This window comes from Theropithecus gelada, chromosome 1 (assembly GCF_003255815.1).
Source record: "Theropithecus gelada isolate Dixy chromosome 1, Tgel_1.0, whole genome shotgun sequence".
NCBI classification, from domain to species: Eukaryota; Metazoa; Chordata; class Mammalia; order Primates; family Cercopithecidae; genus Theropithecus; species Theropithecus gelada.
Window position 1 is genome coordinate 175,950,923 of NC_037668.1, and position 288,358 is coordinate 176,239,280.

The 288,358-nt window shown below is 34.2% G+C and overlaps 2 pseudogenes across 1 annotated transcript; both read left to right on the forward strand.

Annotated features, from left to right (window-relative positions):
- The first annotated feature begins 80,591 nt into the window (after nt 1-80,591).
- Nucleotides 80,592-81,884, forward strand: LOC112632169 (annotated as a pseudogene).
- Nucleotides 81,885-82,492: 608 nt separating this feature from the next.
- On the forward strand, nt 82,493-223,048 carry LOC112632269 (annotated as a pseudogene). The gene is made up of 2 exons (XR_003121370.1): nt 82,493-84,320; nt 222,872-223,048. The product of XR_003121370.1 is annotated as an ATP-dependent RNA helicase DHX29-like (transcript).
- The last annotated feature ends 65,310 nt before the right edge of the window (nt 223,049-288,358 follow it).

A 288,358-nucleotide genomic window follows, 5' to 3' on the forward strand; every position in this document is an offset into this window, starting at 1 on the left:
TGGTAAATAATTGTAACTCTACATCTGCAACTTTCAAAAAGTTGATTTTTTTTTTTTTTTTTTGAGGAGAATTGTGTCAACAATGGGTATACTTTTATCAAAATGTGTCTTTCAGTCTGGAAGATTGTAAGTCTTTGGCACTCATGTTCTAAAATTTCACAGCAATGATTCTGCTTTGGTATTTCTGCTGTGCACTTGAAGAACTTTTGCAGTATGTAGATATTCAGATGCATAACATTCAAGCTTATAAGTTTTCTTATTTTTTAGTTGATAACTATTTCCTCTCTCATTTCTCTTCTTTCTCTCTTCCTATCATCATTTTTTTTTTCAGCTGGGTTACTGATGTGAATTAGTTTAAGATCGAAGTGGGGAGAGGTTGATAATTTTCCTTATAACTTCCAATGTGATGATGACAGACATCTATAGAACAGAATGAGTCTGAGGTTTGAGGATAAAAATCACTAGGGGAATTTAAAATTTCTTCTCATATTTTCAAAAAATGAATATCAAAATAATAAGAATTATGTGTAATTGCCTTTGAATGAATTATAGAAAGTGTGTCCTTCATATATAATATTATGAAATTTTCCAACATAAGCAGTGCTTAAAGGGGTTTGTTAGGTTAAAAGGCTGGTACTATAAGGCCTAATTAGTGCACACAGCAGGTAGAAACACAGCATGTGCTCTGAGAATTAGGTAATGGAAATAAATAGCGGCCATGATACAGGAGAATATTATTTAAAAAAATCGATTTGCTAAAACAATTGCTAAATGCTTTATGGGGTAACTGTTTTAATGTTATGCTTCCAGATGACATATTTTACCCGTATTTCACCTGTATTTCCTGATTTTTGGACACAGTATACTTATTGTACTTCTTTCAAATTAGCAATTAGACACATTGCTTTGAATTTGGAGGTATTTCGCCTAAGAAGAAAAAAAATCATTAGTCATTGAGTTTTTGATTAATATTATCTTTATAAACAAGCTTATTCTATTTCTAGCATGAGAAACAGCCTATAAAATGGCTACATGCCATACTATCAATTATAGTCTCTATTTTAATTTTTTATCACATTCCATAAAAGCTTTTTTTTTAGAAAAGCTTGTGTGTATTTCTGATTATGTCATCAGACTACATTTTTAGAAGTAGAATAGCTAGATTAAAATGTGTAAATATATTAATGACTTTTCACATATACAGCAAAATTTGACCTTCAGAAACACATTATTTTTCACTCCCAGTGAAAGTTATCTAAAAACTTTTACAATATTAGTTGTTACTTTTTAATTAAAAAATTTAAAATTCAATAAAAGAATTTTTTTAAAAATTATAACTTTATAAAGCTAAAAGCTTAGTAATTATTTAATGTCATCATTTTATTTTGTTGATGTGGTGACTGTGTTCAAAACTAATTAATTAAAAGAAGAGTTATAAATTTCTAAAGACACAGGACAGACATACCTGAAATCTAGATTTTTTTGAAAAACTCCAAGTTGCAGTATTTTCTTGATATCAATCTTTTATAGCATTTCAAATGTCATGGGGTACCGTGTAGATATCTTAGAATTACAAATGAAGTAATAGTCTAGATCATTGTCAAGAAAATGCTGTATTTTCACAGCTAAAATTGATTTGCTATTGTATCTATCATAGCTAACAACTTGAGTGAACATCTTCCTTAAGCTAAAAAACAATTGAAATTGTTTTCTCAGAAGTAACTGATAATAGTTGAGAATGCACTTTACTTAAAAAGCTAATAAATCTGATTAGATATTTATGACTATATTTAGAAAACAATTATTTGAGACATTTGAATATGATCTATATATATATGCGCTAAGAAATAATTTAACTGTTTCCTTTAAAGAGTTATGGTTTATTACAGACACTGTATCAAATTAATAAAAGTCCAGTTCTCAGCTTTGTTCACACTCCCAGACCTGAATCAAATCAACGTTCCTATATATTTGTCTGTAATCCTTGCCCATGCATATATGTAATATTTCAGTATTTCCTAAGAGACATTTGGATATTATATTGTTTTCAATGAACATTAATGCAGATTCACTTTTACATTTGTTATAATATGTTTTTTTCTTACCTTACTCCCCTTTGCTAATTCTTTTCCTCTTCAACTTCTATCCCTTTAAAGTACCCATATACTTCATGCTAAAAACAGGCACACACATGTGTGCACACCAACAAATGTACACATACAAGGTATTTTTTAAAATATTTTACAAACATTGGGTTATTTCATATAAAACTTTAATTTTCTCAATAAACAATGTAACATGAATTATTATTACCATCTAATAGAAAAAGACATATCATTTTTAATAGATGTGATTGATCTTTGTCTAAATCTTGTAAATATTACCCTTGATTTACATGGAGACTGCATCACTTTGCCCACATCGAACCAGAACCACCATGCCTTGGGCAAACAGACTCACGTACTGGCAAACATTTTCCCTTATGAAAACTAGTCTACAAAGTTTAGAAGAGATGATTACCTGACAGATGTACAAACATTAATGCAAAGACATAAAAAAAAAAAGAAAAAGCAAGAAAAGAAAAAACACCACCAAAGAAACACAGTAATTATCCAGTAGCTGACCCTCCAAAAATGGAAATTTTTAAAATGCATAAAAAGATATTCCAAATAATGATCTTAAAAAAAACTAAGTGAGGTATAAGAGAATACAAATAGATAAGTTCATGATATCAGGGAAGCAACTAATGATATGAATAAGAAATTTAACAAAGAGATTGATGTTATAATAACAAATCAAACAGAAATCTCAGAGCTAAAGCATTCAATCAATAAAATTTTTTTAAAAAAATAGAGAAACAGACTAGATCAAGCAAAAGAAATACTTCTATACTTTAAAACTTTTTTCTGAAATAACTCATCCAGAGAAAAGAATGGAAAAAAAAAAAGGTGAAGATGGCCTGTGAGATATATGAGATATATGAAAGACCATTAGTCTAAGAACTATTTGTATTGTTGGAGTTCAAGAAGGAGAAAAGACACAAAAACAGAAAAGAAGCTAATTTAATGAAATAATTGCTGAAAGCTGTCCAATTCTTGGAAGACGAACAACCAGATGTACGATGCTTAAAGGTTTCTAAACAAGATGCAACAAAAAGAAGTCCTCTCCAAGTCACGTTATAATCAAACTGTCAAAAATCAAAGACAAAGAGAGAATTTTATTCTGTAAGCAAACTTCTCAGAAGTATTTCAAGCTAGGAGAGAATTGAAGATTATATTCAAAGTTCTGAAAGAATAGAAAAATGACAGCCAAGAATACTCTATCCAAAAAAGCTGTGCTTGAGAAATTAAAGAAAATAAAGTCTTTCGCAGAGAAGCAAAAACTGAAGGAATTCATTACATTAGACCTGCCCTGCAAGAAATGCTGAAGGGAGTTATTCAAGTAGAAATTAAAGGACAATAATTACTATCATAAACACACATGAAACTATAAACTCACTGATACAGGTGATTATATAATAAAATCCAGAGTACTAAAATATTGTAATGGTAGAGTGAAAACCATATATATCTCTAGAATAAAAATTAAATGTAAAAATAGTGAATAAATAAAAACTACAGCTATGTTGCTATAATAAGTTAAGAAATACAAAATTGAAAAGATTTAAAGTGTGAAATAAAGACATAAACTCTGGAGGGAGAGTAAAAGTCTAGAGTTTTTTTATGCAGAATATACATGGGTATATTTTATGATGCTGAGATTTACATGATTATTGACCCTGTCACCCAGGTAGTGAGCATAGTACCCAATAGTCGGTTGTTCAACTACTGACTCTCTTCCTCTCTCCCAGCCAGTAGTCCCCAGTGTCTTTTGTTGCCATTTTTATGTTTATGTGTACCCAATGTTTAGCATTTACTTATAAATAAGAGCATGTGGTCTTTGGCTTTCTGTTCTTGAATTAATTCGCTTAGGATAATGGCCTCCGGTTGCATCCACATTGCTGAAAATGACATAATTTTATTCTTTTCATGGCTGCATATTATTCCATGATGTGTATGTATTACATTCTCTTTATCCAATTCATTAATGGGAACCTAAGTTGATTCCATGTCTGCTATTATGAATAGCACAGTGATGAACATACAACTATATGTGTGTTTTTGATAGAATGATTTATTTTCTTTTGCATACATACCCACTAATGGGATTGCTATATCAAATGGTTGTTCTGTTTAAGTTATTTGAGAAGTCTTCGTACGGCTTTCCACAGTGGCTGAACTAATTTACATTCACACCAAAAGTGTTTAAGTATTCCCTTTCCTCCATAATATCACCAGCATCTGTTGTTTTTTGACTTTTTAATGATAGCCATTCTGACTGGTGAGAGATGGTGTCTCATTGTGGTTTTGATTTGCATTTCTCTGATGATTAGCGACGTGGAGAATTTTTTTTTTATGTTTGTTTTGCCCACTTTTTTCTTTCTTTTTCTTCCTTTCTTTCTGTCTTTTCTTTTATTTCTTTTTTTTTTTTTTTTTTTTTTAACAGTCATGCTGTTTTTGCCCAGGATATTGCTCAGTGCAGCCTCAACCTCCTGGGCTCAAACAATCCTCCCTCCTCAGGCTGCCAAGTAGCAAGGACTACAAGCATGCACCACCACACTTGGCTGATTTTTAACTTTTATTGGAGATACAAGGTTTCTCTATGCTGCCCAGGCTAGTTACAAACTTCTGGTCTCAAGTGATTCTCCTGCCTTGGCCTGTCAAAGTGTTGAGATTACAGCACTGTGCCTAGCCTCCTTTGCTCACTCTTTAATAGGGTTATTACTTTTTGCTTATTGTTCCTTATAGATTCTGGATATTAGAACTTTGTTAGAAGCATACTTTATGAATATTTTCTTTCATTCTGTATGTTGTCTGTTTACTCTGTTGATAGTTTTATTTTTTATTGATTGATTTATGTGTTGATTTTTGTTGTTCTTTGGTTTAATTAGATCTTACTTATCAACTTTTAGTTTTGTTTCCATTGCTTTTGAAGATTTAGTTATAAGTTTGTTTCCAAGGCTGATGTACAGGGTGGTGTTTCCTAGATTTCCTTCTAGGATTCTTATAGTTTATGCTTGTACATTTCAATCTTTAATTCATCTTGTGTTAATTTTTGTATATGGAGAAAGGTAGAGTTCCAATATCACTCTCCTGCATGTGCCTGGCCAACCATCTCAAAACCGTTTATTGAATAGGGAGTCTTTTCCCCATTGTTCATTATTGTCAACCCTGTCAAAGATCAGATGGCTGCAGTTGTACAGCTGTATTTCTGGCTTCTCTGTTCTGTTCCATTTATCTATGTGTCTGCTTTTTTTGCCAATACCATGCTTTTTGGTTACTGTAGTCTTATAGTAATTACGAGACAGAACAATAAACTAAGAAAACAATCAGCTGTATGACAGCTTAAAAAAATAAAATATTCAAAAATAAATTTAATCAAGGAAAGGATAATATGTACACTGAAGACTATAAAGATTGATGAAAGAAATGGAAGAATACACAAATTAATAGAAAGATAGTCCATACTCATGAATCAGAAAAATTACTATTAATAAAATGTCTGTGCCACCCAGAGTACTATACAGATTCAACACAATTCCTATCAAAATGCCAATGTCATTTTTTATAAAAATTAAAATATATACATATAATTTGTATGGAAACCTATAAGACCCCCAGATAGCCAAAACAATTCTGAGAGAAAAAAAAATCAAAGTGAGAGGTATTATATCTTTTAATTTGAAATTATATTACAAAGTTATTGTAACCTAAACAGTATGGTACTGCCATAAAAACAAACACATAGACCAATACACAGATTAGGGAGCTAAAAAAAAATCCAAGTTTGTAAGGTCCAAATAATTTAAGACAAGGGATCTGGGAGAACACAATGGGGGAAAGACTACTCTTTTCAATAAATGATGCTGGGAAAACTGGATTTCCACATGCAAAAGAATAAAATTAGAATCTCACCTTACACCATGCACTAAAAGCAACTGACAATGAATAAAAATATCTAATTTTAACATCAGAAACTGAAAACTCCTAGAAGAGAGCACAGGGGAAAAGCTCCTGCAAATTGACATTAGCAATATATATATTTTTTGATATGACACCGGAAGCTCAGACTAAAAAATCAAAAATAAATGAGGCTATACCAAATTAGAAAACTTCTTCACAGCAAAGAAAACAATCAACAAAATGAAATAGCTTACAGATTGGGAAAACTATTTTGGAAAACCATGTCTGATAAGGGGTTGATATCCAAAATTCATAAGAGACTCATACAATCAAGAGTAGAAAAGCAAATGGATTTTAAATTGGACAAAAGAGATACAAAGAAAAGCTGGTAGCATTCTTATAGAAGCTATTCAAAAAAAATAGAGGAGGAGGGACCTCTCAGCAAGTCATTCTTTGAGGCCTGCCTCATATTGATACCAAAATCTGGCAAAGAAACAACAACAACAACAACAACAAAAACTTCAGGCCAATATTCTTGATGAACATCGATGCAAAAATTCTCGACAACATACTTTCAAACCAAATACAGCAGCATGTCAAAAAACTAATCCACCATGATCAAGTAGCCTTCATCCTCAGGATGCAAATTTTGTGCAACATATGCAAATCAATAAATGTGATTCACCACATAAACAGAACTAAAGACAAAAACTACACGATTATCTCAGTATATGAATATATCCAGAAAAAGCTTTTGATAAAATTCAACATCACTCCGTGTTAAAAAAACTATCAATAAACTAGGTATTAAAGGAGCATATCTCAAAATAGTAAGAGTCTCTGTGACAAACCCATAGCCAACCTTATCTTGAATGGGCAAAAGGTGGAAACATTCTCCTTGAAAACTAGGACAAGACAAGGAGGTCCTCTTTCACCACTTCTATTCAACATAGTATTGGAGGTCCTAGCCAGAGCAATCAAGCAAGAAGAAACAATAAAGGGCATCCAAATAGAAAGAGATGAAATCAAATTATCTCTATTTCCAGATACATGATTCTATATCTAGAAAACCTCATAGTCCCAACCCATAAGCTCCTACACCTTATAAACAACATCAGCGGAGTTGCAGGATACAAAATCAATGCACAAAAATTACTAGCATTCCTGTACATCAACAACAACCAAACCAAGAGTCAAATCTGAAAGGCGATACCATTCAACTTGTCACAGAAAAGAATAAAATACCTAGTTAGCCAGGGAGGTGAAAGAGCTCCGCAATGAGAATTAGAAAACACTGCTCCAAAAAATCAGATAAGACATAACTAAATGGAAACACATCCCATGTTCATGGATAGGAAGAATCAATATGATTAAAATGGCTATACTGCCCAAAACAATTCACAGATTCAATGCTATTCCTATCAATCTACCAATGATATTCTTCACAGACCTAGAAAAATGTTTTAAATTAATACAGAACCAAAAAGGAGATTGAATAGCCAAGGCAATCCTAAGAAAACAGAACAGAGCTGGAAGAATCACATTACACTATTTCACACTATATTACATGGCTACAGTGATAAAAATATCATGGTACTGGTACAAAAACAGACATATAGACCAAGGAAACAGAATAGAGAACCCAGAAATAAGGCTGCACATCTAAAGCCATCTAATATTTTGACAAAGCTGACAAAAGCAATAGGGAAAAGATTCCCTATTCAATAAATGGTGCTGGGATAACTGGCTAGGTATATGAAGAAGATTGAAGCTGGACTTCTTCCTTACACTACATTCAAAAATCAACTCAAGATGGATTAAAGACTTAAATGTAAAACCCAAAACTATAAAAATCCTGGAGGAAACCCAGGAAATACCACCCATAGAAACAGGCAAAGTTTTCATGAAAAAGACACCAAAAACAATTGCAACAAGATAAAATATTGACAAATGGGGTCTAATTAAACTTAAGAGCTTCTGCACAGCAAAAGAAACTATCAACGGAGTAAACAGACAACCTACAGAATGGGAGAAAAATTTTGCGAACTATGCATCTGACAACGGGCTAATATCTAAAATTTTTAAAGAAAAGAGAAAAACAAATAATTTCATTAAAAAGTGGGCAAAGGACATGAACAAACACTTTTGAAAAGAAGACATACTTGTGGCCAACAAGCATATGAAAAAAAGCTCAATATTGCTGATCATCAGAGAAATGCACATCAAAACCAAAATGAGATACTGTTTGATGGAGTTAGGGTTTGTGTTCCCACCCAAATCTCATCTTAAATTGTAATCCCCATAATCCCCATGTGTCCATGGCAGGACCAGTTGGAGGTAATTAAATCATAGGGCAGTTTCCCCATGCTATTCTCCTGAGAGTGAGTTCTCAATAGATCTGATGGTTTCATAAGCACCTGGCATTTCCCTTGCTTACACTAACTCTGTCCTACCACCCTGTGAAGAACGTGCCTACTTCTCCTTTGCCTTCCTCCATGATTGTAAGTTTCCTGAGGCCTCTTCAGCAATGTGGAACTGTGAGTCAATTAAACTTCTTTCCCTTATAAATTACACAGTCCTGAGTATTTCTTTATAGCAGTGTGAGAACGGACTAATACACCATCTCACACCAGTCATAATGACTATTATTCAAATGTCAAATAATAGATGCTGGTATGGTTATGGAGAAAAGGGTACACTCATACACTGTTGGTGGGAATGTAAATTGGTTCAACCATTGTGGAAAGCAATGTGACAATTCCTCAAAGAGCTGAGTACATACCTAGAGTAATATAAAGCATTCTATCATAAAGACACATCCATGTGAATGTTCACTGTAAGGCTATTCACAATAGCAAAGATATAGAATCAACCTAAATGCCCATCAATGATAGACTGAATAAAGGAAATTTGGTACATATATGCCATAGAATGTTATACAGTCATGAAAAAGAATGAATCATGTCTTTTGCGGGAACATGGATGGAGCTGAAGGTTATTATCCTTAGCAAATTAATACAGCAACAGAAAAGCAAATACTGCATGTTCACCCTTGTAAGTGGAAGCTAAATGATAACAATTTAAAAATATAAAGAAGGAAACAAAAGATACTGGGGTCTACTTGATGGTAGAGGGTAGCAAGAGGGAGAAGAGTAGAAAAGATAACTATTGGGTACTGAGCCTATTATCTGGGTGATGAAATAATATGTGCAACAAACCGTTATGACACATGTTTATCTGGGTAGCAAGAAACCTTCACATGTACCCACAAACCTAAAATTAAAAAAAAGTAATAAATAAAAACAGGGACGTGGATGAAGCTGGAAGCCATCCTCCTCAGCAAACTAACACAGGAACAGAAAACCGAACACCGCACGTTCTCATCCATAAGTTGAACATTGAGAACACGTGGACATGGAGAGGGGGACAACACACACCTGTTGGGTGGTGGGGGTGAGGGGAGGGAACTTAGAGGATGGGTCAATAGGTGCAGCAAACCACCAAGGCACACGTACACTTATGTAGTAAACCTGCACGTTCTGCACATGTATCCTTCTTTTTTTTAAGAAGAAAAAAAGAAAAAAAAAAAAGAAGAAAAATCCTAACACCAGGAAAAAAAAGTGAAATAAAATAAAATGAACAAAAGATCAGAATAGGTATGGCTTTTCAAAAGACAAACAAATGGCAGATATATGAAAAGATTATCAACATTATTAATCATCAGCAAAATGTAAATTTAAAGCACTATGATATACCACCTCACATTCATTCTGATGGCTGTTATCAAAAAATACACACACACACACACACACGCACACACGGAGAAAGAAAGAAAGAGAGAGAGAGAGACGTGCAGAAGGGTTGCAACGTATTTATCTGTGGAAATATTCTAAATATGAATGTGCTTGGCTAAACTGATCAATTAAACATTTTGACAAATTATTTTATATACTCTGGATATACTACCTTAATTTCTGTTTCACTATTTTTTAAAAATCTAAAACTATTTCAGGGACAGTAATGGTAATAGGTTTATGTCTCCCAGGGAAGTGTCTTTGTGACTTGTTTTTTTGTACAAAGTGGCACCTAATCTCTCAGCTTAATAAGTTTAATAAAATTTAATGAAACATCTTCAAACCTAATGAAGCACTTTAAAATGAAAAACAAAGGAAAAGGAAAATAAAGATTGGCCCACTACTAACCAAAAAATACATATGTAAGTTTGGGGAATGGAATTTGGATAGAGCATAAACCTAAAATAATGATTATTTATAAGAAATTTAAAGTTTACTTCAGAATATATGTAATGCTCACCCCCATAATCAAGAGAAAATAGTTCTCTAACAAATTTTGAATTTATGTACACATATATAAATATGCTTTTACATTAAATTTCATAATGCTGCTACATTTAAAAGCTCTTTTGTACAAAATTACACTGAATAAATGACTGCTGTATAATGTATTAGATTCAAAATGAGAGTAGAGGTCTAAGAAGCTTATGGATGGCAGACTGTTAGGGATGTCAGAGTATTGCGGAAACCAAGGCTCAGCTAAAAGCAATTGACATTATCACAGAGTTTAAAATTCTGTTTCATGGTCTATTCTACAGATCAGAGTTTCAAGCAATCTCTTTTTTTTTTCAAAGCATCTCTGTTAAATATAACTTACAAATTTAGTGCCACATTAAATACATAAGTAAATAGATATAGTGAACATTGATAATAAAGCTAAATTCAGGTAAAATGTACAGTAAAGTCATTTGACTTATACAAAACATCAATATATCACTGTAAAGTCAGTAAAAAGTTGTGATGTATTTTGAATTACAACTTTTTATAAAGGAAGAATAATTCTTAAATCAACATACCATATCACCAAAGTATCTGAGAGTTGAATATGTTGAATATGTTGTTTTAATAAAAATGTTATAATTAGTGTCATGCTGTGAATATTTTAACATTAATTACTCAATGTGTCTCTGAAGATGAGTCCGATGAGGCTTGAGCCCCAGGGTTGCCACTACTGGGCAGTGTGACCATGGCAAATCGCTTAAAGTCTCAAATGTTGACATCCTCTTTGGAAACATGAGAACTATAAATACATCACCAACCTACATTGTTGTTTGAAGCATCACATAAATAATATAAACACAATACTTTTTAAACTGAAACAGTATGTACACAATTTGGTTGCTATTCTTGATAGTATTATTTTCTCCTAGTTCTGCACAGTAGCCAAATACATGTGATGCCTTTCAAGATATTGTGGAGCAATTAAAAACATGTTTATTTATCAGCTTTGTAAACACATTATCTCTTTATGAACAGATAGAAACTAAAATATTAATCTACTCCCTTCTAATAAATTACTCAGCACCATTGGCTCTTAATTCAGGTTGTCAGGAAGCACTATCAATCTTTGTCTCTATGTTTCTTTCTATTTATACCATGGAAATTCAGTAAATGCAAAGTTGAACCATAATCATTGAAAATGAGAAAGAACTTTATAAAAACATTGGGAGTGATTGGAGTTGTGCTCAAAAATAACCTCTCAAATTTTCTCTGCAATGGGGATGTATACTTCCCCACCCATGTGATTGCGTGTTTGGCCATGCAACCTGCTTTGTATAATAGAGAGAACATGATATTAACAAAGGATCAAAGTGCACCTGAGTAATTTGGCTAGCTTGTTGGTTTGGGTCATCAACCATGAGACAAACATCATCCTGGCAATTGCTGTTATTTCAGCCTGAGACACTCACTTCAGACAAATGGAACAGAATGGAACCCCACAAAAGCCTGGGGCAATCCCTGATGACTCACAGCCTAAGGCAGAGTCATGCAGCGAAGCATAGCGTACATCAGCCAAAGTTCAGCAACTGACTTGCATATATACAAGCATAGAGTAAACGCTTGATATTTTAAGACACTGCACCTTAAAATAATTGTTACTGCACATCACTGCAATAACAGCTGTGTTAACACACAACTAAATTCAAAAGTGGATTTAAAATTTAACATGTACTAATAAAAAAAATTAACACGTAGAATATAAAGTTATGTGTTGGAAGATAATTATTTGAGGGTCTAATATTACTGCACATCTTGTAAGCAGAGGCGTCCATAGCTTTTTCTCAAAACTAGAATTCCAGGGATGTTTGTACAGCAACCAACTTTGGAAGATAAAAGTTTTATTCCAGAGCAGAAAGCCGGTTTGTCTGCTGTCCAGTAATATTAAGGTAATGTCTTTCTGAGGCAAAGGTTAGGCAAGATTTCTGCCCATTACAAAATATTTTGATTCTCTTAGCTCAGAGTTCACCTCCTGTAACAAAAGCTATTGTGTGTTCCATCCTTGTGTGGCCCTTGTCAGGTATTCTTGTGGAAATTTGAGCTGCAGAATCAGCACATGAAAATAAGAATACTTTGACTACTGCTATTTATTTGAATAATAAACTGTCTGTTGCTCCCAAAAGTCATGTTTTTTTACAGCATCTAAGAAATAGTGGCACACTAACTTGTTAACTTGCAAGTAGAATAAAATCTCAGGCCCTTTATAGTCTTGACAACATGATCAAGATTCAACAGTTAGAGAAAGGGTCTGCTGTAGGCACTAGATCTTGAAACTACACTAATTAAAGACAAATAAAACACATAGTTGTCATAATTTTTTCTTTGCAATTAATCAAGACATTAAGAATAACTGAAGGGTCAATATATTATAACAAATTAAATGTTAAACTTAACTGTACATACACACACACATGCGCATATATATATATATAAAAAATGAACTCCTACATATGAGTTCATGTAAGAGCTCTAGAAAGCAGTTTGAAATTTTACCTGAAAGAAACCCTACAGCTTTCAAGTACTCATTGTTTAAGGAGAACCCCCAAACAAACTTGCTTAATCACCTAGTGTTTTATATTAGTAAACTATACGAAAGTAAATATTTATTATATTCTAAAAATCAGATGCAATGGAGTATTAATAGTTGCCAATTTGTATGTATTTACTGAGGTTTGGGAATGAGACAGACAATATTTAATTAAAATATCAAGTTCAACAGCAATTTAAAATTATAAACTGCAGTATTACATTTCATTAAACAATCTGCTTCAAAGGTTTCAAATAAGGTACACACTAAAAGGAAACAAGTAAAATGCTATTGTGTGCCTGTGTATACTTACGACAAAAGTAATAACGTGTATAGTTGGCATTGCCAGCTGAAGATTTCCTCTGTTGTATCTAATTTAATTCTACATGTTAAGCTTTTTTTTTCTTTCTTTCTTTTTTTGGCCTGTGCTTTCTGTTGGAATATAGCTTTTCTCCACATGGAATGTCATATTTGACAACTTAGAGATCTGTTGAGGCAACTGCTCCATATTTTGTGTTAGACACAACACCAGTGCTATTTCTCTGCATGACAAATGACTCTTACTACCAAAGCCATCAAATAAAAGATACAGTTGTGGTGTGTATGTTCAAAAGCCCACATTTTGGAGATGGAAAAAAAAATGGTGTTTTTGATTCATTGCCTATGTGAATAGACACAGGCATAACTTGTTTTATTGCACTTCACTTTATTGTGCTACACAGATATTGTGTTCTCTACAAATTGAAGGTTTGCAGTAACTCTGCTTTGAAGCAAGTCTATCAGCACCATTTTTCTAACATTGTGTGCCCACCTCGTGTCTCTGTGTCACATTTTGGTTGTTATCACAATGTTTCAATGTTTTCCTTATCATTATGTCTATTGTGGTGATCCATGATCACTTATCTTTGATATTATTATTGTAATTGTTTTGGGGTGCCATGAAACATGCCCATATAAGAGGGTGAATTTCATTGATAAATGTGTGGGTTTTGACTGTTCCACTGACTAGTCATTTCCCCCGTCTCTCCTCTCCTTGAGCCTCCCTACTGGCTGAGACACAGCGATGTGGAAAACAGTCTAATTAATAATCTTACAATGATCTCTATGTGTTCAAATGTAAAGAATTGCACATCTCTCACTTTAATTCAAAAGCTAGTTATTAAGTTTAATGAAAAAGGCATGTTGAAAGCTGAGATAGGCTGAAAGCTAGGTCTCTTGCACCAAACAGTTAGCAAAGTTATATATGCAAAGGAAAAGTTCTTGATCTTTTTTTCTATATCGACAATAAAGTCGTTTTTCTTTCTTATCATTCCAGTGAAAGCAGGAATATCAGTTTATGGAAGGTTGAATATTGTCTATGTCAACCTTATTGTTGATATTGAAACACTTTATAAGTCTGGATAGAAGATCAAACCAGCTTCAACATTCCCTTAAGACAAAACTGAATCCAGAGCAATACTCTAACTCTCCATTCTGTAAAGCCTTAGAGAGATGAGGAAGCTGCAGAAGAAAAGTTTGAAGCTAGTGTTGATTCATGAGGTTTAAATAGAGCAGCCAATCTTCACAACACAAAAGTACAAGGTGAAGCAGCACGTTTTGAGTGTAGAAGCTGCAGCAGGTTATCTAGAAGATCTAGCTGAGATAATTGATGAAGGAAGCTAAATTAAACAACATATTTTCTATGACAATGAAACTGCCATATATTGGAAGAAGATGTCGTTAGGTTTTTCATAGCTTAAGGGGAGAAGTCAATGACTGAAGTCAAAACTTCAAAGAACAGGCTGACTCTCTTGTTAGGGTCTAATGCAGCTGGTGTTGTTAAGTTGTAGCCAATGCTTATTTACCATTCTCACACAGAAATGAACATGAGAGCCCTTAAGAATTATGCTAAATATACTCTTCTCATGCTCCATCAGTGGAAAAACAATGCCTGGATGAAAACACATTTGTTTCCAGCAGGGTTTAGTGAATATTTCAAGCCTACTGTTGAGAATTCCTGCTTAGAAAAAGCAAATTTCCTTCACCTTCCTGTTTTAAGAAATTGCTACAGTAACCCCAATCTTCAGGAGCCACCACCCTGATCAGTCATCAGACATCAACACCAAGGCAAGATCCTCTACCAGCAAAAATATTGCAGCTTTCTGAAGGCTCAGATGATTGTCAGCAGTTTTTAGCAATAAAGGATTTTCAAATTAAGGTTGCACATTGTTTTGTAAGACATAACCTACTGCATACTTAGTATTTTATATGAAGTAGTTATCATACACTTTGTGAATTTTTCTGTTTCTAACTTTTATGTGCAGTGAGAAACAAAAATAAATCCACAAAACTTGTTTTATTATGATATAAACTTTATTCCACTGGTCTGGAACTGAATCCTCAATATCTCTAAGATAAACTTGCACATGCTTTCACTGATCATGACTATAGCAAGATAAATACATTGGTTTCATGTTATCATTGCCATGTCTAAATCCCTATGTCAACTCCTGATCCATCTGTTACTAAACAGAAGTTAAGCAGAAATTATGTTAGCTATTAGAAATGCACAAATAAATACTTTAGTAGTTAAGTTTAAGTAGTATCATTTCCTGCTTTAGTTTTTTTAATTTCATCTAACGAGTAAAAATTACTTCATAGAACCTTTTCATTCATTTCATTTATGTATTCTATTCACTTATTTATGTATTCATAAATATATTCATCAAAAATTTATTGAGTGTTTATTAGATGTCAAAGCCTATTTTTGACGCTGAGGAAATAGGGGGAATAAGAAAATGTGCTTGTCCTTATATAATTTTCATTCTAGTGGAAGACATGGATAATAAGCAGATTTTAAAAATTAATATAATTATAAGAGGCCTAAGACAATTTTATCCCAATATGGGGCTATATAGTGAAGGAAGAGTTTATTTACAGAATGTCTAAAGAAAGCCATTCTGGGGGAGTACATTTGATACAGCTCTAAAAGTTTTGATGGGACTAGTCATAAAAACATCTGGAGCAAGAAGGTTTCCCAGGAAAAGGTCTGAAGAGGGAACTTGCTGGTGTGATTGAGGAAGAGCTAGAAGGCTAGTATAACTGAAGTGGGTCACAAATAAGAGTGAAAGCCAAGGTTAATATCATTTGTTCTAAAAAATATTTTAACAATTTCATCCAATTGAACACAAAAAGGAAGTTTTCATTTAGTTCTGTGGAGTTAAGTGTTTATTGTGGGTATTTTTCTGACAGTCTCATATTTAAAATTAGCCCATTTTGAAAGTCATGAGATTTTGGCAATGTCTCTCATATGTCACAGCCTGAAAAGTTACAAACATTCAATATTTCCTTTTTTGATGATTGAATAAATATATTGTGGAACAAATGTAAAAGGATATAGGTAAAAAAAAATCAGCTTTAGAATATTGCTTTACAGTAAACACAGTACCTTCTTATATATTTTTACATAATTAAATGCTTATTAATTTATGAATACATGAATGAATCAAGCTTATTCATAAGTAGTTTTTAAACTTTCATTGTCTATTCTTCATTTGCATATGTATTGTAAAGTCAGCAAAGGCTAGATGTAAAAGACTCTAGAGAAAAGAAAACTACATTTTATACATGAACAGATAGATTTCCTGAAGACCTACTTACTCATATTCTTCAGGAAACCATACAGAAGCATCTGCTTAATGCTAATACAATAGATTACATTTCCCTTATCATCCTGCTCTCTCATCCCCAATTAATCAGGATATTATTTTAGGATTATATAAGAGGACTAAAATCACAATTTGGCAAATATTTATATTGGTAAATATAATCATCATGAAACAGAATCATGGTTATGTTTTCTAGTAATTCTTTGATATCTATTTTCCATCACCTTCAGTATAACAACCTTAGGCTATAGAAATGCCAACAATTATTGTCTTCCTCTTTCACATTAAAAAAATGACCACAGATAATTGAATGACTTTCCCAAGAACCCTATGGTTAGTAAATGGTATATGTGGAACATGAAGCCTCATCTTAATATTTGCTATTATTCTACTTATTCTAGTGTGGACAATGTTGTTCATTGCCTATACTAAAATGCTTTTAGATAAAATGCTTGTAGACTGTTGATGGGAAGTTAAATTAGTTCAGCCACTGTGGGAAGCAGTTTGAAGATTTGTCAAAGAACTTGAAACAGACCTACCTTTCAACATAGCAATCCCATTCCTGAGTTTATATCCCAAAGAAAATAAATCATTCTGCCCAAAAGGGACATGCATTTGCATGTTTGTCATAGCACTATTAACATGAGTGAAGACATGGAATCAACCTAGATGCCCATTAATGATGGACTAGATAAAATGGTACATATGCATTTTGGAATACTATGTAGCCAGAAAAAATGAAATCATCTTCTTTGCAGGAATATGGATGCAACTAGAGGCCATTATCCTAGATAAATTAATGCAGGATCAGAAAACCAAATACCACAGGTTCTCACTTTATAGGATTTAAACATTGGGTACTCGTGGACATAAAAATGGCAACAGTAGAAACTGGAGGCTACTAGAGGGAGGAGAGAGTTGTGGGGCAAGGACTGAAAAAGTACCTATTGGGTTCTATGCTCACTAACTGGGTGATGGTATCCTTTGTACCCCAAACCTCAGCATTACACAATATAGCCATGTAACAATTGTGCAATTTTATCCCCTGAATCTAAAATAAAAGTGGAAATTATTTTAAAAATAAACAAATAAAATGCTTTTACTTTGGAATAAAAATAAATGTCCATGATAAAGTAATCAATTTGTAATGATGTATATACTTTTAAGAATATATTAAATGGTAATAAACTTTCCTAATGAACAATACAGCAATTATAAAGTTGCAGATTAGTCCAACAAATATTTGTGAGGAAACGTCACAAAGAAAACAGTGAAGTGGCTTCCAAGGTTTATAAAACAGGAGAAGTTGAGTGTCTTCATAAAGGAAATTGGTAAAATAAATTAGATTAGATATAAAAAAAATTAACTTACAGGATCTAAATGGTTCCAAGCATTGAAATATGTTTGTAATAACAATTTCATTTCAAGAAAATTGTCATATAGCAAGGGTCTAAATTTAAAACTTATTTGTGTTCATCCTATACTTCAGATATGTCCAGATAGCTCATATCACAAACCCACCATTACTCTGTTCTACATGTACCTGTAGAACAAAGTAACTTCAGGGGAAAGAGACAGAGCAGAGAGATTTGAGGTGCACAGTTAACTTCAAGCTGCTCAAGAGATTAAGTGTACTGAATGGTGTTCTCCAAATGGTGTTACCAAGCCCATGGAGTTTGTGGTTCAGTTATCAGTAGAAACATTTCAACAAAAAACAGGTAAACACACACATGCACAATAGTTAAATATGTTGAGTTAAAAACTATGAAACTACAAATAAAATACATTAATGATATTGTTGTCAGCAGTTTTTAATATCCTTTGTATTCACAAATAGCATGCCTGAAGTGAATATTAGCAGGAGTAGGATCAATGATATGAGTAGCTTAGAGAACAAAGACACAGGGATTTGATGGTTTCAATATAAACATATCTTGGACATCACCTAACCTGACATATCAGAGAACATAAAAAATACTAATATATTGGTGGCATATCCAGTAAGACTGCTATTTTTGTTATCAGAAACAATAGAAGCACAAGTACACAACAAGCATACACAGCACTGTGAGAAAGGAGGGAAATAATACATAACACATTAGGGCCAAGAGGATCAATCTGAAGAACACACAGGAAATACCCTGCAAGAATACCAAAAATGACCATGAAGAGATTTGAGGAGGATTTACGTATAGCATTGGAGAAATAGTGTTTTACTGCTATGTTAAACTTTTTTTTCTTTTTTTAATTGTGATACTGGCAGAACATTGAAATGTGTTTTATGCTTAAAAGCATAGGAAATATTGACATTCAATATTCTAACTGACAGTATTGGGCAAAGTTCTGACTCAAGGACTCAATTAGTTTTAGAGGCATATCTATGTGGAAGAATCATGCATTGGGCCATTTCAACTAATTGTACTAAAAATTCAATGTATAATTTTTTCCAATGCCACACTGTATTTTCCCTAAAATAGCATATTTGCCAGTATCTTTGTTAGTTTGAAATACCTTTGAAAGTAGGAAAAGTTCATCTTTTAAAAATATCATATACCAAAAATCAGCTGGGTGTGGTGGTACACGCCTGTAGTCCCAGCTACTCAGGAGGCTGAGACAGAAGAATCACTTGAACCCAGAGGTGGAGGTTGTTGTGAGCCAAGATTGCACCACTGCACTCCAGTCTGGGCAACCGAGCAAGACACAGCTCAAGACTGAGTAAGACTCTCTCTGTTTGTCTCTCTCTCTCTCTCTCTCTCTCTCTATATATATATATATACACACACACACACATATATATATACATATATAGTATATATATACACTTATATATATATAAGTGTGTGTATATATATACTTGTACATGACAGGTAGTAGGTATTGAAGAAGTATTCCTTGAGATTTTTTCTCAGTGAATATAGTGCTTGTCAATTACACAAATCCCTTGACTATTATATTGCCATTTAAATCGGTCTACTTAATTATCTATAATTAAATCTGTTAAGTTCCAAGTCTATTCCCCAGAGTCTGATCAATCCAAAACTCTAAGAACAATTTTGTGTACCCATGAGTTTGACTATTGCCTCTGGATAAGGCTCAATTCAACAACTCTATTCTGGGATGCCCTCTAGCATCAATCTTGACTTCCCATAACAATGTATTTTATTTTCTAAAATTCTTCTTTCAAACAGTTTCAAGTTTTAAAAATTCAATTTCAAGAAAAGATAATTATGTGTTTAACAAGTACAGTTACAAGCAAGCCACTTATACTAACAGCTCTTGTATTGAGTAATGGCCTTGATTAGTAAGGTTATTTGTTCAATCAGTCTATTTACTAAAAGTCTTCATTGACCTTATGGTGGAAAATTAAGAAGATAGAAAATTGAAGTGATACTTTAAGTTATCAAAAAATTTGGTCATGCACACAAAATGGATAAAAAAGTCTTTCCTAATTTTGGTCTCCATAAAAACAAATATTCAGTGAGCAATTCAGTCAAGCACAAATTCAGTGACAGGTTAATGACTAGAAGATTCCATGAGAATAGTTAGACTGATTTGCATAGACAGACACCTTTATAATTGAATGTCTCTAGATTTTTAAAATAAATTGAACAAGACTCATCTGAATAAACAGAGTTGACATTACATGTATTCAACAGGATTTAAATAACTATTAAGATAAAATTATCATTAGAAGTTTCATTAGAAAACAAAGAAACCAAAAACAATTTTGAATAGTTTGCTTTAAGGAAGAGTTTAAGAGAGTCTAGGAAAACTTAATGGGGCAGTATAACTACCTTAAGTCAACCTTAAAAAATAGTATTTCAAAGATTTGTTATGGTAGCTAAGGTATTGTTACAAGTGAATAAATTTTATATGACATAGTTAAGGGATTTGAATATATTAGGAATTTGGTGTCAATGATGAATATATTGCATGTTTAATTTTTATGAAGACAGTGGCAAATATTACTTCATGTACTAAGAGATTTTTGATTGATATTATGAACTCTCAGGAGAACTATTTCATTTAGAATATTTACTTGAATATCTAAGTCCAACATTTTAGATCCCATACATTCTATTTATAAGATTTTATAAGTGGCCCCACTCTAGGTTTGCTTCATTTGAAATAATTATCTGTTTGGAAAAATATACCTTAGAGGGCAATAAGAAAAAATACACTCCTTTGAGTGCTACAGTAGTAGCTTTATACAAGCTATAATTCAAAAACAAATTAAAAATTAACCATTCCAAAAAAAATGAGGAGGAGGGACTCCTCCCAAACTCATTCTATGAAGTCAGAATCAGTCTGATACCAAAACTGAACAAACAACACAATCAAAAAAGAAAACTACAGGTCAATATCCCTGATTAACATAGATGCAAAAATCTTTAACAAAATATTAGCCAACTGAATTCAACATGACATCAAAAAGTTAATTCACCACAATCAGGTAGGTTTCGTCCTGGGATATAAGGTTGGTTCACCATACACAAATTAACAAATGTGATTTATCATATAAACAGAATTGAAAATCATACATTCATCTCAATAGATGCACAAAAAGCTTTTGATGAAATCTAACACCACTCTGTGATTAAAAAAAAAAAAAAACCTAAAGAAACTATGTATTGAAGGAACACACATCAAAATAATAAGAACCCTGTATGACAAACGCACAAACAACATCATGTTGAATGGGCAAATGGCAGAAATATTCCCTTGAAAGTTGAAACAAGACAGGATAGGATGCTCACACTCACCACTCCTATTCAACGTAGTCCTAGATGTCCTAGTCACAGAAAATAGGCAAGAGAAATAAATAAAAGGCATCCAAATAGAAAAAGACATCAAACTATCTCTCATTACAGACAATATAATTTTATTCCTAGAAAGCCTAAAGACCCAACCAGAAGGCTACTGGAACTGATAAACAGCTTCAGTAAAGCTTTGGAATACAAAATCAATCTACAAAAAAATCAATACAATGTCTATACACAAATAACTTTCAAGCTGAGAATCAAACCAACAATATAATTCCATTTACAATGAATACACACACACACACACACACAGAGAGAGAGAGAGAGAGAGAGAGAGAAAGAGAGAGAGACCTAGGACTATATCTAACCAAGGATGTGAGAGATCTGTATAAGGAGAACTAAGAAACTCTGTTAAAAGAAGTCACAGATGACAAAAACAAATGGAAAAAATATTGATTGGAAGAATCAACATTGTTAAAATGGCCATACTGCCCAAAGCAATGTACATATTTGACACTATTTCTATCAAACTACCAACAGTCATTTTTCACAGAATTTGAAAAAAAAATCTTAAAATTCATGTGAAACCAAAAAGATCCCGAATAGCCAAAGCAATCCTAAGAAAAAAGAACAAAGCCAGAGGTATAACATTACGCGACTTCAAACTATGAGACTACAGTAACCAAAACAGCATGGTGCTGCTACAGAAACAGACATATACATCAGTGGGACAGAATAGAGAACCCAGAAATAAAGCTGCGCTTCTACAGCCATCTGATCTGCAACAAAGCTGACAAAACAAGCAATGGGCGAAAGACTCCCTTTTCAAAAATGGGTGCTAGGATAGCAGGCTAGCCAAAAGCAGAAGAGTAAAACTGGACCCCTACCTTTTCACCATAAACAAAAGTTAACTCAAGATGGACTAAAGATTTACATATAATTATATGCAATACCTCAAATTATAAGAATCCTAGAAGAAAAATTAGGAAACAACGTTCTTAAGTAAGAACTTATGAATAAGTCCTCTAGCAATTACAACAAAAATAAAAATTGGCAAGTGGGACCTAATTAAACTAAAGAGTTTCTACACTGCAAAAGAAACTATCAACAGAGTAAATAGACTACCTATAGAATGGGAGAAAATATTTGCGAAGTATTCATCCAACAAAGGCCTGATATCTAGAATCTGTAAGTAACCAACAAGCAAAAAACAAACAACCCCGTTAAAATAGACAAAGGACATGAACAGACACTTCTCAAAATAAGACTTACAAGTGCAACAAACACATGAAAAAAATCCTCAATATCACCATGAGGAAATAGCAGAAAAATACGATAAACTAGAATACAGCAGATTATTTAAATTTACCCCAATTTTTTGCATTTCATCAGAAAAATGCAAATCAAAACCACAGTGAGGTACCTACCATCTCACACCAGGCAGATGACTATTACTAAAAAAGGCAAAAAACAACATATACTGGCAAGGCTGTGGAGGAAAGAGAACTCATACATGCCGTTGGTGAGAATGTATTTATATCCAATGAAAATAAACTATTCTACCAAAAATCATATGCTTATTGCAGCATCATTGACAATAACAAACACACAGAATAAACCTAGGTGCTTATCAATGGTAGATCTGATTTTAGAAAAATGGCACACATACATCATGAAATACTGTGAGCCATGAAAAAGAATGAAATCACGTTCTTTGCAGCAATATAGATGAAGATGGAGGCCATTGTCCTAAGCAAATTCACACAAAAACAAAACATCAAATATCACATACTCTCACTTATAAGTAGGATCTAAACATTGCTCACTCATGGACATAAAGGTGGCAACAGTAGACACTGGGGACTAGTAGGGAGGTAAGGAAGCGGAGGGAATGACTGAAAAACTGTCTATTGGGTATTACGCTTACTACCTTGGTGACAGAATCAATACTATCCCAAACCTCAACATCACACAACGTACACATGTAACAAACTTGCATATGTACCCTCTGAGTCTGAAATAAAAGTTGAAGTTATAAAAAATAAAATAAAAAAGAGTTGTCCTAAAAATTTATGTTGGCAACTAATAAATAACTGAAATATCTAGATATGTCTAGATATAAATATTAGATATTGATAATTAAAGTATTATTAAATTTATGTATTCATAAGTACTTGTACAAGGTTTGACTTTAAATACCACTAGAAAAATCTGAGTCACCCTTTCTCAGATTGAGTCGACAAAGTTGAGTGATATGAGTTCTGTGACATAATTTGAGTTACATAAATAGGGTAGATATTTGTTTATTTATGGAACAGTCATTATATAATTCAGAATGTTTTTGAATTTTTTAATTAATGCTCTAAATATTTTCAGATATAAGCTCACTTAACCTTCAGAATTTAACTTTCAGAGGTACCGTCATAAATTTCATGAGGAAGGCAGAATTATCAACCCCCTTTCACAGATAAGAGAGTTATGTTAAGGAGAGGTAAAAAAAACATCCAAACCATATTGCTAGAATGTGTCAAGGCTCATAAGCAAACCCAGCCTGTCTGGTCCAAAGTCTACACAGTAGAAATTTTCCAGACACCTGTGTAGGAAATAGCAGAACAAATAGGATCAACTAGAATATAGCAGATTATTTCATTAAATTTACCCCAGTTCACTTATATCTCTGTACCTTATAGATACTCAACTTCACCAATTCTCCCTGCCTCCTTTCCACCACTGATACATACTAAGAGTTATATTTTAGGGTGGCCAGGATCATCACATCCTTTCATTCCCCAGTCAGTACTTCCTAAGAAATCAATTCCCAGTAATAAAGCTGGAGTTTATGTAGGAAGACAGGTCACTTGTGAATTTCACAGTGAAACAGACTGAAACTGAATAAATTTTAGTATCAATCCACTGTGAGCTTTGTAGTTTTCATGTGCTTTTTTAAATCAAGAGATAAATGAAAGTCTACTGATGTGTTTATATTACTCAGAAGTGAAATCTAATCCTGAACATTCCTAGCAGGAAAAGAAACAGATTCCACTTTAGGGGAACAGATCCAAATAGATGTCTGCAAAAATACCAGAAAACGTATTGTGTATATTTAGTGGCCAATAAAACATGGTCGGTAAATATTATTAAAGCAGAGATATCTTTAGGAAATAAGAATGTGATCATCCTATTTAGTGAAAACAGTCGGACTAAATAGTCCTCTCGTCATTCACAGGTGTATAAACTGGGAAAATGAAATATAATTCAGAATGAGTAGCATGACATGGTTCTACAACATAAATAATGGAAAATACTACTTTCTCATTGCCATACATAACTGTAGTATTTTGCGATAGATTTAATATTAAACATAGAATAAATATTAGAAAGCATCTGCTTTTCACATGAGTAAATGTGAGGCAGTGTGGATGATGTGAGACGAGACGAAAACAAGTGATAAGGAAACAGATGAAGTTAAAAAACAATAATTGACATTCTGGAAAAAAGGAAAAGACATATTTTTGGAAAACTATAAATATTTTTTGAATGATATGTCCAGAAACAACACTAGATGCAAACTAATTTTGATGTGAAAGATACAATTAATGCCCAGAATTTAGATAAAAAGAAAATAAAATCAAAACAACTAGAGTATGACAAAAACAAATCAGAGATGAAGATGCAGCAAACTATTATATTATTGATTTTTTAAAGACCAAGAAATTAAAGATAATAATCTTAAATAAATACAAAAAGAATCCCAAGCTGAAGAAATACCAGGGTGTATGAATTTAGTACTCTGTTATCCATATAGAAAAATAAAAAGGAATAGTCCAATATACTCACCTACATACATGCACAAATGCAAAATGAAAGGACAATTTTGGTATTTTTTTGACAGCACTATCTGGACAACAAACATAAGGTTTGCTTTAAAACTGATCAATAATTCATCTCCCAAGATGTCTAACTTTGAGGATCACATATTGGCTAAAAAGGGTGTAAATTAATAACTGCTAAATTCATCTTTTATGCCCCTTTCCACATCCTTAAAAAAATTTAATGAACTCTTTAATCATGTCAGGCTTTGACATAAAAATAACAGTTTTCTTATGGAAGTGGTAGCACATGTTTGTCCCATTCATTTGTCCCAACTGAATTGGAGTAAGAAATCAGTTCACATTTGAGAAGAAAGCTGATCCAAAGATCATGCCATGATTATGCAACACACTAAACTGGACAGCAGCAAATTTGAGATTCAAGAAACAAAATGTGCTTTAAAATTGGACACTGGTGGAAACAAGTGACTCTGTACCAGAAAGCACAGATAAGACTCCAAAGAGAGAAACCTTGTGACTATCTGTTAAGGGACAATGTGAAAGGTCATTATTCCATTTATTATGTGTTGTTTAATCTAAAGTTATAGATAAGCAGATCATTATTCATTGACAGTCAATGGTTTTATTGAAAAATTTCTGGAATGGTATTAGCAATGATTGATGGTCAAAATAAATATTTACCAAATTATCTAGAGCTCAGGGAGTTGAAATGCCATTAACAGAGTTTGGCAGTGCTATAAAATACTTCATATGTAGAGAGCTCTCTCTTGAGCATTTACAGCACGCAGCACGTACTATGTCTCTTCTATAATGATAAGTATTTGATTCCACATTACTTGGGCATGTTTTTGAACTAACTCATTGTTACTTAGTAGATTAATGTTCAATAAATAGCAATAGCAAAATATAGATAAGGATAGTTGACAGATCAGACAAGAGGAAACAATAAACTCTTATAGGAAGCATAAAAGCAGAAACACACAAGAAAACATGTGAAGTATAACATAAACCCATGGGAAAATTCACATATTTAAAACATTATCCCTGATTCTGATTAAAAATAAATTACATTAATAACTAACTAAATAAAAGGTGACAAGAAAGATTAAACCAAATATTTGGAAAGACATTAATTACAGCAAAACATAAAAGATTGGGTGACAAACCAATAGCATTATATTTCAATACATCACAAAAATGTTAACATTTTTTAATACACTAAGGAAAACAAAAGGGAAAACTAATAAAATAAAAAGCAAAAATAATACAATAGAAATGACAAAAATTTCTATGAACTAATTATTTGGAGTAAGCAATACATAGATTAAAAATATATCTAGAATATTTTAACAAGATAAAATAATAAACACACAAATGCATAAAATTAAGAATGATATAAGGGCATAAATCTACCATTATCTTAAGAACCAAGTCGAAGCAGGTTTTCCATACATAACTTCATGAAAACTGCAATTATCAAGATCACCAGTGACTTACTTTTACTAATTCCAATTGTCTTTGTCATTAGTCTATTTTAACTATCAGGAACAGATGAGGCAATTGAATTTTTTCTCTTCTCCTTTGCTTCAATTGTTTTAAAGGACACCACAAGTTCTGGGTTTGTTTTTACCTTTGGGATTGTTCCATTACAATCTCTTTTGCTGGATACCTCTCTATTGACCTCTAAGTATTGGAATGCCCTCAGGCTCAGTCTTTAGTTTGCTTGTATTCTCTTCCTTTGGTTGATTATCTGATGACCGTATCTGGCCGTCTGACCTTAAGAATCAGTTAGAGGCTGAGGGTTCCCAAATTTTTATCACCAGTCAAGACTTCTTCCCTTAACTACAGACCCATAGGCCTATTGAACTACTTGAAACTTCTACTTCAAAACCTTTAGAATGGACACTGCAAGGTTGACAAGCCAAAAAATGAGCTTCTATTCCAAAGTTACAATAACCCCTAAAATCAACAATCGGAAAGCAAATAACCCAATTTAAAAATGTGTTATAATTGCCTACAATATTCAGTAAACATTCTGTACAGGTTTCTACCCCAGAAGAAATAAGCTATACCATATAGTCTAGGTATGCATTAGGTTATAGCATCCAGCTTTCTGTAGGCATAGTCCATGATGCTTGCACAATGATGAAATCGTCTAAAGACACATTATTCAGAATGTACCCCCATCACTAAGTGATGCATGACTGCACATGGAATCCAAAAAAAAAAAAAAAAAAAAAACAGTTTCTCTGCGGAGCGGTTTCTTCACTCTTTGATCCTTCATCCTGCTCCCTGTCTTTAAGTCAGAGGGCATGAGCTTATACCTCTGGGCTTTGCTTAAAAGAATCCACATTAATTACTGCTCATCAGCATTCATCATGGTGACAACTCCTGTTAGCAGCGCTGTTTATTTTGTTCTTACCTTTTCTGCTTGGCTGTCAAGTGGAAGAATTTTATGGTTCTTGAGGGAGCAATTCTTTGCTATGACCAGCTGCTTTGAGGAAAAAAAAAAGTCTTCTTTTCAGTGTTGTACTGGCTTTGGTAATTCCTTGTAAATAAAATGGCACAAATACAACAATTAATAGTGTTCCTTAATTGAGTTCATTTATAACATAACAGAGTTAAACCAACCAAAAAGCTGTTGAACAAAATCCTGAACTATGATAGTATTTCAAGGACATTTTATAGCTAATAAGAGAACTTTACATTGTCTTCTATAGATCATATTGCTATATTGTTTGGCTTAAACTTTATAATCATGTGTTATTACTTTATAATATCATTTATATTTATTTTGTATTACATGATAATAAGTTATGTTTTGGATTTTTTTGAATTAATCCTTTTTTTATTGCTGGAGTTTTCCTTAATTTTATCTTAAACTCAGTTTTTAATAAAGACTCTTTAGTCTTTATTAGCATCTCTTGTAGGCTTTCTCAGCTTATCAACTCAATGTCTTTGCTTATGAAATAAGTTTATACTAAAAGTAAAGACTGAACTTCAAATAATTAGATGCACTTAAAAATACTGTAGTGGTTTTAGGAGAGGTATTTTCCTTGTGGTAATATGAGTTTGGTAATTTTGGAAGTATACATCACTGAGTAAAGCTAAAAAAGCTAAATTAAAATATTTTTTTAAAAAAATCTTAAGCATCAAGTAACTAACAGAATACTACAAAATTACTGGCCACAATTCGAAAGAAGAAGACAAAATTTTAGAGAGGTAAGACCAGAAATAAGGGCTTCTTTTGTCATGGGGGGCATTCAGGCACCCCAGAAATTGTTAAAATAGAAAAGAGATTTGACAGCCTTACAGGGCTAAAGAAATAGAAACACAAGATCCTAAAAATAGTAAGTACGAATCAGAAATAAATTAGCCTTTTCAAAGACTTCAGTTCTATTGGAAATCATTGTTCCTGCCTAATAAATCTCAAGAACTAAAATTTAACTAAGGTGAAAGTATGCTGCCAAGTACCATCCAAAAATAATGCAAATACTTTCTGGAAAAAATAACTTTTAACTCTCAAATTTATTCTGCAAAGATTTTGTTTTTAAATTTAATGTCTCATACACTATCAAAGATATTTAGACATGCCAGAATAAATGACAAGATGAATAAGAAATAGCATAAGAAATAGACTTGTTTTGTAGTAGATTAACATATAGAGACTGTAAAACAAAGATAATTTATATGTTCAGGGAGATAAAAGCCAACATTAAAACTTCTTTAATGAGCCTCAGTGGAAATTCTAGTCTCAATGTTTCAGTGAGTGAAATTGGAATCCAGTGGATTAGCAGATTACACATAGCTTAAAAATGATTTAGTGGTTTGGAAGATGGGTTAGAAAAAAAATCCAAAATGAAGATCAGGAGATATAAGAATTATAAATACAGAAGAGGATGTAATTAACTTAGAAGATGCAGAAAATATTCTAACCTGTCTTTAGTTGGAGTATAATGAAAAGGGAAATAGAGTAGAATGGGTCAGAGGTTATATTATTTAAAAATGCAAGCTGAAATGTTTGAAACTAATAAAAAAATTAACCCACAAATTTAAAGAACCCAGCAAATCCCAGGCAGAAAAGATAAAACAGGAATTCACACCTAAACATATATACCCATCCTACAATAAAATTAAAACAATTAAACACCATAAAGAAAATCTTAGAAACAGAATGTGATAAGATTAGGAACAGATTTTACCACAAAAGAGGTAAAAAAGATTAAAAAGTACCAAAAGATTTGTAATGAAGGCCTCGAGAGCAGCAAAGGAAGTTAGAATGAGTGAATAATACGTAAGTTGAGGAAAATAACTACCAACCCAGAATTCCATATTAGCTAAAGTATTCTTTGTTCCATTGTATGTCAGCTATGTTCTCTCTTTAGCTGTTCTCATAGTTTTTATTTCTCTTTGTTTTTTCGAAGTTTCTTTACGCGTTTAAGTCCAGATTTCTGATTTCTTTGTTTCTGTTTGTTTATTTAAATGTCTTTTATCCGGAATTCATCAGTTTTCTGAATTTTCCTTCTATAATGGAAATTTTGTACTCATTGTAATTCCTGTCACCACTCTACCACTCTACCACTCTATTCATTTCCCTTTGGAATTATGTGTGCACATACACACATATAGATAGAATAGATAGCTAGCTAGCTAGCTAGATAGATAGACAGATTGTCCCTCAACTTACAATGGGGTTAAGTCCTAAAAAAACCATTATACATTGAAAATATTGCTAAGTGGAAAGTTAATATTCACTTTACCATATTTTCAACTTATGCACGACATGCCAGATTGTCAGTCATGCTGCATAATAAATGCAGTATTGTAAAGTTGAAAAATAAATTGGGAGTCATCAGTGTGTCTGTATATACATACAAGTGTATGTGTGTATGAATGAATACACGATGGTCTCTTTATACTTTTTGTCTCTGACAATTTCCTTGTTAAAGTGTTCTCCAACTCATCTTTTCATACTGGCACTCAGATCGTTTCTTCAACTCTTCTTCCAGTTCAATAATTTTCTATTCTGCTCTTTAAATCTGCCCCAACATTTGTATTATCAATTATTGCATTTTTCATTTACACATTATTTTTGGTTCTTTTCAAAATGTGTCTAGTCAATTTTCATACTTTCAAATGCTTTTCCCATACTCTAAATGACTTCATTTTCTTTTAAGCATTAATCTACATATTTTGAATTTTGCATCTCTTAATTCCAGGTTTTCCACCATTGTAGGTTTGAGGGCCCCTTTTTAAAATCCTAATGATTCCTTTCAATATTTCTTTCTTTTCATAGTTTAATTTTATTTCTAACTTTATGACCCTTGAAACCTAACCAATATAAAGCTTTTTGGCTCAGATTTCATTTTTTTCCCTTCATAAAGGAGTCTCCTTTACTTCAAATACTTCAGATTCTTCCCTCCCTCCCCTCCCCCGTTTCTTCCTCTCTCTGTCCCTCCCTCCCTCCCTCCCTCCCTTCCTTCTTTCCTTCCTTCCTTCCTGTCTTCTTCCTTCCTTCCTCCTTTCCCCTTTTTTCCTTCCCTCCTTCCTTCTTTTCTCCTCTCTCTCTTTCCCTTTTTCCTTTCTTTCTTTCTATACTTAATGTTGGAAATTATTGCTCCAGAGCCATAGTCATTCAAACTTTTAGTTAAAAGTTATCTTGGGTAAATTTTCTTTTTTTTGTCTCTTTTATTATTTCTTCATATTTGTTCTAAATCTAAAGTGAAATAAAAACATCACTGTTACTTTTTTCCTAATTTCTACTATATTTTTTAGTAAATTTAAAAATTATATTTATATAGATCCTGCAAATTTCTTCCCTAGTTTATTTTTAAAGAATTTATATTTTTGTCGCTATAGTGTGTGATATTACCTACAGTTATAAGTTGATCTAGTTATTGTTTATAATGTTTGTAGTAGGCACAGAACATATATGGCTAAATGGCTAATTACTCCTCAGCAACCTTTTCTATCTTTTTCTTTGGCCTTGAGTCAAAAGGGCCTTATATTTCATGATTTAATAATAATATTCATCACCTTTGGGCCCAGTGGTAGATACTATCCATTAATTTGAGACATACCAAAGCAGAAGTCTTTCTTTATAATATGTTAAATTGCATCCTCAAAACAGGTGGATCTAAGGATGTATAAGTAAGTGCTACTTCAGGCAGCCAGGTTTTATATCACTTGAGAAAGACTGTCTGAGAAAATAAATATATTAAAAGAAAAAGAGATGAAAGATAGAGATGTCTATTATGATCATCCCTTTGTACTACTGAAATATACTTATGCGAGACAATGAAGTATTTTTATTTATTATTTATTCATTTATTTGTCTTGCTTTGGCTAGTTTAAGCGGTGTTTCTGGTAGATTATAGGATAGGGCTCTATGCTTTTGAAAATAGCTTGAGCATGGACTCTTCCATTTGATCAAATCTTCCTATAATTTGGAGTTCTGCTTGGTCAGAACTGTTGTTCAGTCTTTTATGATTTCATATCAACATTTTCATTTTATCCTATAAGCAGAACATTATTTTCCTTGATTTGATTGTCTATAGAGTTCCTAGTCCAGGTAAATAGTGTATAAAGAATAAATTTAAAAGGATGAAAATTAATGGAGAATTTGTAATGTCTCATTAGTTAAACAAACAAAAAAAAAGCTAAAAAAAATTCTTAGAGTAATAGAGCAAAATATTTGAAAGACTAAATAATTAATGCTTACTTTCCCTCCTGTGTCAACATATTTTTGTTTCTGAAGCTTCAGGAAGGTAAAGAGGTTTGTTAATGTCACTAAGTTGTTATGACAAGACGAGCTTGGCATGTATCTTTGAATGTTTAAGGGCAAGAGTGGGGGATGGGGGTGGTATTTTAAGGTTGACAAACAAGTAAGAGAGGGTGTTGTGGGAAGTTAGGGATCCTAAACAGTGGGACCAGCTGGAGCCGCAACAGAGGAACATAAATTGTGAAGATTTCATGGACATTTACCAGTTCCCAAATAATACTTTCATAAGTTCTTATGCCTGTCTTACTTTAATCTCTTAATCCTGTTATCTTCATAAGCTGAAGATGTACGTCACCTCAGGGCCACTATGATAATTGTGTTAACTGTACAAATTCATTGTAAAACGTGTATTTGAACAATATGAAATCAGTGCACCTTGAAAAAGAACAGAATAACAGTGATTTTCAGGGATCAAGTGAAGACAACCATAAGGTCCGACTGCCTGCGAGGTCTGGCAAAATAGAGCCATATTTCTCTTCTTGCAGAGAGCCTACAAACAGATGTGCAAGTAGGGAAGATATCGCTAAATTCTTTTCCTAGCTAGGAATATTAATAATTAATACCCTGAGGAAGGAATGCATTCCTGGGGGTGGTCTATAAATGGCCACTCTGGGAGTGTCTGTCTTATGCAGTTGAGATAAGGACTGAAATGCGCCCTGGTCTCCTGCAGTACCCTCAGGCTTACTAGGGTGGGGGAAATACCCAGCCTTGGTAAATTTGAGGTCAGACCAGTTCTCTACTCTTGAACCCTTTTTTCTGTTGTTTAAGATGTTTATCAAGAATATATGTGCACAGCTGAACATAGACCCTTATCAGTAGTTCTGTTTTGCCTTTTGTCCTGTTTCCTCAGAAACATGTGACCTTTGTTCTCCTTTTTGCCCTTTGAAGCATGTGTTCTTTGTGACCTACTCCCTGTTCGTGCACCCTCTCTCCTTTTGAAACTCTTAATAAAAACCTGCTGGTTTTGTGGCTCAGGTTGGCATCACGGTCCTACTGATATGTCATGTCATCCCCAGAGGCCCATCTGTAAAATTGTTCTCTTTGTACTCTTTCTCTTTATTTCTCAGCTGGCTGACACGTACAGAAAATAGAAAGAACCTACGTTGAAATATTGGGGGTGGGTTCCCCCGATAGGAGGGGCTAGAAGAATAGTACAGATATGAGCTATGAAGCACAATTTTCAAATTAAAAAATTAAGAAAATCTAAATGCTCCTTCAAAAAAATATAATGATGTTTCTGTTGCTTGATGACAAGTGTGTTAAAAATATTTATTTTTTTTAGAAAATTAGCTATTTGGTCAAAATAATAAAAATAAAATAAAGAAAACCTTAATCCCAAATAGATGTACCTACATTCATCAATCTTTTCAAAATAAAATTATCGATAATGATTGTAGTGCTCAGTATTACTTATGATATCTGTTATCAATTTACTGCTTCCTAGCTATCAATTTTCTTTTTTTCAGCCTGTTTTGAAGTACAGGAAGTAGAGCTTATAACCATTTCTCCTTTCCAAGTTGGCACCATGTAAAGATTTTGCCCATAAAGGACACTGGGAGAACACTGTAAGGCATAACTGAGAAGAGGTTTTGCTTTCTGGTTACCTTTTTTGAAAAATGAATTTTCTACTTTTTATTTTTTTAAAAGAAAATATTATTATTTTAAAGTGTTTCCTATCTCCAAAAAAAACCTCTGTGGATATACATCTAATATGTATTTATTTTCCATGATTCTTGGCCATATTTTCTTGACTTTTGTATGTCTAGTGATATTTAAGTATGTTTGTCTGACATTTTGTATCAAAACCCTGTAGAGTCTGCTTCAGATGATACCTTTCCTCACGGAGGATGGTTGATAATCTATCAGTAATGGAGTTGAGGCAACTCGGGGCTTTAATTTTGATGAAACTTAATTCATGTCCAATTTATTCCTTTTCCCTGAATGTGACCCTCGTGGGTTTTTGTTGAGAAAAAGTATGCAGCCTTGTCTCCAGATCTCTGTGAGACTGGGAAATACATGCATGCTATTGAACAATTTCTAAATTAGTTTCTTACCCTTTAACCTTACAGCATAAAAATTTAGAGAAGTTCTTGAGTGAATATCTAGTAATGTGTTTGAGGCAGCCACCATTTTAGGATGCAATTTGTCTCCCAAGCACTTTGAGACTAAAAAGATTTTATGCTGACATAACAGATTAGTCTAGCCCAGAAATCAGCCAGAATATGAGGAAACCTAGGGTTGGCATTTGAAAGTCATCCAGTTTTCAACCCACCACAACAGTCCTGAATGAACATGATGCACTGCTGGTTTCCATCTCCCATAGTTTTGGTCTCTCTGCTGGGAGCAAGTTGGAATCTTAGACTGTCCCCAGAATCAACAAGAAATTTTCAATGAAGAAAATGGTCAATAACCACCTAGAAAGGACTGTTTCCTCCACAGAATCATAATATGGCGAAACATAATTTTTGTAGTTTATCTGTGAATCTGTGTGAAAATACTGGAACCTCACAATCTATCATATCTTATCTGAAAGCAAAAGTTATTGTTTTTCCTTATTGAGACTTACTAATATGGAATACGTTTACTCAATTTAAGCATGCACTTCAAAAAGTTTTGGTACTTGTATATAGTCATATAATCATCACTGTGATTCATATTTCTATTACTCTAAAATGTTTCCCTACACTTCATAAAGATGATTTCTTGGCATATTTTGATTTAGTTTTTCTCTTTGAAATAAATGTGTCTTTTTATTTAAATATTTTTCTGAATACCATCAATTCTTAGTTTCCAACTTTTTTTGTATATTTCTATTCTAAGTATTTCCATTTCTGACTTGCATCCCGTCATATCTTTCATTGGTCATTTAATTATATTTAATTCATTTTGAAGTGTTATAAGTGTTCTCCCCTTTGTGGTTAGATTTTGGGGTAGAGTTTTTGTTAGCTAATTAGTATTGATTATCTCCTTCTGTTTTACTCTATAATTTAATGCCTACCTCTTCCCATTTATTTTAATTTGTTCTCTTTCTTTTCCAGACCATCAATTACAAGTATTTCTAAGGAGAAATTGGCATTTGAGGGAAGTTTCTGTAATACATAACATCTTTTTTTGAATGACAAGTTTTGGTGAATCATCTGATTTTGTAATGGGCCTCAGAGGTTCATCCTCTGATTGGTACCTTTTCTTTGCCATTAAGCCTCTAAGTGATATCATTATCTTTCAACTTTCCTTACTTTCTCAAAAGTAGTGTTTTCCAAACATTATTGTGTCTGTAAACTGACAAACTGATGACACCATGCCTTTAGATACCATAGTAGTCAGTGTTCTGATCACTTGCTCTTAGACCACTTTCCAAAATTCTCCCCAAATTTTCTCTCTCAAGATAAAAACTATTGCTTTTTCGGGTGATGCTATCAATTTGTCTACTGTTAGGACCTAAATGTATTTTCCTTTATCTTCACTTGATCTTTATCTGTCTCTGTGGAGTGATGTGAAGTTCAGAGTAGGCTCTATCATTTTCAAATATTGTTTACATATAGGTAAAACAAATTTTGAAATCTCTGTCTCCTGGTTTTGAGTATGTGTGATTTTTAGAGAAGATGATAGATTTGTTAATATTATCTTTTGGGAAGCCAGATTTCATATTTTAGATCCATTTCCTTAATTTCATATTCTTGTCCTGCAATTTGGGCCTTCAGCTGAAAACAAACAAACAAACAAACAAAAACAAACAAAAAAACAAAAAAACCCACAATTATTTGTCCTTATAATCTACTTCTTCCTTTCTCAATATTCTTTATGTTCAAGTCACCCTGGATTCTTATTTCCATCTCTAAAACATGGAAAATCACTCTATTCTTAAAATCTTTGCATATCTTATTCCCTCTGCCTGAGTGCTCCTTTCCCCAAAATTGCGCCACTGCACTCCAGCCTGGGCAACGAAAGCGAAGTTCTGTCTCAAAAAAAAAAAAAATCCTTCCCATTATTAAGTGTTTTTCAATACTCACCCATTCTGTCAGAGATGTCTGGCCATCCTAGTCAAAATAACCTCCATGCTTCAATTAATATAACCACTTCTTTCTTACTATTATCCTATCTCATTTTATTGGTAACATTTACACTCTTTGCAAATTTATTATCTTCATAAGAAATTCATCTATTTATTCATATGTTTATATATTTACATTCTGCCTACTCCAGTAAAAGAAAACTCAATATAAGCAGATATTATGTTAGTTAATATTGTATTTCTAGAACCTAGAATCATGACTACACATAGTAGGTTTGTAATATATCTTTGCCAAACTAACAATTTTGGTAAAATCCAGTTTTGTTTTGTTTTTACCTGTGTATTCATAGTAACATATTGAGAGAAATCCAATATTTCACCAGAAAACTGTGTCAACTTTGTATTCCATTTTGATTTATCACATCAGAAGTATTGTCTATTCTGTAAGTAGGATTACTAGATCAAATTGAAGCTTTGAATTGTGATTCAATTTATAGATTTGTGTAGACATCACCTGAAACTTATTTAAACTTCTGTCATTATCAATAAAAAGCATTTTATGTCATTCTGACCTATGCGCAAGTTCAGAGGAAGACTTTTCTGCTGAAAAGGATTTCTTGTGATGTAGATTTTCTAAGCATCTCTGCGTGATTTTTCTCTATGAACAACTTCCACTCTGCAGGAATTATTATTTACCGAATATTCTTGAGTCTACCTCAAAGCAGCAAGCACTTTCAAGGAACTCACTAACAAGATACAAACATCACATTTATCATTTCACATGTGTTTTGCCTTTCTTTGAAATTCTTTCTCCTTAAACTTAAGTCTACAACAAATCTTATTCTTGAAACATCCATAAAAAAAGAAAACTAAAAGTGAGAAAATTGCACAATTCTATGGGTACTCTTCCTTTGGGCTCCATAGGGTTCTCCATTTTTTCAAAATATTTGAGTCAAAGGAAGAAGCAGCAATTTGCCTGCTCCTACTTTTAGCAGTATTCCTGGGGCAGAACAGAGTCCATTAAATAGAAAGAGAGAATGGGTATTTTCATTTGTTATTCTTAAAGGCAGTATTTCACAACCATCCTTGTGCAACATCTTAAAGAGTCACTTTATATTACAGAGAATCTGAGTTAGGAAAATTCAGAAATATGGACAAATAAGGAATAATAGCATGGAGAATAATTATTACTCCAGATATGTGATAATAATGTCTAAAATGCTATCAGTACATTGAAATAGTCATTTGTTCCCAACTCTCCTAAGCAAATATTGCCACAGTTATTGAACAATGTTTTATATATTAATCAAATATACTTGGATGTTATTGTAATGCCATAACTAATAGAATATCTAAGAAGCCAAAAGCACATAATGGTATATTATCTCCTTGTGTAATTAATTTGTTTAAAGCATCCTTACATATGAAAGAAAAGTACAGCAGTTCTTTCTTATGTATGGCATGGTTCTGTTTTCTCTGGTACCAATTGCCTGCTGTCAATTGTAATCTGAAAACATTAAATGGAAAATTCAAGAAGTAAGCAATTTATAAGTTGTAAATTTTCTGCCATTCTGATTAGCAAGATAAAATCTTGTGCTGTCCTGCTCCCTCTGGTCCAGGACGTGAATCAACTCTTTGTCCAGGATATCCATACTTCATATGCTACCTTCAACTTAGTCACTTGGGAGCCATGTTGATTACTAGATTGAGAAAACATAGTATATACAGATGGTCCCTGACTTATAATGGTTTGACCTACATTTTTTTTTACATTATGAGTTTATCGAGTTATTAAATGCATTGTTAAAAATATTTTTTTATTTATGACGTGCTTATCAGAGCGTAACCCCATAGCAAATTGAGAAAGACCTGTATAGGGTTTAGTGTTATCTGTGGTTTCAGGCATCCAGTGGGGGTCTTGAAATATATACCCCACAGATAGGAAAAGACTACTGGGTAATGAAACTGAAGTTGCCGTTAGGAAACCAAGTTTTGTTCTTATTTCCTCCATTTCTATCACTTAGGTAGAAAAATAATGAAAGTTTTTAAGGCAAAGTATTGAGTACAACTAGAAAATATGGTCATGTGTTCCTCCTCAAAACTCCTGGGATTTTCTCACACATTGCTGTCCTAGTTCTCCTTTGACTTATTTAAGCAGAATTCCATTTAATCTGACATATTTATTGTTGCTCTATGCATTCTCATCTCATTGAATTTGTTCATATTGTTATCTTTATCTTGAGCTATCTGTCTATTTTTTTTTTTTTTGGCTTACACAACAACCTGACTATAACAAGCAATTAGTAAAATTTTATATTGATGTCTAGTTTAACATAAAAGAATTCAAGATGCTAGGAAGTAATAAAATGTAGGATTGGATTCTAAATGTCTTTTCATTTTACCTGTGGCAGTACTGGAGAACTTAGCTGCATAACTGGGGATCACATGGAAAGGGAGAATCAGTCATGAGAGATTTCCAGCCATGATGGAAACAATGTGAATAGAAAGATAATTTACTTTTAAGAAAAGGATGAAATCATGACTATCATACAGATGTAAAGATAAGCACAATTTAAATATTTTATTTAATTTGGAGGCAATTGTGTTTTTTTCCCCACAGGGTATCCTCCACAGGACAGAAGTCACCTTGTCTTCTGTCTACAGACAAGAGGTATTTTGTATTACTATTGGTTATCTATGGCTTATGGACTTATAAAATAGTTTCCATAAAATCAGATTCAGGTAACCTGGAGCATGCTACGGAGCATGGATAGAGGTCTCTACTGAAGTACAAATATTTTTCTGCAAATATAGGGTGATGATATATAAGAAAATATGCAAGTAACTCTACCAGATAAAAGACAGAGTAAAACTAAAATGTCTCAGAGATTGTTCAGAGGTTACAACATTTGAAAACAGACTAGCAGTATTTCTTGAAGGTAAAGATTAGAGAAAGGATAGATTATCAGCTAAGTGTAGAAAATCTTATGATGATTTTGGGTTTATATTACTTATAACATACTGGTTTATTATGTGGAGCATTTGATATTTAACTTGGATTTATATCACCAATCGGAGCAAAGTATTTATTTTGTTTATTAAATTTTTTTGGTGAACAAATGAAGTGAGGGGACAACTGAGGCAATTACATATATACTACAAATAAAAGAAGGACATATCATCATATAAGCTGTTGGATAATTCTCCCTCTGGCCTGTGGTCTAAAGTACATGTACAGATTATTAGAACATCCTCTTTTCTTTAGAATAATTGCCTCAGATTTTGGCGTTAGTAGGTGTTTGTCCAATCTGTTTGATGGAATTAGTCCAATTCTGAGTAAAAGTGAGGAGGCTGACTTCACATTTATTGTTTAATTGCCTCAGAGCTCCTCATCACTTTGACTGTGGAAGTCTGAACTATAGTTGCCAGTAGGGAAAGGGAGCTCACCATTCTCTCCAAATAACATCATTTTCTAAATGACTACTGACATTATGAAGCTATTCAAGCTAACCTATTAAAAACATAAAAAGGCAATTAAGTTAGCTTACTAACATTTACAGCAATATTGTATACAAGAGATTGAGAAGCTGACTTTTTAGTATGTTAATATGCAACTCTGACAAGGGATACACGAATACCAAAATTCATACATTCAGCAAGAGCAAGGTGTCTAGAATGGGGTCCTTACAAACACACACTTGGTTAGAATTAATCAATTACTTTCTAAATTATTGTCAAAAGAAAAGACAGTTGTTTCTGCTTAGCTGTGTCTATCATCCTCTCTGGTGTATTTTACCTGCATTATTTACAGAGTATAATGTTGATCTGTATCTTCCCATTAGTATAATTTTTTATTCTACCAAAATAAGACTATAGAGCTATAATAGTTACAGTAGAAATGCAATTACCTAATGCTATTTGAAGTTTGGTTACTATCATAAGCGATCTTGTGTAAGATTCATTTGTCCCCCTTGTACATTTGTGTACAAGTTCTTTACTAGCCTACAGAAGAAATGTTTTAAAAATGATTGTCTCTCCTTATGAAATTTATTCTAACACTTTTTGAGGAAGAATAAAAATGCAATTTGTTTTCTTTTATACCACTGTGATAGCTTCATTACCTCATGATTGGATATTACACAAAAAAAAAGCATCTCATGAAATGGTTGAGTATGACAATATATTTGAATTATTAGAATAATGTTAAATACAAACACAAAAATTGTATTGAAGTTATGCAAAGAGAGTTTTTTTTTTTTGTCTTTCTAGTTCAGTTTTTTTTTTTTTTTTTTAGTTTCTGAAATTTATTTTTAAACTGATATTTTCCATTTTTAAACTTTTGAAAATTTATTTTTCAAAGACCCCTTCTTTGGTGAGGAATGTCAATCTTGCATATATAAAGACTGCTTTGCAATGCAGGGATATGCATGTTGTGAACTTTAGCTACTTCTTAGATTCTTCAAAGAACAATATTCCTCATGGCTTCATTTTTTGTTTAGAATATTTTCTTCTTAAATAACAAAATGTTTTATCTGTTACCAAATGTACTAAAACATTTATAAATCAGACTAAGTAATATGAGACTATGTGTCTCTTTAATATTGTCATCCAAAAGTAATATATTGAAAATACTTGTGAAAATAATTTTATCCATTGTCTAAAAGTTAGAAGAATAACACTTTATTTTAGGAATGAAACAATCAAATAAAATATTAAATTATCTTTTATTAATGCAACTCTCTGGAATGGGTATGAATGTGATTTTATAGGTAATTTAAGGAGGTGTTTTACTTGATGTATTTTTATTTTATCAAGAGTTTTCCATTTGCTTCTATCAAATTTTTGCCACTTTTGTGAACAAAATGACAATGTATTTTCTCTTCAGTACTATTGTACTATTTATGTTAGCTAAAGATATAGTGTGAGACTAGAAAAAGTATTCTTATCTTTCTACACAGTTAGGACTTTCTGTGAAATTTTTACTGAAAGTTAGAATCTGGACTAAAAGACAGCCTTGGAAGTAAAATTATGCTGACTAGAAAGAGAACTCTAGATCAAGTTTTACTTCTCTAGAGGTATGCATTTACATTTCAAGGAGGATGAGAAACAAGACCATACAGATATTCTGGGGCTTTTAAAGCTTGGGACATTAGTTTAATCTTCCCCGTAAAAACATAAATTTATATTCTAAAGGGAAGTAATCCAGGATCTTTTCCCTGTGAGTTCTCAAGAGAAACATTTATTAGGAAGCAGAATATTTCTCTGTATCTTTCTGGAAGGGAATACATGACAACTGACCCTACATAATCTTCTAGATTCATATAGTTGGGGCTTCTGTACTTCTTGCCACTCTGGTGCCTATGAATGACCTCTTAACTTACTCTCACAGTGTTGCCCTGGAAGGGCATATTGGGACTTGGGGAACTGGCATGGTTATCGCTTTAACCGGCAAGGTTATTGACTTTAATTGAATGAAAATATACTTTGCTCCAAAAACCGTGAGAATACATTCAGGATAATGTTAATAAATATAGATATTAAAAACTTAACATATTGTATTTCAAACGATATCATTATTTGAATGTACCATTGTTGTTAAATCCCTGGGGAAATTTTTTTCAAGTTCCCAGCCTATTCCTAAATTTTCTAACTCTATCTTATCTTTGAAACCACAATGAGAGATTATATTCAAACATCCATTAAATCTTAGAAGGAATGCCTATAGAAGAGCAGGTCAGACAAACATCCATTAAATCTTAGAAGGAATGCCTATAGAAGAGCAGGTCAGACAAAATTTATAATGCTTGCTTAAGAAATGAAAGTTCTGTGAGCATTCATGAATTGCTGAACAATTTTTATATATAACAGTTTATCTTTCAGAACTTCCAGAAAAATGAGATAAATATATTTTAAAATATTTAGTAAAATGTTTAAAATTGTCTTAATGATTGACAGTGTTGCTGATCCTCAGTGAGACCCTCACAGGTCACAAAACAGTTCACAAAGTAGGCAAAATTCACCTTAAGATTACTCAACTCTACCTGAGGTTCTTAGTTCTTCCTTTATAAGGGCAAAACTCATGCAGCCACATACAAAAAGCCAGAAAACTAAAGTTAAACTATAAGTTAACCCAGAGTCAGAGGCAAGTGAAGCAACTACCATAATTTGAGATTTTCATAGAGATATTTTTACTATTGGTTAGTACATGTTATGAGACAAATTAAACCAAAGTTATTAAGATGTAAGTTACTATTTGGGATATTCTTTTTTTTTTTTTTTTTTTTTTTTTTTGAGATGGAGTCTCACTCTGTTGCCCAGGCTGGAGTACAGTGGTGCAATCTCGGTTCACTGCAAGCTCTGTCTTCCGGGTTCAGGCCATTCTCCTGCCTCAGCCTCCAAAGTAGCTGAGACTACAGGTGCCCACCACCAAACCTGGCTAATTTTTTAATTTTTTTGTATTTTTAGTAAAGACGGGTTTTCACTGTGTTAGCCAGGATGTTCTTGATCTCCTGACCTCGTTTATATAGCATATATTTGCTTTGGTACAGACAGTTGTGAATTTCAATGTGTTTCAGGAAAGAAAGTTCAAAAGTGCCTTAAGAATTTTTAAAAATAAATTATTTTGAAGGCCAATTTTTAAAATTAACTGTACAAATGAAAAAATGAAATTAAAATCCTAAAAAACTTACATGTAAAGCCACTTCAGATACAAGTGTCCCTAGATACACAAAGATTACAGAAACTAAAATGTGTGTGGTCACTGTTGTATAACAGATTTCTTCTTAATGATAGTGTGATTGTTTATATCGCATGTGAATTTTTAAACCTCAAACTGTCTCTTTAATAAATTCAACCTGATGCATCTTTTGAAGTTGAAGGATTTACTGCTATTTTAATTGACTCAAAGGCAATATAGCTTTTTCTGGAACCATTGCCAAAAACAAATGACAAGCCATTGGATCTATGCCTTCAATTCCTGGGGCAACAGTATCTTCAAAGGGAGAAGCAATTGATTCATACTATGCAACCTCAGGCTAATTCTCTAATTAGGTGACAATTTAGATGCAGTGCATGCCCTAAATGCTGTGTGAAAAGTGAGGTGCAGACAGGAAGAGGCCTAACCGTGGTAGTGTAAAGAGAGCAGATGGCCGAGAAAACACAATTTCTACAATTATTTTAGAGTTGTAATTCTGTTAGTCAATTAAGCATTATTATTAAAACTTAATTTTTGGAATATACAACAGAATAATTATGCAAATATTTTCAATAATCAGAAATAATTTACCAAGTAGATCAGTAGATGAGCATTCAAAGTTTTGCCATAGTATAAAATATTAATAATTTTCTCCCTGCAATCTGCTATGTGATTGACAAAAAATCAGTGCAGAAATTCAACGTTAGTGGATTTAGCATAGCTTTGTCCCTGCAATCTGCTATACGAATAGTATAATAGTAGTAGAGAAAGACAACATTCTCATTATTGAATAAGCATTAAAACAGAATATGATGTGCATCACAGGCGATCCACTAAAAGATTGCAAAGATGGAAAGAAATATCCCTTTTTTATAGGCTAAAGAGATACAATCCATTACATACATGTTTTAAAGATAAATATTAACTGGTTCTCAAGTAGGAGGACTTGATAGCACCATTCATCACACATAGGTCATCCTAACGTGTGGTAATTGGGAGGGCCACTTGTCTTAGCTAATTGGCTTTATCCAAAGGAGAAAATGCCTTCTCATATCTTTAAATAGGAGGTCATTCTGTAAATTGGAGCAAGTCAGTCACCAAAGTTAGGGTTCTGCTTTTCCATAAAAACAGGGAAATAGAGGTACTGTCTACTTTATTGTTTACATTTAAAAGAGATGGTCTTCAAGTCCTTGAGAAAGAAATTTCTGGGTCATAAAGTTGATAGAAAGCCTAGCTAACTTTGAAAAGGAAATATATATCTTTCAAAGACAGGAGAACATATTTAGAAGTTTTTTAAAGTAAATGTTTTAAGAAAACTGAAAGAAGGAAAATTTCTTCCCTTATTTTCAACAGGAAAAATGAAATCTCTTAATTTTATTTGTTTTGCTTACAATAGAGCTGAAAAACATGAGTCAAAACAATACATTAAAATCTCTACCAAGCCCGCATGCAATCCCAGCTATTCAGGAGGATGAGGCAGGAGAATCGCTTGAACCGGGAGGTGGAGGTTTCAATGAGCTGAGATCACGCCATTGCACTCCAGCCTGGGTGACAGAAGGAAAAAAAAAAAAAAAAAAAAAATTCTACCACAAAGCAGCAGAAATAAGAGAGAAAAAACACACAAAATCTGAAAGTTGAGAAATACAGAGTTAAAAGAAAAAATCTGAGACATCTACTTTCCTATTTGAAAATATATTTAAAAGCTACAGTAATAAAAATGTACACAGTATAGTACTAGCATAAAGAAATAGGCATAGACCAACGAAACAGAGTGAACCAGAATTATATCAGCATAACTTATAGTCAACTAATCTTTTACAAGGGCACCAAGATTACACAATGGGGGGAAAAATAGTGTCTTCAACAAATGGTGCTGAAAAAGCCAAATAATTATGTGGAAATAATGAAATTGAATTCTTATTTTAAAATATGCTTAAAATATCAACTCAAAATGGATTAAAAACTTAAATGTAATACCTGAAACTATCAAACCACTATAATAAAAAACAGAGGAAAAGCTCCGTGACATTCATCTGGACAATGATTTTTATTATTATTATTATTTTATCTACTTTTTTTTTTTAGATGGAGTCTCACTCTGTCACCCAGGCTGGAGTGGAGTGGCATGATCTCAGCTCATTGAAACCTCTGCCTCCTGGGTTCAAGCAATTGTCCTGTCTCAGGCTCCCAAGTAGCTGGGATTACAGGTGCCTGCCACCATGCCCGGCTAATTTTTGTATTTTTAGTAGAGCAGGGGTTTCACCATGTTGGCCAGGCTGGACTTGAACTCCTGACTTCAAGTGATCCGCTCCACCTTGGCCTCCCAAAGTGCTGAGATTACAGGCACGAGCCACCATGACCACCCTTTTTTTTTTTTTTTTTTTTAATTGAGAGATAGAACTAGCTGGATTTCTAGGCTTACTAAGAATCCCTAAGCCTAATTAGGATAGTGACTGCATCCACCTTTAAATACGGAGCTTGCAACTTAGCTCACACCTGACCAATCAGATAATAAAGAGAGCTCACTAAAAAGCTAATTAGGTAAAAACAGGAGGTAAAGAAATAGCCAATCATCTATTGCCTGAGAGCATAGTGGGAGGGACAAGGATCGGGATATAAACCCAGGCATTCAAGCAGGCAATGGCTACCCTCTTTGGGTCCCCTCCCTTTGTATGGGAGCTGTGTTTTCACTCTATTAAATCTTTCAACTGCACTCTCTTCTGGTCCATGTTTGTTATGGCTCAGGCTGAGCTTTCCCTGGCTGTCCACCACTGCCCTTTGCCACCATTGCAGACCCGCCGCTGACTTCCATCCCTCCGGATCTGGCAGGGTGTCCACTATGCTCCTGATCCAGCCAGGCATCCATTGCTGCTCTTTATTGGGCTAAAGGCTTGCCATTGTTCCCACATGAGTGCCCAAGTTCATCCTAATCCAGCTAAACACTAGTCACTGGGTTCCATGGTTCTCTTTCCTGACCCACAGCTTCTAATAGAGCTATAACACTCACAGCATAGCCCAAGATTCCATTCCTTGGAATCGTGAGGCCAAGAACCCCAGGTCGGAGAACACTAGGCTTGCCACCATCTTGGAAGCCACCCGCTGTCATCTTGGAAGCCACCCGCTGTCATCTTGGAAGCAGCCACCACCACTGTGGGAGTTCCGGTAGCAAGGACCCCCGGGTAGCAATATGACCCCAAATGCAGGTAACAGAAGTAAAAATAGACAAACGAAATTACTTCAAATTAAAAAAGTTTCTGCATACAAAATGAGCAATTCAACAGAATAAAGAGAGACCTACAAAGTGGGAGAAAATATTCGAAAGCCACTGTAGATCTAATAATGAGCTCATACCATCTCAAAATAAAGGAAGAAAGAACAAGTAACTGACTTAAAAATAGGCTTCAGTAGAGATTTCAAAGACCTACAAATGGCCAACAGTGTATGAAAAAAATGTTCAACATCATTCATAACCAGAGAAATGCAAATCAAAACCATGAGATGTTGCTTTGCATCACTTAATATGACTGTTGTCAAAAAAACAAAAGATAAAAAGTCTTGTCAAGGCTGTGAAGAAAAGGGAATCTTTGTACATCACTATTGTTGAGAATATAAAATAATGCATGTTTTAAGAAAAACAGTATGGAAATTCCTTAAAAAATTAAAAATGGAACTACCATATGATCTTATGGTACTACTTCTGGGTATATATCCACAAAAATTTAAATCAGTATTCAAAAAGGTATCTGCACTTACCTCTCATTGCAGCGCTATTCACAGTAACAAATTTACTGACACAGCCTAATGCTCATTAACAGATGAATTAATAGGTATGTTGTCATATATAAATACAGTTATATGTTTAGTCCGTCTTTAAAAAGAGGGAAATCCTGCTATTTGCAATGACATGGATGAACCTTCAGAACATTATTCTTAGTTAAATAAGTCAGTCACAGAAGAATAAATACTGCATGATCCCACTTATAAGGCAACAAAAAATTGTTGCTGAAATTCTTGATTTTGTCAATATGTAATATTTATTAATGGATACATTGGAGCAAATGTAACTATCTCATTAAAGGATACATTTTAAGTAACATACCTTTTGTTAAATAGTGATTTGTCTACATTTTATAACCTATTTATGATTTTGATTGATTGCATACCAATAATAATTTTCAGATAATTCAATGTAGACCTTGGCTTAGGCAAGGATTTCATCAAAGAACCCAAAAGCAAATGCAATAAAAACAAAGATAAATGGCTGAGACCTAAAAAACCTAAAGAGCTTTTGCACAGCAAAGGGAACAGTCAGCAGAATAAACAAACAACCCAAAGAGTGGTAGAAAATCTTCACAATCTATACATCTGACAAAGGACTAATATCCAGAATCTACAATGAAGTCAAACAAATCAGTAAGAAAGAAACAAACAATCCCATCAAAAAATGAGCTAAGGACATGAATAAACAATTCCCAAAGAAAGTATACAAATGGCCAACAAACATATGAAAAAATGCTCAACATCACTAATGATCAAGGAAATGTAAATCAAAACCACATGGTGATGTCATCCTACTCCTGCAAGAATGGTCATAATCAAAAAATTAAGAAACAGTAGGTATTGGCGTAGATGAGGTGAACATGGAACACTTCTACACTGCTGGTGGGAATGTAAACTACTACAGCCACTATGGAAAACAGTGTAGAGATTCCTTAAAGAACTAAAAGTAGAACTACCATTTGATCCAGCAATCCCACTACTAGGTATCTACCCAGAAGAAAATAAGCCATTATATGTAAAAGATACTTGCACAAGCATGTTTATAGCAGCACAATTTGCAATTGTAAAATCGTGGAACCAACCCAAATGTCTATCAATCAACTAGTGGATAAAGATACACAGACACAGACACAGACACACACACACACACACACACACGGAATACCACGTAGCCATAAAAACGAATGAATTTATGGCATTTGCAGAGACCTGGATGAGATTGGTGACTATTATTCTAAGTGAAGTAACTCAGGAATGTAAAATCAAATATCGTATGTTCTCACTGATATGTGGAAACTAAGCTTTGAGGACACAAAGGCGTAAGAATGATACATTGTACTTTGGGGACTTGGGGGAAAGACTGGGAGGATGGCAAGGATTAAAAGACTACATATATGGTGCAGTGTATAGCTGCTCAGGTGTGTTTGCACCAAAATCTCACAAACACCACTAAAGAACTCACTCATGTAACCAAATACCACTTGTACCCCAATAACTTGTCGAAAAGTAAAATTTAAAAAAGAAAAATGCAATATTCTTATGTACAATGAAAAAAATAGTTAAATTTAAATTACATAATCATTACACAACATATAATATAAAATTAATAAGGTATAAGAAGTATATTGCCACAATTTTCTGATGGTAATATAATTAGAAATTTGAGTCCAGTGAAAATAAGGAGTGATGAGAAGGGTGTGAAATCACAATGACTTTTAGATTCCACTGGATGCATTTAAAAGTACTGCAGCAATTTGTACCATTACAATAAAACAATTCTATTCTAGTGACAGTTTTCACAAACTCTCACATACTCTCCTTCCAAATCCATCCATATAGCAAACAGCTTTGGAAGGTAGAAATAGTATCTCCCTCTGAGGAAGAGTTCATATTTGTCATTCCTGGCAGTATAATAAAGAAAATGTTTCTCTACAGGGCAAACATCGGGCAGGTTTGCTAGCAAATTCATAACACTGGGGGTTTCAAAAGGTCATGGTTTCTCAGTTGAGACAACTCCACTGTCTGTGTGTCATCCACATAGTCACACCCCAGTATTGCCCCCGTGGGACTTACAAACATGAAACATGCCGCCTGCTTAGTGGAAAACAAACAAACAAACAAACAAAAATCCTTTTTCTGACCCTGGAGTCTCATGCCTTCTGCCAGTATCTAGGAAACTTTGCCATGCTAGAGTGTTAGCACATGAGTAAAACCTCACACCGTTTGCTGTTCTTGACCAAATATTTATGTTTCTAATAAGAAAAACTATATCCTTTGTATTTATAATTATGATGAGATGTTTAGATCAAAATATAAATATATGTGCTCAAATGTGAAGACCATGGCTATATATTTAATTTATTAATTAAGTAATTGTTAGCCACTGTAGTGGAAGGAAGAAAATTTTCTTGTCTAGATTTTTCTTTCCTACTACTGCTATATCCCTAATGATCTGCCTGCCTGCACACAGTAGGTGTTCCAAATTTCTATGCTGAATGAGTGAATACTTTAAGCAGTCTACCACTAGTAAAAAAATTATGAATGAAAGGCAATATTTTGAAATTTTGATAATTCATATTTGTGGAAAATAGAAGAGAAGCTATACTTTGTTTTTGATTTCAAAACTTACTTATACAATTGTATAAATTCATGCACAATTCCTTAAAATGACAGACAATATTTGTTGAGTCAATATTTCAAGATATTTGAAGAAAACATTAGCAGCCATCTCATTTAATGACATATTCTGGGGTTTCATAGATGTTGAGATAATTTGAATAACTTGCATGATGTGTAATATCAGAGTTTATTTGATAATATGCGGCCAACTTAAAAATTTGATATGGGTTCAGCAATTTTAAGTAGGGACACACTTTGCACACATGTTGTCAGCTGTATACATGGACTTTTTAATAATTCTTTTTAGTGATAAGATGAAGAACTCCAAAACCTTCTCGGTATCATCAAGTCTGCATAAAATATTATTCAAATATGTGTAAAATTCAATATACTTTCCCAAACATTTGAAAGCAAAAATAAATAGTTAGTCTTCAGAAAGTTTTGCAGTTAGTCAAAAACCTGATGGACACTGACAGAGGACTTGAACTGTAAAGGTTATGCTTATATAATGACTGAACGCTGACGCTTGTATGAAATTATGATTTTTTAACTTGTTGGTGAATTAGTGTTTGACTGACATTGGATTCCAAACATGAATGTAATTTGAGTATATTATTACTATTATTATTATTATTAAATGCTAGGTATTAGAACAATTATTTCTAAAGAACTGAATTTCATTCTCAAAATAGAAGAATCTGAAAAATCTGATATGAATTTCTAAATCATTTTCTACAGAAGTAGATCCATATGTGTGACATTAGAAAATGTATTTTATTCTATATTGTAAGAAGATTATAAGTAGCTGTGTGTTTCTAAATATTGCCAATAAAATAACTATAATAAAATGCCAATAATTCCAACAAGAATATCTGGATTATAAAAATTTTAAATTTGCTTCCTAAATAGAATAAATTAATTAATTACGAGATGGAAATTCTTGCTTGCTTGTTGAAATATTATACCTAATTCCTTTTTATCCTTGATATATGCAAAATTTAGTCTCATCTATGGTATGGCTATTTTCATCGATAATGGGTATTTCTTTATCCAACATATTCTTCAAAAGAATGTCCTTGCATTACCTTATGCACAGAATATTTGGGATCAAATTTCAATTCAATGCAACCTCAGAGTACTATAACAGAAAACCTATTCCTTGACCTGTAAGGTATTGAATAGGAATTAGTATCTAAACTTTTGTAGTTTGAAAGGCTCAAATGTAAATTCACCAATTCAACAAAGATACATGATTCCAAACTAATTCATCTCTTTTAAATAAATTTCACTGTGTTAGTGTATATTCTGCATGATCTTAGACCTTGAGGTTATAGTTGTAGGTGATAATTAAAAAGATACTTGATAAAATTCATCATGTTTTGGCCAGGTGCAGTGACTCAGACCTGTAATCCCAGCACTTTTGGGAGGCTGAGGCAGGCAGATTACCTGAGGTCAGGAGTTTGAGACCAGCCTGGCCAACATGGTGAAATCCCATCTCTACTAAAAATACAAAAATTTGCCAGGCCTGGTGGCGCATGCCTGTAGTCCCATAGTCCCAGCAACTCAGGAGGCTGAGGCAGGAGAATCACTTGAACTCAGGAGGCGGAGGTTGTGGTGAGCATTGATCACATCATTGCAGTCCAGCCTGTCTCAAAAAAAAAAAAAAAAAAAAAAAAAAAAGAAAAGAAAAGAAAGAAATTATTCATTTTTGAAAACACAATTTAAACTAAAAGTGTTCAAAAGATCTCATATGTTTTCAATTAAATTTCAGTTGTAGAATCATATGCAATAACTAAGACCACTTAAATATTTTTAAATTATACTAACCAAATAAACTCGGTGAGTAGTATGATCTGTACACAATATATTCACTTTCTCCAAATTCTTTAGATTATAAAATGTAGATCAACGTTAGATAAAAAAAGCAAACAAATAAATCTATCGCCAATTTGTTTCAGTGGGAACAATTTGAAATATGTGTGTACATATACTCTATTGTATATTACTTTCTTTCACTGCTAATAGGCAAGTAGTGCAGCTTTAAATGAAAGTCAGAATCTATTAAATAATTATAAGTTATATGTGTTAATGTGTAATATTATAGCCATCCCAACTTACAAAAGATAATCTTTCAAAGATAAATTACTATGGATATATACAGAATATCACCATCTTGTCTTCCATAACTTATTTTTCTAATATTTTCATTTATTTTTGTTTTTCGAAAGTCCTGTCATTTCAACTATTTTGCAATGGTTAATCTTAAACACATGTAGACCATAGAAATAAACATAATGACAAATAAAGTCTAAGAAAAGTATGTTTTTACTTTGAGTGGATGATAATGATTATTAATCATACAGAATGTTTTGTACTTACATAACAGTGCTGTTAAATACTCAGTTGAGATGCAGACAGAACACCAGTAGAAAAGAATTCCACTCTTCTCTGTTTAATAAACATAGTAATTAATATCTTCTGCAGAATAGCTTACAAAATTACAGTCTCTGTGGTAAGAAAACCATTATGAACCCTAGGGTGAAACCTAATCATATTTAACAGTAACAAAAATAAACAAATAATTGGCTTTATTTTAGTAGCAAATATAATCCATAGTTCTATTTTCTTCCTGGGAGCTTGTGACATATTTAGAAAAGCATATTTGCAAATGTTTTTTATTATTTTTGAAAATCTATGTATTGATTTATAAATATAGTTATTTATGGGATCAATTAAAAATACTTCTACAAATTTTACTATTGAATCAGAATGGCAATTAGGGAGAAAAGTAAATGCATACCACAAATAGTAGTTGAAATTATATTTATAAATCATGGCTAAGAAAGAAAATACTGAAAATTTCTTGCAACTAGAGCTTCTTATTCTTAAAGAGTCTGTGTAGGGGACACTGTAACACACACTTGATGTGAATACTGAATTCTTTCTGTGAATAAATAAAATCTCTATAAAATTCTCATATCCATTTACTAGCAGAAATAGGTAAACACTAAATCAACAAAAAATAATAAAGCAAAAACGACCATTTAAAAAGTGTAAGTATAAAATATAGAGTATGAAGTCAAGTAACATTTATTTAAATTTACTTCTTTTCTTATTCCATCTTCAAATTCACTAACAAATGGGTGATGCCTCTTGAGATTCACTGCATCTAGACAGCTCTGTAGATGGGTAACACTAAATATTTTAGGCCTAGAATTTGGAATAAAACACGGTTGTCTTAAAACCTTATGGTATTATTTGATTTTATCATCAGATTGCACAAATAATTGGGATCAAAATCTCCTTTTAAAAAGTAAATGCTCTTACTTTATTAAAAAGTAAATGCTCTTACCCTGTGCAATAGGCTAAAGTATGTTCATACATTCCTGCTTTCAGTCATAGCAAGAAAGCCATAAAATAAATATTTGGGAACATTGACATAAAGAACCCAAACTTAGATGCCAAGGGACAGCTCTGGGGGCACGTATATACTTACAGTCTGCAACAACCCCTTCAAGTGCCTCTGAAAACCTGAAAATCTAAGAGAAAAATGTCTTTATGTGTAAATTCACCAGATTGCTGTTCCCAAATCATTTCTGAAAATAAGTTTCAGACACAACCTCTAAAATTTCTTTGAAGTAGTATAGATATTTCTGGTGGGCTGGTGGGAGCAGGAAAAAATAAAATCTTAAAGTGACAGAAATTTCAGGTGCAATCATTTGATCCAAGGCAAGGAGTTAGCTTTCCAAGAGAAAGACAATCTTCAGAAGGAAAACTTGGAACAAATTATTAATATCTGGATATCTGATATAAAATTGAATGCTTGGAATAGATAATATTTTAATATGTTCTTCTCTACACTGCAAGATTATTTTAAAATTATTCATGCAATAAGAAATATTAATAATGAATACAAAAGATACTCACATAGTGAAAACTTTCCTTTATTGAAATATCTTTATAAGCCACTAAAATATACTATTGTAAAAAAGGACAAAAGAAATAAATTAGTACTTTTTAATTACATTAACATATTTTCTTTTAAATGAACTTTATTGTGGGGGGAAAAATTTTAGCTTCATAGCAAACTTGAGGGATATTACTTTTACATGCCTTATTCTTCCCAACTCCACACACCCATAGCCTCCTCCATTATCAACATCTCTCTCACTTGTTACAACTGGAGAACCTACATTGATGTGTCATTATCAACCTAAGTTTGTAGTTTACACTATGATTAAGTCTGGGCGTTGCACTTTGAGTTTCACAAATGTATAATGACATATATCCACCATTATAATATCATACAGAATAGTTTCCCGGCCTTAAACATTTCTGTCATCTGCCTATCTATTCTTCCCTCCTCTTAATGCCTGACAATCACTGATCATTTTACTGTCGCTGCAAATTTGTCTTTTTCAGAATGTCATGTAGTTTCATACAGTATGTAGCTCTTTCCAATTGGTTTATTTTACTTATTAATGTTCATTTTAAGTTTTCTCTATGTATTTTCATAGAGAAAATGGCTTGACAGTCCCTTTCTTTTTAGTGCTGACTAATATTCAACTGCTTGGATATTCAGAGTTTAATTACTGATTCACCCACTGGAGGACTTTTGGTTGCTTCTAAGTTTTGGCAATTATGAATAAAACTGTAATAAACATCTGTGTGCTAGTTTTTGTGTGGACTTAACCCATTAATTTGGATAAATACCAAGGAACATAATATGCTGGATTGTTTGGTAAGAGGTTTACTTTTATGAGAAACTGGCAAACTGCCTTTCAAAGTATTTGTACCATTTTGTATTCCTGTTAACAGTCAATGAGAGTCCTATTGCTTCACATCCTTGTCAGTATTTAGTGTTGTCAGTGTTCTGGATTTTGGTCATTCTTTTAGGTATGTAGTGATAACTCGTTGTTACTTATTATGCATTTCCTTAATGACATATGATCTGGAACATCTTTTAATATGCTTATATGTCATATGTACATTTTCTTTGGTGAAGTGTGCATTCTTCTCTTTGTCCACTTTCAATTGGTGGCTCAATTTTCTTTAAATGTAGATTCCGAGCTCTTAAGGTGGCGTATCCGGAGTTGTTCATTCTTCCCAGTGGGTTCATGGTCTGGCTGGTCTCAGGAGTGAAGCTGCAGACATTCGCAGTGAGTGTTACAGCTCATAAATGCAGTGCAGACCCAAACAGTGAGCAGCAGCAAGATTTATTGCAAAGAGAGAAAGAATAAAGCTTCCACAGCGTGGAAGGGGACTGAGCAGGTTGCCACTGCTGGCTTGGTCAGCCTGCTTTTATTCCCTTATCTGGCCCCACCTACATCCTGCTGATTGGTCCATTTTACAGAGAGCTGACTGGTCCATTTTGACAGGGTGCTGATTGGTGCGTTTACAATCCCTGAGCTAGACCCAGTACTGATTGGTGCGTTTACAATCCCTGAGCTAGACACAGAGCTGATTGGTGCATTTAAAATCCTCTAGCTAGATATAAAAGTTCTCTAAGTCCCCACTAGATTAGCTAGACACAGAGCACTGATTGGTGCCTTTACAAACCTTGAGCTAGACACAGAATGCTAACTGGTGCATTTACAATCCTCTAGCTAGACATAAAAGTTCTCCAAGTTCCCACTAGATTAGCTAGACACAGAGCACTGATTGTTGCAGTTTACAAACCTTGAGCTAGACACTGAGTGCTGATTGGTGCATTTACAATCCTCTAGCTAGACATAAAAGTTCTCCAAGTCCCCACCCCACTCAGGAGCCCAGTGGATCCCACCAGGCCTGGCCTGGACCTGCCTGTCAGTCCCCGATCAGGTGACTGCACTCCTCAGCCCTCCGGTGGTTGCTGGGACCACATGTGCAGAGCAAGGGACTGCCTCCATCAGGGAGGCTCAGGCTGCGGTGGAGGGGGGCTCTGGCATGGTGGGCTGCAGGTTTGGAGCCCCGCCACGCGGGGAGGCAGCTGAGGCCTTGTGAGAATTTGAGCATGAGGCCGGCAGGTCAGCAGTGTTGGGGGACCTGGCGCACCTTCTGCAGCTGCTGGTCCAGGTGCTAAACCCCTCTCGCCCACCCGGAACTTACCCTAGCCCGTGAGTGCCTCACACAGCCCTGGTTCCCACAGGAGTCTCTCCCTCCACACCTCCCTGCAAGCAGAGGGAGCCGGCCCTGGCCTTGGCCAACCCAGAGAGGGGCTCCCACAGTGCAGCAGCAGGCTGAACAGCTCCTCAAGCACGGCCAGAGTGGTCGCCTAGGCCAAGGAGGTGCTGAGAGTGAGCGAGGGCCGCCAGTACATTGTCACCTCTCACTAGTGCACCAGCAGCCAAAGAGTGAACACTGTACCCAGCAGGCAATTTTTCAACTTTCACTTTACTTTCAATTTCTCCCCTTTTGGAGCCCTCAGCATCTATTATTTTCATTTTTATATCTATGTGCACACATTTAGCTCCCACTTATAAGTGAAAACGTGGTATTTGATTTTCTCTTTCTGAGTTATTTCACTTAGGATAATGGTTTCCAGCTTTATTCATGTTGCTACAAAGGATATGATTTTATTATCTTTGATGGTATTCCGTGATGTGTATATACCACATAGCAGTCCATGATGTATGTATACCACATTTTCTTTATTTGACAAACTGCTGATAGACACTGAGGTTGATTTCATGACTTTCCTATTGTGAATAGTGTCATGATATTGCCTTATTGTTGAGTGCTAAGTTACTTGTAAAATTTCAGTAACAGCCCTTTGTCAGAAATATCTTTTGCATTAATGCATTGTTTTAAAAAAGGGGTAAATATATCAGAGGAAATGCTTCAAAAATAATTCTTCTGTCAAGTTAAGATAATAATTTTCATATGATGTGAAAATAGAAGTAACTCAAATTTTGGTCCTACCAATTTACAATCACTAGGTGCATGGTTTATGTAGAATCTATTGCTAAAAAGGAGAATATGTAGCTAAATGGGCATCATAGACAAAAAAGACATGCAAAATGATTCTTATCTATTCTGAACCACTACAAACTTAACACTTGAAACAAATGTGTGTAGCTGGCCTGTTTGACCAATGTCATTATTATTTTTAAAGGTTCTATAGAGAATAGCTCATTACTCATATTCCCTCCACCTGGTGCAGACTGCTCCCACTGTCCCACCCTGCTATGGCACCTTTGAGTGGTATCATCATATATATACACATAGGCACACCCCAACGTCTTCCTACAGAGAAAATTAAGCAATAACACAGTGGAGATGAGCATTTTGGAGGAGACCTCTGAGTGGGAATATTCTCAGAATATTTTGCAGAAGTCCAGGAATTTTCATTATACATCTTGCACTGCCCTTTATTTACTTTATGTACTATGGTCAATGAGGTTGACAGCAGGGAAATGTTGAGGTTTGTTTTGCAGGATTGACTTTTGTGAAGGTAAAAATAAATCACTTTCTTTATAAAAGGCTTTAATATGGTAAAATGAAAGTAGTTCTGGTCTTTTGTAATACCTATACCAAGTCTCATTAAGAAAGTAAGTTTGTAATCCCAGCACTTTGGGAGGCCGAGGTGGGCAGATCACGAGGTCAAGAGATCGAGACCATCCTGGCTACTGGCTAACATGGTGAAACCGCGTCTCTACTAAAAATACAACAAAATTAGTCAGACTTGGTGGCAGGCGCCTGTAGTCCCAGCTACTCAGGAGGCTGAGGCAGGAGAATGGCGTGAACCCAGGAAGCAGAACTTGCAGTGAGCCCAGATCATGCCACTGCACTCTGGCCTGGGCAACAGAATGAGACTCAGTCCCTCCACCCCCCCCCAAAAAAGAAAAGAAAGTAAGTTTGTTCTCCTTTTCCCCAGGGGGAAGACATACGGCTTCACTTAAGAAGAGCCCACTTAGGCATCTGTTGCTTCTTGTTAGGCAACTACATAAGCAAACAAATATATGATCCCAAAACTATATTATATATATATTTTTAAATTATCCTGATTAATGTACTACCAAATATGGCTCAGTGTCAATGCTACAATAGTGTTTATACATTTTTATTTTTCATTTTTTCCTGTAACTTTACTTTTTATTTGTTTCTATATGGTATTATTCACAGTTACTATTATAATTTGCTCAATATAACTTAACTGTTATCTTCATCATGAATAGTTGTGGAATGGGATATTTTCATTATTATGCAGCAGGTCCTTGAATAATGTCGTTTTGTTCAATGTTGTTTTATGAAAATGTAGATGAGAAAAGATAATTTGTTCTTGGCTGGGACCACTGTGTGTAGTTTGCATGTTCTCCCCATGACTGTGTGGGTTTTCTTTGTTTGTTCTTATTCCCTCCCACATCCTAAAGATATGCACCTTAGTTTACTTGGCGTGTGTACATGGCCCCATCATGAGTGCGTGTGTCTGTGTGAGTGCACCCTGTGACGAAATGACATCCTATCTAGGACTGGTACCCACCTTGCGTCCTGAGCTGCCTGGACGTCTTTAGCCACCTGAAAACCTGAACTGGAATAAGTGAGCAATTATCTTACTTACTTTTATTAATATTTTTAAAATGTATGTTTAATGCACATTTATTTTGATATTTAATATTATAAGTGTTTTGGTCTTTATTTAGAAGTTTTTGATGATTTTGTGACCAGAAATATGCCATAAGAACTTAATTCTTTTGCATATCAATTACCCTATGGTAAAGGTTTCATTACATGTCATTTTGCTTAAAGTAGCAGTTTCTAAGAACCTATTGAGGAGATTGAGAACTTACTGTACTTCAATATTACGTTTACTCATCTATACAATGGGGTACAAATAGTAACACCAACTTCATATGCTTACAGTGAAAAATACTCTAATTAAAATTCAGGAAAACACCTGGCATCTATATAAATACTCAATAAATATTAGCCCTTTATATGTTCTACCTGTTGTATGCATATTTTCAGCTTCATCACTTAACACAAAATCGCTAAATTAAGTCAACATTCATCAGTTGTTATGTTTCATTGCCTTTTAGCCATTTTTGAAAATGTTGAATACGCTTTCCACGCATTTCTTTCTCCTTGACTTTCATAAAATACCTTTCTCCTATTGTCCTTTCTCTTTTACCATACCTTTTTAGTCTCTGTTGCAAGCTCATATATTTATGGTGCTAAAGAGTTTATTTTTAACATTTATCTAAGTATTCAGTTCTCCATCTTTGTCTTGTTTTTCCTGTTTCATTTGCTTCCGTTGTCATTGTCCATGTGCTGAAGATCCCCAAATCTGCGTCTAGAACCAGACTACATTTCTTACCTTCAGATCCATATATCACTACTTGACCTCTATACTTGGATCTCTGCTCAGTTAAGTCCATAAATGAGATAATCGTCCATCTCTATCCTCTGTCATTTCTTTATGTATTTGTCTTCTGACAGCATTATCTGAGAAATTTCACAAACCAGAAAACTTGGACTCATCTTTTGCTTGCTTCTATGATTCCAAATCTAATGAATTACTTTCCTCTGTTGACATTATTTGTTAAATATCTTTTGGATTCATAAACTTTTCTTCATCTCCATTACCAATTCCAGTTCTCCTGTTATGCTTTAGCATCCTCATAGCTGAGCTCCCATACATCAGTGAGAACATAAGATGTTTGGTTTTCCATTCCTGAGTTACTTCACTTATAATAATAGGCTCCAATCTCATCCAGGTCACTGGAAATGCCATAAATTCATTCCTTTTTATGGTTGAGTAGTATTCCATCATATATACATATGTGTGAGATATTATATATCTATATATAACATATTATATATTATATATTTCATATATAATAATTATATATTTCATATATAATAATTATATATTTTGTATATAATAATTATATATTTCGTATATAATTGTATATTTCGTATATAATTGTATATTTCGTATATAATAATTGCATATTTCATATATAATTGCATATTTCATATATAGTAATTACATCTATTTTATATATAATATATCTTATATATAATAATTATGTGTTATATAATAATTATATATAATATATATTTTTTTTGTGTGTGTGTATGTGTGTGTGTATATATATATATCTATCTCACAGTTTCTTTATCCACTCACTGATAGACATTTGGGTTGGTTCCACGATTTTGGCATTGAGAATTGTGCTGCTATAAATATGCATGTACAAGTATCTTTTTAATATAAGGACTTCTTTTCCTCTGAGTAGATACCCAGTAGTGAGATTGCTGGATCAAATGGTAGTTCCACTTCTAGTTCTTTAAGGAATCACCACACTGTTTGCTGTAGTGGCTGTACTAGTTTACATTCCCACCAGCAGTGTAGAAGTGTTCCATATTCACTGCATCTACAGCAATATCTGCTGTTTCTTGATTTTTTGATTATAGCCATTCTTGCAGGAGTAAGATGGCATTGCAATGTGGTTTTGATTTGCATTTCCCTGTTCATTAGTGATGTTGAGCAATTTTTCTTTTTTTTTCTTTTTTTTTTCTTTTTTTTTTGAGACGGAGTCTCGCTCTGTCACCCAGGCTGGAGTGCAGTGGCCGGATCTCAGCTCACTGCAAGCTCCGCCTCCCGGGTTCACACCATTCTCCGGCCTCAGCCTCCCGAGTAGCTGGTATTACAGGCGCCCGCCACCTCGCCCGGCTAGTTTTTTGTATTTCTTAATAGAGACGGGGTTTCACCGTGTTAGCCAGGATGGTCTCGATCTCCTGACCTCATGATCCGCCCGTCTCGGCCTCCCAAAGTGCTGGGATTACAGGCTTGAGCCACCGCGCCCGGCCGCAATTTTTCATATGTTTCTTGACCACTTGTATATTTTGAGAATTGTCTATTCATGTCCTTAGCCCACTTTTTGATGTTTTTTGTTTGTTTGTTTTTATTTGTTTTTACTGATTTTCTTGTGTTTATTGTAGATTCTGGATATTAGTCCTTTGTCAGATGTATAGATTGTGAAGATTTTCTCCCACTCTGTGGGTTGTCTGTTTACTCTGCTGATTGTTCCTTTGGCTGTGCAAAAGCTCTTTAGTTAATTAGGTCCCAGCTGTTTATCTTTGTTTTTATTGCATTTGCATTTTGGTTCTTGGTCATGAAATCCTTGCCTAAGCCAATGTCTAGAAAGGTTTTTCCAATATTATTTCTATATTTTTTATAGTTTCAGGTCTTAGATTTAAGTCCTTAATCTATCTTGAGTTGATTTTTGTATAAGATGAGAGATGAGGATCCAGTTTCATTCTCCTACATGTAGCTAGCCAATTATCGCAGCACCGTTTGTTGAAGAGGGTGTCCTTTCGCCACTTTATATTTTTGTTTGCTTTGTCAAAGAGCAGGTGGCTGTAAGTATTTGGGTTTATTTCTGGGTTCTCTATTTTGTTCCACTGGTTTATGTGCCTATTTTTATACCAGTACCATGCTGTTTTGTGACTATGGCCTTACAGTTTAGTTTGAACTCAGGCAGTGTGATGTCTCCAGATTTGTTCTTTTGGCTTAAACTTGCTTTGGCTATGAGGGCTCTTTTTTTGGTTCCATATGAATTTTAGGATTGTTTTTTCTAATTATGTAAATAATAATGGTGGTATTTTGATGAGAATTGCATTGAATTTGGAGATTGCTGTTGGCAATAAGGTAATTTTCACAATATTGATTCTTCCCATCCATGTACCTGGGATGTGTTTCCATTTGTGTCGTCTATGATTTCTTTCTGCAGTGTTTTGTAGTTTTCCTTGTAGACGACTTTAACCTCCTTGGTTAGATATATTCCTAAGTATTTCATTATTTTTGCAGCTATTGTAAAAGGTTTTGAGTTCTTGATTTGATTCTCAGCTTGATCGCTGTTGATGTATAGAAGAGCTACTGGTTTGTGCACATTAATCTTGTATCTGGGAAGTTTGCTGAATTCTTTTATCAGTTCTAGGCACTTTTTGGACGAGTCTTTAGGATTTTCAAGGCAAACAATCATGTCATTAGCAAACAATGACAATTTGACTTCCTCTTTACCAATTTGGATGTCCTTTATTTCTTTCTCTTGTCTGATTGCTCTGGCTAGGACTTCCAGTACTGTGTTGAAGAGGAGTGGTGAGAGGGGACATCCTTGTCTTGCTTCAGCTATCAGAGGGAATGCTTTCAGCTTTCCTTTCTTCAGTATTATGTTGGCTGTGGGTTTTCCATAGCTGGCTTTTATTATGTTGAGGTACATCCCTTGTATGCCAATTTTGCTTGAGAGTCTTAATCATAAAGGGATACTGGATTTTGTCAAAGGCTTTTTCTGCATCTATTCAGATGATCATGTAATGTTTGTTTTTAATTCTGTTTATGTGGTGTATCACATTTATTGATTGTATATGTTAAATCACCCCTACATCCCTGGTATGAAACCCACTTGTTCATGGTGGATCATCTTTTTATGTTGTTGGATTCAGTTAGCTAGTATTTTGTTAGGGATTTTAGCATCTATATACATCAAGGATATTGGTCTGCAGTTTTGTTTTTTCGTTATGTTCTTTCCTCGTTTTGTTATTAGGGTGATGCTGGCTTCACATAATGAATTAGGGATGTTTCCCTCTTTCTCTATCTTGTTTAATAGTGTCAAAAGGATTGGTACCAATTCTTCTCTGATTATCTCATAGAATTCTGTTGTGAATCTGTCTGGTCCTGGACTTTTTTTGTTGGTAATGTTAAACTACTATTTCAACCTTGTTACTGGTTATTGGTCTGTTAGGGTATCTAATTATTCCTGATTTAAGCTAAGAGGGTTGCATTGTTCCAGGAATTTATCTTTGTCTTTTAGGTTTTCTAGTTTATGTGTGTAAGAGTGTTCATAGTAGTCTTGAATGATCTTCTGTATTTCAGTGATGTCAGTTGTAACACCTCCCATTTTATTTCTTAATGAGGTTATTTGGATTTTCTCTCTTCCTTTCTTGGTTAATCTTGATAATGGCCTATCTATTTTATTTATCTTTACAAGGAACCAGCTTTTTGTTTCATTTATCTTTTGTATTTTTGTTTGTTTGTTTGTTTCAATTTCATTTAGTTCTGCTCCGATATTGGTTATTTCCTTTCTTATGCTGGGTTTGGATTTGGTTTGTTCTTGTTTCCCTAGTTCCCTGAGGTTTGACCTTAGAATGTCAGTTTGTGCTCTTTTAGTCTTTTTGATGTAGGTATTTAGGGCTATGAATTTTTCTCTGAGCTCCACCTTTACTGTATCCCAGAGGTTTTGATAGGTTGTGTCATTATTGTTATTCAGTTCGAAGAATTTTTTAATTTCTATCTTGATTTTGTTTTTCACCCAATGCTAATTCAGAAGCATTGGGTTATTTAATTTCCATGTATTTGCATGTTTTGAAGGTTCCTTTTGGAGTTGGTTTCCAGTTTCATTGCACTGTGGTCTGAGAGAGTGCTTGATATAATTTCCATTTTCTTAAATGTATTGAGGCTCATTTTATGGCCTATCACATGGTCTATCTTGGAGAAAGTTCCATGTGCTGTTAAGTGGAAATAGAATGTATATTGTGCAGTTGTTGGATGCAATGTTCTGTATTTATCTGTTAAGTCTATTTGTTCAGATATAGTTTAAATCCATTGTTTCTTTGTTTACTTTCTCTCTTGATGACCTGTCTAGTGCTGTCAGTGGAGTATTGAAGTCCCCCACTATTATTGTGTTGCTATCTATCTCATTTCTTAGATTTATTAGTAATTGTGTTATAAATTTGGGAGCTCCAGTGTTAGGTGCCCATATGTTTAAGATTGTGATATTTTCCTATTGGATAAAGCCTTTTACCATTATATAATGTTCCTCTTGTCTCTTTTAACTGCTGTTGCTTTAAAGTTTGTTCAGTCTGAGAGAATAATAGCTACCCCTGCTAGCTTTTGGTGTTCATGTGCATGAAACTCCTTTATCCATCCCTTTATTTTAAGTTTATGTGAGTCCTTATGTGTTAGATGAGTCTCCTGAAGGCAGCAGAGAATTGGTTGGTGAGTTCATATTCATTTTGCATTTCTGTATCTTTTAAGTGGAACATTTAGGCCACTTACATTCAATGTTAGTATTAACATGTGAGGTACCACAGCATTCATTGTGCTATTTGTTGCCTGTGCACCTTTTTTGTTTTGTTTTGGTTTTTGGTTTTGCTTTTTAACTTGTATTTTTGTTTTATAGGTCCTGTGTGATTTATGCTTTAAAGAGGTTCTGTTTTCATGTGTTTCCAGGATTTGTTTCAAGATTTAGAGCTCCTTTTAGCAGTTCTTGTGCTGGTGGCTTGGTAATGACGAGTCTCTCAGCATTTGTTTGTCAGAAAAAGACTGTGTTTTTCCTTCATATATGATGCTTAGTTTCACTGGATACAACATGTTTGGCTGATAATTGTTTTGTTTGTAGAAGCTGAAGATAGGATCCCAATCCACTCTAGCTTGTAGGGTTTCTGCTGGGGTATTTGGATGTCTAGGTCTCTAGCAAGGCTTGGGATGTTTTCCTTGATTATTCCCCCAAATATGTTTTCCAAACTTTTAGATTTCTTCCTCAGGAACATCAGTTATTCTTAGGTTGGATCGTTTAACATAATCCCAGACTTCCTGGAGGCTTTGTTCATATTTTCTTGTTCTTTTTTTTTTTTTTTTTTTTCTTTATTGGATTGGGTAATTCAAAGATCTTGTCTTTGAGCTCTGAACTTCTTTCTCCTACTTGTTCAACTCTATTGTTAAGACTTTCCAGAGCATTTTGCATTTCTATAAGTGTGTGCAATGTTTCCTGAAATTTTGATTTTTTTATGCTATTTCCCTCTATTATTCTTTTATTCCCTTTAGCTTCTTGAACATTTTGCCATTCCTGAAGTATTCCAGGTTTGTTTCACCTCAACTATCTTATAAAAAAGCTTTTCTTCCTTTCCTTTCCTCTTCTCTCTCTTTTTTTTTTTTCTTGCTCTGTCATCTAGGTCAGAGTTCAGTGGTGCAATTACAGCTCACTGCAGTTCAGTGGTGCAATTACAGCTCACTGCAGTTCAGTGGTGCAATTACAGCTCACTGCAGCCTCCTGGCTCAAGCAATCTTTCCACTTCAGCCTCCGTGGTATCTGGGACCACAGGCATGTACCACCATGCCTGGGTCTTTTTTTTTTTTTTTTTTTTTTTTTACTTTATTTATTTAGTTTTTAGAAATAGGATCTTTCCCTCTATTATTTCTCTCTTCACTTCTTGCATTGTTTTTTGGATTTCCTTGCATTGGGCTTCACTTTTCTCTGGTGCCTCCCTGATGAGCTTAATAACTAACCACCTGAATTACTTTTCGAGTAAATCAGAGATTTCTACTTGGTTTGAATTCATTGCTGGTGAACTAGTGTGATTTTTGGGTGATGTTAAAGAGCCTTGTTTTGCCATATTGCCAGAGGTGGTTTTGTGGTTCATTCTCATTTGGGTAGGCTCTGTCAGAGGGAATGTCTAGCGTTGAAGGTTCTTGTTCAGATCCTTTTGTCCCACGGGGTGTTCCCTTGATGTAGTACTCTCCCCCTTTTCCTGTGGATGTGACTTCCTGTGAGTCGAGTTGCAGTGATTTTTATCTCTCTTCTGGGTCTAGCCACCCAGCAAGTCTACCTGGCTCTGAGCTGGTACTGGAGGTTATCTGCACAGAGTCCTGTGATGTGAACCATCTATGAGTCTCTCAGCTGTGGATACCAGCACTTGTTCTGGTGGAGACGGAAGGGGAGTGAAATGGACTCTGTGAGTGCTCTTAGCTTTGGTGGCTTAGTGCTTTATTTTTGTGCTGATTGGCTTCTTGCCGGGTGGTGGCACATTCCAGAGAGCATCAGCTGTGGTAGTACGGAGAGGAACCTGAGGCAGTTGGGGCCCCAGAACTCCCAAGCATATTGAAGACAGAGAGCCCTTTGTCTTTAGCTTTCACCCTGGATAGGGAAGGCCCAATAGGTGCTGGCAGGGATAGCTGTGTCTGAGTTCAGACTTTCCTTGCGCAGGACTTGCTGTGGTTGCTGTGGGGGACATGGGTGAGGTTCCCAGGTAAATGGATTTGTGTACCTAGGGGGATTATGGCTGCCTCGGTTGATTCATGCCATTTCTCAGGGAAGTGGGGGAAAGCTGGCAGTCACAAGCCTCACCCATCTCCCACACAAGCCAATGGGCTGGTCTCACTCCCACCATGCTCCCCTAAAAGCCCTGGGTCTGTTTCCAGGTGGTAGGCTAGCTGGGCTTGAGAACTTGCCCCAGACTACCAGGTTCCCAGTTGTGAAATAAAAGGACTTGGTTATTCCCTGGCCTATGGAATCAGCACACCGAATTCACACCCTCCCTGGAGTTCTGGCCAGGAGGCTTCTCTTCTGGTTCGAATTGTTACAAAGTTCACCAGGAGACTTCTTTCCGCCTCTGACATTTTACCCCCACTCCTCTGGCCACCCTCCCAAAGGAACCCTGTGGTACCAGGCAGGAATGGCCTGCTTGGGGACCCAGCAAGCTCCCAGGGCCTTCCCCTCTGCTTCCTCTACCCCTGTATTTCGCTCAGCTTTCTATATTGACTCAGCTCAAGGTAAAGTCGGAAAGTGCCCCCGCAAACAGACCTTCAGTTTCCCTGGTGGGGGTGTGTGTATGGGAGAGGAGGATCTCTCTTTCCCAATTCCTCAACTGGGGCACTCACAGTATTTGGAGTGTCTACCAGGTCCTGCAGGAGCATTCTGCTTCCTTCAGAGTGTCTGTGGTTCCTCTTGGGATTCCTGGTTTGTTCTTGCAGTTGATCTGGAGCTAAAATTCATGATGCAAATCTCTGCATGCTGCTCTCTCTCTCCGAGTTGAAGCTACAGTGTAGTCCTGCCTGCTGTCCACCATGATAATTCGGTGTTTCACCTCCCTGATGTCTTTTTGTGTGTCCAACTTTCCTCTTCTCATAATTACCCTCATGTAGTTTGTCTTCTTATGGAGAAGGCAAATAATTTATAAAATATAACACATAAGGAACTGAAAATTAAATATAGCATTTTAAGATATACTAGGAGATGCCATTTTCATTAAGCTAGTCAGAGATGATTCCTCTGAGGATCAAATGTTTATATGAAGAGCTAAATGAAAGAAAGGAAAGTGAGAATCATTAAGTAACACCTTCCTGGCCAGGGGCAGTGGCTCACTCATGTAACCCCAGTGCTTTAGAAGACCGAGGTGGGAGGATTGCTTGAACCCAGGAGATCAAGACCAGCCTGGTCAACATAGTGAGATCCTGTTTCTAAAAAACAAATAAAAAAAAAAAAGACCCAGGCATGGTGGTCCATGCCTGTGGTCCCAGATACCACGGATACTGCAGTGGAAAGATTGCTTGAGCCAGGAGGTTGAGGCTGCAGTGAGCTGTAATTGCGCCGCTGAACTCTGGCCTAGATGACAGAGCAAGGAAAAAAAAAAGAGAAGAGGAGAGGAAAGGAAGAAAAGCTTTTTTATAAGACAGTTGAGGTGAAACAAACCTGGAATGCTTCATGAATGGCAAAATGTTCAAGAAGCTAAAGGGAATAAAAGAATGAGCATACAAAAATGATGTTGGAGAAGGTAATTTCCAGAAGATTACATTAAAGACTTTCACCTAGTGTTTTGAAACGTCATTGGAGTTTTAAGGAGGGTAATGATGTGATTGAATAGAAGTTTTGAAAGGATCATTCAGATTCCTATGCCGAAATGGAAAATAACTAGGAAAGACTAACTAATAGAGAGTTTAGTTAAGAAATTATTGCAGTATCTTAGGAAAAAAGTTGATTATAGCTTTACCTAAGGTAAAGGTAGACAAGTTAGAAATAAGTACATGGATTGGAGATCTATTTTGTGGAACTAATAGAATTTGCTGATGGATTGGATACACAACATAAGAAAAGAGAAGAGTCAAAGATGAATCTAAGCAACAGTGTACCAGTAAATGTTTGATAAATGGTGTTTCAAAATTATGTGTGTGTATATTTGTAGCTCACAATATCCAAATATTAATGAGATACAAAATACATATTATGCTTTTCATAAACCAATTGATTCAAGACATATTATTGATTGTTCTTTTGTTTGCCAAAATTTTGTATCTATAGATAACCTGTGATTGCGATTCAACCATGATTTGACAAATAAAGTAGAATGAAAATTTACTAACTCTTATTAAGTACATTATCATTAAACCTGATGTGTGACATACTGTTAATTTCTCAACCATGAATAATAACTTACTATTAATTTCTCACTGACAATTTTATATTTATTGAACTGAAATGTCTGTCAGCTAAATGTGATCAGTACTGATCACAATAGTTTTTTCACTTGAAAACTATTCCTCACTTAAAACTATTTATCACCTGAACTTTTTGTATAGTTTCAGGTAACTGAATATAGTTTGATTCTAAATAATTTAATAGTGAATTATTTTAAAAATCATGTCACAAAATTTCTAACAAAATAACAATAAGCTGTGAACAGTTATCTGAAAAAGAATTCGGAGGAAAGAGACATTATTCCAATGAAAAGTTTGCAAACCAGGAAATGCGGACTTTGGTGTAAAATAAAGGTGTGTTCCAGGGAACAAATGGAGGGTTTGAGTTTTAAAGCCAAAGTTCCTGCTCAGGTTTCCAACCAGGTCATTTATGTAAATAAAGACACAAACTTGCTTAGTTCTGATTGGTCACTGCAGCTGAGTTTTGATTGGTTAATGCATAGGAGCCCTGATTGGTTGATACAGCTAAACTTGGAAAAGTCTCAAAGTTAAACAGAGGTGTGTGTTTTAGGGGAACTTATTTTAGCTGTGTGACCTCTAGTCAGCAAATGGCCATTTGACTCTATAGAAAATTTAGACCCAGTTAGTCGCATGGGATAATCTTGAAGGTTTGGCTCTCTCCCGCTCACCTCTGTTGTCAAGGTTTTCACAAATCAGTACCAATCACTCCATAACATACATGATTCTCTGGTTCTGGCTTGAGCAACTCCATGTATAGTGGCATCATTTCTTGATATCAGGAACATGGTAAAGTAACAAGACTGGTGAGCAGTGGATATTGACAACTACACTGGGGCTTTTTAGTTACAAATGTCTATTACAGCTGTCCCCAACTTTTTGGCACCAGGGACCTGTTTTATAGAAGACAACTTTTCCACAGACCAGAGGGAGTGGAGTATAGTTTCGGGATGATTCAAGTGCATTACATTTATCATCGATTCTCATAAGGAGCACACAACCTAGATCCCTCGCATGCACAGTTCACAATAGGGTTTGCACTCCTATGAGAATCTAACGCCACCGCTAATCTGACAGGTGGTGGAGCTCAGGCTCAATGCTGAGTTGCCCACTGCTTGCTTCCTGCTGTGTGGACGGGTCCCTAACACACCTCGTACAGCCATCCGGTTGCCGACACCTGGTCTATTAGACATGGTTTCTAATTAACAATTACCTATATAAATTTGGAATTTCGGGGGAGGTCAGGGCTAGAGACAATTTTGCATGTATTAAAAACATTACATAAAAGTATTTAGAACCATCAGTGCAGATAGAATCACAAATAACACTGTTTTTCAGTATTGATGCAGAAGAAAAGAGGCTCTAGACTTGGATCCTGGCATATTTCACTAAGTAGAAATATCATCTGAAGACGCTTGAGAATGAATATTGAGGAAAGAGGAATATGACATAGTGTGACACCCAGGAGGATTAAAAAAAAAAAAAAAAAAAGGGTTGCAAAAAGACAGAGTGAGAATATGTATTAAATGCAGGTGAGAGGACCATAAATGAGTACTAAGCCTTGACCATTGGATATGGTGACTTTGACAAGAATTCAGTACAGTGGTGGGGAAGAAAGTGTAATTGTAATGCCATTATAGGAAGTAGAGATAGTAAAAGACAATTATTGTAGTAACTCTGTAATAAAAGGAATTATAGAAAAAAGATGTAGCCTACAGGGAAATGTAAGGTTAAAGAAAGGGACGATTTTAAGAAGGGGAAAGTATAATAAGTTTGTATGTTATTAACACAATGAAATCTAAACATGTTGTGAGTAGTATTAGTCTGCTCAGGCTGCAATAACAGAATGCCACAGATTAAGTGACTTAAATAACAGAAATTTATTTTCTTAAAGTTCTGAAAATTGCAAGTTCAAGATGAAGGTACCAGCATATTTAGTTTCTGATGAGACCCCGCTTCCTAGCTTGCAGATAGGTGCTTTTATTCTGTGTCTTCACATAGCCTTCTCTCTGTGACCTCAGAGACAGAGAGGGATCTCTGGTGCCTTTTGATATTCTCATAAGGACATTAGTCCTTTTGGATTAGGGCTCCAATCTTATGACACCATTTAGCCATAATTACCTCCTTAAAGACCTTATCTCCAAACACAGTTACACTGGGTGTTAGGACTTAAACATATAAATCTGGTAAGGACACAATTTTATCCATAGCAAGCATATGTCTTTAATATTTTTCAACATTATTGTATATATATAGTGTGCTTACTCTTTTAAATTAATATGAAATGGAAATTCTATATCCTACATAAATAATATATAATTAGAATCTCTAAAATGAAAGAAACATTGGCAATCATTTAGTCCAGGGTCAGCAAGCTACATTTTATATAAGTGAAATCCAAATTTATTTGGTAAACAAAGTTTTTTTTTTCTTTTGAAAACAATGTACATTCATTTGTGTAATTTACATCCTCTTTTGTGCTAAACCAGAGAGTTAAGTAGATGCAACAGGGACTATATGACCCACAGATCCTAAAATATTTACTTTGTTGCTCTTTACAGAAAAAAAGTTTGCAGATTCTAATCTAGTCCATACCACTCATTTTACAGAAAAAAACCCCCTGAGCTTTAGTTATGCTAATTAAAGTTATTAAGCTTAACAGTAGACAGCCTTCAAGATAGCCTGGGATTAGTCTCAGTTCTTGATATACAGGTTGTTCCTCCAATATTGAAGAAGGGCTGGCCAGTGTGAACAACAGAGTATGGAAGAGGAGAGAGTATGTGACTTCTGAGGCTAGGATAGGCGTATTAAATCTTTCTTGCTCTTGATCTGGTTCTGGGGAAGCCAGATGCTATGGAATTAGGACACTTAAGCAACCCTAGTAAGGGGCCCATGTGGAGAAAAACTAAGACTCTATTACTATATAAAATAATAAGTACCAATTTGCTACTGTACATGTTAACCTTTTGCAAATGGCCTGTCCATCCCAGTAAGACCTTCAGATGACCAGAGTCCCAGAATAACTGATTGGAACCTTATGAAACACTCTGAACAAGAACTGCGTAATCAGGTTGTTCTGGGTTTCCTGATCCTCTGAAATTATAAAGACATAACAATTACAATTGTTTAAACTACTTAGGTTTTGGAGTGATATGTTACAAAACATGAGGCAGCTAATATAGTGTCAGGAAAAAAGTTGTTCCTAAATATATCCATGAAGTAAAAGAAGGAAAAAAATTGCTAGAGAGTTTGTTTGGTTATGTTTTATATTTATTCTTATACTTATACTAGATATTTATAAACTGCATAATCCAGGTCAAAAACCTGCTTTTGGATTTAACTTAAAACGTGTTGAAATTTTTGTTTGCAGAATTTTTTCACTTTATCTTAAAAATGTGAGAAATAAAGATAATTTTTGTTAATGAGTAATCATTAATTAAATACTATATTTGTAATCTGAGTAATTAAAGGAGAATGTAAAATAGTCTTTGAGTCAGGAGCCAGTGTTATACTAAGAAGCATATTTATGAATTTTGTAAGGATATATGTAATCCATATTCCTACTACCAATTTACAATAGATTTCCAAAAACATTCCATCTAAGTTAGTGAACCTAATTGCAAAAACAGCACTAAGCATTAGTCTCTTAGACTTCTTAAAAATCTGACTTAAAACATCTTTTCCATGTTTACCAAAATTTACAGAGACAGAATAAACTTATATTTCCTTGTACATATTTATTGCTTAAGAAAATACATTTGGAAAAGAGAGAATTATTCATTAACTCCATACAGAAAAAACAAAACCAAGCACATTCTCTTGATTCAATTTTTTAATTTAATTTTTGAGGAGGATAGTCATAAATGTAAATTAGAATATAAAAAAAGCATTTTCTCCAGATGCTTATATATATTTCTTAAACTATTCCAAAAACTTTTTCCTAAGATCTTTTTCAAATTCAAAATTACTGCAAAATTCCGGAATTGGGAAATCCATGAATTAGTTGTTTTTACTCTGCATAAGATATTAGATGAAGAAATATATGCACTTATTCTTACAATTGTTTTTATAGATTTCCAAAATATCTTGAATCTGTAACTCTTAATTTTGGCTGTACATATTTTGCATAATTTATTAGTTCTCCCCCTTCCCCTAAAGTATGATCAAGTTCCTGCTCTTTGAAAGATGTGCCACCATGCTCTGTGGGTGATTCAATGATATATAAGTAATGTGACCTGCTTTGTGTCTATCAGGAGAAGTAAAGCATGAATACAAATTTAAAAAGACAGTAGAAAATGATTAGAGCCTTTAGAGAGAAATAAATTAAATGCTATCATAGTATATATAAAAAAAATAGTTCTAGTCCATGAAAGAAAAATAACAGAGGGGATGTGTCATTTCATTTTTAGGATATATCTGATTTAAAAATCTGGAGTCGGGGAAATGAGGAAGGATGGGACCATTTTTTTTCCCACACTTTTTCTGCATTATAGAAAGGCATAACCAAAGGCATGTTAGTGGAAGGAATCACAGAATATATCGTGAGGCTGTCGGTATAGCCTCTTTGCTCTGATCATGGGGTAGTGTAGAGGAGCTGGTAATGTCAGCTGTAGCAAAAGTTAAATGGCACAAGTTACTCTAAATTAGAACAGAGCAATGCTATTATTTGACCAGAGCTTCAGGGAGTTTACTACGTGTTACAGTGAGATAAGATAACCCACGGGATGAGATAAAATATTCATAAACTACCCATCTGACAAGAAATTGATAACCAGAATATATAAGGAATTCAAACAACTCAATAGGAAAAAATCTGATTTTAAAATGTGCAAAATACCTGAACAGACATTTCTCAAAGAAGACATACAAATGGCCAACACATATGTAGATATTTACTCAGCACTACGAATCATCAGAGTATTGGAAATCAAAACTACAATGAGATATTATCACACCCCGGCTAACAGGACTTTTAACTAAAAGACAAGCAGTAATGAATGCTGGCAAGGATATGGAGTGAAAGGAAATCTTACACACCGTTGTAGGTGGAAATGTCAATTAGTACAGCCACCATGGAAAACAGTATGGAGGTTCCTCAAAAAACTACAAATAGAACTACCATATGATCCAGCAATCCCATTGCTGGGTATATGTCCAAAGGAAAAGAAATCAGTATTTTGAAGAGATGTCAGCACCTCCATGTTTCTTGCAACGTTATTTACTATAACCAAGATACAGAAGCAACCTAAATGCCTATCAGTGAATGAATGGATAAATGAAATATGGTACATATATACAACAAAATATTCTTCAGCATTAAAAAGAATGAAATCCTTCATGGATGGAACTGTGGTATGGAAGATTTACAATAAATGTTTTTAAATGCTTCATTTTACTATGATTGAGCCTGTAGATGATGAATTACTTTTGCCTTTTGTGTGATTTCCAGAAATTCAAATTTCCATAAATGTCCATAAATTCAAATGCTGATCAATCATTCCTAACATGCATTTGAGATTAATGCAAAATTTGTTCCGATTTATTTTTAAAAATAATGGGATGAGGATAAGATAATTTAGAAAAATAATCAATATATCCAATATGACTTTATCTTTGATTTCTCGGACTTGCCTTTATATATGGAAAAATAGCAATGTGGAGGAATAGCATGAAATCTAATAGAATATTTTAAACAATTTAAAAGCTTAAAAATATGTAAAAGAAGTGAGAATTGTCCAATAGTTTCTTTATTTTACTCTGTTAAATACGTGGCTTTTGGTTACTTAAGGTAACCAAAAGGATATTATCAGCTTCTTACATTCCGAGAGAACAGTATATTCACAAATCTAACAGAGGGAGGAAAGGGAAATGACAGTGAGAGAAGACAGAGAGTGAAGGGAGTGAAGAAACAGAGAAAGTGAAGGAAGGGAGTGAAGAAACAAAGCAAGGGAGAGAGGGAAGAGAGAGAGGGAAACAGAGAGAGAGACAGAAATTGTTTCTTTTTCCTTGAATGCCCCTTTTCTGAAAGTTGCTAGCAGATGACTCAACTAAGGCCAAGTAAATATAAGCAAATCGGTGTCTTCAAGGTATGTGAATGACTCACTGAATTATTCATTTCTATTTCTATATTTTGCATTTCAAAGGTAAAATTTTAAAGTATTGAATCCATATTCTCCCTATAAAACTTCTGATGAACGCTTTTCTAGCTCAGGAAGAAAAAACTACACAAAGATAAGATAAACAAAATAAACAAAAATGTTAATTAAAGGAAAAGAGATACCTTAATATTGGGAATCTCACTTTCCAACTGTGTAGAATTGACAGTGTAATGTATCTTTAAAATAATAACGTGAAAGAAAAATATAATTTATAAACTGTATAAAATCTAGATCGATATTTTGTGAGGGCAAACAAAATATTTTATACTTTCAAGGTTAATATAGTCTTTCATGTGGGCTAAAAAGTATCAGCTAAGAGATAGCCAATTACAAAATTTAAATCATGATTGTGCCTTTTTAAAGCCCATTCCCATGTCACCTCTGATCTTTCCTTTAAGCTAATTTGTATTCTCTGGGTTGTGATGTTGATACTTACAATTTGCGATACATTATAATATCACACTTATCTATTTTATTCCCTGCAGCTGCTGATTTTTGCATATGTGGAAAATGGGCACGGTAAACACATAAGGTTACTTTTAAGAAGTTGTGGATAGAAATAAAAATAAAAAATTTCTTAAACATTTTTTTCCTATATACGAAAAAACATAATAAAAAGTAGTCGATAGGAACTTCTCCTCTTGATATTATTCTACTATTGGGGCATATGTTAATTTTTTCCTTATAACAATTTATATGTTTCTAAATATATTCCAAGTGTGAACATTTTTTTCCTGCATAGCTGCATCATGAAAACTTTCTTTTTACTTTATATTTCTGTAAGCTCTTTATTTTTCCGTGAATTACATTTGTATAAAAATTGTCAATAAAAGTATGTCTGTCAAAATGCATCTTCAAATTTTATGTCACATTCATGAGATAGATTTTCTAGAAATCTGTTAGTAATCTGATATTCGTGGTCAAGGTATAGATTTTAGAATTCAAATGTTAAATTTCAAATTCTGACACTGCTCTGACTCTGTGACCTTGAGCCTATTGCTAAGTCTCCCTCTGACTTAATTTCTTTGGTCTAAAATAAGAGTAATGCTGGTAGCAGCCTCACAGGGTAATAATCTGCAGGAGTAAATGAGATGACACATATATAGCGCATAGTGCTGTGTAGGACACACTGCTGGTCTTCAATAAATCTGACCTAGTTTTATTTTCAGCTTAGGCCAGGAGTTAGAAAATGACTGAAGGAATTCTCTTGATTTTTAAATGATAAAAGTTCAAACTGCACCTGTACTTACATGAGGAACAATCATCCACTTTACTGTTAGAAAACTTTAGGGAAAGAGTTGAAACACTTGCATCAAAATTTAAATGTACTTCCTTATTTCAGAAAAATGGTAATACATTCCTACAGATCAATTTAAAAAAAAAAAAAAAAAAACCTTCTCATAGTCTACAATACAAAAATCTACAAGTCGTGTATATAATTTCTCTCATAGGCGTGAGTGCCATAAGAATAGAGCATAGAAAGTGCTGTGCCAGGGCCCTTTTAAGGAGGAAAGCCAGGTAAGTTTTTCTAGGAGGCAGCATTATGCAGACTTAACTGACAAGAGGAAGGAGGTGGGTAGGAAACTGTACTGTAAGTGGAGAGAAAACAAGTAATACAGCTTGGAGGCATATGTATCATTCTATACATGACCCCAACTCCCTCAAAAATAGGACGTGTTTGAAACAGTCTGCTGCCAGAAAGTGTTAGTATTTCAAGTCGGAGGAATGAAACCCAAAGATATCTGTTATTACTGAAAGACCAAAAGCGCCTCCCCTTGGCCAAGTTGTGATCATTTGGGCATAAAAAGAGAATGATAAAGCTTGGGTTATAGAATATATTGATTCCATAGAAAGTCATGTGAATCTCATAATGTGAATATATATAAAAACATCGATATCATCTATAATATAGAAAATCTAACATGTAATACACACCGAAACATTTGTCATTTCACTTTCAAAGTAGTAGGAATCCGGGAGTGGTTTTACATGGTAGTTTGGCTCAGGGTCAGGTTGCACCCATCTCAAGGTTCCACTGTAGCTGGAGAATCTGCTACTGAGCTAACACACCTGGATGCTGGCAGGCCTCTGATTCTCAAGGGTCTTTACTGAAGGCCTTTCAGGTGCTACTGGATCTTGGCTTATCCCAAGAGAAAGAAAGAGACAGACAAATTAAGATGGAAGCCGCAGTACTTTCCATTTTTTGTATTTATTTTAAAAATAAATTTAGAGAGTGCAAGAACATTTTTGTTACATGGATATATTGCGTAATGGTGAAGTCTGGGCTTCTTCTGTAACCATCACCCAAATAGTGTAAATCATACCACGTGGGTAATTTCTCCTCTCTCAACCTTCTCCCACGCCCCTGCCTTGGAGTCTTCGATGTCTAGTAATCCACTATGTATGTTCCTGTGTTCTCATTCTTTAGCTCCCACCTATAAGTGAAAACATGTGGTATTCGACTTTCTGTTTCTAAGTTATTTCACTTAAGATAATGACCTCCAGTTCCATCCATACTGCTGCAAAAGATATCATTTCAACCTTTATGACTGAGTAGAATTCCATGATATGTAAATACACCACCTTGTCTTTATTCATTCATCCATTAATGGGTACTTACGCTGATTCTGTGACTTTGCTTTTTTGAGTTGCGCTTTGATAAACATATAATTGCAGGTGTCTTTTTTTATATAATGATTTCTTTTTCTTCGGGTAGATACCCAGTAGTGAGATTGCTGGATTAAATGATAATTCGAATTTTAGTTCTTTGAAAAACCTTCATACCATTTTCTGTAGAGATTGTCCTAATTGGCAGAGTGTGGTGGCACTGTTATCCCAGTGCTTTGGGAGGCCTAGGGTGGAGGATCGCTTGAGACCAGGAGTCTGAGCTACAGTGAGCTATGATTGCATCATTGCATTCCAGCCTGGGAGACAGAGCACCACCCAGTCTCAAAAAAAAAAAAAAAAAAAAGGAAAAAAGTTCCTTTTTATTATAACCTATCCTTGAACGTTGCTCATCATCACTTCCATCACTACTACTTCTTTTTTCTTTTCCTTTTTTTTTTTTTTTTTTTTTTGAGATGGAGTCTCATGCTATCACCCAGGCTGGAGTGCAGCGGCACAATCTTGGCTCACTGCAACCTCTGCCTCCAGGGTTCATGCAATTCTCCTGTCTCAGCTTCCCGAGTGGCTGGGACTACAGGTGCCTGGCACCAAACCCAGATAATTTTTGTATTTTTAGTAGAGATGAACGTTTACCATATTGGTCGGGCTGGTCTCGAACTCCTGACCTCAGGTGATCCACCCACCTTGGCCTCCCAAAGTGCTGGGATTACGGGCATTAGTCACCGCACCCGGTGTTCTACTTCACTTTAATTGTTACAAGATAATCACTAAGTCCCAGCCACACTTAACAGAAGAAGAATTTGGGTTCAACTCTGGAAGATAGAAGTAGCAAATAATATGGATATATTTTTTAAAACTGTGAGTTATTACCAATGTAGCAAAGAAAAAATGGTGTCAAACTATATTTTTGAAAGATTATGGCTTAATCAAATGTTGTAAATGGAAAAGGTGACTCAATAGACATAATACATTATGATTGGAGTATGAAAATTTCAGGATTACACTGTTAATCAGAATGAGTTATTTACAAAGATAGGCAAAAATTTTTGACAGTATTAACTGATGAAGTCAATATGAAACAAATGGCAGGCCAATTGACCAAGTAATGTCTGAAAAGCATAGCTAAAAGAACACAAGGAGAAAGAACTGGCTTTCATGACAATTATACGTTCATAAAATTGATGAGCTTGAAAAGACTCATTGAAGTAAACATGGAGTTTGACTATAGTAAGTTAGTTTGCTTACTCATGGAGGTTTAGCTATGCTAGCAAATCTACTTCTTTTCCAGGAATCAATTGTTTAGTAACCCAGAACTTAAAACCTTAGCTTGGATGAAGAAGTAGTCTTTTCTACTCATGTTTGATAAATATAATTCCAGAGATACAGAAATTATTATGGATTAGTGCACTGCAATTTTTAGAAAATATGAGAACACATGGAAATAAGAAATTAATTAAATCAGAGATATTATCATTTTATATAAATGTAAGTATTATAGTGAGTGTTGTTATATTTTGTTTATGCTTTGTCTACAATTGAAAGTGTTTACAATGTTCTAAAAACAACCATTGTTAAGTTTATAAATAGAAGCTGAAGTTCTGGATGGCTTTTACTTTTAGTAAACAATCTTTTTATTCAATAAATAGTTTTTTCAAAAAAATATTTTTAATTTTATCACATTTTATCCATAACTACATAAATATTTATTAACAAGTTGATAGTATTTATAAAGAAATATAGAATGTGTACTTAATAGTAAATACTACCTTCCACAAATCTTAGATTCACACTTGAAGACCCTATTGAACTGTTTTGATGGACACAGAATATATAGAACAATTAAATAATTAATCTCTTCATTTAAAATGAATATTATGGTTGAAGCACTAGAAAAGGAGCAATAAAAACCCAAACGAAAAATTAAAAAACTTTATTTGATAATAGTGCTCAAGTTGATTGTTAGGCTCTTTCTAAAGCTATCAACTTCACCACTAGGTAACTGAATTATTTTAAGACTATGCTTTACAATAAATAAAAAATCGCAATAAACCTATAATAATTTATATTGATCTTTAATTTAGTTGGTGTTTTTAGTATTTTCTTGCCATTGTGCCTTTTACTTTCTTCTTACAGCTACAGCCTTAAGCCCTTTCCTATCAAAAAGCTTACAAATGTCATTGGAACAGCATAAGCTTTCTCAGAAATATTGGTTCACTTTTTTCAACTTAATGAACTGATTTGTTTTTCATGTTTCAACCTGATTTAATAGTGCAGATAAAATGAAATAATAAGCACACTCAGATCTCGAAATGTAATAAAATGAACATTTTTTCTGTAAAGACTATTCGATGATTCAATTTTCTTTCCTCTTACTCTTACTCTTAATGACTTGGGTCATTTGATGTACTCAATGCATAGCTGAACATCCTGGTGCATTTCTAAAAACTGAATAATTTGAAAATAATTATGTGTTTATTATAATACAAGTAAATTTCTGACCATTCCTACTAAAAGAAGACTTTCTGAGAAAAAAAAATCTGAATTACAGTAAAGAAAGCTAGAAAAAAATAATAAATTCAATTTTATGATGAATTTAAATTCCCTAAAGGTAAGGATATGGTTACCACTTAACATCTATTCAGGGCTAAAAGTGCAGTTTGATTATTTGCTTTTTCATTAAGAGTCAACAACAAGCTTTAAGCATTTTATAAAGTAAATTGAAGTAGTGAGTTTAATATATTGAGCAAAATGTGGGGCTCATAGTAATATTAAAAATGTTCATATTTTTAATCATAATCAAAGAAAACGTAGGTTGTAAATCATGGTTAAAGATTGTCATTTTCTTGGAGCTAACAAGTCAACTAAACAGAGACTGGGCTGAGGAACTGTCCGTTGAATAAATGCTAAACGGAGTAGAGGCTAAATAATAGGCAGGAGACACAGAGCTGTGGAAAATTCCAAGCCTGACAAAGTGACATTATGATTTTTTATTTATGTTTTCTATGTCTTAAGGGTCTCATTTTGTAGCACAGAGAAACATATATTAAATATAACAGAAAATTAGGAAGCAATTGGAAGACACAGGAGAATGCTAGCATTTGCTCAGTTTGTGTTGTTCACATAAACTCCCAATTATGTTCCATTGCCTTCATTAAAAATTAGATTCGGTACTCCAGAAGGTCAAGTTAGTGCAGGAATTTAGAATTGCTGTAGTGCTTCTGTCAAAAACTAAGATGAAAAACTGTTACGCAATATTCAAATAATAAGAGAGTTCAGGAAGATGGTCAAGTACAATATCAACTTACAAAATCAATAATGTTTCTTCATAAATGCACTTACCAATTTAAAAATATAGCAGCCACAGATTACTGGGTCTTACCCCTCGAATTTCTGACTCAGTAGGATTGGGGTGAGACTGGATAACTTGCATTACTAGCAAGTTTCCAAGTGGTATTGATGTTACTGGTCCAGGATTCACACTGTGAGAGCCGCTGCACAACAGAAGTCTGAACATGTGCACCAAAAGACATGTATAGGAAAGCTCATAGCAGCATCAATCATTATTATAAAGTATTTACAACAATTCATTATGTCAATCAACAACAGAAACTATAAATAACTCAGAGTATATTCAGACAATTGAACATTCTATAGTGGTATCAAAGAATGAACTACACCTATATACAATAACGTAGCTCATTCTCATTTTGAGCAAAAGAAAAATCTCAGAAAAATGTATAAAGCATGTTTTAATGTATAAGATTCAATGTGAAACAAATTAAGATATTCTATGAGAATAGTTTTATGATTAAATCATAAAGAAAAGGAAGAACGTGAATAACCCAATAATAGAGAGAGTCGGTTTCCTCCATAGGGTATGTGGGTAGTGGGGAGATGCAATCATGGAGAGTATTGTTCTGTTTCTTAAGCTTGAGGTGAGTTATTGGATGTTTATTTTATTCTAAATTGTACAGACACATGATGCATACCTTTTCTATTTAGGGTATGTGTCAGAATAAAAAAAAATTACAAGATAATGTGACCCCCACTCCAAAAAAAAAAAAAATAGAAAAACCTTAAGTCAAAGCAAAAACAAACAAACAAAAAACAAACTATAATGTATACAGAAAAAAATCCTACCAAAATGCAAAATAATAAAAATCTAAACCAAAATAGATAAAAGAATAAGTTTAAAGACAAAATTTGTCTTCTTTAAAAACATAATTGCACCCAAGTTATTTATAAAGCTACTGAAGTATCAAGATAAATTTCAGCAAGATGGTTGAAGGAGTTAAAAAATTTATGAAAGATTAAAGGTCAAAATATCTAAATCAATTTTGTTTAAAAGAGGAGGGGACTCATCCTGCAAGATTTTAACAAATGCACCTAAACAATAGTTATCAACACTATGATGCTCTGGCCCCAAACAAAGATATGGAACAGAACAGAGGGTTCAGAAATAGATCCATGTGGATATCATATAGATGAAAAGAGACATTAGTGAGGAAACATCACTTAGTACGTGCTGCTGTAAAAACAGATCCAAGACATGGAGAAAAGTAAAGCAGAATAGCTAATTTGCAATATACACACAGCAGACTCATATATATGACAAGTAAAAAACATAAAGGAGAAAGGACAAGAAAATATGTTTACTACCTTCTTGCAGGAAAGCTTTTCTTGGGATCGAGGGCACAGGGTGTTGCAGCAGGAGCTGGGGAATGTGAAGAGCTCTTGATGGCAGCGCCAGGACCTGGACCACAAATGATCTTCTGCCACAGCTGCCACATTGGCGGCAAGGACAAGAAACACAAGGCTCTGGCGGCCACGGCGGTCCGGTGGTCCGGGCCTCCGTGTCTGCTTTCAGAGCCAAATCCACCACTGGGGCTGGAACTGCCCAGGAGGCCTAAAAGAAAAAGCTGGTGTCCAGGCCTCCCGCCCGATGCCGCTGCAAGCACTAGGAAGTCTCGAGTCAAGCAAGATTCAAAAATTTATAGTTTTAATTCTACAAATGATTCTGGTGGTCCTGCAAGTCTGGGTAAATCTCTTTTGAAAGTGGTAATTAATAACAAACTAGAGCAAGGAATTATGGGAGTGATCAATGAACATAAAAAGCAAAACAATGACAAAGGAGTGATTTCTGGATGACTTACTGCCAAAAAACTTGCAGGATTTTTATACGGCCTTACAAGCATTTTTATTTAAGACTAAGACATTGAAGATGCCATGACCAATACTCTCTTACATGGAAATGACCTTCATTCTGCCTTGGACTGGCTCTGTTTAAACCTTGCAAATGATGCACTGAAGGATTCAGTCAAGAATTTGAAGAGTAACAACCTAAAAGTGGGCTGAAATTGCAGTCTCCCGTACAAGCCACTATTTCACCTCCATTGCAACCTAAAACAAAACAAAACAAACAAATGAAAACAAACAAAAAAGCAAAAGACCCTAAGATTAAGCCAAAAAAGGAAGAAGGAAATATGGAAGCAAATATGAAAGAATGGATTTCACGGTACACTGAACAATAAATGAAGAAGAAAAGAATGAGAATTCTAAAAGTTTAGAAGAAGAGGGAAAAAAATGATCCCAACAAAAGGTACTTACATTTTGCAGCAAAACTGCTGGATGCAAAGGAGCAACTAGCTACCTTTAAACTGGAAAAAAAAAAAAAAAAAAAAAGGCAAAACCAAAAGGAGGCTCAGGAAAAAAATAAATAAATAAGGAAATTTCAAAGAGAAATGGAAACTTTAGAAGATGATCCAGTACTTAATCCAGCCATAAAGATTTCACATCAACAAAATGAAAGAAAAAACCCTCCTGTGACCATAGAGTGGGAAAGTGCATTGAACTTTTAAGTTATTTGAAAAATCTGCAGCTGCTACTGAAGAAGAGAAAGATAAAAAGAACCTCATGATGTAAGAAGTTTTGACTGTACCACTCAAAGTTGAACTGGAAAATCTCCCAAACAATTTCTGATTGACTGGTTCAGGAAGACTCTTCCCAAGAGTCCAAATCGTTCCTTTGAAAAAGTTCCAGTAGGTAGATACTGGAAATGTGGGGTTAGGGTAAGCAAGTCGGGAGGTGCTGTCCTGGTAGGATGCCTACAATCTTAACAGGATGGCATGCAAGCTCAGCACCTGAGACGTACTTTAGTTCTTTATCATTTAGTTAAAGGGCAGTCAGTTCATCTGTTATTTCATCCTACTTCCCAAGATGTTTGGCTGGAGTGTAGTGATGCAGAAAAGAAAAGGGAAGAATTAAATAAAATGAAAACCAATAAACCATGTGATCTTTTTATTGCCAAACTTTTGAATACATTGAAACAGCAGCAACAACAGCATTCTGAAAGTAGGAGAGAAAACTCTAACGATCCTGAGAAATCTTGGGAAAATTTAGCTTCTGTTGATTTTTCTGCACTGTCCTTGGAATCAGCAAACACAGAAGATTTGGAACCTGTTAGAAACCTCTCTAGAAAGTTGCAAGGCACACCTAAGTATTAAAAACTTCTAAAGGAAAGACAACAGTTTCCTGCATTTAAACATCGGGATTCAAGTGTTGAAACTCTTAAAGGCACTGCTGAGTGGTTGTGGCAGGTAAAACAAGGAGTGATAAAAGTACTCAGGTACCACATTTTCCGTTGGAAGTTTTGCTTCTAAATGAGTAGGGAGCAAGTAAATGTAACATTGCCTGTACCCAACCTCAAAGGATCTCAGCAGTGAGTTTAGCCACCAGACTGTGTGATGAATTGGGCTGTGAAAATGCACCTGGAGGAAGGAATTCTTTGTGTGGATATCAGATCCGGATGTTATCTCAAGCTTGTGAATCTACCAGTTTACTCTATTGTACAACAGGGGTTTTGCCAAGGAAACTTCAAGAATATGGTCCTTTTGCGAATGCGTCTCATGTTATTGTAGATGAGGTTCGTAAAAGAAGTGTCCAGACAGACCTCCTACTGACTATCTTAAAGGAAGTTTTACAAAAACAGTCTCATCTCTAATTGATTCTAATGAGTGTGGCTGTGGGCAGTGAACAGCTTTCCACATATTTCACACACTGCCCCACTCTCAGAATTTCAGGAAGGAGTTATCTTGCTGAGACCTTTCATCATGAATATATAATAGAAGAAACAGACTTTGTACTGTGAAAAGACTCAGGATATTGTCAGAAATTTCTGGAGTAGGAAGAAGAAATAATCACTAATGTTACAAACAAAGCAGGGGGAATAAAAAAATTAAGAATACATTTCAGTTCAGACTAGAGCAAATGCTGATTTAAATCTATTTTACCAAAAGCACAGCAACTTCACTCAGCATGCTGTTCTCTACACATGAATCCTCATAAAATCAACCTGGATTTCATTTTGGAACTTCTTGCATATTTGGATAAAAGTCCCCAGTTTGGAAATATTGAAGGAGCAGTATTAATCTTTTTCCCAGGCCTGGCTCGTGTTCAGCAGCTGTATGGTCTCCTATCAAATGATAGAAGGTTGTATTCTGAACCATATAAATTGATAGCTCTGCACTCTATTCTTTCAACCCAAGATCAAGCTGCAGCACTCACACTTCCTCCTGCAGGAGTTAGAAAGATTGTTTTAGCAACAAAGTTTGCACAGATGGGTAGCGCTCTTCCAGGTACTGAGTTTGTAATTGACACTGGAAAAACAGAAGAAAATAAGCGCCATGAAAGCAGATAGATGAGTTCTTTGGTTGAGACATTTGTCAGTAAAGCCAGTGCTTTGCAGTGCCAGGGGAGAGCTGGACGAGTCAGAGATGGCTTCTGATTCTGGGGGAACACGAGAGAAAAATTTGAAGGCTTTGTGGATTATTCTGTTCCTGAAATCTTACATGTACCTTTAGAGAAATTATGCCTTCATACTATGAAGTGTAATCATGATTCTCCTGAAGATTTCCCTTTCAAAGCCTTAGATTCGCCTCAGTTCCCAGTGATCAGCCATTCAATGAATTGCCTCCAAAAAACTGGAGCTTGTAAGCTAAGTGAGCCTCAGCTGACTCTGTTGGGCCAACACCTTGCAGCTTTACCTGTGTATGTCAAGATTGGCAAGATGTTTATTTTTTGAACAGTATTTGGTTGCCTTGACCCAGTGGCAAAACTAGCTGCAGTTATAATAGAGAAGTCTCCTTTTACCACACCAATTGGTCGAAAGATGACACAGATCTTGCAAAATCAGCTTTGGCCATGGTGGATTCAGAACACCTGATCATCTACAATGCGTATCTAGGATGGAAGAAAGCATGACAGGAAGAAGGTTATCATTCTGAAATCATATACTGCCAGAGGAACTTTCATAATAGAACATTACTGTCTACCCTAGAGGTATTTCTTAAAATAGCTCACTCTCTCAGAGTCACGGATAACTGTAACAAGTTTATTTGGGAAAAAAGAATGCCTAGGAAAATACTTGACACAGAGTAAGTGTTTAATAAACATTTGGTGAATTAGAACAAAAAAAGTTTTTCTTAAAACAAGGTCTCAAAAAATGAAATTTGGATCAAAAATACGTATTATTTTACTACATTAAGATCAAGGAGTTCAGCTTAACACAGGATACCTACAAAAAAGTTGACAAGTAATAGATTGTGATAATAACTATCATTTGTTATTTATATTTAAAACAGTTTAAAATAATATAAGATTAAATAATTGATAGAAAAATTTATCCTCAAATCAATGAGATGAAATACAAAATCCAATGGGAAAAAAAAATGGACAAAGTATATAAAGAGGCAGCTCATATATGGAGTACATGAATGTCTGACAATTTCATTGGTAATCATACAAATATAAATGTAAATTACCATTTTATACATGTATGGCTAGAAAAACATGAAGTTTGATTGTATAAATGTTTTGGTGAATATATAGATACTTTGAAACATGTGTATAATGCTGGAAATAGTTTAATCAGAAAAGTCATTATGGAAATAAATATGGAAATATAAAACAAAATTGAACATAAGTATATATTGTGATCTGCAGTTAAAATCCTTATACTCCAGAAATGCTTGAACAGTTTCATGAGACTCACATACAGATACATTCATGGAAGCAATATTTTTGCTAGCATTTAGATAAAGGCTACTTATATGTCTACTTATGGGAAATGTACAATAAAACGTGGAGGAGGCCTGCATAAAAATATTGTGGAACATATTGAAGTAGGAAAATACGTGCTTATATGCAACTGAAATCATTTTTGTTTAAATGTTATATTAACAAAGAGTTTAAGACTCACAACACAATGCTATTTAACAGAAATAAGGAGGTACGATCACAGAAACAAAAACATTCTTTGACTTACCAAGATGTAGGTGCACACGCATGAGCAAGTGCATGCGTGTACATCCATGCACGCACATGCATGCGTGCGTGCGTGCACACACACACACATTTAACCATAAGGGAAGGTTGTAGAGATTGTAAGTGAGAAATAGAAATGATAGTTAAAAAAAAATAAATAAAGGAAAGGCCTTGCAAAACTGTTGATATACCATGTACTGTGTAGTATGATAAACTCTCTTACATGTACCTAAATTCAAAACAGAAAGGAAGAAAAAAATGATTTTAAGGAGGAAAAAAAAGGGAAGGAGGAGCCAAGAGAAGGAGGGAGGAGAGGAAAGTAAAGAAGCAAACCTGTAAACCTCCCTTCTTTAAAAGACTTTTCCACAATTTATGTCTAAACATCGAAATTCCTTGTCTCTAGTTTGAATATCCACGACAAATTTTATGTTTTTAACCTAAAGACTCCACCAAAAAATTATTAAAACAGATAAACAAATTCAATAAGCTGTAGGATACAAAATCAACATACAAAAATCAGTAGCATTTTTATATGCCAAGAGCAAACAATCTGAAAAAGAAATCACAAAAATAATGACATTTGCAACAGCTACAAATAAAATAAAATTAAATAACTAAGAATAACTTAACCAAAAATGTGGAAGATCTCTACAATGAAAACTTTAAAATATTGAGCAAGAAATTGAAGAAGACACAAAAAATGAAGAAATATTCCATGATCATGAAATAATCAATATTGTTAAGATGTCCATATTATCGAAAGCAAACTGCAGATGGAATTCAATCCCTATCAAAATACCAATGACATTCTTCACAGCAATAGAAATATAAAAAACAATCGTATAATATATATGAAACCACAAATGACCCGAATAGCCAAAGCTATCCTGAGCAAAATGAAACTGACTTAGAAAAATCACATTACCTATTTTCATTTACCTATTATGCATTGCATGCATGTATCAAAAAAGGTATATAAAAATTATACTACAGCTATAGTTTATCAAAACAGCATGGTACTGGCATAAAAACATACACACAGGCCAGTGGAACAGAATACAGGATCCAGATATAAATCCATATATTTACAGTTAACTAATTTTCAAACGAGGTGCCAAGAACATACATTGGGGAAAGGACAGTCTTTTCAATAAATGGTGCGAGGGAAATAGGATATCCATATTCAGAAAAATGAAATTAAACCTCTATTTCTCACCATATTAAAAAAAAATCAAATCAAATTGATTAAAGACTTAAATTTAAAACCTAAACTTTGAAACTACTAAAAAAAATGGGGAAGTTCTCCAGGAGATTGGTCTGCAGATTTCTCAAGGGCTATACCAAAATTGTAGGCAACTAAAGCAAAAGTGGTCACACAAAGCTTCTATATGCAAAATAAACAGTTAACATGGTGACGAGACAGCACATAGAATGAGATAAAATGTTTATTAACTATCCACCTTACAAGGGATTAATAACCAGAATATATAAGGAGCTCACACACCTCAATAAGAAAAAAATCTAATAATCGGAATTAAAAATGGGCAAAAGAGCTGAATAAACATTTCTCAAAAGAAGACATATAAGTGGAAAACAGGAATATGAAAAGATGCCCAGTATTACTGATCATCAGAGAAATGCAAATCAAAACTACAATGAGATATCATAACATCCCTTAAAACGACTGTTACCCAAATGTCAGGCAATAACAAATGCTGGTGAAGAAGTGAAGAAAAGGGAATCCTCATACACTGTTGGTGGGAATGCAAATTAGTACAACTACTGTGGAGAATAGTATGGAGGTTTCTCAACAACCTAAAAATGAAGCTACCATACGTTCCAGCAATCCTACTGTTTGTTAGGTACATATGCAAAAGAGGGGAAATCAGTATATTGAGCAGTTATCTGCACTCCTATTTTTATTGCAGCACTATTCACAGTAACCAAGATTCAGAAGCAGTCTAAATGCCCATCAAAATACGAATGGATAAGGAAAATGTGGAACATATACACAATGGGGTGCTATTCAGTCATAAAACATGTTGAAATTCTGTCATTTTAAACAACATGGGTTGAACTGGGGGACATTTTGTTATGTGAAATAAGCCAAGCACAGAAAGACACACTTCACATTTTCTCACTAATTTGTTGGAGGTAAAAATTAAAATAATTGAACACCTGGAGACAGAAAGTAAAATGATGGTTACCAGAGGATGGGAAGGGTAGTGGAGTCAGAGGAGGTGGCAGTGGGATTGGTTTAATGGATACAAAAAATCTAATATTTGAGAGCACAACAGGATACAGTCAACAATAATTTGTTTATTTTTAAATAAAAGAATATACTTGGAATGTTTGTAATACAAATAAATGATAAATGCTTCAGGTAATGGACACTGCATTTATCCTGATGTGATTATTATGCATTGCATGCATGTATCAAAAAAACCTCATGTATCCCATATATGTACACCTACTATGTACCCATAAAAATAAAAATATATGTAAACAAAATTTGACACATTTGCCATACGAGATAAAATGCGTTTTGCAAATATGAAATGAATTTGTCTGAAAACTAAGAAATCCCTGCTGGTCTGAAAATTACAGAATAATTGTTCTGAAATGTGTCACATCTTATGAATTTGAGCTTGCTGGCTCTGCCTTTTAGAATGATAACACCAAATTATGTAAGTTCTGATGTAGTTAATTTATTCTTGGATACCTCACTGTCATCTTGCTCAGTTTCTATGTGATACTGTGGCATGGTTATGTCAAAGGTAAGGCATGCTGCTGGAAGATATGGATGACATAAATCTAATGAATGACATCACATTTTCATTTACCAGGACATAGCTGAGACAAAAGGGGTGATTTTAATAGTGTTAGTATTGTCTCAACAGGTAGGTGTAAATATTAACAGAAACAATCGGGTTCACAAAGAAATATGAAACTACTTAGAAAGTGTACAAATTGATTTAAAAAGTATCAGGAAGACTTTTCATAGATACTTTTTATTTCATGTGGTTTAAATTTTATTTTTACTAGCAATTCCATTTGAAATATTTATTGTTATTGTGGGATTTGATAATCTCTGATTTTCTAAAAATTTCAACCCATAAAAATGACATTTTGCTTGTAATTATATATCTGAGTAAATGCATCCTCCCAACCTTGGCATCGTTGGCCCTGTGTTTATTGGCCCAGGTATACTATATACCTAAGAAGGCTGCAAGGCTGGGCGCGGTGGCTCACGCCTGTAATCCCAGCACTTTGGGAGCCGAGGTGGGTAGATCGCCTGAACTCAGGAGTTTGAGACTAGCCTGGCCAATATGGTGAAATCCCCATCTCTACTAAAAATACAAAAGTTAGCCAAGTGTGGTAGAGGGTGCCTGTAGTCCCAGCTACTGCTACTCGGGAGGCTGAGGCAGGAGAATCACTTGAACCCGGAAGACAGAGGTTGCAGTGAGTCAAAATTGTGCCACTGCACTCCAGCCTCGGTGACAGAGCAAGACTCCATCTCAAAAGAAGAAAAAAAAGAAAAAAGGCACCTGCCTGCCAGACAAGTGCTAATAAGTTATCAGTTCAGTTGCTGATTATGTCCTGCACCTAGGTTTCTTCTACCTTCTATTTCAGTAATTCAAGGCTAAATTATCATACCCAGATTAATTGTATTTCAGGACCAAATGGACTTCCTCTGCAGATGCTACCTCAGTAATAGCTGCTGCTGGACCACCATAACCTCTTTGGTGGTTATGCTTACCTGATAGGCCCCATAATAATGCTTCACTCTATCTAGAGAAAAACATGTCTTAAATTTTGAAACTCTTTATAAAACTTGATCAATGTTAATTATATCTCCTCTATTCCACCTTTATTCGACTGATCTACAATTTTAGTTCTAATTTCTGAACTCATAGCTTTGCAACTTTGCCTATAAATTAGAAAGTTGTGCTTAACTGTCTATGTTTGTTATTGCAGCAATGTCTTGGTCAAAGGCTTCCACAGTCTATGCTAAGATGTTATAGATTGGGATGTAGGCATGAATGACTTAATTTGCTGCAAAAGGAGCTAAATGAGAAGGATAATACTCTGGAACTGGTATTGATTGTTAAGTTGGAGCACTGCCAGAGGTGGTAAGATATGAAGACTCATAGGCATTTACTAGACTTGACAAAATAATAAAGTAATAGTTGTTCTAATAGGGTACAGCACAATTCTCTGGGTGGGCTTGTACTTACTCAGGTCTCCCCCATCTCTTGCTTGTAGTTTTCAAGAATAACTGCAAAATATATTGGGAATGCAATATCCTGAGATAGGTAGAAACTGCTTGAAAAAGCCTGGGCTTTGTTATTCTCTCTTGTGAAATCAAGCAGAGCTTCCAAGCTTTAGTTCAGTCAGTCAAGTTTCCCTGAACTACATAACCCATGGTGTGCTGCATTTTGGGTCCTATGCAAGTGGGACACATGCAGTTAAGACTCTATCCTCCCCAGGCAGTTTTCTTGAGAATTAGGGAACCAACTCACAAACCTTAGACTTTTTTGGTCCATTGTTGCCTATTTGTACATAATAAATTCACTTCATATAACTTGTTGCATGTGCATTCATTCCGTCACACCAGACTCAGACATTGGTAGCCAGGAAACTGTGACCCTACTTCACACTGGAGATTACTATAGATAATCCAGTGGCAGATAAAATCTGCAGATTTATCAAGGAATAGGCAAACCATTGTTGCCAAAGACGTTGGCAGTATGTGTGTGCTGGTAGTTTGATCCTACTGTTTGATTATATAGAAAAGTATTCCCATTCCCACAAACAACAACTTCAGTGCTGTAGGAGCTGGGGTACTAAGCAGTTTGCCCCAAGCAGGATAAAAAGCAGAGGCCACTAAGGTGCTCTAGTTATGATAAATTGGCTATCATCTGTTAGGAGTTTGATCTCAGGGATAAGGCAAGGGCTCAGCTAGTGGAATTGTTGCATAAGCTTAGAATGAGACAAGAAGCAAGGGTCAGAAAGTGGGTCTAACTTAGAGTTTTTAAGTTTCTGTGATTAATAGTATTTATAATTTTAGTGTTGGATAGCAAGTGATATTATACATGGTATAAGTAAAGATATTTATTGTTTTATTCACTTCTGTTTCTCTCTCCCCCTAGACTAGCGTTTGGCTTAGAATAAGCATTCAAGAAATCTATACTTAATGTAGAACAGATAAACACAGGAATGGGAGGGAGAGTTCACAGTCTAAAGAATCAGGCAGGTCCTGACGCAAACCCAGTTGGAAAATTGCTAATGATAAATGTTGTCAGTCAGAAAAGTCCTATTGTATATAAGAATGCATAAAAAATACAGGCTAAAAGACAACATTTCCATGTTTGACATAACTAAATAATTACTATTTTTGTATTTACAACATAGAGTGCAAAACCATTCAAGTATTCTAAACTACCAAATACATAGTTTAAAATATTTGACAAGTTATGTAATTCTATAGTATAAATAAGTGTCATGTGTATTACTTTTTTGTTTGTTGTTTAATGTAAGTATCATCAAGAGAAAACAATTAGAAATCATAATAACCACAGGTCACATCTTTATTAGCATTCAATTAAGTTTCAATTACACTGTTAATCTTTTTGTCATGTCACCTAAACTCGTAAGTGCAATAACAATTAGATCTGTAGAAACTGAAAGAATCACTATTTAGAGTATTTAATGAATTACGTAGCAAGATTTTTTCTCTTGAAAGAAAATTACTTTTTGAAAGTCTCTCACTTAGGAATAGTGATTTTTAAAAAGTCATTTTTGAGAATTAGGAGGCGGAGCAAGATGGCCGAATAGAACGCTTCAATTATCATTCCCGCAGAGGACCAACAAATTGCACAATTATCCATGCAAGAAAGCACTTCATAAGAACCACAAAATCAAATTAGCAATCATAGTATCTGGTTTAACATAATGTCAAGGAAAAAGGCATTCAAGAGTGTGGAAAAGAAAATCTTGCATTGCTTACACCATCCTCCTCCAACTCCCATCATTGCTGCTTGAAGAGAGTATCTTTGCTTGGAGAGAGTACTCTGCTTGGAGAGAGTACTCTGCTTGGAGAGAGAATCTCTGCTTAGAGGAAGGAGAAAGAAGTGAATGTAGTACTGTGCATTGGAACTCAGTGCTGCCTTGTCACAGTGTAATACAACACAGGGCAGATTTCTGCCAGTGTCCAAAGAGGGAGAATTTAGACTAACCCTGGGTGACAGGATAATTCTCAGCACCAAGGTTAGGAATTTGAGCCCCTCTTGGTTCCACTACCAGCTGACTAAAGTGGCCTGGGACCCAGAATAAATTTGTGTGGCTGTCACGCCACAAGGACCACAGTCTTTGGGCAAGCTCTGGAGCTTCCGTGGTCTCAGAGGCTGTGGAATTGAAGTGCATGCAGCTCAATGCAACACCAACTGTGGTGCCCAGGAAATGCCTGTATCACTTCTCTCTCACCTGTAGCCAGTGTAGCTTAGAGAGACACTCCTTGAGGAATGAGAGAGAAAAGTACAGAGGACTTTGTCTTGCAACTTCAGCAACAACTCAGCCACAGTAAAATAAAGCACCAAGCAAACTCCTGAAGCCCCCAGTTCTGGGCCTTAGCTCATGAATGATGTTTCTAAACTTACCCTGGGCCAGAAAGGAATTCACTGCCTTTGAGGGAGAACCCAGTGCTGTCAGGATTCACCACATGCTGACAAAAGAGCCCTTGGCCCTTGAATAAACTTTAATAGTAACCAGGCAGTACTCACCATAGGCCTTGGGTGAGACCCAGAACTTTGCTAGCTTCAGGTGTGACCCAGCACAGTCCCAGCTATGGTTGTCATGAAAGTGGTCATATCACCCAACCCCAACTCCAGGTATCCCTGGAGAGACTCCTTAAGATTGGAGGAAAACGAAGGAAGAAGACTGGGGGAAAGAGGAGGAAGAGAGCATGCGATGTCATCTGATAACCCAAAGAATTCTCCTTTATCTTACCCAAGCCTACCAAGGTGATGCCTCTAGGAATCAGCAAGGCAGTGTTTATATGGCTGCGTTGACCAAAGGCTTAAATCGTAATACCCAATTCTTTTGAATATGATGAAAGCCTCCTCAAGAAGGATGGGTTCAAACAAACCCATACTGTGAAGACTGAAATAAATACCTAACTCTTTACTGCCCAGACATTAATAAAAATCCACAAGCATCAAGAATTTCCAAGAAAATACAACCTCGCCAAACAAGTTAAATAAGGCCTCAGTTACCAATCTTGCAGTGACAGATGTATGTGAACTTACAGAGTAAGAATTTAAAATAGCTGTCTTGAGGAAGCTGTATGAACTTCAAGATAATAGACACAAGGAATTCAAATATCTTTCAGAGAAATTTTTAAAAGATTAATAAAAAAGTCAAACAGAAAAACTAAAAATGAAATATTCAATTGACTTTCTGAAAATGCATCAGTGCCTATCAACACCAGAATTGATCAAGCAGAAGAAATAATAAGCTTGAAGACAGGCTGTATGAAAATACAGTCAGAGGAGAAAAAAGGAAACAGGAATTGAAAAAAAGGAAGAATGCCAACAAGATCTAGAAAACCACTTCGAAAGGGCAAATATAAGAGTTACTGGCCATAAAAAGGATGTAGAGACAGAGAGACCATAGTGAAAATTTTATTGAAAGAAATAACAACAGAGAACTTTCCAATTGTGGCGAAAGATATGAATATTGAGGTACAAGAAGGTCGTGGAACACCAAGAAAACTAAACCCAAGTAAGAGTACAAGGCTTATGTTAACCAAAATCTCAAAGCTCAAGGATAAAAGAGAGGATTCTAACATCAGCAAGCGAAAGAAGCAAACAACATGTAAAGGAGCTCCTATATGTCTGGCAGCAGACTTCTCAGTGGAAACTTTACAGGCCAGGAGAAAGTAGGATGACATTTCAAAGTGTGAAGGAAAAAAATAAAAATCTTTCAGTCTAGAATGTTATGACCAGCAAAATTGTCTTTCAAACATAAAGAAAAAATTAATACTTTCTCAGACATTCAAAAGCTGGGAAATACTGTAAACACCAGACTTGTATTATAAGAAATGCTAAAGGGAGTTTTTCAGTCTGGAAGAAAAGGACACTGATGAACAACAAGAAATCACCACTCCCTTGGGAATAGTAAGTACACAGACAATACAGTATAAAACATATGTTAGGCCATGCAAAAACATTATTTTAATTGAAATAATATCAAATATCTTTTCTGACCAAATGGAATAAAACTAGAAATTAGTAAGAGGAACTTTGGAAACTATATAAACATATGCAAGTTAAACGATACGCTTCTGAATGACCACAGGGATAGTGAAGAAAGTAGGAAGGCAAATAAATATTTCTTGAAACAAATGAAAGTAGGTACATAACACACCAAAAGCTATGGAATATAGGAAATGCAGTAGTAAGTGGGAAATATTTTGCAATAAACACATAAATCTAAAAAGCAGCAAAGCTTCAAATAAACAACTTATATTTGCATGTTAAAATTTAAAAAATAAGAGCAATCCAAACCCAGAATTCATAGAAGAAAATAAATGATAAGGATTATAGCATAAATAAATAAAATCGAGACTAAAAATATACAAAATACCATTGAAATGAAGAGTTGGTGTATTGAAAATATCAAGAAAATTGCCAATTCTTTAGCTCGACTAAAAATAAAAGAGAGAAGATACCAAAAAATAAAATCAGAGATGAAAAATGAGACATTACAACTAATACTATAGAAATCCAAAGGATTCTTACAGACTATTATTATCAACTAAATGCCAACAAATTGGAAAATCTAGAATGAATGTTAAAATTTCTAGAAAGATACAAACTACAAAGATTAGATCATAAAAAAAAATCCTAAACATGAATAGATCAATAACAAGTAATAATATAGAAGGAGTAAAAAAAAAATCTCTCCATCAAACGAAAGCCCAGAACCTGCTCGCTTCACTGCTAAATTCTAGTATTTAAATAAAAATTAATACCAATCCTACTCAAACTTACTAAAAAGAAATCTAGAAGGAAGGAATACTTCCAGACTCATTCTATGAACCCAGCGTTACTCTGACGCAAAAATCAGACAAACCCACAATAAATAAAAGACAACTACAGGTCAATATTTCTGATATCACAGAGCAAAAATGTCAACAACAAAAAATAGCAAACCAATTCAGCAACACAATTAAAAGATCATCCATCATGATCAAGCGGGGTTCCTCCTAGGGATACAAGGTTAATTAAACGTGAAAATTAATGTGATACATCATATAGTGTGAATGAAGGATAAAAACCATACGATCATTTCAATTGATGTTTAAAAAGTATTCAATAAAATTCAATATACCTTTATAAAAAACTAGGTATTGAGAGAATATACTTCAACATAATTAAAGCCATATATGACAAACCCACAACTAGTATTGTAATGAATGAGAAAAAAATGAAGGTCTTTCCTCTAAGATATGGAAAAAGACAAGGATACCCTCTGTCACCATTTATTCATCATGATGCTCAGGAAGTCCTAACCAGAGCAATCAGACAAAAGAAAGAAATAAAGAGCATCCAGGCTGGGTGCAGTGGCTCAAACCTGTAATCCCAGCACTGTGGGAGGTCGAGGCAGGCAGATCATGAGGTCAGGAGATCAAGACCATCCTAGCTAACACGGTGAAACCCCATCTCTACTAAAAATACAAAAAATTAGCCAGGCGTGGTGGTGGGAACCTGTAATTCCAGCTACTTGACAGGTTGAGGCAGGAGAATGGTGTGAACCTGGGAGGCGGGCTTGCAGTGAGCCAAGATGGTGCTACTGTACTCCAGCCTGGGCAACAGAGCGAGACTCCATCTCAAAAAGAACAAAAAAAAAAAAAAAGAGAGAACAAGACAAAGAAATAAAGAGAATCCAAATTAGAGAGGGCATAATTAAATTCTTCTTTTTTTGAAAATGTTATGATTTTATATTTAGAAACAAAAAACAAACCCAAATCCACCATAATATGATTAAAATTGATAAACAAATTCAGTAAAGTTGCAGGATGCAAAATCAATATACAAAAATCACTAGCATTTCTATATGCCAACAGTGCACAATATGAAAGAAAGAAAACAAGAATTTAATCCCATTTACAATAGCTATAAATAAAATAAAATACCTGATATGATTTGGCTGAGTCTCCACCCAAATCTCATCTTGAATTCCCATGTGTTGTGAGAGGCACCCAGTGGAAAGTAATTGAATCATGGGGGCAGTTCTTTCCCGTGCTATGCTCATGATAGTGAATGAATCTCACGAAATCTTAGGATGTTATAAAGGGGAAGTTTCCCTGCCCAATCTCTCTCATTGCCTGGTGATATCCATGTAAAATGTGACTTTCTGCTCCTTTTGTCCCACCGTGATTGTGAGGCTTTGCCAGTCACGTGGAACTATAAGTCAAATTAAACCTCTTTATTTTGTAAATTGCCTAGTCTCAGATGTGTCTTTGTCAGCAGTGTGAAAGTGGACGAATACAGTGAATTGGTACCAGTAGAGTAGGGCGTTGCTGAAAGACACTCCAAAAATGTGAAAGCGACTTTGAACTAGGTAACAGGCAGAGTTTGGGACAGTTAGGAGGGCTCAGACGACGACAGGAGAATGTGAGAAAGTTTGGAAATTTCTAGAGACTTATTGATTGCCTTTGAACAAAAGCCTGATAGTAATGTGGACAATAAGATCCAGGATGAGGTGTTCTCAGATGGAGTTGAAGGACTTGTTGGGAAATGGAGCAAAGTTGACTCTTGTTACATTTTAGCAAAGAGCCTGGCAGCATTTGGCCCCTGCCTTAGAGATTTGTGGAACTTTGAACTTGAGAGAGATGAGTTAGGGTATCTGGTGAAAGAAATTTCTAAGCAGCAAAGCATTCAAGAGGTGACTTGGGAGCTGTTAAAAACATTCAGTTTTATAAGGAAGCAGGGCACAAAAGTTTGGAAAATTTGCATCCTGACAATGTGATAGAAAAGAAAAACCCATTTTCTGAGGAGAAATTCAAGCCAGCTGCAGAAATTTGCATAAGTAACCAGGAGCCAAATGCTAATTCTCAAGACAATGGGAAAATGTCTCCAGGACATGTCAGAGGTCTTCATGGCATCCCCTCCTATCAAAGGCCCAGAGGCTTAGGAGAAAATAGTTTCATGGACTGGGTCCAAGGGTCCCTGTGCTGTGTGAAGCCTAGGCACTTGGTGCTCTGTGTCCCAGATGCTCCAGCTGTGTCTGAAAGGGACCAACATAGAGCTTGGCCTGTGGCATCAGATGCTGCAAACCTCAAGCCTTGGCAGCTTCCATGTGGTGTCGAGCCTGTGAGTGCAGAGAAGTCAAGAATTGAGGTTTGGGAACCTCTGCCTAGATTTCAGAGGATGTATGGAAATGCCTGGAAGTCTAGGCAGATGTTTGCTGCAGAGGTGAGGCTCTCATGGAGAACATCTGCTAGGGCAGTGCGGAAGAGAAATGTGGGGTCGGAGCTCCCACACAGACTCCTCCCTACTGCAGCACCACCTAGTGGAGCTGTGAGAAAAGGGCCACCCTCCTCCAGCCCCCACAATGGTAGATCTACCGACAGCTTGCACTGTGTGCCTGGAAAAGCTGCAGACACTTAATGACAGCCCGTGAAAGCAACAGGGAGGGAGGCTGGATCCTGCAAAGCCACAGCGGCAGAGCTGCCCAAGATCGTGAGAACACATCTCTTGCATAAGTGTGACCTGGATGTGAGACATACAGTCAAAGGAGATTATTTTGGAGCCTTAAGATTTGACTGCCCCACTGGATTTTGGACTTGCATGAGGCCTATAACCCCTTTGTTTTGGCCAATTTCTCCCAACTGGAATTGCTGTATTTACTCAATGCCTGTAACCCCACCGTATCTAGGAAGTAACTAATTTGCTTTTGATTTTACAGGGTCATAGGTGGAAGGGACTTGCCTTGTCTCAGATGAGACATTAGACTGTGGACTTTTGAGTTAATTATGAAATCAGTTAAGACTTTGGGGGACTGTTGGGAAGGGATTATTGGTTTTGAAATGTGAGGACGTGAGATTTGGGAGGGTCCAAGGGTGGAATAATATGGTTTGGCTGTGTTCCCACCCATACCACATCTTGAATTCCCATGTGTTATGGGAGGGATCCAGTGGATGGTAATTGAATCATGCAGGCAGGTCTGCCCCATGCTGTTCTTGTGATAGTGAATAAGTCTCATAAGAGTTTATGGTATTATAAGGGGATGTTTCCCGGCCAAATCTCTCTATTTGCCTGCTGCCATACACATAAAATGTTATGTGCTCCTCCTTGCCTCCTGCCATGATTGTGAGGCTTCCCCAGGCACGTGGAGATGTAAGTCAAATTAAACCTCTTTCTTCTGTAAATGCCCAGTCTCGGGTATGTCTTTATCAGCAGCAGGAAAATGGACTAATAAAATACCTAAGAACAAAGTTAACCAAACAAGTGAAAGATTATAGAACACTGATGAAAGAAATCAAAAAGAACACTGAAAATTAGATATTCCATTTTCATGCATGAGAAAAATCAGTATTTTTAAATTGTTTATACTACCAAAAGCAAATTAGAGCTTGAACCCAATCTCTAACAAAATAACAATGAGATTTTTCACAGAACTAGAAAAAATAATCTCATCCTAAAGTTTATATGGAACTAAAAAATACCCAAAATAGCTAAAGCTATCCTCAGCAAAATGAACAAAAATGGAGGAATTACTTTATCTGACTTAAAATTATACTACAAAGCTATAGTAACCAAAATAGCATGTTACTAGCATACAAACATACCCATAGACCAATGGAGAAAAAATAGAAAATCCATAAATAAATAAATATATTATTAGTCAATTTTTTTTTTTTCAACAAAAGCATCAAGAACACACATTTGGGAAAGATGGTCTTTTCAGTAAGTGGTGCTGGGACAACCAGATATCCACATGCATAAAAGTGAAACTAGACCCCTATCTCTCACAGTATAAAAATCCAATCAAATGTGATTAAAGACGTAAATTTAAAACCTGATACTGTGAAACTCCCAGGAGAAAACACTGGGGAAACTCTCCAGGACATTGGTCTATTCAAGGATATCTTGAGTAACAACTCAAAAGCATAGGCAACCACAGCAAGAATAGACACATGATATCACATCAAGCAAAAATACTTCTACATAGCAAAGAAAACATTCTGCAAAGTGAAGACACAGCCCATAAAATGTAAGAAAATATTTGTAAACTACCCATCTGAGAAGGGATAAATATCAGAATATATAAGGAGCTCAAACTTTGCAATAGGAAAGGAAAAACAATCTGCTTTAATAATTGGCAAAATCTGGATAGATATTTCTCAAAAGAAGACACACAGTTGTCCAAGATGTATAAAACATACTCAACATTAGTAATCATCAGAGAAATGCAAATCAAAACTATAATAATATAGTATTTTACCCCAGTGAAAATTGCTTATATACAAAAGACAGTCAGTAATGAATGCTGACGAGGATGTGGAGAAACAGAAGCCCTTATACAGTCAGTGGAAATGTAAACTAGTGTATAGCCGTTATGAAGAACAGTGTGGAGGTTCCTCAAGAAACTAAAAATAGAACTGTCATGTGATCCAGCAGTCTCAACTGTTGGGTATATATCCCGAAGAAGGAAAATTAGTATATCAAAGAGATATCTGCACTCCTCTATTTATTGCACCACCATTCACAGGAGCCAAGATAGGGAATCAACCTAAGTGTTCATCAACTGATGAATGAATTTTAAAAAGTGGTACAAATACACAATGGAATATTACTCATTCACAAGAATAAAATCTTGCCATTTCCAACAATATGGATGGAACTAGAAGGATGTTATGCTAAGTGAAATAAGCCAGGCACCGAAAGACAAATATCACCCTTTCTCACTCATATATGGGAGATAAAAACAATTTAATTCATGGATATAGAGTAGAATGATGGTTATCAGAAGCAGGAAATAATAGCATGTCTGGGAGGGGGTAAATTGGTAATGAGTTAATGGGTAGAAAATATAGTTAAAATGAATAAGATCTAGTATTCAGTAGCACAATATGGTGACTATAGCTAATAATTTATTGTATATTTTAAAATAACTAAAAGAGTGGAATCGGAGTGTTCCTAATGCAAGGAAATCATAAATGCTTAAGGTGATGGATACTCGAATACCCTATTTGATTATTACATATTGTATGCCTCTGTCAAAACATCACATGTATCCCACAAATATATACAACTATTATGTAACTATAATTTAAAAATTAAAAAAAAATTGTTCTCTAACATATCCAGTAATTAATCATCAATTTTTCTTCTTAAATGGACAGTAGTAGTAATTCATTATTATCTCTTACTTACCTGCCTGACATCAATAAATTTAAAAATAAGGATACAACCTTAACAAAAGTAATCATTCAAGCAATCTTTTCAGTTACACAGTTATAATAAAATAAACTCAGTCCATTTGGTACAAAAAATCTATTAGATTGGTTGATGTTCTATAATAAAATAAAGTAGTGTGTAGGATAAATAAATTTATTTAGTTTTAATGATATTATGTTGTTTATCATGACAATGGCTCTATAGAACCCATCACATGAAACAAAAACCTTATTTATGTCTCTAAAAGAGAACAGAAAAAAAAAACTTTTAAAAAATTATGTCAAATGTTTCTCTGTCAGAAAATGTGGTTGTAAGGGACTTCTTTATTATCTAGTAGAAAAACCACACTTGCAGTTTTAGTACAATTAACATTTTTATTATTGATCTGTAACAAAAGACAGCTGCCTAACACATTTATTATTGTTCCACTGGTTAAGCAGTAAGCTAAGTGACAGTACAAGTGTAGATAAAAAGCTGTAGGAATGTTATAGTACTGTGGTTTTGATTTTTTACTCTGCCATGTAATGGCAGTGGATATGTCAATGATTGACATAGACTGTTTGAGATTCAGATTGATATAACACTTTTTTTCTGGATTATGGTAAAGAAAAAATAATGTACATAGAAACAACTACTGTTGTTATTTTTACTGCAGTACCCTTTATGCTAAAACAATGCACTGACTATTTCTTGTGCATACATTTTCTTTCCAAAGCATCTTTTTCTTATGAATTTATTATTATTTTATTTGCCCATAATCCTTCCAGTTATCTGGGCTCAAATTCTCAGGTTAATATTTAATGCCTTTCTTGCTCTTTATGAATGAGTTGGCTGATGAATCATTGAACTCTACATTCATGTAAACTCCAGTTTTTCTCATTCCATTTTCCAAGGCACTGCCACTACCTTGTATTCAGTCATAGTTCAGTATTGTTGTCATTGTTTATTTGCCTTTACCTGCCTCCTGAACATTTTTCACGTTATTACAATCCTCTACATATGGTGGCCTGTTTGAATTGTTCTAAAATGCGTATTCCTAATCATCTGATTCTTCTAGTCCTAAACTTTCACTAGCTTGATACTAATATATGAAATTCAAAATATTATTTCAGCATTGTAAATCTTATAGAAGATAGTCCTAAGCCATATTCGCAATATATCCCAGTATTCATGAAGTGCGTTATATGCACCAAAAATCAATTTGGTTCTTAAGTCTCATTTCAAATGTCACTCAGGAGAATAGTTTTAATCCGAAGCCCTTAAACTGATAACATTCTCATTATCTTTAACTTCAAAGGTCTTCGTGCATGACTGAGTATTCTGTTTTATTTTACACAGAATTGCATAGCTGTCTAATTTGCTATATTTTAAGCCCCTTGAAGTCAATGTATATGTGAACATCACCTATTTTCCTTAGCAAAAGTTTCTTGTAGGTATCAGGTACTCTCAGTTTTCATTTAATTCCAACAGATAATTTTAATTCAACAGTAAGTTTTATTTACATGGCTACTTTCTCTTCTTTTTACCATACTGAAGAGTAGCCATAATGCTATTTTATAAAAATAAAGAGAGTACTACCAATGATGACATAGTGCATTTTATACACATTTTTGTGTCAGGGGTTGTTATGGGGATTAGAGAAAGAAGAGTCTTTTGAAACACTCTCTCCTTAAGGCCTTTACCAAGTGAAAAGAAGCAGACACAGTAATAAATCAATGCTAAGTATCATATCTCCATGCTGTAGAATGTGCAGAGAAAAGTGAAGATGCACATAAAGGGAAAGTAAAGATGCATATCAGGGAAAAGTAAGTCCTGTTTGCATGATCAGGAGTTTCATCAGGAAGCTACTGTGTGAGTTGAGCACGAGAAGGGCATATATGCTCATGGACTAGAATTACTTGGCAAAGGCACTGAGGTATTCTAGCACCTCCTGGCAATAGTAAACAGCTCAAAAGCTTAGGAGGTACAGTCTAACACAGTTGTAGGACAGAGAGCTATCAGGCTGAAGAGATGCACCAGGAACACCTTATAAGGGATATTAATGTGCTAAAGCCTGGAAAGTGTTTTTTCTGCGATGGGGTCCTCTGACTATAATCATTCTGGGATGGAACAGGGTAGACTTGGATTCACATTTTAAGAAAACAAAAAAAACACTGTTACAAAATATGATTATACTGGCTAACATATTTAATCTACATTTAAAGAAATAACTTACAACTTGTATATATGTTGCTGTCATTTTACACTTCTGAAAGAAGCTTTATGTATATCACTTCATTTGTAGACTCATGTTGTATGAGGACTTGAATCCAACCTTTCCAATGCTTCATTTACTTCTACTCAGCAGAGAAAAGGGTGGAGTGGTAAAGAAAATTACAAAAATATATTATTATTTCAACGTTCAGAAGAAGCTGAAAACATTGCTAATTAACTGACTTCAGTAACATTGCCTTTACACTGGCCTTGTTAGTATTTTGCATTCATATTTTCCTTGCTTTAATGAGAGTACATTTGACGTAGGAGAATAAAATGAGTGCTAGACTCCTCCGATTTGATCATTTTCTCAGTTTGGTTCTGCTCCTCACGCTTTGCGCTGTTATATTTATGGGCTTGCTGGTATCTTGTCCCTGCTTGATCCATATCTCAAACCTAGGCTTAAAAAGTCAAAAATGATTTTTCACAGTTCACGGGTCAGACAAATATGTGCCAGATAAGTTTTTACAATGAGTCAAGGCACACACGTATCTTCAGATACTGTCTGGTATGTTCTGAGGACAAAATATGATGAAGAATGATGAAAATTGATACAATGTGAGTTTTTAAAAAATTTCTTAATAGTAATACTGTTAAAATATGAAATAAGTCAATAATTAAATAAATTGTATACCGGTATTCTAATTTACCCTTCTTATTTTCACAAATTACAGATTGTTTTAAATTTGAGGGCGTATAATTATTTGTCATCTCATTAAAATTGGGGGATAATTTTTGACTTTTATATGTTTATACAGACATTAATGTAAGTTAGTTAAATCATAATACATACACTATATAGAAAAATGTTGTTTGTTGGTTCTTTACATATTGGACAAGGGGTTAAAGAATAATATCTTCTCTCTATTCACAGATAATATAATTAGCATATTACCACAGCTACTTTGCTAGCTTTGTAAATTGTGGATGTGGAAAGCAAATGACTAAATGCTTATCAAATATCTGTAAAATAATAAAATATTCTAGCGTAATGATTGCTAAGAATTTTCTAGAGAGTCCATGCAGTTTTGGATTTTATTCTAGGATACATAAATTATTGCTCTAAGCTGTCACTTTCCTCTGTGTATGTTCACCAGAGCTCGTTACTATTTGAGTTCTAGACACTCTTTAAAACTGTCTGACCTGTCTGTCATATCACTTTAGTGGTTTAATTGGTGAGGTCATGCCTGAATACTTTTTTGGCCAGATCATGAGCCCTTATTCTGTAATACTTTAATTTGGCTTCTAATGTTAATTTATCATTTGAGATACAAAGCACAGCAGTGTTACTCTCTCTAGGTAAGCTTTTACAGAAATAATTGTGAGCTGGCTAGTCATGACCTTGGCTTTATCTATGCTCAATTTTTGATCTAAAACTTCAGTGAACATCAATTTTGAAATCATTTCCAAGTACACTGAGAAATAGCATTTGAAGCTTGGGACCATAAATTCTCCTTTAGATATTTCCCTGTTCAGGGTAGATTGAGTAGGATTAAAGGGAGCAGTCATGCACTCAGGGTTAAATAAAAAAGGTATTACACTTGAATGGTAATTTAGGTAGGACGGATGTTTTTCACATTACAGACACAGGGGTAAAGCACAGCAGGAAACTATTCAGTGGGGAAGATAAAGGGAAATGATGCTTTAAGCCTCCCTGACCCACAAACAGAAAGAAAAGCCATTATTAACTGAAACCAGGAGCAAGTATAAGGCAGGGAAAACAATCATGCTATGAATCAGCCAGGTAAGTTAGTTGCAGTTTTCTTGCACCAGATACAAAAGTTCAATGATTAGGAATGCGATAAGCAAGGTTTAGCCACGTGGTTAGTGAGGAATATTAAGCTGTGATTTAAAATATGATGTTACTCACAGTAGCAGATAATAGAGGAACGTGTACAGTAAAGACAATATGATATATATTTTGCAGACACTCGTTTTTAAAAAATAAACTGGAAACTACCAAGTCTGAATTATGAACCCCCAAAATCCGAGACAGGTCTCAGTCTAATTTGAAAGTTTATTTTGCCAAGGTAAAGAAGGCACCCTTGACACAGCCCCAGGAGGTCCTGACGACATGTGCCCAAGGCGGTCGGGTACAGCTTGGTTCTATACATTTTAGGGAGATATGAGAAATCAATCAATACATGTAAAATGTAAATTGATTCGCTCTGAAAAGGCAGGAAAGCTTGAAACAGGGAAGGGGCTTCCAGGTCATAGGTAGATAAGAGACAAATGATTGCATTCTTTTGATTTTCTGATTAGCCTTTCACTGAATATACAGTTGACAGAAATAGTCATTTTTGCCTTAGTATGGCTCAGTGAAACAATAGGGCAGAGAAAACAATCAGATATATATTTGTCTTACATGAGCAGAGGGATGACTTTGAGTTCTGTCTGTCCCTTGTCCACAAGGAATTTCCTTTATCATACAGTGAAGTTATCAAATGTTTGTTTTGAAATGTATACAAATGGTATTACATTATATAGACACGTACTCCAGGAGAAAATTTTAAGAATGTTTACAATAATAGGGTTAGAATGGAAACAAAGAAAATATCCCAAATATCTATGTGATGAATATTTGGTGAAAGATGAAGGGGAAGTAGTAGTATATTTATATATTAATATACAACATGGAAAATAAATCATCTGCAGCTGCATGCATCAATATTGTTTAATCAGATGTATGAATCTCAGGGAAAAGTTCAAAAACAAGCAACATTTTATAATATGTTGTTTAAGGATAAAATTATAAAGAAAATCAAGGAATGGTAAATGAAATATTTTAAATAAAAGTTGCTGGGGATGAAAATAGACTGGAAGCAGGGTGCTTGCTTTTCAGTAGGGGATAGGACTTAATGAAATAGTTTATAATTTGGGCAGTCTTAAGGATGGTGTGTTCATTCAAACAATTCACTTTATAACTTACATACCATTTTGTTATATCAAAATTTCATGAGTAAAATGTTTTTAAAGCAAAAAAGCCAACAAATAGAGATTTTTTTTTTATTATTATTAGAAGAAAATGAGAGCAGGCAAAAATTTCAATCCTGTTATCTTCTACTACTTACACTAAAATGAATGATCCTCAAATTTACAAGCGTAGAAAAAAACAGGTTTTAGAAATTTTAAAAGAAAATTACAATGCAATAGATAACTGAAGTCTTTGTTTATATCTGCACAGACCTTGCAGTCCAAAGAGATTACCTCATAAATACAAGTTTTTAATAAATTTATCTCAAGAAGTACTGCACACGAAGGTTATACCATCAAAAAAAAAAAAAAAGAAAAATGAAAAAAAGAAAGAAAGAGAGAGAGAGAGAGAGAGAGACATGAATTGAAGTTGTCAAGCCTAGGTTCAGTAGTATTGTTTTTGAAAATACTGTACACAAATCATATATGGAATACCCTAACTCAGGCTGTGGTTCCTTGGAAAGGCTGAGGACTATATTGCCCTGCCCACCTTGGCTGGCTGTGTTGGAGGGTTTTTATTCTGGATGGAATCCATGCAAACCCTAATGGTGAAACCTCCTAGTTTTCTTCATATATATGAATATCTACAGTGTCATGTATATAAGTTCAATGATGAGTATTTATATATATATGACACTGTGTGTATATATATATGCTATATAGAGACACTGTGTGTGTACGTATATATACAGTATATATAGACACTGTGTGTATGTGTGTGTGTGTGTATATATATATGACATGTCATATATATGACACTGTAGATATTTTAGTATCTGGCCCAGTGTATTAAGAACAATTGAGTTGTGGCTGTAGAATCAGTCATGGTGGCAAATCTAACAAACAGAAATTCCAGGGATGTCTTTAAAATAACCTTTTTTGGGCCCCTTTGTGGGGTGGTGGGGGGAAGCAAAGTTGGAGCATTCTGTATTGTCCCTAGTTACCCTTCACTATTTCAGAAAGCACCCATTAAACCTAAGATAGAGTACAATTAAAAGAAAAGACAAAATCACGTGCATGTGACAAATTTTTGAAGTGGAAATGCTATTGCATCTCTTTTCCATTTACTTTATCACCTTCTTAATGGGTCAGTTATACCAGTATATTTGCTTTACTTCTAAAAATGTTTTCAGAGCTAGCGGTTGGTTTTGGAAAATTTTGTGAGATTCTTCTCTACACACTTATTTTCTGTAAACAACAATTGTCTTTTAAAGAATGTCATTTCTAATTAAAAATGTTCTATTTATAATTGGCCATAAAAAATCCTATGAATTTTGAAATGGAGACACTGATTCAACAGTATGTATTTCTGAAGTACTGAAATGATTTATGTTGCTTGAAATCTATGCTAGCAGATTACAAGGAAAGATTAGATAAAATAACAATAGCATTATTTCTCTAGGATATAAAATAACAATATTCTTTTGCATTTATTTATAACCAGGTATGTTTACTTATAAGTGAGTTTACTGAATCTAACAATTAAATACAATCAAAACAATATTTTCTGGAATATGTATTTTCCTAATTACTTATTCCACATAATCACACATTTTCTATACTTTCAATGACAGTTTGATAAGTTTTTTCTAAATCAACTTACTGTGAATTAACGCTTTCAATTTTTTTTCTGGTGGGTGGTTTTTGACTCTGTTAGGTTTATAACTTAATTTGCTTGACACATTAGTGTAGCTATTGGCATAGATAGGGCTTACTGTTATCTCTAGCTAGTGATGTGACTGTTGTCTTAGTTTAGATTCTTCAAAGATATCCCTGAGACAAGAATTTAAAAGGATGTAGTTTATTTGAGAAGTATAAGGGACAAGAGGATGAGGATGGAAAAAATGATAGAGGAAAGGAAAGTTGGCTATAAAGAGAGCTCTATTGCACCAGTCTCTTCTATTGTCTCCTGGAGCTTACTCTATGGTGAAACCCTGGAAAATGGCACACAACATATGCTTCAGTTTCATCTGGTCCCCAGGATGAGAGGGATAAGGGAGCTGAGATATTTTTGTATTAGCTCTCAAGAGTCTTTGGTTTAAAAATATTCTTATAGGGTAAGGGTATTAATTCTTTGGTGCTTTCTGTCGACTTCATGCTGTCATTGTAGCTTTACACAAATTGTGATGAGAAGAGGAGTCATTGAACAGAGTGAAACTGACACCAGCATATGGTAGTCTGTCAGAGCACTGAAAAAGGAATCTAGGAAATGTGAGACCTACAACTATGTTCTTTTATAAAGATTGTTTTGGCTTCTGAGTCCTTTGAGTTTCCAAATAAATTTTATAATGGAATTTTCTATTCTTCCAAAATATGTTATTGGGATTTTGACAGAGATTACATTGAATCTATAGAAACCTTTGGGTAGCATTAATTCTTAACAATATTAAGTTTCTTAATACAAGAACATGGAATGTCTTTCCATTTATTGATGTCTTTAATTTCTTTCAGTAGTATTTTGCAGTTTTCAATGCATATATATTTCACCCCCTTGTTAAGTTTATGTCTAATTTTTTTGTTGCTATTATGAATGGAATTGTTTTTTATTAATTTCCTTTCCAAATTGCTCCTTATAATTGTATAAGAACACAACTAGTTTTTTTGTGTGTGTGTTTATTTTGTTTTATGCAACTTTGCTAGATTTATTTACTCCAACGATGCTTTGTGGAAACTTTAGGATTTCTATACACCATATTATGAGTTCTGTGAACGTAAATAATCTTACTTTTTCCTTTCCAATTTGAATGCCTTTTATTTTTTTTCTTCCCTGGGTAAGAATTTGAGTACCATGTTAGATAGAACTGATGCCAGCAATGTACAGTAATGTACTGTAAGTTTTAGCTTAAATAGAAACAAACTTGAAAATAACACAAAAGGAGAGGGATATGTAAGAATATTCTTAGATAATATTCTTAAGCGTACCTCAAAGTATATAATAGTAAGTCAAGAAAAATATTTTAAATTTTAAACAGAAATGCAAGGGACATAAATTATTCCAACAATTTTGAAAGGCAACAAAATTGGAGGACTTTCATTATCTGAATTCAAATTTCAGTCTAAAACAAATGTTATCAAGATATTGTGGTATTGGCATAAGGAGAGAGAAATCAATGAAATAGAACAGTTTTCTGTAATTGACCTATACTTATATGATCAAATAATTTTTGACAAAGCAACTACATCTGTTCAATTCCGAATGAAGCGCATTTTGAAAAAATGGTACAAGAAAATTAGGTCTCTGTATGAGAAATGATGAACCTAGAACCTGCCTTTCACTGTATACAAAATTTATTTTGAGATGGATTGCTGACCTAAACTTAAAATCAAACACTATATAGTTTTAAAAGAAAATATGAGAAAACATATTTGTAATCTGGAATTAGCAAAAGCTGTCCTTAAATTACCCCAAAAATCTAATCATAAAAATATCTGATTAAAAGGATCTTAAAAAATTAAATATGTATTTATGAACTACATATATATAATTCAAAATACATTAAAATGAATAATAATGCAAATTTGTGGAGAAAATATTTGCAATACAAATATTTGGCAAAATAGTTAAATAAAGAATATATAAACAACTCTTGAAGCTCAATGGTAGAGAAAAGTCATACCAGGAAAATTGGTAAAATATTCAAACAGACCTTACGCAAATAACTTGTAGGAATGACCAATAACAGATTATTTAAAAGAGCGGCCATTTTCACAATATTGATTCTTCCTATCCATGAGCATGCATGATTGAGTTATCAGGATAATGCAAAAAAGAAAAAAAATGAGGTACAGATATGTATGCACCAAAGTGGCTGTAATTAAAAGGACTGATAAAAAACAAATGTTGGGAAGTATTGGTGATCACAGTGTAAAATGATACAACCAATTTGGAAATTTCTTTGACATTTTCTTATACATTTAAATACAACTTTGTAAAATCTATTTTTATAAAAATTTTCAAAGCAACTTTAAAATAGTCTCAAGTTACAAATAACCTAATGTCTACCATCAGAAATCTGGATAATTTATGATCTATTACATAATGGACAGGTACTCATCAATAAAGAGGGATGAACTATTAATATACACAATAACATGGACGAATCTCTTCAAAAATGCTCTCTGAAAGAAATCTTACCATAAGATTGTATAGAACATCATTCTGATATATATCATTTTAGACAATGGCATTCCAAAAAGGAGAGAGTAATAGTGGAAGTGGTATCTCCTCTAGGTGGAGTATTTTAACACTGACTTTCTTAAAAATCACCAGTTTGTAGTGACTAAGTTTTAGTTGGATTTTATTGTTTAAAATTCTCTACCAGCAATGCACCATATATTGCCAGCTCACAGATCAGATTTCTAATGCCATTCCTCCACTTGCATACGTTGTTTTTATAGAACAGAGAAACTTAAGCAGTGATAAAATAATTAAAACAGTAGTTGCTTTCAGGGAATAGGTAGGGAATTGACTAGGAGTAGGCACTACCAGGCTTCTTTTAGTAATCAAAATATTATCAGTCTTGACATTGGTGTGGACAATCTAGCTTTATGCTTTTGTCAATGATGTTAGAACTGTACCGTTATGATTTGTGCACCTCATTGTATGCAAAATATACCTCAATGGAAATATAGTGTAATAAAATGATAAAATGAAATTTTAAAGTGTTTAAATTTCCCAACCCTTTCTAAATGTATCATTTTAAAAAGGTGACTCTAAATTATAAAATATTTAATTAAGAAAACATATTTAATAAACTTTCCATATGTTAAGAAAATGAATGACTCCAATGACTGGGCATTGCATATTTTTGCTAATCGTTTTGTAGTTTGGATATCCCATTACTATAATATTTAATTTTTTGATTTATTTAAAAAAATTTTATTGTAAAAAAATCTTTAAACATATCCATGGGGAATACTTTCCACGATCCTCAGTGGATGTCTGAAACCACCGATAATATCAAACCCTGCATTTTTCCTTATTAAGTGGAGAACTTTCACCTTTTCAGTTGAAAGAAGCACTTTACAGCTTCTCTGGCATATCCAAATTGCCAGCATCACTACTCTTGCTCTTTGAGGTAATTATTAAATACATTAAGGGCAACTGGAACATATGCAACGGGTGACCATGACAGATAACTAAAATGGCTAATAAGTGGCTAATGAAAGGGTAGCATAGACAGCTGGGTACACTCAACAAAGGGAGAATTCACATTCCAGGTAGGTCAGTGTGTGATTTCATCATGCTACTCATATTTGGGGGTTCACTATTTTAAAATTATGAATTGTTTTAAAATTGGAATTCTCCATTTAATATTTTCAGACTGCAGTTGACTGCAGGTAACTGAAAGTGCAGAAAGTAAAATAGTGGATAAACGGAAAGTGCTATGTATAAAGGCACTGGAAACAGGAAAATAAACCATCATATGCCCCTCAACAATTCTTTACCAATAGTTGGCCAATAACACCTTATCATTCATCCATCTCTCCATCTTTATTCATAGATCTCTCCATCTAATACTCCCTGTCCAGTTATTTGGATGTGTTTCAACACATGCCATTTAATTAATAATTAATAGTTTTATAAAAAATAAGATTATTTTTTAAATTAACAGCAATAACATTCTCACAACTAAAAAGTGCTTCATAGTCATTTCTTAATATCATCAGCTGTCTCATAAGTGATCAAATATCTATGATTGTTTCACATTTTTATAGTGTTTGAATGAAGAATTAAATGAAATAAATACAAATATATCAACTATGTTTATATATATATTAAGTCTCTTGATCTATCTATTTCTTCCACTTGTGTTAAAAACAAAGGGAAAAAAATTGTTTTTCTTTAGAGACTTTCACTATCTGGAATTATACTTGGTTAGTTGCCAATAAATTTGCAGCTAAACATAAAAACTTTATAACATTTACAAGACATTTTAGGAAAAAAAGACTGTGTATACAGTGTTGCATAATTCTATCAGAAGGCAAATAATGCCATTGTTAACAAGCATAAGCGATTATTATTTTAGTGATTACAACACGGTACTACGTTAAATTCGGCATTCTTTCTTTACCATGTCCTTTATAATGATAAATTTTCATTCAACAGCTATTTTTCTACTCTGAGGTATTGTTCTCACAGAAAAGGTAAGACAAATGTTTGCTTCTTTCCAATTATTTATCAGCTTTCAAAATATTAAGGTGGTTTCTACGGCAGATTCCTATGTGACCCCAACTCCCAATGATTCCTCTACTCTGTTTCAATCCTTTGTGTAATCATTTTGCCTTGAGTTAAGTGGGAACTGTGACATGCTTCCAACCAAAACAAGGTAGCAAAGGGAATAGGAGGCTGTCACTGATGTGCTTATGTTATGCAAGACTCCATCTGAGCAGACTAGAGGTAGAGATTCTCCTTGCAGGTCCCATGAATTCGACATTTTGGAGAAATTCATAAGGCAAGGAACTGTGAGAAGCCTCTTGGATGTGAAGGTGATATGCAGCTGATAGCTAGCTGGGGCCCTCAGTTCAGCAGCCACAAGGAAATGAAGTTCTAAAGCCATAATGAATTCTGCCAATTCTAAATTAGTTTAGAAACAGATTCTTTCCCAGTTGAACCACTAAATGGGAATATACCCAGGATAACACTCTGATTATAGCACTGTGCAACTATTCCCTGAGCAGAGGCCTCATCTAAACTGGGCTCAGACTCCTGACTCACAGAAGCTATAAGATGATAAGTATATGTTGTTTTAGGCCACTAAGTTTGTGGTACTTTGTTATGCAGCAATAGAAAATTAACATAGTTTCCTAGAAAACCACTAAGTTGACAAATAATTTGTTGTTTTAAGTATCTTTATCATTCCATGGATTTAATTATATATATTTTCTTGTTTATTGTGCTTATTAGTCTTATTAATACTGAAAATATCCTTTAAAAAATATGAATGTCTTCAATTTGGCTCCTGATTCTACTGACACATCATTAGTCTTAGATAACTTTCTTGCTGTCTGTTATTTTTTGTTATGGCAAGATCTGTCTGTTTCATCTCTTACATTTTATTATCAGATACAGTACTAATCATTTCCTGCCAAAGAGCTCTAGTTCCTTTTAATGTGAAATCGTATTGTTTGAAGATCACAATTTTGGTGCTATAGGTTGTCCATAGATTCTGTTTATTTTTTGTTGTTAAACATTTTTAGTGGATACAAATAATAGATTTATTTTTAAAGAGAAAAATGCATGATGAATGCATAGTAATACATCTGATTCTGTTTTGAAATTATATAATTTTTCTTACATAAGCTTTCATCTATATGACCTGACCTTTCCTTCACCTCAAAATCCAAGTTCTTAATGACATAAATACAGAATTAATTTCTTTATCACAAATTACACACACAACAGTTTTGTAATAACAAAACACATTTCAACACTATCACTATATAATGCTGAACATAGTTTTAACATTTTTTACATTACTTTTTTATCTATATCTATGAAAATGTGCAGTTGTTTTCTTTGTTTAAAATCAATTGAAACAGGAACACAACAGTTTCACTTTTCCAAGTTGCCTCTGATTTTATGAATTGCTATTTTAAAATGTAATTTTGATTTATAATCATGTAAATATTTACATGGTTCAAAATTAAATCTTCACAAAAAGCTGTATTTAGAAAAGTCCAGCATTTTTTCTCCCCCAGCCCCAGCCTTCATCTTTTCTACCCTCTCTTCTCCTTCTACATATATATTTTTTTCTTTGCATGAGTCAAATGTTGCTGCTCCATAGAGTTTGGGAAGCCAACAGCTACTGCACTGGTAGGGCATTGCCGTGAATATCCATCACCCAGAATGACTGGAAGTTCTTGGGTGCTACCTCTGAGTCTGGAGATCCAGTGGCTGAGTCCTTGGAAATCAATAATTTATGTAACACTTTGGAGATCACCCCTGTATGCACTTTATGTAAAACTTCAGGAATTACTCCTGTATAATACCTGCTATTGCTGACAATTAACCACTCAAAAATGTAGTGACTTAAGCAATCACCATTTATTTCTCACAGTTGTGTGTGTTGGCTGAGCAGTTCTATTCATCTGGAGCAGACTTGCTCATGCACCCCAGTGGCAGTTTGGCTGAAGGCTGCCTGCTTTCCAGAGACCTCTCAGACGGATGACACAGCATATCCTGCACACCTCTTCATTATTCTAGCAGGCAATCCTGGGCAGTGACAGTGTCCAAGAAAGAACCTGAAAGTGCGAAATCACCTTTTCAAACCTCTGGGTCATGTTTGCCACTGCTGAATTGAGTAAAAAGTCACAAGTGAAGTGCTGAGGCCGTGTGAGAGTGCACCATCAAAAGTCATAGATGCAGGTAGGGTGTGAAAACTTGGGGCCACTATTGTAATTGATCCAACTGCCTTTTCCAGGGATTGTTCTAACCACCTGTGATATGAAACTGAAGATAAAGTCTGAGAGGTTGATTGGTGGATGAGGGAACATACAGTGAGTGTGATGAGCTGACATTGCTTCTGGGGATGACTGGTAGAGGACGATCTCAGATGGAACTGATCATTTTTACCTAAGTAACTGATTAACTTATTTTTCTCTGCTTCCCCTCATATAGTTTCCAATAGTCCCATCAATCATTGTTTCATCACATTGCCTAAAGTAATTGGAGCACATACTCAGAGAAACTGGTTACTCACTCTACTCACCCCTAATTATATTATCATCACTTTATCTCTTGTATATGAGATACAAATATTTTGAAAGGGTAAACATTGATGAAGACACTCGGTAAATGTGATTTGTGGAGAAGTAGTTTTGTTTTTACTTTGAAATATGATTATCTCACAGTGTTTGTAATGTGTAGAAATACCTGAAAGGATTTAATATGAATAAATAATTTGAAAAATTGAAAAAAATAGCTTTCTAATATTTCACTTATATCCTCTTAACAAAGCTTAATATTTAATAAATTTTATTACATGTTAAGAAGGAATTATATATATTCTGTGTGTGTATATACATATAGTGAATAAAATGTGCATTAAAAGTTGAAATACGTTCCAAGATGCTTAGCAAGAGGCATACATTTACTATAATTGTTGAAGTGATTATTGTAAACTCTGTAAGAAATCACAGAATTTTGATTTTGCTAAAAGGTTCTTGATGATGTAACATTTACCAGTATTTGAAGCAAAGTAAGTGGCATATACTATTTGGATAAACAAATGCATCTGAAACATTTTAAAAATAAAATGAGTTACTTATTTTTTCTCACTCTATTCGAATAGTGAAAAGTTTGCAAAGCCACACTTAATTTTTTAAATTGTTAGATAGAGGCTTTTGAAAGAGATAGAAAACGATTTTATTTCTAACACTTTTAAAAGTAATACAGTCTTAGGAACTTACACAGGTTTTCATTTTATTTATAAAGTTTTCTGTTTTTATAACAAATAAATATGTAATATATCTAAAATAGGCATATAATCATTGGAAATGGTCTTTAAAATGTGTTATTCCACACATTAGCCAGTGATCAGCCTAATATTAATTTAATTAGAAAATTTCCTTAATATAAACATAAAGTTTGAAAACATACCATTTCTCCGTTAATAGTAAGATGTCTCTTCTAAACCTGTTGTTTTCTTCACTTTAAATATTCTGGATTCTGGGAGATTTTTTCAATGAAATAACTATAATGCAATATGTGTAGAATTATTAAAAGTAGTTCTTATCAAAAGGATACAAGGTATAGGATGAGGATGTTACATTAAAGTATATATAAATACATTGGGGGTTACGGACCAAGTTATAAGAAACTTTATTAATAGCAATGACGCTAACTACCATACACTTATTCAACACATCCTCCAAATTGCTCTAAATTGTACATTGGTCTTCTATTTCAAACCTCATATTTGTGCATCATTACTTATATGGTAAGGTTTGCATCTTTAAGCCCTTTATAATTTGACCTACTTTCATCTTGAATTCTGTCATTTATCTTTGGCAATCAGAATATATTACATATAATTCCTTTAAAATTGTATCATTCTTGAAGTCTTCCGACATTTTTCCATGCTACTCCATCTGCCAAGAACTCTGTTTCAACTCTTGTGTAGCCAAATACTGCAAAGTAATTTTTCAAGATTTAGCTGAAATTTTAATTCCTCCTGATAATTACTTCTCCCTTGCCTCTCCATAGGATGGACTAAATATCTTTGATAGCTTTTTCACTTTCTACTAAGCTAACATGTGAATATCTCAGTGATAGCACATCTCATGTGAAAATAGATTTTATTCTTGTACATGTTCTCAATAACATTTACTTCCTTGGACGCTTTTTTGCCCACAGATTTACAGAACCATGATTTTTGAGTCATTTCAAAAAATTAAGTCTGCTATCAAAGGATAAATGTATATTGACATTATAATATTTAATATATTTGGATGGACCTAAAGATAATTCCAAATAAGAAAATTTATAGACATTGAAGGATGGTAAAGATCTTTGATTAAATGTATTATCTCTAAATTTCTTGCTGTTATCTACTCATGTCTTCTTTTAAAATTTAAATTAAATTATTTCTGTTTTATTTATTAGCAAATGCTTTTACAAATATGAGCTCTATGTTGCTATATTTAAAGGGAAACTTCACAAGTTTGATTTTGTTCTTTTTATTGTGCTTACTATTTAGATGATACTCACATTTTATATTTCATGCATTTAAATTTACCTGTCTATATTTCTGTTCTATGACAATTAATATTTTCTCTCACCTTTTCATTTTTTTAAAAAAATGTGAAGTTTCTTAATGCATGAAGAATGTGAAGGTTTGAATTTATTCACTTTTCTCTTTCAAACTAGTTTTTAACAACTACAATTTCAAAAAGAATGGATAATTATAAAATAATTTCAGAGAAGAATACCATCCAATTACAATCTAATTAAAGATGATATATCTAATCAATAATGATGTAATATGACTGAGAATATAAAATGTACTAGGAGTCATTAAGCGGCTAGACTAAAAAGTAAATTTAGTCATATGATACACTATATTAAATATCAAAATGGCATAATTCATAAAAAGTCATGATAATGCAATCAGAAAGATCAATGCAGGTATACCCCTTTTCTTGTACCAAAGAAAAAAATGTAGAAATAAATTCAACACATAAAAATGTTTTATATGTTTTAAAATTAGGAAGTTTTCACATTAAACATGATTCTCATATAAAAGCTTTACAAATTACTAAAAAAGTCATTCAAAAACCACGCTTTTTTCATAATATTCCCATTTACTAATTCATATAACATGAATCTGGATGCCATCTTTGACTCCTCTTTCCTTACCTTCCACACGGCACCAAAGAGTTTATTCTAACTCTTCTGTGTTTCTTACAACTAAATTTTGATTGCCATTCTCCAAAGACATTCCTCAAATTTTGATGATTATTGTCTCCTACAAAGACTATTGTAATCGTGTCAGCAGAGGTCCAACGGGGAAGCTTGAATTTCACCCTGACTCGAAGTAACTTTCCCTTCTGGACTGTCAAACAAGTCAAGTGGGGAACCTCAACTTCCACTCTCACTTGGGAGTAATGATGCATTGCCTCCTTCCTCAACAGGCATGGTGTCACAGGAGGCCTGATAAAACAGAGGGTTCAAATAAAACACAGGGGCATATAACATAATATCCAAAATGCCCAGGAAGAACCAGGAAAATGTCACCACTAGGAAAATACCTCAAAGTTGGGATAACACAAAGAAACAAAAACAAAAAGGAAATGTCTGCGTCTGCAACAAAGCAGTAATACTGAATAATGTTAATAGCACATTGTCATCTGCTACAGTCCATTGAAATTCAAAATCTTACTCCTGTTAGAATATTTGGCATTTAAGATTAAGCTCTGGTAGTAATTATAACTTTATTTCAATAATCTATTGTGTGTCAATAATCCAAAAACTGAGAGGATATAATCACACAAAGAGTTACTTTGTAGAGTGCTTAGAAGCCTATTTGTTCCAAAATAATTTTTATAGGTTACTAGCTCTAGTATCTGCAAACTAGCACCATTTTTGGGTCCACTAAAAGCTACTTAAACTTTGTAAATATCTGATTAATATCAGAGACTTAAATGCATAATTAATATATTCAAATTAAGGAAAGGAGCTATTTAAAGGTAAAAATGTAGATGTTCCTGAAAGATAACTTTTTATCCTATATCCAGGAACATAAGGAAGGCAATTAATGCTTGTGAAAACTGGAAGATGGGGTGATCAGTGAAAAATAATATTGTCCTGTATTTGTCATTTGACTTCCTTTCATATTTTACAAATGTGTTTATTTATGTTATTCTGCTTGCTTTATACCTCATACTCAGGGCAGATAATAATATATATTATGTACAAACTACAGATATCTATTTTAGGATTTTATTTAAAATTTGTATGACATATTTCTTCAGACATTATGCGTGTGTGTGTGTTGTTAGATAAAATAAGGCTGTGAATATTTGATAAGAGTTTTAATAATTATGTAACTATATAAATATAAAAATAAATTGATGTAGATAACTGGTTGATGTTCTTAGCAGTTTAGCTATTAAATTTAACAAGTATGCAAATGATGAAATATATTTTAAAAAATCACATGGAGTTTTCCCATTGATCTGATTTAAGATATAAAAAAGAAATAAATTTTTCAGGTTCACCTCTAATAATACTGTACATAATATAGTATAAACATATGGCTCAAGGAGAATCTATCAAACTTGACAAGCCAAATATCTTATTGTAAAATCAAATCATTAGATATTAGATGAATGTTTCCCATCAAGATGCATCAGGCAGTGTGAACCAGGAAAAGTAAATATCATGTTTCTCCCTCAGCAAGCCCACTTCAGACCTTCAGGTCGATTTAACCTCAAATAAATGGTCATGTTAAATATTTTTAAAAATATAAATCAGCGTTTCCGAATTTATCAAAGTAAAAAAAAATTACTATTAATATAAAAACAGTCCTTTTAAAAAATTCCATAAATGCTATAAAATAGTTATCTTGAAACTTTTAAAATGAAAGGTTTTGAGAAGTATTCAAATAAGGAATTTTTACTAGTAAAAATTCGAAAGTGTGATTGTTTACTTGATATGAATGACCCCATGACCTCTTGAAATGAAGGAATATAGATAATTGTGTTTTATACTCACAGCTATAATTTGCATTGTGTACAATCTACTTAGAATTGCTATAATATAATATTACAGTCTATTTTATGCCTAATGTTTTCATTCTAAGCATTTCTGAATTTCTCTGCTTAACAATTTTAAATTGAATTGTAAGGTAACAACATAATTTAGGTTACTGGAAGTCAATTAACTCTGCATGATACTTGAGAAAAATTGGCTTATACAATTGTAATTTCAGAAAATAAAAAGCTTCATTTTTGTTTTTAGAGTAGCTCACATCAAGGACAATTATTCTACAGGAATGTATTTTTAGTTCTAACCTAGCAGAGAATAAAGACATTTTTTAAATTCTCTTTTACATTTTGACTCCACAGTAGCCCCATAACTGAAGAACTTTTCACTAAATATTGTAGCATATTCAATGCTTTGGGTGGCTTTAGGGAATGTTGTTTTAAAAAAGATTAAACCACCGATGACTTTAGTTTTTAACCTCAGTCATAAAATGCAAGCACTCTACTATATCCCTACAATTTAAATGCAAATAATCTTTAAACAAAACTAATCTTGAAGGCTTTTAGATAGTGAATGATAAATGGAAGGGAATTTTATAAAGTGTGATAGTGAGCAACTCTGATTTCTTTTTCACATCAATCATCCCTCCACATAGATCCACAATTAAAGTGTTCCTGTGCTTTTTGAGGGAGTCTGAGAAAGCAAGTTCATCATTTAGCTGCCCGTGGCATTACCTTGGGGAGAAGTAAGCTGATCCAAAGGGTAAGTGTTAATTGAAAAACGTGTAAGGAAACTGAAGATCCTTTCTCTTTGTTTGCTTACCTGCAGAACCAAACCTGAGTTGTGCCCAGAAAGTTTAATAGTCTTGTCTAAAATCGTGTGTGCTTAATACAAGAAAGGATGCAATTATTATAGTTGAGCTCTTTTATAATGGTAAAATTAACTCATCTTTTCAAAAGATTACTTCCAGGAGAATTTTATAATGATAAAAATTATTTTTTATACATATCCAATAGAAAGAAAACTTACTTTTTATTTTTCACAATCTTGCTGCTTATGTAATTGTAAATTTAAAAATACAAACTTTGTGTTCGGCTTTTTTAACTATGTTTTTTTTTTTTTTTTTTTTTTTTTTTTTTTTTTTTTTTTTTTTTNTTTGTCATAATTAAGAAAACAGTATGTTCAGCATTATATAAGGTCAGGCACACAGAAACATTCAATAAAAAGTGTTATTAATAATTATAGGAATAGCAAAACTATTTTTAAATGTTACATTTGAAGATTTCCTCAATAGAATAACAAACTAATATATTTAAGCTACTTATACTCAGTATATAGTGTTAGTTAAAATATCAGAACTTATTTAGTCATATTTTGTACATAATAGAGGCATAACATACTTCTTACTCTCATCTAAAGACAAATTAGTGTGAATTTGAATTGACTTACTAGAAATTTGTACCTACTTGTAGCCCTACAATTTATCTTTATTTTATTTTATTTTATTTTATTTTATTTTATTTTATTTTTTTTTTTATGAGATGGAGTCTCGCTCTGTCGCCCAGGCTAGAGTGCAGTGGCCGAATCTCAGCTCACTGCAAGCTCCGCCTTCCGGGTTTACGCCATTCTCCTGCCTCAGCCTCCCGAGTAGCTGGGACTACAGGCGCCCACCACCTCGCCCGGCTAGTTTTTTGTATTTTTTAGTAGAGACGGGGTTTCACTGTGTTAGCCAGGATGGGATCGATCTCCTGACCTCGTGATCCGCCCATCTCGGCCTCCCAACGTGCTGGGATTACAGGCTTGAGCCACCGCGCCCGGTCCTACTATGAATTATTTTTGAGACATAGAAAGTAATGGCAAATAAAGAAAACATTAGAAATAAAAGAAAGTAATATATACCCTTTAGTAAAAGGATTTAGAATTCTTAGTGAAGAAGTTGATCCTGAGTCTGGGACAGGGAAGGTACACATTGAGCCTGGATGATTTTGTTGTACCAAAGGTAAGAAATAGCCAATGAATAATTAAAATATCTGTAAAGAACAAGAAGTTATTTTGCAGGGACAGTCACTGTCCAGATGTTAATAATAATAATCTGAATTCATAATGGCATAAAATGAAGAAATTAATAAATAAGGGAGGAAGGAAATCTCTTCCTTACAGAGGATCAACTAATATAAAAAGAAGTATAGAGTTGGAAAAGTATCAACAAGTGGTAAACCCAACAGGTCAAATTTTGATAAATATAACCAGTTATTACTTACAAAAAAATAATAATTTTATGGTAAGAATGCTTGTTAGATCCCTTAACCATGTTATCAAATTAATATCACAATACTGGAACAAATGAACGTCAGGTGCTTCCAGATATAACATACTGAGAAAGGCAATCTTCACTTTTACAGTATTCCTACCAAAACATGCAAAACTCAACCTGAAGAACAAGTCTAAAAAACAATTCACCAGTAATCTCCAAAAATGCCAAAGGGAAGGAACACAAAGAAAGTTCAAGGAAATGCTCTGGATCAAGAAAGCTGAGAAAACAGAATTTAATTCATGATACTTTACTGGATTCTGAACCAGGAAAATATATTTATAAACCACATTATTGGAACAATTGATGTTATCTGAGTGTTAAGTGTAGATTAGATAATAATATTGTATCAATTTTTAAAAACTGTACTGTAGTTATGTAAGAGTATATGCTTTTCCTTAGGAAGCATACAATGACACACATGTCTAAAGGGACATGATTCTATCACTTACTCTCAACTGGTTCAGGAAAATTTATACATCTACATACATACATACATACATATGTGTGTGTATATTCATGCACACATAGAGAAAAAGACAGAGATAATAAGGTCAATGGGGGAATGTATGAATAGTTTGCCACACTATGTAAAAAGTCTACGGGAATCCTTTTAACAATTTTTGCATTTTTTAAACTAATTTGAATTATATCAAAATAAATACAATTTTTGAAGGCAGAAATGAGAACTTTGTGGCACAACTAAGTTGATAGAGATAAAAATTTTCCTTTATCATAGAGTCAAAGGCATCAGTTTGTCATCATATCACAAGAAACACTAGAAATAAATATAACTAATGTGTAAATCAGATTGAATCTAAAATGTACATGAGGAATCAGAACCTCTTTAACCAAATTTTTAAAGTAATCTTGAATTGAATCAACAGAATAAACATTTTAAATAATTCCTTTCCAATTATTTTAAAAAGTACTCTGCTGCACTAGCAACGTGTAGCACATACACACTGTTAGATTCTCATTCAGTAGATGGTGTTCTTTCTTTCCTTGTTTAATCTACTTTTTGTTGCATCAGTATCTGATTATAGTAGTTATGTGTAATCTGTAGACAAGACAGCTACCCAGAAAAACTGCTGGGGGTTCTTTATCTCAAGACTTGGAGACAAAGAGAGAATGACAATAACAGAATAAAGAAACTTTGGAAACAAAACTGATTATATGTTACTGCTCATTTAACTATGCATATTGTTGAAGCATTTCAGTTGGGTTCAAATAGAAATCTAGTTTTTTACAAAGAACTGGAGAAACGCCTCAGCTGATGTTAACTGGGAAAATATTTACTTTTCTCATATAGTCTAGAATCCTTTATTTTCAAAATATAATGAAAAATTTTATATCGTCATTTTTCTTTCCTTTTTTTGTATTTCACTTAGTAAATTATTCAACATGGTCATTCAACTAGGTCATTTAGTATTCCAAGGGAGTAATAAAACAAATAATAATATGATTTCTGATCTTGGATTTGCAATTTTGTAGGAGAGATAGATACATGGGCTATTTTTGTTACTGTGTAGTTGTGATTTTGTCAGAGATTTTAGTACTGTGTACAATGTATTCATAATCTGTGTACACTTGTTAAATCACTGTGATATTTTATTTACTTTTTTAAGAAAGCATACTTACACTAGCCTTTTATTATTATTTTAAAATAAATTTATAGGGTACAAGTGCAATTTTATTACAGGCATAGATTACATAGTGGCAAAGTCAGGGCTTTTAGGATATCTACCAGTTGAATAATGTACATTGTACCCATTAAGTAATTTCTCATTATCCTCCCTCTCCCACACTCTCACCCTCTGAGTCTCCATTATCCATCATTCTACTCTCTATGTCCATGTGTACATATTTTTCAGCTCCCACTTATGAGCGAAAACGTGATATTTGACGGTGCCTGACTTGTTTGATTTCCGATAATGACCTCCAGTGCCATACATGTTGCTGCAAAATACATAATTTGATTATTTTTATATGCCTGAATAGTACTTCATAGCATTTTTAACATTAAAATAATTGACCTAGATTTATATTTTATTTTTTCTCTAATTTGAGATCCTCCCACCTTCTGTCTACAAAATTGTCAATCTGTAACAATGGGGAGAGTTATATTCTTTTTTTTTTTTTTTTCTTTTTGAGGGTGTAGACTCTCTCATTAGGAAGAAATCTAGATAAGAACAGGCTGACACTATGAAATATCTCTCATCAGTATCAAGCTCTACCCCACCAGAGCAGTTCCAGTTTTCTCTTTTAACCATTTTCTTTCTATCATTATGAGGGCGCTGTTAACATTTCTTCAGTTTCCCAAATAAGCAGCAGTTCCCCATCATGTACAGGATAATGTCCATAATATTTTGATCTGCTATTCATTTGCTACCTTGACAACCTCTTCTCACCTTTGAAGTTGTTCAAATATAAGTTCTTTCTATAAAAGAAGACATTTCCCCCAAAATCCACTCCTGATACTAGTTTTATTTCTATAGATAGCACTTACATTTCTTGGTAATTTGTTATATGTGTATTTTACTCGCTCCTTAAGACTATGGGAGGTGTACTAACTTTGTATGCCTTCTCTATATCCTATCTCCACAGACCACACTCTATTCAACCCCTAGTATGATGCTTGGAACAGGGTAAGTTCTCTTTAGATTCACGTAGCTAATCAAGAACTTCATGGAGCCTTTGGCTATGTCTTTACTAAGTAGAAAGAGTGTGGGCACACACGCTCGTTTGAATTCTACAGGCTCACATTTGAATTCTGACTATAGAATTTATGAACTGAGTGATTTCAGGAAAGTTGATTAGTCTCAGGAACATCACATTCCTGATATGTAAGCAGAAATACTGACTTTACCTTTCTTGAAGGGTTGCTGTGAGAAATACATACAAAATAATATGTATGAAGTTCTGAAATAAGATGTGGAATGAAATAGCACAGAAAATGCATTGGTCATGCATACCTAGAACAACCACGCAACACACACAAACATACACACATACACACACACACATACACACACACAATAGAAAAGACTGATTTGAAGGCAGCTAAGAGCTCCTGAAGACACAGAACTAGAGGTATATGACTCCAGAGAGGAAGAACTTCGAAGAGTCAGAAGCAAAATGGCCTGAGAGGGAAACATAAAAATGAAGACAGTAACAAAGAACTAAGAGAAGGGCAATGAGGATAAACATAACTAAAAATTTACTGAATATGAGCTGTATAAAACAATTAGACTTATGTTTTATGGGGTTCTGTTATATATGAAATTAAAATGTATAACCAAAATTATACAAAAAGCATAAGTATACATGCTATTAAAATGTTCTAATGTTCTAGTTCCATTTTGGAAGTGGTAAAAGTCATAATTTGTGTTAGAATGAATTAATAATGCATATTATAATCTTTAGGGTAACCAATTAAAGAATAGCAAAAAAGTAGACAATACATTTACATAAAGGGAAAATAAAGCAATATAAGATAGTATATAATCTGTCTTAACCTCCCTCACCTCTCTGAGCTCCTATCCCCTAGTTGTCCTCTTGGAGTCTGGCAGGGACATACCCATCTCAGATTCTTTATTTTGGAATTTTCTCCTGCCTGGCACAGCTTTCCCTCGATATATGCATGGTTCTGCCTCTCCTCTCATATGGGTTTTATATTTCCTGTATTTCTTCCCTTCATGATTTTCTTAGCTCTTACCACCAACATACAATGTATTTTACTTATTTACCTTACTGATTTCTTTTCTTGGTCACTAGACAGTAGTTCCATTTCTGTTTATCTTGTTCATCACTGTGTTGACAGTGCCTACACTTCTGCTTCACCCATAGTAGGTAATTCATAAATAGTTTTGAATGGATTGATACTTTCATATCAGAAGGAACAGAGAGAACATTGCTATGGTCTGAATGTTTGCCACCCCCAAATTTATATGTTGAAATTCTAAGCCTCAAGATGAAGCCTCTGGGAGATGATTAACCACGAAGGCTGAGTGGGATGAGTGCCTTTATAAAAAATGTTCACAGGGAGCTGTTTTTCCTCCTCCACCATATGCAGACACAGTGAGAAGGCTCCATCTATGAGGAGCAAGCCCTAATCAGATACTGAATTTGCCAATACCTTGATCTGGGACTTCCCAGACCCCAGAACTGGGAGAAATAAATAATTTTTATTTATATACCACCCAATTTTATGTTATTTTGTTATAGCAGCTCAAATGGACTAAGTCAATATTGACTTCCAATTTGGGGCAAGATGAATTAGAAATAATCAAGGGAAAACAAGATATTATGTTATTTGGAGAATTAAGATAACACTTGAAATAGCCAACTGTCTTTTTAAAAGTAGAAACCGTGTAACTGCAGTAATTTCATTTTTAAAACCAAATGATCTCATTTTCTAAATGAAAAGTCAGATCACATAAGCACCCAAGTGAAATTTAAGATAACAGATAGACATTAAGACTAGACTCGGAAGTCTAATACTTTCTGGAAGTTAGAGGATATAAGGAAATCATGTCCACTCATTATTTGGTGCTGTATTTGAAATATTACTTATGATTGGTAAATACTGTTATGTACTATTTAATAAATATTTATAGATTTGTTTTGGTGGCAACTTTTGTGCATTTAGCATCTTGTAAATGTGCTCATATAAAACTTTATATAAATAATGCATGAAGAAATCAACAGCATAAAGCTAGTAAGAAAATAAAGAAATTACATCACTACAGTACCAAGTTTAAAGTGAATCTTTTATTGTGACATTGGGTCCAATTAAGTTTGAAATGCCATAATTTATTAATTCTCCATTGAAACCAATTACATAGGCCAGGAATATGTCAAGATATTAACAGCTCTTCTACCTCAGTTATTTTATGAAGGATTAGATAGAAAACTCCAAACATACAAAAAGCCGATTCAAAGAGGTATCACATTTGCTACTGTTTATATTTCTACCTTCCAAAACCCATGTCGAAATGTAATCCCCAATAAGGCAGGATTGACAGTTGGAGCTCATGAGAAGTAATTGAGTCATAAGGTCTGCACCCTCATAAGGCGTTGAAACATTCATAAGTTAATGGATTAATAGGTTATTATGAGAATAAGACTGATGGCTTCGTAAGAAAAGGAATAAAGACTTGAACAAACATGCCGCCTCATCATAGGATGCCCTGTGCTACTTCGAGACCCTGCAGAGAGTTCCCGTCTGCGGGAAGGCTCTCCCCAGATGTACATCCTTGGACTTGAACTTCCCAGTTCCAGAACTGTAAGAACTAAACCTTACCCCACCCCTACGTCTCTTAAAAAATAAATTACCTATTTTCAAGTATTCTGTTGTAAGCAACAAAAAACTAAGACACAATTAGAGCTGCTTTCCATTGGCAATAAAACTTTGAGAGAGGATTGCTAATCTGAAGAGAGCACTGGGGGATGGTTTTAACTTAATACCCAGTTGAGAAGTTTCTGTCTTTGTGTTTTAAGTTTTATCAGTTAAAATGGGTAGAAAAAAAGTTTATAATCATAGAAAATACTGAATATTGCATTTACTTTTTAAAAAAAGTTTATTTTTTTCTTTTTCATTTAATTCTGTTGTTATACATTTATTAAAATATAAATAAATTTTTGGTCCTTATTTAGTTAGTACCTTACTGAATTGTAAACTACATATCATCCTTATTCTTTTGTACTATCTGCCTAAATTATAAAATGCATATTTTGTTCTTTATTTGCCAAATATTTATTGAGTACCTACTTATTTACCAAGGACTCTTCTGTGTGTTAAAGATACATTGAGGAATAAGACCAAAAACATTCCTGAGTCCGTGAGACCTACAAATAAGCATAATTGTATAATTTTTAAAAGGTGGTAATTATTATGGGAAAAATAAAGCAGATAAGGACAAAAGGGATAGGGAATTTTAATTACAGTTGCCAATGTATGACTCATTGAAAAAGTGATTTGATTTATTTTTTGACGTGTGATGCTGCTTTGACAATAGATTCTAATGAATAAGCATTCAAACTGGAAAAATGCTAATCTTCTAACTGTGATAATAATTGAATTATTTGGAGAAAAAAATCAGGTAAAGTTAGTGAGAAGTGGTCAGATTCTACATTTTTCTCTTAAAAAATAGAATCAAGATATTTTCCTGATAGGTTAGCTATGGGCATTAAAAGAACATAAATTAAAGAAGATAAGAAGCAAATGGTAGAATGAAGTGCCATTAATGAGAAGAAAATCAGATGAATGAGTTTGTGCACAGTATGAGAAGTTCATATTAATGTTTAACTGAGTGTTACAGCTCCAAATGGGAACACTGAGTCCATTAGTTGTAGGTAAGAGTCTAGATTTTGCAAGCTAAATCAGAGATGGAGCTATAAATTGGGGATTTTCACAACATAAGTGGTCCGTCAATTAACATAATTGTGTGGAATTACTAAAATAATCTCATGTAGAGGTAAGAGTTTCAGAGATTCGGCTCTAAACATTCCAGTATTAAAAGGATGAAGAGAAGGCATACAAGTAGCAGTACTAAATGAGTTGTAGGAGTAAGATGGAGAAAAAGGAAGGGAGTATCATGCCTTCAAAATTACAAATGAAGTATATGAAAAAGAAGGAAGTGCTTTGCCAGCTTAAAGGCTGCTGACGGTCAAATACAATGAAAACTGATAGTTTGTCACTGGATTTAAGAATATGAAAGTAATTTGAGATTTTGATAAGAGTATTTTAGAAGAATGGTGGTACAAGACCAGATCATCTGTAAAAAGGGGCAGAATTGACCTAACATGGATTCAGGGAGTACCCTTGAACAGTAGCAGGAAGCAAAGCAGAGTATACGCAGGCAGGTGGAGAAATACACAGATGGAAGTTTCGGAAAGTTTTCTTCCAATTACTTCAATTTTTTCAGTGAAATATGGAGCAAAATAATGAATTGAAAATGAGGATGGAACAAAAAAATTCCTAATTTTAGGTGCATACATTTCTGCTCAATCTTTTATTTTTCTTTAAATTCCCACGTTTTGCAGAATTTTCAAATAAGTTTTTTCCCATCCTCTATCACAGATCCTTCACAAATAATTCTGGAAGTTCAATCTATTATTTCTTTATAAAATTAAATAAATTAATTAATAATTTATTCTTAATTTTAACTTTCACTTCAGAGAAAAACTGGCATCTATTATTTTGTCTGTTAATCAAAATTTTCATTTATATTTTGTATACCATTTCCAGATCTAAAGCCTTTTCTATCCACAAACTACATGGACTAATTAAACAACGTTATTGAATAAAGAAATACCTATATATTCATTAGACACCAAGAAAGAAAACATTATTTAAGTAGGAAGCTAAAAAAAAAATAGAGAGAATGTATATACATATATGTATATATGTATATGTATGTGAGAAAGAAAGAAAGAGGGAGAGAGAAAGAATTTAGAGGTGAGACTTTCATTGGTACAAGAGAAAATTGCCAGATTTAGTAATAGTACCCCTGACAATCACAAAACAGAAGAATTACAGTGAAGACAACACCTATACTAACTGCGTTCTCTTAACTTACACAAGAGGTTTCAAAATAAATGAGCTTCTTTAGTCCTCAAAAGTACTCTGTGAGGTAGATACTATTTTTATTCCTATTTTACAGATGAAAACTCTAAAACTTTGGTAGTATATTACGTGTCCAAATTCACACAGCAAGTAAATAGTAAAACTAGAATTTAAAGCCAAACAGTGCTTTGTTGCAAACTTAATCACTATTATACTAAATAATTCACCTACATGGGATAGTAATATAGTTTTATTGGAAGGCTGAAGAATTACCAAAAAATTTCATGGAAAGTTATTTTTAACATATTAGATATTTTTGAAGACTCATTTTAGTACAATGACTTTTGTTTTCAAAAGCAGATATAAACAAAAACTTAAACTACGCTTTAGCTACTGATGTGGAGGATTGATGATGATGTCAATCTGTAAAGAATAATTCCACCAGCAAAACATTTAATAAAGTGTTTCTCCTTGAATGCTATGATGGTGTCATGCCGGTGAAAATAGAAAATTGATGTAAAAACAATGTCACTCTTTTAACTTGCTTAAAAAACACTTTTTATGAACGTATTTATCCTATCTAAATAAAAAAAGTTTCTTATATCACTATGTAAAGACCTTTAAGGGTGTGTATTAGAATCATAATACCAATAATTGGCATTGACTAAATGCACATTATTAGTCTATACTTTCCTGAAGCACTTTACATTTATAATGTCACTTAATTCTTGCACTAGCACTGTACGTTTGGTGTTTTAATAGCTCTAGTTTACAGATGAAGAAACTGAAGACCAGAGAAGTTAAGTAATTATTCTAAATTGAATAGGTAATAAGAAGTTAGATAAAACAATTATTATCTTATTCAAAATAGATTTAAAACATACATTATTCTATACCAAATACTCTGGTGAAGAGCTTCTGGAAATAATAAAACCTGCATATTGTGTAAGTTAGCATCAAAAAACATTATTGACTCCATATTCAACTCTTAGAATTTTCTCTCCATCTCAAACCCTTGTTCTGTTTGTTTCTTCAACTATTATTCTGTTTAACTGATGACTTGTTTTTTTTTTTAAATCTCTTTACTTCCAAAAATATATTCACTGAAGGCTTTACAAGGAATTTCCATTAAAATCTGAATCAATTTATCCATTATTTTTATGCTTTCAGATTACATATTTGCTTCATTTCATTACTTAAAAAGATTAGTGACAGCTACATGCTCTTTATTTAGTACCAATTATACGATCAATTAAAAGATAGAAGTTATAGAAAAGAATAACTCTTACAAAACAGTCACTTTTCTTTACAATTGGAAAGGTAGATTAACAATTGGAGAACATACTGTACTCCGTAAATTTTCATTGAGTATTTTTTGTATTCTGTTACTTATATGTGTAGACAGTATTCAAAAAGTGTGCTTCAATCCATTCAGCTATGGAACCAAACTACATTTCTAGCCTTGAATTATTGTGCCCTTGGAAGAGATAGAACACTTTTGTTTTGCAAGGTAATCATTTAGGGAGAAACTGTGTTTTTCAACTATCATATTCTATAATCATGAATCATTTTATATTGAAAAGCGATGAACTAATTCTTTAGTGATTTATGTAGGACTGCTTGGAGATGACAAATAAACCAATCAAACATAATTGCAAGTAAATTACTTAAATCTAAATTTTAGATAGATACATGACTTCACCATGAACATTTGAAATAGTCTACGTTCTTTATGTTCAGGTAGCTTTAACTGCCTCCATGACTATCTGCTTTATTACGAACAAAGACATGAAATGAAAAGCATCATAATTAAAATGCCTAACTATCCAAATGCTTTCAGCATTGTACTCAATGCATTGCTTTTTTTTCCTGTAAATTTGCTGAAAGAGAAGCTGGAACAATGGAATTAAATGAAGAACTGAAAAAATATGCAATCTCAGCTTTAAGAAATCAATGAAACCACATTAAGATCAAGTAGTAATTTGTCAAAATATTTCTACATATTAATCGTTAGAAAGTTTTGCCAAGCACATGTAATCCTGAAAAAACTGCTTCAATTGGCACAATATACTCAGGATGAAATAATATAGCATATCATGGCTATCTTTCAGGGCTATTTCTATGATATTTCAATCTACACATTCCTTCAGAGAATACACGTAAATGCTACTACGCTTGTAATATTGCTGATTGTAAGAGATATTTGTATTCAGAATAGAAACTATAAAAAATAGTATTAATAGCCTATAGAGATACATACAGAGTAGTTTAAAGGAGTATGTTTAATGGATCAGAAGGTAATAAAGAAAAACAATGTGATTTGAGAAAGATTTATGATTATCAAAATATAATTATAACATTAATTTAGATTGTAATCACAATTGGACACACATATGAAATGAATTAACAGCAACGTTAATTATTCAAAAAACTAGTAAAATATTTTTAAATGGAGAACAATACATCATACATAAATAAATCAATATGTAAAAGTAGAATTAGAAAATTGTTTCTATAATACTTGGAATATTTTTGGAAACACAGGAATTACAGAATGTTAGATGTGGCATTATTATTTATATTGTGATTCACACATAATTACTATGTTTAAATACGAAATTGTATTCCATTATTTAACTGCATTAACAAAGCTGTGGTCATTCATTGTCTACAAATAAACTGAATATATGAATAAGTACCTTGAGAAATACTTTCACACAGTATTTTTTTTCTTTTAGTTGATGTTTTTCATCTTAGTTTTTTGAAAAATATGGTATTTCAAATTGCTAATTTGTTTCATGAAAGTGGTCTAGTATCTCTCTGTGTATCTGTATTTGATCTCTGATTTTCACCACAACCATATTTTATGTACTCCCATAGTTTTATTTAGAGACCTATAACTGGACTATGATTAATATTTTACATAATCTCTTCTCCTTAACTGTATGAGACCCACAAATTTAAAATTTTTTATGTGAATGTCTACTTTGTATATGCTTCCATGACAAGATATTGGACTCTGTACTACTAACTCTGGGAGTTTTGTTTTGCGTTTGTGTATTATGATTTTCCAAAATGATAAGGTTTAATAAAGTACTACTGAAGCAAATAATTGGAGCCATTTCTCCTCAGAGTTTGTATACAAAGTAACTAAAATATATGAGGGCCATCCTCTTTTTTCACCTAAATAGTGTCTGTTGTCTAGTTTTACTCTCTAATAAAGTAAAGCATTACCTTTTCTTCCTAATGTCCAGTTTCCCTATATGGCTTGCCACTAAAAGCAGGTGTCAAATATTACTTTAGTCTCTATATTTTCATTTGTGAATAAAGGGTATCGAATCTATGAAATAACTGGTATTGTATTTCACCGTATCGTGAAAGTTAAGATCATATTAATTCATTATGTTAGGTTGAAGCACATAGAAAAGGTTTGCCTTGATAAAGTAATTATATCTTATTCTAGAACAACAGTTGCCAGAACAGATAAAAAGAATATCAACACCTCAATTAGTAACCATATAACTGCCCATGGGTTAACCACAAGTCTTAAAGAAACAGAAAAAAATTTGAGAAAGTATATTTTGTATTTAAAATCTCAAAATTATGCAAAAATTCTAAAGATATGTTCCCTAGAAGAGATCTCTAGTAATAAGAGCAGAGAGTTCTACATTGAGTACCATTTATATCATCTCATTTGATTGTTCCAAAAAATACTCACAAGTAGGATTAATTTTTAGAAATAGAAAGGTTAAGTGATTTATTTGAGGGCCCCAGCTTAGAAAACGATTAATCCTGGAGAAGAAACAAAGTCCTCTAACTTAAAATCAAAATGCTGTGTCCAACTGTTAAATGCATGATGAGAAGAGTTGGGTCTAAGTTGCTTTTAAGCCCAAGTTTCTTTTATTTATACAATCAAATGTTTTTCATCTATTCTTTTCTTCCTATGTAAAAACATAATTTAGCTTCTAGGACAACTAGTCACAGTCTCCCTTGGATTTGTGCACTAATGTATATTCAGAGACACTAAAGATATCCCCAGTGCCACTGCATTTTCCCTAGATTCTGCCTTGGCACATAGTAGTTGCACAACAGATATTTATTTTGTGACTAAAAGAATGAACCTTCCATGACTCTGTTTGGGAGTAATTATTTCATCTACCAGCATCAATCCAAAGGTAGTTTATTAAAATGTTAAATGTGATATGAACATTTGTGATGAAAAAATTCCTCTTGAAGAGGTGCAACGTATGTGTGATACATACTATCTATAACATTTACATATCTGTCTTCTTCAAGATAAATCTGTTAATTATAAAACGTGTGATATCTAAAGTTGTCTAAGGAGTTGGAATGTATAAGTTTCTAGAAGCTTAATCTTTTATTTAACATATACTCATAAGAAAATAACATGCCAATATTTCTAAATGACTTTTTGCAATCCTCAGACAGCGAGGCCAAAATTTAGTATTGTCTGTGAAATATCTTCAACAGCTTCCTGTTGGTACCTGCATATAAAACTCAGACGTCTTTTTGAGTGTCTCTTATTATGTTATCCTTTCGGTATGTGAAATAAACAAAATCAGGAGAGTATCCAAACTAACGTTTGATAGTAACCATGTGTTACTATCAAGCTATAGCTCTTCTCTTCTTTTCACTAATTTTTCTATAGTTTCTCTACCTTCTGTTTCCATACCTCTTTAGTACTGAGTCAAACAGAAAATGAAACTATTATTAGCGTAACTACTATTCTTCTAGGCCAGACTGCATGTGTCTGTGGGAGTTGGCAGTGAAGGACTATAAAAGGGGCTTGGAAATAATTGTCAAAAAACAGAAATTGGTTGAATTTGCCTTCATTTAAGCATGCAAAATTTTGAACACATCCAGAAATTTCTCTAAAATGATGCTTGGAGTTATGGGAGATTGGTGGCATCTCTACTAGATATGGGTCACAAACTTCAGATAATTCTATAGATCACTTCAAAAATGTTGTCTTTAACTCCTCTCTCTGGCTTCTTCCCTCTGTGGTGTCACATTGTAGTAATACTAAAAGCAGCAACTATTTTTGCCAACATCTCTGAATTGACATTATACCTATTGTCTACTCAAGGTAGTATGCATTTCTGATGATTGACAGCAAGAAGTCCATACTCTGCACCAAAAGAACACCTCCTCATTGTTGCAGAAACCTCCTATTACCATGCTGGACAATCAAAACTCCCAATATGCAAACAAGATTTCTGGAAAGTGAAAATCGATGTGTGTGTGTGCACAGGTATATATGTGGAAATTTATGGAAAGAATATAGGACATATTTTAACAGAGATGAGACAATTGGAGAATTACTTTTATTTTTTTATTGGTAAATAAAATATCCATCATGATTATTTAAATATTTACAGTTTGAGGTATCAATTGATTTAACTATAGAAAGAACATTAAAAAAATGAATGGGGAGAGATTTTCCTTATAGTAGTTTACACAAACTATTAACTCAAAACCAATATAAAAGATTACATCTGTGTGCTGAAAGCAGTGGCAATCAATTGCAAACTAAGTTGTAATTTTAACTGAAAAATCAGTAAACAAAAATTGAAATAGTAATTTTTGCTTTTCTTACAAACTGGTAAGTGGAAGGAGGATTTAATTAAGAGGGTATTAAAAACTATACAGGAATTATCTTAGAAGTTTTGGAGAAATTTATGAGGACTATAAAGTTTATAAATGTGGTAGTATAAGTGTTTTCACGTTGCTAAATTAAATTGAGAAATGTATTATTCATTCACATTTTTCTTCACATAGTTATATTGGTAATATGTTTTTAGTATTCGTTATTAAAAGTTATATCATGGGGTGGGGGTAGCGGGGAGGGATAGCATTAGGATATACACCTAATGTAAATGACGAGTTAATGGGTGCAGCACACCAACATGGCACATGTATACATATGTAACAAACCTGCATGTGGTGCACATGTACCCTAGAACTTAAAGTATAATAATAAATAAATCCATAAATAAATAAATTCATAAATAAAATTTTATCAGTATAATAGCCAGCCTTCAAGATGGCCCTCAATGATCCCTACCTTCAGATATTCACAACCCATAATTCTCTCCCATCTTATATCAGAATTGTCTTGTGTGACCTGCAGAATATGGCAAAGTAATGGTATGTTACTCCTGAGGTTGTGTATTGTCTTAAATGCTCTCTCTGGGATCACTAGGTCTATGGGAAGCCAAATCATGAGTATCTCTATGGAAAGGCCCACATGATGAAGAGCTGAGGTTTCCAAACAACAGCCAGCAAGGAACTGAAGTCTCCTGCCAACAGCCTTGTAAGTGAATCTGGAACATTAAGGAGCCAGGTCAAGTCTTCAGATGACTACAGCCTCTGCCTATGTCTTGACTGCAATTTCATGAGCCCCTGAGTCAAAATTAACCAGCTAAGATATAGCCAGGTTCCTGATATTTGGAAACAGTGTGATAAAATACGTATTTGTTGTTTTGTGCTGCTCAGTTTGAGGATAAGTTTGTATCTCCAAATAAACGATACAAAAAGAAAAATAATTGTAGTAATGTGAGGAAGAAAAGGGATAAAAGAAAAAAGGAAAATATGAAATAATCTTATAATTCATATCGTAGGTGAATGCACAAATATATCCCAATTTTCCTGAACTAGTCAGCATGAATTGAAGGAAAGAATAGTACAACTTCTTAAAAAATAAATAATATTCATAAATCATTACCCAAGCACTAAAACATTTCTGAATGGCACGTATCTGACTCTGATCTCCTCTTGCATCCTGTACAAATATCGTCCTTACAACTTCATGTTGTTTGTTATGCTTACACATAATTTTATCACTCTAGATAGTGATTAATATATGTGTGTATATAGAAGTTCATATTGATGTGTTATTCCATTGGTTCTGGAATTGTATAAAACAAGTATCATACTCTGTGTAGTTTTCCTGGATTTGATCTTTTCATTCAAAATTATGTTTTTATGATACATCCATGTTATTATATGTATCATAATATTTGTTTACCATCTTAAATAGTATTCTATAATGCTATAGACTGACTGTTTATGTCCCCCCAAAGTTCATATGTTGAGGCCTAATTCCTAAGGTGATGGTGCTTGGAAGTGGGACTTTCAGAGAGAGAGAGAGAGAGAGAGAGTTAAGTTGTGAGCATAGAGCCCTCATGAATGGAATCAGTACCCTTAGAAGAAAAGAGACTACACTTACCTCTTTGTGTGTGTTTTTGTCTCTTTCCCTCTCTTCAGGCCATGTAAGGATACAATGAGATGGCAATTGTCTCCAGACACAGGATCTGCCATTGTTTCAGAGTTGGAATTCCCAGCTTCTAAAATTTTGAGAAATAAATATTGGTATTTTAAGTCTCCCAGTCTATGTTATTCTTACCCTAGCAGCCCACAGTTACTAAGACACATTGTGTGAAGACACCAACATTTTATTTATCCATTTTTGTTATCAGGGGACATCGGGTTTGATTCTAGGTTTTGTTGTTAAAATCAACACTGCTATGAACATTCTTATACGTGCCTTTTGGTTGACTTCTGAAACATTTTGTCATGCATATGAACACAGAGTAATTTTTATGTCATAGCATATGGGGTGCTCAACTTTAGAAGACAATGCTGAATTTTGTACCAGAAAGTTGTGTCAGTTGGCACTTTCATTGCCAAAAATAGGACAGGTCAGTGGTGCAATACTTCTCAAGTATTTCATGTTATCTGATTTTTTTTCTCTCTTTCTTTCTTTCTTTTTTTTTCTTTTTTTCTTTTTTTTTGGCCACTCAAAGGAGTGTAAAATGAAATTTCATTGTGGTCAAACATCGCTCTCATTAATCATGAAAGTGATGAGACTGAGGATCTCTTTTTAAGGTGATCTTTTCTTTCCTGCTGGGGAATGACTGCATATATTTGCTAATTTTTCTATAGGGCTACATGGTAGATTGTTTTAGAAATGACCCCAGTCATTTGTTTCATCCCAAAGGTCTGATATCAATTCTACCCTCAAGAGTTAGGTTCTATATTTCCTCCCATTGACTTTGAACTGGCCCTTGACTTGATTTGACAAATGAAATGAGAAGCAATGCTGTGTGACTTTGGGGCCCAGACTTAGACAGCTCTTAGTACTTCTGTTTTCACTTTTCCAAATCCTGAGCCATCAGTTAAAGAAGTCTGACTAACAAGCTAGATGAAGAAGTCACATGGAGATAAGACCTGAAAGATGTGACCACATGTTCTCACTTATAAGTGAGAGCTAAGTAATAAGAACTTATTGACAAAAAGAAGGAAACAATAGGCATAGGGGCCTACTTGAGCGGGAGGGTGGCCTGTGGAAGAGCAGAAAAGGTAACTATTGGGTACTGAGCTTAATACCTGAATGATGAAATAATGTTTACAACAATCCCTGCAACACGTGTTTCTTACGTATGAAAACCTTCACATGTACCCTCAAACATAAAATAAAAGTTAAAAACAAAAAACAAACAAACAAAAAAACAGAGTCCTGGCCGGTTCTTAAGCATTTGGCTACTCCAAAGCAGTTGCTGGAAATGTCTGAGTCGTGTCATCTTGGACTTTTCTGTCCTTATCTGTCTGTCACGTCGATACAATGGAGCCCAGAGACAAGTTATTTCCATTGAGCATTGCCTAAATTACAGAACAATTTTAAAAAGTGATTCCCGGCCAGGCACGGTGGCTCATGCCTGTAATCCCAGCACTTTGGGAGGCCGAGACGGGCGGATCACGAAGTCAGGAGACCCAGACCATCCTGGCTAACACGGTGAAACCTGGTCTCTACTAAAAATATAAAAAATTATCTGGGCATGGTGGCCGGCGCCTGTAGTCCCAGCTACTCCGGAGGCTGAGGCAGGAGAATGGCATGAATTTGGGAGGCAGAGCTTTCAGTGAGCCGAGATAGCGCCACTGCACTCCAGCCTGGGCGACAAAGTGAGACTCCGTCTCAATAAATAAATAAATAAATAAATAAATAAATAAATAAATAAATAATAAAATAAAATAAAATGGTTCCTGTTTTAATCCAATAAATGGTGGGGTGGTTTGTTATATAGCAACTGACTATTAAAACATTGTTTTCTTATTATACATTTTTCATTCCAGTGTTTGAGTTATGAGCTACAAATATTTCCCCCAGTTTATAGCTTGATTTTTAGCTTTTTAACCTATCTTTGGATGAGTAGAAGTTTTTGAACTTAATATATGCACATTTAAAATGCTCATGCTTTAATAGTGAACACTTTTGCAAATTTTCAAAAATCTACCACTTCTGAATATCAAAAATATATTCATCTGTATTTTCTTTCAAACATTTTAAAGCTTTGTCTGTGGTGTTTCAAGTTTTAAGCCATCTGGGTTTCAATTATGGATGTGTTTTGATGAAGGAATTCAATTTCATTTTTCTTTCCATATGGATAACAAATTTTTGCTGCTCATTTCGCCACCTCAGCCCTAAATCAAAGTGGCATATTTGTGTGGATCTATTTTTGGGTTCACTATTTTGTTCTATATGTCAGTTTGCCTAACTTTGTACACTTTTTACACTGTCTGAATTACTATAACTTAAAATAAGCCTCTGGATTTAGCAAAGACATTTCTTCCACATTTTTCTTCTTGAGAGAGGGTTAAACTATTTATAGTCATTTGCTACTTTATGTAAATTTTAGTCATTGAATCTGTAGATAAGTTTGGATCTGTAGAAAAGGAATGATATATTTATGATATTTATTCATTCTACCTATTGATATTGGGTATATCTCATTATTTTAGAGTTTTAACTTTTTTAGTTAAATGATATAATTTTCTGTGCACACGTCTTGCACATTTATTATGGTAATTTCTTTTTTTGTTGTTGTGTTTGGAGATGGAGTGAGTTTTGATCTTGCTGCCCAGGCTGGAGTGCAATATTGCAATCGCAGCTCACCACAACTTCTGCCTCCTGGGTTCAAGCAATTCTCCTGCCAGCCTCCAGAGTGGCTGGGATTACAGGCATGCACCACCACGCCAGGCTATTACAGTAATATATAGATGCTTTTATTTTTTCTTGCTATTTAAATTTCTAAATATTGCTTGTAAGCATTTTAATTTGCTTATTGATCAATCTGCTTATTATTCTTGCTTCAGTCCACAGTATTATTTATCTTATTATTGCTAATACTGATATGCCTATAGCATCTTTCTCCCAATCCTACTTTTAAACAATCATGTCAATGGCAAGTGATGATTACTTGCTGTCTTTATAATCCTCATCCTTGTATATTTTTCTTTGTTCTAGCTATTTGCCTCCTACAATGTTGAATATACATAGTGATAATGGGCCTGCCCCTGATTATGAAGGAGATACCTCTCTCAATACTCAGAGTTATGTTTATTGAAAATATTTTTACTTTATGTTTATTAGGTTAAATAATTTTTGGCATATTACAAATATCCTAAGGATTTCTGTCTAAGCATTTTTAAAAGTAATAGTCATCAAATTATATCATTTTTTAACAGAGTGAGACAATTCTTTTTTCCCATAATTTAGCAATTGACTTAACCATCTATTGATTTTTTTTATTGTAACAAAGTTATTTTTTATTTCTAGATGCTTCCATTTCAGTTTTATTTCCAAGTGTTTTTCTCACATTTCCCTTCTGGAATGCTTTATTTAGAAACTGCATAAATTGTTTATTTAAACATTTTATATGTAGATATTCTGTATTCTGTGATTGACACTCACAATATAAATAATCCATAGGATTAAAATCAGTTGCATATTGTTTCTTCAGAACTTCACTAAATATTGATGGGATTCTTAAGTGTTTAATAATCCCTGACCATGAATTTATTGTTTCATCTAATTCTATATTGGTTCTAGGTTCTGTATTGAAACGTTTCTCCAGAGATGTTTGCTTCAAATACTGACAAGTAGTTATCTCAGGTCCAGGTTTTTTACCATGCTGTTTTTCCTTAGTAGCCCCAATCAAATTATCAGGTATGCTGTTTGGAGCAGCCATACTCTTCCTGGCTGCTTATTGGTCCTAAAGGCTTTCTATGGCTGTCTGCACCTTCATTACTCAGGCCTGAACCCCAAAGTATTTTTTCTTTCCTGACTACCTTGTCTCTATTTGTACTACCCTAGGGTCTGTGATGCTTCCAACCCAGATCACTTTTGTATAATTGGAGACATTCTTTAATTGTATACTTTAAATAGATTTATAAAGGCTGATGAGTTTTCTTAATTAAAGAGAATTGAATGGGCAGTATTTATGAGAAGAACTGCCAGTATAGTCTGAAAATACACAGTTATAGCAAGTTGTTATATATCTTTTATTTAAAGCTTGAAAGAAGACTTTTCTTCCCCCCACTAATGCTGTAAGGCCAGTGAGGGCAATCAAGGGGTCAAGAGGACTCAGGCCTTAGTAGTTACTTCATGGATCTTAGCTGACAGAAGCTCCATTGTGATAAATGCATATGCAGTTTTGGAGGTAGGGAGAAAAAGAAAAGATGGTTGGCCACACAATTATATTAACATTTTGTCTAGAAGTACTAGGTAACATTTCAACTCGCATTTGATTGACCATAGAAAATCACATAGGGATAGTTTAGTTAAAGTAGGTGGAATGTTTCTCCTTTATGAATGATAATACTATGTATTTGTGAATAGTTCTAATTGGTAGAATCTTCTTCCCTTCTATTATAAAAATTTGTTTCTCACTCAGGTATAACATGCTTATGCCTCCCAAAGTAGGCAACCCAAAAGTCTAGCACAATAACCATCATGCCCTATGTTTAGGCCTTTATTATAATCTTAGACCTGATCTCAGCCTCAAGATATATGTACCAAGAAGACAAGTAATATATTCTCCACAAATTCACGAAAGGAGACAGTTTTGGGACAGAGGGAAGGTTTGGAACCATATAGCAGCCCCTTTTCATAGCACTATTGAAATAACACAAGAAAAATATTGAGAGGAGTTTCTAAATCTCACATTCTAGGAATGGAGAATGTTTTTAGATTAGGCTAAGATTTTGCTCCCAGAGAGTAGCTTCTCAGTTCATTGTCTACATCAGCCTGTCATCATTGAGTTTCTCCGTTTTCTTTTTAATTATCTTATGTCATCTTCTTGCAGGCTGAGCAGGTTTCTCAAGCCTTTTCCTGCACATAGAAGAGAGGGAAGTAATGGGAGGGCTTTAAGTACTGAACAATGGCTTCTTTTAATTTATGATTATAATTTTTCATTTAGCAGTACAACTGATTCAGGGACTTGATGGGCTGCTTTTTTATTTGACTGCCCTTCATTGCATGTGCTAAAAACCACAGCCACAATTCTTTAGAGTCATGACTAAGTATGAGGGACTGAATGTGTCCCTCCCCTAAAATGTATCTGCTGAGATCCTAAACTTCAACATCATTGTATGTGGAAGTGGGTCCTTTGGAAGGTAATTAAGTTATGAGGTTGGAGCACTCATGAATGGGATTAGCATCCTTATAAGAGACACCAAGGAGGGCTTTTGCCCTCTTTTGGCCATGTAAGGATCTAATGAGAAACAAGAGTCTGAAACAAAGAAGAGAAACAAAGAAGAGGACTCTCACATGAACCCAACCTTGTCAGCATCTTGATATCTGACTTCCAGCCTCTAGAGCTGTGAGAAGTAAATTTTTGTTGCTTAAAAGCCACCCAATGTATAACACTTGGTTGCTAAAGTCCAAACTAAGATACTAAGTAACCAAGTTTTGCGTAAGATGAGCATATCAGTTCTCCACAGAAAATACATGCTTTATTGAAGTTGCCTCTTTCCAACTTCTAAGTCTCTGGTGTCTGTTTTCATGATTTCTAATGATTTTTCTGAACTCGTTTCCTTATAGTATCTTGTCTAATGCAGCCAACAGTTCACTACCTTTGCTCTTAAGTTTCCTTTTCCAACCTTTGCACTCAGCAGGTCATTTGTTTTGGTAAATAAAATCTTAATAGTATTCATCTATACCCATTTGTTTATATATTGTCTCTAGCTATTTTCCTGCTAAGACAGCAGCATTGAGTAGTTACAATAGAGAACATACGGCCCAAAAAGCCTAGAATATTTACCATCTGCCTCTTAATAAAAATATTTGCCAACCCTTGATCTAGAGTCAAAAGTTTATTATACGCAAGTGCTTTACCAAATTTTGCTACTACATAACTAGATCCAATAGCATCTAACTCTAATATAAACTTCCAACCTCCAATAACATTTATCACACAGTAGCCTTACTTGCTTCAAAGGTTATGCCATATATTTGATGCTATTCATGAACCTCTTTTGGTTCCATTTTACCTGTCATTTGGAAGATGCTGATGATATAATGGAAATAGCCAATCTCAAACATTGTAGCAACTTAAAACATTGAAGTTTATACTTCTCTTATGCTACATGACACATAGGGGTTATCCTGAGGACTCTCCTCATTGTATTTACTTAGAGACACAGTGAAATGAAGGTCCATCTTGGTATTATATGCATTCAGGATAAGAGTGCAGAGATGGCAAAGAGTGACTGAAGTGAGACATAAGTTGATTTTTATTGATAAAATTACTCCAAGATATGACACTCTATCTTCTGTTCATATTTCACTTATCAGAGGAAATCTATGTCCACATCTGAGTAACAATGTTTGAGTAGTGTGATCCAATTATGTGCCTGAATAAAAATGTTCAACTTGAGAGATGATCTTTTAGGATTACCACAGCCAGGTAGTAGAATGCAGTGTGGTAACAACGTTATTGCCAAGTGCTATCTAGGAATAGACTTGTATGTTAAAAAAGGGTCGTAATGTTATATGGAATCCTCAATCAGAACCACAAAAAGGCATTAAAATGTGTAGTAAAGTAGGAAGAAAGAACAAGGGCAGCAAATAAAATATAGTAACAAATATGGTAGGTATTAATACAACAATATCAGTAATTACTTTAAATTTCATGGCCCAAATACAAAAATTAAAATATGGAGGTTGTTAGTGTATTTTTAAAAACTGAACTATATTTTGTCTACGAGAAACCCATTTTAAATACAAAGAGACATAGAGATTAAAAGTTAGGGAATATAGAAAGATATATTATGCTAACACAAATCAAAAGAAAGCATGAGTAGTTTTATTAACTTTACACAGAGCAGAATTCAGAGCAAGGTGAGTTCTTAGCAATAAAGAGAGGCGTTACATAGTTGTAAAAGGGTCAATACTACAGGGAGACATAACAATCTTTAATGTGTTTCGGCCTAAAGGCAGATCACCGAAGTACATGATGGCAAAACTGATACAACTGGCAAAAGAAATAGGTGAATCCCCTATTTAGTAGGAGACTTTAGTACCTGTTCAGGAGAAAGATAAAATGCTAACAATCAGAAAATCAGTAAGGGCATAATTGAACTCAGCAATACCATCAATCAACTGGATATGATTGAAATCTACAGACTACACCATCCAACAACAGCAGGTTACACATTTTTCTCAAGCTCACATGGAACATTCACCCAGACAGACCATAGTCTAGGCCAAAGACACACCTTAATATCAAACAATGAAAATCAAACAGTGCTTTCATATTACAATGGAATTGGAATAGAGACCTATAACATAAAAGGTAGCTATGAAATTATAAGACGCTTAAAGATTAAATGACATGTATCAATAAAACATGGATCATAAAAGGCAATTACTTTATTTCTTTTCTTTTTTTTTTTTTTTTTGAGATGGAGTCTCGATCTGTTGCCCAGGCTGGAGTGCTATGGTGTGATCTTGGCTCACTGCAACCTCTGCCTCCTGGGTTCAAGTGATTCTCCTGCTTCAGCCTCCTTAGTAGCTGGGATTACAAGCACATGCCACCATGCCAGCTAATTTTTTGTATTTTTAGTAGAGACGGGATGTAATCATGTTGGTAAGGCTGGTCTCAAACTCCTGACCTCATGATCCTCCTGCCTCAGTCTCCCAAACTGCTGCAATTATAGGTGTGAGCCACTGCACCCAGCCTAAAAAAGAAAAATTTCTAAAATATTTAAGATATCTCAAAATGAATTTCTAAAATATTTAACTAAATAGATATAAAAGTATAATTTATGAAATTTGTGGGATATAATAAAAGCAGTGCTTACAGTGAAATTTATAACACTGGATGCATATATTAGAAAATAAGAAAGATCTAAAAGCAACCATTTAAACTTCTGCTTTAAGAAACTAGAAAAAGTAAGATAAATTACATCTGAAGTGAGGAAAGGAAAATAAATAAACAAGGAAAATAAATAAACTAGCATGATAAAAAAAAAGACAGAAATTGCTAATATCAGAAATGAATGATGGGACATCACTACAGATCTTACAGACATTCAATGGATAATGCAGGAATTTATGTACAATTCTATGCCCACAAATTTGATACCCTAGAAAAATAGACTAATTTCTTGAAATACAAAAGCTGCCAAAATTCACAGAAAAAAAGAAATAGACAACTTGAATAGATCTTTATTATTAAAGAAATTCCACGAGTAATTAGTAACCTTCCAAAAGAGAATGTACTTTGTCCAAATAGTTTCACTGGTTAATTGTACCACAAATTAAAAAAAAAATAAATAATAACACTTTTGTACAAACTCCTTCAGGAAATAGAAGCAGAGGAATATTTTCTAACTCATTCTATGAGGCCAGCATTATGAAAAAGCAAAACCAGACAAAACCATTATAAGAAATTTAAACTATAAACCAATGTTTCTAAGGAACATAGATGCAAAATTCTACAGCAAAATATTAGCAAATCAAATTTAACAATGTATAAAAAGAGTTACAATAACAATCAAATAAGATTTATCTCAGCTACCCAAGGCTTATTTAACAGTTGAATATCGGCCGGGTGCAGTGGCTCAAGCCTGTAATCCCAGCACTTTGGGAGGCCGAGACAGGCGGATCACAAGGTCAGGAGATCAAGACCACGGTGAAACCCCGTCTCTACTAAAAATACAAAAAACTAGCCAGGCAAGGTGACGGGAGCCTGTAGTCCCGGCTACTCGGGAGGCTGAGGCAGGAGAATGGCGTGAATGCAGGAGGCGGAGCTTGCAGTGAGCCGAGATTGTGCCACTGCACTCCAGCCTGGGTGACAAAGCGAGACTCTGTCTCAAAAAAAAAAAAAAAAAAAAAAAAAGCAAGATAGCAATTCAGAAAATGTAACAATAATTTTAAACAAAAACTTTCAGCAAACTAGAAAGTGAAGGATACGTACTCAACTGGATAAATATCATCTAAAAAAAAGTTCTAACATCATACTCAAAGGTGAGAAACTAGAAGCTTTCTTGCTGAGATGGGACCAAGAAAGGATGTGCCCACTCATCACTGCTTTTTAATATTATAGTGAAAGTCCTAGCTAATGTAATAATAATACAGGAGGTGGAAATAAATTATTTAGCCAGATAGGGCGAAAACGTCCTCAGCAGAATTTCTTTACTACCAAAAGGCATCCCCCAAAATCATTTCTTTTCTTCCAAGGAGCAGCCTGAAAAATTGAGCTGCAAACATAGATAAGGAAGCTGGAGCTTGCACGTGGGAATGCCAGCAGCTGTGCCAATAGAAAAGGCTAAATCAAATTAGAGGAAATCAGTGGGGGCCAGCCATGCCCAACATGGAGGCTCTATCTTCGCTTTTTTGTTACCACATGCACAGTAAGAAAGAAATGGGCAACAACATGGTGCAGCTAGAACAGAAAATCCACCTGCATAATAAAAGATTAGCTTGGAGGCTACCAGGGATTCATGCCCTATGCAAATGGCACATCTGGTCCAACCAGTTTTTTGGACCTTATATAATCAGGCACCGCCTCCTCATCAGCTCATGTATAAAACGCCCTGCATTTCACTGCGGATCCAGCAACCTATTTTTCTGGGACCCCTCTCTGTAGCAGAGAGCTAGTCTCTTTCTGTTTCCTATTAAACTTCTACTCCTCATCTCACTCTTGTGTGTCCATGTCCTTGATCTTCATGGCCATGAGAAAATGAACCTCAGGTATCATCCCAGACAATGACGCTATTACAATACAACAAGGAAAGGAAAAAAAGGAATGCAAATTAGGAAGAAACAATAGATTTGTCTTTTTTCTTTGATGACATGATCATATATATGAAAAATCTGAAAGAATCAGCATAAAACCTCTTAGATTAATAAGTAATTATACTGTTTGCAGAATGCAATGATAATACGCAAATGCCAATAACTTTTCTATATACCAACAATAATGAAGTAGAATTTTAAGTTAAAAATACATCATCATTTATATTAATACCTCAAAAATAAAATACCTTTACATAAGTCTAGTAATATGTGTACAAGACCTGTATGAAGAAAACTACACAACTCCGATGAAAAAAAAAATCAAAGAAGAACTGAATTCATAGATTGTTTATTGATAGAGGGAGTCAATATTTGGTCAGTTCTTTCTAACTGATGTATCAATCCAACACAATCCCAATCAAAATTCCACCAACTTATTTTGTGGATGTTAAAAGATTGATTGATTCTAATGTTTATATGGAGAAGCAAATTACCCAGAAAAGTCAATTCAATATTGAAGGACAATAACAAAGCCATAGGACTGCAACTCTAATTCAAGACTTACTATAAAACACAATAATTAAGATAGTGAACTATTGGCAAAAGAATAAACAAATACATAAATGATACAGAGTAAAAAGTCTAGAAATATACCCACATAAATTTGACATCCTTGACAAAGAATGACAATACACTGAAGACAAGATAATCTTATCAACAGATTTTGCTAGAACTGGACATCTACATGCAACAAAAATGAAGTGAAGCTAGACACAGATCTTAAGCCCTTCACAAATATTAACTTGAAATGCATCATAGGCCTATACATAAATAAAAAAATATAAAACACCTAGAAGATAGTATAGTATAGATACTATAGAAGATAGTATAGAAGAAAACCTAGATGACCCTAGGTATGGCAATTACTTCAGATATAACACCAAAAAATTATCTATGAAAGAAATTTTATTGATAACTTATACTTCATTAAAATTAGAAACTTCTGCTCTGTGAAAGACAATAACAAGATAATGAAAAGACAGGCCACAGACTGGGGGAGAGGATTTGCAAAATACATATCTGATAAAAAATGCTTTCCAAAATACAAAAAAGTTCTTAAAACTTTACAATAAGAAAATTAACAATCCCATTAAAATATGTCCAAAAACTTTAAGAGATACTGCTTGAGGAAGATACGCACACAATAAACAACAAACTGACTATTGGGTACTATCCTTATTATCTGGTTGACTAAATAATCTGTATACAAAACCTCCGCAATACAAAAAAAGTATCTATATAACAAATCTGTATGTGTACTCCTGAACCTAAAATAAGTTTTTATTTTTTTTAAGTTGTTCAACAATATACGTAATTACCTAATTACGTATATTACCTAAAGAGATACGTATATTACGTAAAGAGATACTACTCTATACCAATTAGAATGGCCTAAACCTAAAAAATAAAATAATTAAAAAAAAAAAAAGACAACACCAAATGCTGGCTAGGATGTGGAGCAACAGAAGCTCTTATTCATTGCTGATGGGAATGCAAAGTGGACACTTTGAAAGACAATTTGACAATTTTTTCCAAAACTAAACATACTTCTACCATATGATCTAGCAAATGCACTTCTTGGTATTTACCCAAAGAAGTTGATAATTATGTCTACACAAAAACCTGCACACATATGTGCATAGCAAATTTAATTATAATTGCTAAAACTTGGAAGGAACTGAAATGCTCTTCAGTGGGTGAATGGATAAACAAACTGTGGTGCATGCAGTCACTGGAATATTTTTTAGTGCTTAAAAACTTATTATCAAGCCATGAAAACACATGGAGGGACTTTAAATTTATATTACTATATGATAGAAGACAATCTGGAAAGGCTGCATTTGTACAATTTCAACTACGTGACATTCTGGAAAAGGCAAAACTATGGAAACAGTAAACAGATCAGTGATTGCCAGGGATTAGAGAAAATAATGAGATGAATAGGCAAAGCACTATTTTTAGGCAGTGAAACTATTCTGTATGATATTGAAATGGTGGATACGTGTCATTCAATGTACATTTCTCCAAATGCCAATCACATTCCTATATACCAACAATAAAAAAGTGGAATTTTAAGCTAAAAATGCACTACTATTTATATTAACATCCCCCAAATGAAATGCATTGATATAAATCTAACAAAATACATTCAAAAGCTCTGTATGGAAAACTCATAGAGCTGTATTGTACAACACCAAGAGGGAATCCTAATGTAAACTATAAACTCTGGATCATAGTATTGTCTCAACGTAGGTTCAATGATTGTAATAAATGTACGCTTTCATTGCAGGATGTTGATAGCGGGGGAAGTTGTGTGTGGGGGAACAGGGGTGGTCAGAAACTCACTGTACTTTTTGCTTAATTTTTGGCTGTGAATCTAAAACTACTCTAAAAACAAGATTTATTAATTTTTAAAAAGATTTTTCAAAAGGCAGACACAAACATATGTACATATATGATAAATATAGTAAAGCGTAAATATTGACTCCAGATGTTCTAATAAATGCTATTTTTTATTAGCCACTGTCATTTATGGGGGATGGAATATAGGGAAAGTATCACTAGAACTAGAATTGTCAGTATAATCCAAAATAGAATTAATTTAAATCCTGATTACTACTGAGGTTAGAGAAAACATCCTACTGAATTTAAAGTTTACTATTGTATAAATTATAAAACAGCAGGAGTACTTTTACTTAAGAAAGAAACAAAATAAAATTGTGTTTCTTCAATGTTCTTTATAAAATAATGAATATTTTATTACAAACTTTTTTTCTTTTTTCCCCACTTCATTTTAGGTTCAGGAATCTATGAGCAAGTTTGTTATATAGGTAAATTGTTGTGTCAGGGGGGTTTGTTGAAATTTTTTTTTTTTTTTTTGATACAGAGTCTTGCTCAGTTCCTCAGGCTGGGGTGCAACGGCGGGATCTTGGCTCATTGCAAGCTCCACTTACCGGGTTTGTGCCACTTTCCTGCCTCAGCCTCCCTAGTAGCTGGGACTACAGGTGCCCACCACCATGCCCAGCTAATTTTTTGTATATTTAGTAGAGATGGGGTTTCACCGTGTTAGCCAGAATGGTCTTGATCTCCTGACTTGTGATCCTCCTGCCTTGTGATCCTCCTGCCTCGACCTCCCAAAGTGCTGGGATTACAGGCATTTTACAGATTTTTTTTTTTTTTTTTTTTTTTTTGTCATCTGGGTAATAAGCATAGTAGCCAACAGGTAGTTTTTTACCATTTCCTCTTTCCATCTTCCCCCCTCAAGTAGGCCTCAGTGTCATTTGTTTCCTTTTTTGAATTCATGCATTCAATATTTGGCTCACATAATGTAAATGACAAGTTGATGGGTGCAGCACACCAACATGGCACATGTATACACATGTACCAAACCTGCACATTGTGCACATGTACCCTAGAACTTAAAGTATAAAAAAAAATGTGGTATTTGGTCTTCCTTTCCTGCATTAATCTGCTTAGGATAATGACCTCCATTTCCGTCCATGTTGTTGCAAAGGACATGATCTTGTCCTTTTTTATGGGTGTGTAGTATTCCATGTTGTATATGTATAGACTTTATCCAGTCTACTGTTGATAGGCTTTAGTTTGGTTCTAGGTCTTTGCTATTTTAAATAGTGCTGTGATGAACACATAAGTGTGTGTGTGTGTTTAGGACAGAACTCTCTCTCTCTCTCTCTCTCTCTCTCTCTCTCTCTGTGTATACGTATATATATATATTTTTTTTTGAGACAGTATCTCACTTTGTCACTCAGTGTAGCATGCAGTGGTGCAATCTCAACTCACTGCAGTCTCAACCTCCTGGGTTTGAGTGATCCTCCTGCCTCAGCCCCCCAAGTAGTTGGGACTACAGGACAGACACATGTCACCATGCCTAGCTAATTTTTGTATTTTTTGTAGAGATGGGGTTTTGCCATGTTGTGCAAGTTGGTCTCAAATTCCTGAGTTCAAGGGATCCTCCCACCCCAGCCTCTCAAAGTGCTAGGATTCCAAGTGTGAGCCACCCTGCCTGACCAATTTATATTCCTTTGTGTATATACCCAATAATGGGATTGCTGGGTCAAATGGTAATTCTGTTTTAAGTTCTTTGAGAAATCACATCTGTTTTGTTTTTGTTTTTTTAACTTTTTGAACAATAGCCATTCTGTGTAGTGGGAGATGGGATGGTTATCTCATTGTGGTTTTGACTGACATTTCTCTAATGATTAGTGGTATTGAGCTTTTTTCATACCTTTGTTGGCCTTATGCCTGTCTTCTTTGAAAAGTGTCTGTTCAAGTCATTTGCCCACTTTTTAATAGGGTTGTTTCTTTTTTGCTTGAACATTTGTTTATGTTCATTGGAGGTGCTGGAAAACAGGCCTTTGTCGGAGGCATAGGTTACAAATACTTTCTCCCATTCTGTAGATTGTCTGTTTTTCCTGTTGATAGGGTTATTTTTCTTTTTATCTTTCCTTTTCTTTATTTTTCTTTGGCTGTGTATAAGCTCTTTAGTTTAATTAGGTCCAATTTGTCAATATTTATTTTGTTGCATTTTCTTTGGTGTCTTCATCATGAAATTTTTGCCAGGGTTGATGTCCAGAATGGTATTTCCTAGTTGATCTTCCAGGGTTTGTATAGTTTTAGGTATTACATTTAAGTCTTAAATCCATCTTTCATTGACTTTTGTATATGGTGTAAGGAAAGGTTCCAGTTTCAATCTTCTGCATATGGCTGGCCGGTTATCCCAGCATCATTTATTGAATAGAGATTTATTTCCCCATTGCTTGTTTTTGTTGACTTTGTCAAAGAATGGATGTTTGCACGTGTGTGGTTTTATTTCTGGACTCTCTATTTTCTTCCATTTGTCTATGTGTCTCCTTTCGTATCTGTATCATGCTGTTTTGATTACTGTAGACTTGTAGTATAGTTTGAAGTCAGGTAATGTGATTCCTCCATCTTTGTTTTTTGCTTAAGATTGCCCTGGCTATTTAGGCTTTCTTTGCTTGTTTCCATGTGAAATTTAAAATAGTTGTTTTCTAATTCTGTAAAGAATGTTATTGGTAATTTGATAGAAATAGCATTGAATCTGTATACTGCTTTGTGCAGTATGGTATTTTAGCAATGTTGAGTCTTCCTCTCCATGTGCATGGAATGTTTTTCCATTTGTTTGTGTCATCTCTAACTCATTCTATGAGGCCAGCATCATCCTGATACCAAAATCTGGCACAGACACAACAAAAAAATAAAATAAAACTTCAGGTCAATAGCCTTGATGAACATAGATGCAAAAATCCTCAACAAAATGCTAGTAAACTGAATCCAGCAGCACATCACAAAGCTACACCACCACAATCATGTAGGCTTTATTCCTGGGATGCAAGGTTGGTTCAACATACCTAAATCAATAAATGTGATTCACCACATAAACAGAACTAGAAACAAAAATGGCACGATCATCTCAATAGATGCAGAAAAGGCTTTTGATAAAATTCAACATCACTTCTTGTTTAAAATCCTCAACAAACTAGGCATCTAAAGAACATAATTCAAAATAATAAGAGCCATCAATGACAAGTCCACAGCCAACATCATACTGAATAGGCAACAGCTTGAAGCATTTCCCTTAAGAACTAGAAGAAGACAAGGATACCTACTCTTATCACTCCTGTTCAACATAGTACTGGAAGTCATAGCCAGAGCAATCAGACAAGAGAAAGAGATACAAGGCATTCAAACAGGAAAATAGGAAGCTCAGACTACCTTTATTTGCAAATGATATGATTCTATATGTAGAAAACCCCATAATCTCTGCCCAAAAGCTCCTAAATAAATAAAGAACTTCAGAAAAATTTTAGGATACAAGATCAATGTACAAAAATTAGTAGCATTTCTATAAACCAACAACGTCCAAGCTGAGAGCCAAATCAAAAATCCAATCACGTTCACAATGGCCACAGAAAGAATAAAATAGCTAGGAATACAGCTAACCACAGAGGTGAAAAATCTCTACAATGAGAATTACAAAATATGATTTAAAGAAATCAGAGCTAACAAACTGTTGAAACAAAAAATATTTTAAAACTCCTGACTTATTTACATTGATACAATCCTTTTTAGACCTCAGTTGCAACTTGTTTAGCAATACTTCACAAAATATATCTCACACTAATTATAATTCATTTATTTTCACATCATAGACCTTATGCTGTTTTCTATTTTAACAAGTGTTTTATATTGTCGTTTAAAATATTTGAAGAAGCCAATTCTGAATTGCTGTGAAATGTTTTCTCATTTATACATTTTGGCCCATAGGCATTTTTAAAAATAACCGAGCATGGATCAGTAGTTCCTCAGAAAATGTACTGCTATTATTAAATTATGAAATAGTCAAGCATGTATTCTAGTATGTCATTTTTACACATTCTTTCTTAAAATTTGAATATATAATCAAAACTATATTATATACAGTAGACTTCAAATGCAGTTGGCACATCATCCATATATCAGAAATAATTTTATATTTAATTAGAACTAAGAATAAGAAGGATTCTTCTATAGATCTCAAATATGAAGCAGTAGGTTTTGGTAACTGAAAACATGGTAAAATGTTCTAAAATGCATAGATATTTTAAAAATCTGAGATAATGCAAAAAATCCCATTTATTTAACCATTATGTATTTAACAAATATGTATTTATAACCATGCTCTAAGCAAAGTTCTAAGTGCTTGGAATGCATTAGTAAAAATGAAAAGACCCCTACCCTTTATATTCTAAATCCAATATTATAGTTACAGGGGATTGACAATAAGCAACAAAGATAAAAAAATAAGTTATATAGTCATTTAAATGTGGCATATGCTATGGCATGTGAACTGAATATCAAATAAAGAGAATTGGCAGTGCTGGAAGAAGCAAGTGTAATTTTAATTATGTGTTGAGAAGAGTTTGAATTGAGATGGTGACATTTTAGGACAGACTCAAAGAAGGGAGAAAGTTATCCATATGGACTGTCTTAATTAGTTTGTACTGCTATTAAAAAAATAGACTGGGTGACTTAAGCAACAGATATTTGTTTCACACAGTCCAGACGCTGGAAAATCCAACATCAAGTCAACAGATTCAGTTCCTGATGAGGGTCCTCTTCTTGGCTTTCAGAAGGCAATCTCCTTGCCATATTTTCATGCGGTGGAGAGAGAGATTGTGCTGGTTTAATTTTCTCTTCTTATAAGAATACTAATTCTATCCCATGATCTTATCTAAACCTAAATACTTCCCAAATACAATCACATTGCGGGCTATGGCTTCACTATATGAAGTTTGAATCTGGGTAAGTAGCAAAGTCATTATACTGGATGAGATTGATAAGGTAATGGAAAAAAAAAAAGGAGAATTGAAGACTTCTTAAAATGTTTCAATATTAACAGATTGGGAAGAAGAGGATGAACCAGAGAATTAGTCTGATTTCTTTAAAAACATTTTTAATAGGAAGAAAACCAAGAGAAAGTGATGTTCAAGAAACTAAGTGAAGATTAAGTATATCAAGGAAAAAGCATTATTCAATTTTAAATTTCTTCGAATAGGTCAAATAAGATGAAAACAGTATTGATCATTTGTTTTCCTTATATTAAAGATTTTTAAAATTATTTTCAACGTGGCTAAGTAGGTACATCATTTAACAGTTCTCTTTAGAAAGAAGATCAAAGTTACAGACTAATTGTCATCATGTAAATGGAAAACTGAGGAAAGACAACCAAGACCTGTTGGAGAGCCTCCAGGAAGCATCTGGGGCACAGAAAAGGAAAGCAGCATAAGTCTGGCTGTGGGTGACCCCAAGTTCCACTGAAGGGTGAGTAGGGTCTTCTTCTCTGCTCCCCTCAGTCCTGCAAAAAACCACTGACCGCCAAATTTTGGGGGAGTCCCTCTGCCACTGTGACTCCAAGCAACACTGTTGAGTGCTATTTAGGAAGTTTTTGGGGACACAGCACCATGTGGCTAGCTCATGTTGGTGTACCCACACTCTCCTTAAGTATGAACTGAGACAATGGGCACCCTACTGGTTGTGCGCACATGGTACAACACTACCTTGCCAGGGGGAATTTCTGCCCTTGTGCTGCTGCATGTGCCACATTCCCTGTGAACACACCCTAGAATAAACTCTGATTTTGGCAACTACAAGAGACTGCTGGGTTCCTGGAGAGCTGGAGGATATCTGGAAATCTAGCCCTTGGTGTGGGTCACTGCTAGAGAATGGGGAAGTGCAGTCTGCTAAAGTTCCTTCAGGACAAATAAAATATGGGCATGGTGCTGATCACTGAAGGGGGCCACACCTGTACCTGGGAATGGAATGTGGAAAGGTCATCTCCTGCTTTCCAAGCCCAACAGAGGCTTTCCCTGCTTGGGACCAGTATGAGTGCATTTAGGGACAGGCTTTCCAGTAGTTTTCACAAGAACTGCACCTCTGTTGAAATTCAGCTCATGCTGTTCATGCTTGCAAGAAGGGTAGGTAACATCTCTCCCTCCCTACACAGCGTGCCAGCATCCTACAACAGAGGGAAAACAATCTTCAGAGCTATCTGCAATGAACTGGGGGAAGAAGTTCTGCCCTAGGAACATTTTAGGGGTAGCCACTAGAGGGACATTTTCACAGACCTAATTCACACTGGAACCAGGAGCCAAAGAATAATGTCTTTATGAACTGAAGGTCATGAGCCCTGTAGCCCCCTCGACCTCTACCACTGAAGCCTCAGCACATCCCAACACAAGCTCCTCTTGAAGTTCCCCTTCAGGAAAAGTTCCTCAACACATCATCAGGAAATTGGAGGGCAAAGCAACTCTTACTTTTAACCACGGCCTACCGAAGACTGAACTACCCCACTAAATTTTTAAAAATTGTTGTCAGAACAGCATAAGGTTAGTATATATGATAAACTTTCTGAGACTTCTATTCTTCATCTCCCACAGAAGATAGTGTGTCAGCTTATATGCCCAATATACCTCTACAAAAAGCAACATTTGAGAAAGTCACCACATAAAAGCTGTGTATAACCAAGGAACCAATACAGAGCCTTCACCCCATGAAGGCACTCAGAAATGAAGCCAAACAATCATACATAACACACACTACAGTCATACCATCAAGGAATAAAATAATGCAAAATAATTTAAAAAAAAGATCATCCACATGGTAGCAAATTCAAAAATAGGAAGCAACAGCTCCTTCACATGAGAAGGAATCAAAGCAAAAAATCTGGCAGTACGATGAGACTGATTGTTTTGACACCTCAAAAGGATTGCACTAGCTTTCTAGCAATGGATTCTAACCAAAATTAAATTTCTGAAGTCACAGAAAAATATTCCAAAATATGGATTGTCAGGATGTTCAATGAAATCTGAAGAAAAATTTTAAATCAACACAAAGAAGAAAAAAATCAGAATAGGAATTATAAGATAGCCATAATTTTAAAAATTCCAAACAGAGCTTCCAGCAATGAAAAATTCAATAAGAAATTTCAAAATACAGTTGACAGCTTTAACATAGATGAGCCCAAACATAAGAAAGAATTCAGACCTGAATATTCTTCTTTTCAATTAACCCAGTCAGATAAAAATAAAGAAAAAATAACTTTAAAAAACACACAAAGCCTCAGAAATATGGGATTATGTAACCTGATCAAAACTACAAATAATCGGCATTCCTCACAAGGAAAATGAAAGACAAATCAACTTGGAAAAGTTTTCAAGGCATTAATTCAGAAAAATACCCTAGATCTCACAAGAGGGGTAGATACACAGATATAAAATAACCCATTGAACAAATGCAAGATAATATTCAACATGAACATCACCAAGATATATAGTAATCAGACTGTCCAAGATCAATGCAAAAAAAATAAAAATAAAAAATAAAGACATGTAAAGAAAAGTGTCAAATCACCTATAAAAGAAACCTCATCTGACTAACAGAAGGCTTCCAACAGAAATCTTACAAGACAGAAGATATTGAAGGCCTATTTTTAACATTTTTAAAGAAAACAAAGTGTCAGCCAAGAATTTCATATCATGCCAAACTAAACTACATAAACAAGAGAAATTAAGTCTTTCCTAGACAGGCAAATGCAAAGGAAAAGTGTCACCACTTGATCAGACCTACAAAAAATGCCCAAAGTAGTTTTCAGTCTGGAAATGAAAGAACAATATTCACTACCAGGCCGGGCGCGGTGGCTCAAGCCTGTAATCCCAGCACTTTGGGAGGCCGAGACGGGCGGATCACGAGGTCAGGAGATGTAGACCATCCTGGCTAACACGGTGAAACCCCGTCTCTACTAAAAAATACAAAAAAAAAAACTAGCCGGGCGAGGTGGCGGGTGCCTGTAGTCCCGGCTACTCGGGAGGCTGAGGCAGGAGAATGGCGGGAACCCGGGAGGCGGAGCTTGCAGTGAGCTGAGATCGGGCCACAGCACTCCAGCCTGGGTGACAGAGCGAGACTCCGTCTCAAAAAAAATAAAATAAAATAAAATAAAGAACAATATTCACTACCATAAAAGTACACATAAGTACAAAGTTCACAGATCCTCCAAATCCATTACACCATTGGGACCACAAATAAACTAGCTAACAACACTACGACGGGAACAAAACCTCACATATCAATATTGACGTTGAACAGAAATCGCCTAAATGCTCCACTTAGAAAATATATATTAAAAATTGGATAGAAAAAAAGACCCAACAATATGCTGCCCTCAGGAGATCACTTTGTATGTAAAGACACCCACAGGCTGAAGGTAAATGAGCAGAAAAAGATAAATCACATACGTTAGTCCATTTAGCAATCTTACTAAAACTATTTTAAAATATCAAGGAGTAAGGATTCTTCCCTAACTCACTTAATGAAACTAGTATCATCTTAATACCAAAAGGTAGCAGGGACACTACAAAAAGAAAACTACAGGTCAATATTCCCGATGAACTTATAAGTAAAACTTCTCACCAAAAACCTAGCAAACTGAAACCAGCAGCACATCAAGAAGGTAATTCATCAAAATCAAGTGTGTATTATTTCAGAGATGCAAAGATGTGTTAATATATATAAACCAATAAATGAGACTCACTATATAAGTATAATTAAAAGTAAATCCATATGATCATCTCAATAGAGGCAGAAAAAGTATTTAATAAAATCCAACATCTGTAATAAAACCCTCAACAAACTAGTCACCAAAGGAACATGCCTCAAAATAAGAGGCATCTATGACAAACCCACAGCCAACACCATAATGAACAGAGAAAAATTTAGCCATTCTACCTAAGAACTCAAAAAAGACAAAGATGCTCAACCTCATCACTCCTATTCAAGATAGTACCAGAAGTCTAAGCCAGCATAATTAGGCAAGAGAAAGAAATAAAATACATCCAAATTAGAAATGAGAAAGTCAATTTATCTCTGTTTGCTGATGGCATTATCTGATAGCTAGAAAACTCTAAAGAGCCATCCAAAATATCTTTAGACTTGATAAACAACTTTCATAAAGTTTCAGGATACAAAATTAGCATACAAAAATGTATTGAATTTCTATAAGCAAATCAAAAATTTAATTTTATTTTTAATAACCACATACAAAATATCTGAGAATACATTTAAACAAGGAGGTATACTATTTTTGTATTGTATCTACAAAGATAACTACAAAACATTATTGAAATAAATCATAAATGGCACAAACACATGGAAAATCATCCTATGCTCATGGATTGGATGAATCAATACTGTTAAAATGACCATACAGTTTACAGATTCAATGAAATATCTATCAAATTATCAACATCATTTTTCACAGGATTAGAAAAACAGAATTTAAAATTCTTATAGAACCAAACAAGAGCCAGGATAGCAAAACAAATTCTAAGCAAGAAGAGATCCAGAGGTATCACATTACCTGACTTCAAACTATACTACAAAGCTACAGTAAACAAAAGAGCATGGTGCTGGTGTAAAAATAAACATGTAGATCAGTGGAACAGAAGAAAGAACCCAGAAATAAGGGCACATATCTACCACCAACTGATCGTTGACAAAGTGAATACAAATAAACAACAGGGAAAGGAATCTCTATTCAATAAATGATGCTTGGAAAATTGGTTAGCCACATGTAGAATAATAAAACTGAACCCTTATCTCTCAGCATATACAAATTAACTCAAGATGGATTAAAACTTTAATGTAAGAACTGAAACTATAAAAATCCTAGAAGGAAATCTAAAACAATTTCCTCTGGACATTGGTCTAGGCAAAGCATTCATAACTGAGACATCAAAAGCAAATGCCATAAAAGCAGAGATAGATAAATGGGACTTAAGTAACTAAAGAAATTCCACACAACAAAAGAAACCTGAGTATACAGACAAAACTAGTGGAATGGGTGAAAATATTTGCAAACTATATATCTGACAAAGGATTAATATCCAGACTCTATAAAAAACTTAAACAAGCAAAAAAAATTAAACTGATTAAAAAGTGAGCAAAGGATGTGAACACACACTTCTCAAATAAAGGCTTGGAAGCAGTCAACAAACATGAAAAATGGCTAACATCACTAATCACCAGTGAAATGCAAATTAAAACCACATTGAGATACCATCTCACTTTAGTCAGATTGGCTATGATGAAAGAGTCAAGAATCAACAGATATTAATGAGGATGTGGGGAAAAAAGGAACACTTATACACTGTGTATGGGAAGGTAAGTTAGTACAACCACTATAGCAAACATTATGGGGATTTCTCAAAGAACTAAAAATAGTGCTACCATATGACTTAGCATACTCACTACTGGATACTTACCAAAAGGAAAGAAATTGTTATACGAAAAAGATGTCTACATTCATATTCTTATGACAGCACTATTCATTACTCACAAGGGAAAAGTCATGGAATCAATGTAAATATACATTGAAGGATGACTGGATAAACAAAGTGTGGTTTATGTACACTGTGGAATACTATACAGCTATAAAAAGGTATAAAAGCCTGCCCTAAAGAGCAACATGGATGGAACAGGAGGCTATTATCCCAAATGAAATAACTCATAATCAGAAAATCAAATACTGCATTTTCTCACTTAGAAGAGGTATCTAAGCATTGGGTACACAGAGGGACAGCGGAAAATAATGGACACTGGTGCCTCCAAAAAGGGAGAAGGTGGGGCGGTGATGATGTTTGAAATATTACCTATAGTGTTCAGTATTCACAATTGTATTCAGTATACCTATTGTGTTCACTATTTGGTTGATGGGACTTAAGTAACTAAAGAGCTTCCACACAACGAAAGAAACCTGAGAGTATACAGAAAAAACTAGAATTCGCTAGAATTCCAAACCTTATCACCCCATAATATACCTGTATGACGAACATGCCCCTAGACCCCATGAATCTAAAATTTAAAAAAATGAAAAAAATACAATTACTGGTGATTTTGAAAATAACAGATATATTTGAAGAGTTAAGTGAAGACAGTGTATCAAAAATAAATAATTTGAAAGTGAGAATGAAAGAGAAGTTGCAGGCTACTTGAGAAAAGGAAAGAGCATGTAAATAGCTGTCCAGAATAAGAGGATAAATAAAAAATATATATATATCATTTCCCCAAGGCATTAAGGTACATTTGAGTTTCACAGTGATAAATTTAAAGTGAAAGCAATCGATACGGCTTTATGTTTTTCTTCAGCTACACTTAACAATAGTGTATCATTATAGGATAAGCAGATAGTTGCATTTAATTAACATCATGAGTTAAATAAGTGGTCAGTTGTTATGCTTAATAGAAAGGTTTGTTGAGTTCAAGCTATTTGAAGGAATAAGCTAGAATGTAAAAAGCTGTTACATTGTTAGAAAAAAGTTACTATTATTCTCATTAGACAGGAATTTATACCTACCCAGCTTGTTTTGTAATGAGGATGTAGAATCACCTAAAATACATTAGACGTATATGCTATAATGCTTTTTTTCCCAGTGCTGAGATCTATATTCTGGATATGTTAGATGCTCAATATTTCTTTTTTAGTATTTATATTAAAATGAAACAATGTAAGCAAGGAAAAACCTAAAATTTTATTACATCTTAATTAGAAAAATTAAGATAATGTTACATTTCAAATTTAACACCTTACTGACAGCAAGTATAGCACAGAAATAGAGAGACTACAGACTTTTGACGTTTGGTGCCCTGAATATAATTTCTCTACTACTTTATTCTTGAAAAAATACACTTGAGGGGTTTGCATAATGCTCTGATTAATCTGAACTATACAATATTTTAAGGGACCTCTCTAAGTTTAGTAAGCTATCTTTTTTATTACACTGATGATTAATTTTGGGTAAAATAAAAAATAGCATTCCATCAACTAAATTGAACCACTCTAAATTAAAGATAATTACACCTTAAATTCCCTCTCCCTAAGAGAAGATTTCCCTTATCAAAACAGATGTTTTTGTATCTATTGAAATGGCTTGCACAAATTTTGTGTTTGAAAACAAAAATCATCTGCATAAAGCCAATTACAAACGTATCCCTGGAATTTAAAAATTTGTCTATTGTTTTTTTTTTCTGATTTACATTCAAATTACACGTTTAATAATACATTTGTCAGTATGAATGTTAAGTTAATAAATATGAGTCTATTCAGGATTTATGTGTCAAGTATATTGTAAGTGCTCCACAGATTGGATTATGATTGATATGTGATGCATTCATTTGTGATAAATTCAAAAACTGGAAAATCAAGAGAGAAAAAGTATGAAGACGTTATGCAGCTTAATTTTGTAAATTGAATTTTGTGAAATGTATCTACTTCTGTTTTCTTTTTCTTTTGATGGTTAGCCTTAGTTTTTTGACTTCACATGCTTTGCATTTTTTAAAAGATATGCTAGACATCACAAATCAAAGAACCATAGAGCTTTCAGAGAAGGTTGTGTTGGCGTGGTGTCCTCTCCTCTGTTTATGCTTTATTCAAATCCTTTTTCTTCTGCAAGCAGACAGGAGGAGATCCTGTCTTCTTAGTTCAGTCTTACATCAGTCTGGGTTCTGGTGCCCTTGCATTTTGGGTAAGACTTCCTATATATCATCTATATCTGATGTACTCCTGAGTGTTGCTTCTCAATTTCTGTTTGAAAGACTGGCACCTCCTTATCTCCATAGCACTAAAAGACTGAAGGAGATCCACCTCTGTCCTCTAGAGATCCCCAGTTCAGCTCACCAGCTGCTTTTCTTATTCAGTCCCCAAATCTGGCAAAGGTCTTGAAGGAGAAAGGAGCAGAATGCTTGGGGACAGCCATACTCCTTCTGTCAGGCATGAGTTTCCTAACCATGACAAAAAACAGGGAATTTTTACTCTGTGTTTGAGAAGCTATTGGATTAGCTCTCCATGCTCCTGTAGAGTCCTCAAACTTACCAAATAGTGTATAGAAGAAAATGGTTATATGTTTGGTCTTTCAAGTTTTCAATATTGTCCTCTAGGTCCGTACATCTGTGAAAATATCTGCTGTTTCCTCTTTCCCATAGAAACTTTTGTATAGGCTGAAGGTCAGCCCAGGCCTGAAATAGACAAATGTTCTTTGGGAAAAAAAACGAATGAAAATTTCTCCCATTTGATAATGTTTCCCATCTGGAATTTCAGTTTAAAATATTTTTTGGCGTCTAGTTTTCTCTGATACCTTTAAAAGTATTGTTTATGCTTTATTCAAATCCTTTTTCTTCTGCACGTAGCATTAGCATGACCTATTAATTCCTACCTAGAGGTAAAAAATCTTACAACATATTTTGCTATTATTTCATATGGTTATTGTTCCTTTATTTATTTACTAGAATTTACACTCAGGGAAATAATATTTTAAAAATTGCAATTGAAGGGAAGACTGAAAATTTTACTTTTGGTCCCAATATAACTTGTATTCAGCTAGATTTTTTTTCTGATAAATCATAAAAAGTGGTCCATTTGACTTTTTGTCTTTGTTTGATATTTCAACTCAGTATACACTAGCAAAAAAAAAAATAAAAGAAACTAATAAGTAAGAAAGAAAGCAAGAAAAAAAGAAGAAAGGGAAGGAGGAAAGAAGGAAGAAATAAATGGAAGGAAGAAAAGAAGGAAAGAAGGGAGAAAGAGGGAAAGAAGGGACAGGAGGAAAGAGAGAAGAGAAAAGTAGGTGAGGGAGGAGAGAGGGGAAGAAAGGAAGAAAAAAGGAGGAGAGAAAGGAAATAACGTTCCTTCTAATAAACCCATCAATAATCATTACAGAAAATAAGTGGAAGGAACCTGTAAATAGATCTAATTATCAAGATGCTTAACTATACATAATATACATTAAGTTGAACACTTTTAAAAACATGTTTTTTTTTAAGTCAAAAATGTCATGCAAAATAAAGATGCTTTATTTTCAGTTCTTAAATATAGGTTTTGTTTTTGTTATTTTATACAATAAAATCAAATTCTAGTAAGTTTTTTTGCATTGAGCTTCTTCCTTTCATATTTTATGAGTTCATTTACTTTAGTTTTTTTTTTTTTCTCTCTCTCTTTAACTCTTAATTCACTATTTTCAGGTAAATTATATACCATCACAAGGTGAATCGGAAGGCTTCAGAAACAAAATATGAGTATAGATTCAAGGCCTTTTACAGATGTAATACAAATAGAGGCAAAGTGTTCGGTCCAATAAGTTAAAATTCTAGCTAGACTATTATGAGTAGAAGTGGTCAAAAGATCTTCTATGCATGTTTAATTAGATAAATTGCAGTTTTAAGTACTATGCAAAACCAACAATTAATTTCAAAATGTACTTTCTATTTCTGTTTCTCATATGTACTTTTCTTATGTTGTCTCAGACCACAAGGCAATCAAATTAGAAATCAGGACTAAGAAATTAACCCCAAACCATATAGTTACATGGAAACTGAATAACCTGCTCCTAAATGATGTTTGGGTAAAAAATGAAATTAAGAAAGAAATCAAAAAGTTATTTGAAACGAATGATAGCAAAGATACAACATACCAGACTATCTGGAACACAGATAAGGCAGTGTTAAGAGGAAAATTTGTAGCATATGTTTACATCAAAAAGTTAGAAAGATCTCAAGTTAACAACCTAACAGCCCAATGAAAAGAACTAGCGAGCCAAGAACAAACCAACGCTAAAGTTAGCAGAGACAAGTGTTAACTAAAATCAGAGCGGAAATGAAGGAGATTGATATACAAAATAAACATTCAAAGATCAATGAATCCAGGAGCAGTTTTTTCAATAAAACATTAATAAAATGAATAGATAACTAGTTAGCCTAATAAAGAAAAGAGAAAATATTCAAATAAACAATCAGAAACAACAAGGTGGATATCACCACTGACCTCACAGAAATACAAATAACAATCAGAGAATGTTATGAACACCTCTATGCATATAAATTAGAAAATCTAGAAGAAATGGATAAATGTCTAGATACATACACCCTCCCAAGATCGAACCACAAATAAATTGAGTCCCTAAACAGACCAATAATGAGTTCTGAAATTGAGTCAGTAATACATAGCCTACCAACCACAAAACGTTTAGGACCAGACAAATTCACAGATGAATTCTATCAGATGTACAAAGATGAGCTGGTACTGTTCCTAATAAAACTATCCCAAAAAGTTGAGCAGGAGGGACTCCTCCCTAACTCATTTTATAAAGCCAGAATCATGCTGATATCTTACATTGTTATAATCACACAATTTCTGAAAACTTGTCATGACATATTACACTTCCTTTAGGGGTGGACTGGTGTATATGACAGAAGGTGTAAGGTTAATTAATAATTCAAAAAGTCATTTTATAATATGCTAATTAGAAAGAGTATTCATTTATTGTAAAAATTTTTTTAAAATCTGTGCTCAGTATTTAGGTGGCATTCAAAATGTAATATATATCTCTTGTATTTTGAATCAGAACATTCTGCTATTCACATACAAGTGAGAGAGAGTTTTTAGGTATTTATAATTGCACCTTTGCATTTTAAATTAAGAATTATTTTAATAGAATGTAAAGAAAAAAGTGTAACAAAAAGAGCCAGATGTTGGCCTTTCAATTAAGAAAACAATAAGCCTCAACAAAATAACAAAGAACCAATACCCCCATCTCAACAAAGCAGCAAACAAAGCAAAAGCTGTAACAGATGCTGTTTTCAATATTATCAAACACTTTACATAGAAAAAACTCCCTTGAAAGTTTACCAGTTAGAACATGCCAATTTTTGATTAATTCAGTTTTTTCCTCAGTGCTCAAGAGCTCAAGCAGAACACTTACTTGCCCCTGCAGTGTTAGAGGTAGAAGCAATGATCAGGTAATTTTAAATAAATAAAATTCTGAGTCCAGATGGCTACAGGACAAACTACAAAACTTTTAAAGTTTAGTGTACTCATTAACAAAGCCTTTCCTTACATATGATAGAACATTTTACAACCTCCAGAGCAAAGAGCAACTTTCAACATAATCTCTAACACTTTCTGATTTTTGTCTATACAGTAGGCTCAACATGATTCTATTACAATTCTGGTGGAAAGATCCACAGACATTGCCTGTTCATACAAGTCGAGTGACTGTCAACGTATCACTCTGTGTGTGTCTGTGTGTGTATGCACACGTGTACACGTGTGCATGTAGCTGTTTAAGGATCTAATTAAAGTTATGGTTACTCTCTGAAAGAAATGCACATTTAAACTCACAAAGCTGTAAAATTATGGGGAATTCTGTGAACCTTAATATTTACATTCTGTTCTCTAAAGAAGCAAGGACCCTAAAGCTAAAATGAAAAACGTATAAAAACTTTATATGAAATAAAAGTTACCTTTCAAATAAGAGAGGAAATAATACTCAATAAATGACGTTGGGAAATGTTTAGAAAAGTATATACATTAAATCCCTACCTCACACTGATTTACAGATAATTAATAGGGTATTCAAACCACAAATATTTTTTTATTTTTTTTTAATTAGAGAAAAAAATAGGACAGCAAAAGTGTGCTCTTGGACTAGGAGAGGATTTTTTCAAAAAGACATGAAAAATAAAAGCTATAATGGGAAATGAAATACATTTGAACATGTTAAAACTATAAACCTCCTCATGAAAAAAATTACTATTAACAAATTTTAAAGACTATTGGCTCTCAATTAGAAAACATTTTTAATATAATAGCTGAATAATAAAAAAATCTAAAGACAGTAATATCATTCTCGAGGGAAATGTAAGCCCAGATTTAAACAGACATTTACAGAAACAGAAACACAAACGAGTATTAAATATATGAGAATATGTTTGATACTATTAGTTATTGGTCAAATCAAATTAAAACAGTAGTGAGACTTTATTTGACCATCAAATTGTCAAAAATTAGAAGTTAAAAATAACAATTATTGATGCATATTGCGCCCAAATCCTATCAACTCCAGTGAAGATGGCACCTGGTTCAAGAGACAAATAAAAAAGACCTAGAGGAAACCAATGAGGTATGAAGCTTACATACAGGGCAGACAATTCAGTGTTTGTGGGTTAAGCAGCATTACTGCATGGCCCAGTGGTGGTGGCTGAGCAGAAGAACTGCAACCACTTGCAGAAGGCATGCCATTGATGTAACATTTTCAGTTAGCACAATTTCCCTAATAACCTTCTGTTGACAAATGTATTAGGCCACTCTTGAATTGCTATGAAGGAATACCTGAGACTGGGTAATTTATAAGAAAACAGGTATAATTGGTTCATGGTTCCACAGGCTGTACAGAAAGCACAGTGGAATCTGCTTCTGTTGAGGTAGCTTTCAATCAGGACAGAAGGCAAGCGGGGAGCAGGTAGATCATATGGCAAAAGCAGGAGCAAGAAATAATTGGAGGGACAGGACAATGCCATACACTTTTAAACAACCAGATCTCCTGAGAACTCCTTTACTGTGGTGAAGACAACACCAACCCATGAAAGATCCACCCCTATGACCAAAACACATCCCACAAGCCCCACCTCCAGCTTTGGGGATTACAATTCAACTTGAGATTTGGGCAGGGACAAATAACTATATCAGCAAACTTTATTCAACCCAAAACTTGGGGCCCCAATTGCCTCATGTTCCATGGGACAAACCAGGGCTCAGAACTTCCTCAGAGACAAGGAACACATCTCCAGAACGGCCACTCCCAATTCCCTAGCTTCAAACACACATTCAGATGCATCTGCTATACAAGATCATTCTCAGGGTATGCTTAAGGCATTGCTGTCAGATACATCTATCATACAGTATATATGTGGGAACAAGAGGAAATTTTACATGTAGCTTATGGATTTATACATTGCTATAGCTATTTTGGAGGGTTTATTTTATTTGCATAAAACTGAGAAAAAATGCACACATTATGGCTTAGAAATTCTATTAGTGGGATCTATACTAGAGAAAATGAATACTCGCACAATATTTGTACAAAGTTGCACATTGCAGTATATTTCCTAATAATGACAAACCTGGAAACAATCAAAATGACCCTAAATTGAGGAAATGTGGTATAAACTATTGCTGAGTTTATTCTTCAGTTAAAAAAAGGGATAGCTTTGTATTGCTGGACATAGATCTTACTAAATGAAAAAAAAATAATTACTGAACAATAGATAGATCATAATACCATTTAGGCAAGAAAAAGGCAAACAAATATTGAACAATACTCTGCTTATCTCTAGTTGCACAGAATATATACTGTACAGAAATATTGTATAAAATTACCTCTAGGCAATGTGTATGAGATGACTATGAAATATACATTAGTAGTGTGTTTATACTTAGGGTCTAAACACAAGATATCCCCAAGGTATCTCATTGTGTTTATGTAAACATTCCAAAACCTGAAACACCTCTGGTCCCAAACATGTTAAAAAAAAGTATACTTACTTATATATATAATTCTCCCAACAGACTGAAAGTAGTTTATATGTATAACAAGAAATATATGAGACATTCATTACAGAAAATAAACTAGTAAGAACAAAATTTTGACATAAACATCTACAAATATAAATGAAATATATTAGATACATAATATTTCCATTTATGCCAGTCAGAAACAGTTGACTATCAGTAATTTTATACACTTCAACCTAATATTTTAGGAACTATTCAATCTGTTTTGAAATTATACTCTTCTCTTTTGTATGAGGGACATAATTATGATTGATCAGTGGTCATTTACTATCAATCATTTAAAGTTACATTTAAAATTATCTATAAAATTATACAAATAACTACACTCATGAAAAGAAAGTCTCTCAACAACACTAGGACAAAACTAGAGTCCATTTGAAAAAAGCAAACTAAAGTAAGTAAATAGAGATATAAAATGCACAAAATAGGTACAACAATTCTTCAATATGATGATCAGGTCATGGAATTTCAGACTGTAAAATGATAGTTTCTATTAGAAAATACAGATATATTAAATAGTATTACCCACATATAGAATTGTTAAGGACATTTGTAGAATATCCAGAAGAGTATGGTACTTAGAGAAAATATATCAGTGTTTCCTAGGTAAGCATTGGTCTATTGAAATTACATACCTAAGCACTTCATACATATTTATTGAACATTTATCATAGATTAGAAACTGCTGATCACCACAAAATAGCTGTATGACAAAACACATGTTTAATGCAGCTTACAGTCCATTTTATCAAAAGAAGAGATTACAAAACTTTACTCTCTGTAATAGGCAAAGCTTAATTAACAAGCTATCTTGAAATCAGATTATGGTCTGATTAATTGATCAGTTCTGATTTCAAGGTAGCTTGTTAATTGACAATTACCCATTCTGACTCTATAACCAGAATGACTCTTATTCACTGAATCACAATGACTGATATTAATCCAGCAATATAGGTTTAACTTCTGACCTCGGTGTGTGCCTACATCCATATACCTTTTCAATAATCATCAATAATTATTTTCTAAAGCTATATGTTTCATATGCAAAATGAACTCTTATCACAGAGAGGGAGGTAAAGGCCACTATCATGGCTGTTTTGCAGCCTTCACTGTTGATACCTTCAGGTGCTAGAAAATATGAGGTGGTAACTAGGAACCAGAGTAGAGCTGCAGCATACTGCAGAGGCATTTGGAAGAGTGGCCAGACTATTTGTGATGTGGTCTCTGATCCCATATCTCCTCACTGTGTATGTCCTCCTGGCCTGAGTCTGCAGCCATCCTCCCCCCAGAGATATCAAGCCAGTAGCGGGTCTGCAACTTCCCGGGACAGAGATCCTAGTAGGAGGGGCGGATTGCCATTGTTCCTGTCAACAGCCGTTGCTTTTTGTCTCCAGGCTCTGGAGAGTCAACAGGGACCAGACACTATTCTGGATCCCCAGCACAGAACACCCACCTCAAAAAAAAGTGGCCAAACTCTTCTCCATGTAGGTCCCAGTTTCAATTATCCTCACAGTCCAGGGCCACTCCACCTAGGACTCCAGTACAACCATACTGCTCCTGCCTGGCCACTTCAATCAGAGGCAGCCCAAAAGTTAAAAGAACACACATCCACAGAGATGAAAAAGAACCAACAAAAAAATTCTGGAAACTCAAATGACCAAAGTGTCTTATGTCCTCCAAAGAACTGCAGTAGTTATCCCACAAAGGTTTTTAACCAGGCTAAGTTGGCAGAAATGACAGAAAAAGAAATCATAATATGGGGAGAAATGAAGATCAGAAAACTAACACTAACAATACAATGACATAGAAGATGACAGATGAGACACCCAGTATAAAAATGACCCTAACTGAGGGAGGTAAAAAACACTGTAAGAATTTCAGAATGCAATCAAAAGTATTAACAGCAGAATAGACCAAGCTGAGGAAATAATCTCGGAACTTAAAGACTGGCTCTCTGAAATAAGACAGTCAGACAAAAATTTAAAAATAATAATAATAATGAAAAGGAATGAACAAAATCTCTGAGAAATATGAAATTATGTAAAGAGCCAAACGTATGAATCATTGGCATTCCTGAAAGGGATGTAAAAAAAGCAAACAACTTTGAAAATACGTTTTAGGAGATCGTTCATGAAAATTTCCCCAACCTTGCTAGAGAGGCCAACCATCAAATTTAGGAAATACAGAGAAGCCCTGCAATATCCTACACAAGAAGATGATCCTCAAGACATATAATCATAAGATTTTTCTAAGGTCAAAATGAAAGAAAAAATGTTAAAGGAAGCTAAAGAAAAAGGGCAGATTATCTACAAAGGGAACCCTTCAGACTAACAGCAGACCTCTCAGATTAAATCCTATAAACCAGAAGATATCAAAGGGCTGATATGTTTTAGCTGTGTCCCCACCTAAAATCTCATCTTGAATTATAATTCCCACATGTCAAGGCAGGACCAGATAGAGGTAATCGGATCATGGGAGTGGTTTCCCCCATGCTGTTCTTGTGATAGTGCATGAGTCTCATGAGATATGATGGTTTTATAAGCATCTGGCATTTCCCCTGTTTGCACTCACTCCTTCCCGCTACTCTGTGAAGAAGGTGCCTGCTTCTTCTTTGCCTTCCACCATGATTGGAAGCATCCTGAGGCTTCCTTAGCAATGAGGAACTGTGAGTCAAATAAACCTCTTTCCTTTATAAATTATCCAGTCGTAGGTATTTCTTCATAGCAGCATGAAAACAGACTAATAAAGTTAATTGGTCCTGGGAGTAGGGTGCTGTTATAAAGATACCTGAAAATGTGGAAGCAACTTTAGAACTGGGTAACAGGTAGAGGTTGGGACAGTTTGGAGGGCTCAGAAGAAGACAGGAAAATGTGGGAAAGTTTGGAACTTCCCAGAGACTTGGAGGGCTCAGAAGACAGGTAAGATGTGGGAATGTTTGGAACTTCCTAGAGACTTGTTGAATGGCTTTGATCAAAATGATGATAGTGATATGGACAATGAAGTCCAGGCTGAGATGGTGTCAGATGGAGATGAGGAACTTGTTGAGAACTGGAGTAAAGCTCACTCTTGCTATGCAAAGAGACTGGCAGCATTTTGCCCCTGCTCTAGAGATCTGTTGAAATTTGAACTTGTAAGAGATGATTTAAGGTATCTGGCAGAAGAAATGTCTAACTAGCAAAGCATTCAAGAGGAAGCAGACCATACCCCCTTTGTATCTAGGAAGTAACGAACTTGCTTTTAATTGTACAGGCTCACAGGCAGAAGAGATTTCTTTTGTCTCAGATAAGACTTTGGACTTGGACTTTTGGTTTAATCTGAAGTGAGTTAAGACTTTGAGGGACTGTTGGAAGGGCAGGATTGTGTTTAGAAATGTAAGGACATGAGATATTGGAGTGGCTGTGGGCACTTCACAATTCATCGTGAATTGTAATCCCCACATGTCAAGGGTAGGACCAGATGGAGGTAACTGGATCACAGGGATGGTTTCTCCCATGCTCTTCTCGTGATAGTGAGTCTCACAAGATCTGATGGTTTGATTAGTATCTCTTTATAAATGCTTTATAAGTGCTTGCACTCACTCCATTCTGCCACCTTGTGAAGAAGGTGCCTGCTTCTTTGTCTTTCATGATGATTGTATGTTTCCTGAGGCCTCCCCAGAAATGAGAAACTGTGAGTTGATTAAAACTCTTTATTTTATAAATTACCCACTCTCAGGTATTTCTTTACAGCAGCATGAGAATGAACTTTACAGTGTGTATATTCAACATTCTTAAACAAAAACATCCTCAACCAAGAATTTCATACCCATCCAAACTAAACTTCCTTGGTGAAGGAGAAATAAGATCCTCTTTAGGTAAACGAATGCTGAGGGAGATTTTATTATTATTATTATTATTATTATTATTATTATTATTATTTTTTTTTTACCACCAGACTTGCCTTACATGAGTTCTTGAAAAAAGAAGTAAATATGTAAAGGAAAGACTATTACCAGACAATACAAAAATGGACTTAAGTACATAGACCAGAGACACTATAAAGCAATGACACAAACAAGCTGGTATAATAACTAGCTCACAACAGAATGACAGAATCAAATCCACACACAACAATACTAACCTTGAATGTAAACAGTCTAAATGTCCCATTTAAAAGACACAGTATGGCAAGCTAGATAAAAAAGTAACATCCAATGATATGCTGGCTTTAAGATACTCATCTCACAATAATGACAGACATAGGCTAAAAATAAAGGGATGGAGGAAAATCACCAGGCAAACATAAAAGAGAAAAATACTGGGGTTGCAATTCTAGTTTCTGACAAAACAGACTTCAAGTCTACAAAGACAAAAAGGACAAAGACAGGCATTAGATAATGGTAAAGGGTTCAGTTAAACAAGAAGACTTAACTATCCTAAATATATACGCACTCAATACAGGAGCAACCAGATTCATAAAGCAAGTTCTTAGAGATCTAGAAAGTAACATAGACTCCCACACAATAATAGTGGGAGACTTCAACACTCCACTGGCAATATTAGACAAATCTTCAAGGCAGAAAATTAACAAAGATATTCAGGACCAAGTGGATATGATAGACCTTATAGAACTCTCCATTCAAAAACGACAGAATGTACATTCCTCTCATCGCCAATGGCACAGACTCTAAAATTGACAACATATTTGGACATAAAACAATCTTCTGCAAATGCAAAATAACTGAAATCATACCAAACACACTCTCAGACCACAGCACAATAAAAATAGAGGTCAAGACTAAGTAGGTTTCTCAAAACCATGCAATTACATGAAAACTAAACAACAACATGCTTGTTAATGACCTTTGGGTAAATAATGAAGCTAAGGCAGAAACCAAAACGTTCTTTGAAAATAATGAGAACAAGGCCAGGCGGAGTGGCTCACATCTGTAATCCCAGCACTTTAGGAGACTGAGGTGGGCAGATCACGAGGTCAGGAGTTTGAGACCAGCCTGGCCAACATGGTGAAACTCCATCTCTACTAAAAATACAAAAATTAGCCAGATGTGGTGGCCTGCATCTGTAACTCCAGCTACTCAGGAGGCTGAGGCAGGAGAATCATTTGAACCTGGGAGGTGGAGGTTTCAGTGAGCCGAGATTACACCATAGCACTCCAGCCTGGGCAACAGAGTGGACTCCATCTCAATAAATAAATAAATAAGAAAATAATGAGAACAAAAATCCAACACACCAGAATCTCTGGGACACAACAGCTAAGACACTATGAAGAGGGAAATTTATAGCACTGAATGTCTGTCTGCATCATAAAGTTAGAAAGATCTCAAGTTAACAATCTATCACCACACAACTAAAAGAACTAGAGAACCAAGAACAAACCAATCCCAAAGCTAGCAGAAGACAAGGAATAACCAAAATCTGAGTTGAACTGAAGGAGACTGAGAAAGGAAAAACCATTCAAAAGATCAACAAATCCAGGATTTGGTTTTGTGAAGACTAATAAGAGAAATAGGCCACTAGCAAGACTAATAAACAAGAAAAGAGAATATCCAAATAAACACAATTAGAAATGACAAAGGGGATGTTACCACTGATCACAAATAAATACAAACAACCATCAAAGACTACTATGAACACCTCTATGCACATAAACTAGAAAACCTAAAAGGTAAGAGTAAATTACTGGACACATATATCCACCCAAGACTGAACCAGATAGAAACTGATTCCTTGAACTGACAAGAAAAGCAAATGCCACATGTTCTCACTTATTAGTTGGAGCTGAATTATGAGAACACATGGACATAAATGGTAGAACAACAGAGACTATCTGAGGGTGAAGGGTGGGAGGAGGGAGAGAATCAGAAAAAATAACTATTGGCTACTATGCTTAGTTCCTGGTGATGAAATCCTCTGTGATATAAGTTGACCTATGTAACAAACCATGACATGCACCCCTGAACCTAAAATAAAAGTTTTTAAAAAGCATAATCTCACTTTTGATTAAATAAATGTAACTAAATATTAATAAACACAAGAGCTGCAAAATAGCCCTTCTATAATACTAGCTAGCACTGATTTTGTACAACTAGTGTGTCCTAGGTACTTTATAAAGCACTTTCAGTAGATTATCTGGTTCAGTCTTCACAAAGCAAAATTAATGCCTTAATTGTTCTCAAGTGTCTTGTCAATTCTCAAAGGAGAGTTTGGTCTAAAAAGGTTGCTCAATATATTTTGGATTGTTGAGTAAATGAATGAGGCGCAAAAATTAAAGAATGGAGAGGTTAACTTCCCAGGGTCACATAACTAGAAACAGATGCAACTGGGATTTAAATTTGGGATTTAAACTCGTGTCTTTTGACACCAATTACTGCCTAATTAAACATCATGAAATATTGCCTTTGTAGAGTTTTATAATTTTGGCGAAATTATGAAACTATTGGTAATACCTAGTTTTCTTATGCAGTATGATTTAGTAAAAAAAATATGGGAATTATTTGACAATTTATATCTTAAATATAACCACCAAGTTGGGCACGGTGGCTCATGCCTGTAATCCCAGCACTTTCAGAGGCACAAGTGGGAGGATTGCTTGAGCCCAGGAATTGAAGAACAACCTAGACAACATAGGGAGACCATGTATCTACAGTGGTTTTTTTTTGTTTTTTTGTTTTTGTTTTTGTTTTTGTTTTTGTTTTTTTAATTAGCTATGCATTGAGGTGTGCACCTCCAGGCACAGCTACTTGCAAGGCTGAGGCAGGCAGATCGCTTGAGTCTGGAAGGTCAAGGCTGCAGTAAGCCATGATAGCACCACTGTACCAGCCTGGATGACAGTGTGATATTCTGTCTCTAAAAATAAATAAACACAAATAAAACGAAACTGCACACTCCTTCACTTCTCAACTCACTTTCACAATTTATACTGAAGGTATTCAAAGCAGTATTTTAAAATCTTTACTGGAAAATTATCTATAATTAGAAAAAAATAGAAAAAATAGAAAGCCTCTCTCTATAAAGCAATAATACATTTAAAAATAAAGTCCATTGTACTCCATAAATATATACAATTGTGATTCGTTAATTAAAAAGGAAATAAAATGATCATAAAAATTATGTCTATAAAATAATATTAAACAGCAATGAAAATTATATATTAGCTTTATGTGTATTTACATTAACCAAAGTCCATGCAATTTACGTAAGTTTGTCTGCAAATGAGAGAGAACACAATAAATACTTCTCTTACCTAAAGGCAGAGAATGCACAGATAGTAGTGAAGTCCCATAACCAAGAGATCTTATTGTTCCGCCATCCTCAAAATGTAGGTTTCATCACATGTAGCACAATGACTGTTTGTGCTTACACAGTAGCAGCTGCATTATAGACATTAAGAAAAGCAATGGGAAACAGAAGTATACATCTTCTTCCTCTAAGTCACTGGCTCTCAAAGCGTTTGAACTGTTAAGTCAGCATCATCTGGATCCTTGTCTAAAATGTAAATATTCAGGCCTCATCCAAGGCTTTTCGAATCAGAAACTCTGGGATTGGGGCCTATCGCTTTGTTTCAACAAGCCTTCCAGATTATTCCGATATAGGTAATTTTTCAGTGTTCTAAAGCTAGTTCTGGGAAATTTTATAAACACTTAGAATGCCTTCCAATTGTTCAGAATTTGTCATATGACCTTGACAAACTGCAAATCAAAATGAAAAGAAATAAAATCTATTCTGGGTAGTCACAAGAAAAGTTAAAATCTTACAGGTATAGTAACGAAAAATAGAGAATGAATAAAGGTGGCAATAGACAGTCTGCTACATCCACAACAGAATGTTAACATTTATAAAATATAATTTCTGTAAGATTACATAATATTCATAATACATGATAATCATGGATAATTTACTAAAAATCAATATATGTTATTAAATTTTTGAATGTATGGTTCCATATGAATTGTAGTATACATTGACATGTCTCCAGAGTAAGAAGATGCAGTTTGTGGAGGAGGTGACTTTTATATTTTTCTTTAGACTTCTATACATTTCTTATTTAAATATCATATGCCACTTTGATAATTTAAAACAAAAAACGAAAATGTTCCTTCCAGAGACTAATTGGTAAAGTAGCAGTTTGAGATTGAAAACCATATATCCCAATAGAGTGAAAATGAAAGAAAATATCCAAATATCGCATGTTTTTGCCATTGTATTTTACGATGTGATTGTAGAAGTTGAATGGCAACTCGGTGTTCTTTTTGTATGTATAATTCAGGGTAACTCCAAAAACGATGGCATAGCTGCCAGAATTCTTGCAAGAAGTCACATAATGATTCATAAATCCTATGAGAAGGCAAAATTAAAATCAGTCAATTATATTGCTTGTTAGCAACTGTGTAACGTTTTCTGAATTATGTAGATCACTGGTCTTTGAAATATAGTCCTTGGATCAGCAGCAGCAGAATCACCAAGAAACTTGTTAGAAATTCATATTCTTGGGCACTAACCCACACCTATTCAATCAGAAACTCTATGGGTGGAGCCCAATAATCTGCTTGGAGAAAAAAAAAAAAAAAAAAAAAAGCTCTGCAGGTAATTCTGATGGAAGCTCAAGTTTGAGAACCACTGACCTAGATAATTACCTTACCCTCTTGCTTTGTTTCCCTTCTGCAAACATGTCAGTAATTGCTATGGAAATGTATTATAATACAGTCAACATGCAATTATCTCTGATATTCAGGGAGCAGAATGATTTGGACAAGAGAATACCATGGATAATCCCCACATCTCTCTTTAGCTATTAGATTCAGACTCCGCCCACCCATAGATTTTTTGCCAGAGCACCTAATGAGAACTGTAATTGACTGACTCCTGTTTCAGCTCTTTTATTTCCTGGCCCACTCTCTGGTGAAGGTGCTAATGAGCAGTGAAATAGCCTGAAGGCAAACAGCAGGAGGGAAGAGGAAAGAGACTTGTCCCTCTGAATATCTGAGAATATACTATGATATCAGAAACAATGTTTTAAAACCCTCTTCTTCCTGTCCTAAAACTTCTAAACATGGCCATATTAAATTCATTTTTAAACACTTGATAGTCAAACTTTGAGCCATTGTAATGGTAGTCATATATTCTCAAGATTACTGTCTCTCCTTTCAGCTCCAGGCTGATTGTTTCTCTTTCCTTTAGTTCTGTTTGACTAGTTGTTTCAATCTATTCTATAACTGCAATCAACAAAGCTTTTCTTTCTTTCCCTCTATATCTCTGTAAACTTTCATCTTCTTTTTCAATTGGCTTTGAATGCTAGTCTGAAAACTTACTTAAAAACAGATGAGAAAGGAAAAGTAAAATAACATTAAATACAAAGACACTATTATAGATTTAATTCAAAAGGAGTTTCAGGGTTTACAACATCAAATAAACTTCAGTTTGAAGGGTATTATTTGGCTTCTCTTTCTGTATTGCTTTCTGAAAAGTGGTAGCAAGAAAAATCTTCTTAGAAATTTTTTTGTGATTTTGTTTGAAAAGAAAAATAAAAACTCCTATTATCAACATAGTCATAATACTACTAAACTCTTCTTTTTCTATTTTTTTTATTTGATTCAAAAAGATAACCCCTCCAAAAAACTAATATTATATCTTTATCTCCTAAATCTTAAAAGTAATTTTATGAGATTCCTTAGGCATATAATAGTATTGTAAGTTATCTGTCACTTATTACTAAAAAGGACTGGTAATATAACTGGCATGTTTACCCAATGATACTGATGAGACCGTTACTACCAGCACTGATGCTGAAGCCATCTGCATTGCCAACGTTGATAGTACTATATTAATTCTAATTCTCTTCCTGTGAGGCTGAGTCATGTACCATCTTTGATGTGATTTAGCTCATTGATCTGTTAGATATATTTGTTGAAATTAATGTGAAGCAGGGTAAATAGCAAAGATGTAGTTCTTTAATTATTATAGTAATGTTTTCAAGGTTTTACAACATAGAAATGTAAACTGAAATTCAAATAGCAAAAATAACGATTAACTTAACATCACTGTTTTTGTTAGAATGTACTGTAAGTCTTCTTCTTCAAAATTGTTGCCTTTAGAAGCCCTTATGTAAGTATTCTCATTAATATTTAAGATGTTTGAAGTTTTAAAAAAGTTTTTAAAATTATTTTTAATAATTCTCAATATTTTCAAAGGATTATATATTGACCCTGAATTTGAATTCTGATAGAGTAAAAAATATTTGGAACCAATTCTTGAGAATAAAGTATATAATCAAACTTCAATGAAAATAAAACATGTTGGCCAAAGAAAAAGGAATATGCATTTTGGTGGCAGTATAAATTCTATATTTTGGTCTTTAGCATCAATTAAGAAGTAAGTTAGTAAGTTACAAGCCATGTTTTTATGTTTTCTTTTTTATGAATAGTCTGGTTTACTAACGTACTATTAGATTGTTGATAAAAGTATATGGCAAATGCTACTTAATGGGTTAATATAGTGTCAAACGTATTCAATTTTGTAATATAATCAATCATTAACTAAGCCACTGTTATGCCACCATAATTTATGAAAAGCAGTAAAATTGGTCAGACCCAGTGGCTCATGACTGTAATCCCAGCACTTTGGGAGGCCGAGGTGGGCAGATCACGAGGTCAGGAGTTCTCGACCAGCCTGACCAACTCAGTGAAACCCCATCTCTACTCAAAATACAAAAATTAGCCAGGCGTGGTGGCGTGTGCCTGTAGTCCCAGCTACTCGGGAGGCTAAGGCAGAAGAATCCCTTGTACTCGGGAGGCAGAGGTTGCAGTGAGCCGAGATCACACTACTGCACTCCAGCCTGGGCAACAGAACGAGACTCTGTCTAAAAAAAAGAAAATGTATTTGGAAATGGAATTTTTCCCTATGCACATCCTCAAATTCTATATTTTTATTTTGTTATCTGTGGTGCATTAAAGAGCAGCACTTTTATCTAAAACAGTTCTAGACAGCATATTCAATACCCTATTTAATCTCTGAATTCCAAATAAAGATGTATTTGTTTTGCATCTGTCATTGGAAAGAAAAAACAAAGCAATAATGTATTTTGAATAAGTCATTATTAGTTTTGCTATTAAATATGTGCAACCCTAACTCTTCAAAGCCAGCAGCTGTTCTCATATAGTGGAACAGGCTTTTCCATTATTTTCACAGTCCCAGACTTTATGAAAATAATTCCTACCATTGCTAATCATGTTTATCCACATGCTTAAAGAGTTGCAAACATCTGGGGATTCAAAAGTTTCTGCCTATATTTAAATCCAAATCTTGTGTATTATTATTTTTAAATACTGTAGATCCTAAAAGACAACCCATTATAAATACTGGAATTAAAATAGCCACTACATGACACAGTTGTTAATGTTACTAAATACAAACTACCCTAAAACTCAGTGGCTTAAAACAATGTTGCATCATGCTCACAGATTCTGTGGATCAGGAATTCAGACACAATTCAGCAAGAATAATTGTTTATACTCCATAACGCCTGATACTCAGCTCAGAGAATTTGAAGGCTGGTGGTGACTCAAGAATTTGGCCTGGAAAAGGTGTTTCTTTACTTATGTATCCAGCTCCTGGGCTGGAAATGACTTGAAGGTAAGGACTACCACCAGCTTTCTCTCCTGTAGAGTAAATTTTAAAAGTAGAGTGGCTGAGTGATTTGCTATACATCTGTTTACATGTTGAGAAAACGTAGTTTTAATTACATCATATTTTAGTCATCATCATATTTTGGATGGTATAGATAATTCCATATGTTTTCATTATGCATTTATTATTTTATTATTTATTTTTGTGGGTACACAGCAGGTGTATGTATTTATGGGATACATGAAATATTTTGATACATACAACATGTAGTAATCACATCAGGGCAAATGTATCACCTCAAGCATGTATACTTTCTTGGCATTAAAACAATCCAATTATAATCTTTTAGTCATTTAAAAAATGTACAATATATTGTTGCCTGTAGTCACCTTGTTGTGCTATCAAGTACCAGTTTTTATCATTCTAGCTGACTATATTTTTGTATCTATTAACCATCCCTACTTTCCTCTCCCACCCCCACCACCCATCTCAATATCTGGTAACCATCGTTCTATAATAACCAAAATTTCCATGAGTTGAATTATTTTAACTTTTGACTTTCACAAATAATTTAGAAAAAGTTTATCTTTCTGTGCCTGGCTTATTTCACTTAACATTATGACCTCCAATTCCATCCATGTTTTTGCAAATGACAGGATTTCATTATGCATTTTATGGCTGAATAGTACTCCATTGTGTATATGTATCATGTTTTCTTTATCCATTTGCCTGTTGATGGACCCTTACATTGCTTCCAAATCTTGGCTACTGTGAAGCGTGCTGCAATAAACATGGGAGTGCAGACATCCCTTGGATGATTGATCTTTGGCCTGAATTCTTTAGAAAGTGCATAGCAAAATTTTCACATAGATGAATTTCTTATTTGTGTGGTTATTGTTAGTATTTTTACCTTATTCTACTCCCCGTACTTGTTTCATTTTAATATTTTCATTAAAGTATTTTGGTTTCTCTTTGACTGAGGAGTTATTTTTTTTTGCCTTACTACATTTTGAATTTTTGTACAGTGTCCATGGGAAAATAAAACACACACATACACACACACACACACAAGTTGGAGAGTAAAAACGTTTATCTGCAAAATCCACTTGAGAATGTTATTTTCTTCTTGTCATTTCTAACAGTGTGTTGCTTCATATAATGTATTAACAAGCTTCTGAATATAAAATGTGATGGACCACCTTTTAATATATAATAACATATATCAGAAATAATATGATCTTTTAACAAAAACCATGTGTTTTCTAACAAGATTTTTTTTTCATATGCACAGAATGTTGTAGGATTAGTGGACAATTCTGACTAATTTTTGGTCAAATCAATAATTGTATACTCCAAAATTAAAGGAAGGCATATTTCTGAGTAATTATCAATAAAAGTTGGGAAAATTATATTTAAATAATCTTAGAGAATCAAGTTATAGGTCTCATATATTATTTTTAAATGTTTTAATTAGAAGAATAACAGAAAATAATAATTAAGACACTAGGGATTTACTTACAAAGATAAATTACGATAGTAAGTGGTAACTTAATCAAAGCTATGTATTGTGGATAAGGAAATATCCATTAGTTAATTTATTCAAGGTACTAAAATATTACTAGAACACATTCAATATTGAAAATTAGGCCAGGTGCAGTGGCTCAGGCCTGTAATCCCAGTACTTTGAGAAGCTGAGGTAGGTGGATCTCTTGAGGTCAGGGGTTCAAGACCAGCCTGGCCAACATAGTGAAACCACATCTCCATTAAAACTAAAAAAATGATTCAGGAGTGGTGACGGCCACCTGTAATCTCAGCTACTCAGAAGGCTGAGGCCCAGGAATCGTCTGGGCCGGCGAGGAACAGGTTGCAGTGAGCCAAGATAGTACCACTGCACTCCAACCTGGGCAACAGAACAAAATCCTGTCTCAAAAAATAATACTAATAAAATAAAATAAAATTGAAAATTAAACAACGTTACGCAAATATCTTTACAGAAAATGTCATTGAAATATAGAATTGATTTTAAGAAGAATGATCAAAGAGTCCTCTCTCTGTTCTTTAATAAAATTCTTTACTTTGTAATAAAGTATTTTATTTATTTTGATAAACTAAATGACATTATTAACAATCACAAGAATCCCAAAGATTAACATAAATAAAAAGCTATTTTTTTAAGCCATAGGAAATCTAGATATGATTTAACGATTGGCATTTTATTTCATATAAAAGACATTTTTTCCATTTATATGTCATGCATTACACAATATACGCTAATTCCTATGAAAAATATTTTATTAAATTAAAATGTGTTTAAAGATCCATTAATCATAAAATCCAGGATATAAAAAATTCTTTTTTTTCCTAATGAACATGAATTCCTGTAAAAAATCTTTATTTCCTTTATACTCCCTTCAAAATAGTCATTTGATTGACAGATGGAATTCTGTGTTTAGTCAACTTACTGCCTCACCCCTGCCAAGGCATTTAGGTAATCTAGATATGCTCCTACCTTTCATACCTAGACTAGAGGTGCATCATCTTTCTTTTAGACACAGTCTCATCATTAGTTCCCCTACCACTCTCTTTTCACATTAAATATTTACTTAGTATATTTTACTAGACAGCATGATATATTTTGTTTCCATTCCCTTGCATAGCCCAGTTTAATTGAAAGCAATTTTCTTCTTACTTAAACTCTATTTCACAAAAAGATGCCCCCAGCTCACACAGCATTTTTGTGTAAATTTTAAAAGGAAATCCCATTTGTGTGGTCACAGCCCTCCCAGAGTGCTACACTTGGCAAAGGGGAGGCTAGAATCAACCCTACTCACCGTCTTGGACAAGTATGCTAAAACTTTCATTCTCATGTATTCTCTATAAACATGCTGGAATCTGGTCTGGGCTTAATGCTGGTTCATTCTGAGAGATAGATTCTACACTGTAAATTAAAATCATTTCTACAATTTATAATATTTTTGAGTTGCTCATATTTTAATACTACATATTATGCCATAAAAAGTGATTTTGATGAACAGGAGGGGTGAACAATTATATTTGTATAGAGGTGATTGTTTACAATACAGTAATGCAATTTTCTTCTTACTGCTTATTTATTCCTTTACAAAAGAAATATTTAACTCTGTAGTATAAACCAAGTAAAAATAATTTGGTAAAATACACAAAATTATGAAATATTTCCCTTAATCTTTTCTTTGATTTTTTATTAAAATTTAAAATTTAGCTATAATAAAGAACATAATTCACCTTAAAGATATTGACATTCACAACATATTATTTACATAAAAATATGTTGTTGTATAAGATTATTCATACTTTGAAAACAAGGAAAGAAGCATTTGCTTAGCGTATTCTATGTGAAATTATTTTTGAATAGTTATATGTACAATAGCTCATAAATATTTATAGAATCCTAAGCAAAGAAACACTTAGCACTCTGAATTTTATGATCACGGTTTTGTTAACAGTTCAAAAGTTTCATGTTCTCCTTTGAGAGAGCCAGTCTGATCTATGTTTAAAATATCGGGTAAAATATCGTATACTAATTTTTAAGCAAATAAGAAAATTTTGCAAGTAAAATATAAGCTGCTTTGGGGAGTAAAATATAAACCCCACTTGGGCTCCCTAATCCTGAAGAATATAATATTTCAATTTTTATTTTAGCAGTTAGTTTAAAATATTTTTTCTTTCTTTCTTTTTTTTTTTTTTTTGAGACTCTGGCATCTCACATAAGCTCTTCTAAGACTCTTAGAGAATCCAGAAGTACTTTTTCCTTATTGTGAATTTCAAAAGAACACAACCCGACATGAAAAATGTGGGGAAAAAAATGTAAAAGTAGAACATTTGACTGTACTCTCTCAAACTTTTAATTTGTTAAACAACCCTGTTCATACCACTGATGATAGCTTTCTGCATGCTAGTGCCTGAGAGGCTATAATATTACTATTCTGAAAGACAAGGTTTAATAAATTATGAAGAATTTTCATCAAAAGTAGTATTTGCATTAGTTTCTATCAACATTTGAGCACATTTATGTATTTAGCTCTAAGAAACTTCCAAATTAAAGAAAAATAAAATGTTGACTAACTTTGTAAGGTTTTCTATAGTGTGCTTACGGGCATTATTATCATGCATGGTGAAACTTTTTCCCATGCTTGATTTTTCCTTCCTAATTAGTTGCGAACATATGCAATATTAAGAACAAAATGATTTTCAGCTACTGATGTGCATTGGTTTCACATTTAAAGACATTTATAATAAATAATATAAACGCAGATATAGGATTCAATATCTAAGTTGTACTTATTGGATAATCTCTATGTTGTGTCAATTTTTTTTTCCTCGGGTAATAAAGATCTTACCTAATAAAGATCTATGATTGGCCAGACAAGGTGGTTTATGCATGTAACCCAACATTTTGAGAGGCTGGGGCAGGCAGATTGCTTGGGGCCAGGAATTCTAGACTGGCCTGGCCAACGTGGCATAACCCCATCTCTACTAAAAACACACAAATTATTTGGGCATGGTGGCACACACCTGTAACCCCAGCTACTCAGGAGGCTGAGGCATGAGAATTGCTTGAACCCGGGAGGCAGAAGTTGTAGTGAGCCATAATCACACCACGGTACTCCAGCCTAGGCGACAGAGAGATGGTGTCAAACAAACAAAAAAAGATATATGACCACTTTTCTATGATAATTTACTTTAGTTGAGCACTTTTAAAGATGTTCTAAGATAAGCTGTAAAATAATATACAAAATATGTGGAATTATATGATTATCTTAATGTGTATCAAATATTAGGTTGGTGCAAAAGTAATTGTGGTTTTGCCATTAAAAGTAATGCAAAAACCACAGCTACTTTCTTGCCAACCTAACATACAATACAATCATCAGAAATAACTAATATAGCAAAATCAAATGGCTGGCTTTCTTAGTAATCATTTGTGAGCAACAATAAATGAAAACGAAAACATACAAACAAAAAACAGTATTTTGAGATACATTAGTTTGTAAGTCAATCACTCTAAACTTCTATGTTGTTTTAATCACATTTTAAAATAGAGGAATATAAGCATAGTAGTTCCTACGAGTCAAATTTTTCCTTTAGTCTAGCTTTAAAGCACAGTAACCTTTCTTTGTAGTTTTCTAGAAATATTAAGAATTGTGTGCTACTTTTGTTCTCCTTAATTAAGTATTACATTTCTCTTAAGGGCAAGTTTTTCAATTAGGAACAACTTTACCCTTAAGCTTATTTCTATTTAGTACAGAATATTTCAGTTTTAATTTCACTATTCAGTGCATTTGGAAAGATTCCTCAAACACTTTTCAGCTATACAAAGTTATCTAAAACAATTTACTTTCTCTATGCCAATATTTTATAGGCCCTTCTATCATTCAGGTTGAAATATGTAAAACATCCTTATGATTCTTGTTATATTTGCATTGCAATCCTGAGGAACTGTTTATATTTTTAATGCATTGTATTATTAATTAATTCTTTTGTCTGTGCTCTTTGGACTTGAGAGAAATTATCTGCTGTCTAATAAATGTTGAGATCTTAGTCCCATTAGTTTATTGTATAAAATATATATTAAATATTTGGACATTAATGATGCCATAGTAACAGAAAACCCACATAATCATGGTTTGATTGGTCCACTAGTGGAAAATTAACCTAAGAAGAACTATCCAGTCATCTGTGATGTGGCTTGGCACAAAACAACAAACAGTCCAAATAAGATCTAGAGGATAAAGAGGGTGAGGGGATTAGTGAATCATTGTTGGAAATGTTGCTGGCAGATACAAGACAGACAGTGAGAGAGAGATGTTGAAACATCCAAGCCTTAACATTAGAACCATGATTGTGACCTCAGGTTTTATTTTTTTAAGGTAATACGGATGTATAATTCTTCCTTGCCGCCAAAATACCTAATATAAAACTTGGATAAATGGCTATAATTAAGCAACTCATAGTCCAAGAAATGACTGCATTGTTAACACTATTAATAGAATCAAAGAAGGGTAATATAACATGGGGAATAGGAAGAAAACAAAGAAGAATTTTTTTTGTATCTTTAGTATACTGACTAAAAATGAGTGACACGAAGGCAAGATTTTTTTTCTGCGTTGTTCTACAGTCTATCATAAGTATCTATAAAAATTTACACATTGTAATTTAATAATGTCTTCCTTCCATTCTTCTTTTATTCCTTAATCTGCCCTAAACTCTTCCTTCCTTCCACTCTTCAGCAAACATGTCTTTATCCTATTAAGAATTAAACAATTTAAAATGTAAGGAGTAAAGAAGTTTTTATAATTACTATAATATTTAAATAATTTTTTGTCTGGTAGTAGAAACAGACTAAATCCAATATTTTCTGAAAAAAACTATAAAAGATGTTAGGGGAGAACATTTACTCCTACTTTTCACATTCCCCCTTGGAGAACCTCACTAGAGTAATACTATAATTTATTTCCACTCTGACATTTTCTCTTACCTAGGAATGATGTATATGATGGAGATCATGGGAGGTGGGGATTGGCCCACTCAGCCAAGGTCTTTTTTTCTACCTTTCATAATATTTGAGATTTAAGAGGAGAGAGCTTACATTCCCTACAACTTCATTTTTAAGTTTGTTAGGGCTAATCCCTATAGGAAGAGAACTGCAATTGTTTGGCTAGTTCATTGACTAATGCAGAGATAGTTATTAACAAATATACTTGGAATCATAGATGACATTATGTTCTACTTTATCCCTATATTTATTACTAATTACCTCTTGGACAGAGAAACAAAGAATGATTATTAATTTTTTAAAATTTTAACAACAGAGAGAATAAAAGCTGTTAAAAGAGTATTTTAATGTGACCTATTTTAACAAGCCATATGTGTCATTCAGTATTTGATGTCATATTTTTGTTGCAACTGTATAAAATGTATATCAACACCCTAATCATCTTTATGTCAATAACATTCCCCATTTTGAGCCTCTTCCCAAGGAGCCTCATACACTCTTTGATGTCCATTCTTATCCAACTGCATTCGCAAAATAACCATCATTTCTGGCACATTCGATCTATTTTTCTTAATTCTACTTTTTAATTGATAAACGTTCTAGTAAAATATACATTTTAAAAATTTAATATAAATAACATTATTATAGATTTTAAATAAGGACACTCACTTTTGGAAATAGCAGAATAGATATTCCAAAACTAATCTCTCCTGGAGAAAAATTAGATAAAACTGGACCACACATCTAAAAATCAACAGTTGTGGAAAACAGTTTGGAAGTGCCAGAGAGATTATAATACAGTAAAAATTATTGGTCCAGAATCCAACAGAAGTCAGAGGCACAAGTAAATGGATTACATTTTTCTGAGAATATTTTCCAATCCTGAAAATATCATTGAGAGAAAGACTTAGAGGCACTCTTGAGGCTCTTGGAACTAGGTGGAAAGGAGTAAGAGCCCAAGAATCATTAAGGAGTGATGATACTTAGGTAGCCATATTGCTATGTGTTGAGATCTAAAAGTGCTCCTTTGTAGGTAAAAGAGAGAATTAGGAAGTAGGTCTCTTTTGATAAGTCCCATTTCCTGATGTTGGATTGATTTGAGTGCTCATATCCTCTGGTGAAAGTAAACATAAACTGTATCTGAAAAAAAATAAAAATGTTTTAAATCTTACATTATTTGTGGAAAGAGCATTGCAAATACAATGCACACCAAAGCTGAAGAAATAATGACTTTACAGAAAGATTGTCATGAAAAAATAAGTGCCCAGAATGAACCAAAGAAACAGAGAAGGAAAAAATTCTTGAGAGATATTTAAAGACATATTTGTCTTAGATATATATTTGCTTGAAGATGTAGAATGAGAAAAGTGAAAAACCATATTAGAATATATAAATAAAAGTGTGTACTTTTGAAAAAATATATCAAATCAGAGTAAAAGTGTTATAGGAAATCCAAACAGGAAAAATAAAATAAATCCATACTTACAATTATCATAGTAAAACTGCTGAAAGACAGAAAAAAATCTTTAAGTCAGAATAAAATGAATATTTCAAAGGAAGATCAATAAATAAAACTGAATAATCTACATTACCAACGTTAATGTTAATGTAGATAATGTTGGTAGAATATAGAATAACTTAAAATATTATTTAAAAGTCAGATTGGCCAAATAAGTCCATCCTATAAATTTACACCAAATAACATATGATATTCTAAAATGAAAACTATATATAATTTTAAAGACAAAAAACACATATGAAAACAATAAATACCATCAGTCATTAAAGGAAATACTGAAGAATGTTAGCTAAGTGTGTGTGTATATATATATATATACACACACACACACACATATATATGTATGCAGATGTGTATGTGTGTGTGTGCACATGTGTATGTGTGTGTATGTGTATGTATCTTAAAACAAAATTGGAGATACAAAAAGAAATAAAGAGTAAATAAAATAGAAAATACTTGCATAAATCTAAATAAGCATTTATTGCATAAAATAGCAATGTTAATATCTTATGTAATGTGAAAAGAAAATAGCAGTTTATAGGCTTGGGAAATGATAAATGGAGTTAGTCTGCTCATGTCCTTGAATGAGGGTAAACATATCAATTAATGTTAGAAATTTATAAAATTATATGCGTGACTACTTTTCTAACAGAGAGGAAAAATGTAATTATTTTAAAAAACCTGGATAAATATAGGTAAATGCCATGTACATTGATTGGAAGAGAATATTGTTATTTATGTCAAATCTTTTCAAATTGCATTATAGATTCAATTCAAATAAATTTTTAATGCTTTTTAGAAGTATTAGCAATTTGGTTTTATAATTGATATGGAACTTCAGGTATAAACTAGTTAAGAAACCTTTAAGAAGAAAAATAATATGAGAAAACGTGTTAACAATGATCAAGACTCAATATAAGAATTTGCTATTTTCATAAAAATACATGGTTGGCATAAATCTCTAAAATGAATGGTTGACTATATGAAATTAATAGTAGCTTAGATACTCGAAAGGAAATATTAGTGAACTTAAACAACTAGAAGCAGAAACTATATGCAGAAAAATAAGGCTAAAAAGAGTTTGAGTTATATGTAGAACAATAAGATAATGTAGATTAAATAGACAATAGAGAAATTAAATATTGAATCTTCAACATTTTCTTTTATTTATTCTTCATCAAATACAAACGTTGATTCTTTGAAAGGATTAATACATTTAATAGATTCCTAAATAGTCTGATAAAGAGGAAAAACAAAACAGGAAAACAACAACAAGAACAGAAAACACAAATTATCAACAGCAGGGATGTAAAAGGAAACCTCAATTGCAATCTTATAGACACTAAATGGATAATGCAAGAATAAGATAAATAAATTTATGCTAATTAAATTGACAGTTGCAATGACAGATGAACTCTTTGGGAAAAAAAAATTACCCAACATACAAAAGAAGAAATCTGATTAGTTCTATATCCATTAAAAAATAATTTATGTTTTCTTAAAATAACACAAATATATTTCTCACAAAGAAACACCCATTCCCAGATGCCTTCACTGATGAATTATTTAAAAAAAAAAAAAAAGGAAGAACTATTACCAATATTTCATTAATTACCAGAAATTGTGGAAGAGTGGAACATTGGAATGCTTTCAAACTTATTTTATGAGGACAAAATATTCCTGAAATCAAAATACAGCCTTGTTAATTATAGAAGGAAATTACAGACTGATATTCCGAGAGATTCAGGCAGTCTTAGAAAAGCGGGATATGTCATTCCATTTCTTTATGTCTCCTTTAATTCCCTCCATCAATAATTATAATCTTCAACATGCTAGTCTTTCACATGTTTAAGTTTATTCTTAAGTATTTTATTCTTTTAATACTATTGTAAATGGAAATTTTGTTATTTTTCAAATAGTTCACTATTAGTGTATACAAATAAAATTTATTTTTATGTTTTGATTTTGTATCTCCCAACTTTACCAAATTTGTTTTTTAATTCTAACAGAGGTTTGGTGGTGTCTTTAGAAATTTCTACATATAAGATCATCATCTGTAAAAGTATAATTTTGTTCTTTCTTTTATATCTAGATGCTTTTTATTTATTTTTCTTGCCTAATTCCTCTGGCTAAGATTTCTAGTGAATAGAAGTAGCAAGAATGAACATCCTTGTCATCTTCCTGATCTTAGAGAAAAACCTTTCAGTCATTCACAATTGAGTATGATATTAACTGTGGGCTTGTCATATGCAAACTTTATTATATTGAGGTAAATTCATTCTGTATATCTATTTTCTTGGGAGTTATTATTAAGAAAGAATGTTGAATTATGTTGAATGCTTTTTCTACATCTATTCAGATGATCATGAAGGATTTTTATCCTTCATCTAATGTTTCATATCAATTTATTTGCATGCATTGAACCATTCTTACGTACCAGAGATAAATTCAACTTGGTAACAGTGTACAATCCCCTTAATATGCTGTTGAATTTGGCTTGTTAGTATTTTGTTGAGAATTTTTTTATCTATGTTTTTCAGGGATATTGGCATGTAGTTTTCTTTTCTTGTGTCTTTGACTTTGTTATCAGGGTAATGCAAGACTCAGAAAATGATTTGGGAAATACTTCCTACTTTTCAATTTTTGGAAGGGCTTGAAAACATTTGCATTAATTCCCCTTTAAATATTTCACAGGATTGAAATATTCAGGAACAATGTATCCAAATGCCAAGCTAATTTGAAGGCAGTTTCTTGATGAAGAATTCTTATAGAAGAATATTTTTTTTCATTTAATTTCAAAGTTAAGTTCATAAATCTTATTTTTTATCTCTGTGTGAAATGAATTAGGCATTTTATCCACTATTATGTTAATAAGCACATCCCTTTAGTAATTTCTTTTTATGCAGTATCTCAATTTGAACCTTCCAACTTTTTTAGATGCATTTCTTCTCCTGTCTCACATAACTGTCAATATTTAAAGGCATTTTTTGTATATTTTAATTGAGTAAAATTTACATACAGCAAAGTGTATAGAACTTATTCTCATTATTCATGACTTTTTGAAAAATGTGTACAACCCATGTGCGCAAGATGGAGTCAAATTAAAGTTGTATTGGAAAAGTTCTATCATTAGCTCCAGAGATGGCCAGATGTTTGGTTTTTTTAATTATTGATTAAGATAAGAGCAGTAGAATTTATAGTGCTGTCTAAAGTCCAAAATACTTCTATTGACCTTCCAAGGTCATTTTCTGTATGAATCATATACAGCTAGAACAAATAGCTAAGCTTGTCTGACATGATTATATAGTTAAAGGAATACAAGTATTTCATTGGGATATTATTTTATTACAAATAATTTCCACTTTTATTTTAGATTCAGGGGGTACATATATAGGTTTGTCACATGGGTATATTGTGTGATGCTTAGTTTTGGGGTACAAATGATCCCATTGCCCAAGTAAGGAGTATAGAACTCAAAATATAGTTTTTCAGCCATTTCCCCCTTTCACTTCCCTCCTCTATTAGTCTCCCCAGTGTCTACTGTTGCCATCTTTAATCCATGAGTACACAATGTTTAGAGTCTACTTATAAGTGAAAATATGTTGTATTAGGTTTTCTGTGCCTGCATTACTGTGCTTAGAATAATGACCTCCAGCTGCCTCCATTGTGCTGCAAAGGACATGACTTTGTTCCTTTTTATGGACTGATAGTTTTGCATGGCATATATGCACCCCATTTTCTTCATCCAGTCCACCATTGATGGGCACAAGGGTTGATTCCATGTCTTTGCTATTGTGAATAGTGTTGTGATGAACATAGAAATGCGTGTATCTTTTGAATAGAATGATTTATTTTCCTTTGCGTATATACTCAGTAATGGGATTGTTGGGTTGAATTCTGTTTTAAGTTCTTTAAGAAATCCCCAGACTCCTTTCCACAGTGGCTGAACCAACTTAGGATCCCACTAACAGTGTATAAGTGCTCTTCTTTCTCTGCAACCTCACCAGTATCTGTTATCTTTTGGCTTTTTAATAATAGTCATTCTTATTGATGTGATGTAGTATCATTGCAATTTTGATTTGCATTTCTCTGATTATTAGTGATGTTGAACATTTTTTCTCATGTGTTTTGGCTAATTTTATGTCTCAAGAACTATCTATTCATGTCCTTTGCCCACTTTTTGATGGGGTTATTTGTTATTTGCCTGTTGGATTTTTAAAGTTCTTTATTGATTCTGAATATTAAACCTTTGTCAGATGCATAGTTTGCAAGTATTCTCTCTCATTCTGTAGGCTTTCTGTTTTCTCTGTTGATAGTTTCTATTGCTTTGCAGAAGCTCTTTAGTTTAGTTAGGTCTCACTTATCAATTTTGGGTTTTGTTGCAACTGCTTCTGAAGACTTTTTAATTAATTCTTAGACAAGGACAATTTTCAGAATGGTATTTTTAAATTTTCTTCTAGAACTTTATAATTTTGAGGTCTTACATTTAAATTGTTAGCCCACTTTAAGTTAATTTTTCTTTACGGTGAAAGATAGGAGTCTAGTTTCATTCTTCTGTATATGGCTAAACCTGTTGGGATGTACTGCTTTGAACTCTTTTGGATACAATGTTTCTACAGAAATCTTGGTGGTTTAATTCAGAGATATAACATAGCCACTGTGGGAGTAAGGATGCTGGGGAGCTTGTGCATGGTATGTCTCTTAGAACACCGATATTTCCTTCATTCTCTTTCTCTTGCTTCACTGTATCCCTTGCTTTTAAATAAAACACTTAAGAAAGTATATTCTGTGAAGTCTGCTAATTATTTATAGTATCTGAACTTGGGAAAGTTTTGCAGTGTGTAATTCACATCCATTCAAGATATAGATACTCTACCTCTTGACAGGAGGATTCCTGTGTATATTTTCAGTGTCAACAACTATCATTTGTCACCTAGGAAACAATGTCCTTATTTCTTTCACCACACAATTAGTTTGTCTGTTCTAGAATACTGATACAAAAGTATTGTATTATAAAAAGGCCTACTAACAATGTGCTTATATTTCCACAATAACAAAATACATGAAATGTCCCACTGTGAAAATCACACAAAAAGCAGGATTAGGCCGGGCGCGGTGGCTCAAGCCTGTAATCCCAGCACTTTGGGAGGCCGAGGCGGGTGGATCACAAGGTCAGGAGATCGAGACTATCCTGGCTAACATGGTGAAACCCCGTCTCTACTAAAAATACAAAAACCTAGCCGGGCGCGGTAGCGGGCGCCTGTAGTCCCAGCTACTCGGGAGGCTGAGGCGGGAGAATGGCGTGAACCCGGGGGGCGGAGCTTGCAGTGAGCCGAGATCGCGCCACTGCACTCCAGCCTGGGAGACACAGTGAGACTCCGTCTCAAAAAAAAAAAAAAAAACAAAAAAAACACAAAAAAACAAAAAGCAGGATTAAATTTTAAGAAACTGTGATAATTGAAATAGCAGAAAAAAACATCAATAATGTTTAAAGTAAAGACATAAAAACTAGAACTGAAAATGTAAGAAAAATAACATGCAAATAAAATTAATTTACTAAATTTAAATTTTATAAGTTAACACTTAACAGCACTACTCTACTGTGCCAATACATTTAAATCTCAAAATTATAATGCTGGGTGAAAAAAACAAAACCCTAAAACAAAACAAGCCTGTGGATGGAGAAGCACAAAATCCTAAAATGCTAAATTCGATCATGTAGTATTTTAGATATGTAAACACAGAACACAATTTGGAAGACATCTGTGAAAATGATAAGTATCCAATTCTTCAATTTCTTCCTTCTTGCCATGGGGGAAACTAATGCAATTGGAGAAGGGTATATAACACTTTTTAACTATATATAAAAAATGCTTTACAACTCTACAAATACTTATAAAATGACACAATTTAATATTTCAACGTGTTTATAGTTGGTTTGTCATTTTTATTATATTACTTTTTATAATATATTGAAAGCTTGAAATATATCATAAAAATAGATTATTAAACTTTATATTTGCCTAAATTAGCAAACATTAAAAATAACATAATAAAATGTTATTTTTATCAACAGAAAATCTAGTACTCTACAATGAGCTCATACGATGTGAGCGTCTCCTGAGAAGTGAAAAGTTACGAGACAGTATAATTGAATGATAGTTTAACATGATAACATGCATGGTAGTTTTCTTGGTTGGTAATATTAGATACCATTAGAAAAATACTATACATTTAGGTTTTAATAAGGTAGTGAAATCGCTAAGAATAAAAATGAGATAGAATACTTTCAAACAAGCAGAAGAGAAATGAATATATATTTAAAAAGTAACCGTGTAAGTGAAGATAAAAAATGAAAAATTGTGGGCTGGCGCGGTGGCTCACGCCTGTAATCCCAATACTTTGGGAAGCTTGAGCTTAGGAGTTGGAGACCAGTTTGGGCAACATAGAGAAACCTTGTCTCTACAAAAACTACAAAAATTAGTCAGACGTGTTGACATGTTCCTATAGTCCCACCCACCTTTTTGGGAGGCTGAGGCTTGACAATCACTTGAACCTCAGAGGCAGAGGTTGCAGTGAGCCAAGATCATGCCACCGCACTACAGCCTGGGCTACAGAGTGAGACCCTGATTCAAAAAAAAAAAAAAAAACAATAAAAGTTGTATATGTATATGTGAAATAATATGGCAGGATGCCTTCTGATATATTAGTAATTTTAATGAGTATGCGTAAGATAAATTACAAATCTAAACAAAAAAAATACAACCAAGAAGAGTTAAAAAAAGAAGTCCAGCCAGCAATATCTTATATAAAAGTAATACTTAAAACCAAAGCACTGGAAAGTTGTAAACAAAAGGATGAAAAGAATTACCACACATATAAGAGAATACACCTTTTTTTCTTGAATATACATGGGATATTAATTATACCTGATCATATCATATACTGGGATATCAAATAAATTTTAAGAAACTCCAAGGACTGATATGTAGACTATGTTTATTGAATGCAGTATAATTCAAACATTAATGAAAAAATGTCTAAAATAGTTCTATAGTAGAATATGTTCAACTACAAGTAATATACAATTCAATCAATTGTTGCTTATATCTTTGCTACTTGAAGTGTTCCATGGACCTGTAGCATTTACTTTCCCTGAAAGCTCATTGGAAATACAGAATTTCAGACCCTTCTCCAGACCTTCTAAAACAGAAGCTGCAGTTCAACAACATTCACATAATTCTTATGGACCAAATCACCATATTATCTGACCTAGACTATTACAATAAGATCCTAATTGTTCACACTAGTTATAATATTACTCCTTGTATGAGTCTGCTCTCATGCCACTATTACAGACATACCTGAGACTGGGTAATTTATAAAGGAAATAGGTTTAATGGACTCACAGTTCCACATGGCTGGGGAGGCCTCACAATCATGGTGGAACATGAAGGAAGAGAAAGAGACATCTTACATGGCAGCAGGGAAGAGCTTGTGTGCAGGGGAAATCTTTATAAAACCATCAGATCTCCTGAGACGTATTCACTATCATGAGAACAGCATGGCAAAGACCTGCCCTCATGATTTAATTGCCTCCCACTGAGTCCCTCCCATGACACGTGGGGTTTGTGTGGGGACACAGCCACACCATATCACTCCTAAAATTTTTATCTACAATGTAGCCAGAATGAATCTTTTAAAAAGTCAAAGAAGAATGTCACACCTCTATTTAAAATCTTGTTGTGGCTTCCATTTCACCCACAGAAAATCCTCGGTCTTTTTTTTCTTTTTTTTTTTTTAATTATACTTTAAGTTCTAGGGTACATGTGAACAATGTGCAGGTTTGTTACAAACGTATACATGTGCCATGTTGGTGTGCTGCACCCATCAACTTGTCATTTACATTAGGTGTATCTCCTAATGTTATCCCTCCCCACTCCCCTCTCCCCACAACAGGCCCTGGTGTGTGATGTTCCCCTTCCTGTGTCCAAGTGATCTCAGTGTTCAATTCCCGCCTATGAGTGAGAACAGGCAGTGCTTGGTTTTCTGTTCTTGCGATAGTTTGCTGAGAATGATGGTTTCCAGCTGCATCCATGGATTAGAGACTTAAATGTTAGACCTAAAACCATAAAAACCCTAGAAGAAAACCTAGGGAATACCATTCAGGACATAGGCATGGTCAAGGACTTCATGTCTAAATCACCAAAAGCAACGGCAACAAAAGCCATAATTAACAAATGGGATCTAATTAAACTAAAGAGCTTCTGCACAGCAAAAGAAACTACCATCAGAGTGAACAGGCAACCTACAGAATGGGAGAAAATTTTTGCAATCTACTCATCTGGCAAAGGGCTAATATCTAGAACCTACAAAGAACTCAAAGAAATTTACAAGAAAAAAACAAATCTTCGGTCTTTATAATGGCCTGTAACATATTTCATAGCCTTGTCCCTTATTAGATCCCTGGCATCAATTTCTACCTTGCTTTTCTTTGCTCAGTCTAGTCCAGATTCATTGGCATTTACTCTTTATATGGCATACTAAGTATGCACCTATATTGGGGCTTTGATTACCTGTCTATTTATCTGTGTTTGGAAAAACAAAACACAAAAACTTTAATATGATTTAATTATAATATAAATATACATATAATATTCATATTTGAGTTTCTTTGAAGTAATGAAATCAAATTAAGCAAAAAGAAATGGTTTGGTGTTAATTTGCTATCAATTAGAGATTAAATATAAAATATTGATTATAAATTATTATTAAATCAAACATTTCAACATTATGTGTAAGAAATCCTGAGCATAAAACTAAAAATAGTCTCCAGAATTTTATCCCCATTGTGCCTCCTCATTTATATGGTAGTTATCTGTGTTGCTCATGTGTATTTCTAGTTTTGGTTTCTCTGGGTCTTTTATGGGCTTACACTCTCCTCTATGTTAGAGTTAGCTACAGTAGACCTCTCTTATCCAGGGAGTATACATTCCAGGACCCACAGTGGATGCCTGAAACCACATATAGCACTGAACCCTAAATACTACATTTTCTCCTATACACACATACCTACATATAGTTTAATTTATAAATTAAACACAATAAGACATTAACAACAATAACTAATAATAAAATAGAACAATTATAAAATTATACTCTAATAAAAGTTATGTGAATGTGGTCACTTTCTCTCAAAATCTTATTGTACTCTACTCATCTTTCTTCTTGTGATGATGTGAGCTGATATAATGCCTAAATAATAAGATGAATTGAGGTGAATATCTGTGGGGTAACTTTTGCAGTTTGAGCTGTGATGACAAAACTCGCACAGATTTATTTTATCTTCTTTACAATTCTGTGAATAGAAGATTCATTTTTACCACAGACCTTAGCAACCTCAGCATAAAATTTATTTTCTTTATTGATTCACTTTTTTTTCACTTAAAGGAAGTACTTTATAGATTATCTTTAGTCAAATTGCCAGCATCACTACTCTTGTGCATTGGGGCCATTATTAAGTAAAATAAGGATTAGTTGAGCAAAAGTACTGTTACATTGTGACAGGTGATGTGATAACTGAGATGGTTACAGACTGACTATGGGTAGGGGGAATAGACAGCATGTGTACACTGGACAGAGGAACGATTCACATGCCAGGCAGGACAGAGTCCGAAGGCATAAGATTTCATTATAATACTCAGAAGTTATGAATTATTTCTGAAAATTTCCATTTAATATTTTCTGAATGTGCCTAGAACACAGGTAATTGAAACCATGAAAAGCAAAATTGCACCAAAGAGGGGAATGAGGAAACTCAGCAGAAAAATAAGATGTTTAATAATGAAAATGTAAAACTAGGAATACAAGAGCTGAAAAATTTAAAAACCAATTGCCTACGTTATTTTTATTGATACATACTTTTAGCAGTAGAAATTTCACTCTCAGCATTAGTTTATATATACCCCATAAATTTGATATTTTGTTTTTATTATCATTAATTTTTAGAAACTCTGTCACTACTGTTTTTGTTTCCTATTTTACCAAAAAAATGGTTAATGGAATATTTTTTAATTACAAAGTTAAAGACAGATTTTATTTTTTTCATTTCTTATTTCATTGCATTGCTCTGTTTGTAAATGTGTATTTTATGGAAACTACTTTTATTACTTTTGGCTCTATGATGTAATCAATTTAGGGGGTAATTCTACATGTGTTCTAGAAGAAGATATGTTCCTTATGATATAGTAGTATTTGATATATTTCCAAGTATTTACTTCATTGTTTTATTTATATCTTTTTAAAAATTATTATAGTTTAAGTTCTGGGATACATGTACAGAACGTGCGGGTTTGTTACATAGGTATACATGTGCCATGGTTGTTGGCTGCACCCATCAACCCATCATCTACATGAGGTATTTCTCCTAATGCTATCCCTCCCCTATCCTTCCACCCTGCAACAGGCCCCAGTATGTGATGTTTCCCTACCTGTGTCCATGTGTTCTCATTGTTCAGCTCCCAGTTATGAGTAGGGACATGCGGTGTTTGGTTTTCTGTACCTGTGTTAGTTTGCTGAGAATGATGGTTTCCAGCTACATCCATGTCCCTGCAAAGGACATAAACTCATCCTTTTTTATTGCTGCATAGTTTCCCATGGTATATATGTACCATGTTTTCTTTATCCAGTCTATCATTGATGGACATTTGGGTTGATGCCAAGTCATTGCTATTGTGAATAGTGCTGCAATAAACATTTATATCATTTCTTAGTTTTTGTTCACTTGTCTTGTCTGGTCAGAAATGACATGTTGTAGCTTCACTGTAAATATCAATTTTATCATCACAAAGGATTGTTTTTGTCTAATTTAATGCTTTTCATAGTGAAATCTCTATCATCAAGTATCAGCAAACTGTTCTTATTACTTATATTTTTCTGACAAATATTTCTCCATGCCTACAATTTTAGTTTTTTAATCACTATATTTTTAATTCATTTCTGAGCATACATGAAAATATTTTTCTCTTTGAAAACCATGTACGTTCATTCATATTTATTGATGACTATTATGTTGATTTCAGTTCCATGTATGATGGTATATTTGCTGTGTTTCTTTCACCATTTGATGTGTTCTGTCTGTTTTCTAAAATTCTTACTTCTATGGGAAAGTTTATATTTTTATTCTATGAGTTTTCTATTTTGTAATAATTTTTAATTTTACCTTACTCTCCTACTTTTCTCACTTAAGCTTTTACTATCTGTCAGTTTCAAAAGGAAGCCTTTGACTCCCAAATGTTATCTAAGGAGCAGTCAATAAGCTTACTAGCCTTTACCCTGTTACTCTCCTCCTTTCTACAACTTTTTTTTTTTTTTTTTTTTTTTTTTTTTTTTTTGAAACGGGGTCTCGCGCTGTGTCACCCAGGCTGGAGTGCAGTGGCGCGGTCTCGGCTCACTGCAAGCTCCGCCTCCCAGGTTCACGCCATTCTCCTGCCTCAGCCTCCGAGTAGCTGGGACTACAGGCGCCCGCCACCACGCCCGGCTAGTTTTTTGTATTTTTAGTAGAGACGGGGTTTCACCATGTTAGCCAGGATGGTCTCGATCTCCTGACCTCGTGATCCACCCGCCTCGGCCTCCCAAAGTGCTGGGATTACAGGCTTGAGCCACCGCGCCCGGCCCTTTCTACAACTTTTATTTATATCATTCTAGTCTGTCAGACTACACAATGCTTACATATATTTTCATTCCATGACCCCACCTTGTTTAGTCTTAGTTCTGCCACTAAATGTATATATGTTCAACATTAGTTTTCCTGCTATCTTTTTTGGGATAAATGTCATGTTGTTTTTGATTCCTTGGAAAGAGCACAGTTGTATGATATTTTTTGAGTTCTGGTGCAGCAAACAATTTTCTATAGCCTTGTTACTTGAAGGACGGTATTATGGATGAAATATGATTGAACGGCACTTTTTCCTGAAATAAATCAAAAATGCTTCTTAACTGTTGTCTTTCCTTATATGGTGCTTCTCAGTAGTCTCATGTTTGTGCAGTTCCTTTGCCCTTATTGGAAGGGCAGAAAAGTTCTGGGTCTCCTTAAACTATTATATTCTTTCATTTTGTCCGTAGCATCTACCATCTTTTAATATACTCTGCAATCCCCTTGCTCTTTTATATTTATTTTCTGCTTTCTCCCTACTGGTTTGCAAGTTCCATGGAGGCTAGTATTTTGTTTATTGATGAGTCCCACACACTTAGAAGGTTGACTGACATAGAGTAGGTAGTAAAATAATTGTTGAACAATCAGTGGTCATATATACTGCTTTGATAGATTCAACCACAATGATAGTATTCAATTTGATATCATGAGAAGTTTATACCTCACAACTATAAATAGGTAGGAAGAAGGTCTCCTAGCTTGGAACAGATAGCGTCTTAGAATTAATATTGTTAATGTTCTAGTTTATCTCATTTTGTCTGAACTGCTATCTAGAAAGCAAGAATGAACTTATTAATATTGGTTCAAAGCAGTAAAAAAAAAATATGGTTAGCATTGGCTCAAGATGGCTGTCTGGCTGTGGAAACAGAAAATCCAGTAAATGAGCTGGATAGTAGAATCAACATAGCTGAAGGGCAATTTGGGCAGTTACTAGATTGAATCAATGAACTCCCTGAAAATGATCAATCTTCTAGCTTACATAGTAACCCCTCATTACTTTCTGCTGATTTAGCAGCATGAAGATATTAAAATGGTCTGGGACAGTCTTGACATCCAATTTAATGGAAATATGACTCTGTTTCCTGGCAGAATCATTTCTCCCTTGAGAATAGAACTAACTCATTGAGCTCAATATCATGTAAATAGGGGGAAAAACACTTCAGCAGGTGTCACTGTAAAGCCAAATGAGATTTTCTCACTATAAAGTGAGACTCTTAATTGATGAACCCATGCACTGCATCTATGAGAGAAAGACCATCATATGAAGAGGACTAATGAAGGCATATATAGCACCATAAGGACAGCACCATAACACTAAAGAATTTTTATTCAAGATGACTTCGTAATTAAAACCGTATCACACCATTCCACAATTTTCTTAAACTGAATTTGGTTGATTAAGCATACGGTTGCATCAGTGAACTGTGTATGTGAGCCCATTGCTGCAATTCTGTCACCAAGGAAAGTGTCCTTAGATAGATAAGAGATGCTGTGTGAGATATTGTGGCCACAGATACAGTTTTCTTTCAGTTTATAAATTGTAATACTGGCAGAAACACTTTTGGCAATAAGGAAATTCTGTAGCTAGAATATATGTCCATCTCTGTGAGGACAAATCATTGTCCTCTTTATTATGTAAGCAATATGCGATCAGCCTGTCAGCAGATGCCTGGCTGATGCTTTTACACACACACACACGTATCACATATATATATACACACACACACATATATATGCACTACATACATATATGAGTGTATATATACATTTGTTGTTCACCTTTGTCATTCACAGATTAAGGTCTCAGCAGTGACAGTAGCCACATATATACAGACATACATATATGTGCACCACATATATATATAAGTGCATATATACACTTGTCATTGACATCTGCCATTTACAGGTTAGGCACTCAGCAGTGACATTAGCCACATCAGTCTGGTACAAGAATATCAAACATTTAAGCCTATGCACAGCTTTCATCTCTGTCATTATGCCCATTGTGTATGTATCCAGTGAGCAAACACTGGCATGACTGTGGAAAAGAGTGAGTTGAAACAGTTTCCATCTGCTTATGGAAACCCTTACTACACATTCATACTCACTCCATCTGCCATGAATATTATCCACTTTATAACATATGATGTTCATTTAACTAGGACACCATATCATTTTGGATCCAATTTGAATAAAATGTAAAATGCTCCTAAAGCATTGTAATGGATAAATCTCAAAAACAAACAAACAAACAAACAAACAAACAAACAAAAAAACCTCACGGGAAACGATCTGCATTTTTCAAGACTCTTATGAAATATCTACCAACTCTTTTGGAATGCGACAGCAAGTGACTGCTCAAAAGAAGTCCTTGAAACTGCAGTGCAGTTCAGGTTCTTGCTGTGTTAAGGACATACAGCAAAGTCAGTGAATTTCATGGTCATGAGCCCATTGGTGCCACTAATTTCTACAAACTATGTTCATGGTCAGAATAACAGGTCCCTCTACAAGTTCAAAGATATGATTTTAGCAGGAACATTATCAGCAAAAAGGCAAACCCATGTGTAGGTTAGTTATGTATATCAGAAAGGAAAAATGCACTGCCCATTTCTTAATAGAATGAATGCAGTGTAATCAATATGCCATAAAGTAGCTTGCTTTTTCCTTCAGTGAGTATTACCACATTGGGAGCTTAAGTTGGCAGGTTAGGCACTATGATAAATTAAAATTTGAGAACTGTGATTAACTGGTGAAAAAATCAGGAGTTTTACTGAACTCTGTATGAATGTTCCTTTGAAATGTGATTTTGAATTCTACCTTTCAGGCAAAGTCTTCTTTCTCTTCACTCTAGGCAAGTCTGTGATTTGCTTAGGCCAGTGGGACGTTAACAAATTCAGGGTTGCTCACTTTCAACTTTTGGAACATGTCTGCCACCTGGTGAAGAAACCCAGGATAGCCTGCAGGTGATGAGCGGCGTGTAGCCCATTTGCCCATGTTAATTCAACCGACAGCCTGGCAACTGCTAGAAATGTGAGTGAGGCCATCTTAGATCTTCCGACTCCAGTTGACCTGTCAGAGCACCAGGAGTTTATCAGAGAGACAAGCAGACAAATCATCTCAAATAAAAAGAAATGCCATCTAACCCACAGAATCATAAGTTAAGTGAATGGTGATTGTATAAGAACCAAGTTTGGGGATGGTTACTTTGCATAGTAATGGATAACTGATAAAGGCACTCACAAGTGACTAGAGCCAGATCGGGGTTGTTGAATGGAAAACGATGCTGCTGAACCCACATGAAACTTCCATCACTATTGCCATGGTAGCTTTCCTCATGAGGTCATTGGAAAAAGAAACTGACCCACATTCTCAGTAGAAGTAATCTAGTCCACCTGATTGTTGAGAACTTTCTCTACTCTTCTATGACAAGCATTTACATGAGACATGATTATTTTCATATTTTCTGACGACTCTCAAAGTTCCATCCACATGTATCTTTTCTAGACTCTCTTGTTATCCATCCTGTAATTTGTTCCTTTCAAACCTTTGCCATCTAGCTATACCATTATTGTTCATGATAAAGCCCTCCCCATTTAGAAAAACCCATTAACTCATGAATCAGCATAGATCTATGTACATCAAGCGATCTCCTTTTCCAGGTAAAGTAGAAAACCAGGTACATAGCACAAAGATACGCAAACTGTGACTCCCTTTACACAGTTTTTCAGAGCCACCCTTGAATGGGTGAATGCTGTTTCTTTCTATGGGCCAGTGGCCCAGTTAATTGCAGAAAACACTCTGTAGAATAGTGTGTATTAACCATGATTCTAGCTTCTGAAAACTTGATGCTTTAATATCTGCCCTAAATGCATATGTCAGACAATCTGGACAACCTAGTCATACGCTCGAGTCACATTGCCTTGAACTCCTGACTCCTTGCGTCTCACTCCTCCTCAGGACCAGTCCTCCTCCTATGGGCATGCCTTTCAACCAATATAAAGTCTACAACCCCAACCACCTTACTATTTTGGCTTTCACATCCTAGGCCTTGATACATTTGTTCTAATTACCCCAAGGCCTGGTAACAGACAACTAGATACAGCCTCCATTCCATAGAGCCTGCTGAAATTATTCAAACTAGCCCATCCTAAACCAGCATCCCTGCCTCACCTGTTCCTTTCTATGGAAACCACAATAATAGCTCTTGCTCACAAAATTCTTTTCTCCTGTATTACTAGAGTTATCAACGTTGGTGCTTCCCTATGCGCCCCCATGGCATAGAGTCTTCCTTTCTTTTGGAGTCTGATTAAAATAAAGTATATTTCAAGGGCTCCCATTTCCTGATCTGTTGGCCTTAGTATACCCCAAATTGTCTATTAATACACAAAATTTGGAAACACAGGCCCAAATTATTTTTCTTCCTTAATTGATTAGTGATATAGATTTCCCCATATGACTATAATTTTGAGGGGAAAGAGGGAGTCATCCAGGTACGTGCCTAGGAAGTTCGAACCACTTGCTGATGAAACATTCTTGTGCCTCCACTTGCTCAAGCTTGATCTTCTATATATGACTTTCACTTGATGTATTCTTGGTGACTCAGATAACAACCAGTTAATCATGCCAGTTTAGGTCACATTGGAGGTTAAAGGCTAAAATCAAGCAATCAATCTTAATCAGGGTCCAGCAGGATGAAAGTTACTTGTAAAAGTAAAGATAATACTCTTCAGAAAGCAACATGCACTTTAAAATCTTGAAGTTCTAATATGTGATTAATCTGTATGAGACTGCCAGAGGTTGCATACAGTATCTGTATTGGTAACAGATATGTAAGAACCTTGAATCTACTGGATACATAAGAGTAAGTGACAGAGCTACTATCATATGACCTGAATCTGCCATACAGCTTTCTCCTGTGATGTCATGTACCCTGCTTAAAAAACTGTTGGCTTTTGTATATATACACAAATATACACATCCTGCCAGTATACACATATATATATGTATGTAATGGCAATTTATATAATATTTTAATATATAAAGTTTACAATTATATATAACATGGCTATAAAGTTTGTAGTTTATATAACATATATGTAAATATATATGTGAGAGTGTGTGTGTATATATAGTGTGTGTACATGCATGTGTGTTGTTTTGCATGTGTGTGTGTGTGTGAGTTTGTGTATGCAGAACATTTTTACCCCCAAAACCAAAAGATAACCCTGGTAAATAGCCACATATCCCATTGAGGAAGCACATTAAATAAGATTCATACTTTAAATTTTTGGTAGCATAGGAGAATATTACCTCAAGAGGATGCAGCCTACCTTCCCTTCATTCAGGGGGTTCTTTTTCTGTGAACTAGATCATGTCTGATAATTGCGTGAGCAGTCACAACTCTTTGGGAGCAATTAAAGCCTGGTCTGTGTTTACCATTGCAAAAGAGTTTTAATTATACAGATCAGGTGAGCCTCAAGTAGGAAATCCTCCTATCGCAGTCATAGTAACTTCCAAAGATCTATGTGGAGGAAAATAATTCTGATTATTGCTCCGGCTCTCTTATCCTCATTAGAGTAACTAGCTTCCCTTTATAACCACGGCTAAATGTGGCCTCCTGACCTCCGCTTGTCCAGCATCCCATTACTATCATTGAATAAAGGGAGCCCATTATGATAGCACATTTTCCTACGTCATTCTTGGCCTACAGAGAACTGAACACTAACAACCAATTATTTTCATGTTTTCACCAAAATTTGGTATTAACAGTCTTCTTAATTCTATCCATTTGGGTGGAATCAAAGTGGTATTTCTCTGTGGTTGAACTTTGTATCTCCCATAAAATTAATGATATTGATCACCTTTTCATGTTTGTCTTGAGCATTTGTATATTTTCTTTGGAGAGTATCTTTTCAAATCTTATGTCAATGGGGTTGTTTGCTATTATTTTTTTCACTTATAAAAATTATTTATATATTTGGAACACTAGTAGTTTTCAGATATATGCATTAAAACTATATCCTGCCATATCTATTCATTAGAAGTTTAATTTTAATCAAATCCAATTCACATTATCTTATTTTATAGTTACTGATTTATAGATATTGATAAAACTTTGTCTCTCCATAGCTGCATAGAGGCTTTAAGTTAACTATGTCTAAACAGCTCTTCAGTTTAATATGAGTTAGTGCCAAGATTCATTTCTTTACATGTGTTTTATGTGTTTTTAAATTTTCTGCATTGCAATTTGATTCAAAATCATCCTTTTCTCCTTTGAATGGGTTTAGTGACTTTTTCAATAAATTAATTGACTGTATAAATATAGACTTATTTCTGAATATACTCTTGTTTTTCATTACTCTATTTTTTCAGATTTTGTGTCAATACCATGTTGTCTTGATTACCGTTCATTGATAATGAATCTTGACATTAGGTAGTGTAAGTCCTTTTTTGAAAAAACAAAATTGTTTTAGCTATTCCAGATGCTTTGTGGATCCCCTTGATCTTTCTGACTTTGCTTTTGTTTGTTGCTTTATTCTTTTCTGTTTTGCTGGAGAAGATCTAGAGTTAACTCTAACCATAATTTGCCCCTACAGTGTCTCGTTCCTTATGAAAAGTGTCTTTACTGACTGTCAGGGGTGTCCGTGAGGACTGTACAATCTGGCTGATCAGAACTAAAATATTTTCAAGCCCTGTGTAAGCTGTGGGTGTTGCTCAGCTAATAGTTTTCAGAACATTGTTCTCTGTCTTACTTTGTAGAGTTTTAACCTTTGTACAAACAGATTAGTGTATGTACAAAAAAATAAACAAACAACAACAGCAACAACAAACCCTCAAAGAAACCTGTTGGGAAATTTGTCTTCAAAAAGCCTCCTTCTTACTGGTATTGTGCCCAGCAAATTCCAGCTCTATTAGTCTCTATGAACTACAATCATTTTCTCCTCAATTCTAAAAAAAACTACCATTGTATGATGGGATTCTGCCTACCGATACCAAAATCTGGAATGTCAATCTAGACAAAATATAAGAATTATAAATTTTACCGAATTTATCTTCCAAGCTGCCTGTTCTATTTTTAGTTTATTGAGAACTGTTACCATGAACATATGGTACATTTTGTCAAATGTTTAATTGGCATTTATTGAAATTATCTGAACTACTAAGGGCTGAAATTAAAGAGATGAGCTCCTGATTAAAACCTACATGTGATTTTACAGGCTTGCGTATAGGCAATTAATTACAAAGGCATTTCCTGGTAGACCCTTCAGAGGGAAGCTGCCCTCCCACCCCAGAACGAGTGCACAACCAGTACACTTCAGTCTTTGAAGGAAGTTACATTCAACGTCTCAAGCAGATCATACTCCTCACATATTTGAATTCCAAGACAGGTACCCTCATTCTGAGGTCTCTATCTGAGGCCTTGAATAGAACTCTTTTTAAGGAGCCTCTCTGCTCAGGCCTTCTTTCTAGAGTAGAAGGAAAAGTCTTGGAAACACTTTTCTGTACTCTCACTCAGCCTGTTCCAAGCTCTCTGCACCCCTACTTCCCCAACCCTTCTACTCCAGAGTCCATAGAAACTTTTAAGCCCTTTGTTTGGGACTCCTTCCTCAGTCGATCCTCCTGACCCCTCTGTGCATACCATTCCTTGGGGGAAAATGGAATAGGGTCGGTTGGTGTTTCTCCTGATTTTAGACACTTGCTTACACCAGTAATTGTCTAAGGGTTTAATTATTTCTTTTTGACTTGTGGCTTATTTGGCTACTCTGACACCTGGCAGCTCAACTCTCCTTTGACCAGCCTGACTGAGCCATTGACACTCTTTTGTGTCTCTTTCTCTCCCAATCTCTTTTGGCTTGGGAAGTTTCATTTATAAATTCTATTGTATATATATATTTTTTTTTTTCCTAAAGGGAAGTCTTTGTGCTTTTTTGTCGTTGTTCACTTTTTTAAAAAACATATCTTTTATTAATTGATAGTATAATAATTTTGGAAAATACAGGTCCTATATAAAAGAAATAAATATTTAAAAATGTAAGCCCATCAGTACAGCCTTTCAACAAAGTCTGTACTAATTTACATTCTTGTGATTTGTTATATGAGAATTCCCACTTTACTGAGCACCAAAAACTAGTGTTGTCATTTTTCTGTTCTTCACCAATTTGATGGCTTGGAAATTGAATCTTATTTATTCATATGTGTATTTTCTAGTCACATTTATTTTTATAATGTATTCTTAAAAAATGTCAAATTTCTTTAGGATGTTAGTGTTTTGCTATTAGTTTTTAAAAGCTATTCTTTGTGAAATATATTAACTTCTTTTTCTACATTTTTGCAGATACTTATTCCAAGGTCATCATGTATTATTTAATTTTTTGATTATTAAGGCTAATAAGTATTGTTTTAACTGATAATTTTGCTTAATGTTATATTACTTTGAATATGTAAGTTTTTAAAAGTCTTGTCTATCTTGAGCTAAGTTAAATAGCATTTATATGTACAATTGGAAAATGTTTACATTTAATATCTTTAAGTTTTGTTTTATTTTTTAAAATCAATTATTACATTATACATTAAGTTATTGAATGTGTAGAATACATTGCATTTCTTTAATTTATAAAAATCAATCCACTGATTTCATATATATATACATAAACACACACAAATATATAAATAATGTACTTTTTCATTGCAAAATTTAAATTAATAAGGATAATTATAAGAATATACTGAGAACTTACTTGTAGTAACACAGGAAAGCACTTACATATACTTTCTGATGTTTTAATCAAAGCACTTTAAAATGCTAAAAAAATGAACAAACAAAAAACCTTATGCCAAAAATATTTTCCAAAGATATTTGTAGGCATCTACCAGCACTTTGAGAGATTACTGAACACCGGCTGTGATCTGATGCTATCATTAGGGAGATCCATGATTAATTTTTTAGAGTATTGTATAATTCCTTACTAAATAAATTTACCTGTTTAAAGTGTCATAATCTGTTGTTGGTTCGAGTCTGTCTCAAAGTGGGCCCACTGAGTCTATCAGCCTGACCTGTGTTTTTTCCCCCTAGTTTTGAAGATGTAGTTGGAACAAGGATTGGCAGAACACTTACGTTGGTCCCTTGACATATGCAGTGAGGATTGTTATGGTAAAAAGGGCCAAGTGAAACCTCTAGACTTGCTTCTTTCTTCAAAATATTAAACCAAAAGCAATACAATATATTTCGAGACTCATCATGTCTCTGTTGAACTTAGCCTGTTTGGACAGTAAAGAAGTGGAGAGATTTGAGAGATCTTGGCGGATATTAGTGAGTTGTCATGAACTATTCCACGTTGTTTCAAACTAGAGTCAATGTTACAAATCTGGCCTCTTTACTAGCATAAGTTTGGATGGCCCCTTACATCTGGTGGGTAACTATGGACATTCTTGTCTACAGTTGCTGATTGACTTGTAAGCATAAAGTTTTAAATACCCCAGATGCTTTGATAGCACATGTGTGCCAGGAGTTGGCAAATCAACTTCACTCCTGTTACCAAAACTATAGTCAATCTAAGATCCAACAGTAAACAAAAGCCACTTTAAGTTTTCCGGGTTTGGAAGTTAATATTGGAATTAAAGGCTTAGAGAAATGTTAGAGGAACTATGAAAGGATCGGTCAGGAAAGCTAACTCTGAACAGTAAGTAATTCAACAAAAATTTCAGGAAAGCAACCAGAGATCTCAGCCAGAAGCTCCCAATAACTGTCTTGGAAACTGCTGCAGTGCTAAAGGTTCTATGTGAAACTCTCACTAATTGTCTGTGTGTGCAACAGCCAAGCAGGTAGTTCCCCTGTGCTCTTTGAAACAGTCCAGTGAAACCTCTCATCTCTTCATATCTGGCTAGGATTGCCTTCAGAGAATAATGGCTTCTCCAGATTTTCTGTCTTCCAAAGCTCACACCAGTGTTTTTTGTTGGCGAAGACTAACATAGAAACATACTGAGAGAAGGTTTGGGGAAATGCAGAGGAGACCTTGGAAAGCTGCAGTAATGATGTCAACTTGACAATAGCCAAACATCACAAGAAGAAATCAAATTTTGTGAATGAAGCAATAACATAGTGAAGTCGTTCAACATTTCACAGCTGTTAAACAGCACAGTAATTTTTTCGTGGTTGTAAGTTCCTTACCCCACAACCCAAAGCAAAGGACATATCTTGTTTACTTCTATGATCTAAGACACCAAAATATTATCAGTTGTGTGTAAGCATTAAATAAATAGTTGTTAAAAATTAGTGATAACATAATAGCTTATTTAAAAAGATAATTTTTTTTGCTCAGAAAATTTGCCTAGACATTTTAAAGACTGTTTTTTATCTTGTTTTCTCTCTATCTGTTCTCCCTACCTAAGCCTAAAGCTATTCCTAGCATACATTAAAACTTCCAGATCTATCCTCTGAGCATTTTGAAATTTTATGTCCTTGTGATAATTATTTTCCTTTGTCCTTTCATCACTTTCAGCACACTTTACTCTAAAGCAGCAGTGCTCATAAAGTTTTATTCTGGCCATCTTTTACACAATTTACGCTTGTGAACCTTTTCTCTTGTGAATCTTTTTATTCTTGTGAAGTTGACAGATGGATGGTTCTTCCTTCACTGTTATTTCTTACCTTTTTTTATATAACATTTTATATAGAGCTCTTCAAACATCTTGTTACAATGTCTGATTTTTTTCATATATTATTCAATTTTTCACTTAAGGTCTCTTACACATTTAACATTTGAAAATTAGGAGTTTAATTTCATTCTAACCTACTGATCTCAGCTTAGTAGATGTAATGTTCTTTCTCAACTTAATAGAAAAAGGAATTCTAGATACCAACTTTTCTTTTTCAGTAACTGTTTAACTGGAGGATCTTGGTTTGATTTTTTAAATTGGTGGTTCTCTTTTAAACTACTTAATGACTTGATATTTCTGAGAATTTTGGGAAGAGCACATTGGAAGGAGTTGAGAATCTGTTTTTGTCCAGTATTGACTCTGCAGGCTATGCTAGCAATTTTTTGAATTCTTGTTTAAAATATTTTAGGGCAGATAAAGAAAGTAAATAAAGTTATTGCAGTTTAATAATTTAAGATTAAAGACTCAATGCTGGGGTAAAGGAAGAATGAAGAAAGAGGAGCAACAAACTTGCCTGTCTGTCAACATTTAATTTCTGTATTTGTTGTGAAGACCCAGTAATCTCGGTGATATGCTATTCTTCACAGATGTGATTACCTTCTTATTAGTCAGCCACAACAAGTAATATTTGCCAATCACATGAAATGTAAGGAGGGCTTAAAAACATATACCTCAAGGGATAACAGCTGTGCTGACAATAGCACAAGGCTTTCTTTATAAAACTGTCCATGGAATAAATGTTGCCTTCCCACCAACAGGTGCCTTAGGAATTTAAAACATTTTACTAATTTCATGTTAACAAGGGCTAAAGATTTTTTCTGGGTTTACTTTCAATTTGTTAATCAATTTTTGAATTGTACTAGCCATTCTCAAAGTTGTTAGATCACTGAAATAAAAAGTGCAAAAATACAAAAATGAAAAAAAATACTCCCAAATTCTAATGTATTTTTATGAAACTCCTCAAAAAACTCTGCTTATCATTTTAATTTAGAACCACTGGTCTTTCTGTTTTTGATGCTGTTATTGAAATCACATCTTTTCTTCATGTATTTGCAGTACTCCTTTTTAGTGTGGGTACAGGTTCACTCTTACTTTTGTGTGTCTTTGGCTAATTCAGTAACAATTGAAAGAAGAGAGCAAGTAATTCCTTGAACTCAGATTACTAATATCGAAAGAGAAACTCTCACTTTTAGTGTTTATCAGTTGCTTTTCTTCTTAATGAACATAAACAATCTAGCTCTGTTCTTTACAGAGTTATGCTAATCTTCAGTTTTATTTACTATCTTATCAACAAACCCATATCTTATACTATAACATTAAATAATAAATATCATAATTTAGAATGTTAATTTTAACAATAAGTTGTTCTAAATATATTTTATTGTGACAGATAATTTTTGTTAGTATTGATAATATCTGTACGTTTAATAGAAAACCCATTAAAAATTATCTCCTGATAGACACATACTCTACTAAAAGATACCTTCAGAACCTGTAATCAGTCTTGACATTTTCTTCTGAAATACTATAATTTAATACATCATAAGTTGTATCTCAGTAATACGGAGTTGGTTAAATTGAAATTCCTTCTGTGTTCTCTAAGTTATAATGATTATATTGCTGTCAATCAGAGCAAGGATCCAAGTGGTCTTGTAGAAATAAAATCATAGGAACTTTCTTGTTAGCATGGGGAAATGAGATAGGTCATTTTGTCATTCTAATCTTTCTTCATTCAAAAATTATTCTTGATACATCTTTTGAAATATATACCAATTTTACTCTGTTGGGATCTTTCAAGCTCAGTGAGAGCAAAAGAAAATCATTCATCTAAAGTCCACAAATGTAGAATGTGTCAGTTGGCAACTGGCAGTGGAAACAGTTCACTTTTATATATGGTAAAGCTACAGATGAAGTCTGGTCCGCTTCAGAGAATAAACTAAGTCTTGGCTGTAATGATTCCTTGTCTTCCCAAACTATAAAAACAGGAGGGGAAAGTGATTTGAACAAACTGTCTCTGTTTTCCTCTCAGGAAATATTGGATAAAACAGCTCTTTTTATAATACATCTGGTTTGAAAGGATGATTTCCTTACTTTTAAACTATAAAAATATATACAAATAATTAAATGAAATATTAACTTTTAATAACAGAGAAATAGAAGAGAATATGATACTTTGGGTTCTCCCTATATTCCTAAATATTATAATAAATACTATACAGAATTTATCTTAAATAACCTTTGCCATAACTCCTGGAGTAGGAATTAGGAATTATAACCTTTAATTTACAAACATTGATGCTTGAAACGCAACTAGTTTCCCCAAATTTTCAGAGCTCCTCTGAAGTTTTTCTAGGATAGAGAGTGTATTTCAACAAACAAATCAGAGCCAAGATTTAGTTTCCCCATGTGACCCTTCCCAAGACTGAGGAAGGGGAAAGAAAGAGAAAATCATCCTTACTGTTGTTTGTGGGATCAGTTTAATATGGAATAATAGTATCTAGAACATAGTGGCATAAACCATAAAAGGATATTAAAGAGTAAGAAATGTAAAACTGTTTGTACTAACCAAAGTAAAATATGATGCGGTATTTATCCAGGCTAACTTCCTATCTTTTCTGCGTAATATGTACTTTATATTTATATTTTATCTTTGAAAGACCAGAAGTAGTAGGAACATGTAAAAATCTACTATATCAATTTCATTTATTATTTTTTAAAAATTGTTTAAACTTTACATATGCTTTGATGTTATTTGAATATGCTATTTTTAGAATTTTTTTTTTTTTCTGGGTTGTAATTTTACTAATACAAAATTTAAGGCTTTAACTTCTATCATATTTTCAAAATAAACAACTTACATGATTTTTATTTGTTAAGCACTATTTGTAAATAGTTATTGAATAAATATTAATTTAATAGTTCTAAGTATGAGGGAAGAACATTCTAGGCAGATAAAATAGCTTGCAATAAGGGCTTGGTATGTTCATGATCTAGCATAACTGAATCCTAATAAGTTAGCGAGACGGAGAGTACAAAATATGCAATTAGCTAGTAGGCAGAAGCCTAACCTGAAAAGGGCTTGAAGATTTAACGATATTTGGCTTTTATCTTACTTATATGTTTAAAAGTTTATTCTAATTGTTTAATAATTATTGGATAATTATAAGGCAGTGAGAAGTAAAAAGCCAGAAGAAGAATAATCACCTAAATATAGCAGTCTAGATGAGAATCAAGGGTGGCTTTTACAGGGAGGTAACAATACAGATTATGGAGATAAATAAATGAATATGAGATATATTTTGAATAAGTTTATTAATGAATTGGATATATCAGATAAGGATATGACAAAGCTGAGTATTTCCTTGAACTTATATGTAGATGGTTGAGGTATTTCAGGTTGACGAAACTAAGATTAGAAATGGGGTTATTTTGGAGAGCAGAGAGAAATAATCAAGAAGCCTGAATAATTTCTATTAAATGAGAATGTCAAATGGGCATTTGGACATGTGATGTAGAGACAAAGTAAGACCTTAATTTGTGAGTCATTGACATATAAACAATGAGTGAAATTGTGAACTTCCACAGGCACAAGAGTAGAAAGTTTAGAACAAAGACAAGGGTCATAAATAATATTGATATGAATAACAGAATGTAGAAATGTTTACTAATTACTTATGTGTCAGGCAATACAAATATTTCTATTGGAATTAATATTTGCAAAAACAGTATGAGGCCAGTTATATCATTATGCATAATTTACAAATGAAAAAAATCAGGCAGAAAGAAGCTCAGAAACTTGCCAAGAATCAACTGAGCAATTGTAATGTAGCCCGCATTTGAAAACTGCAAGTATGTATCTCAGGTCTACAAGTATGTATCCTTTCCACGGCAATAAGCCATGTTCATACATATTCACATATATACTACTCTGAGACAGAAAGAAAGAGAGAGAGAGAGAGAAAGAGAGAGAGAATGAAAGTGAAGCCGTAAAAAGTTAATAGAGGGCTTTTTGGGAGAAACAGTGAATCAAAATGCTAATGATGATCACATACTATAGCCATTTATTTAGCATCTGAAAACTGAGATTTGACAAAAAAGGCAAATAAATGTATAATCACAATAAAGTATAAGTACTGTGAGAGAGAGCTATGATGAGTACTATATTAATTTACGAGAAGAACTTCTCAGTCCTGTGGGAGGGTTGCTAGAGAACTTGATATTTGACCTAAACATTGCTGGATGGGGTGAGTAATAAATTATCACATAAAGAGTAGCAGATGATATCACTATTCTATGTCAATGATGATTTTTCCGGTATCAATGATATTTGCAACATACTCTACTCATTATTTAATATATATTCACCTCCCCAAAAAGTATCTAGGAAGTACTTAATAACAACATTTTGTAAAACTACAATAAATTGGAGGAAGATTCCTTTTAAGATGTAAAAAAGTCATAGTCATAATGGATTGTTAACATTAGATTTAATTAGTATATGTAAACACAGTCATAATATTGTAGTGTTATGTTTATACTATGTTATTAATATATAAAACAAAGTATCATATTATGGCTATTTTTATTTTGTCATGTTATTAGAAATTCTACATTATTATATACACTCAGTTTTTAGTTAAATCAAAGTATTTAAATGTTTATCATTTTAAAATATACATATAACGACATATTGACAATGAATAATTCTTTGCTTTCCATTATTTATAATTGGATAGCATTTAGTGAATATGGATGCAAGGATAGTTCAACATGCACAAGTCAATAAATGTAACTCACCACATAAACACAATTAAAAACAAAAACTCTATGAGCATTTCAATAGATGCACAAAAAGCATTTGATAAGATCCAACATATCTTTATGATAAAACCCCCTATGATTTAGGAATAAATGAACTATACCTCAAAATAATAAAAGCTACGAATGATAAACCCACAGTCAACATCATATTGAATGAGCAAAAGTTGAAAGCCATCTCCCTAAGAACTGGAACAGGACAAGGATACCCACTCTCACCACTTGTATTCAACTTAGTACTGGAAGTCCTAGCTAGAGCAATCAGTCAAGAGAAAGAAATTAAGATTATTAAAGAAATTAAACTATGAAAGACTAAGGCAAATTATCTCGATTGACTGATGACATAATCTTATACATAGAAAACCCTAAAGACTTCTCTTAAAGACTCCAAGACATGATAAATTATTCAGTAAAGTGTCAGGATACAAACTCAGCATATAAAATCAGTATTATTTCTATAAACTAATAACATTAAAACTTATAATCAAATCAAGAACTCAATCTTATTTGCAGTACAAAAAATAACATGCCTAGGAGGTTAAAGAAGTATACAAAGAGATCTGAAAATACTGATGAAAGAAGTAGATGACACAAACAAATACACAAGTATCCCATTCTCATGGATTGGAAGACTCAATATTGTTAAAATGATCATACTGCCCAAAGCAATCTACAGAGTCAAAGCAATTCCAATCAAATTACCAGTGTCATTTTTTACAGAGTTAGAAGAAAATCCTAAAATTCATATACAGCCACAAAGAGCCCAAGTAGTCAAAGCAATCGTAACAAAAGGAATAAAACAGAAGGCATGATGTTATCTAACTTCAAACTATACTATAAGGCTATAATAACGAACATAAGAAGCTTCTAGTGCAAAAATAGAAAACGGGACATTAGAACAAAATAGAGATCTCAGAAATAAAGCCACATATATACAACAAACTTTTTTTTGACAAAGTTGACAAAAATAAACAATGGTAAAAGGGCACCCTATTTAATAAATGGTGACAGAAAAATTATACAGTCATATGCAGAAGAATGAAACTGGACCCCTATCTCTCATCATATACAAAAATTAACATAAGGTAAATTAAAAATTTAAATGTATCTAGTCTATCATTGATGGGCATTTGGGTTGATTACATCATGGAATACTATGCAGCCATAAAAAAGAATAAGGTCACGTCTTTTGCAGGGATATGGATGGAGCTGGAAGCCATTATCCTCAGCAAACTAACACAGGAGCAGAAAACCAAACACCACATGTTCTTACTTATAAGTGGGAACTGATCAATGAGAACACATGGATACAGGGAGAACAACACACATTGGAGCTTGTTGGGCAGGTGAGGGGGGAGGGAAAATATCAAGAAAAATAGCTAATGCATGCTGGGCTTAATACTTAGGTGATGGGCTGATAGGTGCAGCAAACCACCATGGCACACATTTTCCAACAAAACAAATGTGTACATCCTGCACATGTACCCTGGAACAAAAAGAGAGAAAGAAGAGAGAAAGAAAGAAAGAAAGAGAGAAAGAGAGAAAGAGAGAGAAAGAGAAAGAGAGAGAAAGAGAAAGAGAGAATGAGAGAGAGAAGGAAGGAAGGAGAGAGGGAAGGAAGGAAGGAAGGAAGGAAGGAAGGAAGGAAGGAAGGAAGGAAGGAAGGAAGGAAGGAAGGAAGGAAGGAAGGAAGGAAAGAATTGAATGTAAGACTTGAAACTATAAACAACCTAGAAGAAAACCTAGAATAAGCTTTTCAGGACATTAACCAAGGTAAATTAAGATATTAAAAGTAAATGTGACAAAAATAATAAAAGACCAATTAGACTTACTTAAACTAGAAAGCATCTGCACAGCAAAGTAATAATCAGGAGAGTAAACAGACAACAGAAAAAATGGCAGAAAATATGCGCCAATTATGCATCTGAAAAGGAGTAATATCCAGAATTTACAAGGAACTCAAACCACTCAAAAGATAAAAAGAAAATCTCAGTTAAAAAAATTGGCCAAAGACATGAACAGACACTTCTAAAAAGAAGACATAAAAGTGGAAAGCAAACATATGAAAAAAATTTCTACATTGCTAATCATCAGATAAATACAAATTAAAATCAAAATGAGATACCTACTCACAGCCATCAGAATAGGTGTGATTAAAAAGTCAAAAAACAACAGATGTCAGTGAGGATGAAGAAAAAAAGGGAGCATTTATATACTGTGCATGGGAATGTAAATTAGCACAACAATAATGAAAAACAATATGGAGATTTCTGAAATCACTGAAAATATAGCTACCATTCAATCCAGCAATCCCACTACTGATATCTACCCAAAGAAAAAGAAATTGTCATATCTAAAAGACATCTGCACTCGTATGTTTATCACAAAACAATTCACTACTCACAATTGCAAAGTCATGGAATCTAAGTATATATCAGTAGATGATTGAATAAAGAAAGTGGGATACATGTACACAGTGGAACACCATGTAACCATAAAAATAATGAAATCATGTTCCAAGAGGCAACATAAATGGAGTTGGAGGCCATTATCCTAAGTGAAATAATTCAGATTTGGAAAATCAAACATTTCATGTTCTCACTTATAACTAAGAGCTAAACAATGGTACACAGTGTGATGGATAAAAACAATAGACACTGGGGGACTCCAAAATGGGGGAGAATGGGATGAGAAGAAGTGTTGAAAATTATCTATTGGGTACAATATTCACTATTTGGGTGAGAAGTGCACTAGAATTCCAAATCTCATCACTACAAAATATATTCATGTAACAAACCTGCACATATACCCAGTGAGTCTATAAAGTTATTTTTAAAATAAAATATACCAGATATTTTATGATTTTTTAATACTTTTTGGGTTTCTTGTGGTTCATCTAATAAGTCAAAATTTCTTAATATAAAACTGCCCACAGTTATAACAACGGTATGGTAAAGAGTGTGGACTATAAGGTAACTGAAATCAGAGACCATTAAAAGATTTTAAGGATATTGCTCAGAAGGGGCATCTACCACTTTGTTTTTCTGATAAAACATATAAACAAATGTACATGCATATGTATGCACACACTCATACACATATGCACACACGTTCTTTAGTATAAATTAAAATTGCCTAAACATATATATGTGTGTATGCATGTACATATGTCTGTGTATGTATATGTGTATCTACATAGGTATATGTGCATACATATATCTAGAGTTTCTCTATATATCTATATCTCTACATAAAGAAACCATAGATATATAAAATGATATATAGAGATATATTGTGAGAAACTCTTAGAAATTTTATCCTAAAGAATATGAACTCAAATAATTAAAGTTATATTTTGTTTTCTCTAAAACTTGCTGCAGAGCTGGTCAAGTTTACAAGATACCTAGTAATTCTAACCTCTTTAACTTACAAATGAACTAAGAGATGATCTGAGATGTTAACTTAATTAACTCCCATGCATACTGAAAAGTAGTAAATCAGGACAAAAACTTGAAGTTGTTTGTAACAGTTTCCATATGACTGAGGAAAGATCTATTTCAAAATAATGACACAAGTTTCAACTGCAAAGTAAACTGTCAGCTATAAAATATTAAAATGGTGATATTTCTTAATACATAAATTATTTCATAAAGGACTAATAAGTATCACATTTAATATTTATTATGAGTCAAGTCTGTTTTTCCTCAAAAGTTTTACTTTAATGAGTATTAGCTCCCATATCAGTAAATAGAAAACAATATTAGTATAACTTAGAAGCTGATTTGTTTTATATGTAACTTTGTTCAGGTACATTAATATTTTAAAGCTTCAGTTGACAAGTTTCCTCACAGAAAAGTGTAACCACAGAATCAGCACAATCTGGTTCAACTTTGTATCATAAAATAATGAGTTGTTTGTCAGTTGCCATGGACTCCAGGTTTCAAGTTTGTAACCCAAGCTTGCCCAGATTAACCACACATGCAACCACAGGCAGAAGATAAGTCCTCGATCCAAGGAAAAGGGACTGAATGAAGAAGCACACACCTCATGATCCATCATCCAATTAGACTGAGCCCTGGCACCACACCATGACATAATCCAGTTAGATCATGATTCCAGACATCACTTCATTGCAGTATCTAATCACATCATTCCTCATTCCCTTCTGTTTATAAAACCTACCCTAGTCTCTAGCTGAAGAAGACAAGTTTGAATGCTATTTTCTGTCTCCTTTCTAGTTGATTCATAGTAAATCTTTCTTTTCTCAAAAGCCTGTGCCATTTAGTATTGGCTTCTAAGCATGTTGGGAAGTAAGGGCATTGCTAACTTGGTAACAAAAGGACAAACCTAGGCAACATAAAAACCTTAAGAATAATTAAAGTCTCTACAAAAATGTCTTTGTTTAATGAAAATAGTAGTTGATTTATGGCTTCAAGAACTTCTTTGATTCTACTCTGTTAAATTATTTCAGAAAGTGAGAACATAAATGAGGAAAAGGTGAAAACGTTTCCTCCAAATTAAAAAAAAAAAAAAGATGAAGAGTAGTACACTCTCTCTTTATCTCTTTAGGTATTTGCCTATCAATGTTTATTGATTTCAAGTTGAGAATTTTGATAACTCTGGTCTTTTTTGAAAGTGAATCCCTATAAGGATCCACAGTGAATGAAGAAAGCAGAGTTTACATTTTAAGGCTACTAAGGATAAGATTCTGTGTGTGAATGCCAGGGGAGAGCTAGCTATGCTACTGGTTTTCTTTGGATGGTTACCTTTTTAGGAATCTATACTTGAAGAGCTGCATGAATTTTAAGTAATCTGCTTCTAGCTTTATCTTTATTTATGAGCCTTGATATTTTAGCTTGCAATTTAGCAAAGCATGAGATTATTCAGGACTATCTATATAAACAACAATGTGTGTACATTACCCTTAGTAGGAGTCTACAAAATAAAACCTGTAATGCTGCCTTGTCAGTAGATCTATACTAATTAGGAGTTTTCTTCTTTAGTTCAGCATTTTCTCTCCCCTTTTAATGTGCCAAATGTCTTTTTTATGTTATGTTCTCTCTGTTTGGACAATCATCTCCACCATTTATAGCTGCCTAAAGCTTTCAAGTAGCGTCTTAACTGAAAGCTCCTTAGGAAGATCTTCTCATTTTATAGCACAGATTTTAATCACATGGACTTTGGAATCAAATTCCTTTATTAAAGCATACCTCTACCACTTATGAGATAGGTTATTGTAGTTAGGTAGAATATTTAACTTCTCTCTGTCTTTATTTTCTCATTTATAAATTGTAGGATAAGCATTTAGTGTCATGTAAAAGATATAAAAGCATTCAAAAATTTTAGATATAGTACATATGTTAGTGGTGGGTTTTTAATATGCCCTTCTACTTATTTTATCAGGAGTGCAAATAAAATCTCTGTGGAATCAGAAAGATTTTTTTAAACTTTACAGTAAATAACATGTGTATCTATCTCCATGCCCTTGTTGCTCTAGTCATTACACTTAGGGTGACACCATGAGAGCCAATGGTGGGAATTTTCCTGCATGAGTGGTTGTAAGTCCAAAAATAAGAGGTTTAGAGGATGATTTTCCTGTGCTTATACAGTAGAAGGAGGTCGCTATTCCTCTCACTAGCTCGAAGTGTCTCCTCCATGCACTAGTAGACCCACTTTTATTTTCTAGCTCTTTAAGATATGAAAAAAGTCTTTGCTGGAGTCTGATAGGCTGCAAGTCTCAGCTTTTAAGACCTACAGTTATCTCCAAGTGGTTGGGTCTCATTCCTCATGGATATGCTAATACCTAGAAAGATGAATCTTCAATCTTTCCAGGAACCTTTGGTACTTAACCTAGGGAGCTAGTCCAGTGCTGTAAATGTTTGGGAATCTCCAAGTAATAAGAGACATTTTACTGCCCTCCAGGGTCACAGCAATCAACTAGACAAATGTCTACATATCTCCTGGTATGCGAAGATGGCTCTAGTAAGCTGGGGCTTTTTACAAGAACACTGGGAAATTCAGGGAAGTTTTTCTTTTTTTCACAATTAGAATTAGCCTGAGCATCACTAGGCATTTTTATTATATACTTTCAGAGCAAACTTCTGTTTCATGACATATACCACTATTGTAGTTGTATTTATGTGTATTATTTTTGCCAAATGTGTGTATAAACCTTTAATTTGTTTCACATGTGATTTTCTAGATGTGTTGTATTTTTGCCTCTCAAATGTTAATGCACAATTCATTTGAAACATTTATCTGTCATAACATTTATCAACCTGTCCTTTCTTCTGTTGGACTTTCACTCAAGTGTTGTTCAATATAAGTTTCTTTCATGATGGATATGTTTTATATCTGTGCAATTCTATATAATAGCCAACAGCCTTATAGTGTTGAGCACTGTATATTTATATAATGTGTGTGAGAAACTAAAGAGTTAATTTTATTTCATTTTGATATATTTAAATATAATTTAAATAGCAACATATGGCTGTATGGCTGGTGGCAACGACATTGTATCTCATAGTGCATTTTCTTCCACTGATTTTTTTCTGTGTGTTTCAAAAAAAAAATTAAAATCATAGTTGTATAAATACAGTCAGGAAGATCTCTAAAACCTCCTCTAAGTTAAATACGTCAGTAGAAAGGCTCACAGATCTTAACAAAGTTGTTATACTCGTGGTTTCATTTCATTTTAATGAAAGGATACAGATTAAAAGAAACAATAGGAAAAGGCTTATCGAGCATGGTGCAGGGAAGAACAAGCATGAAGTCTCCTGTTGTCATCTCTTAAAGGAGTTGTGTTAACATATTCCTCCTGGCAACAACGTGTGGCAATACACATGGAACATTGCCAAGCAGGAAAATTCATGCAAGCACTGGTATCCAGACTTTTTATGAGGGCTGGTCATATAGACACTGCTGACCACCCATATGGCTGAATTTAGTCGCCAGGCCCTCCAGAGACTGAGGTGACACCATATGGTACAAAGTCCCTAACATAAACTACATTGTTAGCATAAGTAAAGTGGCATAGCACAGGGTCCTCCGGCAAATGAAGACACTCTTATCAGGCAGTACATTCCAATAAGTTCAAATTACTCCTCAGAACATCAGTGCAAAACAACAAACCTTCCTTTGGGCAAGGTTAATCTTTTACTGAACATAGGTAATACATCTCAAGATAGTAAATTAAGTCCAAAATTATTTTTCATCAATATTTTTTGACATTATTGGGACTTTACATTTTTATGTAAACTTGGAATCTATTTTCTCAATTTCACAATAATTGTTCTTGAATTTCTTAAGCAATGGTAGCTAGGGCATTGATAGAAATAATTGAAGAGATAATTGCTGAGGAAAGATTAAAGTTTTTCAGAATGTGTCGCCTGCCTTTACATCTGGCACTGCGTTAAGAAGAAATTTAGTACAGAGTTTGGGAACACTTTATCAGGGAGCTTATATTTTAATCAGACTTTAAATAATAGTAAGTTAAATTGTTTAGAAATGCAGCAAGCATAGTGGTCAAGGATGTGACATAAAGTTACATAAAGTTGCATTGAAATTTTGTTGGATATACTATTCATCACTACCGCTACAACTTGTTCTTATGTTACTAAAATATTTAAGCAATTCGAGTAATCATACAACATGGCAAAGTCCTCAATTTTTAAATATCATCTATTTAAAAAATCTGGATAATATGCTTAGTGAATCCAATCAATAATAGAGTTCAATCATATCTAATACCACCAATGTTATTTAGACTCATTAAAAGAAAAAAGGAATGTCATAATTTAAAATATGTGACAAACTTATACAGTGTTTTGTGAAGAAAATGCAATTTACAAATTTCATACAGTGAATATTTAATTGTCAACAAATTGTTTAGCACTTAATAAGTGCTATGCACTGTTCAAGCACTTGATAAATTTTAACTCCTTTAGGGTTGATAACCTTGTTGGGATGAGTATTTTCTCAATTAACAACACAGTGTTATGTATTTCCTTAGTGTGTAAGTTTAGAATATGGTGAGCCTGTCTCTCTAGTTAATTAGAGATACATAATACAGTGATCACTGATGCATTCAAAATTCATTAGAAGGGCAAGAGCAGTTGGTTTCCTTCCTCAAGTGACTACACAGGCAACATGGAGATCAATAAGCCTCCAGAAAGTGAAGAAGGTATTTTACATACTATCTGAACACCAAGTTTCCGCTTTCCTCAAAGAATACATAATTCACTAAATCAATAGTCAGGATTGTAATTTTACATGGTTTAGTATGTACTTTGCAGGAATTACTGTTACAACAGCAAAAAGCACTTGGAAAGTATCTGAAATTATTTTTCACTCAACGCTATATATTTCTCTGTCTAACTATGACAGTGCTGCCGTTCAGATAAAAGTATTTATGGTGGTGTCAGTTCATATCAAGCACATTGGGACAGTGAGAAAATGTAATCTAGATGGAAGAAAATTTCATCTGATTCTCAAGAGTCCATGCTCTACTGTAATGCATTAGAAATTACTATCAGAATGTTGTAACTTGCACATCATCCCATCTCATGAGACATTCATTATTATAATAGAAGTGCCTGAGGCTTCTTTTATTCTAATACGGTCTTTGTAAGGCAACTGAATAAACAGATGGTTAGTGTAAATACAGTTTAGTGCTTCCCAATAATTATTTCCAGAAAAATAATGTTGGCAGAACAGAAATAATTTTGACAACTGTTTATGTCTACATAAAATGAATGTTGACATAGATATTCAAAAGGGACATTAACCATTTTTCAAACATAGTATGTCTTTGTTCTTATTGCCAATGTTTAAATTTTTCATGTTAGCTCTCTGCACTACCTTAAATTTTTATGATAAAACAATTTTTTGTTTTATAAAGCATCTTTCAAAGAATGTTTGTATATATTACCTCTTTTGATCTTCAATCCTGAGGATACATTGTCACTCTACATAGGTAGAGTAGCTTGTTCTTTTGAAAGAAATGGTTCAATAACGTTACATTTTTCTTCACATAGAGGATACCCTATTTTTTGATTAAACAGAATATAGCTAAGAAATAAGGGTTATTTTTTGCTTTTTATGTTTTTTATCTTTTTTTGTTTTATTTTATTTTTATTTTGATACAAAGTCTCGCTCTTGTCCCCACCAGGTTGGAGTGCAATGGCACTATCTCGGCTCACTGCAACCTCAGCCTCCTGGGTTCAAGCAATTCTCCTGCCTCAGTCTCCCGAGTAGCTGGGATTACAGGTGCCTGCCACCATGCGCAACTGATTTTTGTATTTTTAGTAGAGACAGAGTTTCACCATGTTGGCCAGGCTGCTCTTGAACTCCTGACCTCAGGTGATCCACCCGCCTCTGCCTCCCAAAGTGCTGGGATTACAGGCGTGAGCCACCGCGCCTGGCCTATGTGCTTTATTTATTATAAATTATATGGAAACAATATAATTATAAATTAATTTAGTTTTTAATAAAATCAAGGAAAAGCAAATTAAAAAATACTTCTTCTGCAATTTTTTTCCTTTATACAGTTAGCATAAAGTTCATTTTCTAATAAAATAGCCTCAATATATTATTAAATGACTACAAAAATGATGCCTATATTTTGTATCTGTGTATAGAATGCATACTTTTTTATATAGTATATATTGTGATTAATCCAATTTAAATAATACATTTCCAGAGAGTAATTTTATGTCCTTTTCTTCATTCTGTATTTCTTCATCCATTTTTGCATACTGTGGCTGACATTTCAATGAATTTTCCCCTAGAGCCTTACTTCTCAGAGCAAGATGGAAACATTTTTAGGGAGCCATATTGAACTTGAAGAAGATGGTGTTGGAAGGTCAGATTCAGAAAAAATAAAGAAGTCTAAAATCAATGAAGTGTTGGATGCCAGAATAACAACCAATAACAAATATGTTGGGATAATATTTTCAAGTGATTGACTTTGTAATTTTGAAGAAAATCTCACTCCACCAATTTAAAACAGTCTTTTATTATTTGCCATGTCTTCAATTATGCTTTTTCTAATCTCATCGACTTTTTAAAGCCATTTAAGATATGGAACCCAGTTACTGAGAAACTTTTAGGACATTTTAGGGTGGACGTTCTCATTTCAAATCAGGATAAATAGTCTGTTACACAATTATAGATAATATTTACTTCTCAGTGCCCATATCTGCCTTACATTTCTCTAATTTAATTTTTAATTTTTTCCATGTTTATGCTGTTTAATCCCATGTTTAAGTGCTTACTCATTTCTTAATGCCAAGTATTCTTTCTTTATATATATTTTATTTCATTCTGTGGGCAAGGAGTCATAGAAGCCCAACTGATCCCTTAAAAGGTATGAATCAGATAATTTTTTAATTTTTGATTTTAGATAATTTAATATTTTATTATAAATAAAAATATTATTTAAAATATACTATACTTTAAAACAAAATGACATTCAATCCAATTTAAAGCAGTTCTACATTTTCATATTGTAAATGTATAGAGTTCAGAAGACTGTACAAATAGTCAAAAATTTTGCCTAACACCACAATCCAAAGTTATCTTCTTTAGGCTCAAAGAGAGGCAAAGAGAGCAATTTTAGAGAGTTGTATTCACTTCTTGCAGCTTTGAAATAACGAATATTATACTGACTGAATTTTCCAATCTGTTACTGCTTTCATTGTTATATTTCTCTTTTTATTTTTATTAGGAAACAGTCTTTTCATATTTATTGTAAAAAATTAAATAGACGTTATTAGAAATTCATTTACAAATATTGCTTGTCATGTCACAATATATTCAAAGATCTAGAATAAAATTATGTGCTGTGTCATTTCACTGAAATATAGTAGTTCCTATGAGTGTAGCAAATATTTCCTTCATTAAACAAATTTGTACTTATTAGACATTGTTTCAGGAAGTGGGATTATGTTAGTGAACAATTTAAACAAATAACCGGCTATCATGAAGACTACAATCTGATGGAAGAGATAGCTAATAAATGAATACAAACAGAAATAACTGATTTAAATAATATTATAAAATGTGTAACAAAATAAAGTAGAATAAGGGGTTAGATAATCTGGGAATAATTATCTAAGGAGATTTTATAAGAGTAGAGATCAAACCCATTGGCAGGATTAGCCAAATTGATGTGCTCTATTAAGTAATAGATGTGCTTTATTATATGCTATTTAATCCATAGAACAATGGTATGATGTAGATATTTTTATACATTTGAGGAAATGATGCTCAGGAAAATTAAATGCCATACACAAGACCATGTGACTATAAAATGGAATGACCAGGATTTGGGTGCAGGTTTTACTGATAATAAAATCTGTAGGCAATATAAAAATATCAATGGTGACATAAAACATTAAAATGTGAGGAATGGGGAGAGTGGAATGAAAGCGTAGAGGTTTATTTGTGAATAAAGATAAGTTAATATCAGCTTAAACTAACCTCTTATGACTATGTGATGTATTTTTTAAGCTTCATTGCAACCATGAAATAAAAACTCGTAATAGGTATGCAAAAAATAAAAAGCAAGGAATCAAAACTTACTACTAGATAAAATCACTTACCCACAAAGGAAGGCAGCAGGAGAGGAAGAAAGAAAAAAAAGGATCTAGAAAACAAGTTAGAAAACCATGAACAAAATGGCAGTGGGAAGTCCTTACCTATCAATAATTCCTGTGAATGTAGCCAGGTGTGATGGCTCACGCTTGTAATCTCTGTACTTTGGGAGGCTGAAGCAAGAAGATCACTTGAGACTAGGAGTTTGAGACCAGCGTAGTTAACATAGCAATATGCTGTCTCTACAAAAAATAAAAAATCAAAATATATAGCTGGCCATGGTTGGCACACAACTGTAGTCGCAGCTACTAAGGAGGCCAAGGCAGGAGGATTGCTTTAGCAAAGGAGTTTGAGGCTGAAGTGAACTATGATCATACCACTGCACTCCAGTTTGGATAACAGAGCAAGACTCTATCCCCTCCACCAGAAAAAAAAAAAAAAAAAAAAAAAAAAAAAAAAATTCCCCTGAAGGTATTAAATATATTAAGATCTCCAATTAAAAGACATCAAGTGGATGAGTGGATACATGGGATCATAAGAAACTATTATGAATAACCATTTACCAACAAATTGGATAACCAAAAAGAAAGAGATAAATTGTTGAAACATACAGTCAACCAAGACTGAATTATGAAAAAGTAACAAGTATGAACAGACTAATAATGAGTAAGGAGATTGAGTTAGTACTAAAAGTCTCCTAACAAAGAAAAGCCAAGGACCTGATGACTTCACTGCTCTATTCTACCAAACATTTAAAAGAGGACCAATAGAAATTCTTCTAAAACTCTTGCAAAAAATAGAAGAACAGGGAATACTCCACACTCATGTCGTAAGGCCAGCATTATTTTGATTCCAAAGTTAGACAAGGAAGCTACAAAAAAAAAAAAAAAGAAAGATAAACTACAGGTCAATATTACTAATAGATCTCAAAACAGAAATCCTCAACAAACTATCAGCAACCTGAATTCAACAGTACTTTGAAAAGATCATTTACTGTGATTAAGTTGGATTCATCCTAGAAATGTAGGGATAGTTAAACATGGGCAAACTGATAAATGTAATACATGACTGTTACAGAATTAAAAACAAAAACACTTCAGTAGATGCAGAAAAAAATTCACAAAATTTAACATAATTTAATGATAAAACCCTCAAAGTACTTGTTGTAGAAGGAACGTACCAGAACTAAAAAATACGCTATATGTAACAAACCCACAGCTAATATTACACTTAGAGATAAGTTTAAAAGTTTTCCTCTCAGATCTGGAAAACACAATTATAACCCTTTCACCACTTTTATTCAACGTAGTACTAGAAGTCTTAGCCAGATCAATTGGGCATAAAGAATAAATAAAAGACATCTAATGTTTAAGAAAGAAATTAAAGTGTCCCTGTTTGTGGAAGGCACGATCTTATAAACAGAAAATCCTAGAGACTCAACCAAAAATTTATGAGAACTAATATGAAGGGTACAAAATTAACAACAATTAGTAGTCTTCTATAAATTAACAGAAAACTATCTGACAAAGAAATTCAAAAAATTTCTAAAATAGCCAAAGTAATCTTGAGCAAATAGAACAAAGCTGGAGGCATCACACTATCTGAATTCAAAATACACTACAAAGCTGCAATAACCAAAACAACATAGTACTTGCATAAAAACAGACACATAGACCAATGGAATAGAATAGACAGCCCAGAAATAAATCTGTACATTTACAGCCAACTGATTTTTGATAAAAGAGGCAAGGACGCGCAATAGGAAAAAGAGACACCATCTTCAATAAATGGTATTTGCAAAACTGAGTGTCAACATTCAGGAAAATGACCCTTATCCCAACCATGTACAAAAATCAAATTGAAATGAATTAAAGACTTAAATGTGTGACCTGAAAGTCTAAAACTACTATAATAAAACACAAGAGAAAAGCTCCATGTCATTGGCCTGGGAGATGATTTTTTAGAAAATATTATCCTGAAAGCACAGTCAATACAGAGAAAGTAGACAAATGAAATTACATGAAACTAAAAACCTTCTGCACAACAAAATAAACAATCAACAGAATGAAGAGACAAATGAAAGAACGTGATAAAATATTTGCAAACTATACATCTAATGAGGAGTTAACTTAAGCAATTCAATAGTAAGAAAACAAATAATATGATGAGAAAATGGGGAAAGGACCTGAAAAGACATTTCTCAAAAGAAGAAATGCGACTGGCCAACTGGTATATAAAAATATGCTCGACATCATTAATCATCAGAAATGCAGATTAAAATCACAATTAGATATCACCTCACACCTCTTAAAATGGCTACTACCAAAAAGGCAAAAGATAACAAGTGCTGGCAAAGATTTAGAGAAAAGGCGAATCTTGTACACTGTTGTGGGAATGTAAATTAGTACAGCCACTGTGGAAAACAGTATGAAGTTCCTAAAAAGGTAAAAATAAAATTACCATATGATCTGGTAATCTCAGTAATGGGCATACATCCAAAGGAAATGAAATCAGTATGTTGAAGAGATACCTGTATTCTCATGTTTACTGTGGCATTATTTATAATAGTTGTAAATGTTTGTTTAATCCAAGTGTTTAACCTAAGTACATATCAATGAATGGAGAAAGAAAATGTGTTGTGTATGCATAATGAAATACTATTCACACATAAAAAGGAAGAAAATCCTGTAATTTTTGACAGCATAGATGAAACTGGAGGACATTATGTTAAGTTAAAAAAATCAGGACCATAAAGACAAATACCACATAATCTTGATCTTATGTGAAATCATAAAAAGTTGTTTTCATAGAAGTAGAGAGTAGAATGGTGGTTACCAGGTACTGATGAGGTTGCTGGAGGTCAGCTAAGGATAATTTTGGCCAAAGGATGTAAAATTTCAGTTAGATAGGAGGAATAAGTTCAAGAGATCTACTGTACAATATGGCCACTATAGTTAATAACAAAATATTCTATTCTTGAAAAATTCTAGAATTAAAATGTTCTTACCACAAAAATGATAAGTAAGGTAATATGTTAGCCAGATTTGACCACTCCACAATGTATATATATACTTCCAAATATTATGTTTTACATTTTTATCTGTGAATTTAAATAGCAAAACAAAACAAAATTTGCATGATCTGAGTTTCTGATAGCTCCTTTTTTATTTAAAATAGACCTTCCAAAGGCCCAGCTGCTTAAATGTCCTGATGTAAAACATCTCCTTGTACTTTAAAAAATGCCCCACTTTTTAAAGGTAGTACAAGCTAATTTCTGATACTTTGAAAACTAAAATGCCCAAGCTAAAAGTACTTAATTATAAATAATCAAATTGAAATGAAGTAGTGTTAAAAACAAACTATCAAAAATACTGAGGTCCTCATTTTACTGAAAAATCTATTAATAATGAGAGGAAAGAATAGTTAAAAATTTTCAGGCCGGGCGCGGTGGCTCAAGCCTGTAATCCCAGCACTTTGGGAGGCCGAGACGGGCGAATCACAAGGTCAGGAGATCGAGACCATCCTGGCTAACCCGGTGAAACCCCGTCTCTACTAAAAAGTCCAAAAAACCAGCCGAGCGAGGTGGCGGGCGCCTGTAGTCCCAGCTACTCGGGAGGCTGAGGCAGGAGAATGGCGTAAACCCGGGAGGCAGAGCTTGTAGTGAGCTGAGATCTGGCCACTGCACTCCAACCTGGGCAGCAGAGCGAGACTCCGTCTCAAAAAAAAAAAAAAAAAATTTCATGTAAGACATATCATAGGAAACTACCAGTTGAATCAAATATTCCTTAAGTGCCCAAAGTATCCTCTACCTAGATATAAATGGGAAATTATCTACAGATTATTTCTATCTATCCAACATACACAATTTAAATAAAACTAAGGCTGAGTTGTATATTTGGCAAGAATTCCTTATAATGAAATTTTTGTGTTTGAATGAAGAATAGGATGCTGCAATAAGGCTGATGGAGAATGTTTTTATTTAATACAGTATTTAGCTAGGAAATTTAGTTTCCTGATTGGCATCAGAGACTCATCAGCTCTTAGCTTTAAATTGCACTACTTTATTTGAAGAATATGAACCGAAAGATGTGTGAATAAACATTTTTTAAGAGTTAGTAAGAACTGGTGGAAGCCAAATGATCTTAGTGATTAAATATGTTATTACCAGATGCCAAGGAAAATTGGAATAATCTGTCTATAATACTTTCTAGAACATTAGCAACAAGCCAACAAGCAAGCAAACTGTAAAAAAAAAATCTCTTTTAAGGTGAGTAATGAAATGTTAATAGTTAAAATACCAAGCAGTAGAGTTATGTAGTCTCCTATATATTTCCTGTTTTCAACAAAAAAATTTATTCCTCAAGCTCTGACACATAATGCATTTTAATCCAAGAGTTATGGGTTTCACTTTATGCTTTAATGCATTTTTTTTCTTTTGCAATTTCCATCTATGAGACATGTGTTATATTTGCTTGATATTATAACCTTATCAAAAGAGAATGAAGTCAATATCTTTAGTATTATGTTTATTGAATAGCTGTAACTATGTATAATACTGAATTTTGCTTTGATCTAAAGTAAAATATAAACCAGTGACAACATGGTGAAATATGTTAATTTTGCATATTACAGGATGAATTTATTTTCCAAATTTTAAAACACTTTAGCTTTACAGTATTATCATTGTTATAATTATATTTTATAGTGTTTGGTATGCCCTGCATGCCTTCTGCACGATAATCTATTTTTATGTTGATTGTTATTATATTTAAAAAACTTTTATAAAATGGATCCTGGTGCTTTTTAATATTAAAAAGATTCATATTCTTAATTGCTCAATGCTAAGTTAATTGAGACATTTTAATGTTCCCTAGCTTGGAATTAAATTAAATTTAACTTCTACAAGATGGCTAAAAGTTAACTAGCACTTTATTGTACTACCCGCTGTGCTCTGTTACTTTCCTGCCAAACCAAACACCAAGCAATGGTTCCATGTAGAAAGGCTGATATTCAATTATGTGAAACACAATATAATCCTATAAAATCTGTGATTTAAAGTTGATCTCGTTCTTTTCCAAAACATAAATAATTAAGAACATTCAAATAATATTTTTGTTATGGGCACATATATCGTTTTAGGTGACTGTCAACCTGGACATTTTTCCTCTCAAAAAACTCAACATCCTATCTCACTCCTGAAATTGTTATCATTTATGTCACTGATTTCCACTAAGCCATTATAGTTTCAGAAATTTCTTGTTAAAGCATAAATGGGAGATAATAAAAGTAGGACAAGGAAAGTATCCTACTTATGCCTTTGGTATACTTTACTTCTACATTTATTACATAAGCTGCTTATCAAAGCAGAGACCAGAACTCTGGAAGAATGGGCATAAGAGAAGTGTATTGTGATGAGAAGTAGAAAGATGAGAAATTGCTAATGGCCTGTAATAACAGGACTAGAGACCTGTGAACACTGTACATTTAGAATTATGTGGTCTTGGAAGCAGGGGAGAAGGCTTATGCCTGGAGTTATCTACATCCTTTTATCCATATGGCAATCATGTCTTGCACGGCCTTATCAAAAGTGTTGTTGCTTTTTATTACCCTGTCTTATTGACATACATTGGGAAACACCATGGAATGTAGGTCACAGAGTTATGAATAAAGGTGGAAAACAAGATAATCCAATATTTTAATATACGTTATTAAACTGAAACGTTATCAAGCTTTTTCAAGTTCATACTTATTCTGAAGCAAGTCTTACATAATTTATTTTTCAGATATTTTCTCTCTTCTTATAATGTTGCAGGAACAAAGTAATGCATTAGGATTACAGAGTTCCTTTCAGGACAGTAACTCTAAACATTTGATGCACTAAATTATAGTCAACTACTTTCAATACTTCTTTGTTTCTGTCTTTCTTCTTTCACTTTTCTTATAAAATTGTGACTTAGGACTATTTTAAAACCTGGTTAATCATGAACTTTGGGGATGGCAGAGAGACATGAATCCTGAAAAAAAAAATCTAAGCCAAGAATCACAAACTAAGGCTACAGGCATCACACAACAATGCTGAAGATGAACATGTAAATATATTAAGGCCAGTATAGAAATAGTATTTACGACAAAATCAAACTAAAATTATACAAAAGATAATAGGGGAGTTTGATATTCCCCCAGTCTGGGACTGGCAGATTGCTAATGGAGGAGGAATTTTATCCTGAAGATAAGAAAAATGTCAGCCAATATGAAATTATGGGGAGTAGGAGCTAGATTAATAAGAAATGAGGGATAAACTTTAAGCCTATGGAATATCATATGTAAAGACATGAATATCTTAATTACATGCATTTGCATAACTGTAGTAAGATTGCGAATAGAACTATTTCTCTTACATTGAAAAGAAATGCAGGTGGCAAGGTAAGTACAATAGGTGTTATGTTGATAGGAATTAAAGAAAAAAGATTTTGATTTTTTTCTGAGATTTGGAGAAACTAAAGTTTTTTAAAATTGAACAATGATCAAATCTGCATTTTAGATGAGTCTTTCAGAGAGATGGACTTCAGATTCAAATGGTATACTTCAGAAAGTCAAGATAAATTGCCAGTGGAATATTACTTGCAGAGTGATGCAAAACAGTATAATTTTTCATGAAATATTATATATAAAAAGAATTCTTAAAGCCCTGTTAACACTTGTCCCATATACTAAAGTTGCCAGTAAAACTAACAGTAACCATTTTTCTGCTGCATATATTCAAATTAAAACTAGAGGCTATACTACTAACTTCTACTAATTATTGCCTTTGCTAACAGTGGTCATAAATGCCTTCATCATGCTATATATTCATTGCCTTACTGCTAAGAGGGATTTTTATAGCTGTGGGTCAATATTTTAAAAAACATCTTTCAACATCCATAACACTAATTGAGATTTTTTATAAATATATGGTAATAAAACTACTTTTATAAAATAAGGAAAATAAGTTTCCCTCTTCTATTTTAGAAAACTTTTCTGTATTGGGAATATTTTCCCCTTGCTCCAGATTTTTGGACCAGGATGTCAACCTAGGATGGTATCTGGAGTAAAACTGCCATCCTTCAAACATGAAGCCAGATTCCCCCAAAAATTAATTTTGAAATAAGAGAATTCACACAATGAAGAAAAAATATTTCAAAGAGGATTTGATGATGTTAGGCAGTCAATAAATATTTAGTAAAATGTTAAAACTGTTTTACTTCAATGTGAATGAGAGAGTTGAGGAATTCTCATGGCAGGGAAATATTGTGGTCATATGAGAACACATTGAGTGCTTGTGGGCACAATAAAGGAAGGAGGTGGTAACCCAATTGGGGGGGAAAAAAGTTACAGAGTGTGTTATGTTAATGAAGGCTTTCAAACAAAAACAAGTCTTTTTAAATCTCAAATTAAAGGAGTTTGAGAATAACATCCAAGCAGACAGAGCGGTATAATTAAAGGAATGGAGGATGGAGAGAGCATTAAGGAACTGAGAACATGTGAAGCATCATGTTCAAGATTTCTAGGAAAGAAGTTGTATCTAGGAAGAGAATCAGAAAGAGCCTATTAAACCTTCTAATGCTCCATCTCGTCTACCATTTCAATTTCCACTTTTCTTTTTTATTATTTCTCTGTACCTACAAAGAGATGAGAGCTATATAGAGATATGAATGTAGATCAATATAGATGTAGATAATATGTCATTCATAAGTAGGTATAGCATACATACTATACATAATCTACATCTGTACACATTCCATTTTTATGATGTTTATTATCTTTATCTAGTAGAATATAAGCTTCATAAGGGCATAGACTCCTTTTAGTTTGTTTTACCACACCACACCCATAAAATAGAAGAATTCCTATTATATAGAGGGTACTCAATAAATTTTTAATGAATAAATGGATGACTAACTAAATAAGTGAATAAATACAATTAGATAGAATTTTTACTTTACTCAGACAACAGAGCCAGTGAAGGTATTTTCTTCTAGCTTATCTCTGAGTCAGTTCCTGAACTATCCTCCTCCATCAGTTGTGTGGATACTAATGCACACCCTGAACCATAACCTCTATGTTAAGATTGTCTATTAAAAAAAAAATTGGTGGCAATCCTTCTTTTGTTGATGGACTGGTTAGTTTTCGCTTTTGAGCACCTCTTATCATTTGCATTATTCCTGCAGATCTATCTGTTCCCAGTTCACACTTTCTCCATGTCAGGCTCATGTGGCACTAACTTACTGTTGTTAAAACAGTCCTGAACAATCAGTGACACAAACTAAATCTATGATCATCAGGATTTCAGCTCTGAGATGCCATCTGCTTTGTTTAACACTGTACCTCTAGTGCCTAGTCCAAGACCCAGGCAAGAGATGTGCTCAATAAACGCCTGATGAATAAATGTGTAAATGAATGAACATTTGCTGATCTATTTTACTATGCAAAAGACAGGAATTAATAAAAATCACTGAAAGGCTTATCACAAGTTTGATTTTCCTTGGAAGGGCAGGCCTAAATGATTGTTTTGAATTATTAATTTCTTAATTATAAATATATTATCTGATGTTAAATTTCGTATAATTTTAATGAATTACAAAGTTTTACATTATGCACATTGATTGATTTTCAAAATTTTATTTTTATAAATATCAGTCAACCAGAAATAATAGTGATTGATTTTCTAAAAGATGATTTAAAAAAGATTTTTTTCTTTGGTAAAACTAGAGTGGAGATTTAGAAGAAATTGAAACATTAGATTTACATTCTTCAGAACATAGTTTTAAATTTATAATACTATATTTTTAGTTTGTAGCAGTTTATATAGCTTTAGCTCCATTAAACTTAAAGCTGCATTTAGAGTTATCTACCAGATTTTTACCTTTAAGTTTGCTAATGTGGAACTACTTTTTCAATGATCTAGTATTTTTTAACATTAATACTACCAATACTAGAGGTATTTTGGCATTATCCTATAGTTTTGAGATTATGACCTCCCCTGAAAATATCTGATAACTGTCGTTTAAAAATGTTTATGAGTCTGCCATTGAGCATTTTATTTCAGATGCTCAATTCATAGACCCATTCATAGACTTATTCATGGAACACTTAAGTGACTATTTTTCCATTATTTCTGAAAGCATACAACTTAACACTTTTTCTCTTACTTTTGACAATTCTTTAAATTTAATGTTAAAGAAAATTCTCAATTGTGATGATATGACTGTGGAATAAGCACAAAATCTGCATAAAAATATATTTGCCTCCAATTTGATAAATTTTGTAAGTTCACTGTTGTGTCAATTCAAAATTTGATTTGCAGTGTTATCACTTCTAGTTAATGTGCCTTTTCCAATAAGTATTGAAGATTTTATAATAAGATATGTGATAGATTTTGCTGTAATATGACTGACTTTGTAGGGGCTTAAATATACGTTATTTCCTGTTTTCTGAAGAAAAATTTGTGGAACAAAATTCTCAGTGCCTCAAATTTGGGCATATGCATTTACTTATATTGATAATCACAGGCCACACTGCACATTGTAGGCACTCAGGAAACATTTTCTTTACTCAGAAACCATTTCAAGGATATTATGCAGTTCACAAATGTGTATGCGTCTCTATTTGTATTTATATACACATACATGCTTAAAATGTCACTTGGAAAAAATCAACTTGGGATGTGTGTCCTGCATACATCATCTTCATTTTAAATTTCTATAATTATTTTGAGGTATAAAATATATCTGGTTATAGCCTGAGGGAAACTCACACAGTGCCTGCCCTCTCACTGGGGCACATCTTTCCCCAAATGACAGGCAGATCTGTCACAGAGTGTGGTGATTTATCTCCTCTGATTTCATCCCGTAAAGACGCCCTATACAAGGTGAAGTGATAATTTTCCTCAGAGTTAACATGTCCGATGTCTCATTTATCATTCTAGTCCTTGTGAAATGACATCGAACATTAAATTGAGAACTAATTTTGGTTGTGAAGTTTGGCTGCCTGCCTGCTTCTCTGAGAAAACAAGCAAATTATCTGTACTTTTTGTCACGGAAGTCATACGTCACCTGGAGCCGTCCTTTCTTTCTTTTAACCCATGTTGAGAAGCAACAGAAAAGAATACATGAAAGACACTATAACAAAATAATACATTTTGCCAGAAAAAGTTATCAAAATTATGCAAAATGTTTAATTTGTGGGGGGGGGGGGAACACAGTGGACAAGTCAGGGGAGATCCTAGAGGAAGCCTGAGAGTATATATGGTGGTCTTAACTCAAAAATATGCAATTAATTCCCTATAACTTTTGATATAGAAAGAATGTAATTCTACAATTTTCTGAAAGTAAAATTTCTGCAAATCAACATATTATTTTCATATAGCAAGAAACTGGTTTGTAAGTACTTGCCTGAAGTTGGAGCACAATTTTATAATTTGTTTTCTAAATGAACTTATTCACGCATATAATCAAGACATTCAACTGGATCGTATGGTTGGGTCGAGAAAACATCTATCTGCTGAACTTTTAATTTTACCTTACATAATTAAGAATTTTCCCTGAAATAAAACTGATCATAGACTGTAATTTATCAGATAAGTCTCACTGTTGTGAGAAACTTAGACATAGGGAATCTATATACATTTAACAAGTCACATAAAAATAAGTTAAGAATAGAGGAAGGTTGTGCTTTTTAAAGAATATGATTATTTTATAAAGATAGATATACTAAGGGTATATACACATAGTTGAATTGAATGTAAATTTATTCACTCATTTCCTGTTTGCCTAAAGAATACTCTTGTCTCTAATCCTAAAGTATTATCTGTTAGAGAAATGTATGCCATGCTGCATTCTGTGATGGAATATGATGTTGTATTCTGTAACAGAGATGTATGTGATGTTACATTAGGATTAGGGATAGGAATATTCTGTAACAGGAATGTATATAATGTTACATTAGAATTAGAGACAAGTTCTGCTTAGAAATAACTCCAATAACAGTTTCATATTTTATTTTCACAGTGAAAAATCAGTCAGATTTGCTTAAGCCTCAAAATGGAGTTATGTAAAATTAAATGAACGTTGGCAGCAAGTTGCACTTTTTTTTCTCAATGGAAAATGGGTTAAATAAATATTGTCTATAAATTCTGCAAGTCACTCCTGTGAGCCCTGACATTATGAAGCTTATAACCTAAATAATCTACCTACTGATAAAAATGAATATAGAAAAAAGTATAGTAATAAATAATGTCTATTGAAAGCTTGCTATTGTCTGGTATTAAATACAATCAATGCTTTACATGAATTATTTTATTTATTCCTTTCACTCTCTCTTTGAAGTAGAAACTGTCATTTGTATCATTTTATGGTAGAGGAAAATAAATCATAAAAAAGAAAAATAATTTTCACAAAGTCTTTACAACTAGTAAGTGATGGAGTCAGAATGCAAACCTGTCTCGAGCATGCATTTAGTAATCTTAGACTAATAAAATGCAAAATATGTTAAGTACTTATAAGCATCTAGTAGCGCAAAAGAGAATAGAGATACTTCTAGAGAGGGATAGAAGAAAAAGTGGCATTTCAGCTGCAATTTAAGGAGGTAAAATTTCTTCAAGCTGGAATATGAAAAAGGTAAGTTACTTCAAGAGAATATAACACTCTGAACAAAGGCAAGTAAAGAGGAAAGGTCTTACTTTTCGTAATAACAAGTTTTCTAGACTGTCTGGAGCATAAGATTCAGGCAAAGTATTTGAAGGGAATTAAGCCTGGAAAAAAAAAAATGTTTGCCATAGGATTCTGAATTTCAAATTCCGTGCCCAAACTGAGTTACAAAAATAGGAAGACTACTATGCAAGTATAGCAAGTCCTCAAACATTATACTCAAATATTGATGCCTCATAAAGTTGATTCGATAAAAATCACTTTGCAGCCAAGGCCCCTGTCTGTGAAGAGTTTGTATATTTTGCCTGTGTATGTGTGAGTTTTCTCTGGGTGCTCTGGTTTTCTCCCACATTCTAAAGATGTGGTTAGTTGGCCTGGCTGAATGGGTGAGTGAATGAGTAACCTGAGTGTGTGGGAGTATGTCTGTAAGTGTACCCTGCAATGGAATGTAGCCTCTCCAGGGTGCGTTCCAACAGTGTACTCTGAGCTTCCTTGATGGGCTCCTGCCACCGCAAACCTGAACTGGAATAAGAAGGTAAGTAATTATCTTGTTTTTATTAATCTTTCTTAAATGTATGTAAAGCTCACATTTTTTCAATGTTTAATACTAGAAGTGCTTTGTTCTTCATTTAGCAGTTTTGCAATGATTTTATGACCAGAAATATGCCACAGGAATTAAACTCTTGTTTATATCAATTAGCCTATGGTAAAACTGGTTTTCTTATACATAATTTCACTTAAAGCTGCAGTTTCCAAAAACCTATCAATAATGTTAAATAAGCACTTACTATATACTTGTTTATGTTAGTAATGCATTTCAAATTGTGGGAAAATGAGCAATTACCTTGTATAAATTTCTGGAAAAGTAATTAATTATATGGGAAAATAATTTATATTTATATTTTTCGTAATTGCTAAATTATGTTAAAATTGAATTAAAGCACTAGACGCAGTTCGTAGATGGTTTTTCAAGTGTATTGGTAATGTCTTATATTCTAGTTCATATTTCTCCCTCCTCAAGATGATTGTGGTAGATTGAATACTAGTCCCAAAAGATATCCAGGTTATAATTCCTGGAACCTGTCAAAATCACTATATATGGTAGCTAGTACTTGCATATGTGATTATGTTAAGGATCTTGGCATAGGTAGATCATTCTGAATTATCAGGGTGGGTCCTAAGTGGAATCACTGTCCTTGTAAGAGGAAGGCAGAGGGAGATTTGAAGACTGAAGAGGAAAAATCCATATATGTAACATAGTTTGGGAGCCATGAGCCAAGAAATGAAGACAGCTTCCTGAAACTGAAAAAGTCAAGGAAACAGATTTTCTTTTAGACCCTCCAGAGTGAGCTCTGTGGTGCTGAAAACCTGATTTCAATGAGGTAAACCTTATCATAAACTTCTGGCATCTAGATCCACAAAAGAATAAATTGGTGGTGTTTTAATCCAAAGAATTCCTTATAATTTGTTAAAGCAGTTACAGAAACCAATGCAATGATATTTACAGAGGTCTACATCATACCATTATAAAGTTCCATGTATACGGAATATTTATAAGTAAGTATATATTAATAAAAAGTAATAAAATATAGATGGCTATGTTTTGCTGATTGAAGAATGAGGAAACCCCAAAGAGATGTAAAATTAATCAATGCAACTACAGGATAAATTTACCTGCACAAAAATTAAGTATTTACATATTTTAATAACAATAAAATTAAATATAAACAAAGCCAAAACTGCAATAAATATTGATACTCTATTTAATAAGTGCTAACATGTGGCATTTGCCTTTCTGTTTCTGCATTATTTTGCTAAGAATAATGGCCTTCAGGCACATCCTTGTTGCTGCAAAGGACATAATCTTACTCTTTTTTTAGTGGCCACATAGTATTTCATGGAGTATATATGCCACATTTTCTTCATCCCATCTATATAGGGGCATTTAAGTTGATTCTACGTCTTAGCTATTCTTAATAGTGCTGCAATGAACCTACATGTACATGTGTCTTTATGACAGAATTATTTACATTCCTTTGGGTTTATACCCAGTAATGAGATTGCTGGGTCAAATGGTATTTCTGCCTGTTGATGGGAGTGTAAATTAGTTCAACCATTGTGGAAGACAGTGTGGTGATTCCTTAAAACCTAGAGGCAGAAATAAATGTGTCACAGAGATTCTGGTACGTCGTGACTTTGTTCTCATTGGTTTCAAAGAACATCTTTATTTCTGCCTTAATTTCGTTATTTACCCAGTAGTCATTCAGGAGCAGGTTTTTCAGTTTCCATGTAGTTGTGCGATTTTGAGTGAGTTTCTTAATCCTGAGTTCTAATTTGATTGCACTGTGGCCTGAGAGACTGTTTGTTACGATTTCCGGTCTTTTGCATTTGCTGCGGAGTGTTTTATTTCCAATTACGTGGTCAATTTTAGAATAAGTGTGATGTGGTGCTGAGAATAATGTATATTCTGTTGATCTGGAGTAGACAGTTCTGTAGATGTCTATTAGGTCCACTTGGTCCAGAGCTGAGTTCAGGTCCTAGATATCCTTGTTAATTTTCTGTCTTGTTGATCTGTCTAATATTGATAATGGGGTGTTAAAGTCTCCCCCCATCAGTGTAAACGTTCCCCTTTTTCTCTACAACCTCACCGGCATCTGCTGTTTTTTTGACTTTTTAGTAATAGCCATTCTGACTGGCATGAGATGGTATCTAAATTGCTTTGGGCAGTATGGCGATGTTAATGATGTTCATGATTTCTATTCATGAGCATGGAATAATTTTCTATTTGTTTGTGTCATTTCTAATTTTTTTGAGCAGTGTTTTGTAGTTCTCCTTGTAGAGATCTTTCACCTATTTGGTTAGCAGTATTTCTAGATTTTTTTTTTTGTGGCAATTGTAAATGGAATTGCATTTCTGATTTGACTATCATTGATATATAGGAATGCTAGTAATATTTGTGCATTAATTTTGTATCCTGAAACTTTGCTTTAGTTGTTTAATAACCTGAAGGAGATTTTGAGCTGAGACTATGGGGTTTTTTAGATATAGAATCATGTTGTCTGCAAACAGGGATGGTTTGACCTCTTCTTTTTCTATTTGGAAGCTGTTTCTTTCTTTCTCTTACTGATTGCTCTAGCCAGAACTTCCAATACTATGCTGAATAGGAGTGGTGAGAGAAGGAATCTTTGTCTTGTGGTGGTTTTCAAGGGGAATGCTTCCAGTTTTTGCCCATTCAGTATGATGTTGACCGAGGGTTTGTCATAGATGGTCCTTATGATTTGGAGTTATGTTCCTTCAATGTCTTGTTTATTGAGATTTTTTAATATAAAGGGGTTTTGAATGTTATCAAAATGTTATAATCATGTGGTTTTAATATTCAGTTCTGTTTATGTGATAAATTATGTTTATTTTTATGTGAATGTTGAACCAACCTTGCATTCCAGAGAAAAAGCCTGCTTGATCGCAGGTGATAAGCTTTCTGATGACCTGCTGTATTTGGTTTGTCAATATTGAGGATTTTTGCATTGACTTCTATCAAGGATGATGGTTTAAACTTTTATTTTTTGTGTGTGTCTCTGCCAAGTTTTGCTATCAGGATTATGCTGGACTCATAGAATGAGTTAGGGAGGAGTACCACCTCCTCATTTTTTTGGAATAGTTTAAGCAGGAATGGTATCAATTCTTCTTTGCACATCTGGTAGAATTCAGTTGTGAATTCATCTGGTCCTGGGCTTTTTTTTTTTTTTTTTAATTGGTAGGATATTTATTACTAGTTCAGTTTCAGAGCTCATTATTGGCCTGTTCAGCGATTCAATTTCTTCCTGGCTGAGGGATCAATTTCTTCCTGGCTCAGTTTATTCTTTGGCAGGGAATAAATGTCCAGGAATTTTTGCATTTATTCTAGATTTTCTAGTTTATGTGCATGGAGGTGACCATCATATTCCCTGGTGGTTCATTGTATTTGTGGGGTCAGTGGGAATATCCCCTTTTTAATTTCTAATTGTGTTTATGTGAATCTTCCCTCTTTTCTTCTTTATTAATCTAGCTAGCAGCCTATTTTATTATTTTTAAAAATCAACTCCTGTATTCATTGATATTTTTAATGGTTTATGGGGTGGGGGGCAGGGTCTTAATACCCTTCAATTCAGCTCTGATTTTGGTTATTTATTGTCTTCTGCTAGCTTGGGTTTGGTTTTATCTTGGTTTTCTAGTTCTTTTAGTTGTGATGTTATGTTCTTATATAGAGATTTTTAAAATATTTGTATGTGGTCATTTAGTGGTGTAAATTTCCCCCTTCACACTGCCTTAGCTACATCCCACAGATTCTGGTATGTTGTATATTTGTTCCCATTGATATCAAAGAAATTCTTGATTTCTGCCTTAATTACATAATTTATCCAAAAGTCATTCAGGAGCAGAATATTCAATTTTCCATGTAATTGTATGGCTTTGACTGAATTTCTTTGTCTTGATTTCTAATTTGTGCTATGGTATGAGAGATTGGTTGTTATGATTTCAGTTCTTTTGCATTTGCAGAGGAGTGTTTTATGTTTGATTATGTGATCAGTTTCAGAGTATGTGCCATGTGACAATGAGAAGAATGCATATTCTGTTATTTTTGGGTGGAGAGTTCTGTAGATCTCTATCAGATCCATTTGATCCAAAGCTGAGTTCAGGTCCTAAATATCTTTGTTGATTTTCTGCCTCAATAATTTGTCAATTATTGTCAGTTGGGTGTTAAAATCTCCCACTATTATTGTGTGGGTGTTGAAGTCTCTTTGAAGGTCTCTAAGAACTTGCTTTATGAATCTGGGAGGTCTTGTGTTGGGTGCATATATATTTTGGATAGCTAGGTCTTCTTGTTGAATTGAATCCTTTATCATTATGTAATGTTGTTTTATTTGTCTTTTGATCTTAGTTGCTTTAAAGTCTATTTTGTAAGAAATTAGCATTGCAATCCTTGCTTTTTCTGCTTTCCAATTACCTAGTAGATTTTTCTTTATCCCCTTATTTTGGACTTATAGGTTTCATTGCATGTGAGATGGGTCTCTTGAAGACTGCATCTCAAGGGTTTTAGTTTTTTACTCAGCTTGCCACTCTGTGCCTTTTAATTGGAGTATTAATCCATTAACACTCAAGGTTAGTATTGATATGTGTGTGTTTGATCCTGTCATCATGATGTTAGCTGTTCATTAAGCAGACTTGTTTGTGTGGTTGCTTTATAGTGTCACTGATCTATGCACTTAAGTTTGGTTTTGTAGTGGCTAGTAATATAGTCTTTCCTTTTCGTATTTAATGCTTTCTTTGAGAACTCTTGTAAGGGTAGTCTGGTGGTAACAAATTCCCTTAGCCTGTGCTTGTCTGAAAAGGATCTTATTTCTCCTTTGCTTATGAAGATTACTTTGGCCAGATATGAAATCCTGGGTTGGAATTTATTTTCCTTAAGAATGTTGAATATTGGTACTAATCTCTTCTGGTTTATAGGATTTCTGCTGAGAGGCCCATTGTTCGTTTGGGGGACTTCCCTTTGTAGGTGACCTGGCCTTTTCTCTCTAGTTGCCTTTAACATTATTTCTTTCATTTCATCCTTGGAGGATCTGATGATTATGTGTCTTGGGATAACCTTCTTGTGAAGTGTCTTACTGGGGTTCTTTGCATTTCTTGAATTTGAATGTTGGCACCTCTAGCAAGGTTGGGAAAGTTCTCATGGATGAAATCCTAAAATATATTTTCCAACTTGATTGCAATCTCCCAGTCTTTTTCAGGGACACTAATGGGACATTCTGTCTCTTTACATAATCCCATAGTTCTCAGAGGTTGTATCCATTTACTTTCATTTTTCTTCTCTGTTCTTGTCTGATTGTCTTTTTTTAGAAAACCAATCTTCAAGCTCTAAGATTCTCTCCTAGACTTGGTCTATTCTTGGTGTATACTTTTAATTGCATTATGAAATTCTTGTCATGTGTTTTTCCATTCTATCAGGTAGTTGCATTCTTTTCTATACTAGCTATGCTGTCAGCTCCTACGCTGTACTATTGTGATTCTTAGCTTCCTTGGATTGGGTCTCAATGTACCCCTGCATCTCAATAATCTTTATTCCTATTTATATTATATATTCTGCCATTTCAGCCATCATGGCCCAGTTTAGATCCCTTCCTGGAGAGGTGGTGCAGTCATTTGGAAGAAAGAATATACTCTGTCTTTTTGAGTTGTCAGGGTCCCTATGCTGTTTCTTTCTTATCTTTGTGGACTTACATTCCTTCAATCTTTAAAGTTGCTGACCTTTGGATTTTTTTTTAAATTTTATCCTATTTGATAACCTGGAGGGCTTTATTGTAGTATAAGGTGGATTCAGCTGACTGACTTCATTTCTGGAAGATTTTAGGGGACCAACACTCAGCTCCTAAGTCCTGTACTTCATGGTGAAAACTGATCGTGTCCCTTCCTTATGACAGAATCATCCAGTGGCCCTTTACGATGGCCACTAAGGCCATGATTTCACAAAAGTGTGAAATTATGTACATGATTTTGTCTAGATTTGAAATCCAAAATAGCTGATCTGATTTTCTAATAGTATTGTACTGAATGAAAATGTTGATATCATAAGAAAAATTAAAGAACTGAGGATATCTAACTAACTGTGAATTTTACGTGAGCATTTTAGGCATACTGTTTACAGTCCAATTACAAGGTCATTAAGGTCTCTAATTTTAACCTTTCAATTTCTTTCTCTTTTTTTGCTGCTAATCTGGAATTCTGATTTTAATGTGATTGTAAACCAGTTGCCAGGGGCAGATAATGAAATTTAATCTTGTTTTTGTTCATTGGTATGGGGTATGATTCTCACTTAGGGTGTGAGACATCTTGGGTTCAAATCCCAGACAAGCCCTTTTTCCATAGTCTCAGCACAAAAGTTCTTTCAGCTGATAAACAACTTCAGCAAAGTTACTGAATACAAAATCAATGTACAAAAATCACTGGCATTTTTATATACTAACCACAACTAAAATGAGAGTCAAATCAAGAAAGGCAATCCCAGGCACAATTGCCACACACACACAAAATAAAATGCCTACAAATACAGCCAACCAAAGAGGTAAAAGATCTCTACAATGATGATTTTAAAATGCTGCTCAAAGAAATCAGATAAGACTTAACAAATGAAAAAGCATCCCATTCTCATGGATAAAAACAGTTAATATTAAAATCACTATACTTCCCAAAGCAATTTATAGACTCAACGAAATTCAATTTCAATGAAGTGTGAAAGTAATTTCACACATTGTGTCCAGTGAGCAACATTAAAATATAAGCATACATGTTGATATCTGGGGGGAATTCATTCTGAAAACACCTTATACATACAATTTTTCTATTATTCTCGTCTATGTTGTTACATTTTTATATTCTTTTGTGAGCAAATCATGTTCAGTAAAGAGTCAAACAAAAAGTGCTGAAAGGAGCTATAAATATCAGAAAACTTCATATGACTAAATAAACGCATATTGACTTTAAGTTGGCATTTTTAACAATTAAAGCAATGCCCATGGAATTTTGTCATTTTTCCTGGTGTGCATGACACAGAAAATATAAATTACTATAGGATTATCTTAATTGATACCACAATTTAGCTCTAGCTCTATCTAATATAATCTAGATAATACTAAAACTCAACTACAGGTTGCAGGTTTCAAAAGAATTTGAATATATTTTCACATTAATTATCCACTTTTAAAAGGCTATTTATTTAGCTTCTATTTTTACCTTATTGCATTGCATGAGATTAAATATGACAAATTAAATCATAATGTGCAAATTCGAAAGGTGTATCAAAATGTAAAGGTAAATATAATCTTAAAATATAACTCCATGTCCTTCCATAATCATTATTAAAACAACATTAATATTGTCTATAAATTTAAAACTGCTTATATTTTAAGTAGTTCTATTGAAGTCTAACTAACATATCATAAATCTTGTCTATTTTGTACAATTCAATGATTCTTACTGACTTTACTGATTAGCTCAACCATTAGCATAAATTGGTTTAAGGGCATTTTCATCTCTCCAATACAATCCCTCATATCTATTTATAGCTAATCCTCTTCTCGCTTCCTGTCACAAGAAACTTCTGTTCACTTTCTGTCAATCTGTCCTGGCCTTTACTGAACATTTAATAAACAAAATCATATAATGCATAGTCTTTTGTGTCTGATTATTTTCACTTATAGTAGTACATTTTAAATTCATAGTATGTCACATTGTTTTTTTCTTTTATTGATGACTAGTATTTTACTATGTAGATGTACCACATTCCATCTCTTCATTTATTCCATTTAGATTATTTCTGGGTTTTAGCTATTATAAATAATGTTTCTATTACCATTCATATGCACATATTTATGTACATATACTTTCATTTCTCTTGATTAAATACTTACCTAGTCCGTTTTCTATTGCTTACAGCAGAATATCTGAAACTGGATAATTTGTAAGAAATAAAATGTATTTCTCAAACTCTTGGCCTCAAGTGATCCTCTCACCTTGACCCCACAAAATGCTGGGATTATAGCCATAAGCCACCATACCTAGCCTTTATTTCTTAAAGTTCGGGATAGTGGGATGTCCAAAGTTTAGCAGTTGCATCTGGTAAGAGCCTTTTTGCTTTTCGGGACTCTCCGAAGAGTCCTCAGGTGGTGTAGGGCATCAAATGGCAAGGGGACTGAACATGCTAGCTGAAGTCTCTCTTCTTATAAAGACACCAGTCTCATTCCCATGATAAACCATTAATCCTTTAGCTCATTTATCCATTAATGAATTAGTGGATTCATGAGAGTAGAGTCCTCATGACCCAATCAACCCCTAAAGGCCCCACCTCTCAATACTGCCACACTGGGGATTAAGTATCAACATATGTTTTGGAAGGAATAAATATTAAAACCATAGCATATACCTAGTAGTTAAAATATTCGGTTATGAGGTAGTTTTATGTTTACCTTTTTCAGAAATTGCCAAACTTCTCCTAAAGTGATTGCACCATTTTACATTCCTGCCAGCAAACTATTAGAGTTCCTGTGTCTCCACTTCCTCACAAGCTTGGTTACTGTCCACTTTACACACTATAGATATTTTAGTGGGGATTAAATAGTTAAATTGTGGTTTTAATTTTCATTTTCCTAATGACTAAGTCAAGTGTACATTGTTTCATGTGCTTATTAGCTATCCATACAACTTCTTTGAAGTAATGTGTGTTTATATATTTGGACTTTTTGATTGGATCATCTGCTCTTATTATTGAGCTGTAAGAATTCTTTCAAGTTCCGAATATAAGCTATTTTTAATATATGTGTCGTGCAAATATTTTTCAAACTACTGACTGTATTTTCATTTTCTTGATAGTTTATTTTGAAGTGAAAGATTTTTTAATGGATCATAATTTGGTTTATTATTTATTTGTATCTTGCCTAATCCAAGGCCTCAAATATATTCTCCTATAGTCTCTTTAAAGTATTTTTTTATTATTGTCAATCTTTATGGTATATTGGTTTTGATATATGAATGCAGTTGGAAAAATTAAATCTGGGTAATTAATATTCCTACTATCTCAATTGCTTATATTTTAAAGATGAGAATATTCAAAATCCACTTTATCAGCAATTTTCAAGTATGTAGTACATTATTATTAACAAGAGTCTTTGTGGCATACAATAGACAGTAAGAACACATATGTCTCTTGTCAAACTGAAACTTTATATCCTCTGGTTTACAATTAACTCTTTGACCCAGGTGAAGTTAATTTTTGAATATGGTGTCAGGTAAGGTTTAAGTTCATCTTAATGTGTGTATACAAGTTCCTCAGCATCGTTTGTTGAACAGACTATCCTTCCTCAATGAATTGTCATTACACTTTTGTCAAAAACTAATTGACTATAAATTAATATGAATTCATCTTTGGATACTTATTGTTTTCATTGATTATTGAATTTATTTTTCTACTAGTACCACACTATCTTCAAACTATAGCTATATAATAATTTTTAAAATCAGAAAGTGAAAATGATTCAAACACATTTTTTTCCTTTGAATGTGTGTTTTGCTATTCTAGGTGTTTTAATTTTCATATAAACTTTAGGATCTACATTGCAGTTTCTGCAAAATAGCCTGCCAGAACATTGATAGAGATTGCATTGAAACACTAGCTAAATTTGAGGAGATTCACTTCCATAACAATACAGACCCTTCTACTCCATAAGCATGAAATGTCTCTACTTTCATTAAAATCTTTATCTCAACAATATTTTGCAAATTTTTGTTTATAGGTCCTTCACTTTGTTAAATTTATTTCTATGTTTTTAATTAGTTTTTATGTTCTTGTGCATGAAACTTTTTTCTTAATTTCATTTTCCAGTTGTTTATTTCTCATATATATAAATCAAATTAATGTTATGCATTGATTTTTGTATCTTGATCATTTGATGTTCTTATTTTTTGGTCCTTTTGTGTGTGTGTGTGTGTGTGTGTGTGTGTGTATGTGTATGTGTCTGTATGACGGAGTATTTCTTTAAATTTTCTACATACAGAATCATGTCCTCTATGACTGTAGGAAGTTTTACTTCTTTCATTCAAATATTTTATTTATCTTCTTAGTTGCCTTTTATTTGTTTTTCTTATTGCAATTGGTAGACCCTCCAATACTATGCGAATAGAAAAAGCAAGAATAAAACTTCCGGTCTTATTACAACAAAGGAGGAAAGCATTTATTCCTTTACCATTAACCACTGTGTTTGTTGTAGGATTTTTGTGTATGAACTTTATTAGGCTGAGACATTTTCCTTCAATTCCAAATTTGAAAAGAATTTTTTTTCATGAATAGATGTTGGATTTTCTCAAATTATTTATCTGTGTCCAGTAAATTTTCAATTTGATTATACTACTTTTCGGCTCCAGACTTTCATCTTGTTCTTTATTATTCTCTCTCTTTAGATACTGGTTACTTGGTGAGATTTCTTCCTAATACTATCAATTAATTATTTAGAAACAATTTTCTTTAGTTCTTTGAACATATTTGTCATTGAAAATGTAGAATATCCCTAGTAAATCCAACGTTTTAGCCTCCTCCAAGACTCTTCCCATTAACTGCATTTTCCCTATGTACCAGCTATATTTTCCTATTTGAATGGGTGGCCTGCCCCGCCCCACCTGTGGGCGTTTCTCGTTAGGTGGAATGAGAGACTTGAGAAAAGAATGAGACACAGAGACAAAGTATAGAGAAAGAAAAGGTGGACCCAGGGGACCAGCGCTCAGCATACAGAGGACCCATGCTGGCACCGGTCTCTGAGTTCCCTTAGTATTTATTGATAATTATCTTTACCATCTTAGAAAAAGGGAAGTGGCAGGATAATAGGATCATCGTAGGGAGAAGGTCAGCAGTAAGACATATGAATAAAAATCTCTGTGACTTAAGTTTAAGGAAAAGTGCTGTGCCTTGATATGCATAGGCAAACATCTCCATAAACCTTCTTAGTGCATAAAGAGCAGCATTGCACTAGCAAGTCCCACCTTTCGCCCTAAGGCAATTTTCTCCTTTCTCAGTAAACAGAACATACAATCGGGTTTTACACCAAGATGTTCCATTGCCCAGGGAGGGGTAGGAGACAGATGCTTTTCTCTATCTCAACTGCCAAGAGGCCTTCTTGCCTCTAATACTAGTCCTCCTCAGCACAGACACCTCATGGGTGTCAGACTGGGGGACGATTAGGTCTTTCTCTTCCCACGAGGCCATATTTCAGACTATCATATGGGGAGAAACCTTGGACAATACCTAGCTTTCCTAGGCACAGATCCCTGCGAACTTTGGCAGGGTACGTGTCCCTGGGTACTTGAGATTAAGAGAATGGTGATGACTTAACCAGCAAGCTGCCTTCAGGCACTTCTTTAACAAAGCACACCCTGCACAGCCCAAAATCCTTTAAACCTTGAGTCACCACAGCACGTGTCTCTTGCAAGGACAAGGTTGGGGGTAGGGTCACAGATTAACAGCATCTCAGATACAGAACAAAATGGAGTCTCTTATGTTTACTTCTTTCTACATAGACACAGTAACAGTCTGATCTCTCTTTCTTTTCCCCACACTATTTACTTGTTTTTTAAACTATTGTTTAAAACTGCACATTTTAGATAATTTAATGTCACAAGTTTATAAATCAGACTGTTCGGCCTCCAGGGCTTGTTGTTATTTGTTTCTTTGTTACTTTCTGTGACTAATTCTGTAAAATCTGTATTACTATGGTATGTAACCACTGACGTCACTACTCAGATACACTAGAGGTAGGCTAACCATTTAACAGAGATTTCCCTAAATGTATCAAGCAAGTTAGTTAGTCTTCCACTTTGCACTGAGAAGCTCTGTGTGTTGTGGCATGTCTTTAATGCTGTAGGATACTACAATTCAGCCTTCACCTTGATTTCTCTTAAGGCCTTTGTTTCCTGCTTGCGTTAGACCTCAAGGTCAGTCAGAAGAGAGTAATGTTTTCTCGTCTTTCATGAGCATGTACACAGCACGGAACGTGTGTTCAGCCTTCTAGGTCCTCAAGAATATATCAGAGGTGTTCATAGCCTTCTATAAAAATGTTATTCCTAGATGTTTCTTTCAAAGTTCTGGCTAGAGTTTTATTTTTATTTTATTTAAAAAAATTTTTGAGATGGAATTCTGCTCCTGTCTCCCAGGCTGGAGTGCAATGGCGTGATCTCAGCTCACTGCAAACTCTGCCTCCTGGGTTCAACCGATTCTCCTGCCTCAGCTTCCTGAGTAGCTGAGATTACAGGTGTGCACCACCATGCCCAGCTAATTTTTGTACTTTTAGTAAAAACGGGATTTCACCATGTTGGCCATGCTGGCCTCAAACTCCTGACTTCAGGTGATCCACCAGACTCAGTCTCTCAAAATGCTGGGATTAAAGGTATAAACCAGCACATGCAACTTTGGCTGGAGTTTTAAATTATCAGCTGGTATCAAAGTTTTTTTTTCTTCCATTTTTTAAATTGTAGGTTCAGTGGGTATATATGCAGAATTGTTACATGGGTAAATTGTGTTTCACTGGGGTTTGGTGTACGTACAATTTTGTTATCCAGGTAACAAATATGAGCGGAGTACCCAATATGAATTTTTACAATCTTCACCCTCCTCCCACCCTCAAGTACATATTGTGACTCTTTTTCCCCTCTTTCTGTCCAGTTATATTCAATGTTTAGCTCCCAGTTAGAATTGAGAATATGTGGTATTTGGTTTTCTGTTCCTGTGTTAATTTGTTTAGGATAATGACCTCCACGTGCACCCATGATGCTGCGCAGGACATGATCTTGTTCTTTTTTATAAGTGCATACTATTCCATGGTGTATATATACCATATTTTCTTTATCCAGTGCATCAGTGATGATCATCTAAGCTGGTTTCATGTCGTCATTATTGTGAATAGTGCTGAGATGGAAAAATGCATGCATTACTTTATGGTGGAGTGATTTACATTCATTTGGATGGGATGGGACCCACTGGGACCCAGTAATGGGATGGCTATGACAAATGATAGTTATTTTAAGTTTTTTGATAAATCTACAAATTTCTTTCCATAATGTCTGAACTATTTTACATTCCCACCATCAGTAAACATTCCCTTTTTCTCTTTTCTCCACAACCTCTCCAACGTCTGTATTTTCTTTCTTTCCTTCTTCCCTTCCCTTCCCTTCCCTTCCCTTCCCTTCCCTTCCCTTCCCTTTCCGAGAGANCTTCCCTTCCCTTCCCTTCCCTTCCCTTCCCTTCCCTTCCCTTCCCTTCCCCTCCCCTCCCCTCCCCTGCCCTCCCCTCCCCTCCCTCCCTCCCTCCCTTCCTTCTTTCCTTCCTTCCTTTCTTTCTTGGATGAGTCTCACTTTATGTCCCATACTGATATACCGGCACATCACAGCTTACTGCAATGCACTCAAGTGATTCTCCTGACTCAGACCCCAAAAGTGTTGGAAATATAGGAATATAGGCTTAAGCTCATGCACCTGTCATTCAAAAAAAATTGTTAGCAATAGCCATACCGACTGGTATGAAATGATATCTCACCGTGGCTTTTATTTGCATTTATCTCCTAGTTAGTAATGTTGAGCTTTTTTTTCTTTTTTTTTTTTAATGCTTGGTAGCCATGTGCATGTCTTCTTTTGCGAAGAGTCTATTTATATCATTTGCCCATTTTTTAATAAAGCTGTTCGTGTTTTGCACATTGATTTGTTCTTTATAGATTCTGGATATTGGACCTTTGTCAGATCATAGCTTGCAAATAATTTATCTTCTTATACATGTTGTTTGGTTATTCTGTTGATAGTTTCTTTTGCTATGCAAAAGCTCTTTAGTCTAATTAAGTCCCACGTGTTAATTTTTGTTTTTATTGCAATTGCTTTTGAAGTCTTTGTCATGAAATCTTTGCCAACATTTATAGCCAGAATACTATTTCCTTACATTTTTGCTAAGGTTTTGATAGTTTTATGTCTTTTATTCAAATCTTAGTTGCACTTGGAATTAATATTTTATGTGATGAGTGTAAGGGGTCCAGTTTCAATCTTCTGAATATGGCTGGTCAGTTATTCCAGCGTGATTTATTAATATAGGTAGTTCTTTCTGCATTGTTTGTTATTGTTTACTGTGCCAAAATACAGATGGCTGTGGGTTTAACACATTATTTCTGGTCCTCTAACCTGTTTCATTTGTCTATATGTCTGTTTGTAGCAGTACCATGCGTTTTGGTTATGGTAGCCTTGTGGTATAGTTTGAATTAGAGTAGTGTAATGCCTCGGGCTTTGTTCTTTTTGCTTATGATTGCTTTGGCTATTAAGCTCTTTGGGGGTTCCATATGCTTTAGAATAGTTTTCTCTAATTCTTTGAAAAATAATGTTGGTAGTTTGATAGAAATAGCATTGAATTTGTAAGTTGCTTTGAGCAGTATGGCTATTTCAACAATATTATTGATTTCTACCCATGAGCAGGGAATGTTTTCCTGTTCGTTTATATCATCTCTGATTTCTTTGTTTTGCAATTCTCATTGAAGAGATCTTTCACCTCCCTGGTTAGTTGTCTTCCTATATGTATTATCTATTTGTGGCTATTGTGAAAGGGATTGTGTTCTTGATTTGGATCTCATCTTGGACATTTTAGATATGTAGAAATGCTATTGATTTTTGTACATTGACTTTGTATCCTGAAACCTTACTGAAGTTGTTTATCAGTTCTAGAAAACTTTGAGCAGAGACTATGGGATTTTCTAGCTATAGAATCATATCATATGCAAGGAGAAATAGTTTGACTTTCTGTCTTCATATTTGGATGCTTTTTAATTTTTTTCCCTTGTTTAATTGCTCTGGGTAGGACTTCCAGTACTATGTTGAATAGAAATTATGATGGTAGGGATGCTTACTTTATTCTGGTTCTCAGGGAGAATGAATCCAGCTTTTGCCACTTCATTATGATGTTGGCTGTAGTTTTGTCATAGATGGCTCTTATTAATTTGGGGTAGGTTCCTTTGATGCCTACCTTGTTGACGATTTTTACCACAAATGTATGTTGATTTTTATTAAAAGCCTTTTTTTGAGTCTATGGAAATGATCATGTGATTTCTGTGGGTTTTTTTGTTGTAGTTGTTGCTGTTGTTTGTTCTGCTTATATGTTGAATCACATTTATTGATTTCCACTGTTATTCCATATGTTTAACCAACTTTACATCCCAGGAGTAAAACCTACTTGAACATGGTGCGTTAGCGTTTTGATGTGCTGTTGAAGTCAATTTGTTAGTATTTTGTTGAGGATTTTTGCATCTATGTTCATCAAGGATATTGGCCTGAAGTTTTGTTTGTGTTGTTTCTATATACCTGAATGATGCTGGCTTCATAGAATGAGTTAGGAAGTAGTCCTCCCTCATTGATTTTTGGGGAAGATTTTCTGTAGGGCATGTATTAGTAATTGTTTACATGTCTGGTATAATTCAACTGTGAATATATATGGTACAGGTTTTTGTTTTTATTTTTTTCTGCTTGATACATTTCTTATTACCTCTTCATTTTTTGGAAGTCATTATTGTTCTGTTCAGGTATTCAATTTATTTATGGTTCAATCTTGGGAGGTTGTATTTTTTCCAGGAATCTTTCCTTTTCTTGTAGGTTTTCTGGATTGTGTGATGTGCATAAAAGTCTTTAAGGATTTACTTTTTTTATTTCTGTATGATTGGTAGAAAAATTATCTTTGTTATTTCTGATTGTGTTTATTTAATTTGCCTCTCTTTTTTTATTCATTAGTCTCCTAGTTATTTTTCAGTCTTACTTATTCTTTCAAATAATAAACTTTGGTTTTCTTGATGTTTCATGTGGATTTTTCCATCAATTTCATTAAATTTGCTCTGATTTTGGTTACTTCTTTTGCTAGCTTTGGGCTTAGCTTACTCTTATTTTTCTAGCTTTTCTATGTGTGATGCTAAGTTGTTAATTTGAGATTTCTAACTTTTTGATATAGGCATTTAGTGCTATAAGCTTTCCTCTTAACACTTTTTACCCGTTTCCCAGAGATTCTGCTGTGTTGTATGTCTTCATTAATTTCAAAGGATTTGTTGAATTTTGCCTTAAGTTCATTGTTTATTCAAAAGTCATTCAGGAACAGGTTGTTTAATTTCTGTTTAATTGCATGGTTTTGAGAGATCTTATTGCCATTGACTTTTATTTTTATTGCACTATGATCTGGGTTGTTCTGATTTGGGGTTTTTTATTTGTTTGTTTTAGAATTGCTTTATAGCCCAGTGTGTGGTCAATATTAAAGTATGTGCCATGCACAGATGAAATAAGTATATATTCCATTGCTGTTGGTTGGAGTATTTTGTAGATTTCTGCTAGGTCCCTTTGGCCAAGTGTCAAAATTTAGGTCTCAAATATCTTTGTTATATTTCTGCTTTGATGATTAGTCTAACATTGTCAGTGTGGTGTTGAAGTCTCTCACTACTCTCACTATCATTTTGTGGTTCTTTCTTAAAATGGCTATTTCGTCTTTCATCTCTTGTATTGTTTTATTGAATTTCGTAGATTCCTTGGATTGGCTTTTAATTTTCCTCTTAATCTCAATGATCTTCATTGCCATCCAGATTCTGAATTCTATGTCTATCGTGTTGGTCATTTCAGTCTGGTTAAGAAAAATTGCTGGGGAGACTGTGGTTGTTTGGAGGTAAGAAGGCACTGTGGTTTTTAGAGATGCCAGAGGTTTTGCATTGGTCCTTTCTCATCTGTGTGGCCTGATATTCCTTTAATATTTGATGTTACTGTCCTTTGCGTAAGGCTTTTTGCTTTTGTATTCTTTGATGTCCTGAGGGTTTCACTGTGGTATAAATTGGGTTTCGTTGGTGGCTTTATATCTGGATGGAGCCTAGGCTCAACTGAGCACTCCTGGGCTGTGTGCTCTAACTCAGGGAGCTGAAACCATGCCTATGGCTTTTTCTCTTGTCCGTTAATGTTAAACACCTGCTGTGCCTAAAGGTTCAAGGTATTCCCAGTCCACTGGTGTCAAACTCTGATCAGAAGTGCCTGCAAATGCACTTGGTGGAGCAGCAGCACAGGGGAGATTTCCTCACATGGGTGTACATCAGCAGGAGGCAGTGGTGGTGACAGCTTATGTGCTTACACTAGCAAAGTAGCATGGAGAGGGCTGCAGGCACGTGTGCCAGTGGAGGCCCCTGTGCAGAAGCTCTTCAACTGTTAGGTGGTGTCTGCTGAAAGAGGTATGGTAGTGGCCTCTGGCAAGTGCTTCCTCTGGGCAGCCAAAACTGTGCTACAAGCAGCCAGGTAGGAGCCCTTGGAGAGGCCAGCAGATATGGGGAGCACTTGAATCTGATTGGCCTCACCCGACCCCACAGGGAGCAGACATGGGGAGCACTCAGATCAGATTGACCACATCCCACAGGCAAGATAGCCCTGCTCTGATCAGGTCTGGCATCCAACAAATGCTAAAGCCACTTAGAGGAGTATGGCAATTCTTGAGGGATAGGTACCCATGGCGATGCTCCACTGCAGTTGTTCCCGCACCAGGCTCTGTTGGCTCTGTTCAAGCTGCAATTCTGTCTCTGCCAATTCTCTGGGCAGTTCTCCCTGCCCACTCAAATGCTCATGGGGGTCATGGGTCTCCTGCAGCTAAGATTCTGAATGTCCATAGCAAGAATGAGCCACTCCACACTTCTTTCACTCACCACATTCCCAAAAACTGCTCAGGGTCCGGAACAAACCCTCATGCTTGACAACCACATGCAGGGTTCCCAGCTTCTTCTCCTTTGAATCTGGGACCTGCATCCCTTCAATGACTCTCAATGCCTTGGTTCCAAAGATCTGTTTGGATTGTGCCATTATTCTTGGTGGTCTTGTCCCTTAGTAGTAGAAGTGTTTTCTGTCATATCTAGTTGATCATCTTACATCATTGTATTAAAAAGTGGACATTTTAAAAAAATTGCAGCTGATTGTTTTCAACTATCACCCTGAGGGCAAGGCTTTTCTCATAGAGCAAGCTCGGGGTTAGGTCAAATAATCACAGTGCTCTCTCTGTAGAAATTTTTCAGGAACTGTGTGATAGGCCAAATATTGAATAGGAATTTTAGAGAACTCTGAACCCATCTAACCCTGCCTATGACTCTGAAGCTAATGCTTTTTATAACTATTTTTTGTCATAAAACTGCTAATTTTCAATGCTGTCACAGAGCTGGGAAGAGCAAATGCGTAGTAGGCCATGTTAAAGTATCACACATCCTCCTGGTTGTACTGTGGTTTAGCTGTTTTCTTGAACAAATCCTTTTTAAATTGTTTCAAACTTTGGTTAATTTTTGGAGACCTGAAAAAAATTGACTTTGATAATTCTTTAAGAATTTTTATTAGTAATATTGGGGACAGAAGTTACAGATATCTTTACTTTGCCATTAAAGGAAGTTCTGCCTCCATCAAACTACATTATATTTAATAATTCATTATAGAATACGGGCTGGGTGTGGTGACTCATGCCTGTAATCCCAGCACTTTGGGAGGCCAAGGCTGGTGGATCACCCGAAGTCAGGAGTTCGAGACCAGCCTGGCCAACATGGCGACGCACCATCTCTACTAAAGATACAAGAAAATTAGCTGGGCATGGTGGCGGGTGCCTGTAATCCTAGCTACTCGGGAGGCTGAAGCAGGAGAATCGCTTGAACCGAGGAAGCAGAGATTGCAATGAGCTGAGATAGCACCGTTGCACTCCAGCCTGGGAGACAGAGTGAAACCCTGTGACAAAATAAATAAATTAATAAATTAATAATAATGATAATAATTCAGTATAGACCACCAGATAATTACAGTATGTACTTAGTGGTATAAGCATGATATATATATATATGTGTGTGTGTCTATATGCGTATATGTGTGAGTATATATATACACATACATTTAACATATATATACACACACACACACATAAACTTTAACCTTCACAACTATCCCATGAGACGGAAAATATTATCCCCATTTTATACAGGAGAAAACCGAACTATAGAGAGTTTAAGCCAACTAACCAATATCAGTAAGAGGGAGAGCCTGATCTGAAACCAGGAAATATGTTTTCAGAGCCTGTGTGAATAACTATTATGTCTTCTATATTACCACATGCTGCTTTTCTTCTCCCCTCTCAGGTGTATGACACTCTGGTCTAACATAATCTTTGGTGTTATCCAGATCGCTCCCCTTCCAGTCCATCATGCTTGTGCCCAGTGCCTTTTTCATGCATTATTTCACCAACTGCACTATCTTTGTAAATGTTACCCATTATTACCCTCACAATGTATACTTATTGTCTCTTTACATGCTTTACTAAATACTGTATAATTTCAAGACAACATTTATTCGTAGCAATCCATAGAACACCATTACATTGTATAAATTGTCTGGGCATGGTGCCTCATGCTTATAATCCCAGCACTTTGGGATGCTACGACAGTGGGAATGCCTGGGGACACGAGTTTGAGACCAGCCTGTGCAACACAGTGAGACCCCTCATTTCCACAGAAAAAAACTAAAAAAATAAAAAAGTCAGATGTGGTGGAGTGTACCCATAGTGCTAGCTACTGGGAGGCTGAGCAGGTAGAATGGTTGAGTCCAGGAGGTTGAGGTTCCAGTGAGCCACGTTCACACCACTGCACACTTACCTGTGTGAGAGAGTGAGACCCTGTCTCTAAAAAAACCAAAAATTAAAATTTTAAATCATCTTTCTAATGTTATCATATGTACATCAAGGACAAAGTTGTACCTTATTTCCCATAGTCACTAGAAGAAATTCTGTGTTAAAGAGTCTGTAAAGATTGGATAAGTGAACAGACATTAATTCTCAAGAAACAATAATTTTTTTTTTTACTATGTAACCTTACATATGATTTTAATATTCATTGTGATTGACTTTTATTATATAAAACTCTATTATATTTAAAACACTCTGATAGTAATGCCTTTAAATCATTCAAATTGTATACAAATGTTTCTTATATTCGCTTAGTAGTTGAAATATTTTCCAGTGCACCTTATTTTTTATTTAATTTAATTTTTTTATTATACTTTAAGTTCTAGAGTACATGTGCACAACATGCAGGTTTGTTACATATGTATACATGTGCCAAGTTGGTGTGCTACATCTATTAGCTCATCATTTATATCAGGTGTATCTCCTAATGCTATCCCTACCCACTGACCCGTCCCCACAATAGGCCCTCTTATGTGATGTTCCCCTTCCTGTGTCCAAGTGATCTCGTTGTTCAATTCTCCCCTATCAGTGAGAATATGCAGTGTTTGGTTTTCTGTTCTTGCGATAGTTTGCTGAGAATGATGGTTTCCAGCTGCACCCACGTCCCTACAAAGAACACGAGCTCATCCTTTTATAAGGCTGCATAGTATTTCATGGTGTATATGTGCCACATTTTCTTAATACAGTCTGTCACTGATGGACATTTGGGTTGATTCCAAGTCTTTGCTATTGTGAATAGTGCCGCAATAAACATACATGTGCATGTGTCTTTAGAGCAGCATGATTTATAATCCTGTGGGTATACACTCAGTAATGGGATGGCTGGGTCAAATGGTATTTCTAGTTCTAGATCCTTGAGGAATTGCCATACTGTTTTCCACAATGGTTGAACTAATTTACAGTCCCGCCAACATTGTAAAAGTGTCCCTATTTCTCCATATCCTCTCAAGCACTTGTTGTTTCCTGACTTTTTAATGATTGCCATTCTAACTGGTGTGAGATGGTATCTCATTGTGGTTTTGATTTGCATTTCTCTGATGGCCAGTGATGATGAGCATTTTTTCATGTGTCTGTTGCCTGTATGAATGTCTTCTTTTGAGAAGTGTCTGTTCATATCTTTGCCCACTTTTTGTTGGGGCTGTTTGTTTTTGTCTTGTAAATTTGTTTGAGTTCTTTGTAGGTTCTGGATATTAGCCCTTTGTCAGATGAGTAGATTGCAAAAATTTTCTCCCATTCTGTAGGTTGCCTGTTCACTCTGATGGTAGTTTCTTTTGCTATGCAGAAGCTTTTTAGTTTAATGAGATCCCATTTGTCAATTTTGCCTTTTGTTGTCATTGCTTTTGGTGTTTTAGACATGAAGTCCTTACCCATGCCCATGTCCTCAATGGTATTCCCTAGGTTTTCTTCTAGGATTTTTATGGTTTTAGGTCTAACATTTAAGTCTCTAATGCATCTTGAATTAATTTTCATATAAGGAGTAAGGAAAGGATCCAGTTTCAGCTTTCTACATATGACTAGCCAATTTTCCCATCACCATTTATTAAATAGGGAATCCTTTCCCCATTTCTTGTTTTTGTCAGGTTTGTCAAAGATCAGATGGCTGTAGATGTGTGGTATTATTTCTGAGGGCTCTGTTCTGTTCCATTGGTCTATATCTCTGTTTTCATACCAGTATCATGCTGTTTTGGTTACTGTAGCCTTTTAGTAGAGTTTGAATATATAGCATCAGGTAGCATGATGCCTCCAGGTTTGTTCTTTTGGTTTAAGATTGTCTTGGTAATGTGGGCTCTTTTTTTGGTTCCACATGAATTTTAAAGCAGTTTTTTTTCCAATTCTGTGAAGAAAGTCATTGGTAGCTTAATAGGGATGGCATTGAATCTATAAATTACCTCGGGTAGTATGGTCATTTCACAATATTGATTCTTCCTATCCATGAGAATGGTATGTTATGTTCTTCCATTTGTTTATGTCCTCCTTTATTCCACTAAGCAGTGGCTTGTAGTTCTCCTTGAAGAGGTCCTTCACATCCCTTGTAAGCAGCACACAATTAAACAGGAAAATAAAGTATCCTGGTTGCTTAGCTTATGTCATAAGTTTAAACCATAATTATATTATTATTATTTCACAATTTTTCCCCTCATTATGTTAGACATTTCTAAGAATTGATTTCAATGAGCAATATTTGCAAGATTTCTCAGATAAATCACAATACTGGAATTAATTTCCCACAACTTTGTCACATATAACATATTAGACACATGTTTAGATTTTATTTGTTCCACTTGGTCCATATGTTACACTGAAGTTTGATGTATTTGTGGAGAATATAGAAAAAAAAAATTATACTCCTTATTTTAAGAAGCTTTATGGTAAAAATAAATGTATCATTATATCTACTTATCTTCTAATATGATAATTTTGTTTGGAATCCATTTGTTGCAATTAATTTTTAAGCTTTTATGATTCACTTATTTTTCGTCTTTCATTTGAAGGAGTGTGTAGGTGTAATATTACTGCAAGTTACATAGATCTCTGGGAAGACAATATTTTACAAAACTTCAGTCACTTAAAAACATATGAATCTATGGAGAGACCATAAACAAAAAATGCTCTAAAAGGGTTTGAGCTATAAGTTTTTATATTAAGGATGTTTATATTTGACATTCACTTCAGAAAGAGGACATAGGAAGATTTAAACAGCCAGCATGCCAAAACTAGTTTTTCCTGAAATGGCTTTTACCACGTTCACATCTGGTTCATCTAATTAGGTTTGCAACTGTCATACCTTCAGCATTCATATTTTATAGGAGTGCACTTATCAACACAGTCAGAACAGGGTATCTTTTATTTTTTTAAATGATAACAATATATAACCCTTAGTATTTTACTTTGGTTGTTGTTCTATTTGCTTTATTTTATGTTTTACATTTTTCTAAACACTAACATTTTTCTTCTTATTTATTTGGATGTAGAATCTCTGGCTAGAGTTTCTTATTTCTTGATTGTAATTCTAATTTCAATGTCCATGTACCCTGTGAGTGTGATTTGTCTTAGCATGGAATATCATGCTTATTTCAAAGAAGACTCCCTTCATATTTCTTGCAAGACTTGCAGTGTTTCCAAGAATCTGCTCAGCAGGGAATAGCACTTTATAGAGGCCCTATGTTTTGCTGCTTCATCTGACCATTTCTATGTTTACACAGAGTGGCATGCAGATGGAGAATATAAATATTCCATGAACTTGGGCCGAGTTTTCTAGTCTTTTCTTGTTTCATAAGTAAAAACTCAAATGACATTCAAATACCTCTAAAATATTAGATAAACTGGAGATTAGTTTATCTCCAGTTGATGCAGGCACAAAAATTGTTTAAACATAAAACAAATTAGAAAATTCCAGTGAAGACATCATAGTGTAAAAGCATCCATTCGTGATAATTGAGATTATTTTTTAATATAAACTCGACTAATGTTTCAAAATAAAAAAAGTTAAGGTATACAAGAGTCAGTGAGAATGCCAAAAGAAATTATTTAAAGAGTCATAAACAGACATTACTATATAAAGACAGATGTTACTGTTTTATAAATACTCTCATGATTGGTGTCATAGTCAAAGTCTCTAGAATCTTAATATGGTGCTTTTCCACTATTTCTGGGCTGATTACTTGAATAAGATACTTGAAACCTTTTTCTTAACAATGCCTCATTCTAAACAGATCTTTTGTAGACATATATTTGTCTATATGAGCCCAATCTTTTCACCAGCATAATGATTATAATTGTTTTAAAGTGTTCATGAGTTTTAGCTATAATTAAATTAGATGATACAAATATAAGTGCACTGAAGTGAATAAACATAATTAGATGGATGGATAGATGATAGATAGAAAGATGTTATTGCTGTTGTTATTACTACGGCCTTCTAAAGGTTTATTCTTCAAACTTTTCAAGTTACTGGTGCTGGGAATAAGTAAAAAATGGCTACTCAATAAAACTTTCAACCAAACACAGTATAAGTAGTGTACATCTAGCAGATTACCCACAGTCTTCCTCTCTCCCTTTTTGAAGGAGACCTGTCCTTTCTCTTAATCTGTAATACATGAGACTTACTGGCAACACCTCAGGGCACAGTTCAATAGTTGAGGTAGAGACACTTGCTTAATCAAAAGCTCCTCTCCTGGAATTGAAATTTAAAAAGCAAATGAGGGAGAGAAAGAGAGAGATAGGATTCTGTTTCCCAGAGGTATTTAGATGCCATGCTTCTCACCATGTGGGCCTATTAGTTCAAAGGAAGCCTTTTAGCAGAGACAGATAATGAAACAACAGAAGAGGTGGACAAAGAGATTCAGAGAGACTTATATCTGTGTATGTGTTCCCAGAACCTATTCACTCACAATGTCCCACCTCACTTCCCTTGTCTTCCATGACACATTCTTGAATCTTTGATTACAAGTTGCATTCTGTTTTTAAGGTAGGTAAAATTAATTTTTCAACTTATAACCAAGAATCCTAATGTAGAAAATAAATAGTAACAACTGGTTCCCTCTATGTTTGTTAGGGCTCCAGCAATAACCTACCACACCCTGGGTGGCCTAAGTAACAGAAATTTATTGCATTTTCTACACTAACCAGACTGCTACATCAAGGTCAAAGTCTTGACTGCTTGAACGGAAAAGAATGGCAAACAAAATCTCTGGATGGGGTTGTCTGAAATCAGTACCCTTTACAATCTTGAAATCTCGGTCCTGCTGAGATATATAGGGGGCTTCAAAAGAAGCCCCCTCCTTTTTTTTTCCTGTTAAAAGCTACTTCCCCTTCTTGCTTATACAGGTTGCAGAAGCTTCTGCTATGCAATGCGTACACCTCTCCGGATCTATTTTCACCATCCTCCCCTGCCACCAGATCAATAATTAACATCAGGTAACAACATATGTAGGAATTTTGGAGTTATTAGAAAATAGCATTTCAGAAGCAAGATAGAGTGACATCCAACTGTAATATTTCTCAATCCTTAGAAACACAGGTTTAAATGTGATAATACAAGGATTTATCATCAGGGCCTGATGGTAATCTCCTGAATAACAAGTAATGACCTCTTGCCCAGTTGTCAAACCTGAGTCAGTTATTAGAACTACATCAAAGGGAGGGTAGGACCTTCTAACACCACAGGAATTATTCGAAGTAAATATTTTAATGGTCATTCATCAAAGAGACTTATGGCTATTTACTCTGGTACCTGTAATGTAATAAAAGGTAAACATCTAACCATTTTCAGAATATTTGGCACAGAATCTGAGATGTCATTGATATCCAGGCACATATTACCGTAGACCTTCTTTTATAGTGAAGACATACAAGATCAAGTAATAAATGGAATCCTGCTTTATATCTGGCTTAGAAGTGAGTCTGTTAGTCTGCTCACACCATTTTTCTAGTTCCTAAATAGATAACTGGAATGGATATATTTGTTAGTTGACAGAGACCACACATTTCTTAGTTCCTTGGTCCATAAGGTAAGAGTTATCACAGCATAGAAAGCCAAGTGAAAACTTCTAAGACACTCTTCCTATCCCAATCTCTACATGCATACATATAGCCTGCAGAAAATTAGTAAATAAAATACAATGTCACCTCCCTGGTAGAAGAGCATAGATTAATACCACCTTTAAAAACCTGAAAGAACCGGGAGTAGTTACACCTATCTCATCCAAATTTATTTAATAGTCTTGTACCTGCAAAAACTAGGTATAAGGATTCCAGTAGGTTAATTCAGATAATTAGCAGCCCAAATTTAGCTATGGTGTCAGAGATGAGAAGATTTACTCATAGATGATTAACACAGCCTTCAATATAATGCTCGTACCTTTGAACTGCCAAATGAACTTTTCCAATCCTAATCAAAAAGAAGGACCAGAAACAATTTGTATGCATATGATAAGAGCAAAAATAAATGTTTTCTGCCTTACCCTAGGGCTATATGAACTCTCTTGACTGCTATAATAATATAGTCCTAAGGAATTTGAACCAGCTGAACATTATATATAATATAATTTTTGTATACTGAACTATCAAGTATACTTGGAGTTCCAGAAGAATAATAGAAAGAGAGCAGGCCAAAAGAAATATTAGAATAATATGGTCTAAGAATTTTACAAATTAATAATGGCACCAAAGCACAGATCCATGAATCCCAGAAAAGAAATATTCAGAAATAAAAGACACTAAACTATTGATATGTACACTAACAGGGATTATATTTTATAAGAAAAAAAGTAGTGTCAAAAATCACTAAGCTGTTCCATATAACTTTTGTATATATGACTTTTGTGAAATACAAAAATTATAGTTTTTGAGATTAGATCAGTTAATTTTTGGATTAAGGATGAGGAAACAGGTTAACTACAAAGGAGCAACACAAGATAATGTTTTCAGGTAATTAAACTGTTATGTATCATGATTTTGGTGGTAGATATATGAGTACATTTGTCAAAATTGGTACAATTATACATCACAAATAAGGAATTTTATTGTTTCCAAATTTAAAACAATAAATTTTAAAATTATAGTGTCCATTGCTTTGCATTCTATTTCTGTTTCTAAAGTATGTGTGTATATATATTACATATATATGTATATTTCTTCTTTACTCAGTCCATGTCTTTGATTCATTCAAAATTTATATTTTTAGTAATGAAGAGTTAATGATGAATTTATCAAAGACGTGGGGAAATATAGAAACATTTAAAATATCTTTAGAAATTTAGTGAAAGTGTTGATAGTAGCAAATGCTTTAGCATCCAGTTGCTAATGTAATGTACCCTTTTTTAAAAAACAATGTTTATAAAGTGACAGGTAAAAGGAAGAGTTCTCATGTTCATGGATGTTTATCATTTTGAAATAGTTTTCTATGTTTCAGGACATTCCTATGTTATGTATTTATTTTCCTCCATAGAGAAATCAAAATACTCCAGTTGTGGACCATTCTTTTATCTGAGGTACGTGAATATTATCTAGGCTCTAATCTCATTAAACATATCTATGAAACAGGAAAAATTGGAAGTTAAGTAGACAAAATTTGGACAAATGTTTCAGGTTTTTTATGGCAGAGTATTGGAAATGAAAATGATACAAAATCCACAATAGTTATAAGGTTGATACTTTTTATAAAATTATGTTCTACAGTTTAATATTACTTTAAGAAATTAAAATTGTAGATTATAAAATTAAAACATGAAAAGAATCAGTCTTCCAGATGGTAGAATGTTTTAAGAAAAATTATCTCTTGGTTCAGCTCTTTTGCCATTTTAATGACCTCACTACATATTTACACTAAAGTAATATTGTTTAATACACTGTTTCCCTATATAAGACTCTGCTGAAATATCAGATAACAGAGTTTAGAGTCAGATTGCTCTTTAACAGATCATCAGGAAACCAAAAGCATTGTTTGAATAATATATATAGATTTTATTTGTGTTATATATATAAGTTTAAAAAGCCAAAATATAATTTATTTATGGTAGTAATCTTTACCCCTTTCTCTCTTTCCTTCTTTCAACTCTGTTTCTGAAAGTTTATCTATATGTCACTGTCAGAGAAATAATTCCTGAAAATATCTCTAGAGATTAAGTAAAATAATTATTCATTAGAACATTGTTTTGTTTCATTTTTCAATGACTGGCATGGAAATTGGAGATCATAACACAACCCATTATGTATGGATGGCAAAGATAATAAAATAGAATATTTAGTAGAGTTCCCTAAAATTGTGAGGTATATTTACTTGAAAGAGGTATGTGTTTAAATACAAAAAATAATCTAACATCATAAATGGAGAAATTGTGCTGCCACAACTGAACAGATATATTTTTCTTCCACTTTTTAGGTAAAATTCCCATGGGGAATAAAGTAGAAGGGATTTGATTTCTAGATCAGATTCCTCTGTTCAGTAGTTTTGGTGATTTACCCTAATGTGATCTTCCCACTTAGTAGAGAATCTGGAGATGAGACAATAGGGAAGCAGCAAAGGAATTTAAAGCAGCTTGGCTATCAGTAGGGAGTGTTTCTATCTCCCTGGGAGCAGTCGCAATTATTTGAAATGCTACTGAGCAAATGCTGTGATTTGCTCTAATTCTTGTCTTCCCCACCACTACAGATCCCTCCTCTTTTTGGTTGAAAAACTAACAACAACAATGAAAAGAGTATCTTTTTTAAAAAAGTGAGTATTTTTTCAGCTTTAGAGGGTATATTTACCCATGAAAGCTTCTTTTGGCCTAACATGCATTTATGGTGATGTGTTATTAAAAAAGGGAAGTGTTGCCTCTTCCAGTTGTTAAAATCCCTTTTTCTAACTCGATAGACTAGGAATTTAGATTTACAGAGTGCCAATAGAAGCCCAGGTTTCTATCATAGACAACTATCTTAACCGCACTAATCAAATTCAAGAATGGTGCTAAATACTACAAAGCTTCCATATGTAACCATTCAATCTGAATTCTAACAGTAAGTATACAAACATAAATATTTGATAATTTGAATTGTATTATATATGCTGGCAATATTTACACAGATATCCAGGATGTGCACCAAGAAAATCTGAGCAATTTAGATGTCCCATTTCTTCTCAATTCCTATAGGAGGTAAAAGAGAATGGGGTAGCTTGAATTGTTTTCTTGCTACTTAGGTTAGACAAAGAAGGCTCTCTTTAGTGACAAATGTCTTTCTTAATCTCTTTGAAACCAGTCTTTTGGAAGACTAGAAAAATATGCTATGAAAAATATTAATAACAACAAACTCATCAAAACAATCTTGAAAACACCAAGGGAACACAGAAGCTCAAACTTACCGCCTTTGAAAAGGTGAGCGTGTATGATACAGTTCTATCAATCTTTGTTTTATAACAATATTGTCACCTTATTGATTTCAGTTATCTGATATGTATGTTCTTAAAAAAGGTATTAATATTACTTTTTAATATAGAAGGTGCTGGAGTTCTTCACTGGTACAAATTAAACTTTAAAATAAAAGTCAATAAATACACAATAACTGGTTTGTACTTTCAAACTTTAAGACTTTAGTATAATTGAAAATGTGATTACTGCTGATAAATACCTGCAAAAATCCCAATTCAAAGGCAACAAGTTCTTTTGCTAAAAAATAGAGTTTGAAGGATCAACTTACTGGAAATATTAAACAGAGGGATGTTTCTTTGATTTCCAAACAACTCATTTATATTAGATGTGTTTCTTACATCATTTAATGGCACAAGTGTACTTCTGCATTGTTTGCAATAGCTACCTGATTTATCACTGCATTGAAGTTTTATTAAAAGGTTCAGTTTGATGTATTTTATCTTTCTACACTCACATAAAAAGGACTTAGAAGTTCAAAATAATTCAGCACTGGGGAAAATAATAAGAGAAAATTGCACTGGATTTGGAGGTCTTTCTAGAGATTAAAAAAAAAAAAAGACTAATAGCCAGTTAGCAAATGTGAACTGAAAAGAAAATGCTAAAGCAGAAACTAAGCAATAAATGTTTCTGCAGTTGTTTGGACAAGTGCATAAAAATGACAAGAAATACTATAGAACCTGTACAATGACAATGAAAATTATTTGGAACATTTGTGTGTACATATACATGTACATGTATTCATGTTTAAAATGTTGAAACATAACACAATTTTTTGATATATACATCCTCAAATATGCTAACCCTCTAATTATTGAGGATTTTCAGGTTACATTAACAGCAAAATTTATCACTTTAAAATATTGTCTCTTAGGCACTGTTAAAATATAGCAGTATATTTTGTTGTAATGGAATTAGAAGACCTCATTGAAACATTTTTCTTCTATATCCTAGTGTGTATATTTTTTTCCAAAGAGAAACAGAAGATCATGGTTCCTATTTTTTTGTTTGTTTGTTTGTTTGTTTTTAATATCCAGTAGTACAGAGAACACGGGTGATAATTTGACATCTCAATGATGAGTCTATAAAGAGGCTGCAGAGAAAAACAAAACAAGAAAGCCATCACAATTTTGTCATTAAAGATAAATATAATAAATTGCTTATTATTTCAATAAGATACAAGAAGAAATTTTACAAGTTTTAGTTCATTGTAAAGATGATAATATAAGAATTAAGGTTCTTCATCAGAAACAGGTCAGCAGCTGTGGGATAGGTGATTAAATAAGAGCTTTGTCTTGTAGATTATATGTCCAGGTTACCTTTCAGACTTCTCTACAGCAAAAAACTGGAAGAAGACAGAAACATGTTTAAAGTTTATGGAATACATCTGGAGAATTAAGCTCTCCCCTTCACTTTCTCTCTTTCCTTCTCTATTTCTCTCACATGCTCTGTTTTTAATCATTGTTATTATTATACTTTAAGTTCTGGAATACATGTGCAGAATGTGCAGCTTTGTTACATAGATATAAATGTGCCATGGTCATTTGCTGCACCCATAAACCCATCATGTAGGTTTTAAGCCCCGCATGCATTAGGTATTTGTTCTAATGCTCTTTCTCCCCTTGTACCCTACCCCCTGATAGGCCCCGATGTGTGATGTTCCTCTCCCTGTGTCCATGTGTTCTCATTGTTCAGAATAAAATATCTAAAAATACAACTTATAAGGGACATAAAGGACTTCTTCAAGGGGAACTACAGACCACTACTCAAGGAAATAAGAGAGGACACAAACAAATAGAAAAACATTCCATGCTCATGGATAGGAATAATCAATATCATAAAAATGGCCATACTGGCCCAAGTAACTTATAGATTCACTGCTATTCCCATCAAACTACCATTGACTTTCCTCACATAATTAGAATAAACTACTTTACATTTCATATGGATCTAAAATGAGCCCATATAGCAAAGACAATCCTAAGCAAAAAGAACAAAGCTGGAGGCATCATACTACCTGATTCCAAATATACAAGCCTACAGTAACTAAAACAGCATGGTACTCATACCAAAACAGATATATAGACCAATGGAACAGAATAGAGGTCTCAGAAATAACACCACATATCTACAACTATCTGATCTTTGACAAACCTGATAAAAATCAAGCAATGTAGAAAACATTCCCTACTCAATAAATGGTGTTGCAAAAACAGGCTAGTCATATGCAGAAAACTGAAACTTGACCCCTTCCTTAACACCTTATACAAAAATTAACTCAAGATGGATTAAAGACTTAAATGTGAGACCTAAAACCATAAAAACCCTAGAAGAAAACCTAGGTGATATCATTCAGGACATAAGCATGAGCAAAGGCTTCATGACTTAAACACCAAAAGCAATGGCAACAAAAGCCATAATTGACATATGGGATTTCATTAAACTAAGAGCTTCTGCACAGCAAAATAAACTACCATCAGAGTGAACAGGCAACCTAGAGAATAGAAGAAAATTTTTGCAATCTATCCATCTGACAAAGGTCTAATATCCAGAATCTACAAGGAACTTAAACAAATTTACAATAAAAATCAACTCCATTGAAAAGTGGGTGAAGGATATGAACAGACACTTCTTAAAATATTTCTGGTTTTCAAGAGGTTACAGTTTCTTAAAGGTGATAAAGTCATGATCTACTTATGATTATTTTTAATGCAAAGATGTTTATGTGAGTACCGAATTCAAAGGAAGCATATAACTCTCACAGAATGAGGAATTGGGCTAGAGAGTAGGTAGCCAGTGAAAGGTCTTTAATTTTATGTTCTGATTAGGAATTTAATATAGAATCTCCATATAAACATTTAAACATTCCAGAAATGTATAAAGAAAGAAGTCTTATATAATCATATGAATCAGATATGCAATGAAATATTTGTAATGGCTGCTTATTCTATCCATATCTATATGTTTACTTATCTATCTATAATTCCACCTATGTATCTTCATACTCCCTTATGTATTTTTCTATAAAAACACCAAGTAGGAATCACACTGTTCATATATTTACACACTGTGTTCACCTCACAATATTATTGTGAATATTTATTTATCATGTAATATACCTTAAAGCATAATTTTCATTACAGCATGTTCAATCTTATTTATGTAATTTATAAATTTTTTCATGTTGAATATTAAATTATCTATCTATATTATGATTAAGTTCCTTATAACAACTTTCTTGCCTATAACTCTAATTATCAATGAAAAATAAATTACCAGAAATAGAATTGTTCTTGAAATGCCTTGCCTAATCACACTATTGAAACTTTAAACCACTTTCTTCCCCTATCTGCAGTATATGTATATACCAAAGAATAATTAAAAAAAAAACAACAAAAAAAAACATGTGCAGTACTACACATCTCATTAACCCTGGCCTTTTCACATTTATATCTCTGTTATTTAGCAGAGTGCCTTGAACACAGCAAAAGTTTAACAAATGTTTGTTTTATTAGGTGGTTTCTTTAATTTAAACCTCTATTTTGGAGATGGTATAGCTAAGTGGTATTTATTCTAATAATTTTATTGAAAATTCTTCCATTTAACAATATTGTTATAAATTGGTTATAGAAACTGACTGATTTTTATTTATCAATAAGTAATTCTGCCTTATTTCTTGAGGAATGTAAAACTTAATATTATGCTAACTCATAATTGAGTTATGATTGAGCTGATTTTGACAGCTGTCTAAAATGGTACAGTTTAATTTAGTTGACTACATGACATTGGGATGTTCATGAGAATACATGCTTTTGAAGCTGCTTGAAAATATATATATATGTGTGTGTGTGTATATATATATATATATATATATATAAAAGAGGTGTAAAATCTGGTTAATTATGTGTGTGTATATATCCACTTAGAAATACACATGTAATGCATTTTTTCAGGACATTTCACATTTTAAAGATCTGATTTACTGTCTTCTCATAAAAGAATGAGAAGAACTTCCTAAGAGGGTGACAGGCCTCTTGCCTGAGAAAAAGTAGTCAGAGGTGAGTTGTAGTTGCTTTTTATAGGAAATACCCTCTGTGTTCAGTATTGCTCATTTTATTTATATAGTTGAACCATGTACACTTTAAAATTAGAGTTTCCTAAACTATATAATGTTAAAACAACTAAAGTTGCAGTTTAATTTTTTTTTTTTTTTTTTTTAAAGCAAAATCAAGAAGATTGCTTGGTTTTTTGTTTTTGTTTTTGTTTTTTTTTGGTTTTGCTTTGTTTTTTTTTTTTTTTTTTTTCCAGATTCTTGCTTTGTTGCCAGGCTGGAGTGCAGTGGCACAATCTCAGCTCACTGTAACCTCTGCCTCCCAGTTTCAAGAGATTCTCTTGCCTCAGCCTCCTGAGTAACTGGGACTAGAGGTGTGCACCACCATGCTCAGCTAATTTTTGTATTTTCAGTAGAGATGGGGTTTCACCATTTGGCCAAAATGATCTCCATCTCTTGACCTTGTGATCTGCCTACCTCGGCCTCCCAAAGTGCTGGGATTACATGCGTGAGCCACGGGCCTCTTGATTGGTTCTTTTATTGTCTCTGAGTCACAGAGATTTGCTCTGTAAACTAAAAAAAACTTTTGACTTGATGCTTTAATGTGCATTCTCTGTAGTTTATATTCCTATCTTCCTTATTTCATGTTATTTCAGTAATATCCAAAGCCAATGTGACATTATTCAATTAAAGTATATTTGAGCACTAGTAAAAATAGTTATTATAATTATTCTCTAATACTGTAATATAATATTTATAGTTTTATCTTCAATATCATTAATCCTCACTTTGTCATGAATCCCTCACCTACGATTAAAAGATGTCAGTTGTGTTAACTCAGTATAAGATACTTTAGTTTTGTGAAGCTGAGGATAATACAAATTTGAGATTATTTCCCTTTCTTTGGTGATGAAATGGAATATTTCAAGTGTGTTTTTGCTGGTGTTTTGACAGGACTTCTGGATTAGTGAGGCGAAGGATTGGACCATTTTGTATCTCAAAATAGAATAATCAAACCAGACCAAGTTGTCAAAAACAACCGTTTCAGAACTCCAGAAATTGGCCGGATATTGGCCTAGCGCAGTGGCTCAGGCCTGTAATCCCAGCACTTTGGGAGGCCGAGGGGGGCGGATCACTTGAGGTTAGTAGTTCGAGACCTGCCTGGACAAAATGGTGAAACCCTATCTCTATTAAAAATACAAAAATTAGGCTGGCATGGTGCTGGGCGAGTGTAATCCCAGCTGCTCAGGAAGGCTGAGGCAGCAGAATCGCTTGCACCCGGGAGGTGAAGGCTGCACTGAGCAGAGATCATGCCACTGCACTCCAGCCTAGGTGACAGAACGAGACTCCATCTCAAAAAAAAAGAAAAAAAGAAAGGAAAAGGAAAAGAGTTCTGGAAATTGACTAAAAGAACACAACAAACTAAAAAGCATTTATTCAAGAATAACTATTATACCTTGAGTAAGAACAATGGGAGTCATAACATTCTTAGCAGGACCTTTCCTTACTCCTCTATACCTCACTGCGTGTTTAGAATTCCTGTCAGGGAAGGGCAAGCTATGAAAATCGGCATGTCCGCTGCTGAAGTGTGCTTGCTCGATTTGTAGTGAAGAATGAAAATAATCTCATGACTGAGTAACTGTCTGAAAATGTAACAATATCAGTGGCAAACGAAAGGGGAAAGGGCCATCACAGTAATTCTCCTATCGCAGTCCTGGTTGGGGAAAGTAACAACCAGGCAGACTGCCCAGAAGCTTAACGGGGAAATCTGGGAAGTGAAACAGTAAAAAGGAGCCTCTACAAGATGCTATATATCGCTGGCAGTCTGGAATGCTGCATGAACAAATAAGGCTACATAGGAGAGATTAGGGAGTGGTCTTGAAATCTAAACTTCCACAGCTAAACTTGAAGCCATGCACATACACAGTGGAGATGGAGAGGGCCTGAAGGAAAATAGAAATCCAATTAGATATGTAAACTTCCTAATTTTTTATTGTAGTTCCATCCTAAACTAGATTTATCAGCAGAGAATGGGAACTTTACTTGTTCATGGTGTTTAAACTCAACCACAAATCATGAACCGACCACTAATTTGTACTGACACTGAAGTGACCCGTAGGAAAACAAACTTAGATTTAAAGCAATAATAATAAAAAAAATCAGTGACATTGGCATTTTTACTCTTATAGAAAGGCACACTTCACCAATTGAATCCAGGCAAATTACTAAACAAAGAAACAAGTAAAGCAGCAATGAACACAACCCCCTTAGAGAAAAATCAGAATCCAGAGTGGCTGCACAGTATAATAATAATAATAAAAACTACTCACTAACATAATACAGTGTTGGCAATTACTTCACCACCTAACAGAAAAATATGGGTATTTTTTTGAGAATATATGAAATATTCTCCAGGATAGACTGATAAGCATTAAGACCAATGTAAAAACACTTAATAAGATTAAAAATCAAGCAAAGCAGGTAATCAGACAGAAAGGTAGTTTATTAGATAAAGCATTTGACAAAATTTAGTTCACTTTCATGTTTTTTTTAATGCCCAACACACCAGGAATACAAGGAAACTTCTTCATTATAATAATGACAATGTATGAGAGGCTTACAGGTAACATCATATTGTGTCCGGAATTGATGGGTTCTTGGTCTCGCTGACTTCAAGAATGAAAATGTGGACCCTCGGGGTGAGTGTTACAGTTCTTAAAGATGGTGTGTCTGGAGTTTGTTCCTTCTGATGTTTGGATATGTCCAGAGTTTCTGCTTACTGGTGGGATCATGGTCTCGCTGACTTCAGGAGTGAAGCTGCAGACCTTTGTCATGATACAGCTCTTAATGGTGGCATGTCCAGAGTTGTTCGTTCCTCCTGGTGAACTTGTGGTCTCGCTGACTTCAGGAGTGAAGTTGCAGACCTTTGCGGTGAGTGTTACAGCTCATAAAGGTAGTGTGGACCCAAAGAGTGAGCAGCAGCAAGATTTATTGCAAAGAGCAAAAGAACATCTTCCACAGCATTCTTTCACTCTTCACGATAAATTTTGCTCTCTGTAAAATGGTCAAAACTGAGTCAGCAGCAGCAACCTGCTTGGGTCCCCTTCCAAGCTGCTGCTGGCCCAGATGGCCTGCTTTTATTCCCTTATTTGGCCCCACCCATATCCTGCTGATTGGTCCATTTTACAGAGAGCTGATTGGTCCATTTTACAGAGTTCTGATTGGTCCTTTTTTACAGAGTGCTGATTGGTGCATTTACAATCCCTTCGCTAGACAGAAAAGTTCTCCTAGTCCCCACCTGACCCAGAAGCCCAGCCGGCTTCACCTCTCAATCCCCCGTCTAAACAGGACACCCCAACTGCTGTTGGGAATTTGGCTGATGACTGCTCTAGCTACTTCCTGCTGGATAGGGGCAAAGAAGGGGCCCTGCAGTTGTAATGTCCTCCAGAGGGGAACTCTTTAGGCCAATGGAAGGGCCAGTGGGTTTGTCCAGGGGTCCTCGGTAGAAGTTGTTAGTTGAACTCATTTGGGGTTCCATTTGTAAGACCATCTGTAGCTTGATGGCCTTGATTCTAGAAGAAATAAATTTGACAAGAAGGTTAAAGATACAGGGCCCAAAGGCGAGTAACAGCAAGATGGCTGCCACGGGACCTAGAAAGGGGAGAAGCCATGTTGCCAAACGCCAGAAGTTGGCATAATAGTTTGAAAGGTATTGTCTGATTTCGGAAGCCTTTTCTTGTAAACCCGGGTGGCATCTCGTACTATCCCTGACTGGTTAGTGTAAAAACAACACTCTTCCCCTAAGAAGGTGCAGAGTCCTCCTTTCTCAGCAGTGAGGAGGTCTAGGCCTCGGTGGTTTTGGAGAATCACTGCTGCTAAAGAGTGTATTTGGGATTGTAGAGTAAGGACAGATTTTGTTATTTCTTGCAAACTGTCTGAGAAATCCTTTGAGAGTGTGTGGTAGTAGGATAATGAAGTAGATAAACTGGCTATTCCAGTTCCTGTAGCAGTAGCCATTCCTAACCCTATAAGTAGGTGTATTAGTTGTATGGCTCTGCGCTGACAGACTTGAGCTTTGAGGGGTACTGATAGGGTCTGATTTCCATAAGATTAGAAGTCAGGATAATATATGTTACACTGTTAACTTTTTAGCAAACTTTACTTTTGTTGAAAACCTTGTAAGTTTGAGATTTCAATTATTCTTTGCTATTAATAAGACCCCATTCAGTCCATATTAACTTAGAATTGGTATAGATGGCTCCTTCCTGATTCTGTAAGTACTTTAAGATTTGGCTGAGTGCAAACAACTTGCACATTTAAGCAGACCAATTATTAGACAATTTTCCTAACTCTGCTTCTACAAGAGTTTCCTTATCACTTACTTAATATCCATTGTGTCTTTTTCCCTTAATTGCCTGGGAGGAACCATCTATTGTCCTGTCTTGAAGGGAGCTCCTCCTATGTCTGGTCAGACCTTTGTATGGTAATTAGTTTAGATTTGGATCCCCTGTTAAGAAACCTGCTGGGTTAAAGATTTTTGATAGGAAGGCTACTGGTTGTCAGGGGCCTCAGTGCTTTCAGGCTATGCCCTTATTTACACTGACAACAAGGTGGTATTGGAGTGTTATAGGGTGACAGAACAGACCTTCAATCATAGGTTTTAAATGTACCCTGGCTTTTAAAGGAATAGGGTACACTGTTTTTTCTTTACTACTTCTCTCTCTTTCTTTGACTTCCTCTTTGTCTCTCTCTTTTTGACTCCCTCTTGGTCTCTGTCTCTTTCCTTCTCTCTTTGACTTTGTCTGTTCCTTCCTCTCTCTGTCTCTCTCTTTGACATTCTGTCTCTCTGTCTCTTCCTCTCTCCTTCCTTTGAGTTCCTATCTTTCTCTCTCTCGCTCTTTTTCTGAATTTCTGTCTCTTTCTCTCTTTCCTCCTTTGACTTTGTCTATCTCTTTCTCTCTGCTGGTCTTTCCCTGCCTCTGTCAGCCACTTACGCTGCTGTTCTTCCCTCTCCTTCCCCTGTTGATGGCTTCGGCAGTGTAAGACTGCCACCTCCTTGGGTTTTTGCGCTGCATGCAATAACCCCATGATTTCCTTGTGGCATTTAATGGGGGTTCCCCCAAATATTAGGAACTCCCTTTCTTTCCATATTGCAGCATGGGCATGTAGGATTAGATAAGTATAGTTGCTATCTGTATACACATTTATTATTTTTCCCTTTCCCAGTTCTAAGACTCGGGTAAGTGCCACTACTTCTGCTAACTGGGAGCTGGTCCCTGGGGGAAGAGGCTTACTTTCAAGTATGGTTACATCACTAACTATGGCATAACCTGCCCTTCATATCCCATTCTCCACAAATGAACTTCCATCAGTATATAGGTTAAGGTCAGGATTAGCTAAGGGGACTCAAAGAGATCATCTCAGGCAGCGTAAGTTTGGACTACAGTTTCTTGGCAGTCATGCTCGATTGGTTCCCCATGCTCTTGTGGTCCTTTGGGAAGGCTTAAAGCTGGAGCTTGTACTAGGGCCTTCTTTAAGGTTTTGAAAGGTGTCTCTTCCTCTGATTCCCATTCTACTAGATGAGCATTTGCCCTCTGGTTCTCCTTGATTAGAATATAGAGGGGCTTGGCCATCTCGCTGTATCTGGGTATCTAGAGTCAACAAAAGCCGGTGATTCCAAGGAACCTCTGCAGCTATTTTAATGTCTTAGGGTGAGGATAAGCCAGTATAGGCTGTATTCATTTCTTGCTGAGAGCCCTGGTTCCTCTGGCTAACATTAGGCCTAGATATTTGACCTGCTATAGGCAAAGCTGGACCTTCGACCTACACACCTTGTACCCATGATTAGCTAGAAAGTTCAAGAGATCTAGATAGAGTAGCCTGCTGGTGCAAGGTTTCTGAACTGGTAGCCAAAAGTAAATCATCCACATACTGAAGGACCAGAGTGCCTGGACTTGAGAAGTGGCCTAGATCTCTGGCCAGTGCCTGACCAAATAGGTGAGGGCTATCCCTAAACCTTTGGGACAAGACTGTCCACGTAAGTTGGGACATGTGGTCTGTGGGATCCTCAAAGGCAAAGAGAAACTGGGAATCAGAGTATAGGGCAATACAAAAGAAGGCATCCTTGAGGTACAGAACAGTGAACCATTCTGCTTCCTCTGGTATTTGAGAAAGCAGGGAATAGGGGTTGGGTACAACTGGATATAGAGGAATTATTGCCTCATTGGTGTGTCTAAGATCTTGCACTAGTCTCCACTGACCCTTCGGTTTTTGTACTCCTAGAATTCGGTTGTTGCAGGGACTGCTGCATTTCCTTACTAAGCTTTGAGCTTTTAAATGTTTAACAATATCCTGTAATCTTTTATGAGCTTCAGGCCTTAAGGGATATTGCCTTTGATAAGGAAAAGTGGGGGGGTCTTTTAGCTTGATTTGGACTGGGTGGGCATTTTTTGCCTTTCCAAATTGTCCTTCCAATGCCCAGACTTCAGGGTTGATTCCTTCCTCAAATAGCGGACAACAAATGGGTAACTTGTTCCCCATATTCATGTAGATAATAGCTTCAGCTTTGGCTAATACATCCCTCCCTAATAAGGGTGTGGGACTTTCAGGCATAATAAGAAAGGCATGTGAAAAAGCAAAGTCTCCCAATTATAGCTGAGGAGGTGGGAGAAATACCTGGTTACAGACTGTTACAGGATTCCTCAGATGGTAACAGACCTTGAGCACAGTCATCCAGGACAGAAGGCCGTTCCAGTGTCCAGAATGAAGTCAATTTCCTGGCCCTCAATGGTTAAACGTAGCCGGGGCTCAGTGAGGGTGATGACATGAGCTGGTGCTTTCCCTGGGCACCCTCAGTCCTGTTGGATCACCTGTTTAGGGGCTTCTGACCCAGAGAACCTTTGTCCTCTGGGGCAGTGCACCTTCCAGTGATTGCCTCAGCATAGCAGACATGGACGAGGGTTGGCTTGTTTCTCTTTGGATAATCTATTTTAAAGAGTCCTTGTAAACCACACTGATAAAAAGCCCTGCTGGGTGATCGGCCTGTTCCATTTTCTGTCCTCTCTGAACCACCGAGGTTTGGTTGTCTGAGGGCCATGACTAAAGCTGCGGCCTTTCTCTGATCTCACTTTTCCTTTCAGGCCTATTCCTCTTGGTCCCTATTATGGAACACCAAGGTTGCCATGTTTAATAATGCCTCCAGATTTTGTTCAGTACCCAGGGCTTGCTTTTGGAGCTTTCTCCTGATATCCATAGCTGATTGGGCAATAAACTTATCTTTTAGCATCAATTGACCCTCAAGTGAGTTGGGTGACAGGGGAGTATATTTTCTTAAGGCATCCTGTAGGTGCTCGAGGAAGGTAGAAGGATTTTCTTCCTTTCCCTGAGTTACGGTGAACATCATTGAATAATTCATGGGCTTTTTCCTAATTCTTCTTAGTCCTTCTAGAACACAGGTCAACAGATGTTTGCAACTCCAGTCCCCATGATCTGAGTCAAAGTCCCAGTGGGGATCCATACTGGGGACAGATTGCTAATGGGTAGGCAATTTGTCCATTTCTTCGGCTGTCATTCTATCATTTACTTGACTAAATACCAGGTATCTCCGAACTCTTGGGCTGCAGCTAAAGCCACATTCTTTTCATTAAAGGCCAGAGTTTGATCTAACAATAGCATGACATCTCTCCAAGCGATATTTGAAGGTTTGCCCTAGATCCTGTGGGACATCTATGTACCTATCGGGATCATCTGAAAACTTTCCAGGTCTACCTTTTTCTGCTTTAAATCAGAGAGGGAAAAGGGGACATGTACCGGGTTGGGCTAAATTCCCCTCCCCCTACAGCTTGAAGAGTACATAACAAATAGCTCAGGGTTTTTTTGTGGTCCTTTGGAGATTTCTTTGCTTATTTCCTTCTGGGTGGGAGAGATTAGAGGAGGCTTATCATTAATAGGAAGGGGAGCTATAGGGAGGCTAAGGTATGGAGGTATGCTGTGAGGTCTTCCTATGGGCTGTAAATTGCAAGCTTTACATAGTTGTGTATTCTCTTTCAATGAAAAGAAAGCTTGGACATAAGGTATTTCACTCCATTTGCCTTCCCTCTCACAGACAAGGTCAAGCTGCAGGATAGTTTTGTAATTTGTACTTCCCTCAGGTGGCCATCTTTCCCCATCAGAGAAAGAATATTGGGGCCAGGCCATAGTGCAGAAAAAAATGAGCTGCCTTTGTTTTAGGGTTAGTGGGTCAAATTGGTCCCAATGACTTAGGATGCATTTCAAGGGTGTGCCTGTTGGTGTCTGAGTGTTTCCCATCTGAAAGACAAAACTGCCCATGGTTTTAGTTTGTTTGTTTCTCCCCTGCCCAAGAACCTGCAGGGGTTCCCGGACCCTGCTGATCGGAATAGTTGCGCTCACCGACACAGCAGCAGAAACACTAATTTTCCTCTTAGACCACAAAGAGGACCGAGGAAGATCGGATTTAGTGACCCTTACCAATGCAGTCTCTAAAACCTGCACCCTTGCCTGTCCTCCTAGACCACAAAGAGGACCAAGAAAAATAGGATTTAGTGGCTCTTACTGACGCATTCTCGAAAACCTGTTAGAGTCCTAAGCATTCTCCTGTTAGTATTGGGGCATTACCCTTATCCTATACAGATGTTATGCCCCAAAAATGAAGTGGAGGGTCATACCCTGAGGGAAGGGATCTCCAAGGTTGGAAGAGTGATGCCTTTTGTACTCACTTATTTGAATAGGAAGGATACAATTTCTGAGGCTCCCCGTATAATAGCTCAAGAATAGCTTTTGTTAGGCCTGCTTGTCTGAGGAGGGATCCTAAAACTCCAGATGCTCCCCCCCTACGACGGGGCTTTGGGCAAAAATTATGTCTTTCTGATTGGTAAGCCCAGGTGCCTAAAGAAGGTAACAGAGTCCTGAAGTTTATACTAGAAATCATTCTTACAGGAGAAACTAGAAAAGCACCAGAGACAGGAACTGGTTTTTTAGAAGCAGGGCTAGCCTCGGAGAAGAGAGGCAAGAGGAAGTTTGGCAGGCATTAGGACGCAGGGGGCAAGGGTCAAGATAGATAGGATAGATGGGCGAGTCTCAATTGGGTGACATGCCTTTGAGAGTTCTGCTCATAAGGCAGGGTCAATCAACTTGTTGTCAGGACCCCGGAATTGAATGGCTTTCCTCTCTGTTGACCCTCGACTCAGCCCAGAGGTAAAGAAAAAGCAGATTCTGGTTCCAGGCAGACAAACGCTCCCAACTCAGAAGGGTTAGGGGTTGTTAGAGAGCCTTTTTCCAGAAAGCCTGACACCCATGTCTTTAGTCCGGCGGCTGCACTAGTCGCTTTTAACTGGCCAACAGGTGCCCAGTATTTAGCTCCCGAATTCTAAGGAAAAATAGGACAGAATAGCAAGAAAAAGGGGTCCAATGGTACTCATCACTTGGTGATAGGTGATTGTCCCTTTGTGGTTTTCAAAATGTGTCCAGAATTGGTGGGTTCTTTGTCTTGTTGACTTCAAGAATGAAGCCGCAAACCCTCGGGGTGAGTTTATAGTTCTTAAAGATGGTGTGTCCAGAGTTTTTTCTTTCCAATGTTCGGATGTGTCCAGAGTTTCTTCCTTCTGGTGGGATAGTGGTCTCGCTGACTTCAGGAGTGAAGATGCAGATTTTCATGGTGAGTGTTACTGCTTTTAAAGGTGACGCGTCTAGAATTGTTCATTCCTCCTGGTGAGCTCATGGTCTTGCTGACTTCAAGAGTGAAGCTGCAGACCTTTACCATGAGTGTTACAGCTCATCATAACTCCGGAGTTGTTCATTCCTTCCAATGGGTTCATGGTCTTGCTGGCTTCAGGAGTGAAGCTGCGGTCCTTCGTGGTGAGTGTTACAGCTCATAAATGTATTGTGGAGTCAAAGAGTGAGCAACAGCAAGATTTTACTGTGAAGAGTGAAAGAACATAGCTTCCACAGAATGGAAGAGGACCCAAGCAGGTTGTCGCTTCTGGCTGGGGTGGCCTGCTTTTATTCCCTTATTTGGCCCCACCCATCCTGCTGATTGGTCCATTTTATGGAGAGCTGATTAGTCCATTTTATAGGGAGCTGATTGGTCCGTTTTACAGAGTACTGATTGGTCTTTTTTGACAAAATGCTGACTGATGCATTTACAATGCCTTAGCTAGACAGAAGAGTTCTCCAAGTACCCACCTGACCAAAGCCCAGCCGGGTTCACCTCTCAATATGTAATGTTCAAATTCTGAAAGCTGTTATGCTAGGAAAAGGAAGAAGATAAGGATGCCTTCTTTCACCAGTTCACTCTAACACAGTATTGAAAGTTACAGTCACAGAAATTAAGAAAGAAACAAAAGTAAAAGGCAATTAAATTGGAAAGAAAAATTAAAATGATTTCTGTTCACAGATGGCATGATGCTATACAAAAAAAAAAAAAAAAATTCTAAAGAAGAGTTCACAAAAGAACAAACTGTTAGAACTATTTTAAAAATTCAACAATGTTGCATGATACAATGGGAACAAAAAATTGTATTTCTATATAGTAACGATAAAAATAAAAATAAGAAAACAATTCCATTTTATATAACAATAAAAAGAATAAAATGCCTAGAAAAAACATAAGGGGATAAAAATACTTATATACTGAAAACTACAAAATGTTGGTGAAAGTAACTAAAGAAGACACAAGTAAGCTCAAAGATATTTGTGCTCATGGACCGAGAGACTTAATATTGTGAGCATGACCAAATGCATTCTACAGACTCAATGCAATTTCTATCAAATCCCAAAGGTAATTTTTGCAGAAATAGAAACATCCTTCCTAAAGTTCATTTGGATTCTTAAGGAACCCAAGTAACCCTAACAACACTGACAATAAATAATGAAGTTGAACTATTCTCACTTCATGATTTCAATACTTACTACAAAGTTGTTATAATAATCAAAACAGTGTATTACTGGCATAAAGACAAACATTTAGACCAATGAAATTGAATAGAGAGCCCAGAAATAAAACCACACATATATGGTCAAAGGGTTTTCAACAAAAGTGACAAGAACATACAATAGGAAAAATAGCCGTCTTCTCAGAAAAGGAAAATGATATAACCACAGGCATAATAATGAAGATGAGTCTTTATATATAGAAAACTTAACTCAAAATATTTTAAAGATTTAAGCATAAGAGCTAAAACTACAAAACTCTTTAAAAATAGGGAAAATTCTTCATGCCACTCAATTTGGCAATAATTCCTTCCTGAAATAATATCAAAAGCACACATAATATAAGAAAAATTAGATAAATTGGACTTGATCAACATTTTTTAAGGATACTAAAAACAGAGTGAAAAGGCAACACATGGAATGAGAGACCATATTTGCAAATCATATATCTTATAAGGATTTAATATCTAGAATATAAAATAAAGTCCTATAGCTCATCAGCAACACAAAAACCCAAACAACCTAGTTTTCAAAAGGGCAAAGAATTTCAATGATCCATTCTCCAAAGCCATTGAGTATATATATGTGTGTGTGTGTATATATATATATATATATATATATGTGTGTGTGTGTGTGTATATATGTATGGATAGTGCTAATGGTATATTCAACAATATTGTGAATATACATAATGCCTTGAATTGTACATTTAAAAATGGTTACAATAGTAAATTTTACATTATGACTATTTTACCAAAATGAAACAAAGTTAAAAATATCCTAGGAGAAAAATTATTCCTTCTATGTGTATGTGTATACATATACACACACACACATATATAATACTATATATATGTATTCCTTCCGTGTGTGTGTGTGTGTGTGTATATATGTATGTGTGTGTGTGTGTGCATATATATGGACATAAAGATGGAAACAGTAGACAATGCAGACTACTAGATGAGAGAAGGAGAAAGTGGGGCATGGGTTGGAAAACTACCTATTGGGTACTGTGCTTATTACCTGAGAATAATTCACTACCTCCATGCCATAAACCACAGCATCACACAATATACCCATGTAACAAACCCATATATATACCGCCAAATTAAAAATGAAAGTTGAAATTAAAACCAACCAACCAACCAACCAATGAAACAAAACCAAAAAACCCAGAGAAAATTCCAAAAGCATATTAACCATTTAAGATCTCAGGAAAATCAGTAATTGCAAAGTTAAATTCTTTAGAATTCAGTTTTGCACACAAATATAAAATCCACGAAGACTGCTAATCTTTCATTGCAAGTATTTGAACATTTCTCTCAACAAATGTTCTTACCAGGAAAAAAAACACACACACAGAGAAATATATAAATGTTCAATAAGCACATGAAAAGATATTCAATGTTATTAATCATTAAGGAAATGAAAATCAAAAGCAAAATGAGATACCACTTCACAAGTGAATTGATATTATAAGAACAAAAACAAAAACAAATGGAAAACAAGTGTTGGCACTAACATGAAGAATTTAGTAGGCTTGAGCATTGCTAGTAGGACAGTGAAACGATGCAGCCACTGTAGAAAGTGTATGTTTCCTCAAATAATTTGTTTGCTCAAATAATTATAGAATTAGCATTTGAGTCAGCAATTCAACTGCTGTACATGTACATAAAAGTAATGAAAGCCAACACCTGAATAGATATTTGCACACAAATGTTCATAGCAGAATTATTCATAATAGCTACAAGGTGGAATCAACCTAAGTGGTCATCACAAGATGAATGGATAAATGCATGTTGTGTTGTGTGTGTATATGTACCCCCTGAATTTAAAGCAAAAGTTGAAATTAAAACCAATGAACCAGCCAACTAACCAACCAACAAAACAAAACCGAGAAACCCAGAGAAAATTCCAAAAGTACGTAAACCCTTTAGGATCTCAGGATTCTTTAGAATTCAGTTTTGCACACAAATATAAAATATTGTATACATACACACATACACACACAGAGGAATATAATCCAGACTTTAAAAGAAATAAACTTCTAATACATGTTTTAACATGGATGAACCCTGAAAACATGCTACGTGAAATTAGCCACAAAGAATGAGCAAATATTGTATAATTTCACTTATCTGAAGTACATAGAATAGGCAAATGAATAGAGCTAGAAAGTAGAACAGTGTTTACCAGATGTTGGGAAGAGAGGGGAATGAAGATTTACTGTTTTTTGGGTGTGAATTTTCAGTTTGAAATGATTAAAAATGTTCTAGAGATGGATGGTGCTAACGGTATATTTAACAATGCTGTGCATATACATAATGCCCCAAATTATGCATTTAAAAATGGTTACAATAGTAAATTTTACATTATAACTATTTTACCACAATTAAAGAAAGTTAAAAATATTCTAGGAGAAAAAGTATTCATTCCCGTATATTTTAACCAAGTACTTTTCTAGTGCCCCTTCCAATTCAAGAGCTAATTTCCGAGTGATGGCCGTGTGTGGTAGGTTGAGGTTAAACTGGAGCCCTATGGAGACCTTCAATGGCACTTTCCTATAATAGTCTCTTACTTGAGCCTATCAAAGGGCATGCAAGCAGGTCCTCACATTTAGGTTATGCTATTATCTTTAAATAATGTTGCATATAATTTAATTTAAAATGAGTAAAGAATGTGTATATCACACAACTTTTGCTTAAGTTCTTTTAAGCTAATGAAAAGAACTTTATTTTCATGAAGGTGCCTAAGGTGACAGGAGCCGTTTCTCTTAAAAATTGTTAATATTATAGCTTGTGAATAACATAATTATTTTGCATTGTGTTTTTCTGTGTTAAATCTTTTATTCTGTTAGTGACAAACATTTGAAGTATATTACAATTTTTCAACCGTAAAAAAATATTGCTGGACTAATTCTAGCAATATTTCCCCAATTAACAGTTCAAAGTCTGGAAATAATTTTCATTAGCTCTAGTCTTTGGCCACTGGGATTTTGACTCCATCTGCTGAGTCATCTTTCCTTTTTATGAAAAGTAGCATTACAGCTGAGTGGTTTTATCAGTTTGCTTCCTGGCTGTAGAATTTAGGTTATCTAGTAGCCTTCCTTCATTTGGTACTCTCTCTGTCCCTTTCAGTCTACACTGACAGTATGTTTACTTCGACAAATTTCTCAAAAATGTTGGGGTATTGCATTAATTACATTAAATTTTATTTTATTAGACAAAAGCCACATCTACATGCTTGCCTGAGATAATTTATCTTCTATTTTTGGCTTCTATTCAGTTGGCAGAGGGACAACACCTTTTACCTTCTCCTAGATATTCCCCGATTTCATTGAGAAGAACTCCAAAAAATATCCTTAATCTATTAAAACAGAGTGTGCACTCTAACCTTTTGGTCTTTCTGAGGTCTCAGCAAAAGATTATTATAGTCACACACTCAACCTTTTCTCTATAACAAACTTTCAGCAGCAACTTTTTACTTTTGGCCCTTTGCCATCAGAAGAGCCTGGGATTTATAAAATACTATATATCCTAGCTTATTTCTGCTTAAAAGTCATCTTGATTTTCTCTCCTCTCTTGCTTTATACCACAAGCAGCAAGAAGAAACCAGCTTTGTTTAGAAATCTGTCTAGCTGTATACCCAAGTTCATCACTCACAAGTTTAGCTTTCCAAATAACTGGAGAACACCATTTTACTAAGATTCTGCCTCCATAAAACAAAATTATTCCTTCTTTCAGTTTCTAATAATATATGTCTTACTTTCTTCTGAGACATCATTGCCAATGTTCTTAATGTCCAGATTTGTGGTAATATTCTCTTAACTGTGATTTAAGCTTTCTGTGAGGCAATTTATGATTTCTTCATAATGCTCCTTTACTTTCTTCTGAGCCCTCACAAGCATGGTCTTTGATGTCTACTTTTCTACTAATAGTCTGTTTGAAGAATCTATGATTTTTCTAGTAGTCTCCCCAAACTTTTTTTTCAAGTTTTCTTCCAGTATCCACCTACTTTCTGACTACAAAGCCATTTCCACATTTTTAGATATTCTTAAACATAGTACCCAACTCTTGGTAACAAACTGTATTAGTCTTCTATTGGTGCAAATTTGCAAAACAAATTACCACATACTTAGAAGCTTAAAAGTATTTATTATCTTATAGTTTTGCAGATTAGCAATCAAAGCGTTCTCCACAAGATTCTCTTCTTAGTGTCCCACAGGCTGACATTAGTAAGATATGGCCAAACTGGATACTTACTTAGAGATTCTGGATAAATATTTGCTAACAAGCTCATTCAGCTTGTGAGAATTTAGCTCCGTGCTGTGGTAGAAATGCGGACTCCTTTTTCTTGCTGGCCGTGAACTGGAGAACACTCTCAGCTCCTGGCTACTTGCAGTTCTGGGCCATGTGCCTTCTCACATGCTCTCTCACATGCTTTCTCATGCCATAGCCCATAGCAGGATGCCTCATGTCAAATTTCCATCATACTTCCTACCTCTGACTTTCTCTCTGTGATCATAGAAAACTTTTCTTTTACTGTGTTCATGTAAATATCTGGCCTACATGAATCATCTCCCGGTCTTAAGGTTAACTGATAAATGAGCTTAAATAAAAGTACAAAATCCTTTTTGCCATACACATTATATAGTTATAGTACTAACAACAGAGAATAAATATCATGGGGCCATCTTAGAATTCTACCTAAAACAGGGCCCAGAATAGGAAGATACAGAAATGGAAGCAGAAACAACTGATGACAGGATGTCAACATATCATCCAAAACTGCTGAAAGACTTCAATTCACTGATTTTTAAAGAGCTAGGAATCATGAGAATAATACATTTTTAAAAAGCAACAAATAGGAACATCATAGTAAAACTGATTTAAAAATAGTGAAGGGGTTAAAAAACAATTAAAAACAACTAAATAAAGGAGACAGGTTACTTCAATGTGACAATGTTAAGGTTCCTTGCAATAGAGGAAAACAGGAAAGCCTGTCCTTACCCCAAATGAAATGGTATCTTAAAACTACTATAAGACACCTGGCTATTTATAATTATATATCTATAAAATATCCTTAAAAAGTGTAATTTCTATGCAAAATGTGTATAATAATAGCAATATTTTAATAATTGCTTTTGTATTAATTAATTACTATATTTAATAATAGCAAGTATAATCTTAAGGGGGATACTAGACAGTTATTTAATAATAAAATAGTACACTATTTAGGCTACAGTTCCCACAAGTGACTGATGGTACAATAGAGGCCAGACACTTGCCCCCACTAACACACGATCTATCCTGTCAGTTTCCAATGGAAAGTTTCTCTGTGAAGTGGGGCTTACATGTGAGCCTTGGAGACTGGTGGTAGTTTGGAGGTATAGCAGAAAGCAAGGATCTTTGCAGGTGATACTCATCTAGGGATTTCTGATATGGAAGCCACTGAAAAAATCAGGTAGGCTTTGTAGGATTCAGAGCAATGATGACTACCAAATATTGTAGAAATTCTCTGATAGTTTAACTATGTGTTTCTGTGTTCATGAAAGAGATTTTATATTGTGAATATAATCATAGTTGTAGCTCACATTATTGAAAATGTACTATATTCCAGGCCCTGCTAAAGTACTTTATTTGCATTATATTTTCTAATTGCCAAAACAAGTATGAGGTATACACTCTCATACTGATTTTTACAGACTTCACTGTATATCAGTGAGGTCTGAATCAAAAGCCGTACTCTTAATACACTGCATTATATAAGAACATTTATAAGAAATTATTTGCAATTTTTGAAATGTCCTAAAATAGTAAAACTCAAATTACTTACGATTTATCATTACTATGGACTGAATGCTTATGTCCCCACAGAATTCCCATGTTGAATTTTGGAGGTGGTACTTTGGGAGGTAATTAAGTCAGAGGATAGAGCCTTCATTAATGATAATAGTGACATTGTAAGAAGAAACTGGACAGTTTACTTCCTCTCTCTGCTCTCTGCTGTGTGAGGCTCCAAAAGAAGATGACGATCTGCAAATTAGTAAGCAGGTCCTCACCAGCACCAGCACCAGCACCAAGGTGCTGATTTGCCAGCACCTTGATCTTGTACTTCCCAGCCTCCAGAACTGTGAGAAATAGATGTTTGTTGTTCAAGCCATCTAGTCTATGATATCTTGTAATAGCAGTAAAAATTGATCAAGGCAATCCTTAATATGAAAAACCATGCAGCTATTTGTATGTGGTAGACTTAAATGTATCCACATGCAAACACTTTTGACATACTGCTAAGTGTAAAACTAAAAGCAAGTTGCAGAACAATGTGTAATGGAAATAACTAGATATATGTATGAAAAGTAAATATGTAAATTCATAGCAAAATTTCTGGAAGAAGTCCGGGCGTGGTGGCTCATGCCTGTAATCCCAGCACTTTAGAAGGCCAAGGCCAGCAGACCACCTGAGGTCAGGGGTCAGGAGTTCGAGACCAGCCTGACCAACATGGAGAAACCCTGTCTCTACTAAAAATACAAATTTAGCCAGGCACGATGACGTATGCCTGTAATCCCAGCTACTTGGGACGCTGAGGCCGAAGAATCGCTTGAACCTGGGAGGTGGAGGTTGTGGTGAGCCGAGGTCGTGCCAATGCACTCCAGCTTGGGCAACATGAGAAAAACGCTGTCTCAAAACAACAACAACAACAATAAGAAAAATTTCTGGAAGGGTACATTGGTTACCTGAAGGAGGGTAGCAGGATGCTGAGTTTAGGGTATGGGAGTCAAGAGAATAGAGGAATGGGAAACTGAGTTATGTTACTCTTATACTTTGTTTGGCTTATTTATTTTATTTTTTTAAGAAAGGCTGTTTTCCTATTTAATGTTGTAATAAAAATAAAATGTAAGAAAAAATTATTGGTTGATATTTTTTCTTACTAATAGAGAAAAGTATTTCATTGTTTTTAAATGTGAGACAATTATGCTTTAACCAAAATATTTAGATGTGAAGAGACAGACTATTTATGAAATCATAACAGATTTATTTCTGTTGCTTGTGGGACCTCGAGGATGAAGAGAGTAAGGAGTTCTTTAATAGCATACCTATAAATTCACTTTTCTAGAGTGTGGGCAGTGTTGCTTTCACAAATTTATATTACGTATTCTGATGCTATATTTACATAATTTATGCGTAAGAGAATAAAGTAAGGAATATGGATTAAAAGAACAAATAATTGTACATGCATATATGTTTATAAACTTATTTTATATAATTTATTTACATGCACAACAAATTTCTAACTAAAATACAGGTACAATTTCAAAACTCATACGATTAGCTCACGCCAAGTTGTATGCAGTTTCAATTGTTGACTGACCTGAGAAAATAAGCTGATAAAGCAGAGCAAACAAATGCAAAACAAAGTCACAGATAATGAAAATGAAGTTTCAATGAAGATGTACAAGAGTGATGACATTGCTACTTTATACTTTTTGGAGACATGAAAGTTTACTCTTTATAGAGCTTTAATAGAATAATATTCACTTCTACTCTCATGAAAATTGGATATAGTTAAATTCTAGATCCAGAGTTTCCCTATTCCTATAGTGAAATAAAAGAATATGCACATGGGAAAAAAAGAAATCATAAAGACAGCATTACTTAAAAAAATAGGTAGCAATTAAAAAAAGCAGATCTGGTAATATTTAAATGCATTTAGTAATTTGGAAAGGCCTAAAAATGACCTGAAAATTTTAACACAAGAGAAACAGAATGGCAATTAAAAAT